Here is a 288,358-nt window from a genome sequence, read left to right on the forward strand (position 1 = left end):
GGTACCACCTGTACTGCGACAATTTTTATTCCAGTGTGCCCCTGTTTAGGCATTTGCATGCTGCAAGGACTGGGGCATGTGGTACCATGCGCAAAAATCAAATTGGTTTTCCACAGCAATTAGTGGGGAAGCGCATGGTAAAGGAGGACTCCTGTGCTTATGCATCTGAGGAATTGCTGGCGGTCAAGTCCAGGGATTGCAAAGACGTGTATGTGCTAAGCACGATTCATACCGCAGGAACAGTGGCAGTGAGGGAAAGGGGGGCAACATCGGACAAGCACAAACCAGTGAGCGTGTCCGAATATAACAAGTACATGGGGCGGGGGGTGGATTTAAGCGACCAGGTTTTACAGCCCTATTTAGTAAAGCGAAAAACAAAAACCTGGTAAAAAAAAGTGGCCATTTATTTGTTACAGGTGGCCATCCACAATTCATTTGTGCTCTACAAAAAAAACAGAGGCAGAGACACATACCTGGATTTCCAGGAGAAATATTTGTCATATTTGATCAGATCAACATATTTGATGTTCAGGACACCCGAGAATGCCCCCAGTCTGAGGATGTCACTCGACTGACTGAAAGACACTTCATCAGTCGGATTCCCCCAACACCAACCAGAAGCAACCCCCAGAAAAAGTGCCGCGTCTGCAGAAAAGACGGGCACCGCAAAGATTCCCGATATTTCTGTCCCTCATGTCCCTCGCAACCAGGCCTGTGCATTGAGCCATGTTTTAAAAAATACCACACTGTTCTGCATTATTAGATTTTAGTTAATTTGTTGAAAATATATTTGCCCTACATTACTTTTTTATTTTTCCCCTGATTTTACTCCCACGGGTGAGGGAGGGAATGGGTGGGGGGTGGATGTCATGTTTGCTTATTTTCTAAAGTTCATCTGCTGGAGAGCTCCATTTGCATAAACCTGCAATTTCTTATTTTAGAAAACCCAAAAAAATAAATTCCCATTATACCCCTAGATGAATTCTAATTTTATTTTGTTCCATCTTATTCAAGAAACTTTCAGAAGAAAAATGGACTTGCTAAAAATATGATAAGCCCCTTGAAGGAAACCTTGTGGGGTCTACTTGTGTGAATGAAGTCATTTATGGGGTGTTTCTAATGTTTTAGCAGCATTAGGCCCCCCAGAAAACAGTATGCGGCTATAAAATCAAGTGCAGAATTCCTGGACCGAAAAGGCCAAAAAGCCTCCTTTTATGCCAAGCCCTGGCACATGCCCGCACAGTGAATAAGGCACACATATTTGGTATCCCCATGCACGGGAGAAGTGGAAGAATGTGAAAGGAGATTAATTTTGTCCGTGGTCCATACTGTGTGTGAAAAATGCTAGCATAAACTGACGCAATTGCTAAATTCTTGAATTTTTTTTCCAATTTTGCCCACTTTAGAGAAAAAAATAAAAATGATATATACTGACAAATGCCACTAAAACAAAGCCCTATCTGTCCTTTAAAAAGAGTGTCAAATTCAAAGATGAACTTTATTCACCTGCTGAGTTATAGTCATCTAAAGAAGCGCATAGCAAAATTGTGAAAATTTTCTCTGGTCATTTAGCTGTAAAACAGCCTAGTCCTTAACCGGTTAAACCAAAAACAGAGTAGGAATAACTATAAAACAATATAAATTACGAAAAATACAAAACATTTTTAAATATAAATGCAATAATACAAACATTATGAAGTATATAAAAAATACAAATAGGCAGAGACAAACAACCTCATGTGGCCAGATGAGACCGAGAAAGGCCCAAAGATACGGAGAAACAGACAGAATAAGACAATACCAGTTATAACATGTCTAAATTGATATATAAATGGATAAATACTAATTCCTAAATTTAACACTCAATATCAGAAGTCTAAAGGATAGTGCTAACCAAGAGATCGTAAAGATTAATATGTGTATATTGAGCAATAATATATCTGCCTACAACATGTCATACTATTCAGTAATAGCAGATATATAAAAGATAATAATGGATAACCTCAATGAATAGCTAAGGCTAAGGTATACGTCAGGGGCGTAACTAGGAAAGACTGCCCCATAGCAAACTCTTGACCGGGCCCCCCCCCAGGGTGCCACAAGCAGCCCCCCTTATAAATAGTGCCCCCTGTAGTATGTGTCATACAGCCCCCCCTGTAGAGAGTGCTATATAGCTCCGCCTATAGACAGTCACACCCCATTTGTAGATAGCACCTCCACCTTGTAGATAGTGCCATAAAGCCCCCACTGTATATAGCGCTATACAGCTCTCACTGTATATAGTGCCACACAACCCCCCTCCCTTGTATATAGTGCCACTACCCCCCCTTAGTAGAAAGTGCAGTGCAGCACAGCCCCCCCTTAGTAGATAGTTCCACACACAGATCCCTGTGGATTGAGCGACACTCAGCCCTTTGTAAATAGTGCCATACAGTTCCCCCATGTGTATAGTGGAATTCGTCAGTACTGCAGCATAGCCGCTATATTGTGACTGGAGTCATCTGCTTCCGGCACCGACCACTGCATGACATCAGATGCCTGGAGGCAGCCAGAGCAGCTGATCGGTGCGGCCGCCACCAATCATATACTGATGACCTTTAATGTGAATAGGAAAATCTGCCACATGCCCGGACAACCCCTTTGAAGGGGTTTTCCAGTTATAAGAAATTGATGGCCTATCCTCATGATAGGCCATTAATATGTGATTGGTGGGGGACCAACCCTCGGCACCCACGCTGATCTGCTGTTTTGAAGGGGCCGCGACGCTCATGCTAATGCTGCTTTCTCTTAATTTCTCATCTGCTCTGTACTGTGAATTGCTGACACACTTGTAGCAGCAGTTCACAGTATTACAGCCTTCTGGTATTTAAGAAAGCTATATATATAACCTACAAGAGACAGATGCTATAAAGACAAGAGGATATGCAAAAAAATAGAAAAAATCTTTATTAAGTTACATAATAAAAGACAATAGATAATGAGGAATCCATAAACCAACAGATAAAAAGGGACAAGACGCTGTGTATCTCACAAATGAACAAAGAGTACAAAATTGTGACAATGACATGCCTTCCAACAGGTTTAATATAGACTAAAGCGTCGGTCATGAAGGGACGGAGCCGGATACACGTCATTGCATCAACAGATGCGGTCACGTGAGTCCAGAGTCCGACACGTCATGAGCGAGGAAATGGAGGCCGGTCACCACTCACCAATCACAAAGCGACGCAGTGAACAGAGAACGCAGGATTGCAGTAAGGGGAAATTAGCCCAATGGTAGTTATTAGTACATAAATGCATTAATACATAGGTTACCTTAACCCTTTAACGCCGAAGGACGGATATATCCGTCCTCTGCAGCTGCTAGTTCGCGCAGGACGGATATATCTGTCCTGTGATGGCGCGGGTACTGTCACTGTACCCATGTGATCAGCGGCAGGAGCACGGCTGTTATACACAGCCTGGCTCCTGTTGCAACTGCCGGAATCGAAGCGAGCTCCGATTCCGGCAGTTTAACCCATGAAATGCTGCTGTCAATAGCGACAGCGACATCTAATGTGTTTGACAGGGAGGGAGCTCCCTCTGTCACCCCATCGGCGCCCCCGCAAAGAAATCGCGGGTCGCCGTTGGGTTTCCATGGCAGCTGGGGGCCTAACAAAGACCCCCAGGTCGGACAGTGAAGTCCCCTGGTGGGACTAAAAAAAAAATGTAAAGCAGTTAAATAAAGTTGGTGAAAAAAAAAATAATAATTTACAGTCAAAATCAAATAAGGCTTTATTTAGTAAAAGTGCCAAAACAAATTACACATACACATATATGGTATCCCCGCGATCGTAACAACTTGAACAATAACATGAACACATTAATTAAACCGCCGGATGAACGGCGTCGCAAAAAAACGACGGCAAAATTCTCCCTTTTCTCCCATCTCCCCCATAAAAAATTAAATAAAAGTTAGTCTATAAGTCCTATGTACCCCAAAATAGTACTAATGAAAACTACACCTTGGCCCGCAAAAATCAAGCCCACATACGGTCACATTGACGGAAAAATAAAATAATTACGGCTCTTTGAATGCGGCGATGCAAAAACAAGTAATTTTTTTCTAAAAGGGTTTATATTGCGCAAACCTAGGAAAACATATAAAACCTTTACATATTTGGTATCCCTGTAATCATGCCGACCCATAGAATAAAGTTAACATGTTATTTACGCTGCATAGTAAACGGCGTAAATTTATAACGTGAAAATCAATTCTGGAATAGCTTCTTATTTTCAATTCTCTCCTAAAATAAAGTTAATAAAAGTTAATCCATATATTATAAGCATCTAAAAATGGTGACATTACAAAATACAACTCGTCCCGCAAAAAACAAGCCCTTATACGGCTATGTCGACGGAATATAAAAAAAGTTACAACTCTTGGAATGTGACCGTGAAAAAACAAAAAATAATCCTTGGTCATTAACGCGCAAAATGGCCCGGCCATTAAGGGGTTAATATCCACAAAGGAGATCCATACCGAGGTATCGTAATCATCAAAACTACATGATGCATTTACAAGGAAAATAAGTACATCTCCAAAAAATGAATACAGAAAAAAATACAGTTCTCTTTTCATCAGAAATTCTTCAAAAGTTGCATGGATTTCAACAATATTGCTTGATGAGCATGGAAAAGCCCATTGGTGCAGAATTATTTAGGAACCCCAAATAAGTAGATGGAGACTCCAAATGTGACAATAGGATTATGCAGTATAAATCTAATCTGTATGAAACGATATATATAATTAGTTAAAATCACAAACAGAAGATAAAAAATAAAATGTACCCACCACCACTAAAATGAACTGGTAATCAGAGAAATGAGGAGAACCCAGTGGACTCATTGAGGCCCTTCGGATGTACAGTTTGAAGCCTCCAAATCCACTTACATTCTCTCTGTAGGAGAAGTTTCTTGAGATCACCACCTCGAATATCGATATTGATGTGATCAATACCTTTGACCTTCAACAATCTCGAATGACACGAGTGGTGGAGTCGAAAATTGTTTTTAGTTGTTCCAAATCTTCCACTATTTTAGCGTTCTCTATGTCCCTAACATACTCTCTCACATGAACCCGCAACTCACGGGTAGTCATGCCTATGTCAATTTTAAAGCACGGGCATGTGGCATAGTAAATAACACCTTTTAGTGTTACAGATAATAGGCCAACAAATTTTAAAGTTATTGTGGCCACTAGAGTCGACAAAATACTCAGTGTTCGATGTTAGGGCAGCTTAAACTGTCCCCGCATGATCTACAGCCCCATTTAGGGCCCACTGTGCCGAATACTTTACCGGGTTTAACCGGTGTCGGGTAGCTGTTTACTATGGCATCGCGCAGATTACGTGCTCTGCGCGGTGCCATAGCAGGATAATAAGGCAACACTTTTTGCAGTGTTGGGTCGGTCAACAACACAAATTAAGAAAGCTGCGGCCCCTTTAAAACAGCCGATCAGCGAAGGTGGTAAGAGGTTGGACCCCCGCTTATCACATATTGATGGCCTATCCTGAGGATAGGTCATGAATTTCTTATAACTGGAAAAACCCTTTAATTGGTTGTTTCTACTAAAGGACATGGCTGATTGATGACAGATAATCCACTAAAACGGTTAAAGCCAATTTTTATCTAATGTGAATGGTGACTTTAACGTCTTATTAGTGACATCCATCACTGTTCAAAGCCTGCTACTGCACAATTGCTAGTTGCAATATGGCAAGACTTGCTGTTCTGATTTCTGTCTCGTTCAGTATTATTACAGGAAAAGTGGCTGGATCCAAATTACCATTCAATATTATATTTTACATCTGGCAGCTCTAGCGTCCCTTTTTACCTTAAAGCTTCATCAGTTCAGTATGCCCTTAGAGAACCATAGCTTTTTTTTTTTTTTTAATAAAAATAAAATCTAAAAAATATATTTTTAATGCAGACAATAACGACAATCCTATCCCTATTTTCAATACTGTAAAATACATTGCGTCATGGTGGTCAATGGGTGTGAGATTACCAGAACTATACGGCTCGTTTACACAATGTAATTATCCAATCTGAACCATTTATTACACTAATTGCGAATGTTGTACTTACAGTGTACTGAACAGTCCATAGGTGGCGCTCTTTCCTCAGCAAAATGATAAAATAGAAACCGCGAAGTAAGATTAAAATTTTTTTAATTTCATTTTAAGATTACTTTAAATTAGGAGTCTCTTGAGGTGTAATTTTACTTCTCATATCTATATTCTATTTTATTTTGTTAGATTAGGTATACATATATATTTTGTCAATATGCAGTAGGTTTTAACGTTCTCATATTGTTTATATATGATTCCTATTTAATATATTTTACTGTGTTATCCTCACAAAAAATGCACAGACCCTAAAAACCTAAGGAAACCATATGCCATTCATGAAAAAGATTTTTATGTTTTGTAGATCAGTATGTGAAAATTAACTAATTGTGTGCAATTCCACTTTTACTAGCGCATTAAAGACTATGTTTTATAATTACTCCTTCCTTATCTAAAAACCAATTGAGAAACTGGAAGGAATAACTGGAACCAGACCATTGTTTTGGCTCTGGGAATTTCACTAAAATGTGTGTTGAAAATTCACTGACGGGTTCAGTGACAGCAGGTCCTTGGTTGGCGCGCAGGATCTACCTGTTATCCATCACATCTAAGTTAATCTAAAACCCGCTGATAATGAACCCGTCAGGTCCGTGGGACTGACGGATTCAAGTAATAGCGAAAGATACAGCTGCTCTGCATAGAGAATACAGAGCAGCTGTATCTAAGAAAGTAAAATGATTTTTTAATACAGAACTAATTATAAAGCTACACCAAATCACACTGACTGACATGTTTATTAAAAAAAAAAAAAAAAATGACCCTCAAAAATGTACATAGCCTTTAAAGGTGTTTCTGAAATTATAATATTAATGACCCATCCTTAGGATAGGCCATAGGTTAGGCCATCAATATCAGATTTGTGGGGGTCTGACTCTTTACTCACCCACTGATCAGCTGAGGCAAGTGGCCACGGTGCACGGGTGAGCGCTTCAGCCTCTTCATTGTCTACATAGCTTCGTACATCTGCACGCCGTACATTTAGTAGTGACTATGCTGGTTATTGCAACATTGTCCCACAAGTGAATGGGACAAAGATGACGTGCCCAGTACAGCCGCTATTAAATATATGGCGACAATATGGCAAACAACTGTCCAGAGCACCGCAGCCACTTCGCACAACTGATTGCCAAGTGTGCAGAGAATCAGACCCCCCATTTGATATTGATGGGTTATCCTAAGGATAGTCCAATAATATTTTAATCCCGGAAAAGTCACAAAGTTAGGGCATGACCACACATGGCGGAATTCCTCCGCAACTGTCCGCATCAATGCCGCACAGAATCTGCGTTGCAGATTCTGCAGCGGATCTGCACAAAATGTGCAGAAAATTGATGCGGACTGGCCGCTGCGGACTGCAGGAAAAGTGCTTCTCTTCTCCCTATTCAGTGCAGGATAGAGAGAAGGGACAGCACTTTCCCTAGTGAAAGTCAAAGAAATTCATACTTACCGCCCGTTGTCTTGGTGACGCGTCCCTCTTTCGGCATCCGGCCCGACCTCCCTGGATGACGCTCAAGTCCATGTGACCGCTGCAGCCTGTGCTTGGCCTGTGATTGGCTGCAGCCGTCACTTACACTGAAACGTCATCCTGGGAGGCCGGACTGGAGACAGACGCAGGGAGTTCTCGGTAAGTATGAACTTATATTTTTTTTTACAGATACATGTATATTGAGATCGGTAGTCACTGTCCCGGGTGCAGAAACAGTTACTGCCGATCGCGTAACTCTTTCAGCACCCTGGACAGTGACTATTTACAGACGTCTCCTAGCAACGCTCCCGTCATTACGGGAGCCCCATTGACTTCCTCAGTCTGGCTGTAGACCTAGAAATACATAGGTCCAGCCAGAATGAAGAAATGTCATGGTAGTAAAAACAATACGCTCCGCAGCACACATAAGATCTGCGGACTTCATTGCGGAATTTTGACTCTCCATTGAAGTCAATGGAGAAATTCCGCCATGAGTCCGCAACCAGTCCGCCACTGCTCCGCAACAGACAGAGCATGCTGCGGACACCAAATTCCGCTCCGCAGCCTATGCTCCGCAGCGGAATTGTACGCATCGTGTAAACGAACACTGCTAAATTAAAGTGAAAGTCAATGGAGAAACGGCTCCGCTGCGGATTAACGCTGCGGAGTGTCCGCAGCGGAATTTAAGTGAAATTCCGCCATGTGTGAACCCGCCCTTACCCTGCACTTGACTGAGAGGAAGCTTGCAGCAGCAGCAGAAATATGCACCAATTGCTCTTGTATGCAGGAGTAGTCCAGTCAAACGAAACCTGCACCCTTTTAACTAAGCTGACCAGCCAGCCATTACCCAGCTAACCATGGAAATCTGTGATTTCAGTTACTTTTAAATAAATGGTGTTTCTAAAGTAGCATCATGTTGTACATTCAAGGTTACAGAAATATCAAACCAGCACGGCAGGGTTTCATTAAGTAATGAGCGTACAAATCTTCTCAATCTGAACAAAACTTTCAAAACAGCAAACCACGCGTAATCTCACGAGATTACGATGTAAACGAGATTTGGTTTTCCTTGCTGGAAATCTCACAGAAAAGAATCAGAAGTCTCAGGATCCTGAATACACATGACGTCCAGGCTGGAGGTCATGTATATTCATTATCAGGACACTTGATTAACGTTAATGTCTGTGTATGTGGCTGCAGATCGTGTTCTAGTAAGAACGCGATGCTGCTGTGTAAATGAATGGAGTGGAGTGCATGACGCTGATTGGTCAATGATTGGTCAGCGTCATACACTCCTCTGTACAACGCCCACTTGGTCGAAAGTAAAAACACGCCCACTTGGGCATTAAGAAACTAATTAGCATAAAGCTAAAAATCGCTAATAAAGTGGTTTAAAATAGATAGTTTTTTTAAATAAAAAGCATCACTGTCACCTACATTATAGCGCCAATCTCCTTATGTAGGAGGCAGTGCACTTATAATGTGGTGACAGAGCCTCTTTAATCAAATTGCTGAGACTGGACAATCACTTTAAATAAAATCTGTTAGGCCTCATGCACACGACCGTGCTCGTAATTACGACTCGTAATTACGAGCACAGCCGGCCACGGGCAGCCGGCCGCTTTTGCGAGCCGTGCTCCCATTATAAAGCATAGCAGGACGCCCGTAAAATGAAAAAATAGAACATGTTCTATTTTTTTAACGGCACGGCACCTTCCCGTGAGAAAACGGGAAGGTACACGTGACTAACAAGTCTATGAGCCCGTTATTGCGGGTCGTAATTACGACCCGCAATAACGGGTGTTTTTACGGTCGTGTGCATGAGGCCTTACCTATTGAATGGCAGCATATTATTTCGACAGGTCCACTGTCCCATTAGTCAGGGGTGCATAACCTTTTCTGGTTCAAGGGCCACCAGGTTACACCACTCCTGATAGGCTCAATATGCCACGAATGTCTCAGATGGTAATACCCCTTTAAAGTGGAACTCTGTAAAAACGGATACACTGTGTTATGCCTAATTGCCTCATGCGGTGTTGCATGACATAGGGATTAAAAACAAACAGAGAATACCAGTTATCCACCACTCCCTCAGGCTGCACTAGGCATAGCACAGTAACAGTTTTTCCCAGATCTTCTGACTGTCCTGTGCACCCCTGATTAGACCAAATGGCAAAAAAAATATTGTTCTATCTGTTAAAAGCGCCGAACGCAGCTTACTTACAGCAATAAGCCCCATGTATTCATAATGGGACTGCTCCACCTGCCTCCTCCTGATTGACTGACAACAGGCAGCAATCAATGGTGAGGGGGCAGGTGTAGCGCTCCCCCCATGAATACAGCGGACTCACAACTAGGGTTTCCATTAGGCCAGACCTTACCGTCAAGCCCGCTGATAAAGGGGGTGCCGTGGTGGTCATAGACACTGGTCACTACATTGAGGAGGCCTTGAGACAGCTCGGGGACCAACAGGTTTATAGGAAGTTGGACCATGATCCTAAATTTGATATTATGAAAAAACGATGCATTATTGTTGATCATGCTTATGCGATAGACCTTATAGATGTGAAACTCCATGAATATTTATGGTTGAATGTCCTAGGACACCGGGTCCTTTATTTCCTCCCAAAGATCCGTAAAAATGTAAATAGACCACCAGGTAGACCGATTGTTTCGGGTATAGGGTCGATATTTACCCCTATAGCAACTTTTTGGGGATAAAATCTTAAGAACGGGTGCTACAGGAGCTAAGTCATATATTCGGGATACCACAGAATTTATTAATAGATTGGAGGGCTTTAAAGTCAGTGAGGATTGCTGGTTGGTGTCATTTGATGTGGTCTCAATGTATACCAGCATAGAACATGAGAAGGGCATACAGGCTGTAGGAGAGTTGGTGCGACATTGGACCCTGGGTGAGGATCATAAAGAATTTCTTATATCCCTACTGGAGATTATATTACAATGTGACTATTTCCTCTTTCAAGATGATTTCTATATGCCATGTAGGGGCACTGCTATCTGGTCCAATGTCGTATGTTTCAACACTATGCTTCGTAGTAGGTAACTAATGACGCTTCATTCTAATTACCGATTGACTGTGATCGTGTGTAATGGATCAGGTCCGATACTGTGTTATATACTGACATGTAATGTAACGCTTCTTTAACCCCTTCCCGACATTTGTCGTAAGTATACGTCATGGAAAGCCAGTGCTTCCCGCAAAATGTTGTATACTTACGACAAATGTTTGGCACCGGCTCAGAAGCCGGTGCTATCATCGCCGGATCTCAGCTGTATCTTACAGCTGACATCCGGCTGTAATGGCGGGGACCGAAATTAGCTTCGATCCCCGCCATTAACCCCTTCAATGCAGCGTTCAAACTTGATCGCTACATTTAAGCTGTTTACAGCTCATCGGAACCCCAGCAATGAAATTGCCGGGGTTCCGGTGGCTGCAATGGCAACCGGAGGCCTAATACTGGCCTCCCGGTCTGCCTAGCACGGAAGCCGGTCAAGATCCGCCCAGCGGCGGAGCCTGATCGGCTTCCGTAGCCGCCGGCAAGATGGCGCCGGCTCAGGAGCTGATCCGGCGTCATCAGCGGTGGAAGTCAGCTGTATGTTACAGCTGACATCCACCTGTAATGGCAGGAACCGGAGCTAGCTCCGATCCCTGCCATTACCCCTTCGATCCAGCAATCGAAAACGATTGCTGCATCGTAGCGGTTACTAGCAGATCGCCAGCCCTGACAGGCAATCAGGACTGGCGACTGCAGCTATGGCAACAGGAGACACAATGGCCTCCTGCTCTGCCATTACGTAAGCCAATTAGGCCCTGCCGGGAGGCTAAGCCTAATCGGCTTGCTGTCAGTGAATAACTGACAGATCTAATATATTGCACTCCGTAGGTAGTGCAATGTATTAGAAAAAAAAACATCAGACAGTTGAAACTTCAAGTCCCCTAGTGGGACTTGAAAAAAAGTGAAAAAAAGAAAAGTTTGAAAACAATAAAAGTTTCAAGTAATAAAATAAAACACAATTGCCCTTTTTGCCTTATCAAGTCCCTTATTATTGAAATAAAATAATAAACCATACGTATTTGGTATCGCCGCGACTGTAACGACCTGAGGTATCAAAATATTATATTATATATTATTTATTGCACGCGGTGAACAGCGTAAAAAAACCAAACTGTTATTTGGTCACTTTGCCCTACAAATATTGGAATAAAAAGCGATCAAAAAGTTGCACGTATCCAAAAATGGTACCTATAAGAACTATAGCTTGTTTCGCAATAAACAAGCCCTCATACAGCTCCGTCAACAAAATTTTTTAAAAGTTATCGTTCTCACAACTTGGCGACAGAAAAAATACATTCTTTTTCCAAAAGTAATTTTATTGTGCAAAAGTTGTAAAACATAAAAAAGTTCTATAAATTAGGTATCGCCGGAATTGTACTGACCTGCAGAATAACGTGAACATGTAGTTTATAATGCTTGGTGAACGCTGTATAAAAAAAACTAAAAAAACTATGGCAGAATTGCGTTTTTTTGTTTACCTGGCCTCCCAAAAAATAGGATAAAAGGTGATCAAAAAGTCGCATGTACCCCAAAATGGTACCAATAATAACTACAGCTCGTCCCGCAAAAAAAAAGCCCTCATACCACTACGTCTATGAAAAAATAAAATGAGTTAAGGCTCCAATAAGTCAGGAAATAAAAAATATGCAGTGGTGCCGGCCCGAGGGGAACATTTCTTCTGTTTCAAGAGGCAATTTATCAAGGACCCAAAATTAGGGAACCAGGAAGGGGAGGGCCCAAACATATCTGCTGGAAGGGTGCCCGTATTATACTAGGACAACACTTTCCCAGCAAAATTCCCCAAACAGCAAAGGTGCGGAGTGTGGACCAAAAGGGGCATATGAAAGGACGCCATATATCAGTGCCACACCGGCCTGTGCAGAAAGGATTGCTTCACAGCGTAACACACATCTATGGATCATTTTATTGTTTTTTTACCCCATTATTATACCACCTGACTATGCCCCTAATATACTCCGCCTGGCTTACATGTACCCCCACATTATAAATGGAAACACCAGCAATAATCAAACAAATCTACTACCAAGCAGAATCCGCTCTCCAAAAGGCAAATGGCGCTCCCTCCGCTCTGAACCCTACAATGTGCCCAAACAGCAGTTTCCTTCCACATATATGGCATCGTCATACCCGGGAGAACCCTTTTAACAATTTTTGGGGTGTGTGTCTCCAGTGGCATAAGCTGGGCATGACATATTTGTCACTGAAATGGCACATCTAGGGAAAAATATAAATTTTTAATTTGCACCAACCGCAGTGCAATCATTTATGGAAAAGACCTGTGGGGGTGAAAATGCTCACTACACCCCTTAATAAATGCCTTGAGGGGTGTAGTTTCCAAATGGGGTTACTTCTCAGGGGTTTCTTTTTATTATTTCACATCTGAGCCTCTGCAGTTGTGAACCAATACTTTGTAAATCGCCAAATTAGGCCTCAATTTTACATGGTACGCTTTCACTCCTGAACCTGGTCGAATGTCCAGGCAAAAAATTAGTGCCCCATGTAGGGTGTTTCTAAAACCGGGAAACACTGCATAATAATTAGAGAGCTGTCTTTTTATGGTGGCACAAGCTGGGCACCACATATTGGCATATCTATGGAAAAAATCCCGTTTTCACTCTGCAACATCAAGTGCACACTAATTTCTACAAAACATCTGCAGGGTTAAAATGCTCACTACACCCCTAGGTAAATGCATTGAGGGGTGTACTTTCCAAAATTGGGTCACTTCTGGGGGGTTTCCACTGTTTTGGGCCCACAGGCGCCCAGAAACCAATGCAGCAACATCTGCACTCCAAATGGCGCTCCTTCCCTTCTGAGCCCTGCCGTGTGCCCAAACAGCAGTTTATGACCACATATGTGGTATTGCCGTACTAGGGAGAAATTGCTTTACAAATGTTGGGTTCTTTTTTTCCTTTATTTGATGAGAAAATTAAAAATTTTGCGCTAAAGCTACGTCTTATTGAAGAAAAAGTATTGTTTTTATTTTCACTGCCCAATTCTAATAAATTCTATGAAACATCTGTGGGGTCAAAATGCTTACTACACCCCTAGATGAATTCCTCAAGAGGTGTAGTTTCCTAAATGGAGTCACTTTTTGGGCGTTTTCATTATTTTGTCCCCTCAGGGGCTCTGCAAATGCGACCTGGCCTCCGCAAACCATTCCTGCTAAATGTGATCTCCAAAAGCCAAATAGCGCTCTTTCCCTTCTAAGCCCTGCCGTATGTCCAAACAGCCGGTTATTACCACATGTGGGGTATTGTTTTACTCGGGAGAAATTGCTTTACAGATTTTGCGGTGCTTTTTCTACTTCAGTCCTTGTGGAAATGAGAAAAAAAATCACTAAACCTACATTTTCTTTGAAAAAATGTCGATTTTTATTTTCAGGGCCTACTTCCAATAATTTCTGCAAAAAAACTGTGGGGTCAAAACGCTCATTATACCCCTAGATAATTTCCTCAATGGGTGTCGTCTCCAAAATGGGGTCACTTGTGGGGGGTTTCCACTGTTTTGTCCCCTCAGGGGCTTTGTAAATGTGACATGGCCTCCGCAAACCATTCCTGCTAAATTTGAGCTACAAAAGCCAAATAGTGCTCTTTCCCTTCTAAGCCCTGCCGTGTGTCCAAACAGCCGTTTATGACCACATGTGGGGTATTGTTTTACTCGGGAGAAATTGCTTTACAGATTTTGCAGTGCTTTTTCTCCTTTAGTCCTTGTGGAAATGAGAAAAAAATCACTAAACCTACATTTTCTTTGAAAAAAACATAGATTTAAATTTTCACAGCCTACTTCCAATAATTTCTGTCAAAAACCTGTGCGGTCGGTCAAATTCTCACTATACCCCTAGATAATTTCCTTGAGGTGTGTAGTCTGCCAAATGGGGTCACTTTTTGGGGATTTTCACTGTTTTGGCACCGCAAGAGCCCTTCAAACCTGACATGGTGCCTAAAATATATTCTAATAAAAATAAGGCCCCAAAATCCTCTAGGTACTCCTTTGCTTCTGAGGCCGGTGCTTCATTCCAGTAGCACGCTACGGCCACATGTGGGATATTTTTCTATTGGAGTGCTGCAGTTTCCTCTTCTTTATTTGGATCTGCTGTTTCCTCTGGACTGGGATTATCTACTGCGAGCACCCTCCCAAAATTGGAATCTAAATTGGATCCGTCTTGTTCTATTGCTGGCAGTGCTGCTGATATCTTCTGTCTATGCTATCTACAGGGGGCACTGTGTGGCGGAGTCTACAGGGAGGCACTATCTACAAGGGGGGGGGGGTTGTGTTGCACCCAGGGGAGGGGGACCCCAGCCAAAAGTTTGCTAAGGGGCCCAGTCTTTCCTAGTTACCTAGTGCCCCTGCACAGTATTTACATTAGTAGGCCAGTGCCAGTAAAAAAAACAATTACTGGCAATATCAAGGTAAAATTAGTGCAGGTATTTTCTGCATAAGGTATGTCAAAATACTTCCTATTTTATTGGATAATCTGCTTTGTCAGGCCGCCCAGCCCTAGGAATGTCAGGACTAAGTTAAGTGTGACATTGGCTCTGGTGGGAGATTGCAGTGGGTAAGGAAGCAGAGAGCCAGACACACTGTCATTCAGCAGCCGGATATGCGCACACTGCCTGCATGCCCATCCCTGAGAGTCAAGAGTGGAGGTATCTGTGTAAGGCTAGTGTCATGCCTTGACACCAACATTTCACCCATGTTAGGGTTAATTTACTGGATACACCTGCTAGTGATGTGGTGTTTTTTGCCACAATTTTCATGTGTAAACACACCCTAAACCTGGTCGGAATTTTTGGGTGTAGAAGGTGACAACCCTACTCATAACTACAAGTTTGCTATACTATGTTAGGTGCAAAATATTTTTCTTGTGCTGTTTGGCCAAATACTAGAGCTGACCTGTTACTTTGATATGCTGCCCTTAAAAGAGAACTTGTCATGTCCCCAGAAAAGGTAATCTGCCCCCAGGGTGCTTTACACTGCCGTCATAGCTCTTCCAGGAGTGGAATCCCCAGCCAGAGCGTTGCTGACGCTCTTGCCGGGGATTCCGCTCCTGGAGTAGCCCCTGACTACACTATCCATATATTCACAGTGATGTCAGGGGCTCCTCCAGGAGAGGAATCCCGGCAACCCTCTAGCTGGGGATTCCACTCCTGGAGGGAGCCCAATTGCGCCATCTACAGGGGGTATGTAGCGCGGTCTACAAGGGGGGTGTGTGAGGGGCACTATATAAAGAGGGCGTTGTGGCACTATCTACAGAGGGCACTATATATGGGGGCACAAACTGGGGGCCTAACGTTTATATGGTGGCACAAACTGAAGTTTTCTGTCATTTTACTGCCGCCGTGAGTTCCACCGCAAAGGGGCCCACTAAGTCTGTGTCGCCCAAGGGCCCACACAAACTTTGACCCGGCCCTGTCTGCTGTCATACTTATTTTGCTACCCTGCCCGATGCCAGCGCTGTTTATTTAATGTTGCTAGGTGTTTCAATGCTCCCACAATCGGCCTCCATTTTCCTGCAATCAAAACGTTAATTTTGGCTAATATGCTAATTCTTGAATAAATTGACAACCGGGCGTTCTCCACTGCCCAGTGTCAATGGGGCATAAACCGAAGTCTGCAAAAAATAGGAAAATTGCTGTTTTTTGGGATTCCCTTAAAAAAAATTATAATAATAAATGCTAATCAATAAATCTGTATCCTAAAGAGGTGCTATTGAACAATACAACTCATCCCGCAAAAATCAAGCTTTCCTACAGCTACATCGACAGAGAAAAAAAACAATGTTATGGCTCCTAGAAATGCAACGGATAATAGTAGGGGAAAAAAAATGGTTTGGTCAATAAGGCGCAAACAGGCCAGGTCGTTAAGGAGTAACCCTTTGAATTATTCGTTAGTTTTCTCCTGCATTTCGAACGCTATAACTTCTTTCGTTTTACGTCAATATAACTATATGAGGACTTGCTCTTTGCGGGCAGAATTGTAGTTTTTGACAGAACCCTTTATAGTGCCATATAATGTACTGGGAACCTGGGAAAAAATACTTTCTGGGGCGGAATGAAAAAAAAAACACAATTTCTCCATTGTGTTTTGGGTATCGTTTTCACGGTGTTCACCATGCAGTAAAAACAACATATTAACTTTATTCTGAAGGTCAATCTGATTACGGCAATTCCAAATTTATACTTTCTTTTCACTTGCATTTTTTTTGGGAAAAGGGATTTTGTTTTAGTTTTAATTTTTTTGTGTATATATGTACATACGCATACATATATATATATATATATATATATATATATATATATATATATATATATATATATATACACACACACACACACACACACACACACACTAACACTATTTTTTTTAAAGTACTCCCAGGGCACTTTAAAGAGGCTCTGTCACCAGATTTTGCAACCCCTATCTGCTATTGCAGCAGATCGGCGCTGCAATGTAGATTACAGTAACGTTTTTATTTTTAAAAAACGAGCATTTTTGGCCAAGTTATGACCATTTCTGTATTTATGCAAATGAGGCTTGCAAAAGTCCAAGTGGGCCTGTTTAAAGTATAAGTCCAACTGGGCGTGTATTATGTGCGTACATCGGGGCGTTTTTACTACTTTTACTAGCTGGGCGTTCTGATGAGAAGTATCATCCACTTCTCTTCAGAACGCCCAGCTTCTGGCAGTGCAGATCTGTGACGTCACTCACAGGTCCTGCATCGTGACGGCCACATCGGCACCAGAGGCTACAGTTGATTCTGCAGCAGCATCAGCGTTTGCAGGTAAGTAGCTACATCGACTTACCTGCAAACGCCGATGCTGCTGCAGAATCAACTGAAGCCTCTGGTGCCGATGTGTCCTCGCTCGTCCGACACGATGCAGGACCTGTGAGTGACGTCACAGCGTGATCTCTTGACAACACGGCTGTGTCTGCACTGCCAGAAGCTGGGCGTTCTGAAGAGAAGTGGATGATACTTCTCGTCAGAACGCCCAGCTAGTAAAAGTAGTAAAAACGCCCCGATGTACGCACCTAATACACGCCCACTTGGACTTTTGCAAGCCTCATTTACATAAATACAAAAATGGTCATAACTTGGCCAAAAATGCTCGTTTTTTAAAAATAAAAACGTTACTGTAATCTCCATTGCAGCGCCGATCTGCTGCAATAGCAGATAGGGGGTGCAAAATCTGGTGACAGAGCGCCTCTTTAACAAGCGACTGTTGGATGGCTTGCACAATATACCACAATACTTCTAACTCGAGCAGAAATATGGCAGACCTGGTGGCCTTCAGTAGGCCCCCAGACTGCCTTGACGACAACTGCCACCCCGTGATCATGTCATGGGGGGGCCAGTTCCCTTTTTTTAATGGCTGAGATGCCATGGTCTATAGCAGGGTCTAGGTGGTTAAACGTGCGGGAACAGATCCAAGTCGTTGCAGTGATGTGTCGACTGTAACATGAAGCAGACACCCGCTAAGTATGGAGTGGGCTAAGCCTGTGAGCCCGCTCCATAGTACCCCTTGCCGACTATGACGTAACTGTACGTCAAATGTTAAGTAGGGGTTAAAAAGCAACTTACTGTACAAGGGAAGGCTCATCTGCAGCACCAAGATATTCATGAGTAGGAAGAATAATCTTCTTATACGCCAAAGGCTATGATGTGATTATTTTTTTTATAATCCACGTTTAATTTATTTATGCCAAAAGTGTGAAAATAGTCCCAGTAGTGAAAGGATTAAAGGCTTGCACCAAAAAATTTAAAATATAAATGAAGATACTTCGCAATAGGATATTTTTACTACCTTATTTCCTATGTGTCTATAGCTCATATGCGGGCCTATGTATCTCCATGTTAGCAAACAACAAAATAAACAAATCTAATAGAGAACCATAACTGTGAGTTTATATGTACGTTACAGTCCAATTTTTTTTTTTAATGGCAGATCACTACAGAGCGTGACTGTGGACATCTAGGTTTAAGTATCCTTAGAATAAGGATCAATGTGGGGTTCTGACCCAGGGAAACCCACAATCGGCAGAACAAAGGGGCCATGCTGTGGTCTCTTCACTGCTGTAACCAACACAGCACTGTCCATGCCTGGTACCATCAATTAAGTAAATGGGGCTGTGCTCTGGCTAAGTAACAGAAGCAGACACAGCTGCATGAAAGAGAAGGGGGCTGCATTGGATTCTGCTTGTCAGACCCCACCGATCACACATTGAGGGCCTATCAAGGACACTAGTAGTGCTTCAAAATTGCTAATTCATAAAGCTATGCTTGTGCCATATGGATGTTAATGCAGAATATACAAAGCATTTAAATATGGAAGAGTAAATGTAACACCCCATAACATGGTATTCAATACAAGTTATATTAAAGTGGTAAAGAGAAGCACATAAAAGTAAAAAAAATACTAATAAATACTCACATTTATTAAGGAAATAGAAAAATACATTATTACAATATGATTCATATCCATAAAATTTATAACGTTTAAAGAGGCTCTGTCACCAGATTCTCAAATCCCTATCTCCTATTGCATGTGATCGGCGCTGCAATGTAGATAACAGTAACGTGTTTGTTTGTTTTTTTAAACGTTCATTTTTGGCCAAGTTATGAGCTATTATATATATATATATATATATATATATATATATATATACATATGCGCAAATGAGGTTTGAAATGGACAACTGGGCGTGTATTGTGTTTTTAACTGGGCGTGTTTACGTGTATGACACTGACCAATCAGTGACCAGAATAATTAAAGAACAGTAGTCAATACGAGAATATATCTCATACAATACAAGATATAGGGGAGGGGGGGAAACAAAAGGGTATAAAAATAACTGCATAAATACATGTTACTCTGAACAAGTGTATAAAGACCTTACGTTTTATCAAACTCCAAAGGCAGAGAAAACAATAATAAATGAAATAATAAGTAAAAATAAACATAACTACAATCAGGAGTGGGTAGAAAACATCCAAATACAGGTATGGATAAAGCATTATATTGTCACAGCAAGAATTACATCAAAATAAATTTGAACAAAGCAGTACAATTGAGTGGTGGTATCTGAGGACACATGTTAAGGAATAAAAATGGCATGAGTGTAATTATCCACTAGATGGCAGTGGAAGTACAATAATCAAAGGATACAACTGAAGAAGCACTCAAAACTATCACTAGGGATCATCACGATAGATTCAAAGATAGACTGAATCCAGTTGTCCATTTCAAACCTCATTTGCATAAATATAAAATAGCTCATAACTTGGCCAAAAATGAACGTTTTAAAAAAAAAAACCAAAAAAAACACATTACTGTTATCTACATTGCAGCGCCGATCACATGCAATAGGAGATAGGGATTTCAGAATCTGGTGACAGAGCCTCTTTAATAGTATTAATAATTTCAGTGTACTAAGATTAAAAACAATATTAATACATAATTTAATACAGCCATTACAAAAGAAGCTTAAAGAAGCACTCTGGAAATTTTCTTTAACTTTTGGGCCATTTGTAATGGATATCTGGTAAATAGATAGAAGTAGTTATACGACTTGTTACATTTTTTTTTTAGAAACAGCTGCAAATGTCCTGGCCTGAACAATATAATACAGCGTCGTAATGCCAAGAATACGGCATATGACCACTGAGGCCTCTCGTTAGCTGCAGCGATCACAAGCTTGCAGCACGTAAACGAACACCGGGAGGACCGCCGGAGCATCAGCGCTAGATCACCGGGGTAAAGTATAGGTGAGTGCTGATTCTTTTGATCCTTATAGGACGTTCGCAGATGTTTCTAAAAAAAATGTGATCAAGTCTGATAATTCCATTAAATGATAGTTAATAGTTAATTTTCTTACCTATATTAATTGGCAATTTTCTTACCTATATTAATTGGCAATTTTCTTACCTATAGCTTTCTTCCTCAATTATGAGCCTTCATTCGTTGCTTCAGTTGTTCCACATGACCGCAGCTCTGACTCTCGAATCATACAGGGTCTCACTGTGGAAGGAAGTCTGTCTCTCTATGCAAGTTTATGGGGTGCACATTGAGAATCTCATAGGCTTGCATAGAGAGAAAGACTTCCAGTCCACACTGAAAATGTATGATTTGGGGAGTCAAGAGTTCCGGTCACATGGTTCAACTGAAGGACGAACAGAAGCTAATAATTCAAGAAAAAGCGATAGCTCTGAAAATCAACTGCAAATCTATTTACTTGATGTCAAATGGACTGAAATTGAAAAAAAAAACCCTCTGAGTGCTTCTTTAAAAGTTATTATTTGTCATTGGGGTAATTTATTAAAAAGAGGAGAATAGTCCCGCACATAGAGCACCTGATGGAGCTTGTACTGCATTGTCCTAAGTAGCCGTACATCCTCAGAGCAAGGCCATGTGCATGGGGCCTAAGTCAAGTCGGTTGCAGTATTAGTAAGCTTTGCTCTGTTCACATTTGTGCTGAGCCTTTTCCGGCCTATTGACAAAAACAATAGAGTGGCCTACAGTACTATTTTTGCCTTAATACAGGAACCCCGATCCTGTAAAGTCTGTAAAGTTGGTTGCTACATGGCTAATAATTCTCTCTCTATAAAGAACATCTATTGTACATAACCCTCACTACCTCAGTACTCCAGCTATCATTTCAAAGATTTCTCACGAATATAAACTGACCTCTAGCACATTTCATTTTTGCCCACTCGCACTGTAACATGCTTGACTCTTCTACAAAAAAAAATTCTCTATTCATGTTTGCTACCTCAAGCCAGACTATTTATACTTGCTTCTTATTATAAAATATATATAATATTTAATGTGATTTTTTTATATGCAAACCAAGCCATACAGTTCATGAAAGATCTGCATTAACTCTTAACATCCCTGACTTCGATCTATTTGTCTTATAGCCTGCAACTTCCTGAAATAAATATAGATCCCCTAAAAACATTACCAAATCGGCAAACAAATAATTTTCCTTCCTGTTCACAAACCGTATACTGTGATTTAACTGGTTGCGTAAAATATTCCTATATATTAGCCTAAATCTCTCCAATAAACAATATTTTTTTTAACCTATTTTGCCACTGCATGTTTACCTAGATACACAAATTCCCTGTAATACAAATCTACTCTATTACCATATTGACCGAGGGCCAGGCTTCATTGTCAACTGTTTTTTCAGCATAAAAATATACTATAGCAGGCTCACTAAGAAGATGTGGCATGGACCCAATCATATACAGCCACAACCTTCTTCAAATTCTCTACTTCATGCCTATCCTTCGTATATCCACTCTTATTGGATTATTTCTGGAAGGATATTTGACAAACCGGTAGCCAAAATGCTATTGTTTAAAGAAGCACTCCGGCATTTTTTTATTTTTATTTTTTGCTACCCCAAACTAGGGACCTCCTGAGCGTCACTGCACAAATCAAACTAAAGTTTCTAAACTGATTACTTAGAAGTTATTTTTCAAGAGCCGTTTCTTCTCGGTCTGTCCGCCATCTTGGATAGTTCTCCTGCATCGGTGTACACGGCGAAAACTCTGTAAGGCCTCTACTACTACATGTCCCACGATGCCTCACTTATGTCCACTGAAAACTAGGTGGTGGAATCTCCACCTGGTTCAATGCACAGAAGAGAGGGAGGTTATGCTAATGTATTACAGCTTGTAGTTCGGCGGAATTACTGTAGGCACTGTAAACTTACCTATGGTGTTTAATCAAATGCTTTGAAAATGTTTGAAAGTGTAGTATCATATACATACATATATATATATATATATATATAAAAATGTGTATTAGTGTGTGTTAAACTAAACACGCAGGACCCGCTGTCACTGAACCAGTCACGATGGATTCAGTGAATAGCGAAAGATACATCTGCTCTTTATAGAGAATACAGAGCATCTGTATCTTAAAAAGTTATAATTATTTTTAATAAAATATACTTACAAAGTTTATTAACACTCACGAATACGCATTTTTATTTAAAAAAAAACACTTTCAAACCTTTACATCGATTTTAAACTCATGGAGCTGACCGGTGGTCAGACTGACGTCACTTGACTGACTTTTCAGATTACAATTGGGGCCAAAACAGGACAAAAAAAGTAGTAAAGTACGTGATTGCACAAATATCTCATCAAATGTGGTTGAGTACTTTTCATAAACAAACACCAGAAGTGTTTTTTTAATCATACTGGCCTGTTCTTGTCTTTTTTTAGGCAAAACTTTTATATAAACATATATTGCAAAGCCAATTCATATTTTTATACTATTATAAAGTATAATTACAATTTAAAAAGCAACACAATTACACATACTGAATATAAATTTGTAATATATATATATACACTACCGTTCAAAAGTTTGGGGTCACCCAGACAATTTTGTGTTTTCCATGAAAACTCACACTTATATTTATCAAATGAGTTGCAAAATGACTAGAAAATATAGTCAAGACATTGACAAGGTTAGAAATAATGATTTTTATTTCAAATAATAATTTTCTCCTTCAAACTTTGTGTAAAGGATCTGCCAGGCACAGCTTCTGTGTCAACGCCCATAGGTAATCAGTCTGCACCTGCTTCTATGTCTGTGAGACTGACTCCATCTTCCACCACTCAGGATGGCAGGCTTAGGAGTGGGAGAGCCTATCACAGCCTGGCCAGACGGAGCTAGCTCCCGCCCTCTGTCTATTTATACCTGCCTTTCCTGTTCCTCCTTGCTTGTGATTCTTCTCTGTTGGTTTCCTGGCCCTGCTGCAGCTTCTTGAACTATTTGTCCCTGCTTCATATTGACCCTGGCTTACTGACTACTCTCCTGCTCTGCATTTGGTACCTCGTACACTCCTGGTTTGACTCGGCTCGTTCACTACTCTTGTTGCTCTCGGTGTTGCCGTGGGCAACTGCCCCATTTCCCTTAGCTTCTTGTACCCTTGTCTGTTTGTCTGTCGTGCACTTATTGAGCGTAGGGACCGTCGCCCAGTTGTACCCCGTCGCCTAGGGCAGGTCGTTGCAAGTAGGCAGGGACTGAGTGGCGGGTAGATTAGGGCTCACTTGTCTGTTTCCCTACCCCCGGTCATTACACTTTGCTTTCGTCAAAGAATGCTCCATTTGCAGCAATTACAGCATTGCAGACCTTTGGCATTCTAGCTGTTAATTTACCGAAGTAATCGGGAGAAATTTCACCCCATGCTTCCAGAAGGCCCTCCCACAAGTTGGATTGGCTTGATGGGCACTTCTTGCGTACCATACGGTCAAGCTGCTCCCACAACAGCTCTATGGGGTTGAGATCTGGTGACTGCGCTGGCCACTCCATTACAGATAGAATACCAGCTGCCTGCTTCTTCCCTAAATAGTTCTTGCATAATTTGGAGGTGTGCTTTGGGTCATTGTCCTGTTGTAAGATGAAATTGGCTCCAATCAAGCGCTGTCCACAGGGTATGGCATGGCGTTACAAAATGGAGTGATAGCCTTCCTTATTCAAAATCCCTTTTGCCTTGTACAAATCTCCCACTTTACCAGCACCAAAGCAACCCCAGACCATCACATTACCTCCACCATGCTTGACAGATGGCGTCAGGCACTCTTCCAGCATCTTTTCAGTTGTTCTGCGTCTCACAAATGTTCTTCTGTGTGATCCAAACACCTCAAACTTCGATTAGTCTGTACATAACACTTTTTTTCCAATCTTCCTCTGTCCAATGTCTGTGTGCTTTTGCCCATATTAATCTTTTCCTTTTATTAGCCAGTCTCAGATATGGCTTTTTCTTTGCCACTCTGCCCTGAAGGCCAGCATCCCGGAGTCGCCTCTTCACTGTAGACGTTGACACTGGCGTTTTGCGGGTACTATTTAATGAAGCTGCCAGTTGAGGACCTGTTAGGCGTCTATTTCTCAAACTAGAGACTCTGATGTACTTGTCTTGTTGGTCAGTTGTGCAGCGGGGCCTCCCACTTCTCTTTCTACTCTGGTTAGAGCCTGTGTGTGCTGTCCTCTGAAGGGAGTAGTACACACAGTTGTAGGAAATCTTCAGTTTCTTGGCAATTTCTCGCATGGAATAGCCTTCATTTCTAAGAACAAGAATAGACTGTCGAGTTTCACATGAAAGCTCCCTTTTTCTAGCCATTTGGAGAGTTTAAATCGAACCCACAAATGTAATGCTCCAGATTCTCAACTAGCTCAAAGGAAGGTCAGTTTTATAGCTCCTCTAAACAGCAAAACTGTTTACAGCGGTGCTAACATAATTGCACAAGGGTTTTCAAGTGTTTTCTAATCATCCATTAGCCTTCTAACACAGTTAGCAAACACAATGTACCATTAGAACACTGGAGTGATGGTTGCTGGAAATGGGCCTCTATACACCTATGTAGATATTGCATTAAAAACCAGACGTTTGCAGCTAAAATAGTCATTTAGCACATTAACAATGTATAGAGTGCAGTATCTCCGGCTATCAATAATAAACTCATACAATTATACATTATACACCAAGCTTATCTCACCCCAGTGAGATTACACCGAATGGGAAAAGTACCTACTTCAGCATGCCATAGATGTGGTCAGTCAGAGGCAGGTTTCTGGCACCTTATGTGGGAATGTTCATACATATTAACATTTTGGACGAAGGTATATGAGGTTATTACTCCGTTATTGCCTAGTCCTTTGATGTTTTCCCCGAAGATAGCCCTATTGGGACTCATTGATGATGAAAACTGGACACGTCACACTGGTATTTTTATTAGGGAATCTTTATTTTTGGCTAGGAAAACAATAGCCATGCACTGGATGGCAGACACAGCTCCATCAATAATCTCCTGGAAACTATTGGTTGATACCGTTGTTACATACGAACAGCTGGTATACTCCCACAGAGGGTGTCCGGACAAATTTCAGGGAGTGTGGGGACAATGGTTAGACTCCAGAGCAGCTCCTGATGATAGCTTTATCCCACAATAGGGTAATTTAATCTCCCGATTCTCAGGCAGGGGATAGGGCTCTAATATCTGTGACCTTGCAGTGCGACAATTATAGACAATTAAGATATCATAATAAAATATATATGCCAGGTGTAATATGATAAATGTTCAAAAAGATGGTAAATATAATGATATCAATAAGAGGTCCTCATACAGCAAAGCATGTACCCTAAAGATACATAGGAAAACAAATATATGTATATACATGCAATAGCAGCATCAGAACACTGGAGAACTGATAAGAATAGTGCTGCAGTGATTAGTCGCTCCAGTCACAAAAGTGTAATGATGTAAGAAAAACATAGAGCACTGAGTCAATAGGAGGAGATAGACTACAAAAGGTAATAGAAATAGACTATACCTGCAGAGGACATAGTGAAGGGAAATATACACCTGGACACCGAGCACCTCGACGCGCGTTTCGCAACCTTCGTCATTTCTAAGTGACCCTAAACTTTTGAACGGTAGTGTATATATATATATATATATATATATATATATATATATATAAACCGACAAAATATCTGAATTAATGCATCTAAATCTTGATGCCTAGCAAAGTAAAGAATATCAGGGCTGCCTAAAATATGTAGTATTAATATTCGCATTTAAGAGCGGTTGTCACTATTCTACCTATATAATGTGCTATGACACGATTAATATTTGTTAACATTATTATTCACACACACTTATAATTTCCTCAACTCATTGTTTCTGGAAAAAAATACCTCCCAGAGATGCTCATCTGTTATCCCCTTGACTGTGGGAAAAAGTTGGCATCCATGAGAAGTACTTTAAGCCTTGTTCACACGGCATGCATTTGATGCGGTTTACACTCCGAAAAACACAAAAATCGCTTGCTTTAAGCTTCCCAAATAGGAAAATACATTATAGTGTATACGACGCATTTTTTTTTACACTCGTGTGTTTAAAAAACGCATTGTGTAAAAAAAGAAGCATCAGGTCAATTCTTGGCATGTAAAACGCACTGAAAACGCTCTTAATTACCATATTCAATAAAAGTCCTAATTACGTGCCCAAGAACGCCTGTACTTTAAAAAGCACTTTGCAAAACGCTAGCTTTTTGATGCGTTTACACGCCAGTTTCTTTTAGCTCCGTGTGAATCTTAGAATCAATATTTACGTGAAGTGCTGCAAAGCGTGTAAAAAATTAGTAGGTGATACTCAACATAGGACATTTTAGTCAAGTTGTTAAAATAGGTTTCAGAAGCTAGATGGCAACCTCAATATTTTGTATTGGTTTAGAACTACAGTTAAACCCCTTCCCGCATTTTCACGTACATGCACGTCGGGGAATGTAGCCTGTTCGCGCATTCCCACGTGCATGTACGTGATGGAGATCGCGCAGGCACAGAAGCTGTGGCCGCGCGATCGCCGCGGGAGCCCGGCTGTGACTGACAGCTGGGCTCCCGCTGCAACTGCCGAGATTGAAGAAATCTTCAATCTCAGCCGTTTAACCTGTTAAATGCCGCAGTCAATAGCGACCGCGGCATTTAAATCTATTGACAGAGGGAGGGAGCTCCCTCTGTCACCCATCGGCGGCCCGCGAATGAGATCTCAGGCTGCCAACGGGTTGCCATGGCAGCCGGGTGTCTAACAAAGACCCCCAGGCCTGCCCTGGCTGTATGCCTATTATGCCGTGCCAGAGGCATGGCATAATAGATTGGCTGTCAGTTTCACACTGACAGGCAATAATGCTTTGGTATACTAAGTATACCAAAGCATTATATATGCGATCAGCTCATCGCATAGTGAAGTCCCCTGGTGGGACTAAAAAAAAAACATGTAAATCAGTTAAATAAAGTTTGAAAAAATAAATAAATAAATTACAGTGAAAATCAAATAAAACTATTGGTTTTATTTAGTAAAAGTGCCAAAACAAATAACACATACACATATATGGTATCCCCGCGATCGTAACAACTTGACCAATAACATGAACACATTAATTAAACCGCCGGATGAACGGCGTAAAAAAAAACGCAAAAAACCACGGCAAAATTCTCTTTTTTCTCCCATTCCCCCCATAAAAAATTAAATAAAAGTTAATCTATAAGTCCTATGTACCCCAAAATAGTACTAATGAAAACTACACATTGGCCCGCAAAAATCAAGCCCCCATACGGCCACATTGACGGGAAAATAAAAAGTTACGGCTCTTGGAATGCGGCGATGCAAAAACAAGTCATTTTTTTCTAAAAGGCTTTTTATTGTGCAAACGTAGGAAAACATATAAAACCTTTACATATTTGGTATCCCCGTAATCGTGCCGACCCATAGAATAAAGTTAACATGTTATTTACACTGCATAGTAATCGGCGTAAATTTATAACGTGAAAATTAATGCTGGAATAGCTGCTTAGTTTCAATTCTCTCCTAAAATAAAGTTAATAAAAGTTAATATATTATAAGCGTCTAAAAATGGTACAATTACAAAATACAACTCGTCCCGCAAAAAACAAGCCCTTATACGGCTATGTCGACGGAATTAAAAAAAAGTTACGACTCTTGGAATGCAACCATGAAAAAGCAAAAAATAATCCTTGGTCATTATCGTGCAAAATGGCCCGATCCTTAATCCCTTAATGAGCAGCCTATTTTAAACCTTAATGACCAAGCCATTTTTGATGTTTTTCCATCGTCGCATTCCAAGAGCTATAACCTTCTTATTTTTGCGTCGACATAGCTGTATAAGGTCTTGTTTTTTGCGGGACAAGTTGTATTTTTTAATAGCACCATTTTGGGGGACATATTATTTATTGATTAACTTTTATAAACTTTTTTTTGGGGGGGAATAAAAAAAACTTGAAATTTCGCCACTCTTTTTCGCGTCTTAAATCTACGCCGTTTATCGTGTGATATAAATAACACACTAACTTTATTCAGCGGGTTGTTACGATTGCAACGATACCAAATTTGTATAGTTTTTGTATGTTTTACTACTTTTACACAGTAAAAACGCTTTTTTTTCAAAATTATTTGTTTTTGTGTCTCCATATTTGAAGAGCCGTAACGTTTTTATTTTTTCGCCGATGCGGTTGTGTGAGGGCTTTTTTTTTTTTGCGGGAAGACTAGTAGTTTTTATTGGTTCCATTTTGGAGTAGATGCGACTTTTTGATCACTTTTTATCAAATTTTTTTTAAGGCAGGATTCACAGAAAACAGCAATTTTTCCATAGTTTTTTATTACATTTTTTACGGCGTTCACCGTGCGGGTTAAATAATGTAATAGAATTATAGTCGGGGTCGTTACGGACGCGGCGATACCAAATATGTGTAACTTTTTTACTTTATTTTGTTTTTTTAATAGTAAAGCATTTTGTAAGGGGAAAAGCTGGGTTTTTTATTTTTTTTCAAATTTTTTTTTTTATTAACTTTATTAAACTTTTTTTTTACTTTTTTACTAGTCCCACTAGGGGACTTTAATATGCGATTCTCCGATCGCTATTGTAATACACTGCAATACTTTTGTATTGCAGTGTATTATGTCTGTCCGTTTAAAACCCCTCCGGCATGATCTAGCAGGCATTCACTCCAGGCAGACCTGGGGACCTTTATTAGGCCCCCGGCTGCCATTAGAGACACAGACACTCGGCGATCGTATCGCCGGGTGTCAGTGGGATGAGAGGGAGCTCCCTCACTCTCTCCAAAACCACTCAGATGCGGTACACGCTATTGTGCACCGCATCGGAGGGGTTAAACGGGTGAGATCGATACTTATATCGATCTCACACGGCAGAGCAGGGACGCCCCCAGCCCTCAGCTGCCTCTGGCAGCTGAGAGCAGGGAGATTTGACACTCCCTGCTCTGTTTACTTTATCCTGATGCAGTGCCGTAAAAAGGCATATGCATCAGAATAAAGCCCGTTAGTGGCCGCCGTTAAAAGGCGTATTGGCGGTCACTAACGGGTTAAGGGGATAACCTTTGCTTTATTTCTCTCAATGTAATAGTTTGGTTTTTATATTACATTAATACATAACTACATCATCATGCAGGAAATGCTCAGCTTACTCATCTGATGCAAAGTTCAATGTTGTCATAGGAATTCTCAATTTGTAACAACTTATTTATCATAAATAGTTACCTATAGCATATGAAAAATGAGTGCATAGACCAGTCAAGGGGTTGGCCAACCTGGGGATTGGTTTTATACGGATGATCGGTGCCGGGTCCAGGTGTCTGACCTCCACCGATAATACACTGATTTGGGATTATTTCATAAATAAATATATATATAAATAAATCACACTGCAAATGTTATATCTTTTGATAACGCCGCAAGCGTGCAATAAAAAAACTTGATGCTAGTTTTCAATGATAGGCTGGATATAGAAACAATTTTTTTGTGAGCGTATGCCTCAGCTGCAAGAAGTATCCAGCTTGCTTTGTGTAGATGATACGGTTGAGCTCTGTGTGGATGTCTAATAAATCCCGATATTTCCTGTAAGAAGCAACAACATTTCTGGTTAGTAATAAGGACGTAACAACAGCAATAGGTTATCACTACCTGTCAAAAAGTTTTCCCAGTTTTATGCAAATAAAGCTTAATACCTGTAGAATGGAATGCTATAAGGCCAAAAGTATGTGGACATGTGACCATCACATCTGGATGAACTTGTTGGACATCACATTCCAAAATCATGTGCTTAAATATGAGTTAGGACCACTTTTCTGGCTATAACAGACTTCATCTTTCGGGAAGGCTTTCCACAAGATTTTGGAGTGTTGTTACAAAGTTGAATATCTGTCTCTATGCTGTAGCAGTAACATCACGCTAGACTGGAAACAAGGGGCCCAGCCTGAAACCTGCAAAACAGTCCTGACCACAATCCCTCCTCCACCAAATTTTACAGGCATTCTCCAGGCATCTGCCAAACACAGATTTGTCCATCATACTATCAGGCAGTAAACCACGATTCACCACTGCCCTGGAGTCCAGTAGCGGAGTGCTTTACACCACTCCAGTCAACGCTTCGCTTTGCGCATTCTGATCTTAGGCTTGTGTGTAGTTGCTCGACAATGAAATCCCATCTCATTAGGCTCCCAAAGCACAATTTTGTGCGGATGTCACTTCCATAAACAGCTTGGCACTCTATAGTGAGTGATACAACAGAGGATAAGGAAATTTTATACGATTCAGCACTCAGCTCTGTGAGTTTGTCTAGTCTACCACTGTGTAGCTAAGCTGTTGTTAACGTTAGACACTTTCACTTCACAATACAGTAGTAGAACTTACAGTTAACCGAGGCAGATCTAGCTGGTCAGAAGTTTTAGGAACGGACTCATGGCAAAGATTGCATGGCTGTGTGCTAGATTTTAATCCCATTTGCAATGGTTATGGCTGTACACCTGAACATAATTAAGAGTGGGGTTCACATACTTTTGGCCATATAGTGTGTTTTAAGGGTCTCTTTTAGCTGTCAGTCGTTTGCTTACACCCAGAAACGAAAAAAAACAAAACAGTACAGCCCTAATACTTTTCACAGTTGAGAAGTGGGAGCAATTGTATCTAGTCTAGGTAATCCTCTGTGAGCTACATGCACCAGCATAAATCTCTATTCTGACCTAATAGATTGCTACAGTGCATAAGTATAGGTAAAATGCATCAACTTGGAGCCAGATGATTGCCTAGCCTTGATACAACTGTATCCACTTTAAAATGTTCAGCTTTTGGATGTAAATAAGATTTTGATCTTGAAAACGGTGAATAATTGAAACCCAACATAAAATAGAAATTTGTATACGTTTTCACTAATTAATGATTACGTTTTCGTTACATATTAGAAGAAAAAAAAAAAAAAAAGAGTCAGGAAAACCCTTCAACCTAAATGGTGGTTAAGCATTGAGAATCATATGAATATGACAAATTACAGCTTACGCATACACTCTTGGTTTACCTGTATTTTATTTTTGTACTACATGTGGAAAATAAAGAAAAAATAAAATAAAAACACAGCAATTCATCCCCTAACCTCTTACCGACATTTACTGTACATTTGCGTTATAGTCGGTAAGGGCGGGAGTATGGAGCGGGCTTGCAACCTCAGCTGACTCCTTATGCCGTGGGTGTAAGCTGTGTATTACAGCTAACCCATCTCTAACGGTCAGAATCAAAGATAACTCCAATTCTGGCCGTTCAACCCCTTAAATGCAGCGGCAATGCCACCCTCTGTCCCTCTACCAGCCCCCCACAAAGTATTGCGGGGTGCCAATGGTTGTCCTGGTAGCCTGGGGGCCTAATGAAGGCTCATAGGTGTGGCATCTCTGTGCTCCTCTTAAACACTGGCATACGGCTATGTCAAAATTTAAAGCGTTAAAGTGGTTGTCCCATCAAACAACTTACCACCTAATCACAGGATATGTTATAAGTGTTTTATCGCTGTACTCTGTTATCTCCGTGAGATAGAGAATAAACAGAGCGGTAGAACGAATGTGGACCTCCCCTTCTCGTGAACTATGGGGGTCCCTGCGGTGGGACCTCCAGTGATCAAAAACGTATCCCCTATCCTGTTGATTACGTGATAAGTTGTTATGGTGGGACAACTACTTTAATAGCCTTGTCTCTCCCTATCCTGTCTTATTTAGATATAAAGAATTCTTCTATATGTTCCCAGGGGTCAGCCATCGCCACCTCGTTTATAATCTTTAGCAGTGAGACACCTGACCATCGCTTCCTGACGCTAGAGTGTAGCGAAACATGCGATAAGGCAGTTGCTATTCTTCGCAGTTGTCCACCAGGCCATCACCATGTCCAGGAGTGAATGCTATTTTTTGTATTGATACACTTGACTTTAAAAGATTATTTCTGGATGCCATCTTTTCCCATGGCATAGTTCATTGTGTATATATTCATTCCTATGGTGTATATTACAGTTCACCTTATTCATTCCTATTGAGATATAATTTACTGTTCTAACTTTATTTTCTCTGTAAGGCTGTGTTCACACTGAGTTTTTTGCAGGCGGAAAATTCCTCCTGCAAAAACTGCTCCAGACGTTTTTTGCACAGTGGTTTGACAAAAACTCGTCAAAACACTCGTCAAGGTGTTTTTTATTACCCTTTCTGACTGATTAAAATTGGGTTTTGGAGGCGGAAACCGCCTCAAGATGGGTCATGACGCTTCTTTTTACCGCGACGCGTTTTTTTTGCTCGCGGCAACAAAACTCGTCCAACTTCCATTGAAATCAATGGGAGGCATTTTCGGGCGTTTTTTGACGAGTTTTGCGGAGCAGTTCCCACGCCAAAAAAACTCAGTGTGAACAGGGCCTAAGCCTATAATATATTGCTTAGATATCTGTGTATTTGTTAATTTCCTTGCAATATTAGCGCTCTAAATCAAGCGCTCTATCAATATTTTGTGTTTTCAGTCAGCACGTGTATTTACTCCTTACAAGTGTTTGTGTGTATGGCATAGTAGTCACTTGGGATTCTGCTGTCCGTATGGTTTCTAGTGGTGGGCCATATTCTAGTGTGCACTTACTCTCCTTTTAACCTATCTACATTTGTGTATACATTAGATGTATCAATAAAATCTAAATATATTTTCGGATACCATTTTGGTTATTCTTTTCCTCCATTCTTTTGGTTTAGCCCCCACCGCTTTGTCTGCAATAGCAGCCCTGCCCCTATATTGTCTGCAGAAGAAACCAGGCATGCTTATCCCTCATCCATCTACAGGCTAAAAAAAAAGGGATCAACAGGAAATCCGAATTTGTACAATATTATTGTTTCAGGAGAATGCAGAAAATCCTGCACAGTGACGGAAAATGTTACAATAGGTTTACGGTTTCTTTAACCTATTGCAGACATTTGACTTAGGGTTAAAGTGTAGCTAAACGTTCAACAAACTTCTGACATGTCATAGTGCAGTCCGAACACTGAGACCCCCACCAATCTCTAGAACGAAGCAGCTGAAGAACTCGTGTGAGCGCTCAGCTGCTTTGTGTCTGTTTGGCTCCGGCAGGGCTTAATAGATGCCTGGCAGAATCACGATATACTGCAATACATTAGTATTGCAGTATATCGTGCAAGCAGGGGCGTAACTAGGAAAGACTGGGCCCCATAGCAAACTTTTGACTGGGGCCCCCCCCTCCCCTGGGTGTCACACAACCCCCCCCTTGTAGATAGTGCCTTTTTTACAAACCCCCCCTTTTGATAACGCCGTACAGCCCCCCTGTAGATAACGCCATACAGCCCCCTTTGTAGATATCTACAGAGGGGGCTGTATGGCGTTATCTACAGAGGGGGCTGTATGGCGTTATCTACGGGGGGGCTGTATGGCGTTATCTACGGGGGGGCTGTATGGCGTTATCTACGGGTGGACTGTATGGCGTTCCCTACAGGGGGGACTGTATGGCGTTCCCTACAGGGGGGACTGCATGGCGTTCCCTACAGGGGGGACTGTATGGCATTCCCTACAGGGGGGACTGTATGGCGTTCCCTACAGGGGGGACTGTATGGCGTTCCCTACAGGGGGGACTGTATGGCGTTCCCTAGAGAGGGGGCTGTATGGCGTTATCTAGAGGGGGGACTGTATGGTGTTATCTACAGGTGGGGGCTGTATGGCGTTACCTACAGGGAGTCTGTATGGCGTTCCCTACAGGGGGGTCTGTAGGGAACGCCATACAGCCCCCCCTGTAGGGAACGCCATTCAGCCCCCCCCTGTAGGGAACGCCACCATACAGCGTCGTCGTCCCTGTAGGGAACGCCATACAGCGTCGTCCCCCCTGTAGGGAACGCCATACAGCCCCCCCCCCCCTGTAGGGAACGCCATACAGCGTCGTCCCCCTGTAGGGAACGCCATACAGCGTCGTCGTCCCTGTGGGGAACGCCATACAGCCCCCCCTGTAGGGAACGCCATACAGCGTCGTCCCCCCTGTAGGGAACGCCATACAGCGTCGTCGTCCCTGTAGGGAACGCCATACAGCGTCGTCCCCCCTGTAGGGAACGCCATACAGCGTCGTCGTCCCTGTAGGGAACGCCATACAGCGTCTTCCCCCCTGTAGGGAACGCCATACAGAGTCGTCCCCCCTGTAGGGAACGCCATACAGCGTCGTCCCCCCTCACAAAAAAATGCGACCTACAGTGTGTCCTAATAAAAGACATGTATCCCCTATCCACAGGATAGGGGATACATGTGTGATCGCTGGCAGCGATAGGGAGAACGGGGGACTGAAAGTCCCCCTGAAGTTCTCCATGACTAACCTCTGACTTCCGGCGTCCGTGTCGGCAGCTCACTAAAAATGAAAGGAGTGCTGGTCACGCATGCGCACAAGCGGGACCGGCGCTCCATTCATTTCTCCGGAGCTGCCGACACAGACCCCGGAAGTCCGAGGTTTGTGATGGAGAACTTATGGGGACTTTCAGTCCCCCGTTCTCCATATCGCTGCCAGCGATCACACATGTATCCCCTATCCTGTGGATATCCTGTGGATAGGGGATACATGTCTTTTGTTTAATGGCAGAGCGGGGAGATGCCTCCCTGCTCTGCCGTAGTGTTAAGAGGTGTCGCGCTGTTGCAGCCATAGCGGCTGCTAGCGGAGCCTACGGCCATGGTGGGGGCCCGTGCCGGTGGGGCGACACAGGCCCCCTCATGCCGCGGGCCCCCTCATGCCGCGGGCCCCGTAGCAGCCGCTACTGCTGCAGTTACGCCACTGCGTGCAAGCGATCTAAAAAAAAAAATTTAAGTTAAAAAAACCCTCCTTTTCCCATTTTCCCCCTAGAGCATAGTAAAAATGTAAATAAATAAACATAATTGGTATTGCTGCGTTTGTAAAAGTCTGAACTGTTACAATATATCATTATTTAACCCGCACGGTGAACGCCGTAAAAAAATAAAATTGTAAACGCCAGAATGTCTATTTTTTTAATGTATATTTCACCTCATCTCCCACAAAAAATGAAATAAAAAGTGATCAAACCGTCGCATGTACACCAAAATGGTATTATTAAAAACTAAAGCTTATCCTGCAAAAAATAAGCCCTCATACCACTTAATCGATGGAAAAATAAAAAAGTTAAATTTTCTTTTTGAAACTTAGGTTTTTACTTGTAAAAGTAGTAAAATATAGAAAAAACGATATATATTTGGTATCGCCGTAATCTTATTGACCCACAGAATAAAGTTAACATGTTGTTTTAATTGCACAGTGAATTCCGTAAAAACGTCACGGAAAAAACCATGGAAGAATCGCTGTTTTTTTCATTTTCTACCCCACAAATATTTTTTTTCCCGTTTCCTAGTACATTATACAGCAAAATAAATGGTGCTACGAAAAACTACAACTCGTCCCGCAAAAATCAAGCCATCATAGTACTATATAGACAGAAAAATAAAGACGTTATGGCTTTTGGAAGGTGGGGAGGAAAAATACGAAAATTAAAATCTGAAAGTTGTTTACGACGGGAAGGGGTTAAACACTTACTGCCAGGGTTCCCCAGAGATTACAGCTGATTGCTGGGGGGATCCAGCAGGTGGCACTTTGTGATCTGCTTATTGTCAAGAGACCCTTTTAACAATTAGGAATTGTCCAAAGCTGAGAACAACTTTAATGCTTGCCCTCAGTTTCTTTGTTGCATATTAAACATGGAGCATGTCTATTAGAATTTAGGCATTACCTGTTTCCCTTTTCATGTAATAAATCTCTTAGTGACCTCAGGTAAAAAGAAGTAGAGCCGGAAGACCCCTGCAGTTCCAACTCATCCACTCTACAGTGACTCCAAAAGATGTCTGCTTCATTGGGTATTGTTGAATGCTTTTGAATCTCCTGGTGACTAGCAGCATCTTCTCTGGGAGCATCCACTTCTACAAAACGTTGTTCTTGTTCCTCCTCAATATTAGAGTCAAAATAGTTTAGAATAAAGAAGAGTTTGGGTTTCCCTCTGAGGTTTGGACATGATTTTCCAGTAAAAAAATTCTTAATTCTGTCAAGTGAGAGACCGGGAGAATTTCCATCTAAGCAGAAAAGAGAGTCTGAGTTTCCCCGACTAATGAGAACGCAGGCAAAAATGTCATGGTTTCGATGTTGCTCCATATTTGCGACATCTTGAAGAATTGTTTTTACTTCATCAACTTTTTTATACAGATGGCATTGTACAACAAAGTTTTGAGATCTAAAAAGGAACTGAAGCATCTCTGTAAAAGTAAAGAAACCAAACTCATCAGCATTAAAATGGACAGTGCACATAGAATAAAAGTAATTAAAGGACTTGGTGTGGCTCTAAAATAAAATTTGCGGCTCTTGCGAAGGGTAGCAAAATATAAGGAAATGTCCACTGTCATTGTGCCCAAAAAATTGCTGCGTTTGTGTAATATTAATGTAGAAGCAGTACAGCAGACGTGCTTTACTAAACGACACAACAGGAGTGGTTTAACTCCTTAATGACTTAAGCCATTTTTGTGCAGGGTTTTTTTTAGTTTTGTTTGCGCTGCAGCGTGATTTTTTTTTTTACAAATTTTTTATTTCAATTTTTTTTTATTTTATTACATTACATTAACCGTACAATACTGACTGTGCATGTGACCGAGGACATCACCAGACAGCCCTGGAGGGCTTTATTAGGCCCAGGACTGTCATGATACCCTAGTCAGCAATTGATTTGTATAGGCTGACAGAGACAGGACAAAGGGAGCCCCATTACTTTGTCAGCACTGCAATCTACATTGACTACGGGGCAGAAAGGGTTAAACGGACAGTATCAGAGTAATATCCTGTACGTAGGAATGCGGGATAGGGTTACTTCGCTATCGCACAAGGAAATTAATCTGCAGCAAAGCACATAAATCATAATAACAAAATTAAAATGATTTTTAACACACAAATGGATTCCCATGATTACTGGTATCTTGCCCCTTGTATTCCCAGCATGTACATAGGTTTACCATGAAGAGAATATAGTTCTAATCAGACAGTTGCCTTCATTACTATGACAAGCTGAGTTGATTTGGTCATTTTACTATTATGGATGTTTTTTTTATTCTAAAGACAAATCCTGCTCAGCCTGGCTGATCAAGGCCATATTCAGATGTAGCAGATAGGATTTGTGTGTGGATTTCAGAGCATGCTGTTGATAATTAAAGGGGTTTTCCAGCCCCTAAAAATTGATGGCCTATCCACAGGCCATCAATAGCTGATCGGTCCAGGTCCGACTCCCAGGACCCCCCCCCCCCCTGCCAATCAGCTGTTTTGAAGGGGGTTCAGCGTTCGTATGAGTGCTGCTTCCTCTTCATTTTTCATTTCTACCTGCTCAATGTGAATCGTCGACTCGGACGTAGCGGCGATTCATAGGTATTGCAGCCTTCTTCCCCCATTCAGTTCAATGGGACAAAAGGCTGCAAAACCTGTGAATCACCACTAAATGTGTGTCGACGACTCACAGTGAGCAAGTAGAAATGAAGGGGAAGCAGTGCTCGTACGAACGCTGCACCCCCTTCCAAACAGCTGATCGACGGGGGTCCCAGGAGTCGGACTCCGACCAATCAGCTATTAATGGCCTATCCTAAGGATAGGCCATCAATTTTTAGGGTCTGGAAAACCCCTTTAAATAAGAATTGTGCCTATTATGTTCCGAATTTCCCACAAACTTAACGTAACAGTTGAATTCCCAATAATAATAATGAAAAACAGAGAATAAAAGAGAAACTTACCAGAATCATTCCCAACACAGTCAATAATAACACAGAAGCCCATGCTCTCTTTTCTTACTAGATATCTTTCATCACAGTCTCCAGTCTGTAAACAGATATATAAAGATTTCATTGTAACGTTATTGTATTATCGTACTCATTTATGCTCATCAAAAATGGTCTCTCTTCACATTGGCATCAATGTTCATTTTTACAGGAGCCATGACAAATATGTCAAAACCATTATGATCCATATTATTATAACAGATCTTGACGGACCATAAATTAATAGAAAAGCAATACAAAAGTAACTTCTACTATAACTTCACTTTCTGTTGTAACTTTTGGATAAATGGCAGCCCCAAATAAATGTTGAAATTTGGCGCAAATTTAACCCCTTAAGGACACGGACAATTTTGGCCTTGAGGACAGAACAATTTTTTTATATTTCCCTCTTTGCATCCCGACGCTCATAACGTTTTTTTATGTTTTGTGCGACGTAGTTGTATGAGACTTGATTTTTTTGCGGGACGAGTTGTACTTCATGTACGTGTAATGTTTTGGTACAAATACATTATCGTTTAATTTACATAAATTTTTTCACTTTGGCAAAATGCAAAAAAAAAAGCATTTCCGCTGCAATTTTTTTTTTTTTACACTATACACCGATTATTATAAATAATGTTATACTTTTGTTGTTCAGGTTGTTACAGTCATGGCGATACCAAATATGTCTATATTATTTCATGTTTTGGGACTTATATTTTAAAAAGTTTATTTATTGTAAAAAAAAAAAATTGTATTTGTGTATTTTTTTAATTGAATATTAATGTAACTTTTTTTTTAATCCCATAAAGGGATTTTTCATTTTTGAACTATAATGTACTGGCATAGACCTATATGCCAGTACATTAGCCTGTGTACTGATTGTACACAGGCAGTTGTTAGGGCGCAACAGGAAATATGGTCAGACAGCCCTGGGGTCCTTCAATGGACCCTGGGCTGTCTGGCCATACAAGTTATGGGCTTTGATCGCGTCACAGGGATTTTCTGTGACACGATCAAAGGGCAGTCCCCCCTCCTCTGAACGCCGCTGTCCGCTTTGATCGTGGCATTCAAGGGGTTAACGGTGGAGAGAAGACGTTTCTCCTCTCTCCACCGTTAGAGCGGGGCCGTAGCTGTATATTACAGCCGTTGCCCCGCTCCTGATCGTGCGCTGACACTTGCTGTCACACAGGACAAGAATGCCCGTCCTAATGCGCAAAGTACCCGCCGCTCAGGACGAGCATTCTCATCTTGTGTCGGCAACCAGTTAAAAGCAACTTTTTAACCTGTGCAATTCCTGCCAAAATTAGGTGTAAACGAAATAATAAATGTAAGCCATTATTTATCATCTACATACTGTACTTATAAAAATTAAATTAAATACATGAGACAATCTCTTTAGACCTATAAGAGGGTAAATTCAGAAGGTTTCTCTCAGAGCAGTAATAACCGACACGTCAATGTCAATATCAAAAGAGAGAATTAAAAATAAAACATAATAAATAAAAGTAATAAACATACACATTTCACAAAAACCTTAACAGCCACATAGAGAACTAATTGTTCTCTATCTAAATTAACCTATTAACGACCTGTGATGAAAATATACGTAGGGTGCTAATTGCAGCACCATGATGTACATTTTCGTCATCGTGATGGCGTGGGTGCTGTCAGTGCACCCACGTGAATAGCGGCAGGAGTGGGGATATATTACACAGTTCTGTACCTGCCGCAATTGCAGGGATCGTAGAGAACTCAGATTTTGGCAGTTTCAATAGTGAATACGGTATCTAAGGTGTTTAACAAATGGAGGAGGGACAAAGGCGGGGCGCAATTACGAGGAGCCGATGGGTTACCATGGTAGCCCAACAAGACCTGCCATGGCTTTATGCCTATTAGGTCGTGTCTAATTTATTGCTTGTCAGTTTACTACTGACAGGCACTAATGCTTTGGTATACCAAAGCATTATATATATCGATCAAATAATTGCAATATATAGTTCCCTAGTGGGACTAAATGAAATCAAAAATTCTCCAGCAAAAAACAAGCCCTTATACAGTTAAAGCTATAAAAAAACAAATCGTTTTGGCTTTTGGAATGCAATGATGTAAAAAAATGGAATTCCCCTTTTTGAACACGACATAGTTTCGGAATTGCTATGTAGACTTCCACCCACGCAAATTTTTTTCATTTAGCCTTGCAACTGTTCTGAACATTATATACCATCAAAGCATTATACAAAGTAATAAAGTACGTAACAACACAGTAAAGAGTACAAAAGCTGGCACTAGCATTATTACATGGAAGATGGCTGCTCCAACTTCACAGCTGGATACCTTGACACAGGTTCTTAATCTGAATTCCTCCAAAAGAGGACTCAAAAATCACCAATAATTAATCCCACCTAAATAGCAAATCAAATTCTATCACAAAATACGGGCAGGATAACGCCCAGTGATTGAGACGGCTGTCACTTGAGAATTAACACAAGACAGCTGCGTCCATCGCATCTCTGATCTGCTCATGTGGGGGCATATACGGGTTATTACTTGTACGGCACTTGTATATGCCTGCACATAAAGCAGGCAGGGGTTACTATGGATACAGACATAAACAGAAATGAACATTTATGACAGCCTTACTCTGTCAATGTACGCCACACTACAGGCTGTCCTAACTGAATTGGTTTGCTGATGGAACTGCAAGACAAGTGAAGTGAAATCCTGAATTTATTACATCATATGAAGCTTAATTTAAAACTATAGAAGAGTATCACACTGTTGTCTTACCCTATTCTTAGAATTCCAAAATGTGTGCTATTGAATAGTTGAATAGCATGATAAGCTTAAAGAATACCTGACTTTTCAGAATAAGCAGTTATGTATGTGCATGAGGACTAACACTAGTTCTGGCCATTATACGACTTGTATGTGTCATTTTTTCCCCCTCAGCAGACTCTCGCTCTAATTTTCAGTTTTCTCCAAGTTACGGAGTGGAGTCTAACTGCTTTCATGCAATAACAGCACACAGAAGAGAATCCTGCTCTCGTGTGTGTGTGTGTGTGTGTGTGTGTGTGTGTGTGTGTGTGTGTGTGTGTGTGTGTGTGTGTCTTTCTCACTCTGCTCCTCCCTCACCTCTCAATAGACTTGTATGGGCAGTGTATCTCTGTCTCTTTCTCCGCTCTCTACTCCTGCACCCCCTCCCCTCTCCATAGACTTCTATGGACAGTGTCTCTGTATCGCTCTCCACACTCTATCATTCTCCTTCCCTCCCCACAGACTTCTATGGGCAGCATGTCTCTCTCTCTCTCCCTGCACCCCTCCCATCTTTATAGACTTGTATGGGCAGCGTGTCTATGTCACCTTTCTGCACCCTTGTACTGCTTCCCCCTCCTTTCTCCATAGACTTCTATTGGTAGGCTGTGATGACAGCCCCCACTTCCTGCAGTCCATCACTTCTGCTCTTTAACTAGAGATGGATTTTGCTTGACACCTGGGGGTGGACAGCAGATTACAGGAAGGTAGACACATAGTGACAGTAACTTCACACTGAATTTGCATGGATAAAACAACTACATTTTAACAGAAAGTAAATTACAACGTTGATATATATCAGGTATATTATTAGATAAGCATACATTTTGGAAAAGTTAGTGTCCATTTAAACGGTTTCTATGTAAAAATTTATTTAAGCAAACTATTACCTGTAACAGGGTTTCTTGTACAGGGATTGCACCTATATTAGGTTTGAAAAGGAAAGATAATTAATAGTCTAATGATGCGAAGCACATTCTGAGTTACATTTACTATGTCTAATACATATTAGATAGACATTCTGAGAGGTAATCAAAAGAACGCCAGGGGGCGCCAATACAAGTATGTACGCTAACAGCAATATCTAGACACAGGTGATTTATTTTTTTTAATTGATATCAAATGAAAAACTGTTATATTTTGTGTGATCTAACAGAGAAATGTAGTATATAATCATAGGACAACCCCTTTGAGAAAATAACAACTTTATAGTAAATATAAGCCTTATTTCTACATGCAAGAACAAATACTCCTTAAAGAGGCTCTGTCACCAAATTCTCAAATCCCTATCGCCTATTGCATGTGATCGGCGCTGCACTGTAGACAACAGGAACGTTTTTTGTTTTTTTTTTAAAAACGTTCATTTTTGGCCAAGTTATGAGCAATTTTATATATATATATATATGCAAATGAGGTTTTAAATGGACAACTGGGCGTGTTTTTTTCGTATGTCCAACTGGGCGTGTATTGTGTTTTTAACTGGGCGTGTTTACTTGTTTTACTAACTGGGCGTTGTGGAGAGAAGTGTATGATGCTGACGAATCAGTGACCAATCAGCATCATGCACTCCTCTCCATTCATTTACACAGCACATAGTGTTCTTACTAGAACGATGTGCAGCCACATATACAAGTGTCCTGATAATGAATACACATGACCTCCAGCCTGGATGTCATGTGTATTCAGAATCCTGACACTTCTGAATCTTTTCTGTGAGATTCCGGCAAGCCACACGTAATCTCGCGAGATTACGAGGTAAACGAGATTTCGTTTCCCTTGCTGGAAATCTCACAGAAAAGATTCAGAAGTGTCAGGATTCTGAATACTCCTGAAACACGCCCAGTTGGACATAACTTTAAACACGCCCAGTTGTACATAAGAAAGGCTCATTTGCATAAATATAAAAATGGTCATAACTTGGCCAAAAATGCTCGTTTTTGAAAAAAACCCAAAAACTTTACTGTTATCTACATTGCAGCGCCGATCTGCTGCAATAGGAGATAGGGATTTGAAAATCTGGTGACAGAGCCTCTTTAAATTCGAGGAACTGGAAACAATGTACACTAGGAATAAGGTCTATTTCATAAACCGCTTTATTTATAGAACATTTAAAATTTATTTAATCCCTATAGAACATACATGACAATTAATGTGAACCACTTAATGAATTATAATATGGAAAGATTATAGTATTTTTGCTTCTTGTACACATTTGTGTGTTCACGCATTAAATGCACCCTTCAAAAAAGTTAATCAAAACAGAAATGCTACAAACAGCAAAATACTATATAGAATTACTGGGGCCCCTTATGCTTGGTAATGGTGGTAGTCCCAGAGTCCAGACCTCCACCTATCATACTATAGTGATCTGTTGAAAAACGTAAAAGTAAAAAGGGTTGTCGCTAGCTCAGACCTGGTTTACGGAGAGCTTATGCCTAAAGGTGCTAGAGGTCGGCCAATTGCTCATTCAGCCGACTGCTATTTCTCCCAACTTGATCAATAATATATATAAATGGGAAAAAGGAAACGAGGCTTGGCAGCAGCTTATCTCCTACTGGAGCAAAGGATCCCATACACATTAGATTATCACCCGGTCGCGCTGAAATCGGTGGTTTCGGATGACTTTCATCTAAATGTGTATGGGCACTCCAATAGAGCTGAACCATTTTTACATAGGGGTTGCCAAAAGCATTTATGCTAAACACTGACTTAAAGGGGGTCAATCATTTTCTGTTAACTTTTTGTAATGAATGCAGATAACTTTTCAGAGTTGTTTTCTCTTTGACAAAGAAGTGCCATTTCTGTTGGTCAGTATAAAACAAAGGCCTAATTAAAATCAAAGTTGTTAAAACATCCAAAGGGAGTAAATGTATTTTATTTGCACTATACAAGGGAACGGAAATAAAGCGTACAATCTTACCTTTGTTACTGCTGCATTCTAATTGTGGTTTCTATAATGAAAAAAAGAAAGAAAGATACAATGAAACAAGTTTGAAAGAAAGCATTGAAATAATCATGCACCTACCCCCATGACATGGGATCCCTGCTCCCGCTAAGAACCTTAGCTGCGATCAGGAGATGAACAGTGAATCTCCAACTTTTATCATCATTATGTATTTATTTTTTAATAGAGCTTCTTAGCAGTCAGAACGTAGATTTTCTGATACAGAGCTCCAAATCCCCTGCATAGACACAGGGTGGAATTTATCAAACAATCTATGCCGTAGAAAAGTTGCCTTTTGCGCAAAAACTTAATAGTTTGCAACTTTGCTAATGCCGCAGCCACTGCATTAAAAAAAAAAAAGCGGGCAGGGCTTAGTGGGAGGGGCCACCCGTGGCCCGACAAATTTGCTATAATTTACACCAGAAATTGGCATACATTTTAGCGCAAATCTACACTAGGTGCATCTTAGTTGAGCGAACTTTAGATTAAGACTGGCGTATGAAATGCCAGTCTTCTTAAATCCCCCCATAGTAAGCATAACATGCTGGCTACCTTCCGCTACCCCTAGAGGGAGCATGGGAGTTTACTGCATACTGTTTTATTATTGAGTTTAATGAATACTATGCTGTGAGCTCCTCTTCTAGTGGTGGCTGCAGACCACTCTAGGTCTATACTGGTGATTCAGAGGTCTGTATCAGAAAAGCAAAGATCCAACCACTATAAAGATCTATTAAGAAATGAATCAGAATAGAATAAAAAAATAAATAGTATTCAAAGGTGTGCATTCACTTTTAGTTCTGGAAATTTTGTATACCCCCATATGCAAATACGGTCTCCATTGCAATAATGCCATCATATAAGTCACTGCGCTTGTGAAACCTGCAAGGGAAAAAAAATAATTTCCCCTGTAGATAATCATTATCACAAGGTTTTACCATGTGAATAGTAAATGAGACATTTGATCTCTACGTGAGAAAAAGCGTACATATGAAAATATCAGATTAGAATGAAAAATAACTCCAATTGTTTTTAAAAACACAGGAAAAACTGATCAAAAAAGCGGCAAACACAAACAAAATCAGGTTAAAATGTGGATAAAAGTACATAAAATGAAAATATGAGCACAGAAAATACAGTAATAAAGATCAGCACTCAAATGTACTAGTTGAAGTATACTCTAAGAATAAAGCAACAGAAAAAAATATTGTGGCTCTTACCAACCAAGCACTGTAGTCTGTATTCTACTGGAAGGCTTACCATGGAGGAACTTGAAGCGCTACTTTTCCCATTAAACGAGGGTGATGCCGGAATGGCGTTGATGTAAGAACCACCGCAATTTGAATCTACAAAATAGCATTTAGCCCATAAATTAGACCGAATAAAGATTTGAACACAATTCACAAAATCACATAAGCAATTGTAGGTTATACAGTTTTATCCATGGACATCCATTAACACGTTCAAACAATAGCTACATAATGATTTAACCCCTTCCCCCTGCTTCCATTCTGGGCCCTAATGACCAAGCAATTTTTTAGCTTTTCCATTGTCACATTCAAAGAGCTGTAACTGTTTTATTTTCACGTGGGCATGGATGTATGAGGACTTGTTTTTTGCGGGTTGAATTGTAATTTTCAATGCCACCGTTTTGGGGTATATAGAATTCTTTATTAACTTTTTTTTTGGGGGGGGGGTATAAAACCCACCCCCAGCAATTTAGCCGTCGTTCTATGCATTTGACATTTACGCCATTTCCCGTGTGCCGTAAATATCATGTTACCTTTATTATAATGATCGGTACGATTACAGAGATACCACATATGTGTAGTTTTTTTTATGTTTTACTACTTTTGCAGAATAAAAACACTTTTGAAGTAAAATTATTTTCTTTTTCATCGCTGCTTTCCAAGAGACATAACTTTTTTATTTTTTCCTCAATCTCGCCATATGAGGGCTTATTTTTTGCGGGACTTCATTGCTACCATTTTGGGGTACATGGGACTTATTGATTAACCTTTTATTATTACTTTTTGGGGGGGGGGGGAATAGAAAAAAATAGCAATTTTGCAGTTTTTTGTGTTTTTTTTCCCACTGCGTTCCCCTTGCGGTTTAAATAATATGCTAACTTTATTTTTTGGGTCATTACGATTACGGGGATACCATATATGTGTAATTTATTTTATTTTTACACTTTTACTAAATAAAACCTTTTTTTATGGGCAAAAAATGCTTTTATTTATTTTTGTGTGTACCTTTTTATAAATTTTTATTTCACATTAATTATTTTTTCAGTCCCACTAGGGGACTTCACTATGCGATCTTTAGATCGTATACCAGAACATTATTGCCTGTCAGTATAATACTGACAGGCATCTATTAGGCCATGCCTCTGGCACGTTCTAATAGGTATATAGCCAGGTTAGACCTGGGGCCTTTGTTAGGCCCCCGGATGCCAAAGCACCCCATCGGATGCCCGCAATTGCATTTGCAAGCCGCCGATGGGTGATAGAGGGAGCTCCCTCCCTCTGTGAACAACTCAAACACAACATTCGCTAATGACCGCGGCATTTGAGGGGTTAAACGATTGCTACTGTTGGAGCAGGAGCCCTGCTGTTATCAGACAGCTGAGCCCTGGCTCCAGCCTGCCCGGGACACAGGTCGTTTATTAGGCCGCCGTGAAAAGGGGGGATTCTAATCCGTTTCTCCTCACTGGAAAAAGCTTGAATGTAGCGGAGGACGAGCACACAGTCAAAGTCTTTAGGACGGATGGAAACAGCCGAGCACAGCGCTCGGCTGTTTTCATCAGCCCATAGACATTGAATGTAGCGTCAGTGCCCAGGCTCGTCCTTCACTATATTCATGCTCCTCCTCAATGTGGGGAATACAATGAGGAGAAACAGGGGGTTCGGGTATCCCCTTATAATTATTGGTGGGGTTCCAGGAATGATACTGATCACCTATCCTGTAGATAGCTGATAAATGTTAATCTTGGTACAACCCCTTTAAAACAAATAAGACATTTTGTATTACAGCTGTTCCTTACCTTTCTGCTGGAATTTAAGAATTCTATTTTTTAAGTCGACTCTGTGAATGGTTTGGAACATATTTTCTAATAAATCTAATTTGCTTGGCATTACTAATTGATTCTTCTCAAGCTCCACTATGAGTGCCAAGAACGTCTGAGGAAAAGAGGGTATAAATTACATTGTGAGTAACTCAGAATTTATCATACAGTAAAACTCAGTAGACCAGTTGTATAAAAAAAGATTTTTAGACAAAGCATTTTTTTTTTTTTACTTCTTAGTACCTAAAGTGACTTTAGTACCTAGTTTGCAGAATCTGCAAAAGAGGAATGCTTCCAGCCTGCTGCCAAATACAGATGTGTCTACTCTTAACTTTTCTTGAATTGCCTTAAAGGACGGGTGTCGCGGAAAATTATTTTTTTATATCAATTTGCTTTTAGTGTTTTATTAAAAAATGTTGTATTTATTTGTGTGTTTGTGTTTTACTTTTTTTTATTTTTTTACTTTTTCTTGTCTATGGGGGCTGCCATTTGTTTTTCCATCTCTGTATGTGTCGATAAACGACACATACAGACATGGAATACGGCACATACTGCCCCATAGTGAATGCGAACGGGACCCGTTCCATCCACTATGCTGTACGCCGTCTGTGTGGGAACGGCGCATGCGCCGCTCCCACACAGTCCAAATTGAAGGTCTTCGGCCGAGCGACGTCTAGCGCCATTTTCTTGTGGACCGGAAGCCGCGGCCGGACAGTAAAATTACTACTTCCGGTCGCGGCTTCCGGACTTGTGTTCTGAAGCAAGCATTTGGAGCGGAGGGAGCAGACGGAGCGGACGGACCGGAGGGAGCGGCGGCGGCAGGAGCAGGTAAGTTATTTCTGTGTATGTACGTGTTTTAGTGTGTGATTACTACTGTATGTAAACCTACTACACTGTGTGTTAGCTCAAAAAATGGCGACACAGTGTAGGAGGGGGGATTCTGTGAGCTCACTAGAGCGAGTGAGTTTTCTCAAAGTTTTCAGCATAAAGCAATGTGGGTGCTTTACCACATGCAATGCTGCAATTTTGGGAATTGCTCCATCTAGTGACCAGCACTGGGAAATGTTATAAATTAGAATGTAATTTATAATATTTCCTGACTCGTAAAAAAATTAGAACAATGTTTAATCATTTATACACTAACTGTTTAACTAAAAAAAAATAATAATAATTTTCTAGCGACACATTCCCTTTAAAAGGGAACCTGTCACTTGGTTTGGAGCCACTAAAGTACCAGCATGCCATTATGCAAACCTGTCAACCTCGGAAATGGCTGTTTCGGGAATAGTTAATAAAGTTACTTACTATTTACCTGATGAGACCTGAAGCGTCTTCGGGCGCATGTGCATTGTGCACATGAAAGTGAGGATAATACACTGCGTTTGCGCAGTGAAGCGAGGTGTACTGTCCTCTGCTAAATGTGTGCAATGCACATGCAACCAATGCCGCCGGACTCCTTGCCACGTAAAAACGTTATGGCTCTTCAAATATGGAGACACAAAAACAAATAATGTGTTTTCACTGTGTAAAAGTAGTAAAACATACAAAAACTATACAGATTTGATATCGTTGCAATCGCAACAACCCACGGAATAAAGTTATTGTGTTATTTATACCACACGGTAAACGGTGTAAATTTAGGATGCAAAAAAGTGTGGCGAAATTGCAGGTTTTTTTCTATTCCCCCCCCCCAAAAAAAAAGTTAATAAAAAAGTTAATCAAATTCTTTGTACCCCAAAATGGTGCTATTAAAAATTACCACTTGTCCCACAAAAAACAAGACCTTATACAGCTATGTCGACGCAAAAATAAAAAAATTATTTGAATGAGACGATGGAAAAAAGTAAAAAATGGCTTAGTCATTAAGGTCTAAAATAGGCTGGTCATTAAGGGGTTAAGTGAAGAAAAAATTTAAATCTGTGAAGGCTTTTAACTGGTTAAAGACACATGACGTCTGTGCTGATCATGAGAAGCTGGACATTTCCGCACCATGACGTGCATAGATGTCATGCTGATTGCATAGGCACAGCAAGAAAACTTCTGATCACCACCGTTAACCCCTTAAATGCCGCGATCAAAGCTTATCGCAGCATTCAAATGGAAAATGAAAAGATGAATCCCTGTAACACGATTGAGGGACATACCTTGTATATGCAGACAGCCCAGGGTTCATTAAAGGCTGTCTGACCATATTTCCTGTTGTTAGGGCATAGTTAGATCTGCATCAACAACTGCCTGTGTACAATCAAATGTACTGGAATATAGATATACAAAAAATAGACAAAGAAAGTAGCAGCACTGTGGCAATGTAAACCAATACGGCAAGTGCTATGCTTCAAAAAAGGAGTGACCTCTCTTTATACGATAGATATCAAGAAACAGAGAGTGGGAAGCAGCACTCAAAATTAAAGGAGTTTATTCACCAAACATCCACCAATGCAACATTTCACCTCCTCAAAGGAGACTAAAATGCCTCCATTGAGGAGGTGAAACGTTGCATTGGTGGATGTTTGGTGAATAAACTCCTTTAAATTTTGAGTTCTGCTTCCCTGCTCTCTGTTTCTTGGCATATAGATATATGTGCTGGCTTATAAATATATGCCAGTACATTAAAGTTAAAAAATGTAAATAAAAATGTCCCAATGGGATTTAAAAAAAAAAAAGTTAAATATATAATAAAAACAGGTCATCAGTAAAAAAAAAATACACGCAAGTACACATTTTTACAAAAAACTTTATTAAACATAAGTCCCAAAACATAAAATAACACAAATATTTGGTATCCTCATGACCGTAACAACCTGCAGAACAAATGTATAGCATCATTTATGATGATCGTGAATGCAAAAAAAAAAAAAAAAAGCTAATGGCAGAACTGCTTTTTTTTCTGCATTTTTGCGAAAATAAAAATCTGGGATGTAAAGAGGAAGAAATAAAAAAACAAAAAACTGTTCTGTCCGTGTCCTTAAGGGGTTAATAAAAATAGAAGTACAGAAGGGAAAATGTATACCTTGATTTTCAGTTTTTCTCCATTTCTCAATTTATTTTTTAATAAGAACACAAGAGATTCCAACTCATCTTCTTCAATCTGCTCATTGAGTTCTATCATAAGACACCTGTGAAAACACCATCATCTGGGTAGTTAGCGGTAAAAAAACAATGCCCATATAAATCATACCATAAGCCTATTTTATTTATGTATATTTAATCTAAGGCCTTCCATACAGACCCTGGCCAATCCGGGCCCCTTTTGTGCCTCTTTGCAAATGATCACCACTGTAAAATTGCACCTTTGGTATTTTTTATGAGGAGCATGTTGTGTACAATAATATGTGTATTTTTTTCTTTACTAATCAATTTACATTTTATTAGGAACACGTTTCTAGTACTGGGTAGGACCCCCCCCCCCCTCTTTTTGCCCTCGGCTTGAATTGATCATGGTATGGATTGAACATGGTGCTGGTAACACTAGTATTCCAGTTTCAACAAATATTGTTTGATCGCAATGATTGCAAACAGAGATTTAACCCCTTAAGGACACAGCCTGTTTTGGCCTTAAGGACACAGCCTATTTTTTCAAATCTGACATGTGTTACTTTATGTTGTAATAACTCCGGAATGCTTTTACCTAGCCAAGCAATTCTGAGATTGTTTTCTCGTGACACATTGGACTTTATGATACTGAAAAAATTTTGTCGTTAAATTCAATATTTATTTGTAAAAAACACCAAAATTTAGAGAAAATATGCAAAAATCTGCATTTTTCTAAATTGTAATGTATCTGCTTGTAAAACAGATAGTTATACCACACAAAATAGTTACTAGTTAACATTTCCTATATGTCTACTTTATGTTTGCATTGTTTTTTGAACGTGCTTTTATTTTTCTAGGACGTTACAAGGCTTATAACTTTAGCAGCAATTTATCATATTTTCAAGAAAATTTCAAAAGGCTATTTTTTCAGGGACCAGTTCAGTTCTGAAGTGGCTTTGAGGGCCTTATATATTAGAAACCCCCTATAAAACACCCCATTTTAAAAACTGCACCCCTTAAAGTACTCAAAACAGCATTCAGAAATTATTTGAACCCTTTAGGCATTTCACAAGAAATAAAGCAAAGTAGAGGTGAAATTTACAAATTTCAATTTTTTTTTACTAAATTCATTTGTAATACAGTTTTTTCTGTAACACAGAAGGTTTTACCCGAGAAATGTAACTCAATATTTATTGCCCAGATTCTGCAATTTTTAGAAATATCCCACATGTGGTCCTAGTGCGGTAAAGGACCGAAACACCGGCCTCAGAAGCAAAGGAGCACCTGGTGGATTTTGGGGCCTCTATTTTATTAGAATATATTTTAGGCACCATGTCAGGTTTGAAGAGGTCTTGTGGTGCCAAAACAACGGAAACCCCCCAAAAGTGACCCGATTTTGGAAACTACACCCCTGAAGGAATTTTTCTAGGGGTATAGTTAGCATTTTTAGCCCACAGGTTTTTTGCTAAATTTATTGGAACTTGTCTGTGAAAATGAAAATCTACTTTTTTTCTGAAAAAACATACGATGTTTTCGTTTTTACAAGGAATAAAGGAGAAAAAGCACCACAACATTTGTAAAGCAATGTCTCCCGATTACGGCAATACCCCATATGTGGTAATAAACTGCTGTTTGGACCCACGGCAGGGCTCAGAAGGGAACTAGGGCCATTTGGATTTTGGAGCGCAGATTTTGCTGGAATGGTTTTCGGTGCCATGTCGTGTTTGCAAAGCCCTGGAGGGACCATAACAGTGGAAACTCCCCAAAAGTGACCCCATTTTGGAAACTACACCCCTCAAGGATTTTTTCAAGAGGTATATTTAGCATTTTTAGCCCACAGATTTTTTGCTAAATTTATTGGAACTGGTCTGTGAAAATGAAAATCTACTTTTTTTCTGGAAAAACATACAATGTTTTAGATTTTACAAGGAATAAAGGAGAAAAAGCACTCCAACATTTGTAAAGCAATGTCTCCCGATTACGGCAATACCCCATATGTGGTAATAAACTGCTGTTTGGACCCACAGCGGGGCTCAGAAGGGAAGGAGGGCCATTTGGATTTTGGAGCGCAGATTTTGCTGGAATGGTTTTCGGTGCCATGCCGTGTTTGCAAAGCCCTGAAGGGACCATAACAGTGGAAACTCCCCAAAAGTGACCCCATTTTGGAAACTACACCCCTCAAGGAATTTTTCTTGGGGTATAGTTAGCATTTGGACCCTACACGGTTTTTGCTGAATCTATGGGAATTATGCCGTGAAATTGAAAATCTAAATTTTTTCTAATAAAATGTCGTTTTAGCTCAGATTTTTTCATTTTTACAACAGATAAAGGAGAAAACACACCCCAATATTTGTAAAGCAAACTCTTCTGAGCACAGCAATACCCCATATGTGGTAATAAACTGCTGTTTGGACACATGGCGGAAGTTAGAAAGGACGGAGCGCCATTTGACTTTTGGAGCTCAAGTTTTGCTGGAATGGTTTGCGGCCCCATGTCACATTTGAAAAGCCACTGAGGGGCCAAAATACTGCAAACCCGGCAAAAGTGACCCCATTTGGTAAACTACACCCCTCAAGGCATTTATCATTTGCCTGGACATATGACGGCTTAGGAGTGAAAGGCGCATGTGAGACCAATTTTGGTGATTTTCGCAGCATTAGCCCACAACGGCAGGGCTCTGGGGTCAAATAGTAAAACAAACCCCCAAGTAGTGACCCCCATTTTGGAAACTGCACCCCTGAAGGCATTTTATTAACGGGTGTAGTGAGCATTTTGACCACACAGGTTTTTTTTTTTTCTATTAGAAATGAATGCTCAGTGGATGGTGCAAAGTGAAAATTGCAAATTTCCACAGGTATGTGCCATTTTAGTGCACAATATTTTGTGCCCAGTTCGTGCCACTGAAGACAAATACCTCAAACTGTTAAGCGGGTTCTCCCGGGTATGGCGATGCCATATATGTGGACGTACACTGCTGCTTGGGCACGCTGCAGGGCGCACCATTTGGCTTTTGGAGCGTGGATTTTGCTCGCTAGTTGTTTTGTTTGGGGTATTGCTGGTATTTCAGTTTATGATGTGGGGGCATATGTAAGCTGTGTGGAGAACATCAGGGGTATAATAAGAGAGTATAATAATGCGGTAAATAAATAATAATCCGCAGACGTGGCCGGTGTTGCACTGATAAATGGCGCCCGATATTATCCGCTTTTGGACACTCTGCACATTTTGCATCGCCATATTCTGAGAGCCAAAACGTCTTTATTTTTTTTCACTGGAGCTGGGTGAGGGCTTATTTGTTGCGGGACAATCTGTAGATCTCATTGGCACCATTTTGGGGTACATGCGATTTTTTGATCACTTTGTATTAAATTTTTTTGGCAAGCAAGGTGACCAAAAACCTGCAATTCTGATGATTTTTATTATTATTTTTTTTACGGCGTTCGCCATGCGCTATGAATGACAATTTTACGTTATTCTGCGGGTCGGTATGATTACGGCGATACCATATATATATAGTTGTTCTTAAGTTTTGCAGCGTCTGCACGATAAAATCACTTTTGTTTCAAATAATTTATTTTTGGTGTCACCAGATTCTGAGAGCCATAAAATTTTTATTTTTCCGTCAAAAAAGCTGCGGGAGGGCTTGTTTTTTGCGGGACGGGCTGCGTTTTTTAATGGTATAATTTTGGGGTACATGCAATTTTTAGATCCCTTTTTTTATTCTGTTTTGCAAGGGGTAGTGACTAACAAAAAGCGATTCTGGAATAGTTTTTTATTTAATTTTTTTACGGTGTTCACCGTACGGGTAAAATAGCGTGATATTTTTATAGTTTGGGTCGTTACGGACGCGGGGATACCACATATGTGTACTTTTATTTATGTTTTTTGGTTTTTCCTATAATAAAAGACTTATTATAGGAAAAAAGGCTGTTATAGTGTTTTTTAACATGAAACTTATTTTTTTTTTTACTTTTTTACAACATTTTTATTAACTTGTTTTAACTTTTACTTTTGTCCCACTAGGGAACTTGAAGGCATGAAGCCCTGATCGCTATTCTAATACACTGCACTACCTACATAGTGCAGTGTATTAGAGCTGTCAGCTATTCACTGACAGCAAGCCTATTAGGCTTCGCCTCCCGGCGGGGCCTAATAGGCTTCCGTACTAGGAAGCGATTGTTAGGCTATGGTTGCCATAGCAACCATCAGAACACTCGCGGGTGCCGATGGTTGTTATTAGCAACCATAGGGTACGATCTAATCACTTAGATGCAGCGATAGCTGCATCTAAGGGGTTAATCGGCCGGATCGGAGCCTTGCTCCGGTCCTGGCCGTTAGGGCACGATGTCAGCTGTGACAAACAGCTGACACCCGCGCCCGTGGCAACCATCGTGGTTGCCGACAGGGCTACAAGCCACTTCGATGCATCGATCACGTTTATCGATGCATCGAAGGGGTTAATCGGCCGGATCGGAGCCTAGCTCCGGTCCTGGCAGTTGCAGAGGGGCGTCGGGCAGCTGATTCCCGGCGGTGATAACGCTGGCTCAGCTTCTGAGCCAGCGTCATCACATACACACGTCATAGAGCTGTGATTGGTCAGTCTGCTTTGACTGACCAATCACAGCGATCGCCGGCAGGAGACCGCTGTGAATGGTCCCCTGCCGTCTTACTGTGCCGATCAACTGTCATAAACAGTTGACGGCACAGTTCTGTCACCTTGTCCTTTGACAGGGTGACAGTTTTTAGCCAGGACGCACCGGTACGTCCCTGTGCCTTAAAGCACTTCAATGCAGGACGTACCGGTACGTCCTGGTGCGCTAAGGGGTTAAAAAAACCACAAAGAATTGATTCAGAAAGTATATATTGGAAAGTTTTATAAAATTCCATTATACAAAAAATGTAATGTATTTGCTGAAACCGGAATACCCCTTAGAGATTTTGGCTGATATTGATATGACACAATCCTAAAGCTGGAGTACAATGAACTCATTGTCTGTACATTCAGATTAAAACAACAATCATTTGGTTCTAAGGAAACAAATGTGTGCCAAGAAAACATTCACATAAACAAACAAAACCCAGGAGATCAGAAGATAAAACTAGAACCAGTCTAGCACCATCATCTTTTCCACAGTCAAAGTCACGCAGATCAAATTTCCTATTTCTTCCACATTCTATAGTGGAAAAAGTCACCAGTGGTACATTAAATTAAGACCTTCCTGGAAACTTGCAAATTAAACAATATAACAAAACCAGAAGTTATGTGAGCAGGACTAGGCAAGGATGAGTTTTCAGCCTTTGAATGTAAACAATGAATGTTTCCATTCACTGAAATAAAATATGAGACATAATTGAAACACAAAGTATACAAAAAAAAATTCCGATCTTTTAAAATTGTGTGCAAATGGTTTAACTGTAGTAAGATTAGTTACTTAAAGGAACAGTGTCATCACAATTTTTTTTTTAATATGTTAAAGATGTTAGTGCTTTATTAAAAACGTTTATATTTATTTGTGTGTTTGTGTTTTACTTTTTTTTATTTTTACACTTTTTCTTCCCTATGGGGGCTGCCATTTTTTGTTCCATTTCTGTATGTCGATTAACGACACATACAGACATGGAATACGGCAGCCACAGTCCCATAGAGACTGCGAACGGGTCCCGTCCCATCCACTTCTGTGTACGCCGTCTGTGTGGGAACTGCGCATGCGCCGCTCCCACACAGTCCAACTTGAAATTGGCGCCGTCCGGCGCCATTTTCCTGTGGACCGGAAGTCGCGGCCGGACAGTAATATTACTACTTCCGGTCGCGGCTTCCGGACTTGTGCACTTGGACCAGCGGCAGCAGACGGAGCGGACGGGCCGGAGGGAGCCGCGGCGGCAGGAGCAGGTAAGAGATTTCAATGTATGTTCGTGTTTGTTTACTACTGTATGTAAACCTACTACACTGTGTGTTAGCTCAAAAAATGGCGACACACAGTGTAGGAGGTTAGACCGTTCAAACCCCTCGTTTATCCCGGCACTAGCCAGGATAAAGGAGGGGGGGGGATGCTGAGAGCTCACTAGAGCGAAGGCTTTTTACCCAATTTTGCAATGCTGCAATTTTGGGAATAGCTCCATCTAGTGACCAGCAATGGGAAATATTATAAATTAGAATTAATTTATAATATTTCCTGACTCGTGAAAAAAATAAAAAAAATTTGAACAATGTTTAATCACCTACACACTAAATGTTTAATTAAAAAAAACAAAACATGTTTTTCTGGCAACACATTCCCTTTAACAATGTACAGTCTGTAGCTGAAATCTCTGTAAGTCAGTCTCACATGCAGTCACATGATCACGCCCCTGGTGTTGATCACCTGCTTATCCCCCTACATATTTTCTGTACAGGAAGTCACACATCCCATGCCTCATCTCCGCAGCTCCCCTCCTCCCCGACTCTGGAGGGGTCGTGTTTCACATGCTGGGCAGCAGATCATGCAGAGTCTTTGAGCAGAATAATAACAGAGCAGACAAGGAGTAATCGCATCACTACCTTACAACTTGTGAGAGAGGGGCATGCTGGCAGCTGTAAATGGAAGCAAGGTCTGTGAGAGGAGAGAGGAATCATGGATACTGTAGTCCTTTGCATTGGTAACAGCCACAGCAAGCCCTAGCAAAATGAAAACAACAGTTCTGCACAGAGATAACCAACATAATAATAATAATAATAATAAAATGACTTCTGAGCTATGGTGGCATCACCTGATGAGCATTCAGACACATATTTTTTTTCTGTGTTTTCCCTAAACTTGGAAAATCCCTATAACAAACAAACCATATAGAAATTATCAGCTAACCCAAAGTCTTTATGGTTTGCCACTGTATAAGGCTTTAAACAGGTACGTGCATGGTCACTGCTGGGTTCCACAGAGATGCAACATATAAGAAAAGCTGAGCAGCACTCAAGCATTTATCGGGACTGATTTACACAAATGGAAAAATATCCAGCAAAAATATACTTACGTGCTTCAGGGTGACATAGCAAGCAATAATCATGGCAAGCAATAAGTCACAGAACTGACATTCTATATTTTACCCTAATGGTGTTTACATGTCGTGGACAAAGCACGGTTTTTGCAGCAATTTTTGCAAAATCAAGCTAAAACCGCATCATTTTCCAGCGATCTAAGCCAAATCAATGCGAAAACCATGATTTTACAGCGATGTGTGAATACACCCTAATGGGTACAATCCAATTATATTAAAAACGCTTGTGGGTTAAAGTCATTAAAATCATTCAGAAGCATGTCATAGACTGCCACTGTTCACGTTAATGAAGGGGCAGAAGTGGTCGGCTGTGCCCCTTTGGCTTCAACCGCCAACAAGCTAGAGAAAATATATAGCCTGTACACAGCTTAGACTTGTCTCTCTGAGAGGTGTGAATTACTGACTCGAGCTAAAGTGTAGAACAAGAATTATTATTATATATCCCATTAGGAGACATTTACATTTTAAATATATTTTTTTAAAACTACATTTCAAAATTCAAACCCAGAAACTCCCGTTTCCCTAGCAGTGGAGTAAAGCAGTCCAGTAAAGATTTTGATTTTTATGCTGGGTGCTGGACAACTTTGAAAAAGTATATTCGAAAGTTGTATATAGGACAAAATCTTTTTTAAAAATATATACAGTACAACCCTTTAAGAAGGCTATATTCCAAAAAGTAAAAAAAAAAATAATGTTTTTAATAGTTTAATATATTTCTTGAATGACTTTAGAAAGCTGAATCAGCCTGTTGAGGATGGGAGTGTTGAAATGCATTGCTGCCTCCTCCCTTTTCTTTTTTTTTTACACACTACAAGTATATTCTTTAATCTGAGTGATTGAAAAATGTTTCATGAAACAGAAAGCGCTCCTGCAACATTCATCTTTTCCTTATGTTTCTTGTACTTCTGGCTACTTCTTATCGATTGGTTGCCGTACAGTGGTGTGTTGATGAGATGGTTTGGAGATATAGTTGCACTTGCCATATTTGCACCACCATACCAGGTGACCACTTCTGTACCAGTGATTTATAATATACATCGTTTCTTCTGGAATACTACACTATGGTGTGCCACTTTCTATTTTACAGGTGAGGTTTGTGTGGCACAATTACACTTGATAACCCTGGCCAGTCAATCACCAGTGCTTCTAAGGCCTCATGCCCACTTTCGTTTTTTCCTTGAGGGTGCTAACCGTTTTTTTGACGGCTAGCACCCTGACTCATTTCAATGGGGCCATGCACACTTCAGTTTTTTTTACGGTCCCGTTGTTCCGTTCCTACAAAAGTAGAGCATGTCCTACTTTTGTCCGAGATTCCGTGACCCATACAAGTCAATGGGTCCATCAAAAAAACTGAAGGCACACGGAAGGCATCCGTGTGCCATCCGTGTGTGATGGAGCCGTTCGCTAGCAACAGCCGGACGGGCAGAGGTACACGTAGAGACAGATATTGCACTGCACTAATCGGCAGCCCCTTCTCTCTATCCAGCACTGATAGCAAGAAGAGGCTGCTGATCAGTGCTGGAACGCAGTGATAGAAAGAAAAATAAGTTCATACGTACCCCGGCCGTGGTCTTGGTGACACGTCCTCTTTTGACATCATGTCCGACCTCCCTGGATGACGCGGCAGTCCATGTGACCACTGCAGCCTGTGATTGGCTGCAGCGGTCACATGGTCTGAAACGTCATCTCAGGAGGCCGAGATGGAGGAAGAAGCAGGGAGTTCTGGGTAAGTATTAACTTTTTTTGATGAAACATTAATCTATATTGTGAGTGCCGCACATGGTACTCACTTTCCAGCGGTAGTTTCCGTCCAGGGTGCTGAAAGGGGCTGCACTGATCGGTAGTAACTCTTTCAGCACCCTGGACAGTGACTACCACTAGACAGTGAAAAGCATGTGCGGCACTCACAATATCGTGTACATAGTATGAACGCGAACAGTTTCCTCTTGGAAACTGAAACACAGAAGTGTATACAGAGTACACACGGGAAGCACACTGATCCAATCACGGACACACAGATCTGTGAAAAACGGCCGTGAAAACGGTGATGGAAGTGTGAATGAGACCTTAGGCGAGACTTCATGTGCAAGTGTTCCTGCACTGCACTCTGCAAGCCCCTCTGCTCTGAATGACAGCTCCAGCAGTCTCCTCATTGGCACTTGTGACCGCCGTGCCGAGGGAATCCAACGTCGGTTCCTCGGTCATGCAACTTGCATAATCAAAAAAGTAGGTACATTTACAATGCCCTCCCCCTCCTCTATATCACCCTGTCAGCAGTTTTGAGGCCTCAAAACTGCTGACAGGTTCCCATTAACGGTATGGGCTAGGGGGCTCCATAGAAGATATTACATCCATATTTAGACACGAGCAATTTTTTAATTATTCCAATTAAAAATGTTTTATGTTTTGTATGAGAAATGTAATCGTTATTTTTCGGCTAACCCCTTTAAATGTTATTTACAGTTAGCATTTGGGCTGCTTTACTATCTCTTTTGAAAAAGAAGACCCTATATAAGAAAGTAATGAACAATTTTCAGACTTTATAGCCACCCTCCTCTGGTTTCTTGTTTTGGTTTAAATTTTTCTGAACACTGATGTTTTAGATGTGAGTTTTTGTGTTTTTAAAAAGTGAGCGCCCATCATTGTTTTATACAAGAACCAAGATACGCCCAAGGAAACTAAATTTATATAATTTTAAAACAAAACATAGGACATGGGGATATTTATTACTTTGTAAACACAGCTGTTATTTCTGCAGTTACCACTGTTCCAACTATTATGAAATGTACACTCAGGATGTACTGAACTCTCCAAGCAAAATTTACTTTGTTAGTTTTTCAATTCTTGAGTTGCTTAAGGGGTATTCCAACCACTGAAAGTTGCAGAAATATGTAAAACTGTGATAGACTTTAAAGGAGAGAACAGCACGCATGCTCGATCTGCTCTCTCCTCCCTTTCATGGTCACTGTCTGCCATTTTGCTTGACACAGCATGGTTCATGGGATCTTGGTTCTGCTGACCTATGGGTAAACCATAAGGCTGGGTACACACGTTGCAGTAGTGTGCTGCATGATCTTTTTCACGTAAAACATGTTAAAAAAAATGGATTTTTTTTTTATCTGGAAAACTAAGGTAGGCAATAACCGCATAGCAAAACCGACGCAACATCGCATGTGGCTAAATGTTGATGGTTGGTATACCTCTTTAAATCGTTCCAGCAGTTGTTCGTGAGCAACTCCCCATCTTATCCCAGATCTCATCTGCCAGCCTACCCTGTTCTCTCCCATAAACAAAGCCAGTATCCATCGTTATTACAGACATGGGAAACAATCATAGTCCTCGCTCTTAATTCTGCTCCATCACGTTCCTCTGTCACTTCCTTTCACCTTGTTATACCTTACTGTTATACCCTATCGCCCCCTTTCACACCGGTGTGAGAAGCGGTTTCACCGGGAAGACAGTGATGTCCGTTGTTTTGTCCCTTATCCCTCTGTCTCCTCCATGGGGGTCATTCTACGAACACCTAGTAATAGGTGGCTGATAATAGAGAACACTGGTCTAATTTCAGGTATAGTGCAGCAGTCGGTTGCAAAACCTCTCAACAATACATGGTCTACTCTAGAGCATCCTGCCATCATCACACGGCTGGCGCCAAATCTACCAAGAAGGAGGAGTCGGCTTCACTACAGACTCCCCTAGCAACACTGCTTTACACTCCCTGTATGGCAGCCCCTCCCCTATTCGGTATATAAAATATGTCGTTCACGGCTCTGCATAACAAATATTTGTAAGTTGCGAACATCCTGTACAAGGTGTGTGTGACTGACATCCTTGCTTCAGCCTGGCACTCCACTAACATCATTGTTCCAGCCTGGCTCCCTACTAGCAACCTCTCTTATGCATGGTACTTCACTATCACCCCCTCTCTAGTTGGTACCCCACCAATAATCACTGCACCAGCCAGACAACGCACCAATGCAGGCTGGTACACCAATTTCTGAATTACTACAGCCTGCCACATATATGTACACTAACGACTAGCATGCGGCAGTCATTATCCTCCACTAATTTCCAGTCTGATATATATGTCTTCTATCCCATCATTCCTGTCAAAGCAGATACTGTACATGTGACCTATCTCATCATCCTTGTCACAGCACATACATGTGTCCTATGTAATCATCCCCGTCACAGCACATACATGTCTTCTACCTCATCATCCCTGTCACAGCACATACATGTCTTCTACCTCATTATCCCTGTCACAGCACATACATGTCTTCTACCTCATCATCCCTGTCACAGTACAGAGGTCTTCTACATGTACGGAAACAGAGTAGCTCAGCGAGTTATGCTGTTTCTGTAACTCCCGAAATTGTAATCAGGAAATAGCCAGGAGTCAGTGTGAGCACAAAAAACTAGAACGGGGTTTATGGGGCCCCGTTATAGAGATAGGTGCCGGTCCCAGAGGTGGGACCCGCATATATCTGACATTCATGAAATATCCTGTGGATATGTCATAAATGTCCCTATTTCAACAGCGTCCGCGGCATTTAAACCGTTAGGAGGGCCCCCCTCCAACAGCCCCCCCCCCCAGAACGAGACCGTGAAGCACCGATGATTGTCATGGCAGCCTGGGGACCTAATGAAGGCACCCAGGTCTGCCTTCTGTCTGCCTCTGCTAAGCCATGCCTCCGGGAAGGCTTAGCAGAAGCCTCTAAAAATGACAATATACTACAATACATTTGTATTGCAGTGTATTGTACCATTGATCTGACAATCGCTGGTTCAATTCCCAAAATGTGTAAAAAAAAAAAAATTTTTATACATTTTCAGGAGTGTAATATATATATATATATATATATATATATATATATATTAAAAGTTCAAAATAAAACCCTTTTCCCCAAGCACAATGTAAATGTGGACGGTGTAAATTTTTTCATCAGAATCTTTGTTGTTTTTTTTATCACCTTAGCGCTAAAAAAAAATGAAATAAAAAGTGTTAAAAAAAATCGTATGTACCAAAAAATGGTGCCCATAAATACTACAGTTCATCCGGCAAAAAAACAAGCCCTCACACCGCTCAATCGATGAAAAAATATCAACGTTATGGATCTCAGAATGTGGTGAAACAGAACAAATAGTTTTTTCTTTGTAAAAGTAGCAAAATATGAAATCATTTTTCCTATTTTCTGTTGTCTAAAACCTGAGTGCATCTTATAGTCCAAAAAATATAGTAATCAGTCTTTTCTCCCATGAGTGAACGTCCTATGGCCTAAACAGCGGCCTGGACTGAGGTCCAGCACACTTTTGAACTTTGTCTGTTTGTTTCACAATTTATAGGTTCGTATTTTGTATTGTGGTAATAAAGTGATTTCATTAATATCTAGATGTGCAGTCTGTTATAAGCGTGTCCCCAATTTACATATTTTTTAGGCCGGATTCTCACGAGCGTGTTCAGTCCGTGATATACGGTCCGTATGTCGGCAGTATTTGTCGGACTGAACTCACTGCAGGGAGTTGGGCTCTTATCGTCATCGTTATCTATGACGCTAGGAGTCGCTGCCTCGCTGCGGGAAAACTGTCCCATACTGAAAACATGTTTTCAGTACGGGACAGTAGTTCCGGAGAGGCAGGGACTCCTAGCGTCATAGATAATGATGATGCTAGGAGCACGGCTCCCTGCACTGTGTTCGGTCCGGGAAATGCGGCCGACCTGCGAACCGTATATTACGGACTGAACACGCTCGTCTGAATCCAACCTTATCATAGGAAAACTGAGCACCATGACAATCAATCAATCAGAATCAAGCTTCCATTTTTCTAGTATAGGTAGAAAAGTGAAAAAAAAAAATGTAAAATGAAAAAAATTCATTATGGATTCCGACGCAAATTTTGCAGTGATTCCGCCGCAAAATCTACATGCTGATTTTGCTGTGGAATATTTGGCAAAAAGTTTGTGTCTTTTTTAATGTTGGCAATAGGGGACACAGGTAAGGAATAACATTTGCAGTATTCAAGTGTATAAATGAAACTGGTCATATTATGCAGTTCTATGGTACATTAGGTACAGCATTTGTTTTGCAGCATTTTAAAGATGCTTATGAGTTCATTATGTGGCAAAAGCGGAAATATACAAATGACGATTCTTTAAAGACCAGAAACATTCCATGCAAAGGTTTACCTGTAATCTGAAATGACCCTGGATTGAGTCTTCAACAGTGTTTCCACTTGTACTTTAGTCATCTTGTAATGTTTTCTGATGAGGTCATACCTTTTCAGCAAATTCAACACTTCCAATATTACTGGATATGAATTTCCTTCATTCAGTTCACTTAACAGTTCACTTACAATAAAGTTAGACGCTTGGTCCCGACAAGCAAACATTATCACTTCTTCTTCATCAGATTCCAATTCATCTACAATCTGTACAATCTGTGTCCTACTAGGTACAAAGTGACCGCTCATTACAATATTTCCTTCTGCCTTTGATTCACGATTCAGTAGATATTTTGTATGACTATTAAATACTTCATCTCTGGTCACCTGCAGAGAAAAAAAAAACAACAAGATTTAGGCCAGGATCACACAAAGTTTTTGTGGCAGTTTTTTAGTGGATCCAAAAATAATGAAAACTATAAAGGAAAGACTAAGGGTATGTTCCCACACACAGGATATGCTGCAGATTTTCGGCAATAGAAAATCAGCAGCAAAAGCTAAAAAAAAACCGAAAACGCTCATAAGTCTGTCATAGAAATCCGCACCAAATAGCGCTTTTTTGCTGTGCATATTGCTGCAGAAACGTTGCTGTTTTTTACCTGCAAATTTAGTTTCAAGCATTGATTATTACACCTGCCGTTTTCAGCAGTTTTTACATTCAAGTCTATGGGCCAAAAACACAGCATCTCCTCACAGAACCCACATCATAAATTGACATGCTGCAGAATTGAACACCACTGAACACTTTCCGCATTACTCTTCTGCGTTTCTTTTCCGCCTGTGCCTAAAATTTGCCAAATTTCATTCAGTTTGCTGCTACTGTAAATGCTGCAGAAATTCCGCAGCGTTTACGCTAGGTGGGAACCCCCAGTATAATGTTTCACCTCTACTTTTGTATCCACTCATGCATTTAGCTATAAAAAAAACGTAATCAAAAACTGACACAAACTTGCATGTGTGATTCTGGCCTAAGGCTGGAATCAAACACGCAGTTTTTGATGCATTTTTTTGAGCCATAGGCAGAAATGGATCAAACAGGAATGAAATGTATAAGTGTTTCCCTTAAGGCTACATTCACACGACAGTGAAAAACGGCTGTGTGACAGGCGTTTTTTTTTAACTGCCGTCACACGGCCATTTTCAGAACAATGAAGTTCTATGGTTGTATTCACACGGCTGTATTTTTAACAGCCCGTGAATTCAATGAATCAGTTTTTACCAACGTTTTTTAGGAATCAATCCTTGTAACGGCTCGTAAAAACGGATCCTGGCCAAGGACTCCCCGGACACAGCACTACTTTGATCGCTGAGCCCGGGGAAGCCCTTGACATTACTGTCCATATATGGACAGTGAAGTCGGGCTTTCAACTATGGAGTCCCCAGCTAGAGCAAGCCCTTTGGCAGGAGACTCTGGTCAGCCAGAGCGCTGCCAGGGATTCCGCTCCAGGAGTAGCCCCTGATGTCACAGTCCATATATGGAGAGAACGAAGGTGATAGTCTTGCAACTATTGATGTGACAAGCCTATACACCAGAATTCGCCACACTGATGGCCTAGGTGCTATCAGATCTTTCTTGGAGAGAACAGGGAAAAGCGAGGAAAATCTAAATTTCATCTGTGAGGCACTGGATTTTGTGTGGACCCACAATGCATTTTGCTTTGGGGGGGGGGGGATCAGTGGTTCACATAGCGAACCGGTACAGCAATGGGGACTCCTGTTGCTCCAACATATGCAAATCTAATTTTGGCCATATGGGAAGAAAAATATATATAAAATGTTAATAATCCTTACATTCAATATATAAGACACTGGTCTAGATTTATTGATGACGTTATAATAGTGTGGTCTGGTACCCAAACACAGTTTGTAAATTTTGTCAACGATTTGAATGTGGAATTCGAATTCACAGCTAATTTTGGTGGCGCTAATGTAGAGTTCCTGGATGTCAAAATCACAGTAGATGAGAGAGGTTTACATACAAGTGGATTCCGCATACCCACAGCCACTAATGCCCTCTTACATCATAAGAGCTTCCATCCACCTCATATAAAATGATCATTACCCTATGGGCAATTCCTTAGGTTAAAAAGAATAAATAGTGATCACAATGTTTTCCTAGAACAATCTATTAACTAAAATGGGATAGAAAAAGAGACACGGCGCCCCATAGTGCAAAATAAAAGCGGGATAGAACAAGAGAGCAACTTGATAATGAGAATATGCTCACCTTGATAAATGGACACTGATAAGTGTCACAAAAGCATTACAGCTGCTGCCAGGTCCATAGCACAGTTTGTTGTCAATTTTAGGACTTGATAGAAAGAAAAGATAGGACCACCGGCGCTGCTTGTAGTAAATGATGAGTAATATGGAGGCTTAGACCGGCATCAAGGTAAAGACTTTATTGTCAGAGGCTACGCGTTTCAACACCGGACTGGTGTCTTCATCAGGCCAATACAGACTGCGTTTAACGCACATTTATACACACAGAAGGCAGAAAAAACCGCCAAAGAGACAGGTTAAAGGTCATTAAAAGATACAAAGGCAAAATGTAACATATTAGTAGCAAATATAAACATATATACATATGTGGTGCTGGAGACCGCTTGGAGTGTTGAAAATGACAAAAAATGATACATTAAAAGATAAATAAATAGTGAGGCTGTAGTGCCGCTGGAAAACGGCATACAGCACAGATAGATTCTTTTATCAAAAGTAATCTTCATCTAAATGCATAATCGGGAAGGAAACAAACATGTCTCTGGAAAAGAAGACACGAAAATATGTGATTCTGATAAGAAAAGAACAATTGCAGCACAGCGACGCTAAGTCAGCGTCCCTGGTTGTCAAGACGACAGAAAAAATACGGTGGCCGAGAGGGAACAAAAAAACAAGCGTTGGAACGCATGGTGGACCGCAACAGCAGTACGGAGACAAGTGACAGCAACAGCCGGGCTATGAAGAGCAGAAGTGCAACAAACAGTGAGTACCAACCGATACTAATAGGTATTTAGAATTGGAATACATTATCTATCAAAAACCTGAATTCGAAAGTTTATAAGAATATTTATAAATAAAATAAAAAGTTTATAAAAATATATAAAACGTTTTGGTAGGTATTCAAGAGGTAAAATTGAACATTTTTCGGACACAATGAGAGCAGCTACAAGCATGAATACTACAATAAAAGCATATAAGATATACAATTATAACGATATTAACCTTATCATAGCAATGACAATGAAACTGATAGTGACCGTGAGAATGAGACTCATTCTAAAGAAGATTCCGTAAGATCATTCAGACCATTGGGATGTAGAGTTCCCAATTTGTATATCCAAACATTTTCTCTTTGCTTAAGCCTAATAAATCTATCAGGTATATCCAATGGTATTTGCTCAATAGGAGTAACCATAATGTTCATAAAATTGCAATTATGCTTAAATGTGCAATGCCGTGATACACTCTGTTTCAAGAAACCTTTACTGACATTGAACCTATGCTTATTAATGCGGTTCGTCAATGTTTGTGTAGTGCGACCCACATACTGCGGTTTACATGTGCACTGTAGCACATAAACTACAAAAGTACTCCCACAGTTGAGGTGATTTTTGATCGGAAATCGTTCACCCGTCACTGTGGAAAGAAACTCCGTGCATTTACTAGTGATGTTATTGCAGCATAGGCACCTATTGTGACCACAACAAAAAGAACCTTTCGGATATGTTAAAAGAATAGATTCTTTAGTGTTTTGACCCGTCTATAAGTGATTGCGGGTTTGTCAGGAATTAAGGGTTTCAAAAAATGGGTCATTCACTAAAATGTGCCAATGTTTCCTTAAGATGGACGTGATCAGCTTGCTGCCTTTATTAAAAGAGGTTATAAAATTAATGTTGTGTTCGCCATGATTAAGATTCTTGTTGGTAATTGGCGTTTTTATTTGTATGCATTCTTTTTGGGACATAGCCCTAGCTTTCAGCTCTGCACCCCTAATTAGGCTCTTTGGGAAACCTTTTTCCAAAAATCTCTTGTTGAGAATCCCACATTCTTTATTAAAACTGGCTTCTTCAGAACAGTTTTTCCTGATCCTACGGTATTGGCCGAAAGGTAACATTTTTTAGCCACGGGGAATAGTGCGCACTTTTAAAATCAAGATAGCTGTTCACATCTACCGTAAAGCTTTAAAAGATTTGCAAAAGAAACAGGATATTGTAATACGGTCTGCAGACAAAGGGGGGGGGGTATCGTTATACAAGATAGACCTGAATATTTTGATGAAGCCTTTAGGTTACTTTCAGATGAGCTATTTTATGAAAAATTGAAGTTTAACCCCACCTCGAAATTTGAAATCGAGTATGAATCCATGATAGAAACTGCATTCAGTGATAATCTCCTATGTAAGAAAGAAAGGGCTTTTTTAACTGTTCCCTTTCCAACCATCCCATTCATGTACCATCTCCCAAAGATACATAAAGCCCTTCACAACCCCCCAGGCCGACCAATTATTTCCGGTGTAGGGTTTTTAAAGAGGCTCCGTCACCAGATTTTGCAACCCCTATCTGCTATTGCAGCAGATCGGTGCTGCAATGTAGATAAGAGTAACGTTTTTATTTTTAAAAAACAAGCATTTTTGGCCAAGTTATGAGCATTTTTGTATTTATGCAAATGAGGCTTGCAAAAGTCCAAGTGGGCGTGTTTAAAGTAAAAGTACAACTGGGCGTGTATTATGTGCGTACATCGGGGCGTGTTTACTTCTTTTACTAGCTGGGCGTTCTGACGAGAAGTATCATCCACTTCTCTTCAGAACGCCCAGCTTCTGGCAGTGCAGACACACAGCGTGTTCTCGAGAGATCACGCTGTGTCGTCACTCACTTCCTGCCCCAGGTCCTGTATCGTGTCGGACGAGCGAGGACACATCGGCACCAGAGGCTACAGTTGATTCTGCAGCAGCATCGGCGTTTGCAGGTAAGTCGATGTAGCTACTTACCTGCAAATGCTGATGCTGCTGCAGAATCAACTGTAGCCTCTGGTGCCGATGTGTCCGACACGATGCATGACCTGGGCCAGGAAGTGAGTGGCGTCACAGCGTGATCTCTCGAGAACACGCTGTGTGTCTGCACTGCCAGAAGTTGGGTGTTAACGAACAGAAGTGGATGATGCTGATTCGTCAGCATCATACACTCCCATTCCTAGCGCCCAGCTAGTAAAAGAAGTAAAAACGCCCCGATGTACGCACATAATACACGCCCACTTGTACTTTTACTGTAAACACGCCGAGTTGTACTTTTGCAGGCCTCATTTGCATAAATACAAAAATGGTCATAACTTGGCCAAAAATGCTCGTTTTTTAAAAATAAAAACGTTACTGTAATCTACATTGCAGCGCCGATCTGCTGCAATAGCAGATAGGGGTTGCAAAATCTGGTGACAGAGCCTCTTTAACCAGCAATTTGTCACATTTTGTAGATATACATCTCCAGCCTTTCGTTCTAAAATTGCCATCTTTTCTCAAGGATTCCACACAGCTCATCAGGGATCTCTTTGAGTTACATTCTACATGTGATATGTCAGATATCGGTTTCCTAACCGCTGATGTGTCCTCCCTGTACACAAATATCCCACATACACAGGGTTTACAAGCAATTTCCAGTTATCTTTCGACTGATTCACGTTTTTCTAATGTTCAGCTCAATTTTATTATGGATTGTGTGGAGTTCATTTTAACACACAATGTTTTTAGTTTTGATGCCAATTTTTACAGACAGATCAAAGGTTGTGCGATGGGGTCGCGTTTCGCTCCCTCCTACGCAAATTTATATATGGGGTCGTTCGAGGAATCCCTCATACTGAGCGAACATCCCTTTAGAGACAAAATTGTCCTTTACAGACGTTATATTGATGATCTGTTTTTTATCTGGAAGGGTAATTCATCTACTGCTAGTGCTTTTATAGACTACTTAAATAACAATGGTTTTGGCCTCACTTTTACACATACTTTTTCGGACGATATTATTGATCTTTTGGACGTAACAATTGAAAAAAAGGGTGGCCTTTTTTCGACTAGGACTTATTTTAAAACGGTAGATGTGAACAGCTATCTTGATTTTAAAAGTGCGCACTATTCCCCGTGGCTAAAATTTTTTACCTTTCGGCCAATACCGTAGGATCAGGAAAAACTGTTCTGAAGAAGCCAGTTTTAATAAAGAATGTGGCATTCTCAACAAGAGATTTTTGGAAAAAGGTTTCCCAAAGAGCCTAATTAGGGGTGCAGAGCTGAAAGCTAGGGCTATGTCCCAAAAAGAATGCATACAAATAAAAACGCCAATTACCAACAAGAATCTTAATCATGGCGAACACAACATTAATTTTATAACCTCTTTTAATAAAGGAAGCAAGCTGATCACGTCCATCTTAAGGAAACATTGGCACATTTTAGTGAATGACCCATTTTTGAAACCCTTAATTACTGACAAACCCGCAATCACTTATAGACGGGCCAAAACACTAAAGAATCTAATAGCCCCTAGCAAAATGTGTAGTATAAAAAAGAAAAACCTAGGTCTTTTAACCTCTTAACGCCAAAGGACGGATATATCCGTCCTCCGCAGCTGCTAGTTCGCGCAGGAGGACGGATATATCCGTCCTGTGATGGCGCGGGTACTGAGACTGCACCCACGCGATCAGCGGCAGGAGCACGGCTGTTATACACAGCCTGGCTCCTGCTGCAACTGCCGGAATCGAAGCGCGCTCCGATTCTGGCAGTTTAACCCATTAAATGCCGCTGTCAATAGTGACAGCGGCATCTAATGTGTTTGACAGAGGGAGGGAGCTCCCTCTGTCAGCCCATCGGCGCCCCCGCAAAGAAATCGCCGGTTGCCTGTCAGTTTTACTAAGTATACCAAAGCATTATATATGCGATCAGCAGATCGCATAGTGAAGTCCCCTGGTGGGACTAAAAAAAAAAATGTCAATCAGTTAAATAAAGTTGGTGAAGAAAAAATAAAAATAATTACAGTGAAAATCAAATAAAACAACTTTTTTTGCACAAAAAGTGGTTTTATTTAGTAAAAAAGTGTCAAAACAAATCACACATACATGGTATCCCCGCGATCGTAACGATTTGAACAATAAAATGAACACATTAATTAAACCGCCGGATGAACGGCGTCCAAAAAAAACGCAAAAAACAACGGCAAAATTCTCTCTTTTCTCCCATTCCCCCCATAAAAAATTAAATAAAAATTAATCTAGAAGTCCTATGTACCCCAAAATAGTACTAATGAAAACTACACATTGGCCCGCAAAAATCAAGCCCCCATACGGCCACATTGACGGAAAAATAAAAACATTACGGCTCTTGGAATGCGGCGATGCAAAAACAAGTAATTTTTTTCTAAAAGGCTTTTTATTGTGCAAACGTAGGAAAACATATAAAACCTTTACATATTTGGTATCCCCGTAATCGTGCCGACCCATAGAATAAAGTGAACATGTTATTTACGCTGCATAGTAAACGGCGTAAATTTATAACATGAAAATCAATGCTGGAATAGCTGCTTATTTTCAATACTCTCCTAAAATAAAGTTAATAAAAGTTAATCAATATATTATAAGCATCTAAAAATGGTACAATTACAAAATACAACTCGTCCCGCAAAAAACAAGCCCTTATACGGCTATGTCGACGGAATAACAAAAAAGTTACGACTCTTGGAATGCGACCGTGAAAAAGCAAAAAATAATCCTTGGTCATTAACGTGCAAAATGGCCCGGTCATTAAGGGGTTAACAGATCCGAAAGGTTCTTTTTGTTGTGGTCACAATAGGTGCCTATGCTGCAATGACATCACTAATAAATGCACAGAGTTTCTTTCTACAGTGACGGGTGAAAGATTTCCGATCAAAAATCACCTCAACTGTGGGAGTACTTTTGTAGTTTATGTGCTACAGTGCACATGTAAACCGCAGTATGTGGGTCGCACTACACAAACATTGAGGAACCGCATTAATAAGCATAGGTTCAATGTCAGTAAAGGTTTCTTGAAACAGAGTGTATCACGGCATTGCACATTTAAGCATAATTGCAATTTTATGAACATTATGGTTACTCCTATTGAGCAAATACCATTGGATATACCTGATATTTTTATTAGGCTTAAGCAAAGAGAAAATTTTTGGATATACAAATTGGGAACTCTACATCCCAATGGTCTGAATGATCTTACGGAATCTTCTTTAGAATGAGTCTCATTCTCACGGTCACTATCAGTTTCATTGTCATTGCTATGATAAGGTTAATATCGTTATAATTGTATATCTTATATGCTTTTATTGTAGTATTCATGCTTGTAGCTGCTCTCATTGTGTCCGAAAAATGTTCAATTTTACCTCTTGAATACCTACCAAAACGTTATATATATTTTTATAAACTTTTTATTTTATTTATAAATATTCTTATAAACTTTCGAATTCAGGTTTTTGATAGATAATGTATTCCAATTCTAAATACCTATTAGTATCGGTTGGTACTCACTGTTTGTTGCACTTCTGCTCTTCATAGCCCGGCTGTTGCTGTCACTTGTCTCCGTACTGCTGTTGCGGTCCACCATGCGTTCCAACGCTTGTTTTTTTGTTCCCTCTCGGCCACCGTATTTTTTCTGTCATCTTGACAACCAGGGACGCTGACTTAGCGTCGCTGTGCTGCAATTGTTCTTTTCTTATCAGAATCACATATTTTCGTGTCTTCTTCTCCAGAGACATGTTTGTTTCCTTCCCGATTATGCATTTAGATGAAGATTACTTTTGATAAAAGAATCTCTATCTGTGCTGTATGGCGTTTTCCAGCGGCACTACAGCCTCACTATTTATTTATCTTTTAATGTATCATTTTTTGTCATTTTCAACACTCCAAGCGGTCTCCAGCACCACATATGTATATATGTTTATATTTGCTACTAATATGTTACATTTTGCCTTTGTATCTTTTAATGACCTTTAACCTGTCTCTTTGGCGTTTTTTTCTGCCTTCTGTGTGTATAAATGTGCGTTAAACGCAGTCTGTATTGGCCTGATGAAGACACCAGTCCGGTGTTGAAACGCGTAGCCTCTGACAATAAAGTCTTTACCTTGATGCCTGTCTAAGCCTCCATATTACTCATCGTTTACTACAAGCAGCGCCGGTGGTCCTATCTTTTCTTTCTATCAAGTCCTAGAACAATCTATGGAACTAACAGAGAGACAGAGCTAGAGGGTATAATGATGCAATACGATCAGAATCCTTTTCTACAGTACTTCAGTGTGATCGCAATACACTGCTCTTTAAAAAGAGACAAAAAGATAGAAATATAGGATTTGCGTTTTCCTTCCAATATAGTCCAGTAGCAGATCGCATAAATAGTGCCATTAGGAAACATTGGCATATTATAGAGGCAGATGTGGACTTATCGGAGAAAGCATGTTATCCCCCTGTGGTCTCGTTCAGACGATGCAGAAATCTGAGAGATGAATTAGTTACAGGCCGTTTCTTGGCAATTCAAAATAAAAGAAGTAATTGGCTTAAAGATATAGCTCCAATTGGGAACCATAGATGTGGCAATTGTTCATTTTGCGGACAGATGAACATAGGTAAAATAGCCTGAATTGGTGCAATTAAACATTATGTCAGCAAACTTATTACATGCAAATCCAAATCATCTGATCTATGCCATGTTTTGTCCTTGTCAAATCTTTTATATAGGAAAGACAATATGACCATTATTTAAACGTGTTCGAGAAAACATTTATTCTATTGGTACAGGAAAGGGATCCCCAAAATTGATAACCCATGTACGTGAACTACACGGGGGAATCCCAAGTGCTTGTCTTTTGCGGGCATACAGCGTGTGTTCACCCCATGGGATGGCGGTGATCGACACTTAAAATTATTACGGTGTGAAGCCAATTGGATAATAAAAACGGAGGCTTTAGGACCTCTTGGTTTGAATGATAGGAACGACCGATCTGCTTTTTTAAAATAAAACCTCTGAATAGGTATGTTTTTCTCCTTTATACTCAATATATAAACCTGCTGTTCATAATATGCATGATTTTTTATAAATATTTGTATTTTGATACATTGCTGTGAAAAGCGGAAGTGGTTGATGAGGCAAAGTGTGGGTATTTAAGTGTGTGCGCACTGAAGCCCATTATGCCTTGATAAAGCGTCTGGAGGACGTGAACTGGTCGTAGGCTCTATTGTCTTCAAATCCTGTGTTATGCCTGCCTCAATATAGAATAAAAATAAACCTTTTTTTGCAAGTGGTGAGTGCCGTGCCGTCTATTCTTCTACATGTTGATATTTGATAAAGACTTTCTTTCATACGCACTGAGCACCGCTGCATAAGGGCTGTCGAACCACAAGTCCCAGTAAGCACAGGAACCTGTGATGCCGCAAGTTAAAAGGTAGTGCCAACCATTACTTTCTCTACATGTTGCACATATATGGAGAGAGAAGTCAGGGGCTCCCTCTAGGAGTGGAATCTGAAGTGGCGCTATCTACAGGGAGGTGGCGCTATCTACACGGGCACTGTGGCACTATATGGGGGTGTGGCACCATCTACAGGGGACACTGGTGCTATATACATGGGCACTGTGTGGGCTCTGGCATTTTGTATGTGGGCACTAGCTACAGTGAACACTGTGGCACTATCAACAGGGACATTGCAGCACTGTCTACATGGGCACTGTGGTGTTTTCAGGGGGTTGGGACAAAAAAACAAAACCCTGACAAATGAAATCCATCTTTTTTTTTTTTTTTTTTTTTTTAACGACCATGAAAAACAGATGGCAAACGGCCATTAAAAACGGACAGATGGACTGGAAATGGATGAAATTTGGAGACACACTGGCGCAAAATGGCCAAGAAAAACTGACAGTTGATCCGTTTTTAATGACCAGTTTTTTTCACTGTCATGTGAATGTAGCCTAATACTTCCTCTTCCTTTTGGATCCATTTCTGGATTCGACTACAAAAACTACCACAATAAATGGATGTGTGATAACTCTCTTTTATCAGATATGTTAGATCGACTTTCATTTTAAAAAATCTAAATAGACAGAATACAAGGAAAGAATAATGAGAAAACTGTATAAAAATAACATGTGTTCATAATAGTAATTGCAAATTTATGGGTCACTTTATCAGTACCAATATTCTATACCTCATACTACATACGCCCACCCACCATTTCTGTAAACCATTTGCACCCACAGTGAATTGGTTTCTTACTTACCTCAGGGTCAGCATCTGTAATATATCCTTTCCTTGTTAGAATTCAATGTCAATAACAAAAATAACACTTTTTCTCTGATGCCTTTCTTAATGAGCCACTAACTGTATTCAAAAATAGTGAGCTCTTTAATTCTAGAACTTTTAGTTATACTGATCTGTAAAGTTTGTATTCGTGTCTAATGTACAGAATGGAAGTGAAAGTTCTTCGGTAGCCTTGCACTACAATCACAATGTGAAACTGAAAAAACCCAGCTTCTCTGTGGTCGTACCTCATGATTCCAAATACATACCGTAATTCAGTTTCCACTCATGAAGGAAAGTCAGAAATCATGTTAAAAAACGTCACTGTATTTTAATTTTAGATATTAGACGTATACATTGTATAAATATAAAATCGTCATAAATGGAGAAAAAAAAAAAAAGTGTAACCAGCACTCTCAGCGATTCTTTTTTAAGGAATCCCAAATATGAATATAAAATCTGTTTACATGTTTTGAACCTTTAATGGGTTCTTATTCATAGGATGCTAGGGTCAGAACGTTGGAACCCTCCAGTTCACTAAAACGGGTGTCTCCCATCCATTGTTCCTCCTCCTTTGTCTATGCGCTATACAGGAACAGCAAAAAGTTAACTATCTGTTTCTTTCACCAGAGAATGAACATCATGGCCAAATTTTAGCATTAAAGGGTGGCACAACGTGGGTGAAAATAACTTTTAGCTAGCAGTTATTATAGGTTTATAGGTAGTCAAACACCTGTAGATGTGCCACCGTCTAACTTGATAAGTTTCCTTTTGTGGAGCCACAAATTGTGCAACCTAACCTTTGATAGAACACTGGCTGTAGGCATAAGATGGCTGTTGGCCTAACATTTGGCTGGCAACTAACTTCCCTGACTTTTCTATTAACATGCTCATTTGGGTTGACCAAGGTAAATAGCTGAAGGACGCCTCTGCAGCAGCTTCCCACATGGGGTCAAAAAAGGTAAAAAAAAAACAAAAAACAACCTGTCTAATCTGTTTCACCAGGTTTGAGAAGTCAAGGGAAAGCTGGGCTGTTTCCTTACACAAGGGGCTGTCAGCAAATCACATTGACACTGGCAGGATCCGCTGACAAACATCTCAAAGAGCAAAGAAATGAAGCACAGGTGAAAATATTAGGCTAGACCTAGATATTTTTGTGTTGCGAGTGATAAACTGCAGTCCATGGGAATGCTACACACAAAGTATTTACATCACTACAAAAAAATTGCTGTTATAAATCGCTGTTCATAGTTGTGCACTAGCATAGAGCTATTTATCTCACTACAAAGAAAAAAAAAAAAAAGCGCTGTGATAAATCGCCGTACATAGGAATGCATTGAGTAACTTGAAAATCTCTTCAAAATCACTCCAGACAAGTGTGTAGCTCTGAAATCGCGGCATATAGTGATTACAAAACGCTTGTAAATCGCTTGACTGGAGCGATTTTGAAGAGATTTTCAAGCTACTCAATGCATTCCTATGTACGGCGACTTATCTAAGTCTAGCCCAACCTTACCTTGCCATTCCTGGAAGCCCCATAGGAATAGAGCGATAGTGCACATGCTCGGCCTCCGCTTCAGTCGTTTCTATGGGGCTGCTGAAGATAGAGATCGGCAGGCCCATAAAAATTAATGGAGCAGTGGTCGAGAATGCGCAGTATCGCTCCATTCCTATGGGGTTCCTAGGAATGGCAAGGTAAGCCTGTTCTTGTGATCGGTGAGGGTCTCAGCGGTCGGACCCCCAACAATCAGAAATTTATCACCTATTCTATGGATAGCTGATAAATAATGATTATGAGAAAACCCCCTTAGAGCAAACCTGCCTGCGGTCATCACGTTATAGAGAAGGAGGGGCAGATCAGATTGCTCAAGTAGAAGTTTAGTAATTTTTTTCTATTTAAATTCTTGAGGACCTATGAGTCTCTATGGCGGTCTCACTCAATGATTGACAGCCTTCCCTTTATGAACGAGCATAGGAGTAATATAAATAAGGAAAACAGATATATTTATATACACACACACACACACACACACACACACACACACACACACACACACACTAGCAGTTGTAACTGTGAGAGTATAGACTGTTAGCTGATCAGAGAAGTCCCACGCTCTATTAGTTCCCAGCTGTCTTGCAACCCATATATAAAAGCATAAGTACAAAACTAGAAGCTTGTTAAAATAAAAACCGTATAAAATACATTCTACTATATCATAACAAAAGACATCAAAGTTTTTGTACGGAGTTTATACACACAAGACATGAAACCACAACCTTCCATACCTGTTATGACATAATCCTCAGAGGCAGCAAGTTAATAAGAGGGGAAAAATATGTATCCTTGTCTATCATGCAACCATGGTTTCTGAAGGTTATCCTAGCCCAATTGGGAGACCATTTATCAAATATGGATTGAGGAATAACTGCAGAAGACGCCAGGAGCTTCACAATGCCTTATCTTCGACCTCAGTAAATGAAGTGACTTTAAAGAATATTGCCACTCACATTATTTATATTTTGGAAAGTCCGGTTTTAAGGGTGAGGGTTATACGCCACCCTATGCATATAGTAATAATTATACTTGCTAGTCAATAAAAATTACGGTACTTCTTCTGTGGACTTTAGGGATTTTCCTACAGCACGCAGAGAGCAATGTAGCATTTAATGGGGTTGTCCAGTTTGGTGACTGTTTCCACGGGATAGGATAGCAAAGAAGAATAGCGGATTTGCTTGTTTTTTTTTTTCTAGTACGCCGAAAGAAAAGTTATTGAAAGGTAATCACATTGTGTAGCCTAAAATGGTGCCATTAAAAAAATAAAGCTTGTTCTGCAAGAAACCAGTCCTCAAAGTTATATCGATGAAAAAATGAAAAATCGTGTGCTAATTAGGGCCCAAAACAGGCTGGTCACTAAAGGGTTAAAAGGAAGCATCCATTGTACCTGATAAAGTCTCCTTAAAGGAGTTGTCCAGGTTGGTGGGCTGTTTTTTATACTGATGACCTAGCCACCCCCATCGGTGGGGGTCCGAAACCCGGACCCCACACCAATCAGTTGCTCCAGCTGCCTCCAGGCACCGGAGGCTATGCAGTGGTCAGTGATGGAAGCAGAAGGCTCCAGTCACTGTATAGCGGCCGTGCTGCAGTACTGCTCCTATTCAAGTGAAAAGAAGCAAAGCTGCAGTAACCCAGCACAGCCGCTATACAGTGGTCGGAGCCTTCTGCTTTTGGCTCCGACTACTGCAAAACATCCCGTGGCTGGAGGCAGCCAGAACGGCTGATCAGTGCGGGGTCTGAGTTTTTTGCAGGCATAAAAATCTGCCTCAAAATTCCTTCAGGAATTGAGCACTATTGACCATTCAGCACCGCGGGCAAAAAACGCAGCGAAAACCGCTTTCTCTACCTCCCTTTGATGTCAATGGGAGGTCAGAGACAGAAACGACTGAAGAAAGAGCATGACACTTCCTTTTCCCGTACACGTTTTTTCCGCTTACGGGAAAAAAAACGCCTCTGCCTCCCATTGAAATTAATGGAAGGCGTTTTTGGACGTTTTTCGCGGGATTTCCACGTAAAAAAAACCATGCCAAAGAACTCTGTGTGAACAGGTCCTAAGTGTGCAGACACGCAGCAGATTTTGTTGTAAGAAATTTCTGCAACTGAAAATCAGTTCTATTCATCTGAATGGAACTTGCAAAAATCCTTGCACCTTCAGAAACAACCTCATTTAGATGAATGAAACCAATTTTCAGTCACAGAAATTTCTTAGAACAAAATGCAGTGTGTGACTGCACCCTAAGGGTATGTTCACAAGACCTATTTTCAGCCGTTTTTCGGGCCGTAAACGCCCTGAAAAGCGGCTAAAAATGAGGGGGCTGAACACCTCCAAACATCTGCCCATTGATTTCAATGGGAAAAAAGGCGTTCCGTTCCCACGGGTGTCTTTTACGCGGCCGTTTTTAAAAATGGCCGCATAAAAAAAACACCTCGTAAAAAGAAGCGCATGTCACTTCTTGAGCCGTTTTTCATTGACTTGCAGTGATAAAAAAAACAGCTCCAAAAAATGGCCGTAAAAAATGCCACAAAAAACGCAAGTTGCTTAAAAAACAACTGAAAATCAGAGGCGGTTTTCCCTTGAAAACAGCTCCGTATTTTCAGCCTTTTTTGTTAAGCGTGTGAACATACCCTAAATCTGACATGCATTCTATTAACTGGCAGGGCCTAATAGGTGTACACTGTTGGCAGACCTGGGGGACTTTATTAGACCCCCTACCTACCATAGAAGCCATCGGCTCCCTGCAATTGCGTCATGGGGGTGCCACTGGGGTGACAGAAGGAGACCCCTGCCTCTGAAACCACTTAATGCCGCGGTCGCTATTGCTGGTACATTTTTTTTTTTTATTACACTGTATTTATTTCCCGGAGGCAACACTCAATATTGAATGATGAAAATATGCCTCATCTTGTCTTTACTGCATGTGGGAGTCATCGCCCAAATACCTCAGCCCCGCACTATGCTCGGTGTCAGTTGTCTACACGCTTCCCTTTGCTACTATCAGTGGGAGGGCTACCTATTTTGGCTTAGGCAGTACAACAGACCTAACATTCTGTCCTTAAAGAGGCTCTGTCACCACATTATAAGTGCATATATTGCCTACATAATATGATCGGCGCTGTAATGTAGATTACAGCAGTGGTTTTTATTTAAAAAAAACTATAATTTTTGACGGAGTTATGACCTATTTTAGATTTATGCTAATGAGTTTCTTAATAGACAACTGGGCGTGTTTTTAATTTTTGACCAAGTGAGCGTTGTGGAGAGAAGTGTATGATGCTGACCAATCAGCGTCATACACATCTCCCCATTCATTTACACAGCATATAGCGATCCTGCGTTGTTCACTATGTGCGGTCACTTACTCACACATTAACGTTACTGAAGTGCCTTGAGAGTGAATAGACATCGCGTCCAACCACAACGTTTGTGTGGGACTTAATGACAGCACAGCGTGATCTCGATGTGCTGTAAGTCCCACACAAACGTTACCGAAGTGCCGGGATTGTGAATAGACATCACGTCCTGGCTGGAAACGATGTCTATTCACTGTCAGGATACTTCAGTAACGTTAATGTGTAAGTCACAGCACATAGTGATCTCGCAAGATCACGATGTCTGAGTACATGAATGGAGAGAAGTGTATGACGCTGATTGGTCAGCGTCATAGACTTCTCTTCACAACGCCCACTTGGTCAAAAAGTAAAAACACATTCAGTTGTCTATTAAGAAAGTCATTAGAAAATCTAAAATAGGTCATAACTCCGTCAAAAATGATTGTTTTTCTAAATAAAAACCACTGCTGTTATCTACATTACAGCACCGATCACATCATGTAGGAGACAGGGCACTTATAATTTGGTGACAGAGCCTCTTTAACACTCTGCCTACTTGTAATAATGAGTAGCCGTTACATTTTCCTATAGTCTGTAAAATCAGATGCGCTGGTTTTCATTTATTTTTTTTAAACAGTCTGAGGTGCAGCCTGTTGTTAGGCCTCGTGCACACTTCCTTCACCGTTTTAGAGGCCGTTTTTTACGGATCCGTGTGCCCGTTTTGTTGGCCGTGTGGTTTCCGTGTGCACTCCGTGTTTCCGAGCGCTGAGCATGCTACTGAAAGAGCAGGGTTGTTCAGCGTTAGTCACTGTACAGGGTGCTGAAAGAGTTAATGGGCTGCACTGATCGGCGGTAACTCTTTCAGCACCCTGGACAGTGACTAGCGCTGAAGAATGACCATGCTCGGCGCTCGCAAAATACAATTTTAATGAAATTTAAAAAATCAGTTCATACTTACCCAGAACTGCCTGCTTTTTCCTCCTGTCCGACCTCCTGGGATGACGTTTCATCCCATGTCACCGCTGCAGCCAATCACAGGCTGTAGTGGCGGTCACGCAAGTCTGGATGACGTCAGAAGGCCGGCCTCCAGGGATGACGCTTCATCCCACGTGTCCGCCTCTGCAGCCAATCACAGGCTGCAGCGTCCACATGGACTGCCGCGTCATACAGGAAGGTCGGTCTGGAGGAAGAAGAGGGACTCGTCACCAAGACAATGACCGGGGTACGTATGAACTGCTTTTTATTTTATCAGCAGCCTCTTCTCTCTATCAGTGCTGGATAGAGGGAAGTGGCTGCTGATTAGTGTAATATCTCTATTGTACTTCTGCCCGCCCGTTGCTAGGCAACAGCTCCGTCACGTGTGCCTTCAGTTTTTCTGACGGTCCCATTGACTTACATGGGCCTCACGGTCACGGAATCTCGACCAAAGTAGGATATGCTCTACTTTTGTCGGAACGGAGCAACGGGACCGTCAAAAAAACTGAAGTGTGCATGGCCCCATTGAAATGAATGGGTCAGGATGCTAGCAGTCAAAAAAACGGCTAGCACCCTGAAGGAAAAGACTGAAGTGGGCATGAGGCCTTAGAGATCAGCAAATGTGAAACAGTAATATTTTATCATTTAGTTCTTAAACAAAAATGAAAAAAAAAAAAAAAGAAAGACTGCAGCTTTAAGAGATCGTGTCTAGGGTGGGGTCCATACTTGCAAGTTTCGTTTTGCTTAACCCTTTCCTTCCATAGCTAGGAGAAATTAGTGTAGGCTAATGTTTTGTTTCAAATATATATATTCTAATTATTATTATTATTATTTAAAAATAAATGTAAGCCTAGTTGTGAGAACATACTAGCGATTTTCACATTTCGACACAAAGTATACACGTCACCAAGAAAACAATACCGTCTCTACTCATAGCAGACGGACACGCAGAAAATACAACTTTTTCTATAAGTAAAAAATACACATAGAAAACTTAGTGTGTGGAAGCTGTGCGTCAATATTTGCGTCATTACCCGCAGACCTGCCTGACTGTGAGAGGACTATTTCACTATTATCAGCGCAGTAAATGTCGGGTCTTGTAGTAATGACCGCCTATGGCCTCCCGAGCCTTCCTCACTCTATAGAGATGTCAGTATAGAGGCGCGTTATATCGGGGTGGGGGAGAGGAGGAGGTGCTCACCATTATACAGAAGATACCGGACGTCGATCTTTGGTCTCCCTACACCAGCGCACTGATATCCGGCGACTTCCTCCTGTGGGGGAGGGGAGGGAGCTTCAACCGGACCTGTTCCTAAGTAAAGTTGCGACATCTATATAAGAAAGCCGCGCAGGGAAAGCGGAGCAAACATGTGAACGTTGCCAACATCCAGCACATTGTAGAAAGATGAGCTTGTGGTAAAGTCAGCACTATAGTGCTCCATTGTGTAATGTGCTAAAGTTCACCGGGGCTTCACAGCGAAAACCACAGTCGGATTTTTTGTGCCCCCCCCCCCCCCCCCATATATTAATAAATTAACATAAGCAGCAATAACGTGTATTAGTTCAATCCAATACATAAGAACATTAGGGTGCCCCAATAATGTGGCGATCCCTTTCACGTAATTCCAAGATACGCCAAAGGTACGTTCTTTGCAACTGCTTTTGCTCTAAAGAATCGGACCAAACCAGTGCATGCTGCGATTTTTCTCTCCACGGACCAACGAACGTGAACAAATAAAATACCTCATTTACCGCTTCCCCCGCTGCCATTTTTTGATTTTCTATTTTTTTTTTTTCTCCACTTTCCAAAAGCCATAACTTTTTTTATTTTTTCCGTCAATATAGCCGTATGAAGGTTTGTTTTTTATAGGACGAGTTGCCGTTTTTGATGGTACCATTTATTATACCATATGTTGTATTCTTTGTGGAGTGGGAATAAAATCAGTGATTCCTCAATAGTTTTTTTGGGTTTTGTTTTTACGGCATTCACCAGTAAAAGTGGCATTTTAATTTATTCCACGGGTCGATACGATTGCAGCAATACCAAGTTGACATCCTCCGTTTGTTTGTTTTTTTAAATTATGTTTTACTACTTTTACAAAGAAAAAACTAATTGTTAAAAATAAAATGAGTATTGCAAATGCTGCGTAATTTCCGCACAGAATTCCGTTGCAGAAATTTAGGATTGTAGGATAACAGGTGGATCCTGCGTGTCCGGGACACCCCGATCCGCTGACATTGCACTAGTCAGTTCCGCGGACCTGACGGATTCAGGTCTTAGCGAATGATACAGCTGCTCAGTATACAGGTTAGAATTTTTAATAAAAAACTAATTTGAAAGTTACACCAAACACACTGACTGACATTTTTATTAAAAAAATTTATTCAAAAAAATATCACTTTTAAAGGTTTACACAAAGGTACATAGCCTTTAAGGAGTTAAAGGGGTTTTCCCATCAGAGACCTATATGACATATTAATAAATTCTTTGAGTTGCGCTCTTCCCGGTGATTCAGCCAGTCTCATCAGGCAACTATGTCATAGAATTGTACAATAGGTGACTAACTTACTGTTTTTTTTCCTCTCAATGACACAATGTGTGTATAATGACTGGCTAACAGCCAGACTTCTTTTTTTTTTTTTTGTAGTTTTACGGTCACCGGATATTGTGGCATATTATACCACCACATTATTAGTGTCCTATCTCCTACATAAGGAGATCGGCGCTATAATGTAGGTGACATCAGTGCTTTTTATTTAAGAAAACTATCTATTTTTACCACTTTATTAGCGATTTTAGATTTATGCTAATGAGTTGCTTAATGCCCAAGTGGGCATGTTTTTACTTTAGACCAAGTGGGCGTTGTACAGGGGAGTCTATGACGCTGACCAATCAGCCTCATGCACTCCTCTCCATTCATTTACTCAGCGCATAGGGATCCTGCTAGATCCTTATGTGCTGTCTTATACTGACACATTAACGATACTGAAGTGTTTATGTTAGGGATCTGCCAGGTACTACGTCTAGGTATACTCCTGGGATTAATCAATCCACACCTGAGGCCAGACCTGTTAGACTGACACCGTCTACCACCAACCAGGGTGGCAGGCTCAGGAGTGGGAGAGCCTATCGCGGCCTGGTCAGTCGGAGTTAGCTCCACCCCCTGTCCTTTATTACCTGCCGTGTTCTCTTCCTCAGTGCTTGTAATTCTTCTGGATTCCTGGCCCCACTGCTGCTTGCTCCAGCCTGCTCCTGCCGTGCTTCTGCCTTGCTGCAGTTCCGCTTAACCTGCTTCGCTTTGCCCCTGGCTTGCTTCCTTCTCCGTGCTCACGTTGGTATACTCCACTTCATCCTGGTCCTGACAACTCATTCACCGCTCCGTTTCCTCGCGGCGTTCCGTGGGCTACTGCCCCTTCCCTTGCGTGTTCCCTGTTTGTTCTCGCGTGCACTTAGACAGCGTAGGGACCGCCGCCCAGTTGTACCCCGCGCCTAGGGCGGGTCGTTGCAAGTAGGCAGGGACAGGGCGGTGGGTAGATTAGGGCTCACTTTCCCTTCACCTCTTTCCTGCCATTACATAATTACAAGCCCATACCTAGTCTACCATTTCTCCTACGCTGACGCTATCATGGACCCCCTTGAGACCCTGACCCAGCAGATGCAGGGCCTCTCCCTACAGGTCCTGGCCCAGAGGGTCAACCAGGGTGACGCTGCCTTAGTAGTACCCCTCACCTCACCTCTAGAACCCGACCTCAAGTTACCTTACCGGTTCTCAGGGGACCGTAAGACGTTTCTCTCCTTCCGGGAGAGTTGCAGACTGTATTTCCGCCTAAAACCCCACTCCTCAGGTTCCGAGAACCAGTGGGTGGGTATCATCATATCCCGACTCCAGGAAGGGCCCCAAGAGTGGGCCTTCTCCTTGGCTCCTGACGCCCCTGAACTTTCCTCTGTTGATAGTTTTTTCTCTGCCCTCGGACTCATTTACGACGAGACTGACAGGACTGCTTTAGCCGAGAGTCAGCTGGTGACCTTACGTCAGGGTAGGAGACCGGTTGAGGAATACTGTTCTGATTTTAGAAAGTGGTGCGTAGCTTCTCGGTGGAACGATCTGGCCCTAAGGTGCCAGTTTAGGTTAGGATTATCTGACGCCCTGAAGGATCTGCTGGTTAGCTACCCCTCTTCTGACTCCCTTGATCAGGTTATGGCCCTAGCAGTACGACTTGACCGACGTCTCAGGGAACGTCAGCTTGAACGTTTCAATGTGCTCCCCTCTGACTTTTCTGCGATTCCCCCCCGAGGTCCCGTCCCCTCGCCCCTCCACGGAGGACTCGGAGGTACCTATGCAACTCGGGGCCTCCATGTCCCCTCGACAACGTAGGGAGTTTCGCAGAATGAATGGTCTCTGCTTCTACTGTGGGGACGACAAGCATCTACTGAACACCTGTCCCAGGTGCAAGAATAAAAAGTCGGAAAACTTCCGCGCCTAAGTGATCATCGGGGAGGTCACTTGGGCGCACAGGTATTTCCCGTTAATGTGAAACGCAATAAAATTTTGCTTCCCTTTCAGGTCTCGTTTGCTGGCCGGTCTGCCACGGGCAGTGCTTTTGTGGATTCTGGCTCATCTGCTAATATCATGTCTGTGGAATTTGCTATGTCTCTAAAGATGCCTTTTATTGATTTACCTTATCCTATCCCTGTAGTAGGTATCGACTCAACTCCCCTTGCTAATGGTTATTTTACTCAGCATACTCCTGGTTGGCTCCATGCATTTGGAGCAGTGCTCTGTACTGGTGATGCAGGGATTATCGTCTGATCTGGTATTAGGTCTTCCCTGGTTGCAGTTGCATAATCCCACGTTTGATTGGAATACTGGGGATCTTACCAAATGGGGTAGTGAATGTCTTATGTCATGTCTTTCTGTTAACTCTATTTCTCCCCGGGAGGAGGTAAACACGCTTCCTGAGTTTGTTCAGGACTTCGCCGATGTTTTTTCTAAGGAGGCCTCCGAGGTGTTGCCCCCCCATAGAGATTACGATTGCGCCATCGATTTGGTGCCTCGTGCCAAGCTTCCTAAGGGTAGGATATTTAATCTTTCATGTCCTGAACGTGAAGCTATGAGGGTGTATATCCAAGAATGCCTGGCCAAGGGTTTCATTCGCCCCTCGACTTCTCCTGTAGGTGCTGGCTTCTTCTTCGTGGGGAAGAAGGATGGTGGTCTTAGGCCGTGCATTGATTATCGTAACCTGAATAAGGTCACCGTAAGGAACCAGTACCCACTTCCTTTGATTCCGGATCTTTTTAATCCGGTTCAGGGAGCCCAATGGTTTTCTAAGTTCGATCTACGGGGGGCATATAACCTTATCCGCATCAAAGAGGGGGATGAGTGGAAAACTGCGTTCAACACACCCGAGGGTCATTTCGAATACCTGGTCATGCCCTTTGGGTTGTGTGGAGCATGTCAGGAAGGTGCTCCAGGTCCTTCGGGAGAATAATCTGTTTGCTAAGACTGAAAAATGTGTCTTTGGGGTACAGGAGATACCATTTTTAGGGCAAATCCTCACTCCTCATGAATTCCGCATGGACCCTGCCAAGGTTCAGGCTGTGGCGGAATGGGTCCAACCTGCCTCCCTTAAGGCGTTACAGTGTTTTTTAGGGTTCGCCAACTATTACAGGAGATTTATTGCCAACTTCTCGGTCGTCGCTAAGCCTCTTACGGACCTTACTCGCAAGGGTGCTGATGTCCTCCATTCGCCCCCTGAGGCCGTCCAGGCCTTTGAGACCCTCAAGAAGTGCTTTATCTCGGCCCCCGTGCTGATTCAGCCCAACCAAGAGGAGCCATTTATTGTGGAGGTTGACGCATCCGAGGTGGGAGTGGGGGCCGTCTTGTCCCAGGGTACCAGCTCCCTCACCCATCTCCGCCCCTGTGCTTACTTCTCTAGGAAGTTTTCGCCCACGGAGAGTAACTATGATATTGGCAACCGCGAACTTCTAGCCATTAAATGGGCTTTTGAAGAGTGGCGGCACTTCCTGGAGGGGGCCAGACACCAGGTAACGGTCCTTACGGATCACAAGAATCTGGTTTTCCTAGAATCGGCCCGGAGGCTTAATCCTAGACAAGCTCGGTGGGCACTATTCTTTACCAGATTTAATTTCTTGGTTACCTATAGGGCTGGGTCCAAGAATATTAAGGCTGATGCTCTGTCACGTAGTTTCATGGCCAATCCTCCTTCCGAGAAGGATCCTGCTTGTATTTTATCCCCTGGTATAATTGTTTCTGCCACGGATTCTGATCTAGCTTCTGATATCGCGGCTGATCAGGGTTCAGCTCCCGGGAACGTCCCTGGGGACAAACTGTTTGTTCCCCTGCAATACCGGCTAAGGGTACTCAGGGAAAACCATGACTCCGCTCTATCTGGTCATCCTGGCATCTTGGGCACCAAACACCTCATTACCAGAAACTATTGGTGGCCTGGGTTGCCTAAAGACGTTAGGGCTTACGTTGCCGCTTGTGAGGTTTGCGCTAGGTCCAAAACCCCTAGGTCCCGACCTGCGGGCTTACTACGTTCCTTGCCCATTCCCCAGAGACCTTGGACCCATATCTCCATGGATTTTATCACCGATTTGCCCCCATCTCAGGGCAAGTCGGTGGTGTGGGTGGTAGTAGACCGCTTCAGCAAGATGTGCCACTTTGTGCCCCTTAAGAAGCTACCTAACGCCAAGACGTTAGCTTCTTTGTTTGTGAAACACATCCTGCGTCTCCATGGGGCCCCAGTCAATATCGTTTCTGACAGAGGGGTACAATTTGTTTCCTTATTTTGGAGAGCTTTTTGTAAAAAGTTGGAGATTGATCTGTCCTTCTCCTCCGCCTTCCATCCCGAAACTAATGGCCAAACGGAAAGGACTAACCAATCCCTGGAACAATATTTAAGGTGTTTCATCTCTGTCAATTCGATTGGGTCTCATTCCTTCCCCTTGCTGAATTTTCCCTGAATAACCGGGTCAGTAACTCGTCAGGGGTCTCCCCGTTTTTCTGTAATTTCGGGTTTAACCCAAGGTTCTCCTCCGTTTCCCCTGGTTGTTCCAATAATCCTGAGGTAGAGGATGTTCATCGGGAACTGTGCACAGTCTGGGCCCAGGTTCAGAAGAACCTAGAGGCGTCCCAGAGCGCACAAAAGATTCAGGCTGATAGTAGACGTTCTGCTAACCCCCGGTTTGTCGTCGGGGATTTGGTCTGGTTGTCGTCCAGGAACTTGCGCCTTAAGGTCCCGTCCAGGAAGTTTGCTCCCCGATTTATTGGACCTTATAAGATCATTGAAGTCGTCAACCCTGTATCCTTCCATCTGGAGCTGCCCCCATCCTTTCGCATACATGAAGTCTTCCATGCCTCCCTCCTTAAACGCTGCTCCCCGTCCTGGACCCCATCGAGGAATCCTCCTGTTCCCATTCTCACCCCTGAGGGGGTGGAATTCGAGGTGGCCAAGATTATGGACAGTAGGATGGTCCAGGGCTCCCTCCAGTACCTGGTCCATTGGAGAGGATACGGGCCGGAGGAGAGGACTTGGGTACCGGCCCGTGATGTTCACGCTGGGGTATTGATCAGGAGGTTCCACCTTCTCTTCCCTACTAAACCGGGTCCTCTTAGTAAGGGTCCGGTGGCCCCTCATAAAAGGGGGAGTACTGTTAGGGATCTGCCAGGTACTACGTCTAGGTATACTCCTGGGATTAATCAATCCGCACCTGAGGCCAGACCTGTTAGACTGACACCGTCTCCCACCAACCAGGGTGGCAGGCTCAGGAGTGGGAGAGCCTATCGCGGCCTGGTCAGTCGGAGTTATCTCCACCCCCTGTCCTTTATTACCTGCCGTGTTCTCTTCCTCAGTGCTTGTAATTCTTCTGGATTCCTGGCCCCACTGCTGCTTGCTCCAGCCTGCTTCTGCCGTGCTTCTGCCTTGCTGCAGTTCCGCTTAACCTGCTTCGCTTTGCCCCTGGCTTGCTTCCTTCTCCGTGCTCACGTTGGTATACTCCACTTCATCGTGGTCCTGACTACTCATTCACCGCTCCGTTTCCTCGCGGCGTTCCGTGGGCTACTGCCCCTTCCCTTGCGTGTTCCCTGTTTGTTCTCCCGTGCACTTAGACAGCGTAGGGACCGCCGCCCAGTTGTACCCCGTCGCCTAGGGCGGGTCGTTGCAAGTAGGCAGGGACAGGGCGGTGGGTAGATTAGGGCTCACTTTCCCTTCACCTCTTTCCTGCCATTACAGTTTAGACAGTGAATAGACATTCCACGGGATGTCTATTCACAATCTCTGCACTTCGTTACTCTGTGGTAGTTACAGCAGAGGACGCGTAATCTCGCGAGATTACACGGTAAATGACAGATTACAATGAGATCACGCTTCCTCTGCTGTAACTACCATAGAAACAGTAACGAAGTGCAGAGATTGTGAATAGACATCCCGTGGAATGTCTATTCACTGTCTAAACACTTCAGTATTGTTAATGTGTTAGTATAAGACAGCACATAAGGATCTAGCAGGATCCCTATGCGCTGAGTAAATGAATGGAGAGGAGTGCATGATGCTGATTGGTCAGTGTCATACACTCCTCTGTACAACGCCCACTTGGTCTAAAGTAAAAACGCCCACTTGGGCATTAAGCAACTCATTAGCATAAATCTAAAATCACTAATAAAGTGGCAAAAATAGATCGTTTTTTTTAAAATAAAAAGCATTACTGTCACCTACATTACAGCGCCGATCTCATTATGTAGGATATAGGGCACTTATAATGTGGTGACAGAGCCTCTTTAAGTGTTGGAGCTATCCATCAGTATACACCCCAGAAGAGTTAAAGGGGTTTTCCGAGATAAAATGACTATGTGTTAATGCTTGTAATTTATGAATGTAAATACATTTGTAATATACTTACATTTTCCAAAGTGGCCCCGTTTACCAGATGCTGCCGTGGGGTACTTGACGGGTGACTTCACTCTCTGGCCGCTGTGTTGATCTTCAATTACTTTCCGGGTATATGACACGTCACTTGTGGCGTGCCGTGTATGGGCTTTTCTGTTGTACATCCCGTAAAGCGCATGCGCGGTCCCTGCTGTTATCCGAGAACAGCAGGGACCGCGAGCATAGCAGGGACTGCGCATGCGAGTTATGGTCTGTACAACAGAACAGCCTATACATGGCACATCACAAGTGACGTGTCGTATATCCGGAAAAGAATTGAAGATCAACAGAGCGGCCAGAGAGTGACGTCACCCGTCAAGTACCCCACGGCAGCATCTGGAAACGGGGCCAATTTAGCAAAATGTAAGTATATTACAAATCTATTTACATTAATAAATTACAAGCATTAACACATAGTCATTTTATCTCAGAAAACCCCTTAACTGCTGCATGAGAAATAGAGTGACAGCAAGAGGAGAGCCTGTCCGTGACTGATCAGATAGGAGGCAAATAATGCGATGCTAGTGCCGGGTCCAACTGGGACCTGCTCTAACTGTGGCCGATGTCACATCATAAATGCAGTTTCCCCCTATACTTGTGGCTTCTATGATGAGAGCTGTAAAGAGATAGATATATGTACTTTAATATTGTCCCCAAAAAGTATTTTCTAATCTTTTCGGGTCATACACAGCATAGAAACAAAACTAAACACAAAACATAATAAATATATAACAAGAAACTAATATAGTTGATTGAACCATCCACCAATAATACACAGCCCTAGTTCCTATCTAAACGTCATATATTATATATCAGAATAACAAAACAAAATAACAATGATCTTTACATGATTGAAAACGAAAGTAGCAACAATGTAAAAGAGACAAAAATGAGTAAATGTTCACATCTGCATCAGGGCTCCGTTCCGACGGAAAGCTCAGATGGAACGGAGCCCAGACGCAGATGTGAACGAAGTGCCCTAAACAATAGTAGGGGTTGCGTCTAAAGTGTTGATAGATTAAATGTAAGATTACACACATTATATACAGTCCACGATCATTGACCTCATTCACGTACAGAAAATTTTTAAGGTTATTTTTCATTTTTAATGCATACCTCTACTGAGCACACCACGGAAGTCATTTTGCTGGGTTTCAAAAGATTGTGACAGAGCAGATAGGAAGTGTGACTTGTTTCAGCAGTCATGTGATACACAAAAGAATGTGACCAGTTGACATTATTGGATTCTTTAGACAGGGTTAACTGGATTGGTGGTGCTTATATCCACCACCAAGGATTTTCATACTGACAGGACAGTCTCTGATAGAGTCTACAGGGTGGTAATCTAAATGAATCCATAAGGCAGACACCTTGAAACTGTGCCCTAGCTCTATGGTGAAGGTAGAGTCAAATATAAAGGGAAGGCAGCATGTAATGTCAGTGGGCGGTGTTGCTCCAGTGTCTTGGATGATGCTCCTGTTTATATCATTATATAAGGGAAGAAACCTATAGGGAGTGACTGCTTGTAACTAATAGATAGGATAGTACTTCCTGTTTTGTGCACTGGCAGCTATTAGTTATATTCTCGGGAATCGACTTCCTTGTTTCCCTGTGCAGGAGAAGCAGCTGTCTGCCTCGGTGTTAACCCTTTCACTGCCAGAGGATTATGAATAATTGGAATACCTTTCCGGTGGATAGGTCATCAGTTGTGCAGTCGTGGGACAACCCCTTTAACACAATAACAGCACCGTATCAAACCTCACGGGAGTCTTTTTCAAGCTTGGAAAGCATGGTACAACCTTTGGAAATTAAAGGTCTTGATCAGGGTGCACATCTTTTTCTGGTCCGGGGGCCACAGAATCTGCTCTTTTAAAGGCTCCCTTGATTTATTTTTTTAGGTCTCATTAGATTCTGAGCAGTCGTAATGATAATTGGTCGGAGAAGATCAAAGATAAAACTATTGTTAATCATTGATCATTTAGTTACATAGTTAGGCCCCATGCACACGAACGTGCCCGCAATCGCGGCCCGCGATTGCGGGCTTGGCCGGCCGCTGACTGACAGCCGCATTTTCGGGCCGTGCTCCCATACAAAGTATGGGAGCACGGCCCGCAAAATGCGAAAGAACGGACATGTTCCATAATTCCCGGAACATTTCCACGGCACTGACACCCTTCCGTAGTGCTACGGAAAGGTGTCAGTGTTCAATGAAAGTGAATGGCTCCGTTTTTGCGGACTGCAATTGCAGTCCGCAAAAACCGAGGTTTTTTGCTGTCGTGTGCATGGGGCCTTACATAGGTTGAAAAAAAGTCACCTCATTCATTGCTTGATTAAGCAATGCCATTAGTCAGTAACTAAAGAGGCTCTGTCACCACATTATAAGTGCCCTATCTCTTACATAAGGAGATCGGCGCTATAATGTAGGTGACAGCAGTGCTTTTTATTTAGAAAAACTATCTAATTTTAACCAGTTAGGAGCGATTTTAGCTTTATGCTAATTCGTTTCTTAATGCCCAAGTGGGCGTTGTACAGAGGAGTGTGTGACGCTGACCAATCAGCGTCATACACTTCTCTCCATTCATTTACACAGCAGCATCGTGTTCTTACTAGAACACGATGTGCAGCTACATACACACATTAACGTTAATCAAGTGTTCTGACAATGAATATACATCACCTCCAGCTGGGACGTGATGTGTATTCAGAATCCTGACACTTCTGAATCTTTTATGTGAGATTTCCAGCAAGGCAAACGTAATCTCGCGAGATTACGCTGTAAACTGTCATTTAAAACGAGATTACGTTTGCCTTGCTGGAAATCTCACAGAAAAGATTCAGAAGTGTCAGGATTCTGAATACACATCACATCCTGGCTGGAGGTAATGTATATTCATTGTCAGGACACATGAGTAACGTTATAGTGTGTGTATGTGGCTACACATCATGTTCTAGTAGGAACACGATGCTGCTGTGTAAATGAATGGAGAGAAGTGCATGACGCTGATTGGTCACTGATTGGTCAGCGTCATACACTCCTCTGTACAACGCCCACTTGGTCTAAAGTAAAAACACGCCCACTTGGGCATTAAGAAGTAATTAGCATAAAGATAAAAATCGCTTATAAAGTGGTAAAAATAGATCGTTTTTCTAAATAAAAAGCATTACTTGTCACCTACATTACAGCGCCCATCTCCTTATGTGGGAGATAGGGCACTTATAATGTGGTGACAGAGCCTCTTTAAGCAGCTAGCCTTTTTTTAACCCCTTAAGGACGCAGCCTAGTTTTGGCCTTAAAGAGGCTCTGTCACCAGATTAAAAATGCCCTATCTCCTACATCATTTTACCGGCGCTGGAATGTAGTTAACAGCAGTGTTTTTTATTTTGAGAAACAATCTTTTTTCAGCAAGTTATGACCTTTATTAAATTTATGCAAATTAGTTTCTTAATGCCCAACTGGGCGTTTTTTAACTTTTAACCAAGTGGGCGTATTACAAAGAGGTGTATGACGCTGACCAATCAGCATCATACACTTCTCTCCATTACACCGAAGCTTGGTTCACTGAACAGCGTGATCTCGTGTGACGTCACTTCCGCCCACAGGTCCTTCGTCTCTAGGGAGTTCTATATGCTTACCTGAACTGTGTGATGCTGCCTCCTCCGCTGCTGCTGCTGCTGCTGCTGCTGCAGATCCAACTACTGTAACTTCTCATACGCCTGGAGACGATCTATGTTCAGTCTTCAGATGCAGGGATGAAGGACCTGTGGGCAGAAGTGACGTCACAGCGTGGTCTCGCGAGATCACGCTGTTCAGTGAAACAAGCTTGGGTGTAATGAAGAGAAGTGTATGATGCTGATTGGTCAGCGTCATACACTTCTTTGTAATACGCCCACTTAGTTAAAAGTTAAAAAACGGCCACTTGGGCATTAAGAAACTAATTTGCATAAATGTAATAAAGGTCATAACTCAAAATCAAAGATCATTTCTCAAAATAAAAAACACTGCTGTTAACTACATTCCAGCACCGATAAAATGATGTAGGAGATAGGGCATTTTTTTTATCTGGTGACAGAGCCTCTTTAAGGCTCAGAGCCCATTTTTCAAATCTGACATATTTCACTTTATGTGGTAATAACTTTGGAATGCTTATACCTATCCAAGCGATTCTGAGATTGTTTTCTCATGAGACATTGGGCTTTAGGTTAGTGGTAAAATTTGGTCGATATAGTAAGGCCTCATTCACACGGCAGGGTTTCCCGGCCGGGTGCCGGCCGTTCATAAATCGGCCGGCACCCGGCTGCATTAGGAATAATAGACCCCTAATGGGGCTATTCACACGACCGATTTTTTGACGGCCGGGAAAACCGCCCGTCAAAAAATAGGACATGCTCTATTTTCGCCCGGGTACCCCGCCGCCCGGCTCCCATAGAAGTCTATGGGGCCGGGTAATACCCGGCCATCACCGGGATGTGTCCTGAGTGACGGCCGGGTTTTCCGGCTCTTGCGCTCTATCTCCTCCTCCTCCTCACAGCGCAGAGTGCATGTGAGGAGGAGGAGTTGATGCCATTCTGACGAATGGCATCGCTGTACACGGTGTGGCAGGGCCGGGGCGTACAGCAGGTGGAAGGGAGCACTGCGCTGGCTCCCTTCTCCTGCTTGTTTTAAAAGCGCCCTGGCCCGGCGACACCTTTTGATGGCGCCGCTAGCAGCTGCTGCGGCTGCTACTACTGTAGCGACGCCACTATAGCAGATCGGGGAGGTATCTCCCCGCTCTGCTATGTGCTAGCCGCACTTTAGCTCCTTGAAGGAGCGGAATCCCCGTGTGTTCGGGGATTCCGCTCCTGGACAGAGCGCTTGATGTCTCTGTCCATATCTGGGCAGTGACATCAGGGGAAACTCCTGAAGCGGAATCCCCGAACACATGGGGATTCCCCTTCAAGAGTTGCCGCTGATGTCACTGTCCGAATCTGCCCGGCCCGGCACGGATGCATAACTTTATGCAAACCGGCCGGGCAGAATGGACGATTTTACCGGCTGGCACTCGGGCTCAGACGCGACCCGGTCGTGTGAATCCCGCCTTAGTGTTTATTTGTGAAAAATAGCAAAGATTAGAGAAAATTTGGAAAAAAATAGAATTTTTCTGAATTTAAATGTATCTGCTTGTAAGACAGATGGTAATACCACCCAAAATAGTTACTATTTCACATTTCCCATAAGTCTACTTTAGATTGGCATCATTTTTTGAACATTCTATTATTTTTCTAGGACGTTACAAGGCTTAGAACATAACCAGCAATTTCTCATATTTTGAATACAATTTCAAAAACCTCTTTTTTTTAGGTACCAGTTCAGTTCTGCAGTGGCTTTGAGGGGCCTATATATTTGAAACCCCCATAACCCCCCCCCCCATTTTAGAAACCAGACCCCTCAAATTATTCAAAATAGCATTTAGAAAGTTTATTAACCCTTTAGGTGTTTCACAGGAATTTAAAGCAAAGTAGAGGTAAAATTTACAAATTTCTTTTTTTTTGTCAGAAAATCCTTTTTATTCCATTGTTTTCTGCAAAACAGAAGGTTTTAGAAATATCCCACATGTGGCCCTAGTGTGGTAATGGACTGAAGCACAGGCCTCAGAAGCAATGGAGCATCTCGTGGATTTTGAGGCCTCCTTTTTATTAGGCACCATGTCCAGCTTGAAGTGGTCTTGTGGTGCCCAAACAGTAGAAACCCCCCCCCAAAAGTAACCCTATTTGGCAAACTACAGCCCTCAAGGAACTTATCAAGTGGTATAGTGGGCATTTAGACAGAACAGTTTTTTTGCTGCATTTTGTGGAATTAGGCTGTGCAATTGAAAATCACACTATTCCAATAAAAGGTACAAATTTTTAATTTTGACAAAGAATAAAGGAGAAAAAGCACCCCAACATTTGTAAATCAATTTCTCCCGATTACGGCAATACCCCATATGTTGTCATAAACTGCTGGTTGGACAAACGGCAGAGCTCAGAATGGCAGGAGTGCTATTTGGCATGTACATTTTGCTGGATTGGTTTCTGGGCGCCATGTCACATTTGCAGAGCTTCTGAGGTACCAGTACAGTGGAAACTCCTTTAAGTGACCCTATTTTGGAAACTAGACCCCTTGAGGAATTCATTGTAGTTTTCATGGGGTGCAGGCGACTTTTTGATCACTTTTTATTCTATTTTTTAAGAGGCGTGGTGACTAAAAAAACAGCAATTCTACTATTGTTTTTTATTCCTTTTTTTTTTTTTACAGCATTCACCTTGCGCTATAAATGACATATTCACTTTATTCTGCGGTGTGATATGATTTTGGCGATACCATATGTTTATAGTTTTTTTTTATGTCTTATGGTGCTTGTACAATAAGATACTTTTTATTAAAAACTATTAACTTTTTGTGTTGCCATATTCTAAGAGCCATAACTTTTTGATTTTTCCACCAAGAAAGATGTTTGAGCACTTGTTTCTTGCGCAATGAACTGTAGTTTCGATCAGTACCATTTTGAGGTGCATGCGACTTTTTGATCTCTTTTTACTAAATTTTTTGGAAGGTGGAGGGAACAAAACATTGTGATTCTGGTATGGTTTATTATTATTTTCTTTTATAGCGTTCACCATGCGGGATAAATAATGAAATACCTTTTGTAGTTCAGGCCGTTACGGACGCGGTGATACCAATTTTGTATAGTTTATTTGTTTATTATTATTTTTTTAATAATAAAAGGACTGGTCAGGGAAAAAGGGGGATCTTTACTTTTATTACTTTTAATTTTTTATTTTTACACAACTTTTTTTTAACTTTTTTATTTTTTCCCACTAGGGCACTTGAAGGCAGAAGGCCCTAATCGCAATTCTAATACACTGCACTACATGCGTAGTGCAGTGTATTAGAGATGTCAGCTACTCGCTGACAGCAAGCATAGTGGGTCCTTACTTTGTCAGGACCCACTAGGCTTCTGTAGATGGCATAGCCGGAGGCCATTATTAGACCTCCGGTTGCCATAGCAACCATCGCCGCCCGATATCATGTAGCGGGCCGTTGATGGTGGTTTAACCCCTAAGAAGCCGCGATCGCTATTGAACACGGCTTCTAAGGGGTCAATCAGCGGGGACACCGCGATCAGTCCCTGCTGAAGGAGCTGTGGCAAATGCTGTACAAGACAGCAGGTTATCACAGCTCCTGTATGTGTCGGGAGGACGGCCGAAATGGCCGTTCCTCCCGCAACTTACTATTTCGTCATGGAGCGCGAACGATGTGCTTACCCTGACGGAATAGTACGTCAAGAAGCGGGAAGGGTTTAAATGCTGACATAGTATCTGTTATCACTACCTCTTGGGGAAGGGCATTCCATAGTTTGACTACTCTAACTGTAAAGAACCCTTTTCTATATTGATGTCTGAAACGTCTTTCTTCCATGCAATGGATGTCCCCTGGTCCTTTGTAGAGTCCTTGGAAGGAACAGATCATGTGCTAGTTCTCTGTATTGACCACACATATACTTATACATGTTAATATGAATACCACTAAGACGTCATTTTTCCAAGCTGAGCAAGCCCAATTTTTCTAGTCTTGTATTGTAATAGACACCTCCCATCCCATTTAATAATCTAGTGTAAATAATGGAACGCCAGTTATGCATGCGCACAAGCGCGACCGGCGTTCCATTAATTTCTATGGAGCTTCCGAACACACAAGCTGGACACAGACCCCGGAAGTCCCATGCTTCTCATGGAGCATTTCGGGGTACTTTCAGTCCCCCATTCTCCTTATCGCTGGGGGTCCTAGTGGTCAGACCCCCAGCGATCACTCATGTATCACCTATCCTGCTACCGATCACATCTAAGTTCATACTGATCCTGATAGACTTATTTGAAAAAAAAGAAACTATTTCAAAGGTGTATATAGCATTTAAATTATTGTAGAAATGTGGACACAGTCACTGAAAGACCTCCGTCTCCTGTGCCACTATTTCCTTCACTTTACCTAGACTTGGCACTTCTGCCCTTTGTTCGGTAATTCTTTCTTGCATCTGATCAGCTCTATAGAGGGGGTTTTACACTGGGCAATTATCGGACAGACGAGCTTTCGCAGATCATTGAGCTGTCTCGTTGATCGGCGCTCGCTGCATCGGCCAACATCGGCCGGTGTAATAGGGGCTTTACACCCAGCCAGCTGTGACCCCCCCCCCCTCTACTGTATATATGGCATATATCCACATTGAGCTGAGCAAAGTCCAAAAGTGGGCTGCAGTGACATCCCTTGTGGAACAAGTGATGAGACACAGGGCTAATATATATATATTGCACTGTTTAATATAAGACATTATACTGCTGAATAAACAGAAATGTAACACAAGGGACACTGCAGTGTATACATTAAATTAAAATACACTCATCACTTTATTTCATAACTTTTTCCTGCTATAAATAACAAAAACAGAGCTGGTTCAAGAGAACTCATTGAGGACATACCGCCCTTTTTGCTGATGCAATAAAATTAGCATCAAGTATATATCAAAAACAGAATTACTTTTTATTTTATCATTCAATATTGATTTATAGGAGTACAAAATACAGGTTCCTTTTTAGTGGGATTACATACTTTAAACATTTTCTTTTAATTTTAGTACAGAAGTGTACATCTAATGTAATCCAGTAGAAAATGTCATGGTCAGGGGCAAACGCAGGTTTTTTTAAAGGGGGGTTTCCAAATGCCTACTTTTTAAACTAAGTTATTTTCACCATGCTCCGTCTACCCACTGGTTTTTACGCTATGAGTAATGGTCTACACTTATCTACCAGTCGAGCCCTTTATATTACAAGCTCTAATAAGAAAAAGGGCTAGGCTAGTAGATATGTGCTGACCACTACTGGTAGCGTAAAAACCAGCATAGATAGTCCCAAATTCAGTGCCTCTAGTAGATAGTGCCACAGTGTCCCTGTGTAACGTCTATGGCCGGGGGCCGTAGTTCAGACTTAGCCTCTGACGGCCCCGGCCATGGACATCTGTCTTCCCGGTGTCAGCTCCCTCCAGGGAGACACCGGCACTCACTTCCGGGTCCTCGGACTGTTTCCCGCAGGGCGCGCGCGCCCGCGCGTGCACGGCCTTAAAGGGCCAGTACGCGTCCAGCTGTCATCCATCAATAATTAGCCCAAATGGCTGCTGGACTATAATAAGGGGCTCTGCCCACTCGTTCCTTGCCTGAGGGTTGTTGTATACCTAAGTTTGTCTTGCAAATGGTGTCTCAGTGTTTTCCAGTTCCCAGTGTTACCCGTTCCTGCTGCCTGTACCCTGTATCCCGTGCTATCGTATCTACTGAGAAAGTCAAGTCGTGTCTTCCGCTGGATCCACGGTGCCATCTGCTGCTGAGAAAGTCAAGTCGTGTCTTCCGCTGCATCCACGGTGCCATCTGCTGAGAAAGTCAAGTCGTGTCTTCCGCTGCATCCACGGTGCCACCTGCTGAGAAAGTCAAGTCGTGTCTTCCGCTGCATCCACGGTGCCACCTGCTGTGAAAGTCCAGTCTGCTTCCGCTACTGTCTACATTGCCTCAGGTACCCGTTCTGAACTATAGACATTGTTTTGTACCTTGTTGGTTAGCTGCTACCCCGCTACGTGGTATGGCCCAGTGGGTTCACACCACGCCCCGTGACACCCTGTAGATAGTGCCACACACTGTACCCTGTAGGTAGTGCCACACATTGCAGCCTGTAGATAAATTTACAGTGCTCCCTGTACATAGTGCCACACACTGCCCATGCAGATAGTGCAAATTTACAAGGTGTTTTTTTTTAGATGTTATTACCTTGACATGCTAAAATTCTATTATCTCATTACAAGTTCACACGGGGTCTAGCTTTATTTTCCTGACTGATTGTATTGCCAAATGTCAGAAGGAAACCAATAACCAATTAATGAGAAGTGAAAATGAGTGGGTAAAAATCATACGATGCAGATGACTTTATTTTGACCTAATACATTCTGTAACTAGAGTTTCCCAGATCTCTGTAGATGCAGGTTTCCAAAGTTGTAGACACCAGAACTTCCCTTTTTAGTCCGGACTTTTCTCATGACATCATGACTAAATTTATTTTGAACATTGTGTGATTTGAAAGCACAAAACACAAGAAATTCCACATCTGTACAATCATTCTGTCCTCTACCACCTACATATACTGGGAAAAAAGGGGTGGGGGCATAACTAGGGGTGGCTGATGTGGCATGTGTGCAGGGTGCTGGGATCCAGGAAACCCATAAGCCACTCTGCCTTGGCCAGTGTATTTAGATACAGGGATTGTAAGGTGGAGATAACGCAAGCTCAGATGGAGTTTCTGTCTGAGGAAATTATTTCTTTGTACATTAGCATCATTAACTTCCTGGGTCAAACTTTGAGGTTGGGGGCTTCTGCCGACAGTGGCCGCTTTAAACTGTCACTAATGAAAAGAACACATACAAAGAGAAAGAGGAGGACACAGAGAATAGATGAACACGGGGAAGAGACGGGCAAATGAGAACTGTCCACATCGGGGGCCAGGTATTTATTCTGAGGGTGGTGCACTCACCAACACCCCCTTGCAGGTAAGGGCAACGAACTGAATCTTTGCCTCAGATAAATGAAAACCTAATATATAACAAAAAAAAACAAAAAAATGTCACCTTAAACTTTTAAAAAAGAAAAAAAATAAACATTTCTTACTTGAAAGTGGTGGTGTTTCTATCTCCAACAAAAAATAAAAACTTGCATGTTAATCTGGAAACATTTATCCAGTACTTCTGCACAATACATGTCTTGTCGTCTGTGACCAGAAGTAGGGTTACTGAATGCTTGAATATTATTCTTAATTGAGCCATTTTCTTATCACCAGTCGCCACAGCCTAAAAACCTGCGTCTGTGCAAGTTCCTAGCTTCTCTTTATTTCTCCTCTCTCTTGTGTTTCCTTCTCGGTCACACTTTGTAGGTGGCATCTATTTGGAGAATGGGGGTCCTTGGATCCTCATTCTACAAGTTGAGGCATAGTATATGCGCAATTCTCTCCAGTAATGTCTAGGGAAGTTACAGAAATAGCCAAGAAAGCTTGTTCAGCTGTTTGCATAACCTAGACTTCAAGGAAAAGAGCTTAGACCAACATTGACAGTCACATGCTTGGCCTTAAACCTGCTAAGAAATTAAATAAGTAAAAGTACAGTGATATTTATATTTGGTGCCCCGATCACACCTTACATCTCATACCGTCTTTATGCCGTCCTTGGCGTACCACTGGAACGTAAAACAAATGCATTTGTTACTTATCTACACATAGTTGATGGGCCCACCATACGCTTCTGCATCCATATTTGCCAGGAACTTTCTGAGCTTAATTTATATTTCTATTGCCAACACAAGGGGCAGGCAACGATAGATACAATCAACACCATGTACTTTTGTGTACTATTGTGTCCTTCCTCCAATTCCATTTAGATTGTTCTTATGGGTAGTGACCTCTCCCTTTGTTTCATTATTTGTTGATTTGTCTAAACCCAGTTCTACCTTACTCGGCTCCCGCTGCCTCCCGGCCACATCCTGGTTAGGTGGTCGGGTGTTACGGAAACAGCCAAACTCATTGAGCTACGCTGTTTCCGTAACTCCCATAGAAGTGAATGGGAGAGTTACGGAAACAGCGCAGCACGGCGAGTTACAATGTTTCCATAGCTACCGAGTTCTGTAAACAGTGTATCTTACCGTGCTACGCTGTTTCCGTAACTCCCATTCACTTCTGTGGGAGTTACGGAAACAGCGTAGCTTAGCAAGCATTCGGCTGTTTCCGTAACTCCCGACCACCTAACTAGGAAGTGGCGGAGAGGCAGTGGAGCCGAGTAAGCTAAAATGGGGCTTAGGTGGCCCCATTCCAGAGGTAGGTGCGGGTGCCATTGGAAACAGTGGATATGCCATAAATGTCCAAGATGGGAAAACCCCTTTAACGGTTTGCTCTGTGACATCTCAGGGGAGACTTATGTATAGCAGATCGTGCTGTGGCTCGGTCTCTGTGTGTATGGAGCTTTTTCAGGCCATGTCTTGCAGGTCCCTCTAGCAGGAAGAGATTATACTGCAAATAATGGATTTTCAGGTTCCTTTAGGCCAGTGAAAGACTAAAACAGAAACTAATCTGGATTTTGTTTCTGTATGGAACTTAACGTTGTTATTTTGGGCCTTAAAGGGTAACGAAACTTTAAAAAAATGTTCACATGACGCAAAAAAAAACGACATGTAAACGTGTCAAATGCACTAGCATTTCTTGTGAAGCCCTTTTTAAAATACAGGCGTTTTTGACGCTTCTTTCACGTTTTTTTTTTTTACGTATTTTGTGTGCGCTTTTTGCACGTTTTTGGGTGCGTAAAAAGGACTCCCATTGACGATAGGAACATTTGACATGGTTTACACACCAAAGAATTGACCCAACGCTTCTATTTTCCATTAAAAAAAAATTTAAATGCTCGTGTAAAAAAGTGTGTTGTATGTACTAACGGCTCACTTTCCCATTGATGTAAATGGGAAGCTTAAGCAAGCGGTTTTTGACGTGTTTTTTGCGCGTTAGATGTATTTTGTGCATGCTATTTCCGCATTACGACTCCCATTGACTATGGGAAAATTTTGCGTGTTTTACATGCCAAAGAATTGGCCCAACGCTGCTTTTACTTCGCAATGTGTTTTTTTTAAAAACGCTCACGTTAAAAAGTGCATTGTTGATGTAAATGGGACGCTTAACCAAGCGTTATTTGACGCCTTTTTCTGCATGCAAAATGTGCCAAAAAAACGTGTCAAGTACACGTCGTGTATACAAGGTCTTCCCTCTTGGCTTTCATCATTCTTAGCTTTTTGTTGTGTCCTGTAGCTGCTGCCTGCTACCATTGTAGAATCACTCCCAAAATGGAGCTGGACAATGCTTGACAATTTGAAGACACCCATTCCTGGTTTGTAGCCCAAAATAGGGTGATTCTCCCTCCCACATTTACAGCAGTGAGTCAGGTTGCTTTGCCTGATTCACCTTGCTGTAATTCTGGGAAGTGCTCCCTCTGGTGGCCAACTAGGGAAAACATGTGAAATTATTATTTAATTTCTAAAGGGTAACTAAACGTTTAACAAACTTATGACATGTCAGAAGTTTTGATTGGTGGGGTCTGAGCACTGAGACCCCCACCAATCGCTAAAACTAAGCGGCAGAAGTGCTCGTGTTATCGCTCAGCCGCTTCGTTTCTGTTCGGCTTTTTCCGGGAAATAAATGTAGCGGAGTACAGGCTCAATAGAAAGTCTATGACCCCGTGCTCTGATACATTGGCTTTCCGGAAAAAGCCGAACAGAAACTAAGCAGCTCAGCGCTCACACGAGCACTACTGCTGCTTCGTTTTAGCGATTGGTTGGGGTCTCAGTGCTCGGACACCCACCAATCAAAACTTCTGACATGTCACTATGACATGTCAGAAATTTGTTGAACGTTTAGTTCCCCTTTAATACTTCCCACCTTGTGGAAGAAAAAAAAAATACACCACAAAAACTAAAACAAACAATAAAAATAAGTAACTTACTAAAAAAATAATTTGAATTGACGACACGTTACTTTTAAATTGGAGACCCAGATGAAGCGAAAAAGTAAAAAACAATCAGGTGATCTAAAGTCACAGAGTTCATTTATACATTTTCTGAAAAAATCTGCCGAAAAACTGTTCATAAATTGACATGCGGTGCGGTCTAAGTTCTGTTGTGGGTTTTCCCCATTCAATTCAATGGGAGGTAAAACCCGCAACAAAGAGCTATGCTTTGCGACTTTTGCTACAGAAACTGTGATTCCGCTGGAAGAATGGGGGGGGGGGGGACGACGACTTTTTTTTTTAACGTAAAGTTAATTTAAAAAAAGTAATACCACAGCTGCCAACGTTTGCCATTTTTTTCCAGGGACACTGGTTATGGAGACGAATTGGGGCGAAATGTGTGTCTTATGAGGCTGCGCCAGTTTGGCTGACAACTACTATGGTGGCCAGTATCGCTCTCTGGTTATCTGGTTGTATACAGGCAGGTGATGTCTCACTTTATCACTAGGGTCTGGGAAAACTTTGTGACAACCTCTATGGGAGCCTAGTGGCGATCATATTAGCGGTCACTCAGCTTTCCCAGAAACATATATAACTGGGCAAAGGCTGAAAAGAACTTGAAAGAAGGCGGCATCTCAAGGTCTTATAATTGAAGTCATATCTTCTATAAATATAACCCGTCTCTACCTTCAACTTGGCTGCTGCAATTTCCCGATACTGCAGCCCGAAGATACAGGTTTGAGAAACTGCGGCCAAGTATAAAAAGAGTAATAAATTGGAATGATGTTGCATCCCATGTGACCGCTACATCCAATCACAAGCTGTAGAGGCGGTCACATGGGATGAAATGCCATCCCGGGAGGCCGGCTTGGATGACGTCAGAGGGCTGGCCTCCTGGGATGACGTTACATCCCATGTTACCGCTGCTGCAGCGGTAACATGGGCTACAGCATCATCCAGGAAGGCCAGACTGCACAGGAGGGACATGTCACCATAACAACAGCCTAGGTAAGTATGAGCGTTTTCTACCGCTGGTTTCCGCAGCGGAAAATCTGTCCGAAAAAAACGCATCACAATCTGGTGCGATTTTTCAGAAGGATTGTACTGCACTGTACTGCATGATTTTTACGTGAGGTATCCTACCCGTGGGAACCCAGCCTTAGGGTATGTTCCCACGCACAGGATACACTGCAGATTTTCTGCATAGGAAATTCTGCAGCAGAATCTCAAGAATGCTCGTAAATCTGTCACAAAAATCCACACCAAATAGTGCATTTTTCCTGTTCATACTGCTGCAGAAATGCTAAGTTTTTTCCACAGCGGTTTTACCTGTAGATTTAGTGTTAAACATTGGTTATAGCAACGTATGTGTGTACCTGCGGAGTTCCAGTGGTTTTTACTGCTTTTTCGCTGTAAAAACAGCAACAAATCTGCAGAATGCGGAATTTCTGCGCCCCATTGAAGTATATGGGCCAAACACGCAGCAGCTCAACACAGAACCTACAGCCATGCTGCGCAATTGAAACTCACTGCAGAACACTTTCCGCACATTTCTGCGATTTTTCCACTGCGTGGGCATGAGATTATCTAAATGTCATTCATTTTGCCGGTACTGTAAATGCTGCGGAAATTTCCACACAGAATTCTGTTGCATAAATTCCACAGAGGTTACGCTACGTGGGAACCTGGCCTCACGGTTAAGGGGCACCTATTTTCTAATAGCTTTTTTTCTTCCCAATTATTAGGGGGGAAAAAAAGGTTTATTTAAAACAGAATACAAAAATGTGTCGGGAGCCTAGCCTTACTTTATGCCTTTTTTAAATGAGAGCTTAATTTTTTTTAATTTGTCATAGGAAATTAGGACCTGTGCAGTTTGCCTGTCTGTTCTCTTCATAGTGGAGTTTACATGTTGATCCTAATACAGTACAAGGATAGTGAAGGTGTTTTAAGCTGAGACTGTAGGTGTACAAGAAGTGAACTGAAATGTACAACTTTAGTGTATCTGGTCCTGGCCTGTTGAAGCATACAAACTATGAGCAGGTTTACCTTGCCGCAGACTGTTCTATAACTCCCATCGTGGACCGAGTTTGCGAGGACATTCCAATATAGTCGTTGAAGCTGTGACACATATTACAGCAGCTACGTGTACAAGTTTTTTTCTTTGGTTTTAATATTAGAATCCTATATTGCAGAATCTTTTTTAAAAGCTTTAGAATTCAGTGCAATCCAAGTAATTTTTTTTTATTTAATCAAAACATTTTTATGTATTCATTTGTTCTGTAAGTAGGTTGAAGGATACGTGTTGGGGCCTAAAGGCCCATTAAGAATGTCCGATAATTGGCCAACCAAGCGTTTGTAAGAAAATGTGTTCCCGCTCATTAGCCCGTGTAAACATGTCAGCGATCAGCCGACCAACGGGCAAAAGTTTGTTTGTTGGCTTATCGCACCCGCTGGCTATCGCAGCCTAGCATCAAGATATATCTTGAGCACTAGCGGTGCTCTGATGAATATGGAGCGGAGTTGTGGAGGAAACATGTTGGGACAAGAATGACCTAACAATTAGGGCATGTTTTTAGGGCTTCTTATAAATGAATAGTAAGGTTCCGTACGGGGTCGCCCCTGTCAGTGATGGTGTTCTGTAATTTAGGCAACATAGTGTAACCATAACCTTGCTATGGCATAATAGGAACAGTGACGTGCCATTTCTAGCTTGCTTGATATTTTGTAGAAGAGTATGCTCTGCCAGAAGCAGTCTGCAGGATTCAGCAATTATATTCTAATTTAAGGGTATTTTCATACAGGTAAAAGCACGCAGCGTATCGGACCTAGAACCCACAGGGAATTTCAGCTGCAGAAAAAGTTGAAAAAATAAAAGCCAACACTTACCTCACTGACATTGCCATAGCGACGCGCCCTGTTTTCCATGCAGACTGCCCTCTGATGATGATGCTGTAGCCCATATAATCGCTACAGCCAGTGATTGGCTGTAGCAGTCACATGGGATGAACAGTCACCCCTGGAGGCTAGACTGCACAGAGACCATCCGGGAAGAAAATGAGCCATTGCTCTGACAACATCTGGGGGGCAAGTATAGACTTTTTTTTAACCAATTTATATAAAAAAATATATATATGTATACACACACACAGATATATATATAAAATGCAGATTTTCCACCGCACATTTGCTATTTGTTGCGGCTTTGACCTCTCCATTGAATACAATGGGGAAAACCCGCAACAAAAGTGCAATGATTTCGCAGCAGACATTGACATGCTGTGGATAAAAAATTAAAAATCCGCACCACAGGTCAATTTATAACGGTTTTCTCAGTGGATATTTCCCTTAGCGTGCTTTGCTGCTATTGTAATACACTGCTGATTTTCCACAACTAAATCAGTTACAGAAAATCTGCAGCTAATCCGCCAAGTGTGAGAATACGGGAGTACCTGCATGATCACCAATTTTCCCTGATGTGGAAGGTATTTTCCTTTTTTGTATGGACCATTTTGTGGTATGTTTACATGCCAACTAGTACGGGTCTTGTATATGCATGGTCTTTACAGATTTATGCAATTAAAAGTTATATTGTAAAGCATTTCACCCACTTGCTGGTGATTTAGATATGCGATTTTGATGAAAAACTAGAGTCTACGGAAACCTGATCCCCCAGCATTCTGTCTTTTTTCTGCTGTAGATTTCTCCATATATCCCAGGCAGCCACTTCATTGGGAAGCATAATCCGGAAACGGTGGGGAGAGCTGACCATTCTTACATTTATGCCATATTAGTTGGACATACTATAGTTTTTCTTTTGTTAAATCACCTTAAACTAAGGGTAAAATGTTCTGTATAAGCTGCATTTTCAGATTGTTAGAACTGCTACATCCAGGATTAATCTAAAAGCATGAAAATACTAAATTTATCATGTAGAACAGCAGAAGTTTAATAAAGTTTATTTGCAAATTACGGATTTATAAACGGTCATTGTGTACGGTCTTGCACGCTTGTTCAATGGTGACCGCCGCTTTTCTTAGGGGGAAAAAAAGCATATTCTACACCAAGTGCTACAACAAAAGCAGCAAACCCCCATCTAAATCCTTTGAAGACAACTTGGTTTATGGTAACTGGTTTAGAAAACTCCCCCATGTACCTCCAAGCTTCATTCCTGCAAAAAAAAAAAAAAAAGACAAAATTAAAGATACAAATATATACAATATTCATAGAGATATACACGAAAATTATATATATATATATATATATATACACATACACATTTCACTGCTCACATGGTGGCATTTATCCGCCAGTTCTGACGCCACACTCCGATTATCCCAGTTGAACGGGTCTAATCCTCAAGCAGAAAAGCGTCTGGTTTTACTGCAAAACCACAGAAGAAATCAGAGGGTGTCTCCGATTTCTGCCGCAGATTCTCAGTGGTAGAATTTGGTCGATACATTTAGTATTCAATTGTGAAAAACACTAAAATTAACTGAATAATTTCAAAAATGTAATTTAAAATTTATAAAACAAAAAGGTAGATCATCGCAGTAGATTATTGAATCTACGACGTAGTCAAATAGGTCCAGCGGAACCTGCTAAAAAAAATAAAGTTAGGCCTCTAGCAAACCTCAGTGAAATGCTTTGGTGTGCTATCCGTTTTTTTTAACTAATAGCACATTGACCCATTAATTTCTATGGGGCCATGCACACTTCCGTTTTTTTGCAGTTTGTGTGTACGCTTTTTGCACGTTTTTGGGTGTATAATTAGGATTCCCATTGACTATGGGAACATTTGGCGTGTTTTATGTTAAAAAAATAAAAAATCGACTCACTTTATTTACACAACGCTTTTTTTTTTAAAAAAAAACCACGCTGTATGTACTAACAGTGCGCTTTCCCATTTATGTAAATTAAAAGTGTAATCAAGAGTTTTTTATGCAGTTTTTGGCACGTAAAATGCGCCAAAAAAAACAACAATAAACCACGTCAAATACACGACGTGTGAACCAGTCAATTGTAACGTCATTCAACACAGGGTCTCCCTCATGACTTTCAGTATTCTTAGCCTTTTCCAGCTGCCATTGTAAAAGAACTCCCAAACTGGGAGCTGGACAATGCTTAGCAATTTGAGGACACCTTTTCCTGGCTTGTATCCAAAAATAGAAAGGGGGGGGGGGGCGAGTCTCTCTCCCACATTTACATCAGCTGCAAGTCAGGCTGCTTTGCCTGATTCACTTTGCTGTAATTCTGGGAAGTGCTCCCTCTGGTGGCCAACATAGGAAAAAATGTCAAATTATTATTTTAATTTTTAATACTTTCCACTTTGTGGAAGAAAATAAAAAATTAAATATACAGCAAAAAAACTTAACAGAATAAAAGTAACTTACTTAAAGAAAAAAAAAAAGTCATTCGCGACACATTCCCTTTAACCCCTTCCCGCTGCAGCCCTTTTTCAGATTTTCATTTTTTCCTCCCCACCTTCCAAAAGCCATAACGTCTTTATTTTTCTGTCTATATAGTATTATGAGGGCTTGATTTTTGCGGAACGAGTTGTAGTTTTTCGTAGCACCATTTATCTTGCCAAATAATGTACTAGGAAACGGCGAAAAAGTTATTTGTGGGGTAGAAAATGAAAAAAAAAATAGCAATTCCTGCATGTATTTTTGCGTGCCGTTTTTACGGAATTCACTGTGCAATTAAAACATGTTAACTTTATTCTCTGGGTCAGTAGGATTACGGCGATACCAAATATATATCGTTTTTTCTATATTTTACTACTTTTACAAGTAAAAACCTAAGTGAAAAAAGAACATTTATTTTGTGTCGCCAAATTCCGAGAGCCATAACTTTTTTATTTTTACGTCGATTAAGTGGTATGAGGGCTTATTTTTCACGGGATAAGCTGTAGTTTTTAATAATACCCTTTTGGTGTACATCCCACGGTTTGATCACTTTCTATTTCATTTTTTGTGGGAGATGAGGTGACAAAAAAAACAAAAACATCAGATTCTGGCATTTACAATTATTAATTTTTTTACGGCGTTCACCGTGCGGGTTAAATAATGATATATTGTAATAGTTCAGACTCTTACGGACGCGGCGATAACAATTATGTAAATTTTTTTTTTTTTACTATGCTCTACCAAAACTTTATTTAACTCATTTTTACTTTTTTTATTAGTCCCCCTAGGGGACTTCAACCAGCTCACTGCATGCAGGGGATAAAGTCAATTTTGTTTTAGGAACCAGTTCAGTTGCAAAGTTGCTTTGAGGGGCCCATACAATACAAGCCCCCATAAAAAAATACATTTTAAAAACGGCCCCCTATAAGTATTCAAAACAGCATTTAGAACGTTTCTTAACCCTTTAGGCATTTCACAGGAATTAAAGCAAAGTGGAGGTTAAATTTACAAAATTTAGGTTTTTTTTCCCCAGAAATTCCATTTGAATCCATTATATTCCTTTCCTTGAAGACAACTTCGTTTATAGTAACTGGTTTAGAAAACTCCCCCATGTATCTCAAAGCTTCATACTTATTGTAGCCTAGGATGTAATCTGGCTTGGGGGTCATTGTAGTGCTACCTCGGACAGGGTTCCTGCGGTTACCTTGGTTAACATAAGGGCGTCCCTCTTGTCCTGTAACATGTTCTCACTGTTTAGTGCCCTGCTTTCTCCCTTTCTTTGTGGTTGCCCAATCAGAGTTTTAGGGAGGCCACAACTTTCTGAACACGGTGCCACATGCTGCAGTACTTCTAGTGGAGAGGCATTTAAATAGTGGGATGCTGGTGTATAAGTGATCCATTTAAGGCTTTATTTAGACAAACTAGTGTAAACTCAGATCTGAAACACGGACGTTTTTTATGTCTGAGTCGCACCCATTCAGGACATGTTTTTATGGTATACTCGTAGACTTGAGTCTATTAAGGGATCCGTGAAAAAGACATGTCCCATTTTTTCACAGGTCCGTTAAAGCAACGACTGTTAAAAAAAAAAATGGCCGTCAAATGGACGATATTTACGTTTGTCTAAATAAAGCCTAAAGTTGATAACCCTGGTCCAGCAGTGAGTGCACCAAATCTCACAACGTTTTCCCAGGACAGGGAAGAGGGGGGGGTCCAATATAAAACGGTAAAAACACTCCTGACTACCTAACACTAACTAACCCTGAAAAAAAAAAAAAGCTACAACTGTGTTGCTACGCTATCAAAATTTAGCGGACGCACTTCTGTTTAGAAAAACCGAACGTCCGTCTCGGATGCTAACTAGAACGCTGTAAATGTACGTACACAAACTGTAGGGGGAAAAGAAAAAAAAAAAACACACAGCTAAAAGTTCTGCTATATATTTTGTCTACAAAACGTACTTCAGTAAACGTCCGCTACCCCAACGCCCTACCTATGCAGGTCCTAGCTACACCTAATCAGCTAACCTAAATGTCCGCTACTCTAATGCCCTACGCAAGTACTAACTACACCTAACTTTATTTTTTATTAGTTTTATGAAAAAAAAAAAAAAAAAAAGCCCAAAAAAACCTGCATTAACAAAGTAGCATTGAGGCGGATTATAGACTCAGCACTCAGTGGCCGCAGGACGCACACAGGAAGATTTTGCAGAGAAAAAAAAAATCATGCACCAAAAATTTCGCACAGATGCCGATCAGTGCTAAAAAAATAAAACAAAAACAAGCAGCATAGTTGATGATGATGATTACCCAAAGAGTGATCACACAGCAGGATGCAGAAGAGGATCGCAAGACCATAACACCTCAGTTATGGTCAGTATGGAAAGAGAGGTGGGGGGGGGGGGGGGGTCACACACGAGCTCTGCTCTCTGTTCCTAACTGGAATGAGGTGGGCAGAGCTGGCTGGCTGCGATTGGTCTGTCTATGCAGACCAACTAATCGTAGTGATTGGGGAGGTGGCAGCACCGCCACATGAATACATGGCAGGGATTGGTGCTGTCCTAGACAGCAGCAAACGCCACCATATCACTGTGCCCTGTGGCACAAGGACTCATAAAAGCGGTCGTGATTGGCCGGTCTAAATTGACAGGCCAATCACAGCGATCGCAGATGCAGGTGTGGGGGGGGGGGGCTTTGAGTAGAGATGGCCGGCTGTTCGGTACAGCAGACATCTTAACTTTGCAACTGTGTATTTAAACACAGTAACCACTTCCGTTTGTCGTAAGTATGCATCATTTTACAGGAACCACCGGCTTTCCATGACGTATTCCTATGACAAATGTTGGGACTTAACTACAATATTTCCACCTGTAAAGGATTACACAATGCCCTCACATATTTGCCAAACTGTGGCATAGGATTTCTAGTTTTGTGTAAACATATTACTGTCATTCGTTTCATTTTACCTCAACCACGGATCCTTTAGCCCCTTTTTTGCAAGCTTCTTTTGTACATCTTCCAGAGGTGTTCCCTCTACGTTCCATATCCTGTAATCTGGGATGTGCATCTTCCCATGCCCATGGTGTTCCTGTCCGTGGCCCATACCTGTGACAGATGGAGTATACTTTATTATGCAGTTCCATCAACCAGGGATGGCTTGTGTCCTCTGCATTATGCACTATGTATTTATGTACTCTGCAAATAATAAATATTATGGAGTTATTCTGTTTTTTGGAAATAAATGTTATTCTTTTTTATTTACGATCTCTGCCCCTCTAGCCATTTAATAGGACCCTTCATGGTTTCCTTCCAGTGGACAGAAATTTGTCCTAGGTATGTAGATATTGGAACTGTGTTTTGTAACGAACTGTGCACCTGTGTGATCATCACATGACCAGGAAAGATTTGTATCCACTGTAAGTAAACACTGAAAGTTATACGAAGAACAACATTTATTCCCTGAAGCCACAATAACCCTTTCACTGCCATGGACATACTTTATAAACACTTGCTACACATACTATATAAGTGACACAGTTAGAATCTACAGCACAAGTTATGTATGCAAGTTTGACAAGTGATTACGCTTTGATGCAAAATTGCATGAGGGCGCCTTTTTTCATGGCCAATTTGACACCCTGTCGCGTGAATATAGCCTAAGGCCCTATTCACACGACAGGATCTGGGTGTCGGCCGTTGAAAACTGAAGTCTTGGTCCGTTTTGCATCCGATCCTTGTCTGTTCCGGGCAGCGTTTCCGTTTTTTGACGGCCGATTGTTGCCCGTTTTGCATCAGTTTTAAAACCGGATGAATTTCATTTGTTTTGTTTTTTTTTGGCCAAATCCATTAAAAAACACCCACAGGTAGGTCACATGATCGCCTAGTCACGATTTTCTCCTGCTTTCAGAGTATAGAGGGCTTCGTCTGATCCCTCTGCTTTAGCATTGGTCTCTGGTGTTTTTCATTGCTATTTTTGACTTGCTATCATGTCCTTGTAATCATTGAACTGTGTACTGCAGCTTTGGGCGATTTCTCGGCAATTCAACTAGCAACCGCAGATGTTGAACGAAGAACAGAGCAGGGTTCAGAAGGTGACAGGGCTCTGCGAGAGAGCAGGGACAGGATAGATAGCAGTAGACAGGCCACTGTTTTAGGTGAGGGGGGACAGAAGTCGGAGGATGGGGCAGGGAATATAAAAGGTGGCAGGAGGCACAAAAAGTGGCAGGGGTACTATGGGGAGCAAAGTGGCAGGTGGGGTCTCATGGGGTGCAGGGGACACTGAAGAGGATTTCAACTTTGTGGTGGGGGAGCACATATGGTGGCAGAGGCTCTGTGGGAGGAGGGGGAGAGGGGAATAGGAGGCAGAAATTAAGTGGGGCGCCAGAGAGGAGTGTGTAGGTGAAAGCAGGGCCGTATTAAGCGTTGATGCTGCCCTAAGCACTTTTAGTGCCAACGCCCCTAAAATTCCCGAAGTTACAGAATGATATTGCAGCTCCAGCGTTGGACGCAGGAAAGGTAAGTATAATAACCGCTTTGCTTTTTATGTGTTACTAATAATTAATTTTTTTGGGTGTTTTTTTTACAGGTTCGGTTGATAGACTACTTTGATGACGGCGCTTTTTTTATTCGCAATAAAATGGTTTAATGTGAGTGGTGTGTCTTTTTTTTAACTTTATTACTACAGCCTTAGGGTATGTTTACACGGTGTTTTCAGACGTTTTTCGGCCCGTAAACGCCCAGAAAAACGGCTGAAAAGTTGGAAGCAGAACGCCTCCAAACATCTGCCCATTCATTTCAATGGGAAAAACGGCGTTCTGTTCCAACGGGGCGTCTTTTTACGGCCACGTAAAAAAACGCCCACGAAAAATAAGTGCAGGTCACTTCTTGAACCGTTTTTGGAGCAGTTTTTCATTGCCTCTATAGAAAAACAGCTACAAAAAATGGCCGTAAAAAATGCTGCGAAAAACGTGAATTTTCTTAAAAAACGGCTGCAAATCAGGAGGTAATTTTCACTTGAAAACAGCTCCGTATCTTCAGACGTTTTTTGCTAAGCGTGTGAACATACCCTTAGTGTTAAGCGGTGAAATCTAATAGCATGGAACCGCCAGCAGCAGAGAACAGAGAAGAGAATGGAACGCGCTTTGCTGCTGCTACTATGCTCCAATCCTCTGCCTCCATGTACCTTCTATATACACTATGTAACTGCCAGCAGCAGAGAAGAGAATGTGATGCGCTCTGCCGCTGTCCATGCCATAGTTGTGACACGGGCGCAGTTCTGGCACCACCTCCTTGTGCCCTCTTCCCCCTCTCTATGCACTGCTGGAACCAGCAGATTGTAGGGAAGACATTGTGATGCGCTCTGCTGCTGCCACTATCCTCTGCCTTCATGTACCTTGTATATACACTATGGAACCGGCAGCAGCAGAGCGCAGGGAAGAGAACGTAATGCACTCTAATGCTGTCCATTCCATAGTGTGTAACAGGTGATTAAGTAGAAGCAGTGAAGGTCTCGTGCCGCCTCCCTGTACTTCTCCTACTGAAGCGCCTGTCACGCAACTATGGAACACATCACATTCTCTTACCTGCGCTGATACTATCCGTTCCATAGTGTACATATGAAGAAGGTACATGGAGGCAGAGGGTGCGGGCAGAGTTGCCAGTACCTGCAGTGTATAGAGGGGGCAGAGGGTACAGGGAGGCAGCTCCAAATCTGCACTTCTCAAATAGCAGCGGGCACCTTTACAGCTCGTGCGCCCGCTGTGAAGGAGCGGAACACAGTGCAGGTTACTAGATCTCAAATTGTACCGCTAAACTCCTTACAAACAGCCACAGCTCCCACAAACACCCCAGTAGCCACGTTCCCTTTACTGTAGAACCCAACACAGCGACGTCCACAAAACGTGGCCGTGCCTGGTACTGCAGCTCAGCCATTCAAATGGACAGGGCTGAGCTACTGAAAGGTACGTCATCGCACAGCGTAAACACTGCAGAATTTTCGTAAGGATTTTCAGTGTGGAAATTCCGCAGCTTTTTTTGCAAGAGGCATTGATATGCCGCAGATTGAAAATTCTCACCGCCGCTTAATTTCCACGCAAATAATCCAGACAGAAATTACACAGTGCTTATGCCGCGTGTGGACGTACCCAAAGTTTTTTTTGGACGGGCAAAGTATGTTCTTGGGGAGGTCGGCATAAATGGCACCGAACGAGCGTTCTGCTGAATATCTTATGTGTATAGGCAGCTTAACCCCTTCCTGACATTTGACGTACATGTACGTCATGGAAAGCATTGACTTCCCGCAAAATGCCGTACATGTACGTCAAACGTTTGGCACCGGCTCAGAAGCTGAGTCGGTGCCATCATCGTCGGATCTCAGCTGTATCTTACAGCTGACATCCGACTGTAACGGCGGGGACCGAAATTAGCTTCGATCCCCGCCATTAACCCCTTAAGTGCAGCGCTCAAACGCGATCGCTGCACTTAAGGTGTTTGCAGCTCATCGGAGCCCCAGCAATGAAATTGCCGGGGTTCCGGTGGCTGCAATGGCAACCGGAGGCCTAATACTGGCCTCCCGGTCTGCCTAGCACCGAAGCCGGTCAAGATCCACCTGGCGGCGGAGCCTGATCGGCTTCCGTAGCTGCCGGCAAGATGGCGCCGGGTCAGGAGCTGATCCGGCGTCATCAGCGGTGGAGGTCAGCTGTACTGTACAGCTGACATCCACCTGTAACGGCAGGAACCGGAGCTAGCTCCGATCCCTGCCATTAACCCCTTCGATGCAGCAATCGAAAGCGATTGCTGCATCGTAGCGGTTACTAGCAGATCGCCAGCCCTGACAGGCAATCGGGACTGGCGACTGCTGTTATGGCAACAGGAGACACAATGGTCTCCTGCTCTGCCATTACGGAAGCCGATTTAGGCCCCGCCGGGAGGCGAAGCCTAAACGGCTTGCTGTCAGTGAATGACTGACAGATCTAATACATTGCACTACATAGGTAGTGCAATGTATTAGAAAAAAAAAAATCTGACCGTTGGACCTTCAAGTCCCCTAGTGGGACTTGAGAAAAAGTGTAAAAAAAGTATAAAAAAGTGTAAAAAAAAGTGCACAAAATAAAAGTTTGAAAACAATAAAAGTTTCAAGTAATCAAATAAAACACAATCCCCCTTTTACTCTTATCAAGTCCTTTATTATTGAAAAATAATAATAAACCATATGTATTTGGTATCGCCACGACCGTAACGACCGGAGGTATCAAAATATTATATTATTTATTGCACGCGGTGAACAGCGTAAAAAAACCCCGTAAAAAACGTTACCAGAGTTTCTGTTTTTTGGTCACTTTGCCCTACAAATATTACAATAAAAAGTGATCAAAAAGTCGCACGTATCCAAAAATGGTACCTATAAAAACTATAGCTCGTCCCGCAAAAAACAAGCCCTCATACACCTCCGTCGACAAAAAAAATTAAAAAGTTATGGTTCTCACAACTTGGCGACAGAAAAAATACATTCTTTTTACAAAAGTAATTTTATTGTGCAAAAAGTTGTAAAACATGAAAAAGTTCTATAAATTAGGTATCACCGGAATCGTACTCACCCGCAGAATAAAGTTAACATGTAATTTATAACGCATGGTGAACGCTGTATAAAAAAAAAAAAAGCTGTGCCAGAATTGCGTTTTTTGGTTTACCTGGCATCCCAAAAAATAGGATAAAAGGTGATCAGAAAGTCGCATGTACCCCAAAATGGTACCAATAATAACTACAGCTCGTCCCGCAACAAACCAGCCCTCATACCGCTACGTCTATGAAAAATAAAATTAGTTATGGCTCCAATAAGTCAGGAAATAAAAAAATATGCAGTTGTGCCCGAGGGGAACATTTCTTCAGTTTCAAGAGGCGATTTATCAAGGACCTAAAAATTAGGGAACCAGGAAGGGGAGGACCCAAACATATCCGCTGGAAGCGACGGTGCCCGTATTATACCAGGACAACACTTCCCAGCAAAATTCCCCAAACTACAAAGGCGCGGAGTGTGGACCAAAAGGGGGATAAGAAATGACACCATTTATCAGTGCGACACCGGCCTGTGCGGAAAGGATTGCTTCACAGCGTAACACACATCTATGGATTATTTTTATTTTTTTATACCACCTGACTATGCCCCTTATATACTCCGCCCCGCTTACATGTACCCCCACATTATAAAACACCAGCAATACTCAAACAAATATAGTACCAAGCAAAATCCGCTCTCCAAAAGCCAAATGGTGCTCCCTCGGCCCTGAACCCTGCAGCGTCCCCAAACAGCAGTTTCCTTCAACATATATGGCATCGTCATACCCGGGAGAACCCTTTTAACAATTTTTGGGGTGTGTCTCCAGCGTCATAAGCTGGGCATGACATATTTGCCACTGAATGGCATATCTAGGGAAAAATATACATTTTTAATTTGCACCATCCACAGCGCATTCATTTATGGAAAAGACCTGTGGGTTGAAAATGCTCACTACACCCCTTAATAAATACCTTGAGGGGTGCAGTTCCATAGTGGGGGTCACTTATCAGGGGTTTCTTTTTATTATTTCACATCTGAGCCTCTGCAGTTGTGAACCAATACTTTGTAAATCGCCAAATTAGGCCTCCACTCCGCATGGTACTCTTCACTTCTGAGCCCTGTCATATGTCCAGATAAAAGATTAGTGCCCCATGTAGGGTGTTTCTAAAACCGGGAAACACCGCATAATAATTAGAGAGCTGTCTTGTTATGGTGGCACAAGCCAGGCACCACATATTGGCATATCTATGGAAAAAAATCCCATTTTCACTCTGCAACATTGAGCGCACACTAATTTCTACAAAACACCTGCAGGGTTAAAATGCTTACTACACCCCTTGGTAAATGCATTGAGGGGTGTAGTTTCCAAAATGGGGTCACTTCTGGGGGGTTTCCACTGTTTTGGGCCCACAGGTGCCCAGAAACCAATCCAGCAACATCTGCACTCCAAATGGCGGTCCTTCCCATCTGAGCCCTGCGGTTTGCCCAAACAGCAGTTTATGACCACATATGGGGTATTGCCGTACTCGGGAGAAATAGCTTTACAAATGTTGGGTTCTTTTTTTCCTTTATTTGTTGAGAAAATGAAAAAATTTGCGCTAAAGCTACGTCTTATTGAAGAAAAAGGACTGTTTTTATTTTCACTGCCTAATTCTAATAAATTCTATGAAACATCTGTGGGGTCAAAATGCTCACTACACCCCTAGATGCATTCCTCAAGAGGTGTAGTTTCCTAAATGGAGTCCCTTTTTGGGCGTTTTCATTGTTTTGTCCCCTCAGGGGCTTTGCAAATGTGACCTGGCCTCCGCAAATCATTCCTGCTAAATGTGATCTCAAAAAGCCAAATAGTGCTCTTTCCCTTCTAAGCCCTGCCGTGTGTCTAAACAGCCGTTTATTACCACATGTGGGGTATTGTTTTACTCTGGAGAAATTGCTTTACAAATTTTATGGTGCTTTTTCTCCTTTAGTCCTTGTGGAAATGAAAAAAAATTAGCTAAACCTACATTTTATTTGAAAAAATGTAGATTTGAATTTTCACAGCCTACTTGCAAAAATTTCTGCAAAAAACCTGTGGGGTCAAAATGCTCACTATACCCCTAGATAATTTCCTCAAGGGGTATAGTTTCCAAAATGGAGTCACTTGTTTGGGGTTTCCACTGTTTTGTCACCTCAGGGGCTTTGTAAATGTGACATGGCCTCCGCAAACCATTCCTGCTAAATGTTAACTCCAAAAGCCAAATCGCGCTTTTTCCCTTCTCAGCCACGCCGTGTCTCCAAAAAACAGTTTATTACCGCATGTGAGGTATTGTTTTAATCGGGAAAAATTGCTTTACAAATTTTGCGGTGCTTTTTCTCCTTTAGTCCTTGTGGAAATGAGAAAAAAAAAAATCGCTAAACCTACATTTTCTTTGAAGAAATGTTGATTTTAATTTTCACGGCCTACTTCCAATAATTTCTGTAAAAAACCTGTGCGGTCAAAATGCTCACTACACCCCTAGATAATTTCCTTGAGGTGTCTAGTTTCCCAGATGGGGTCACTTTTTATTGATTTTGACTGTTTTGGCACCGCAAGAGCCCTTCAAACCTGACATGGTGCCTAAAATATATTCGAACAAAAATAAGGCCCCAAAATCCACTAGGTGCTCCTTTGCTTCTGAGGCCGGTGCTTCAGTCCAGTAGCACGCTACGGCCACATGTGGGATATTTCCTAAAACTGCAGAAACTGGGCAACAAATATTGAGTTGCATTTCTCTGGTAAAACCTTCTGTTTTATAAAAAAAATTGTATTAAAAATGTATTTCTGCAGAAAAATATGAAATTTGTAAATTTCACCTCTACTTTGCTTTAATTCCTGTGAAATGTGTAAAGGGTTAAGACATTTTCTAAATGCTGTTTTGAATACTTTGAGGGGTGAAGTTTTTAAAATGGGGTGACTTTTTTTGGGTTTCTAATATATAAGGCCCTCAAAACCACTTCACAACTGAACTGGCCCCTGTAAAAATAGCCTTTTGACATTTTCTTGAAAATGTGAGAAATTGCTGCTAAAGTTCTAAGCCTTGTGAGGTCATAGAAAAATAAAAGGATGTTCAAAAAACGATGCCAATCTAAAGTAGACATATGGGTGATGTTAATTAGCAACAATTTGGTGTGGTATAACTGCCTGTCTTACAAGCAGATACATTTAAATTGAGAAAAATGCTAATTTTTGCAATTTTTCGCTAATTTTTGGTGTTTTTCACAATTAAATACTGAACATATCGAGCAAATTTTGCCAGTAACATAAAGTCCAATGTGTCACGAGAAAACAATCTCAGAATCGCTTGGCTAGGTGAAAGCATTCCGGAGTTATTACCACATAAAGTGACACATGTCAGATTTGAAAAATGAGGCTCTGTCAGGAAGGTCAAAAGTGGCTAAAGAGGGAAGGGGTTAATAGGTATGTGGAGATGAATTTGTATATTATGAAATTGGCTCGAACGCCAAGTCAGGGGCAACAAGGCTTTTTTTTTTTGCGCACAAGACATTGAGATGTGTTCTATCTGTACACAAACTAATACTGACAGAAAATGGAGTTCTCTGAAGACATGTGAAATCTAACAGGTCACAATGCATTTCTCCATAGTCTATACCACTGTACAGAAGGTCCGCAGTGGAAGAGTATATAACGCGGCATCATTTTAGCGGCCAGGTGCATAGGAACAAGTTAATGTACTGAATAATAAACCTTACCTGCAAAAACACACTGCTTTAGAGGAGCTTTTCCAGCTGACAGGAACCGGAAATAAGCTTTACTGAAGGGCGGATGCCATTCTAGTAACCTTGTAAAAACCTTATCTAATAAAGATATCAATAAAGTTATTTAAAATTAAAAAAAATGCAGCAAAAAGAATGACGTTTCCAAAATAGGCTTCCAATCAGCTGGCATTTCATCAGAACGAGGCTTGTAACGCAAACAGCTGTTCTATTTTTCCCTCGATGACGTGTGCACCAGACAGCACGCCAATCAGGGCGGCGCTTGCTTGTGGAGCGGAATTGTCCTATGGCAGGTACCCTTGGTGCTTTGCTGCGGCTTGTCAGGAAGAAGAGCTGGAGAGGAGACATGACCGGGGCTCCGGGAGAGGAGGAGGCAGAGTGAGGTAACCGGAGATTGTCTGCCTCTAGTATCTCTAGACTTTAGGGACCAGAGCAATGTCGCATGTATAGCTTATAGAAGGTTGTCCCCAAGCAGTGCATGAGATAGAGGATCTCCCCTTCTTGTCAGGGAAGGAGGGGTTCCCATACACACTCACCTCTGCAGCACACTTACGTTGCCAGCACATTACATTGACATTGTGATCTGCAGCTGCTTAGTAAATCTATATGAAGACTAATGTAGTAATCGGTGCAGCAGGCATCCTATGTGAAGGAGCTCATTCAGCCAGTGTAGTAGGTTCTCCTCATACAGTATTGTAATGCTTGTTCAGATTCTTTCTCTTCGGTTATAAATCTAATGTGTGTGTGTGTATATATATATATATATATATATATATATATATATATATATATATACACACACACACAATGTCATTGTATTCACCCGAGGTGTAAGGTCTGGCATGTTACTATGACGGATCAGTATATACAGTGCTGTTTTTGAACAGGACACGTTCATCACTTTCAGTATTTATGCAATTTTAGACCCTCTTAGGGCCAATCACCCGCTGACCCCGGTATTACTTTCCTGAAGTCCTGTCATGCACAGATCTCAAGGCTTCATCCTGCCCTGGATTATTTGCGTTGTTTACCTGACCACTCATGACACTACTACATGCAGGCTTTAACCCATTTCTTCCTCCAAGATCTCTATAGCTTTCTAAGAGAGCCAAGATCTCCATGCTTCGTTACAGGTATAGACTACCCTACCAGAGGACTTTCCAGTGGGCTGCTTTCTACCGCAATAACCGTGCTACCCCCTCTCAAATTGACCGCGTAGGACATCACTTAAAGGCTATGGACCCCTTTGAAATGGAAATAATGATTTTTCCATATGTTAATGGTTACCTGCAGTTAAAGTTGTACTAAGTTTTAGGCTGCAATCTTCATTTCTTCATCGTTGTCTGAACCCAAGATATTCAGTTTGCAAGCTGCTGTGGTTTCAGACATTGCTGGCGTCCCTTCCAGTAATACATGCTGGATGTGAGTTCTAGGATGTGGTCTTCACTATCTCTCATATATCAGCACAGCATTATTCCTGTACTGCTTTCTCCTTCTAAAGCCCATGAGGGATCTCCTCTCCCTTGTGCTGACAGGCACTGATGCTGGGGAGTGTGTAATAACCCCACACCCCACAGTCTGCAGTGTTCACTTCTTCCTCACTTCACTCATATATACTCATTGATTCACCCCCTTCAGTCTGTCATTTATACAATGCACATTCCCTACTGTAGACAACCTGCTGACACTATTCCTCCACAAAAAATCTATACTTATCGTTTCTCCCGCTTGTTTACAGTGATTTCGGGGTGTGTTTATTTTCATAGCTAAGATGTGTGCAAAATAGTTTAATGCGCGTTACAGAGAATAACAGGGAGCCGCGCACGCGCGGTCCCTACAGTAAAGAAAGACGCCCACATAAAGTAACGTCACTTGTGACGTGTCGTATACAGGTCTAGGACTATTGTCTCCTAGACCATGTGATTGGTATACAGCGCGGCGCTGGAGAATGGCAAAAAATGTGACGTCCAGTGACCATCGTGGAAAACCAAGATTGTGGCAATTTCTGAAACATAAGTACATGTGAGCTTTAGTGTGTGGAAGAGCGTAAAATTAGTGGACAAATAAAAATGTAAATCGGAAAACCCCTTTAAGGCTATATAAGTCATACACTTGATATATTAACTCAAAACTGACTGCAGTGAAGTCAATCCAATATTATAAAAGTGGAGCTGCCAAAAGGGAACACACAAACAGGATAGCTTACTACCAGAGCTCCTTAAAACAATCCATATCATATCATGTATAATAAATCTACGTACATTGGCACCGTACAATGAACTGCCGCATTATTCCATATTGGGGTCCGTCTCTTACCAATAAATGTAAGGTGCCTTGGGCCTGCAAGAGGAAAGGATTCTGAGAGCCGATTCTTCAATTCCACCAAACAATGTATGGCACTATAAATCTTGCTGTTATTGTTGCAAGATTTGTGAAATAACTCAAAGTGTAAAAAAACTGAATTAAAGACTATTAAAACCATTGCACAGACATTTGTTTTACCGTTGCCATTTCGGATTTTTCAGGTTTTCGGATTGACATTTTTATTTGTCTAATACTGCGCTCTCCCACACACTAAAGTTCAAATGTACTTCCATTTCAGAAGGTGCCCCTGATCTCGGTTCTCCCTGATGGTCACGTGACCGGTGACGTCACATTTACTCCTCTTCCATTGTCGCACCGTGTACCAATCACATGGTCTAGGATCCAATAGTCCCAGACCAGTATTAACCACTTTAACTGTAATACAAGATAAAAGGGACTTGGGCAGGCAGGTAACAAATACTGAGCTGTCCGAGCTTCAGGGCTGGGGATAGCCACATTCTCCTTTCTCCTATTTTCTATTAGGATATGTTCACACATTCAATAAAAAACGGCTGAAAATTACAGAGCTATTTTCAACGGAAACCAGCCTCTGATTTTCAGCCGTTTTTGAAGTATAAAATGTTTTTTTGAGCAGTTTTTGGAGCCATTTTTCTATTGACACCATGAACAACCGCTCCAGAAACGTCTCAAGAAGTGATATACTCCTTTTACGCACCGTTTTTTTTTAAAACGGCGGCGTAAAAGAACCCTTCTGAACAAAATGCAGTTTTTGCCATTGATTTAAATCGGAAGCTGTTTGTTGGCATTTCTATAGTGTTTTCCCAGGCGTATTTTGATGTGTTTATGCCCCGAAATATGCCTGAAAACACTGCGTGTGAACATAATTCTGGAGCATGAATATCCAGTGTTGTCACCCACTTTCCGCTGCATCTGTTGTCTAGGGAGGTTGATAATTTTACATTTAAAGTACAAGTCTTGATTTTAGTTGTTGTTTTTGGGCAGCTCCTCACAGACTTGTAGTTGTAGAAGTGTTTTATAGTGTCCTGCCGTGACTGCCAAACAACAGTCATCAGCGTACTGTGAACATGAAGCTTAACTCCAAACAAGGAGACCCCAGAAAAATATTCTACTGTAGACTTACAAGAGGTAGAGAATGTTGAAAATAAACATCTCAAAATGGAATAAACATTTCCTAATAGGGTTCAAATAAATCAGTTGTACCCATTTTATCTTTCAACAGATGCTGTGAACTCCCAAAATGCTCCACAGTTTACACTGAAAAGGTGGGTTGTCGGTTTTGAACTTTCTGTTAATGGGGTAAGGGGCCTCAGGTTTTGTCACTGTGAATAAGATACTTACTGGTTTATCTTAATGGGACTTCGAGCATTGCAGATTTTGGGTATATTGCTAAATAAATGTGGATGACCTTCAGATATCTGATCGAAATTCACAGCCTTTACTTTGTTTGGCTTAAAGGGCTATCCAAGAGGTTTTTTTTAAAATTTAGCGGGAGGGTATAAATTAAAAAAACTACCAGGTATTTACCCTTTCAAACGCCCCCTGCTCCAGCGCTGACCCCACCATTTTCCGTCGCTCCAGTCCCGGAAGCTCCAGATTCGGTCAAGTGCCGTTCATTAGTCACTTCAGCCAATTGCAGGCCTCAGCGGTGATGCTGCCATGAACGGCACTTGACTACTGAGGTCAGTAATTGGCTAAAGTGGCACGTGACGGATGAATGATACGTGACCACTGTCGGAGTGGTGGTGTCCGTGCTAGAGCGGGGGGGCATTTGAAAGGGTGAGTACCTGTTTCTTATAATATGCCCTGCTCTACACTCATGTCAATATTTAAAACTCTGGAAACCCCTTTAGATGTTCAGCACAGGTGACGAGTCCCATTTTAGTTAGTTATTCTATTTTCTCATAGAAAATGTAAGATTCTGACCCCAGCTGTACTTGCAGGGAAAAGGCGCTTCTAGGAACATAGTTATGACGCTTTTTTGCTTTTATCAGTAAATGATTTTACAGATCCCAATTATTGCGCTTTGGCTACAGCATAAAGGTATAAAACCATATTAAATTCAAATGACCTAAAACTTCCACCCAAAATGTAAAAACAGCCATATATTAGTAAATCAGACGTCAGAGCTGCAGGCAACGTTTGGCTATTGGGATATTGGTGACCACGGGAAGTGCAGCCATATTGGTTGTCAATATTGCAATAGCTTCTGAAATTGATGATAAAACCTCTTTATTATTGATCGAACATGTTGATGTTTCTGAGAACATTACTCCAACGTGGCTACTGGTATGACTATTTTGTAACTTTGCAAAAAAATACCACAACAAAAGAGAAAAATGCCAATATCTCTGTAAATAAAATATACAAAATAGCAAATATTGGCTGCAGCTATAACTTCTGAAGTATTAATATATATATATATATATATAATATATATTTTTAAGACAAGTGGGTGAAAATCTTCTTTAAGCACCCATTTAAGGTCCCCCTTTTACTATTGGTGTCCTTTATTGCCCTTTTCTACAGGGTGGGCCATTTATATGGATACACCTAAATAAAATGGGAATGGTTGGTGGTATTAACTTCCTGTTTGTGGCACATTAGTATATGGGAGGGGGAAACTTTTCAAGCTGGGTGTTGACCATGGTGGCCATTTTGAAGTCGGCCATTTTGTATCCAAATTTAGTTTTTTCAATGGGAAGAGGGTCATGTGACACATCAAACTTATCGAGAATTTCACAAGAAAAACAATGGTGTGCTTGGTTTTAACGTTACGTTATTCTTTCATGAGTTATTTACAAGTTTCTGACCACTTATAAAATGTGTTCAAAGTGCTGCCCATTGTGTTGGATTGTCAATGCAAACCTCTTCTCCCACTCTTCACACACTGATAGCAACACCGCAGAAGAAATGCCTCCCGATCTGACCCCCTTAGCCTGTGCTAGCATTTCATCTGCGGTGTTGCTATCAGTGTGTGAAGAGTGGGAGAAGAGGGTTGCATTGACAATCCAACACAATGGGCAGCACTTTGAACACATTTTATAAGTGGTCAGAAACTTGTAAATAACTCATGACAGAATAAAGTAACGTTAAAACCAAGCACACCATTGTTTTTCTTGTGAAATTCTCGATAAGTTTGATGTGTCACATGACCCTCTTCCCATTGAAAAAACTAAATTTGGATACAAAATGGCCGACTTCAAAATGGCCGCCATGGTCAACACCCAGCTTGAAAAGTTTCCCCCCTCCCATATACTAATGTGCCACAAACAGGAAGTTAATATCACCAACCTTTCCCATTTTATTTAGGTGTATCCATATAAATGGCCTACCCTGTAGATATCAGAGCAATATTCGCAGCGCAGTAAAAATTATTTTCTATGTAGTATTGTAATGATGTTTGCTCTTTTCAGTTTACTCGATGTATACTTTTTTTCTCTTCAAGTACATAAAATAAATTAAAGGTGTTGATTATTACCAGCCTTCCTCCACCTTTTTGGCTTTTGCTAATTTTTGGGGTAAGAAGGAAATGAGGCCCAGCTATACATACGTACACTCAGGCTGGAGATAAATGATGCCACCTCTCTTCTTTGGGCTGGTCGTACAGCATGGAAGTTGCCTGCAGCATCAAATGATATTGTTTCGCCCCCAAGACCCCTACCGGCCATGGCAGCGGCAGTCCAGTACAAATTGATGTTGTGGATGACCTTGATCATCATACGTCATCCACCTCCAACCTTTGACAGCTAATGTCTCATTTGATGTTTTTATTGCTATGATCTATGTGGTTCCTGGTGCTGTGTTTCCGTTCTGTCCTATACTGGTCATACATATCTTATTTCTATATCGCTCTATTTATAATCCAATAAATTCGTCATGGAGTTGGTGCAATAATCTTGTCATCCTGTTCTGTAGTGTGTAGGGTCATTGCTTGTGTATGTTTTGAGGGTTCAGGTAGAAGTAACATAGGCTATGATAGCTTTGTGTAAAGCTTCTTTGTTTCCGAGCTCAGTTGTCACGGCGCACATAGGTTAATAACATGGTAACAACACTTTCTGTCGCCTGTATTGTGTCTGGTTACTAGATACCACAGCCCTGTGGATGATCCTGTCATAACAGATGCCGATTGATGCATTTATAATGTCATCTGCACTTGGGTATTACGCTGCCTGCAGTAATGTATGAATGAGCCGATTGACTAGTTCCTTGTGACGTGCCTACTGAAAGGTTAACCACAGCTGAGACTTAGGAACGTTCAATAAATGGGTTTGTTTAAGGCTGGATGGCATGTTTGTCGATCCTCCCATGGCAGACATCCAGTATTACCATGACGGTATATTTCCAGAGTTCTACAGTAGACTGTGAATGAGTTTTGCTTTCATGTCCCTTCACGACTCCGCCATAGTTTTCTGTTTGAGGATTTCCCGATGTACGTTAGGTGACCGGCATAGAAAGCACTCGTTATTCTTGTCGTTGCTTTTTATTTATGTTTTTTATTTTAATTGCATATTCTACGCATGCTACAAATGTATACTAGCTGAAAGGCGTCATATTCCTGGGACTCTTCAACTACTCAGATATTTAAAGTGCTTTATATTGATATGCTATACCCATATGCTGGGGCACCATGGTGAGGGTGCCATTAAAGTTCATTTAGCCCCCTACTTTCTCTGCATCCCTACTGCCTATTTTAGTAAATCATTTAACGAGTTCTCAAATTTGATATTGTGTAGATTTCAGTAAAGTGTGAATTGATAGTTTGATGTTAGAGAACTGCATATATAGAAACTCCCTCGTGTGCTTGTGTGTTTGTAATCGTTCCTATGAAAGTGGTAAGGGTCCATTAATAGGCAAGGGGAAGCCACGGGCATTGGAATGTCTTTCTGGCTTCCCTGTAGACCGAGTGGCACAGGTAGAAAAGTTTTTGGATCTCTGAACTGTAGGTGTTGCTAGGGAATCGAAAGCAGAATATCCATATATTTAAAAAAAATAATGTTTAACTTCGTTTGTGGCTCATGTAAATAATTTCAATGGACATCGCTTTAAAACAGCAAATATATCCAAATAGCCAACACCTGTGTCTGCACATTAAAAAAATAAAATACTATTTTAAGTATCAAAAAAAGAACATCATATTCGAAAGATCAGGGCAATCAAGTGTCCACTTCAACCCATTTTACAATGGTCATTGCGCCAGCCCTAAAAATTCATGTGTGACTAGAATTCGTGGCAACCTGTGTGTTTATTGCAAAATACAAGCTACCATAACAGGCAGCTTGTATTCTGCTGATAGACGGTTAGAGTATATTCAGACGGTGGGGTCAAATCGCTGTTTAATACGGTGAAATTGTGGCAAAATGCGGCAGATTCACACCAAGAAGAGACAGTTTTGTGCTAATCAACTATGATTTGTCAGCACCATCTAAATATATCTGCAAAATAGGCATGATACGCTTTCGAAAATCGGCAGCATGCCCTCCATTCCGGAGTGGGAAATCTGCTACATGTGAATGGGGTTTTCAAAACGCCTACCAGTAACTAAGCGGGAAGGTGTAGGTGGGCAATAGAAGTGAATGGGTCCGTAATTACAGATGATTTTTATGTTCTTGTGCATGGGGCCTCACTTGCATTGCACTGTACTTTGTTGCATATTTTCAGTGAGGAATCTGCAACAAATCCAAATGAACGTAAACTTCGGGTACTCCGATTTTTGTAAATTTTTTAAGTACATAAACTAGAAGATTCTTACAGATTGCCTCCCCACATGTAGCTGATTGGTTGTAGATTGACTACATATGAAGACGTTTTTAAGGGGATGAAAATAATGAGTTTTTTTTTTTTGGGCACAGATTAATATAAACCTATATAGCTATGCGTTTTCTTTCTCATCTCATTTTATGGAATAGAAAAAGAGCTGTTCATTTTCTAAGCAGGAGTATTTTGATATGGTTGCTCGGTATTAAATGTGACAAGTCCTCAATGCAATGTTATCAACCGTCCGCACCTTGCGATCTTTCTAAGAAGGTTTAGATTTCAGTCGTTTGTGGTGGGAGATGACAACACAGCAGCGCTGATAAATGACACCACAAAGTAAAAAAAAAAAACAATTCACGAGGTTTGGAGTGGGATCCCCAGTCTGACTCCTTGTAGCTTTATTTTACAGGGTTGTTGTAGATTATATTCTTTCTGATAAATATAATATATTGGCGTGTGAACAGTTTTCTGTTTAAAGTTTATACGTATAGGTGGATATTTTTACAGAAATGTCATAATATATCTATTACCTGATGTGCAGTTTTTATGAGTCATATTGCTTGGAACGGCAGAGCGGGCATTGGAAAATGAAATTCTAAACAAGGCGATTAGCTGAATATAGGCAAAATTTACAGACGCCCCATCCTTTCAATGGAGAGCGGAGAAGAGCTTTGTGTTGTGGTGATGGCCACCTCTTCTGATGAAAGTGATACCTTTAGGCCTCATTTACACGAGCGTGTGCGTTTTGCGCAGGCCAAAAAACGCAGCGTTTGGCGTGCGCAAAAGGCACTTGACAGCTCCGTGTGTCATCTGTGTATGATGCGCGGCTGCGTGATTTTCGCGCAGCCGCCATCATAGAGATGAGGCTAGTCGAAGTCAGTCACTGTCCAGGGTGCTGAAAGAGTTAACTGATCGGCAGTAACTCTTTCAGCACCCTCGACAGTGAATTCCGATCACCATATCGAGTAACCTGTTTTAAAAAAAAGAGGTTCGTACTTACCGAGAACTTCCCGGCCGTTGCCTTGGTGACGCGTCCTTGGTGACGCGCCTCTCTTGACATCTGGCCCCACCTCCCTGGATGACGCGGCAGTCCATGTGACCGCTGCAGCCTGTGCTTGGCTTATGATTGGCTGCAGCTGTCACTTGGACTGAATTGTCATCCCGGGAGGTCAGACTGGAGGAAGAAGCCGGGAGTTATCGGTAAGTCAGAACTTTTTTTTTTACACGTTCACGTATATTGGGATCGGAAGTCGCTGTCTAGGGTGCTGAAACAGTTTAACTCTTTCAGCACCCTGGACAGTGACTGTCTCCTGCCGGGTTCGGTCAAAACGAGTTCGGCCGAACCCGGTGAAGTTCGGTTCGGTCATCTCTAAGACACTCGTTCGGATGTTTGTAAACACGTGGTGCTTTTCTGTTTACATTCACTTTGACAGCTCTTGCGCGAATCACGCAAGTGCTTCCGTGCGACCTTCGTGGTTTTCACGCACCCATTGACTTCAATGGGTGCGTGATGCGCGAAAAACGCAGATTTTTAGAACGTGTCGTGAGTTTTTTTCAGTGCACTCACGCTGAGCAAAACTCACGGACTGTCTGCATGCCCCCATAGACTTGTATAGGTCCGTGCGACCCGCGTGAAAAGCACGCGAGTCTCACGGACGTATATCACGTTAGTGTAAATGAGGCCTTAGGGTCAGTTCAGATGTTGCGTAAATTCCGCGGATTCCGTAGCAAATACAGTAGCAGCAAAGTGTAAGAGATAAAACAAATCTCATCCACACGCTGCGTAAATACTGAGCAGAAAAAAAGGCTCAGAAATTGACCTGCGGTTCGGAATTTTATTCCGCAGCATGTCAATTGTATTTGCGTAAACGCTGCTTAATTGTTGCGGGTTTTCCCCATTGAATTCAATGGGGCGGTAAAAGCCGCAACAAATAGCAGTTATTGCGGGTTTTTTTGCGACGGGTTCAAAGCGATTCCGCCACAAAAAAAACGCAACTCAGGAAAAAAATAAAAATCTTATGCTTACACAGGAGTCTGTGTTTCTTCTTCCAGAACGGCCTCCTGGGATGACGTTTAATCCCATTTGACCGCTGCAGCCAATCACAGGCTGTGGAGGAGGTCACATGGGATAAAACGCCGGCCTCCTGGGATGATACTTCATCCCATGTGACAGCTGCTGCAGCCAATCACAGGCTGCAGCGGTCTCCTTGGATGAAACGTCGTCCCAGGAGGCCGCCCTGCTAAGTGCTGCAGTTTTCTGCAGCGAACATTCCGGGCGAAAAACTGCACCACAGTTTGGTGCGTTTTTTCGCCTACGGATACGCTGCATGCTTTTATGCAGCGTATTCGCCCCGTGTGAACTCTGCCTTATTCTGTTTACTGCGCTAGGGGGACAGTTGAGGGGAATTTTAATTTCCTCCACATGCTCTTCCCTATTATTAATCACCCCACTTATAAATGGAGCCGCTCAAGTAATAGAAGTATATAGGGAAATTGCTAATAATGCAGTTCCCTATGTGTTCACGAAGGACTGTTGCTCTAATTGTCCATAACGTTACTGTATGTCTAGGAAACTCCTATTCGGGGAGGGAAGCACAGTTGGAACTGTATAAGGCTGTGTTCACACTGAGTTTTTTGCAGGAGGAAAATTCCTCCTTCAAAAACGGCTCCAGACGGTTTTTGCACAGTGTTTTGATAAAAACTCGTCAAAACACTCGTCGAGGCGTTTTTTTTCCTCTTTCTGACTGATTGAAATGGGGTTTTGGAGGCGGAAACCGCCTCAAGATGGGTCATGACGCTTCTTTTTACCGCGACGCGTTTTTTTTTTTACTCACGGTAAAAAAAACTTGTCCAACTCCCATTGAAATTGGGAGGCATGGCGTGGCTTGGACATGGCGCTGACCGGACGTGCTTTCTGAGAGCTCCGCGCCTGCACTCCTTTCAACCCGACCATAAGCTAATTTAAAAGCATCAAAAGCGCATATATTTACTAACCTGATGGTTAGGAAGTCCAGGGCCTCTTCGGGGACTCATTATCATACTCGGCAGATGTCTGCAGCTGGGTCTATTCAGCGTTTTCTGACCGACGCCGGGGCAGGAGCAGTTTCCAAGATGGCGCCGACAGAGGAGAGACGCGATGGCACCGAGTCCTTGCTCCCTGAGGGGATTTCATCTGCGGCCGGCGCTGCTGCTTCAGGTACTGATGGTACCTTTCCTTCATTGTCCGGTGCATCGGGGCTGGTTCCCTCCAGGCTAGATGGGGTCACACCGAGTTCTGCTGGGGATGTGATGGCGCTGCCTGCGCGGGATGGCATGTCACGTGGTGCCTGTCATGGCGGCCGAGTCTCTCCATCTTCCCTCCCGCATGTGCTGGGTCCTGCATCGCTGCCTTCCACATCTCATATAGATATGGATCTTCACCCCTCAACGTCAATGGGAGGTGCATCTGCCCTTGGGGATGATTTACAGGGCTTGAGACGTCAGTTATCAGCTTTACCCACTAAGCAGGACATGGAGCGTTATGTTAATCGTCTGGAAACGACATACAAGTCTGAGATACAATCTCTCACCACTAACCTATCCCAATTGTCAGATCAGGTGCAGCGTATGGAGAGCGATGTCTCAGTTATTTCACAGCAACAAGTTTCTCAGGACGCCCGTTTAGATCAGCACTCTCATCAGATTCATGCATTATTTAATCTGGCTGAGGATCATGAGAATCGGAATCGTCGCAACAACATTCGGCTGAGGGGCATTCCTGAGGATATCTCTCCGGGTCAACTTATCCCTACTTTACAATCTCTATTTAATACCTTACTGGGACGCCCTGCTGCAGATCCTATTGAGTTGGATAGAGCCCACAGGACCCTGGGTCCTCGGAACCCGGATCCAGACAGGCCTAGAGATGTGCTATGTCGTGTCCATTTTTTCTCTCTCAAGGAGCAGATAATGAGAAAAGCCCGTGATAAAGGGGAAGTTTTATTGCAAGGGGTCAAGATTCAACTGCTATCGGATTTGTCCAAAATGACTCTGGATAAACGCAGAGTGCTTCGTCCTCTGTTGGATGTATTGAGGGAGCATGAGATTTCTTATTCTTGGGGTCACCCCTTTCAGCTACAGGTCCGCAGAGATGGGTCATTATTGAGTGTTCGGGACCCAGGGGATGTTCCGGACTTCTGCGCTGCTCTCCGTGTGCCTCGAGTCTCCATCCCTGATTGGCCTTATGTTCCCTTCCCGCCGCCGCGTCCACGGGCGCGTAGGCGAGGTCGATCTCCTGCTTCTCCTGGTCGTAGGCATGAGGGGCGCCTAGCTGAACCGATCTGATATCCTTTTCTGTGTTCTGTTATCAGAGTTCAATGCAATATTTCTGAGGTTTCTCATTTAAAGCAAATATAGTCTGTGTTCTTATAGCCACTCACATTGGTGTTACCGCTCGTTGCAACTGATTTTATTTTTGCTGGACACTGCGGGTCTATTGGTATGGTTCGATTAATGTCATTGTGCTTCAGACGTGAATGCTTAAGGTTTTCTAAAATCCCTTGTACCTCTTGCAAGTATATGCACTTTTGATAACATTGAATGTATATAGGAATATGCTCCTTTGAGGTATTTCTAGGTGTATATTAATGCTGCATACTTTTGTCTCATTACTATTGGGTGTTATACAAAGTGCCTTGGTTTTCCTAACTGTAATAATATATTATTACTTGCTTGAATATAATTGCTGGGTTGGGGGGGGTGCGGGGCACTGGCTAGTCTGTGTCCTGACACTTCTCCTCTTAGGGACTCACTGGTTGATTCCGGTGTCTGTTAGAGTGTTTCTCCTTGAGTAGCTCAAGGAGTGGGCGATTAGTTCGCCGGTTCGTTTGTCTTTGTTGTTGTATATCCCCTCCTTGTCTGTCTTGTCCTATTCACCTCTGCCTTAGTGCATTCGTTTGTTGAGCTCCTCGGGGTAAAGATTCTGATGGCGCAATTGAAGGTCTGTACCTTCAATGCTAGGGGGCTCAATGTCCCGGAAAAACGCTCACAAATTTTATATAACATGCATAAAGAACGTGTACACATCTTGTTCCTACAGGAGACTCACTTTCAGGTGGGCCATATGCCACAATTTACGAATAGATACTTCCCGTCTTGGTTTCACAGTGCCAACCCGGAATCCAAGTCCAAAGGGGCTAGCATAGGTATCCACAAGTCACTTTCTCATAAAATCATTGATGTTTTGGTTGACCCGGGAGGTCGATATGTCTTTCTAAAATTGTCTATGCGCAATAAGATTCTTACACTGGCTAACTTGTACCTTCCCAATCAGGATCAGGCTAGAGTGGGGAGAGTGTTCTTGAAGAAATTGGAAGAGTTTACAGAGGGCGTCTTAATTGTGGGTGGAGATCTTAACTTGACCTTTGATCCTAGGCTTGATACCTCCTCGGGCAGGTCTGCTGTTCCTAAATCACAGTTGGGGGCACTAAAGGCTATGTTGCATTCCATGCAATTGATTGACGTGTGGAGGATTCTGCACCCTCGGGTAAGAGAGTATACGTACTTTTCCCCCTTGCATAACATGTACAGTCGGATAGATGCTTTTTTGATCAGTCACCATTTGCTTACCTGGCATCCTAGTACTAATGTGGGCCCCATGATCTGGTCAGATCATGCTCCAGTGTTCCTGACCCTTTCGTTTCCTGACTCGGTACCGAATTTTCGGTCTTGGAAACTTAATGATAATTTATTGAAGGATACAGTATGTGTGTCGGCTCTCAAGGGCGCTCTTGATGGGTTTATTGCAGTACATGAGCATGACCCTACCTCCTTACCACTCCAATGGGAGGCGCTGAAATGTGTCATTAGAGGAGTCCTAATACAGCACGGGGCACGTTTGAAGCGAGAGAAAGGGATTTCTATTGCACGTCTCCTGACTCAGATAAGGGAGTTGGAATCATGTCATAAACAAATTCCATCTTCACAGGTTTTTGCAGATCTTACCACAGCAAGGGAGTCCTTGCGATCTCTTATAGATCAATCACACGCCCGGTTTAGAGATAGGATGAGAAAACACTCATATGAATTTGCAGACAAGTGCGGTAGATCTTTAGCGCGTATGTTACATCCCCGAACGCAAGCGTCCTACATCCCTAAAATACTATCTTCTTCGGGGGGCGAAGTTCATGACCCGGTGGGTATTACAGAGTGCTTTAAACAGTATTACTCGACTTTATATAACATCAAGGGGCAATTTCACGATATGCAGGCTGAGGCATTGCGGGACAAAATAGATCATTATGTAAATAGTACGGCTTTACCGCCTTTAGAGGAGGGGGTGGCTTCGGGACTCGAGGAGGATTTTGTGGAATCAGAAGTGGAACATGTTATTAAGGAATCACCCTTGGGCAAGAGTCCAGGGCCTGATGGATTTAACAACAAATTTTATAAAACATTTAAGGCTCAACTGGTTCCCTTTTTGACGAAAGTCTTTAACTCCGTGTCTTCCTTGTGTCCCTTTGCACCCCAGTCCCTTGAGGCTCACATTACTCTGTTACCAAAGCCTGGCAAGGACCCAACCTCTTGCGCTAACTTCAGACCCATCTCATTAATTAATGTAGATGTAAAATTTTTCGCGAAGTTGCTTGCATCTCGTTTGTCACCGTTGTTACCTGGATTGATACGGGATGATCAGGTGGGGTTTGTATGTGGTCGGGAAGGCACGGGATAACACCAACAAAACTCTCCTGTTAACTTCATTTTGCCAATCCCGTAAGATACCGATGTGCTTGCTGTCAGTTGATGCCGAGAAGGCTTTTGACAGAGTGCATTGGGTGTTCCTCCGCAGTGTCCTAAAGCAGGTAGGCCTTGGCACTACTATGGTGGATAGGATAATGGCATTATACCATAGGCCTACGGCTCGGGTTCGTGTTAATGGACTCCTATCTGATTCCTTGTCTATTGCTAATGGCACGAGACAGGGGTGCCCACTATCGCCTCTATTATATGTTCTGGTTATGGAACACCTGGCAGTGGCACTGCGGGGCAACCCTGATGTTAATGGTGTACGGGTGGGATCACAGCATCATAAATTAGCGCTTTATGCAGACGATCTCCTGGTATTTATAACAACTCCCATGATCTCTTTGCCATCTCTGACTGAGGAATTTGAGCGTTTTGGTCATCTAAGCAATTTTAAAGTTAATTACTCCAAATCGGAGGCCTTGAATACATCTCTGGATGCTTCTATGGCTGCCCATCTCGCTCGGGTTTTCCCATTCAAATGGCAATCTACATCCTTAAAATATTTGGGGGTGCAGGTGCCCACGCAACAGGCAGATTTGTTCGCGTTGAACTACACACCTATTCTTCAACGTACTTTGAAGGAGTTGGCAGAATATGGAGGGAACCGCATGTCATGGTTTGGGCGAATTAATGCGGTCAAAATGGATATTTTGCCCAAATTCTTATACCTTTTCCAGACTGTCCCTATTGTAATACCAGCGGGCTTTTTCAAGACTTTACATAGGGCTATAACCAAATTTGTGTGGGGTTCCTCTAAGCCTCGCATTCGTTTTGCTGTCCTTAGTCGCCCAAAAATAGACGGGGGCGCGGGTCTTCCAGACTTTAAAAGATACCATCAAGCCGCACTGATTATGAGGGTAGTGGATTGGTTCCGCTCGGAAACAGGTAAGCAATGGGTGCGTATCGAAAGAGATATGTCTCCTCTTGCATTGACCTCTTTGCCGTGGTTGACTGTCCTACAGCGCCATAGTCTATCTCTGCCTTTCCTCACACGTCAGTTTCTTGTGGTATGGGAGCGTATCATGGGTGCTGCGTGCCTGGTGAATCGTCCGGGTCCTATGACTCCTCTTTTCGACAACCCCTCGTTCCCTCCAGCGTTGGGTATGGATACATTCCTCTGCTGGGAGAGAAGAAAAGGTGGATATCTGTCTGAGACCCTTACTTCTGAAGGTGTCATGTTGTCAATGAATGCAGTCTCTGAGGTTTGCCCGGGGAGAAGATCAACCTGGTGGTCATACTTACAGCTGCGTTCTTATCTCTCTTCTTTGGGGGACTGTCTGGTGTTATTACAGGATAAGACTCCTTTAGAAAAGTATTTATCTTTACCAACGGCCCCTTCGCATGTATTGTCCTATTTGCATGGAGTTCTTCTGCCCAGCTGTTCTTTTTCTCAACTGTCTTTCACCAATGCATGGGACGAAGAGTTGGGGGTTCAACATACTGAAGAGGAATGGGGTACTGCCTTCCTGTTAGCTCATAAATTGCCAATGTCTTGTTTTGCCCAGGAAAAAAACTACAAAATACTCACTAGGTGGTATCGTTGCCCTGTTTTGCTGCATAAGATATTTCCGGATGTGTCTGCTGATTGTTGGAGGTGTGGGGAAGCTCCTGGAACCATGTTGCATATTTGGTGGGACTGTCCCAGGATACGTACCTTTTGGGGGAAGATTTTTGATTTGGGCAAGAAGCTCTTGCACATTGAAGTTCCGACTTCGGCATCTATTGGGTTACTCTCCATGGTTCCTGGATCTCTCACACACCTCAAAAGGGGTATCTTTCGACATTTTCTGACTGCGGCGAGAACGGTGATACCTAGGCACTGGAAATCTCATACGGTTCCCTCTTTGACGGAATGGGTGACAGAGGTGAACGGGATAATGAGAATGGAGGAATTACTGTCAGCAGACAGGGGCAAGTCTGTGCTCTTTGTCCAAACTTGGGCAGTATGGTCTGGATTCCGGGGTGGTACTGATCTACCTCTATGGCTTGATGGTAGGTTCTGAGCAAATAATGTGATCTTTTTCTCTATGCGCTATGTGTGTTTGTGTTTCCCTTTGTTGTCTGGTGTCTTGTGTTGTTGTTAGAATTTTTCTGTGGCACTTATATGTACCAATGTTTACTTTATTGAGGCCTGGTCCTCTTGGCTATGGTATTATATTACTGTATATGGGGTACAGTTAGTTCTACTGTACCTTAATTCATATGCTCTTTAGATGAGTGGGAGGTTACCACTTATTTGGGTTTATGCATCCTCATAATGTTTATAAACTGTTATAATCTGTATTTTATACATGATACAAATTTTTCTGCCAAAACCTGTGTAATGTATATATGCTGTAATTTTGTTGCTACAAAATAAAAATCTTGATAATGAAAAAAAAGAAATTGGGAGGCATTTTCAGCCGGTTTTTGAGGAGTTTTGCGGCGCGGTTTCCGCGTCAAAAAACTTGTCAAAAAACTCAGTGTGAACAGGGCCTATGCTATTTTGCAATCCTCTGTATAAGGCTTCGTTCACATCTGTGTTAGGGTTTTCAGTTTTTCTGCTCAGTCATAGGGTCTGTGTGACAAACAGAGGTCACACAGATGCCATTCGTTCTGTTCCTTTTTCATGGATGGTTTCCCGGAGACACTTGAGAAGTGAAACCAGGAAGTAGAGCCGGAGCAGCGTGGTCCTGAATATAAGACATGGTCAGAAGCTAAAAATACGCACAAGAAGAATCTCACAATGCGCTCTCTGCTATAAGCAATAGAAAATGTTTTTTCCTGCAGTCAAGTGACCGTTTTTTGTTCAGTGGGTTGGGACAATTAAGGACATTCTTTAATTATTTTGTGAAGAACTGATGCCATCTGGACAGAAAAACTGAAGGCAATCGCAGAAAAAAGTAAAGCAAAAGCGACAGTTTTTCTTGGACTGAACTCAGACGAGTTTTAACCATGCACGTCTGAATAAGCCACCAGATTTTTAATTTTTTATTTATTTTTACCGTTTCTTTAAGGTCTATTCCATGAATAAATTAAGTTGTACTAGACACATTCTCATTCAAATACCAATGCATGGATCTACATAGCGATTGTGGTGCTGTATTCTAGAATTGTTTGTATTTATTTACCTGCCTAGCCTTCATTCTTTTATACTTTGGTATAATGGTCTTCATTAAAAATTTTTACCATTAAGTGTCTACAGCTCTTTTAAAGACTTATGCATCTCCATGGCAACAGACTACAAACCAACTCTATGTATTTAGATTCTGCAGTCATACAATTCAACCTTTGATTGATCTTCTACTTCTTACTAAACGTACATTCGGTCGGTTAGCAAGAAGTAGGGGACAGTTGGAAGAGCAAATGACTGAAAGATTTGACTACACAGAGTTGGTTTGTAGTGTTACCATTGAGACGCATAGGCGCTTTGGACACTAAACAGTAGAAAAAATTTGTTGCGAAACTGGACATACGGGTCTTCCCTGAATAGATATTTATTACCTATCCACAGGATAGCTGGTAAGTGTCTGATTGCTGGTGATCCCACTGATTACTAGAATGGGGGTCCTGAAAGCTTAATTTCTCCTCACTGAATATGCTCCGCCGCTCCATTTAATGTCTATGGGACAGACAGAAGCAGCCGAGTGCTGCACTCGGCTATCTCCGTCAGTCCAATAGACTTTGAATGGAGTTCCACCGTGAATGCTCGTCTTTCGCTCCATTCAAAGTTTTTCTCACTGCAGTCTTGCAGTGAGTAGGAACGAAGGGCTCGGAACTCCCATTCTAGTATTTGTTGGGGGCTCTAGCGATCAGACACTTATCACCTTTCCAGTAGATAGGTGATAAATGTCTATTCTGGGAATACCCCTCTAGGGTGGAGTCACACGTGGCGTACTTGCATTGTATTTCCGCTACAGAAAACTAAAATTTTCTGCCAATGGGAAAAATATTCTGCAACGCAAAAACTAGAGAAATCTTTCTGCGTTGCAGAATATTTTTCTTCTAGGCATACGTTGTAGTAAATACAATTCAAGTGCGGCACGTGTGCGCGCACCCTTGAAGTTACTTACCCCTGTTTAACATGATTGATTGGTTGATTTGATCCTATGTTGTTGTGTATGTTTTCGTTGCCATGCTACATTGCTATTTGAGAAAGCAGTAGGACAGATTTTTCTTCAGTGAAATGTCTATTGATCTTTCTAAAGTGAAAGGTTAAGTCTTCATTATCTAATTAATATAGATTGGCGACTACCAAGTAATCTTTTTGCCTTTCGTTCCTTTGCATATCGTTGTTGAATGGATTCTCTATGGGTGAAATTAATTTAACAGATTGTATATGTCTCCGGATAATGCCACGGGACTAAAATGAAGCTTTCTAATTAATCAAATTTACTATAATGTCCTTTATTGAGTTGTTGGATGAAGAGATCTCCAAAACGAACTATTCGGTATTACTTTTCTGCTATGTTGGTACGACTATGCTGAGGGACTAAAGATTAGCTGCATAGTCTATTGTCATGCTGTCCTCATGTCTGACTTAGGCCTAGATCGCACACACAGTTTTTATGCAGTTTTTGGCTCCGGACGGGATACAAAGTCGGACCCCGACACTTCAGCTATTGATGGCCTATCCTGAGGATAGGCCATCAATTCTTTTATTTTCATTTTTGTAACAAAAAGTATACACAATACAATTGGAGTAAGCCAGTGCAATACAATCAACTGACCACAGGTCAACTACCTGTATTACATAAGTGCATAGGATCACAAGAACAATAGAACATCGCTCAAATCTAGAAGGAAAGAATCTCCGATATGCACCCTGAACCTGCAGCCGTGCATAGTACTCCGTGGGCGAACAGAAAAACAGTAAAGGAAAGAAAGAAAAGCAGAGACACTAAGGGAAGGGAGGAAAGGAGAAAAGCGAACCTGACACACTGAACCTAGGTGAGAAATCAAGAGGCCATGATGGCCTTATATTCCGCAGTGGTTTGAAATCTGATCCAATCACGCCATCTTCTGATGAAGGAAGCATGGGATCCTTTCATTGATGCCGTGAGGTCCTCCATTCTCATAATCTCCTGAATCTTACCGAACCACATGCCCACTGACGGGGGACAGGTTTGTCTCCAAAGTGCAGGGACACACGCCCTAGCCGCGTTCACCAAATGGCGAACCACCGAGCGTCTATATGTAGACAGGGGTACCTCACACAGATGGAGCAGGAAAAGGCCCGGTGATCGTGGAAGGGGGAAATCTGTAAATTTCGAGGAAATGCGCCACACCTCTGACCAGAAATCAGTCAGGAGCGGGCAGTCCCAAAAAATATGCATGATTGTACCCACATGGTCACCACATCTCCAGCATAGTGGCGAGGCCGCTGGGATCATTGCATGCAATCTGGAAGGCACCCTATACCAACGAGACAGAATCTTGAACCCTGCCACCGGGAATCTACTGGCCATAGAAGACTTATGCGTCATGGTGAATAGGCGGTCCTTTTGTTCAGGAGTTAAAGTCAAGCCCAAGTCTCTTTCCCAACCTAGCAGGTAAGGTGGTGGCGGCAGATTGGAGGGTGAGATCAAGAGAGTATAAAGTCTGGACAACGAGTGCCAAATCGTGCCTGTACATAGGAGCTCAAACGGGGAGCTACCCCGCGAGTGTGCCGCTGGATGTTCTGATGACACCAGAAAATGTCGCAACTAGGTAACCTGCCATGCCGTGAAAGAGACTGGGTCCGACAAAGACTGTAGTTGAGCGCTATTCATCCACATCTAAACCTGCAAAAAGTGTACGGCTGCCCCTTACCTGCCCTCAACCAAAACTGGAAAGGGCCACAGTCCGTTCCCGGCGGAAAAGCTGGATTGCCCAAGATCGGGAACAGCGGGGAGGGGGACGGTGAGATCTCTGCCCGAGGAAAAATCCGCGCCGCAACTGCCAAGGTGGGACCGATTTGTCGGGTGCGTCCGAGCTACCAGGGGAACATGTCTACCCAACTAAGGTATGGCCTGTATAGGGACTTTCATGAAAGCCTGTTCCATTGACACCCATTCTTTAATCCCGCTATGTCGGAACCAGTCTAAAATTCGTGTTAAGTGAGAGGCATGATGATAGGAGACAAAGTCCGGAAGACCAATGCCCCCCTCACACTTTACACGAAAAAGCATGGATCGGACAATACGCGCAGGTTTCCCTGCCCAGATAAATTTGTGCAAAAGAGACAGCAGGGATTGAAAGAACGGGCGTGGGATATGTATCGGTAGGGCCTGAAAAAGATACAGAATCCATGGTAAAATATTCATTTTGAATATCGCGCACCTACCAAACCAGGTAAAGGTGCCCGACGTCCAGGAATCCAGGTCAGCCTTTACCCGTTGAAGGAGTGGAGGAAAGTTCACCGCATAAAGGCGAGACAGTTCACTAGGAAGGTGGATCTCCAGGTATTTAAGTGAGTCCCTAGCCCACTTAAAAGAGAAGGACTCAGACAGGTCAGCAACCAGAGTCTGCGGCAACGAGATATTGAGGGCCTCTGACTTCTGGTAGTTGATCTTGAAGTTGGATAATCTCGAGTATCTACTCAGCTCCGCCATCAGCTTGGGCAAGGAAATCCTCGGTGCCGTGAGGAAGAAGAGCAAGTCATCCGCGACCTTATGAGGCCTGCCTCCTGTCACGGACACAGGGTATGTGGACCCACTAGGCCGCTCCGCCGTAGCGGGGAGGCAGCTGACCAGGTCACAGTCTATGCGAAAGTCAATGGCAGACGGTAACGCTTGGGTACCTGAAATAGTCCGGGCTGTGGCTTCAGTACAGATGGAGGCTGGTGCGGCAGGTGGCGCCAGACGTGGCGGGCAGTATCCGATGGAGCAGACGGCACTGGACGTGGCAGACGGCACTGGACGTGGCAGACGACACTACTCCAACGCAGGTAGGCACAGGAACTAGAACAATACGGAATACAGGGCACGGGCAAAAGCTGGAACGGGAAACACTAAGGGACCATTTGCGAGACAGACTGGGATAGACTAACAATGCTCAGGCAAGGATCAGAAGGCCTGGGGCCTTCTTATAGAAGCTAGCTAGCAAGGATCAGAAGGCCTGGGGCCTTCTTATAGAAGCTAGCTAGCGCGCGCACCCTACGGGACACAGCAGGACGGAGCGGAAGTGAGCGCTGGCGTCTCCTAGGAAGGAGGCAGGGACCAGTGCTCACGGATCCATGGCTGTCCGGGTTGGAGCGGATATGGCACAAAAAGGGCTCCAACCATAAGATGAAAATCAATGGGGACATGGGACAGCCTTGCCTTGTACCATTAGTGATTGAAAAGTGCCCGTTGACCTTAACCTGAGCTGATGGGGAGGAGTAGAGACCCGAGATCCAGGACATCATATTAGTCCCCATGCCTACATGGCTCAAAGTTGCTAGCATAAAATCCCAACTGACCCTATCGAAGGCCTTCTCTGCGTCCGTCGACAAAAAGCAAGTGGGAAGGGACGAAACTGCCGCCTGGTACATCAAATTAATCGCCCGTGTGGTGTTATCTCGCGCTTCCCGCAAGGGCATGAAACCTACTTGCTCGGTATGTATCACATTGTGTAGGAGTGGGGTCATCCTATGTGCCAAAATCTTCGCAAATAGTTTTAGATCTACATCCAGTAGGGAAATTGGACGATAATTCTGACACAAGGACGTGTACCTTCAAGTAAAAAAAGCAGAGTTGTAAATGTCAAAATGATTCGACTTGTGATTCCACTTTCATGAGTGATGACAATACCCATTTTCTATATAATAGACTTGAAAGGAATAAAGTTGTAAGTCAGCGTTTTACTGAGCCGAGTTGCAACAGTTCTTGCCAATTCTTCCATTTTCATAATACAAAAGATGAGGGATCACTCAGCATATATTAATCACTGCAGATATCGCCTTGTGTCGAAACCATTCTCTCTTCTGCAGTTGCATTTATTTTGCCAAACGATAACGTGACCAAGTAACCTCATGTATTCATTTTGTGCATTAAAGGGGTTTTCCGCTTTGCACAATCCCTTTCTGTTAGAGGGTTCCCTAATGATAAGCTGATCACAGGTTGTCCTGGTGTTAAGACCCCCAGCAATCAACTGTAATCTGTGGAGCAACCTGCCAGCAAATGTTTAATTTCCCTGCAGCGCCTCTACAGGGGTAATGAAGCATTACACAGTTCCCATTCAAATCAGTGGACTGTCCGTGTAATCTAAGGATGTTCCTGGTCCTTCTGTAAGAAATACTCTTTGTAGTCTCTGTCTGCACTAGCTAATTATTAAGGATCCTGAATGGAGAACCCCCTAATAGGATATTTGGTTTTATAATCCAGATGACCCCTTCACAATCCAGTCCAAATTTTTTCAGTGTTTTATAATGGTTGTAAAAAACGTTGTTTTTATGGTGTTTTTTTACAATAAGTCTTTTTTTGGTGGTTTTTATTTTGTAATGTTTTGAACATGCCTTTTTTTCTGGCAATTCTGAAGTTTTATAGAGAAGCATATGTGTTTAAAAAAAAAACACTGAGACTAAAATCAGTGTTTTATGTATTTCACTGTAGACTTTAAGTTGACATCTGGACACTGCCTAAACAGAACCGCTCTGAAAACCCCCAACGATAATGCCACGAAACGCTGTTGATGTGAATTCAGCCTGATGTTACCTTGAAGTTTGCTGCTTATTTGTAGCTATTATGTAGCATTGGACTATAAGTTTATTATGTTTTACGTTTGTACAAATACTAGTGTTTGTGTGCACAAATGTTAAAAGAATATTTCTCTTATTACCGTTTAGCTCTAGTCTCCATGTACTGATTTTGCTCTGCATCGTTTTTACTTGTCCTCCAGTCTCTTTTTTTTTAAACAGAGTGTCGTTGTCTATCATTGTACAAATAAAGTCCTTGTTTAGTCCTCATTTTGTTAACCTTACCAACTCACAGCGCAGTAGTTTTCTTTTTACAACAATAGCGTTCTTGTTACGCCAGTCATTATGTTGGTGTGTGTATAGTAGAAGTCTTTGTGTAGTCAGACTGCGCTGGTTTAGCTCCTTATCGAGCCTTCCTAAGAAGCTGCTCACTAATACATTTATATCTCCTTCATCTTTTCTTTGACATAAGTGCGGCGGCTGCTGAAGGGGAAATGTACTATTATCCAAATTTTAAATGAATTTGAAACCTTGTAATATATGAATGGGCAAAGTCTACCAGAGGTGGGAGGCGCTCTTACATAGCAGCTCCCAGCTCTTGCAAATAAAGAGAGGGTGGTCCAGATTTGGGGTATCCCCCTCCCTGAAAGTAAAACGAGGGGTTCCCAAGCTCTTTGTGATGCAGTAATTGGCTGTGCGGGTTTCATAGATTAAACAGGTTTCATCTGTACAAAAACACGTGGCCAATTAATGCATTGTAAAACGGTGTTTATTCAGATGTCGTTTTATAACCGCACCTCATCCTTTACATGAGAATACACCCTCTATCTGCGGTAATCCACACCTGCCATTGGCTTCACAAACTGTATCAACATGGCACATCTCTTTTGTATTCACTCCTGTTTTTGCCTAGAAAAACTGCCACGAACCTGCATGTGTGATCAAGCCATAGGGTCCACTCACACGCTGTGGTCAAGATGCGGCTAGAACCACATTTTAATGCGTTTGCATTTTTTTTATTTTTTCACCACAACTGCAATGTAAAATGCACCAACTCAGTTATTTGGATGCGGTTTTTGCATGTGGTTCTAACCGCAGCTCAACCGCAACATGTGAATGGACACTTAAGGCCCAGTTTACACTGAGTTTTTGGCGCATGAATTTGACACGCGGAATCCGCGTTGAAAAAGGCCAAAATTGCCCTGTTACCTGTTTTGACTGCATTGTGCCAGCTGTAAACTTTGGTGGAGAAGAGATAATGCTATGGGGTTGTTTTTCAGGGGTTGGCCTAAGCTCCTTAGTTTCAGTGAAGGGAAATGTTAATGCTTCAGCATATCAAGACCTTTTGAAAAATTGTTTGCCCCCAGCTTTGTGGGAACAGTTTGGGGTTCGGCCCATTTCTGTTCCAGCATAACTGTGCCCCAGTGCACAAAGCATATAGGCATGGTGGGCGAGTTTGGTCTGGAAGGACATGACTGGTCCGCACATAGCCCTGACCTCAATCCCATCGAACATCTTTGGGATGATCTATATATCGTAGATTTTCGAGCCAGGCCCTCTCATCCAACATCAGTGTCTGACCTCACAAATGCTCTTCTGGATGAATGGTCAACAATTCCCATATACACACTCCAAAATCTTGTAGAAAAGCCTTCCCAGAAGAGTGTAAGCTGTTTTATCTGCAAAGGAGGATCCCCTCCAAATCAATGTCTAAGGATTCAGAATGGGATGTCATATAAGCTCCTGTTGGTGTAACAATACTTTTGTCCATATACTGTATGTGTATATAGACTAACCGATCATGAAGAGCATTCAGTTAACCTTTGTTACCATGAGTAGATAATCCCTGTGACGCTCACTTCGACCTGCTTGTGAGAACATGTGATCACCTTTTTCTTTCATACTTGACATTCCTTTATTTGAGCACCCACATTGTACACTTGTATCGTGTTCAACCTTTACTCTGTAAACCTGTGTTTGCCTAAAAGGCTTGCCTGATTTGAACGAGTTCTAACTGTATCAAAGGTCCCCGACTACATGCCGAATGGGAGATCCCAGTACCAGGAACCCCCTGTGATAGGAAGTGGCCAGTGATTGTCTGTCACTGCAGAGTTCACATTACACGGCACCCATTAAAATATGTGTAGTGACTCCCTGCTCTGGCTAGTAGGGAAGGTACAAATATAGGGGGGATTTATGGAGACTGGCATTTCAGGCGCCTGTTTCAATCTAAAAACCACTGAAACAAGATGCGTCAAAGTTATTAAGAGGCAAATGCCTCTTAACAAATTTGGGGCATTTCTGGCCACCCATTTGCCAAAAAAGTCTAATCTACTTCAGCAATGAGCTAGAGTAGATTTGCGCTATAATTTTACGCCCCTTTTGCTAAGCCCTGTCCACATTTAAAGGGGTTTTCCCATGAGGGACATTTGACATATCCAGAGGATATGTCATAAATGTCAGATAGATGCGGGTCCCTCCTCTGAGATCCGCACAGATCTCTAGAATGTGGCCCCCTAAACCCCGTTCTAGCTTTGTCTGATCTCACGGACTCCCGGCCACTTCCTGGTTATATGGTCGAGAGATACGAAACCAGCGTAGCTCTCTGAGCTACGCTGTTTCCATAACTCCCAAAGTAGTGAATGGCAGTTACAGAAGCAGCGTCGCATGCGAGCTGCTATGTTTCTGTAACTACCATTCAGTTCTATGGGACTTACGGAAACAGCGGAGCTCAGCGAGCTTGTTACGTAACCTTTTTCATGGTCGGAATTCCCCTCATTTAGCCGCAACACCGGGGGCTGAACGGGGTTTAGGGGGCCCCGTTCTAGAGATGAGGGATATCTATCTGACATTTATGACATATATCCTTTGGATATGTCATTAATGTCTCTCATGGGAAAACCCCTTGAAGTACATTTATTTTATTTTTTTTACAGCTCACAAAGGAGCTTGTAGACTCTCAGGTGTGAGAAATATTAAAGGCTATGTATACCTTTTTTTTGTAACAATTTTTTTTCATTAAATGTCTTATGTGTTTTTAAGCAACTTTTTAATTTCACCTTAATTAAAATGTATTTGTATTTTTTATGATACAGCTTCTATGTAATCTGTATGCATAGAAGCTGTATCGTTCTTTCTCAGCCGAATCTGTCCATTCAGCTGAACTGACGGCTCGGCTGAGAGTGGATACTGCGTGTCTAAGTTCAGTTGTGTTTGATATTCGCTGGACCCCAGAGACACCGAGAACCCGCTCTCAGCCGAGCCGTCAGTTCCGCTTAACTGACAGCTACGGCTGAGAGGGAACGATACAGCTTCTATGTGTGCAGGATACGTAGAAGCTGCATCGTAAAAAGTAAAAAAAAGTTTTTAATAAAAGAAAAGTTGCTTACAAACAGTAAAGACCTTGATTTCATAATAATAATAAAAAAAACTTGCTTAGGCCTCATGCACATGAACGTAAAAACGCCCGTAATAACGAGCCGTGATTACGGGCCTATAGACTTCTAGTGGCCAGGGGTACCTTCCCGTATCCTTACGGGAAGGTCCCCGTGCCGTTGAAAAATATAGAACATGTCCTATTTCAGGCCGTAATAACGGCACGGGCAGGCCCATAGAAGTCTATGGGGCTCCCGTAATTACGGGTTGCTACGTGTGTGCACCCGTAATTACGGGAGCGTCGCTAGGCGACGTCAAGGAATAGTCACTGTCCAGGGTGCTGAAAGAGTTAACTGATCGGCAGTATCTCTTTCAGCAACCGGGACAGTGACTACCGCTGGAGTTAATAGTATTAAAAGTTAACTTACCTGCTTCTTCCTCCAGTCCTGCCTCCCGGGATGACGTTCCATCCCATGTGACCGATGCAGCCAATCACAGGCTGCAGCGGTCACATGGACTGCCGCGTCATTCAGGGAGGTCGGACTGGATGTCAAAAGAGGGACGCGTCACCAAGACAACGGTACGTATGAACTTCTTTTACTTTCAATCGCTGCAGAAACTCTGCCCCTTCTCTCTTTCCAGCACTGATAGAGAGAAGGGGCTGCCGATTAGTGCAGAGAAAACGGGTCCGTAAATACGGGTGGAATACTGATGACAAAGGACCCGTATATATGGGAGGAAAAAAATATGTTCGTGTGCATGACGCCTTACAAAGGTGTACGTAGCCTTTAAGTCTGTACAGTTTTCAGCCTCTGGGTGTAAACCGTATTTTTCCCATTCACTGACCTCCAAGCAGGAATATTTAAAAAGGCAAATAATTGAAGCACAAATGTTGCAGAAGTTTTCATAATTCAATTTATGAATGTTTATTCAGCAGGTTTTTTTAAGCAGCGTGTGGATAAGATTTGTTCAAGTCTCATCCACTGCCTCTACTGTAATACGCCTCGGATTTTCCGCAATCAAATCCGTTGCGGAAATTCCACAGTATTTACACTGCCCAGCCTAAGGGTGCAGCCACACGTGGCAGATTTTGTTGCCGTTTTCTGCAACTAGAAAGCTGTTCCATTCGTCTGAATGGAACTTTCAGAAATCCATGTGCTTGCTGTATAAACAACCCCATTCAGAAGAATGCAACAGATTTTCAGTCACAGAAATTTAATCCACATGTGAATCCCTCCCTAACAGACATCCAGTGTTGCCACTCACATTGAATAGAAAAGCTGCTGGAGCATAGTAGAATGCACCTCTACTCGTACCTGCTGCCAAGTAGATGAAGATGACGTCCTAAATAATGGTTCACTGTCACAGTGCATACAGGTAGACAGAAGCGCTAATGGTTAAAGGGGTAGTCTGAGTGCTTACATAGCGGATTATGATCGTCTGACCTGTCACTAAGCCCTTTAAGGAGTATAAACCATATACAACATTTTGGAATACGGTGACCCTACATAGGCTATGGGTAAAAGGGTTTGTCCATCTAGCTGTTCCGGGTATATGGACGTCATGTTACCATTTGTTTGAATGGGCGCATGTAATACTACATTTCCGCTGCTGTGGATCGTTGTTTTCTAATGGCGTTTTCCTCTACAATGCAGCTATTTGTTGGGGGTTGGAGAGACTGGAGCGGCTTCATTTTATCATTGCGAGAAAAAACGTTTTTCTTGATAACAAGGTCCATAATATCCTCGCGTGTGAGATGGATAAACTATCATTTGACGCTTATTGCCGGGTGGTCTGTATTTTGCTATACGGCCATTTGTCTTTAGGGGGAACAATTGCATACTGAAACAATTGGAGCTTTGGTTTACTTCACGAAGGGAAAGGGGGGAGGGGTAATAGGATTTGTCTTAGTAATTCCCTTTTAATCTAGCTTGGATCAAGTCTTGTACATCTGTGCTGTGACTTGTTTATCAACTGAGCAGAAAATAGTATTCCATGGGCCGTGATGGTACAGGTAATATTTAACGGCAGAGGACGGTGGTTCTTTGGAGCCAATGCTGTGTTTTCTTTAGGCCTTGTTCACACATTTTATTTTCCTAATCGCTTACTGCTAACTTAAAGGAGTTTTCTGGTTTCCGCAGATTAGGCTTATTCATTGTATTCTGAAAAATGCTATAATTTTTATTTACTTTGTGCATTAATTCCTCAGTTTTTACTATGTCTTGTAGTTGGTGAATAGAAACCTTCATTGCTTACTCTAGAGAAAGGAAATTTGTCCTAGTCCTCAAGCCTTTCCAAGTTAACCCCGCCTCCTTACTTTTGATTGACCGCTTACTTTTGATTGACAGCATTCAGGGTAGGCCAGTTTTTGGCGGTGGGCGGGCATAAGAAGAGAAAGGAATGAGACTGCCGAATTATTACCATAAAAAGTACAAAATGTTTGCAGACCGTTAATTACAGTTGGAGGCGGAGTTTAGGAGGTGAAATGCTGGTGACAGGTTCCCTTTAAGTCTTTGTTTATGTCTCATATCCAGAGGAATATAATGTTCTCAATTATAACCATCTGTAATAAGACAAAACTGCAAAATAAAATGAGATGGATGCAGCTTTGTTCTCAGATTTTCTTTATTATTTTAATAGGATTTGGGGAAAAAAATCAAACATCTGTAGTTTAATTTTATCTGATCATGCTCTCAATTTGTTTGCTTTATTCATAAATGAGCTTATGTAAGGATATCGGGGCATACGTTCACGAACTGTGCACAGCCGGGCGTCCTGGGGGGGGATATTAAGACTCCATTATGGTTGTTATATGTGCTTGGCTAATGATGGACATGCACGGATATGTTTCATCCAGTGACATTCACACACTGTAGCTGTATAACGGAATCCACATTGAACCCCCTGCTATATTTCTGATCACCTTTGTTTTCGATAGTTGGTGATTTTTCTTTTTAAATCCATTCTCCATACAAATTTTTAGTAAACTACAGTGTAAAAGGGAGCTCAAAGCAGTTCGGTCAGATATTTATGCTGCGCTGTCGTTATTGAGTATTTAGAACTTCTACATGTGGCACGCGACCAGTACAAGTGTGTTCACATAGTCATTCTCCAACCGCCCTCCCCCAATCAGAGGCTGGAATACAGGGGGGGGGGGGGAGTTAGGGAGAGCATATATATACCTGGACTCCTACTTAAGATTATCTGACCGATCCCCACCATCAGTGGTCACAATAACGCTTGTACAAACCTCTTTGATGAATGTACTAGCAAATTTACACTTTGAAAACAGATTGAACTCTGTGCTTAGACGCGCAGCAACACTACAACAGCGTTCAGCCAGGACACGAGTAAATGAAAAGGACCCTTACTTGCAGCCCAATGGAAGGCAGCGCCAGCGACTAGCAAAGAACTTTCTCTTTATAGGGTAACTAAACTTTAAAAAAAAATCTTTTGACATGTTCGAAGCTTTGATTGGTGGGCGTCCGAGCACTGAAACACCCACCAGTTACTAAAACGAAGTTCTCAGGTGAGCGATGGTTTGCCTTGGAAAGCCAAACGAGCAGTGTACGGGATGTAGCAGTGCCCACTCCCATCGCTAAAAGATCACCTGTGTTAAAGTTTTAGCAGTACCTAAATCGATGCATAAATAGCAAGTTTTTAACACCACGTATGCCTATGTATTATTCAGTGGAATCACTGCTAAAAAATATGTATTGCGACCTCTGCCCACCATAACAACTTATCACCTATCTACAGGAGTGTTTGTGCGCTGTGGGTCCCACCGATCACCAGAACAGGTCTCCTGTTTGAATGGAGTGGCGGTCATTCATGCATGCTGTCGCTCCATTCATTCTCTATGGGCCTGACGCAGATAGCCGAGTACAGTGCTCCGCTATCTCCATCAGTTCCATAGAGAATGAATGGAGCGGAAACACTCACGCATAGCCGCCGCTCTGTTCAGACAAGTGACTTGGGACGCCCCTCGATCAAACACTGATCACCTATCCTGTGGTTGTGATACGTTGTTATGGTGGGATAACTCCTTTTTAAGAAACCTTTACACACCACACGCGTCCTAACCACTGACCACAAATCACTGGTTTGTAAAATTGTGCCCGAGGATCGGATGGGCATTTCCTTCAGTACAATCCTTTCAACCGGTGGGGAGAAAACATTTCATTATTTCCTAGCAATGGCTCTCGGATTTGCACTGGCCACGTCATGATTTGCTCGTTTCCATGCAAACTAATGATAATTGACTGTTGTGAATGCAGGAAAAATCTACGATTTCATGTGCTTCAGTCCAGTTATAATGGCGCAAGAAAACCACACTGGCCTGACTCTTAATAGTAGTTGATAGGTTTCAGGTTTGTATGTGTCCGTACTTATTGTTCAGTATGTGTCTGATCCCTTTCTCCACATATAGAGAATCGTCTATTTATACCTTTTTTTGGAAGTAGCATTCACTTCAGTGGTGTTTTCCATTGCATGCCAAAAACCATAGCAGTAAAATTAGTGGAGCTTTTGAAAAAAATTAAAACATTTCCATAGTATATCTAAACGGAACGTGGCCTCTTCTTGGATTGGTGGTAGGTTTCCCTGTGCACGGCTGATTTGTATCAAACCCATTTAATATCATATGGAATTACAGAGACTTGACATTTCCAAGCTACACTAGTTACAAGTATGCAATGTGTACTTGCTGTATAGGTAGCGATTTTTTTGTTTTTCTGTCAGTAAAAATATTCTTATTTTTATTTTTTAAGCTTTAAAAATACAAGGATGCCTATACTAGTCAACAAATGCAGTCCACGTGAAACCCAGCACCTCCCACAGCTCAATGTAGAAAACTGTTTTTTTTTTATAATTCACGTAAGTGTGAGTAATGTCGTGCTGAGTGTGCCACATGCCCGGGTTACGATCCCCACAGTGTGCTTTTTGTATATACAAACCTCTACACGTTCGGGATCTCTTCTCAGTCGGAGAGAAGGTACTAAGCAGATTAGCACGAAACCAACGCACATTATTGTGTGTTCTCTATTCTTGTGCAAGAAAAGTTTCTGCCCTACTTATGGATCAAGTATTCACTAAGGATTGTGGAATGTTTGACTGGGATTTGTGACAAATTGTACACCATTTGTGCAAGGCACATTCCTCCACAACCCCGACCAACCTTACTTTTCACATGAAAAAACAATCTAATTCTCAATTCTTCCCTGCACGCCAATAGAAAACACTGCTGATTTTCTGACGCCCTGCCATTCGCCGGAAGGCTATAATTGTTCTTTATTACAATAAATGACCAGTATGGTCTTCTTCTAAATTATGGGGCTAAAGTCAAAAGTTCCCTGATCGTGAGCTGATCGCGTCTGGCTGCTGAAATCCTCGGTTATCAGCTGTTAACACTACAAGATGCCACTTCTTTGGGCCCCAATATAATTTACATGGTCACACAGAGACCTCCACAACAAGAGCTACTCTTTCCAGAGGTTCTTAATCCTGACTAATAGAGGAGAATCCTAAGCATAGTGACCCCTCAAATCCTGATGAGACAATACATTGAAGAAGCATCTGGCGCCAAAATGAAAAATAGAAATATATGTGATGGTTGACTGTGTTTACTAATACAGATGGCTGCTCATGAATATTCGTGCGCCTGTCCGGCCTTCTCAGGATACGGAATTCAAGAGCTTCCCTTACATGCTTATAGCTGAATGGCCTGTTCTGCTACCTCTTGTACACGGCTGAACAACAGTGAACGTGATTGGTCAAAGCCCTCACTAAAGCTCCAGCCTTTACATTTATTTAGAAACGGACAAACCACTTAGACTCAAAGTTACTGGAAAAAATAAAAGCTGAGCAGAACCCTAAACCGTAAGAGACATTAATTTAGTTGAATCTGCCGTTGAGAACATTTTGTAGTATAACGGCAAACATGGGTTGAATTTGCTGCGGCTATTCGACATGGAAAATCAGCTGCAAACTACAGTGTAATGTAAGTGAATAAAAACCCCATTCATAGATTGTGGAAAAAGATTGTGTGAATTTCACGGCTTCCTGCAGATTTTTACTTATTAGGGTCGATTTTTCCACAAATTTCACCCATAACATTACAGAGGATGAAATCTGTGTCAAAATCAGCAAGAATATGTTGGAGATTTTTGACGTGGCTTTCGTTGCCGTTTCTCGGCAGTAAATCTGTCCGGTGTTAGCATAGTGCATAAACGTATGTTATAAACAATATGCAAACAAAAGAAGATGAAGTGGCACTCCAGACTAACCAAAACATGGTCAACGCTTTATTCACCCATCGTACGTGATAATGCAATGTTTCAACCCCACAATGGAGTCATTGCTTGAGATTATTGGAAACTGAGCATCTGATCTGGGAGTACAACTCCAACTGTGTTCACAGTGCCACCCTACCCTCTGTTAGCTGTTCTAAACCATATATACAGGTAGGAACATCTGTAGGCTAGAAATTAAAACCTTTAACCAGTTCAGGACCGGGCAATTTAGCCCTTCAGGACCAGACACCGTTTAGCCATTTTTAGCACGTGTTAGTTAAATGGCTATAACTTTTTTTTATTTGTTGGGCTAACGACGTGATTTTTGCGACGATGCAGCTTTCTTTTTTTATCGTTTTTATACACACCTTTTTTTGCTATTTTAGAATTTTTATTCATAAAGTTTGAAAATAATAGTAAAAAAATAAGCTTTTTTACGTTTCAGCTATTTTTTTTTGGTAATAACATAGTTTTACCCTAAAATATACCTTTTATTTGTGATCGTCATTGTCTACCGTAAATTGTAATATATTACACGTCTATATTAGGGTAATTGGGTCCGGGCTAGCGTTACAACAATGATTGGCGGGGGGGGGAAGTTTTTTTTTTTGGGGTGGGTATTTTATGTGTATTTATTTAATTTTTTTTTGCACTTTACTTTACTATTTTTTTATTACTATGGTCTGTCCCTCAAAGGTCAAAAAAGACCTTTGAGGAACTTTATATATATTTTTTCTTTCTTTTACACCATGTTTTTCCAGTGTAACTGGAGCTGAACAGCAGCCCCAGTTACAGGGGAAATCAGCCCTCTCATAGTGACTATTGTCACTAATAGGGCTGTGCTGGGTCTAGTAAGACCCAGCAGCAGTCTGTCAGTAACGGCACCCGGCGATCATGTGACCAGTCACATGATCACCGGGAGGAATAGAGACAGCGCCGCTGCTGCTGTCTCTATTCCTATACACAGCGTTCATTGAGCGCTGTGTAAAAAGACATCGGAGAAGACAGAAGCAGCTAAAGCAGCTTCTATCCTCTCCTTAGGGTCCCCGGCAGTCACTGACAGCCGGAGACTCGACATTCAGCTGCCCGATCGCGCGGGCAGCAAGTTAAAACCCGAGCCGTAAAAAGTCTATGGCTCGGGTTTTAAGGACCCTGACCGCTGGCCGTAAAAATAGTCAGCGGTCGGGAACCAGTTAATATATTCTTTGGTGACTTCCATGCTTACATAGTTGCATAAGTTGAAAAAAGACACAGGTCCATCAAGTTCAACCTTTCTCAATAAATTACCCATCGTTCGTTGCTTGATTAATTATAACCCCTAATGTCATTCGTCAATAAATAATTATCTAGCCTTTTTTTAAATGCTGACATAGTATCTACCATCACTACCTCTTGGGGTAGGGCATTCCATAGTTTGACTACTCTAAACGTAAAGAACCCTTTCCTATATTGATGTCTGAAATGTCTTTCTTCCACACATATATACTTCGGTTACTATCACAGTCCACCATATTTTATCACATGGCTATTTGTTTTATTTCCATTGATGCAGATAAAGCTGCATACAAAAAGGAGTACATTGGAACCAGGCCTGAGCAATCAGGGATAGGATTTTTATGGGGGTGTCTGTAGCTTCTCTTCCGGGGACAAAGCCCACGTGATCTAAATAAATGGACAGAGGATTTAAAGGAGTCTACGGGCAATAATCTTGGCATAGAGTTTTAATACTACATTAATAAAAGAGAGGACTGTGATGTGCGTATGAAGGATTTGATTAGAAAACAAATGTCCTTCTGAAATGTAATTACAGACTGATAAAAAATAGTTTTCTAAAGGTGGGGGATTTGTATAAGCGTGTTGTATAGCCATCAGGACCTTCGATTAAAGTTCAAACTTTCTGTCTAGGGTTTCTCTCTGTTCTGAAGACATAGGTGGTAGTGGGAAGAGGGAGACAGTCTTCCATTTTACGTACGTGTGGTATTTGGATTTGATAGAGTAAAGGGAGGTGTAAGAAGAGTTGAATTTGGACAAATTCTATGTCTGAGCATGATGTTTCCCTTTTGAAAAGTAGATGATTGCCATGACGGGGATAGTGTGAGAACGGGTGGAGAGCCCTAGAGGTTATCAACCACGTTTGTATCCAAATTCATAAAACCCATGTTGGATCTTGTCTTAAAAATACAGTCTCTTAGGCCTCATTTACACGAACGTAATATACGCGCGTGCGACGCGCGTGCTTTGCACGCATGTCGTACGCACCTATATTAGTCAATGGGGCAGTTTCGACGATGCGTGAATTGCGCTCAGCGCGTGTGCGCAGAAAAAAAACTCACGACATGTTCTATAATCGTGCGTTTTTCGCGCACTCACGCACCCATTGAAGTCAATGGGTGCGTGAAAACCACGCATGCCGCACGGAAGCACTTCCGTGCGAACTGCGTGATTCGCGCAAGAGCTGTCAAACTCCTGAATGTAAACAGAAAAGCACCACGTGCTTTTCTGTTTACAAACATCCAAACGGAGTGTCAAATTCGAGATGAGCGCACCGAACTTCACCGGGTTCGGCCAAACTCGTTTTGACCGAAACCGGTAAAAAATGTTCGGGTACGCGACGTCAGGAAACAGTCACTGTCCACGGTGCTGAAAGCGTTAAACTGGTTCAGCACCATGGACAGTGACTTCCGCTCCGAAAATCCATGAACCTGTAAAAAAAAAAAGACGTTCTGACTTACCGATAACTCCGGTCCGACCTCCCGGGATGACAGTTCAGTCCAAGTGACAGCTGCAGCCAATCACAGGCCAAGCACAGGCTGCAGCCAATCACAGGCTGCAGCGGTCTCATGGACTGCGGCGTCATCCTGGGAGGTGGGGCCGGATGACAAGAGAGGGACGCGTCACCAAGGCAACGGCCGGGTGCCCGGACTGGGGGAAGCAGGAAGTTCTTGGTAAGTATGAAAGTCTTTTTTTATTCACAGGTTGGTGTATATTGTGTTCGGCATTCACTGTCGAGGGTGCTGAAAGAGTTACTGCCGATCAGTTAGCTCTTTCAGCACCTTGGACAGTGACGGGCGTCGACTAGCCTCATCTCTATGATGGCGGCTGCGCGAAAATCACGCAGCCGCGCATCATACACGGATGACACACGGAGCTGCCAAGTGCCTTTTGCGCGCGCAAAACGCAGCGTTTTTTGCGTGCGCAAAACGCACACGCTCGTGTAAATCAGGCCTATGGTCAAGAAGTTGTAATAACTTTTTCCTAGTGTTGGACAGTTCCACTAAGCGAGCCAGGGTTTGGGATCATTTATAGACCGAATTCAACTCTTTAATTTTAGCAAAGAGAGCCTGGATGTTACCGGAACAAGCTTTCTTCAATCTGACGCCATGTGAGATGAAAATTCCTCTAAAAACACTCTTGAGAGCCTACCGTTTAGGGGTATGTTCACACTAAGTTTTTTTTGCAGTCTGAAAAATGTGATATTGACCCTCTCTTTGCAACGCTTTTTGGCCACGGCCATTGAGCGCCACGGGCAAAAATCGCAGCGAAAAGCGCTTAGGCTGGGTTCACACGACCTATTTTCAGGCGTAAACTAGGCGTATTATGCCTCGATTTACGCCTGAAAATACGGCTCCAATACGTCGGCAAACATCTGCCCATTCATTTGAATGGGTTTGCCGACGTACTGTGCCGGCAACCTGTAATTTACGTGTCGTCGTTTGACAGCTGTCAAAAGACGACGCGTAAAATTACAGCCTCGTCAAAAGAAGTGCAGGACACTTCTTGGAACGTTTTTGGAGCCGTTTTCTCATAGACTCTATTGAAAACAGCTCCAAAAACGGCGCAAAAAACGCAGCGAGAAACGTGAGTTGCTCAAAAAATGTCTGAAAATACGGAGCTGTTTTCCCTTGAAAACAGCTCCGTATTTTCAGACGTTTTTGGCTCAGCGTGTGAACATATCCTAACTCTGCCTCCTATGGGTATGTGCACACGATAGCAGGCATTTACGTGTGAAAAGACAGACTGTTTTCAAGAGAAAACAGCTGCCTCGTTTCACACGTAAATGCTCCTCCTCGTAATATACGAGGCGTCTGTGACGCTCGTAAATCTTGAGCTGCTCTTCATTGAGTTCAATGAAGAACGGCTCAAATTACGTTGCAAAGAAGTGCCCTGCACTTCTTTGCCGAGGCAGTCAATTTACTGGTCGTCTGCACAGTACGTCGGCAAACCCATTCAAATGAATGGGCATATGTTTGCCGACGTATTGTAGCCCTATTTTCAGGCGTAAAACGAGGCATAATACGCCTCGTTTACGCCTGAAAATAGGTTGTGTGAACCCAGCCTATCGATGTCAATGGGAGGTCAGAGACCGAAACGCCTTAAAAAAGGGCATGACGCTTCATTTTCCCGTGACAGTTTTTCCCCCCCTCGCGGGGGAAAAAACCGCACCCGTCTCCCATTTGAAATCAATTGGAGGCGATTTTGGACGTTTATTGGCGCGATTTCAGCATCAAAAAACACGCCAAAAAACTGTGGGCAAGGCCTAACAGTAGGGGGAGAGTCAGATCGAAGGTCAAAAGTGAAATCAGAGATAGTCTTTTTAATATTGCTATCTAGAAGATTCTCATTAAGTTATCATGTGTAAAATGGGCGACTGGGGTTGCTCAGAGTAATGACATCAAAAACCGGGGCATGATCAGACCATACAATCGAACCAATCCCGCCTCCACTGGAATGTCAATGAGGGATTATGATGTAAAATGAGGTCTATGTGGCTATAAAGATTGGTGGGCAGAGTAAAATGTACAAAATGTATAGTGCATGGGTGTTTTTTTTTGTTTGTTTTTTAAAAAAAAAGATACTTTTTTTTTTTTTTCGAAAAGTTTTCCAATAGGGTACAGAGAGAATTAAAAAGAGGGGAACACTAGGGGGGATTAGCAACAGCTAGTTGTTACATCCTTTGGCACTTTATGATTCAAATTAAGTTCCAACAGCAGGTCTTGAACATCGTCATGTGGATACAACAAAGCAGTCTTCTAGTCCTTAGGAAATAGAATCATGTTAAGTCCCCTATAGTTGGGCTGTGTTCACATCTGCGTCTGAGGCTCTGTTCCAGATCCAATGAAAGATGCCGGACAACATAGCGCGGCATGCTTTATGAAGAGCTATTGATACTCCCTGAAACCAGGCAGGGTAATATTTCGAACTACAGGATGGAGTGTTGGATAGGCTAAAGTGTGTGTCTTGAAGAGAAATGATAGAAACCCTCTTCTTATGAAAGAATTAGGATATGTGGCTGTGCTTTTCCAGCTAAGTCCTTATAAGTACATAAAGATATTTTTTATTTGGGATATTGATAAGCAGGACCAAGGAGCGCTCTTCTGAGAAGGGTGCAGTGGGCTCGGTCTGGTAAGATGGTAACCTGTGCGCCAGGTCCTTTCAGGGGACATTTGTTTCTTGCGACTATCATGATGTCTTGTTTGATTTTGAATTAGTGCACCCTGTGAGAATGTCTGTAATTTTATATAGTCTTTTGTTGACCTTGTAGCCGCTGAAAAGGGCGTGGATGTGGCACAGCGCTTTCCCTAGAACTGTAACCACTTTTGAGCAGCTAAAAAAAGAAAATATAAATAAAATGCTTAGGCTATGGTCACATCTGTGTTACAGGTTGTGATGCAGATTGTCAGATTTGAAATAAGAAATCGCGCCGTCAAAACGACAGACCATTCCGCAGTACCCGATGGACTAAATTTTAAGTCAATGGGGTCTGTACTGCGCTAGTGTTATCGGTCGTGCGATGGATTAAGCTGTGCGTCGTCGTTCCGTTATCAGCATAAACCACAGCACGAATGTGAACAGAGCCCTAAAGGAAGTCTGTCAGGACCTGTGTCCGTCCGATGCCCCCCCCCCCCCCCCACGTTGAATATACAAGTAATTTCCGAGAGAATGACCTAGCTTTGCTTGGGTCATGCACAGAAACCAAATCCTAATTGGGCCACAAGCACAAACTCCCCCCAATGGAACCAATAAGGACTAGAAGAGCAATGTTCTTTTCTCGATTTGCTTAGCAATACTAGATTTACTAGGGTTTCACAAATATTTGCTTCATTTTCAATTGTTTTATGCTACTCTTTAACCTTCGCATCCAATGTTTGTCCTTTTTTTCCATCCTGGTAGATCTCCTTTCACTCGGCCTCATGTATATTTAAAATGTTATTCTGCGTCTTTCTTTTTTTTCGAAGACTCCTGTCTTGTGCTAAGAATAAACAGTTTATAACTAACAACGAGAAGATCCTGGTAGTTGGCGGGCACATGAACATTAAATTACAACTGTTTGCCAAAGGCAAAAAAATTTCCTGTTTCCCAACTACCTAAACAAACAATAAATGATGAATAAATCTTTATTAATGCTGTAAAAAGTGACATAGACAAACTACATGTATTTTAAAAGACTCAATGCAATGTGTGTGCAGTGAAAGAAGCTGGGCTGGAACAATGATAAGTGTATGACACTGATTGGTCAGCGTCATACACTCCTCTGTACAACGCCCAGTTGGTAAAAAGTAAAAAACACGCCCAGTTGTGTATTAAGAAAGTAATTAGCATAAATCTAAAATTGCTCATAACTTGCTCAAAAATTATCATTTTTCAAAATAAAAACCACTGTTGTCATCTACATTACACTGCCGACCAGATCACGTAGGAGATAGGGCACTTATAATGTGGTGACAGAGCCTCTTTAAGTGTACAGAAAAAAGTGTTTTATCTCTGTCCCATAATATAAGGATATCATCAATATATCTCCAACAAAACAAAATGTGACAAGTGAAAAAAAAGCAAATCCTTAAAATAAATTAGCTTAAGTGGGTGCACACACCATGCCCATGGCTGTGCCTTGTAATTGGTGATAGAATTTCCCATAAAAAATAAAGTTGTGTTAAGAGAAATTACAAAAGTGATAACACAAATTTATTATGTGCTTGGAATTGTCACTTTAGTGCTCAAAATATATTTGACAGCAGTGAGTCCTAGATTATGCTGTATAGTGATTCAATGTCGATACTTGCTATCAATGTGGTGGAAGTGACCTTAAAGGGAACCTGTCACCAGCATTTCACCTATTAAACCGACTATACCTGGTGGTAGTGGGTGAAAAATCATTTCTATATAACCTATAATTATCTTCTTAGTCGGCTCTGTAGCTTTAGTATTTAGCTTTTTAGTGTTCCCACACCGTATGCTAATGAGCAGAAAAGAGTCAGATCTTCATTTGAAAAGAGTCAAATCTTCGTTTGGAAAGAGTCATATCTTCATTCCTCAAGTCTTTCCAAGTTTACTTCGCCTCCTTACTTTTGATTGACAGCTCCTCGCCTTCCCCCAGCACACAAAATCCTGCGCTTGTGCATTGATGTCCTCCTCTGGGGTGTGCGCACAAAGGGACACCGCATAATTACGATAAAAGGCGCAAAACGTTTGCAGACCGATATTTACAGTCGGAAGAGGAGTTTAGGAGCGGGGATAACGGCAATGAACTTTTTATAGCAGCGACCAGTGAGGGAGAAGTAAAGTTCAATAGGTGAAATGCTGGTGACAGGTTCCCTTTAATCTCCTGGATCCTGGTGACAGTGTCCTTGGTATCTCGCAAGAAGGAGGGTAACGCTATAACAAAAGGCGAAAGAATTTAGTCTACATAGAGGCTAACACCTGATGTAAGATTCATTGCCCGATACAATGGCCCTTCCTGGTTACAGCACGGGAGGTCTTATGAATTTTTGCCAATGCGTAGAAAGCTGCCAATGTAGGAGGTAGGATTAAACATCCGTTTAAACTCTTCCTGCGTGATTTAGGTTTTGCAATTTGGCAGCAGTTAGGATACGTAAATGTGATAGAAATAAATCTGAAGTGTTCTTATATAAAATGGTGTATGTAGAGGTATCATCTAGTATTCTATGGACCATGTGGGTATAATCCCACCCGGTCCATGACTACTATGTTTCCCCCCCCCCCTTATCTGATGGCTTCAAGATCAAATCATCATTTTTACACCGTTCGTCCAGTGCCACTTTTTCTAATTCACTGAGATTACTGAAAACTCTAGATTTACCAGATTTAAGTTCACGTAGATCAAAACTGACTATTTTACCAACGATATCAATGTGCCCATATTGTGAAAAAGGTGAAGTGAGTCTAGATTTGGGTCGTAATGATGAAAAGGGGCCCATAACAGCCACCGCTCCAAATAGATTTTCATTAGACAAATCCCTGAGGGTATTTAATTCTGATCAGTTCAGATTCATGTATGTTGCTCTTAAAATATTTATGTAAAGTGAGCTTTCTGGCAAACCAGTTCATGTCCTTTGTCCAGGTGATAACATCAAAAGAATAAACAGTTTAACCCCGTATATTCATACGCTTTAATATCATGCAAGTCTTTGCTGGACATCTGTGCCACTTATGTTCTTATTTGGTGAAAAGCTTTATAGAGCACAAGTGAACATGCGGTCAATATATAGGTAGCAAGTCCAAAGTGTTTAGGAACTATTAAGTTAAAAATAGGAATATGCAAACTAATCAAACAAGCTGAACATTCAATGCAAACCTTCTGTTTCCTCAAAAAAAGACTTTGGTCACCGTTTAAACTGAATACTCAACTGAGGGAAGTTAGAAAAAAAATGCAGGTGTCTTGTGGTTTTTACTTGTGTATAAGTGACCCCGCGTTACATTCTGTTCAGTTTATCAAAACTAAAGCAAAGGAAAAGGAGATGATTTGCTTATAGCAGCCGGTCAGGTTGTTGCCGTTATTTTCCGAAGGACCTCTGAACAAGGAGGGCTGAAAAATGATTCAGTGCCCACCGGTGTAATTGATTCCTGGGGCCCAGCCTACAGCTACATGGAAATATTAAAATGTTCTGTTTTATGCCTCGTGTCGGACTACAATACATTGCGCAATATATAGTTGAATTGTGCACTGACCTAGGGATTCCATATATTGGACTGAGCTTTCCCCGTAGAAGCTCTGAACACAGTGCATCTTGGGCAGAGCTTAATCTGATATATGGCAACAAAACATGCCACTCTTTTTTTAGCATGAGCGAAAACGGCTATATACCATAAATAATGTCACCCAAGAGTGCTTCATGGGAAAAGTGTAAATTAGTTTTCATTCTTCTGGAAAAGAGCTATCTCTAATGCCATCTAATGGAGGTAGCTTTCTTGTAGGTAAATGTCCGACCAATTGAAGAGCCTTGAAACAAGACTAGGGATTTTAGAAAAGCCACAGTCCTGTTTTAAGGCTCTTCTATGGGTCGGACATTGACGTACATGGAAACTACCTTCAATGGATTGCACTAGAGAGATGGTTTTCCTTCTTCTGGAAAACAGCTAATGTGTATAACCCAGAGTAGTTATTATAGTCATAGTATACGAATGAATATTGGTGTAAACACATCCATACTGTATACACAAACATTGCCATGCACTGTTCACACCAATAATACGGCATTACACTGTACACATAATTGTGCAATACATATCAACATCTAATAATTCCGCCATATACTGTACACAAAAAATATCTTCCTACAATGTATGCACATAATGCCGCAATACTGTACACATAATTAAATATACCATATACAGTTTGCACAAAAACAGCCACCATATACTGTACACGTAAAATAAGTATGCCATATACTCTACACATAAATAATACCACCATACATTGTACACAAAATTCTGGCATATACTGTATATAAAAATAGATTCGCTATAAACTGCATATAAACAATGCAGCCTTCCCCCACTGACTTGATTCATAACTTCGATGTGATAGCTTTACTGGTGGATCCTGTGTGTCGGAGACACGCAGGACTGACGAATTCAGTGAATAGCACTAGATACAGCTGCTCGGTCTATAGAATATAGAGCAGCTGTATCTAAAAAAAACAAACAAAAACAACTTAAAACCTTTTTAATCAAAAGTATTTACAAAGTTACACAACACACTGATACACATTTATTAAAAATTTTTTGCCTTTCAAAGATTTAGATAGCCTTTAAATGGGGATAAACAGTAGCAATAAAAAAAAAAAAATATATACAATTCTCATATTTTAAGCTTACTTCAGAATACAAACTGCAGTGCCCAAGGAAAAATGACTAAAGTTTAGAAGGGTACTCCAGTAGTAACAAACTATCACCTATCTACTAGATAGGTGACAAGTGTTCGATTTGGTGGGCATCCGACCAGTGGGATCCCCATCGATCGCAAGAACGGGGGTCCCGTGTGTCCTGTACCCCCCCAGTAGAAAGACCTCTTACTAGGAGGAGTTGAATGTACCGGAAATCGAGCTGGATTCGTTGTATGGATCCGTTGAGGTTCCTGTAATTTTGACAATAATAGCTCTGGATGCTTCGCTATTCTTGCCTTTTATAACCGCGATAGACGCCTGGACAGAACCCCAGATGGAAGGCAGAAACGGAGATGTGAACAAAGCATGATAGGAATGTTACAGAGAGGGGAGAAAGATACATTGTTTATTTATTTGGAAGTGATCACTGATAATTTTATATGAGAGAGATCGAAAGTTTTAGTAGCTTTCTTTATAAAACTTTAGTGTCCGTAATATATTTTTTCTCTTAACATAGATATTTCGAAAGGGTAACCAAATATTTATTTCTTTTTTAGTAAGAGAGCAGTGGACGTGGTAAGAAGATGCTGGGATCTGAACGTGGGGTAGTGGAAGAATGGCTCTCCGAATACAAGGTGATTTCTTTATTGGGTAATTCGACGATCTCTGCCAGGAGGCCATAGCTTGCAGCTCTACTTACTATCTAGAACTGCAGGTTTTACTAAAAAATCCTTACCAATTGCTTTCATCCTGTTTACTGCAACACCCCAATTCATGATATAAAGGGGTTATCCGGGAAGTGACATTTCATTTATTAGGGGCTGTAAATGAAATAAATATACTAAAAAAGTTATACTTACCTATCCTTGCCCCTGGCGATCCAGCGCTTCTCCCAGTGGTTGGTTATATGCATGTAGCATGTAAACGCTGCAGCCAATCATAGGACACAGCGGGGCTCTCTGGTGCCAAATCATATTTATGGCATAATGCCAGAAATACAACATATGGTCGCAGAGTGCTCTGATTGGCTGCTGTGGTTACATACTATGTGCATGTAAACAACCACTGTGAGTGGCGCCGGAGCCACAGCGCTGGATTGTCGGGGGCAAGGAAAAGTAAGTATTTTGGTTTATTTATTCCATTTACAGTTTCTAGTAAAACCTTTTCACTTCCCGGATAACCCCTTTTAAGCTCATCATTCCTGACTATAACACCGTAAGTACATTACTGACATAGTTAGGGCCTGTTCAAATCAGCGTTGGCTTTCCGTTCCGGGGTTCCGTCGGAGATTTCTGTCGGATGAACCCCGCAACGGAAAGTGAAACTGAAACCACAGCTTCCGTTTCAGTCATCATTGATATCAATGGTGACGGAAACATTGCTAATGGTTTCCGTTCGTCACCATTCCGGCAGGTTTCCGTTTTTAATGACGGAATCAATAGCGCAGTCGACTGAACATGCCCTTACATAGTTAGTACGGTTGAAAAAAAGACACATGTCCATCAAGTTCAACCAAGGGATGGGAAAAGGGAAGGTAACAATTTCTACACATAGGAGCTAATATTCTTTTGTTCTAGGAAATTATCTAAGCCTTTTTTAAAGCCATCTACTGTCCCTGCTGTGACGGCTCCTGCGGTGACTATTCCATAAATTCACCGTTCTCACAGTGAAGAAGTCTTGTCGCCTCTGCAGGTTGAACCTTTTTTTCTCCAGACGGAGGGAGTGCTCCCTTGTTTTTTGAGGGGGTTTTACATGGAACAGGATTTCACCATATTTTTTGTATGTGCCATTAATATATTTATATAAGTTAATCATGTTCCCCCTTAGTCGTCTTTTTTCAAGACATAATGTGACACTTCTACAGCGAGAGCAATGAGAATGGGTAAAGGGAGATTTAACTTTGAATAACAATTCAGATTTATATGTATTCTGGGTCTGTGAAAAACCTAAAGAACTCTTATTGGCACTATAGTGATTGCCATTTAAGAGAAAATGGCCATTAAAATTGTTGATGTAGTGTGTCTGCTGTATAGCCCCCAGCATTATCTAAGCACCGCTTCCACCGTTCTTCTGAAAAGGACATGCATATAGGGCCATGCCATGACGTTCAGCAGTTTTCTAACTTTCAGTGTTGCAGAGTACTCTGCTTTAAAGCACCACTGCCCCATGACATGTCCTAGTTCTTGTGCAGCATCTATCAATTGTGTAGGAGACCAACATTACTCAAGTACTAGTGAATTGAATTATTAAAAGACAACAAGCTGGAGAACTTGGAGACTTGTATTTCCAGGTATATTTTCTAGAAGAAATTTCCTTTAGCATTCAAAGCAGAATTTGTAAACCCATTGATGCAAAAGCTAAAATTGTTGAACATTCCTTGACATCAGAATGTGGTTAAAGAATATTTGTTACCTCTAAACAACTATTAATTGAATGTTTACGCTCCATTTTTCTAGTATGACTAGTAAAGTGCTGTTACTAGGAAACCAAGGCCACATACTTACAGTGAAGGAAATAAGTATTTGATCCCTTGCTGATTTTGTAAGTTAGCCCACTGTCAAAGACATGAACAGTCTAGAATTTTTAGGCTAGGTTAATTTTTACCAGTGAGAGATAGATTATATAAAAAAAAACAGAAAATCACATAGTCAATATTATATATATTTATTTGCATTGTGCACAGAGAAATAAGTATTTGATCCCCTACCAACCATTAAGAGTTCAGCCTCCTCCAGACCAGTTACACGCTCCAAATCAACTTGGTGCCTGCATTAAAGACAGCTGTCTTACATGGTCACCTGTATAAAAGACTCCTGTCCACAGACTCAATTAATCAGTCTGACTCTAACCTCTACAACATGGGCAAGACCAAAGAGCTTTCTAAGGATGTCAGGGACAAGATCATAGACCTGCACAAGGCTGGAATGGGCTACAAAACCATAAGTAAGACGCTGGGTGAGAAGGAGACAACTGTTGGTGCAATAGTAAGAAAATGGAAGACATACAAAATGACTGTCAATCGACATCGATCTGGGGCTCCATGCAAAATCTCACCTCGTGGGGTATCCTTGATCCTGAGGAAGGTGAGAGCTCAGCCGAAAACTACACGGGGGGAACTTGTTAATGATCTCAAGGCAGCTGGGACAACAGTCACCAAGAAAACCATTGGTAACACATTACGCCGTAATGGATTAAAATCCTGCAGTGCCCGCAATGTCCCCCTGCTCAAGAAGGCACATGTACAGGCCCGTCTGAAGTTTGCAAATGAACATCTGGATGATTCTGAGAGTGATTGGGAGAAGGTGCTGTGGTCAGACGAGACTAAAATTGAGCTCTTTGGCATTAACTCAACTTGCTGTGTTTGGAGGAAGAGAAATGCTGCCTATGACCCAAAGAACACCGTCCCCACTGTCAAGCATGGAGGTGGAAACATTATGTTTTGGGGGTGTTTCTCTGCTAAGGGCACAGGACTACTTCACCGCATCAATGGGAGAATGGATGGAGCCATGTACCGTCAAATCCTGAGTGACAACCTCCTTCTCTCCACCAGGACATTAAAAATGGCTCGTGGCTGGGTATTCCAGCACGACAATGACCCGAAACATACAGCCAAGGCAACGAAGGAGTGGCTCAAAAAGAAGCACATTAAGGTCATGGAGTGGCCTAGCCAGTCTCCAGACCTTAATCCCATCGAAAACTTATGGAGGGAGCTTAAGATCCGAGTTGCCAAGCGACAGCCTCGAAATCTTCATGATTTACAGATGATCTGCAAAGAGGAGTGGGCCAAAATTCCATCTAACATGTGTGCAAACCTCATCATCGACTACAAAAAACGTCTGACTGCTGTGCTTGCCAACAAGGGTTTTAAGTCTTGTTTGCCAAAGGGATCAAATGCTTATTTCTCTGTGCACAATGCAAATAAATATATATAATTTTGACTATGTGATTGTCTGTTTTTTTTTAATATAATCTATCTCTCACTGGTAAAATTAACCTAGCCTAAAAATTCTAGACTGTTCATGTCTTTGACAGTGGGCAAACTTACAAAATCCGCAAGGGATCTAATACTTATTTCCTTCACTGTAACTCCAGAGAAGCGAGTGTCTCCCCTATATATAGGCAATACGTGTTCATAAAGAAGAAATCCTGTTACGCTTTTGTTTTCTTGTCATAATAGTTAATATTTCGAGTTTAACAGGTAAAAAAGGACAAGAGGAAAAAACATACATACATTGTGGGCTTGAAAAACACTGAAATACACATTGTCAATGACATTCTATACAATGTTGACTAGCATTACCCGGATAGGCTAAGAAAGGTAGATGTTCAAAGACAATGGAAGTACTGTATATAAACATCAGGTGAAATCGGAAGAAAAAGAAATGGGACTAACTAGTCCTGGACCGATAGGGGTCCTGTAGGAGAGTGGAACTAGAATACCAATCATTGAGAAGGAGCACTCAAGAGACATCAATTGGGGCTGTAGCAAAAACCTAGGAAGGATGAAAAGAAAGGCAGAAGAGAAAAAAAAATACTCCGGATGGGGGGGTTGGGGCAAGACCTGGGCTGACCATTTATTGGTACTTGATCATGTCAGTATAGAGGTCAACTTCTCTTTCATCATACTTTTCACCACGTTCCATTTGGGTAGGTACCCAAATAAGTGGACGGTAAATAAAAATGTACTAAATGATTTTGAACTACAAATATATTCACACTTCACACCCACTAACTTTGATGTTTAATAATTCTACTGTATGTGGATTACAACAATTACAGATTTAATTATTTTTTTTATTAAAGAGGGTTTTTGTTGATCAATGTGTTTCGTAATTCACATTTTTATTTGGTGCCAACATTTTGATTACGGCTGTAATCGCCCTTATGCCCTGCACTCTGTGAGGCTCAAAGTCTAATTTCCATTTTAAGGTCACACGAACAAACCTGGCAAATGACTTATCAGTTTGTGTAGGTGGAAACTGGAATACGTGGATAAAACCCACATAATCATGAGAGGAGCATTTAAACTCTATACATATGTTGCCAAATTAGAACTTGAGTTCTTCAAAACAGTGATAAGCAGTGAGCCACTGTGCTGCTCTAGCGTGCCCCATTACCCCATTTTTCAGGCAGCAAAAATGTTAGCAGTACTTCCATAACATATGTCACATTGGTAGTACTGTGCAGGACAGAGCCAAAAAACTATAATCTATCATTCAAGAGACTTGTAGGATGCACCTTTTTGTTTTTAGGAAGGAGTACCTATAAAGAGGACCTATCACTAGGTCATGTAAGTTGAACTGGTTTACTGACCCGAATAGCGCTGTCTCCCTGGTTCCAGATCTGTTTGTTTTTTTTGGTTTTTTTTTCCGGCCTTCCCTCCGTTCCTGAGATATGGCCCGCTGTTGTGTTGGCTCTATATATGCTAATTTGCTGTAGTTAGCCCACAGGGTGTAAATTACCCTTAAGCTGCCTCGTGCTGATTGGTCAGACGCATGGAAGCTAGCTCCACCCCATTGGCTATCTACATCAACTTCGCATATAGGAAGCCAACAAAACAGTGGCCTTGTGACAAGTCCTCTTTAAGTATCTTCTGACATCAGATGATGTCATCTGTGTTGGACTGTGCCCTGTAACCCCCCACTGGTCACTAGAAAGAATTGCTCCTCCCAGTACCTTGCTGCTCCATCTTCAGACTGAGATCTTAAAGAGGCTCTGTCACCAGATTTTCAAACCCCTATCTCCTATTGCAGCAGATCGGCGCTGCAATGTAGATAACAGTAACGTTTCTTTTTTTTTTTCAAAAGCGAGCATTTTTGGCCAAGTTATGACCATTTTTATATTTATGCAAATGAGCCTTTCTTATGTACAACTGTGCGTTTTTACTTGTTTTACTAGCTGGGCGTTGTGAAGATCACGCTGTGACGTCACTCACTTCCTCCCACAGGAACTTCATCGCGTCGGATGAGCGAGGACACGCTGTGTGTCTGTGAACTGCCAGAAGCTGGGTGGTAACGAAGAGAAGTGGATGATGCTGATTCGTCAGCATCATACACTTCTATTCACAACGCCCAGCTAGTAAAACAAGTAAAAACGCCCAGATGTAACAAACACAATACACGCCCAGTTGGACATAACTTTAAACACGCCCAGTTGTACATAAGAAAGGCTCATTTGCATAAATATAAAAATGGTCAACTTGGCCAAAAATGCTTGTTTAAAAAAAAAAACAAAAAAAAAACGTTGCTGTTATCTACATTGCAGCGCCGATCTGCTGCAATAGGAGATAGGGATTTGAATATCTGGTGACAGAGCCTCTTTAATGGGTATTACAGTCACATTGTAGTAAATGGGAGATTACCAACTACCACTTGTAAGATATTTAAAGATGAACCTTCCCTTTTAACTTTCATTCTTTCCCTTAATCCTGTTTCATGCCCTAAGGTTTTTTGTGCTTTTAGGGCCATGAGACAGATACATGTTTAGTGCAGTCATACGTAAGGATTAAAGGATGCGGTTGTAAGTGTACCAAGAGACAAATATATTGCAAATATTACAAAAACATATTTTACTATTGTTTAGCATTTTTTTTTTAAACAAAAAACCAAATGTTCTCCTCAATATTTAACAAACTTATTTCTCATTGTGCTATTAACAGGTATTACCTGAAACGCAGCTATCTGCTTATGCTGCAACTCTCCATCGCAAGAAAAGTCTAGTGTCTGCTCTGTACAAAGTCATTCAAGACCCAAATAATGAGGTAATCAATGTATACGTGATACACGGCTGATGCAGTCCAATGTAAATTTCTAATGTCTCCGGGACTTCTCGCTCGTGTAAATTCTTGTACTTTCTGCTGGGTGGTTTTCTCAATTTATTTTCATTCTATACTTGCACAATGTACATAGCATAATCGCTAACGTCTTGATACGCTACTATGGACACAACCTGCAGTGTTACGGGAAGCCCGCTATATCAGAGATTTTGTATATACAGCAAGTGCCTAATGTAATTCTGTTATCAAACTTGCTCCCCTTCAGTTGGAATAATCTATTCAAGAGGACCGGTCACCTCTCCTGACATGTCCGTTTTAGTATATACTTATATTCTGCATTAAATAACAATTCTGGAGCATCTTCTTCTAGAACTGTATTCTATGACTAAATTGGCAACTGGGTGTTGCCATTTGTCTGGTCAATGGAGCGTGTCGCTACACAGTCTGACACTATTTAAACAGTGCTGACAGTATTAGACTGTGTAAGGACACACACTGTTGACATTTTCAATTTATTCATAAGTTTCCAGGAGGAATAACAGAGAAATGACACAACATCGAGTTCTAAGAAAATTGCTCCAGAATTGTTATTTCATGGGAATAGAAGTATTTACTGAAACATACATTAGGTTGTATTTTTTAAAATACGTTCAAGTTTATTAACAAAGGCAGTAATACACTTCAAAAATAAATTAGCATATACAACAGCAATGCAATTCTATACCAGCCAATACATGTGAGTAAACATAACAAAACATCCTCCCCTCAACATCCCGCCCCCCACAGCCCTCTCCCCCAGTACAACCTGAGTTACAGTAGGACGCTATCATTTACTCCCCACCCCATGAGCAGTCTCGTAAGTTACAACCTCCATTCTTATATACAGCATTCCTTTCTCTCCAATGGACTAAAAACCTTATTAAAGTGTGCCACCCCAGACTACCTTCCATGGGTCCCCCACCGAGCTCCTCTGACTCAACCCCTTCATATACTTCAGCAGGCCCTTGCCTCTTTTAACAGTATTGTGATGAATCATTTCAGCATAAATATATTCGCCACCTTTCTCCTCAAAATTCCCCGTTCATGCTCCCAGCACCATACTTTCTTACCATTGTTACTTTTCTTATGTAAATGTGCGTAGTGTAAGCAATTCCACCAACGCCAACCCTGAGTGATCTATCCATCTGGCCCATTGTTTGTCAAATTTCTTATTAGCCCCCTGTTTTGAATGTATTTTATGCTCCATCAGAACCGTGTGATTTACAGCCCCAATGATTTCTCTCGTTGAGGGTGGTTCTGCATCTAGCCAATGCTTGGCTTTACCCTTCCTCATCTGGTATAATATTTTGGTGATGGCCAGATGTTCTAATCGATCTCACTCCAAATCCTCAACATATCCCAGACCTGACAAACCTATTCGAGACCCACACATCCAAAACATGTGGAAGATATCCGCTTTTCCCTCTGTACACCTGGGACACTTAGCATCCGATCTAAGTCCCATCCTCTGCAGAACCCAAAGGGTCCTGTAGACCCTGTGTATTAGAAAGAGCTGTGATCTCCTCTGCGCTATATTGATGGGCAGCGTACTGGGTGACACTATTATTTCATCCCATTGCTCCTTGGATATGGGGCCCACATCTTGCTCCCACTTACCTTTAATGGGTCCCATAAGGTTCCCCAGGTGTTCAGATAACAATCGTCTATAAGTCAATGAAATCAAACCCTTAGACGTTGAGGCCTTTGCTATATACCTCAGCACTTCCATTGTATGCATGGTCAGATCCACTGATTGAGATTGCGTCTGTACAGCATGACGGACCTGCAGGTATTGATAAAACAGCTGCTGTTCCAACAAACTCGTCTTTCAATTGCTGGAAGGATTTAAAGGTGGTGTCCTCGTATAACTGACTCAACCTAGTTACTCCCTACATTCGGTCATCTTTAACCCCTTAGTGACCACCAATACACCTTTTCACGGCGGTCACTAGGGGTACTTAGGCTAGGCCGTCACCTTTTCACGGCGGCCCAGTCGAAAGCCCTGCACGGGTGTCCCGTGCAGGCTGGAGCCGGGGCTCGGCTGTCTAATGACAGCCGGGCTCCTGCTCCAACGACTGCGATCTGCGTTTATGTAGATCGTGGCTATTTAACCCATTAAAAGCCGCGGTCAATAGCGACAGTGGCATTTAACTTGTTTACAGAGGGAGGGAGCTCCTTCTCTTACCCATCGGCTGCCTGCAAATGCAATTGCGGGCCTACGATGGGGTGCCATGGCAGCCGGGGGCCTGATAAAAGCCAGAGGCACGTCCTAATAGATTGCGTGTCAGATTTACACTGAGAGGCAATATTGCTTTGGCATACTAAGTATACCAAAGCATTATAGCAGCGATCTAAAGATCACATAGTAAAGTCCCCTAGTGGGACTAAAAAAATATAAGTAAGTAAATGGAAATAAAAATGATTCATAAAAATTACAGTAAAAAAATCAATAATTTTTTTTCCCCAGAAAAAGTGGTTTTATTTAGTAAAAGTGTAGAAAATAAATAAAATTACACATATATGGTATCGCCGCGACCGTAATGACTCAAACAATAAAGTTAATATGTAATTTAAACCGCAAGGTGAACACCATAAAAAAAAAACGCAAAAAACAATGGTGAAATTGCTATTTATTTTCCTTTGCCCCCCAAAAAGTCATAATAAAAGTTAATCAATAAGTCCAGTGTACCCCAAAACAGTACAAATGAATACCACGTCTCGTCCCGCAAAAAACGAACCCAAGAAATCACTACATTGATGGAAAAATAAAAAAATTACAGCTCTTGGAAAGCGACGATGCAAAAACAAATAATTTTAGTTCAAAAGTGTTTTTATTGTGCAAAAGTCGTAAAACATAAAAAAAACTCTACATATGTGGTATCGCCGTAATCGTACCGACCCATAGAATAAAGGTAACGTTATTTACGCCGCAAAGTGAACGGCGTCCATTTAAAACGCATGGAACAATGGCGGAATTTCAGTTTTTGGTTTTTTTCTATTCCCTGAAAAAAAGTTAATAAAATGTAATCAAAAAATATGTACCCCAAAATGGTGCCGTTAAAAAGTACAACTAATCCCGCAAAAAAAGTCCTCATACACCTATGTTGACAGAAAGATAAAAAAAAGTTATAGCTCTTTAAACGCGACTATAACAAAATGAAAAAAAATAGCTTGCTCATTAGGGCCTAAAATAGGCTGGTCACTAAGGGGTTAATAAAGCAGGACAGTAGCAGCGAAATGAGAAACCATTCCACCCCAAACCTCAGAATACTGACTTAATTTATGGAATCCTGTATTCTTCCAATGAAAATAGAGCGAGTCAGCATTTTCTATTGATTCTATTTTTTATTTTTTTTTATGGTTGGTGAATGAAACCAGATGGCCAAACCTCCTAAACACGAGATCGTATGAACCAAAATCAAAGAAAGGGTCAGCACTCCAATATAGGTGATATGCTACACGGTTGTGTTTATTGGGTGTCAATATTAGACAAAACACCACTGTGTAGCATTAAAAATGTAGTAGCCATATTTCGGGTGAATTCCCTTTTCATCAGGCTAAGGCCCCATGCACACGACCGTAAAAACACCCGTAATTACGGGCCCATGGACTTCTATTGGCCACGGGTACCTCCACATATGCTTACGGGAAGGTGCCCGTGCCGTTGAAAAAGATAGAACATGTCCTATTTCAGGCCGTAATTACTGCACGGGCAGCCCGTAGAAGTCTATGGGGCTCCCGTATTTACGGGTGACTACGTGTGTGCACCCGTAATTACGGGAGCGGTGCTAAGACGTTCATACTTACCCAGAACTCCCTGCTTCTTCCTCCAGTCCGGCCTCCTGGGATGACGTTACAGCCCATGTGACCGCTGCAGCCAATCACAGGCCAATCACTGGCTGCAGCAGTCACATGGACTGCTGCGTCATCCCGGGAGGTTGGACTGGATCTCAATAGAGGGATGCGTCACCAAGACAACGGCCGGGTAAGTATGAATTCCTTTTGCTTTTATTACGGAAAGGGCTGTCCCTTCTCTCTATCCTGCACTGATAGAGAGAAGGGCTGCCGATTAGTGCAGTGTAATTTTGCAGCCAAAAACTTGCCCTTGAATACGGGTGACACCGGACCCGTATTTACGCCAGTATTTACGGGTGGCAAGAAATGCCTTAGGCCCCATGCACACGCCCATAATCACGGCCCGTAGACTTCTATTTGCCACGGGTACCTTCCCGTATGCTTACGGGAAGGTGCCCGTGCCGTTCAAAAATATAGAACATGTCCTATTTCAGGCCGTAATTACGGCACGGGCAGGCCCATAGAAGTCTATGGGGCTCCCGTAATTACGGGAGCGTTGCTAGGCGACGTCGGTGTATAGTCACTGTCCAGGGTGCTGAAAGAGTTAAACGAACGGCAGTAACTCTTTCAGCACCAGGGACAGTGGCTACCAATCACAATATAGATAAAGCTGTAAAAAAAAAAGACGTTCATACTTGCCCAGAACTCCCTGCTTCTTCCTCCAGTCCGGCCTCCTGGGATGACGTTATAGCCCATGTAACCGCTGCAGCAAATCACAGGCCAATCACTGGCTTCAGCGGTCACATGGACTGCCGCGTCATCCAGGGAGGTCGGACTGGATATCAAGAGGGACGCGTCACCAAGGCAACGGCCGGGTAAGTATGAATTTTACTTTTATTACGGAAAGGGCTGTCCCTTCTCTCTATCCTGCACTGATAGAGAGAAGGGCTGCCGATTACTGCAGTGTAATTTTGCAGCGAAAACGTGCCCGTAAATACGGGCCCGTAGACTTTTATTTCGCTGCAAAATTACACTGCAGTAATCAGCAGCCCTTCTCTCTATCAGTGCAGGATAGAGAGAAGGGACAGCCCTTTCCGTAGTAAAAGTAAAAGAAATTCATACTTACCCGGCCGTTGTCTTGGTGACGCGTCCCTCTCGACATCCAGTCCGACCTACCTGGATGACGCGCAGTCCATGTGACCGCTGCAGCCAGTGATTGGCTGCAGCGGTCACATGGGCTGTAACGTCATCCCAGGAGGCCGGACTGGAGGAAGAAGCAGGGAGTTCTGGGTAAGTATGAGCGTCTTTTTTTTTTTTTTACAACTTTATCTATATTGTGATCGGTAGCCACTGTCTCTGGTGCTGAAAGAGTTACTGCCGATCGTTTAACTCTTTCAGCACCCTGGACAGTGACTATACTCTGACGTCGCCTAGCAACGCTCCCGTAATTACGGGTGCACACACGTCACCCGTAATTATGGGAGCCCCATAGGCTTCTATGGGCCGGTCCGTGCCGTAATTACGGCCTGAAATAGGACATGTTCTATATTTTTCAACGGCACGGGCACCTTCCCGTAAGCATATGGGGAGGTACCCTTGGCCAATAGAAGTCTATGGGCCCGTGATTACGGACGTTTTTACGTTTGTGTGCATGGGGCCTTAGTCGCACATTAAACATCGTAGCAGTGGTGTCACACAAAACTGAAAACCACTTTTAAACTAATGCTCACATATCAGAGCTGTATTCCCCCTGGTATATTTTTGGGGGGTTTCCTCATGTTGGTGGCCCCTTTTCTCACCAGCTAATGCAGATGTACCTACCCCATGGCCGTAAAGATGTTGTGAACTATTTGTGGTATCTTTGGCGGTGTTGGTAGTTCCACTGTAGCTGAAGGACCATCCTAGTTTGCCCTCTGATTCACCTTGTTAGTTTTGGGTGCTGTTACTTATCTGATGAAGTGGCGGTAAGCCAATCAATGTAACCTCCTCCACGTTTGTTTACGAAGTGGGAAGATAAATGGAATGAAATGTCCTTTTGTTAATGAGTCGAGTGTCTAAAATAACCTTTCAGATCAAGATGTTCTCACATCCACAGATCAAATGCTGACTTGATAGTAGACAAGAATATTACAGAATGATTGAGCCTGTGCAGCCCTGTCCGCCTCCTGGTACACATGCCCTATGGGTGATCACGGGTCATTAACAAAGTCACTGAAACCGCTTTGATATTTTATCAATGAAGCCAGAGAACAAGAAAGTAATTCTGTTCACAGAGATTTATTTCATGGCATAATAATTGCCTCGATCATTTTTCTTGCAACTCGCCTGTAGATTAGAACACAGATTGAGCAGAGATCGTGGATATTTGAGATTTGTCATACAATACAGATAAGCTGTGCCCCTGAGGGTTTTATTACAATAATCTAAATAAGGCTGTTGCCCTTCCGTTGAGGGGTTCCGTCTGAGGTTTGTATCGGGTTAACCCCTCAACAGAAAGACAAACTGAAACCTTAGCTTCCGTTTCCCTCACCATTGGTCCCAATGGTCACGGAAACTTTGCTAAAGGTTTCCGTGTGTCACCATTGTGACAGGGTTCCGTTGTTTTGACGGAATCAAAAGTGCAGTCGACTGCGCTATTGGTTCAGTTAAAACAACGGAACCCTGTCACAACGGTGAGAAACGGAAACCTTTAGCAATGTTTTCGGCACCATTGAGATCAATGGTAAGGGAAACAGAAGCTAAGGTTTCAGTTTGCCTTTCCGTTGAGAGGTTAACCCGACAGAAACCTCCAACGGAACCCCTCAACGGAAGGGCAACGCTGATGTGAACAGGCCCTAACATGGGCTTCATTGTGTAATCTTGTCCGGAGCCTAGAAACATCCAAACCCCCCTCCCCCGCACCCTTCTCCTATGAGGAATGATATGTGCAATGCACCCTTGAAGCATTTTTTAGTAAATAAAGATTTACATTTTTGCTATTTAGAACATTGGCTATCACATAGACATAAGTTGTACAGACAGTGACGCTTTAACTGCCATAAAGAGAAGTAGTCATGTAAAATATCTTCTAGGTTTATTTAGGTATTTCATTTTGTACTGAGCTCTGATGCCCTAAAAAAATTGCAAATATTCATGGTTATGTACAGATGTAGCCCACGTTCCGATCTCACTGTATAAATAGGCATATATGTTTAGGAAACTGGGAGACAACCCCATGAAATATGTAGAACCATATTGGTTGCCACCCTTGTTCTCAAGTACAGCACCCCCTTGTTCTTGTGATCTGTAGAGGTCCAGACAGGCAGCCCCATGCCAACCATACCAGGCCATGAAGTCTAAAAAGTACAACACTTCTTTAACAAAAGCGGGTGGCTCGAGAGCAGATTTTAGTGGGAAATGCTTGATAGATGTCTGGCATGTCACCATTAAATACTATATGAGCTACATAAGCAGTTGATCGACTTTATAAACACTTTGTGGGTTGTTGTTTTTTTTCTTTTTTTCTTTTATTGCTTCTGCGTTTCCTCATACATTACAAACCGGAGCTGCACTCCCAATTCTGCAAGCTTCAGAGCTAACCTCTCTCAGCATTGCCTGATGGTTGCCCATAGCTTTCTCTGGTTATCTGCATTCTGAGAAGTGTACACTCTACACCAGGCGCTGCACAGTAATTTGATGTAGGAAAACTAACTGTCCCAAACTTTGTCTTTTTTGTTTGTTTTTTTTTTGTTTTTTTTAAACCTTGTTAAAAAGCGTTTACAGGACTTAAAGGCTATGTAAACCTTTGAATGTCATTTTTAATAGTTTCTTTAGTAAAAAGGTCAGTCAATGTGATTGGTACAACTACATAAATATTTTTTATCAAAAATGTTTTTTTTTCTTTTTGAGATACAGCTACTCTCTATTCTCTATACAGAGCAGCTGTATCGTTCGCTGAATCCGCGGGACTGACCTGTTCAGTGAAAGCGGTTCCTGCGAGTCACAGATGACCCACCTGTTATCCATCACATCACATTATATAAGTTTATAACTTAGATGTGATAGATTACAGGTGGATCCTTCGTTTCAGAGACACGCAGGACCCGCTGACACTGAACCTGTCACGATCGCGGGACTGACGGATTCAGGTCATAGGAAAATAAACAGCAGCTGTATCTCAAAAAGTAAAAATAATTGTTAAGAAAAAGTATTTAGAAAGTTGCACCAAACACACTGAGTTCGCATTTTTATTTAATAAAAAATAAAAATTTAAAGGTTTGCATAGCCTTTGCGTTTACATCTCAATAATGTTTGTCATTATCAATAACAAAAAAAATATTTCCTGTCGTCGCCTTTGTAAGAATGCTGATATCTCTGTAAATAAAACAGAGCAGCAGCCAAAGTTTGGTAACTATTTCATTTAGTAATATGACCATTTTTACATTTTGTGAAGAAATCCTCTTCAACCCTTTTTCTGCAGGACAATTTTCACACTTTTGACATAAACAAATAAAAAAAAATCACATTATACCCCCTACTCATATAAGTAGACACCTGGCATTTTGCGAAGATGCCACCCAGCACTTTATTAGCAACTTCATGCAATTTTGCTTTAATGTAAAAACACATTAATATGGCACAAAGCCTGAGCCGCACGACCCCTCCAAAAAATAAAAGTTCAAGATGCGCATAGGTCCTATATGGCACTTATAGCTTTTATCTTCACACAATCGTCATAAGAAAAAAAATCACTGTGATCCAGATGCCAAATGGGCTGATATGGTGCAGGGGGTGATAAAATGTACAACTTCTAATCTTCTCACCCTGTAAGGATAGGGCTGACGCTGTAGTCAAATTGCTTGTTAGTGGCTGAGCATTGTTGGGGCGAAAAACTGTTGGTTACCTGCCAAATTGTCAGGCCATTCATGAATAGACCATTATGGTCGCCTGATTTTGCAGGTAACCAGTAGTTTTTATGCATTAACAAAGCAATTTGACAACCACACTGGACAGCATGCTGGCGCAGTTTGCGTCAATGCTGTCCCTTGGAGCCATACCGTTAGTTTAAAAAATACCCCTCCCTATATGTGATAATCAGAGAGCATATAACTTCTCTGATTGGTGAGCGGGTTGAAGTTCCTGTATCTCTCCCCTGTGGTCACTGGGTGCTGTACAGGAGAAGCCATGGCAGTAACCGGCTGTGATCTTCCGGCTGTCACTTGCAGCTTGAAGTTTTCTGACTGTTTTTTGTGTGTGTAATGAACGGATCTATACCACACTGATCCATAATACAGCAATGTGCATGAGCCCAAGGGTGACCGTAAACATTAGCTTTTCTATTTATTCATTGATTCGTTTGTTCATTAATGTTTCCATAACTCATTAAATGTGATCGGACAAGTGAACCATAACGTGACATCACTTTGCATTAATCTTTCATTCAGTTGATTAAACATTTTTGTTTTGCGATAATTTAAATTGTGTTTAAATAAAAAGATTTTGACTGAATGTTGGCAAATAGATACAAACTAATACAAATAGGCTTCGTTCTGCAGTCAATGAAATTTTGGAATCCCAATTACATCAACGGCCTTGTGTGTGTGTGTGTGTGTGTGTGTGTGTGTGTGTGTGTGTGTGTACACAGACGGACACGTAACATTAAAACCACTGACAGGTGAAGTGAATAGCTGACATGCGCCATTGTAACGAGATAATCAAAGGGTGAGAAATATTAGGCATGTAAACATCTGGTCCAATTCCACAGAAGACCTACTTGAGTAGAAATTCCTGAAAAAGTTAATGCTGGCTATGATAGAAAGGTGTTCAAACACACAGTGTATCATAGATTGCTGTGTTTGGGGTTGTGTAGCCACAGATCAGAGTGCACATGCTGACCCCTTATCCACTGCCGAATGCTCTGTAAAGCAGCGGAGTCCGTGTGATTCTCTGGGCAATGTTCTGCTGGGAAACCTTGGCTACTGACATTCATGTGGATGTTACTTTGAAACGTATCACCTACCTAAACATTGTTGCAGACCAAGTACACTCCTTGTTCAGAAATGGTTTGAGTAACATGATAGAGTTCAAGGTGTTGAATTGGCCTCTAAAATCCCCATATCTCGATCCGATCGAGCATCTGTGGGATGTGCTGGAAAAACAAGTCAGATCCATAGGGTCTTTAGTGTCCTTGCAACTTATAGGACCCTAAACTTTAAAAAAAACTTTTGACAAGTGAAGTCCCTCAGGCGCACTCCAAAATATTGGAGAAAGCCTCCCCAGAAGAGTGGAATCTGTTTTATCTGGAAAGGAAGGTGGGGCGCAACTCCATATTAATGTCTTTGGATTTAGAATGGGATGTCCCAAAAGCTCCTGTAGGTGTAATATGTAGATGTCCCAATACTTTTTGCCCATATTGTGTGTGTGTGTGTGTATATGTATGTATATGTATGTATGTGTGTGTGTGTGTATATATATATATATATATATATATATATATATATATATATATATATATATATATATATATATATATATATATATATATATATATATATATAAATATCATTTGCAAAAGTCTTCAGACCCTTTCACTTTTTTTTTTCTTTTTTAACACTTTGTTATGTTGAGGCCTTGTGCTAAAATAAAATAAATATTTTTTTTCCCCATCATTCTGCACTCAAAACCCCATGATGACAAAGTGAATACAGAATTTTAGAAATTTTTCAAATTTATTAAAAATGAAAAACTCAAATTTTTCATGGACATAAGTATTCAGACCCTTTGCTATGACACTTGAAGTTTAGCTCTGGGGGCCTCCCATTTCTCTAGATCATCAGTAAAAGACACATGAAAGCCCGCCTGGAGTTTGCAAAAAAAAAAAAAAGCACTTAAAGGACCCTGACTGTTAGAAACAAGATTATGTGGTATGGTGAAACCAAGGTTTGAACTTTCTGGCCTCAATTCTAAGCGTCTGGAGGAAACCAGGCACTGCTCATGACCTGCCCAATACCATCCCTACAGTGAAGCATGGAGGTGGCAGCATCATTCTGTGGAGGTGTTTTTCAGCGGCTGGGACAGGGAGACTGGGTAGGGTTGCAATAACGATGAATGGACCAAAGTACAAAGATATACTTAATGAAAACCTGATCCAGAGTGCTCTGGACCTCCAGACTGGGCTGAAGGTTCACCTTCCAACAAGACAATGACCCTAAGCACACAGCCAAGAGAACACAGGAGTGGCCTAGGGACAACTCTGTGAATGTCCTTGAGTGGCCCAGCAAGAGCCCTGACTTGAATCCAATAAAACATCTCTGGAGAGACCTGAAAACGTCTGTCCACCGATCGTCCCCATCCAACCTGACAGAGCTTAAGAGGATCTGCAGATGAGAATGGCAGAAGATCCCCAAATCCAATGTGTGAAAACCTTGTGGCATCATACCCAAGAAGACTGGGGGCTGTTATCACTTCCAAAGGGGCTTCAACTAAGTGCTGAGTAAAGGGTCTGAATACTTATGTCCATGCAATATTTTAGTTTTTCCTTTTCAATAAATTAGCAAAGATTATTAACATTTTGTTTTCACTTTATCATTATAGGGTTTGAGTACAGAATGATGGGGGAAAAACGTTAATTTTTTTTTTACTTTAGTACAAGGCCTCAACATAATGAAATGTAAAAGAATTGAAAGGGTCTGAAGACTTAGATATATGTAATTTGTTTTGTTGCGATTCCTTAGAAAATAAATATCGTTAGGGAAAGATTTTGGTTGGAATGTTTTTTTAAATTAAACATGTACGTAATGTTTTTGCTTTACATTAAGGCTATGTTCACACGGAGTATTTTGGGGGAGGAATATCTGCCTCAAAATTCAGTTTGGAACTTTGAGGCAGATATTCCTCTCCCTGCACGCCGATTTTCGCGGCGATTATGGCGCCGTTTTTCGCCCGCGGCCATTGAGCGCCGCGGGCATAAAACAGCGAGAAATACGCTTTCTCCTGCCTCCCATTGAAGTCAATGGGAGGTCAGAGGCGGAAGCGCCCGAAGATAGGGCATGTCGCTTCTTTTTCCCGCGAGGCAGTTTTACTGCTCGCGGGAAAAAGACGCCGACGCCTCCCATTGAAATCAATGGGAGGCGTTCTCGGGCCGTTTTTGCCGAGTTTTGCGACGCGGTTTCCGCGTCCAAAAACTCGGCAAAATACCCCGTGTGAACATAGCCTTAGAGATGTTTTTTTCTTTTGGACCATTTAACAATAACCAAGAGACCAAACTAGTAGTTGGAACGATATGAGCAGCTTTGAGCATGCTCGATCTTTAACTGAAAATCAATAACCTTTATGTTCAGTGTATCTCACAGTGAAATATCTCTAATGGTCGCTGAATACACATAACTATTACACTGCAGTAAACTGTATTTGTTAGTCCCATGGAAACCCTGTAAAACGGCATTGTAGGTTAATAAGGGAACAACTAATAGAATAATAGGGGAATTGCTTGTATGTATGTAAGTTCAATCTATTGTTTTAATATATTCATACAGTAAATGTATAATGTGCCATGAAGGACCATACTTCTACTAGCAGGTCAATTTTAATTCATAGAATGATGTATATGTATTTTTCAGCCTGTACATAAGACCATTCCGTCAACATAGATTACAGTTATAGTGTGGGCTTACAAAATGGTGTGTTTGTATTTTTATGGATACACCAAGAAATTTGACCATGCCTCCTGAATACTTTTTAAAAGGGTATATATTTTTTAGAAAAAAATATATATTAAAAATGGATATAGGAAAGCGCTACACCAAGGAGTTAGGTGGATTTATTTTGCAAAGAAGGGCAACGCGTTTCAACACAGAACCTGCGTCTTCATCAGGCCAAAAATATATCCTGAATACTTTGACAACATTTCGGAGTCTACTAGCTGAGAGATTAATGCCTAATATTGCTGGCAGTCGAGTGCGACTTGAAGGAATTGTTTCATGTACACAACTCCTTTGTGTAATGACGCTTATTGCCACAGGTTAGGCTTCTGAAGGCCCTGGTGATCCTCTATTATCATTCGGGCAAATTATGACCAACCATACAATGGCAATCCATGTAATAGGGTGGGCCTTGTCCGCCAGTGCGGGAGGGAGCCACTGATATTTAGCGGCTCTCGGCTCATAGATGTGGTCCAGAGCCGGGGACCCCTCTCAGATATCTATATGCCCTTGAATGGTCATATGGACAGGAGTTGTCTTAGTGAGGCAACACCTTTTTAAGGGTTAAAATGTACCTTTTAAAATATACTACAAATTATGTATAAGGGCGTTGCATCCGCTGTAATATTCTAAGCGTCAGAGATAAAGCCTCATGAGCTACCCGATGTTTGTGATGCTCACTGGGCTTAACGTGCAGAAAGTTTCATAGAGTGCAAGCTCTTTCTCCTGGTATCCCATATTCAGGACAGGACCTTTGCTGCAAAGCTCCTGATTATTATCATCAGGACCACGCAGCGAAGAAATCTACTGCCTACAGGGTCCGAGGCGACAGAGCTTGGACTTGTTGGATCCTGTCCTAAACCCGGGCGACTGTGGCTGCGCCTATGTGTATGGCCGCTTTTCTGAATCATCTTTTGGCTTAGATCGGTCCATTTTAAAGCTTCACCTTCACCTTGCGAACACTTTTTTCATTTGTTTCTCTAGCTACAAATCCTCTTTCTCTCGTTCTCCTGTTTTTGCAGCTTCTGGAACCGATCTGTCACCAGCTATTTGAGTTGTACCGCAGTTCTGAAGTGCGACTGAAGAGATTTACCATGCAATTCCTTCCAGAGTTGATTTGCATCTATTTGCGCCTCACTGCCAGTCGTGATCGGCAGAGCAACGGCTGTATTGAAGCTCTCCTATTGGGCATTTACAACTTGGTGAGCACATTGGTTTTGATAATAGTCGGTTTTACTTGCTTTGAACTGGGAAAATATTTTTTGTGTTGTTTTAATAGGAGTGTCCTACTTGTGGAACAACATTCTTCAGCCATTGACACATATTTATTGCCATATTATAATGAATGTATGTTTAATAACACTTCTAAAGATAATGAAAAGAATGGAGTTTCAGCAAAGCCCGGTTTAAAGTTGAAAATGATGTAACTTAAAGGGACCTACTACATTTGCTCTTTAGTGTAGGTATAAATAAAAACAACCTTAGAACAGTGTCTTCTCTTATTTACAGGAAATTGCTGATAAAGATGGAAACAATAAGGTGTTATCTTTTACTATTCCATCATTATCCAAGCCTTCAATATATCATGAGGTAAGAAAGGGGAACACAAACTTTAAAATATTGGAACGTCTCTGCCACGTGAAGACGGCAATTGTACAATCAAAAGACTTTGTTAAAAAGAATTGCTCAGTTGTAAAATTCTTACAGCAAGCATAAGGCCATCTTTTTATAAACCGCAATCCTATTTTACTTGATCTGGCCTAACTTGGCACCTGTCTCCAGAGTTCTCAGGGCATGCCAAAGTTACTTGAATCATGCGCCATCTCCATCCTCTGCCCACTTGTCCCAATCTGTATTACATCTTGGTTGGTCCATGGATCTTTCACAGAATCTCAGTTCTTACCTTGAAGTGATGTAGCAACAGACCTTTATTTAACATGGCTTTAAGGGTATGTCCACACGTGGCAGATTTGTTGCAAAAATGTATACGTCTGAATGGAACTCTTTCTGCATCATGTGTATGGATTTCCGCAAGTCACAGATGAAATGGACAGTTGCAGAAATTTATGCAACAAATCTGCCACATGTGAACATACACTTCTAGTACCATCCATCACATTCTGCAGCACTGATACGTCCTATAGCTCCATCCACCAGGTTAACATATCACTATGTGAAAGGAAAGATGAGGAAACTGCCGCACTCCAGTAGAAAAGTTTTGTTTTTAATTCACCAACACATCACCTGCAACCTTTCAAACCTCATAGGGTCTTTGTGAAGACCCTGTGAGGGTTGAAACGTTGCAGGTGATGTGTTGGTGAATTAAAAACAAACTTTTCTATGGAGTGCTGCGGTTTCCTCTTCTTTATTTGGATCTACCATTTCCCCTGGACTGGGGTTATCCTCCGCGCGCACCCCCCTGAAGTTAGGATTTTTATGTGGTCTGGATGGTTTTGACTGCTGGCTGTGCTGCCGATATTGAATTTCGCTATGTGAAAGGAAACCCATGCGAGCATCGGGAAAACATACAAACTCCGTGCAAATGTTGCTCCAGGCAGATTCAGAACCCCAGTGCTGGGTGGCAGAAGTGCTAACCAACATGTCCGAGTGCTGCCCAGATTGTTTAATGTCTGATTCAAAACGGAGTTTCATAGATGAGCAAGAAATAGAAATGAAAAAGATCAAACATGTGCAACGTGTGATTTGGTAATTTTTACCTCCCTCTTTGCGGCGTTAGCCGTCATCACTAGGGTCCATGGCTCTGACAGAGGGAGCTTTGAGCCAGCACGATCTCCTCCGAGTGGTTTACAGCGATCTTCACCCCCAGAGGGAAACTTTTACAGCACAGAACAGGTGAGGAGGGTTTTAGCAGTGAACACAGTGTATATTAACTCTTTCTTGTGGTTTAGAGAAAATGACACATTTTTACTTTTCTACAGGTTTGAAGTACTGAGTTTTCTTATGTTGTGCTACAACTCTGCTATTGTGTATATGCCGCCTTCTTCCTACCAGTCGCTATGCAGGATGGGCTCCAGGTAAGAAGGAGGGGGTCACAGTGAGTGAAGGGTTAAATGTATTTTTGCAATACAAGAAGATAGTAAAGTAAAAGTAGGTCCTATTTTGGTTAGTATTAAAAGCACCCAAACAACTGGTGGTGACTTATCTAGACTACACACAGCCTTATAGCAACTGAAACGTTACAGTGGGTATGGTCATTGTTACACTATGTGTGCTATTTGAGGCCCAGCTGTTTTGCATGACTCTGCTGGCTTGCAATCTCTTTTTGGCTGTTAATACGGGCCACCTTTAGGGCTCATTCAGACAAGCGTGTATTACGTCCATGTGACGGCCGTTAAATCAACGGCCTTCACACGGATTCATGTATTTCAATGGGGCCGTTCACACGATTGTTGTTTTAACGGAGCGTGTGAAGGGTCAGTGAAAAAATAGGACATGGGTGTACTTCAGACGTTGAAAACCTCAGTTTTTCATGTCCGAGGTAGCTGACGTTCCTCTGCATGTATGTGCAAGTGTGTGTCTAATTTAAGAGCCTTATCTTTGAGAACAGTGGTGATCTGGTATTGCAGTTCCTTCTTAAAGACTGCATACACCAAAGTTATTGCTTGGCAATGTTGTCAGATGAAATTCTGGCTAATATATGATTCATTTGATTTTTAGAAATGTATTGATCAGATTGTATACAAAAAGCCTCCCTTTGACATTTTCATTTTACATTTATCTTATATTCACAAGCCCTTTCCACTCTGACACCCACATATGAAATATGTTGCTTCTAAATAATTCAATGAGAACAATTTAGTTCAATATATTCTAATAGTACTACATCTGTGACTACTTAAAGGGAACCACCCTCACTCAGGGTAGCATAATGTAGTGACAGACCAGCTGAATTTAAAGCTGCTCATGAGAACTTACCTGCAGAGCCCGGGCAGCCCTTCCAGAGAGGATCCTGGCGCATTAATGAGCTGCTGCTAGCTGCACCCACTCTCAACTGATTGGCAGATGTTTCTCTATGCAATGTGAAAGGGAGACGTCTGTCAATCAGCAGAGAGTAGGCGGAGCTAGTGTCCGTTCATAAATACGCCTGGGCTCTGCAGGTAAGTTCTCATAAACTGCTTAACTTTAAAGGGTATCCCCAACCTAGACATTTACGGCATATCCTCAGCATGCTAGTCCCTGCCTGGAATCTGCAGCCATCAGCCACCGCAGCAACCGAGTGAAGCCCCCCCCCCCCCCCCCCGTTCTCTATATGCTGCGTATCCCAGGGCTGGAACCCGCATCTATCAGACATTTATAGCATATCCTGTGGATATGTGGGTTTGGAATACCCCTTTAAACAAATGAGACTACTGAAATCAGCGTAGCATTATGTCATTGACCGGTTCCCTTTTAAGAAGAGGTATGGTTGAAGTATTGGTTATTAATCACTAAGGCTACAATTATCTAAGAACCACCCAATGCCAGACGTGCCGTATGATGAAATTCTGTTTCCTTGATATGTACTGCTCATTAAAATTGAATGAGGAAGAAGCCAGTATGTTTGTATCTTGCTTTTCTCCAGATTGTGCGTGAGTGGCTTTCCGAGGCAGCATGAAAAACGCTGGAAGGAACTGTGCGGTCGTGTGGTGCTGGATCCTTCTTTCATGGTCCAGCTGCTCACTGGTGTTTATCATGCCATGTAAGTCGTCTAATATCAAAAGTAGATCCTGTTTTGTTTTGTTTTTTTGGTTGTTTTTTTTTTTGTTTTGGTTTTTTACAGACCAATTACATGAGAATCTGATAATTTATATGAATTAAACATGGAGCTTTGTTTACTTTAATTGAACATCTTGCTGCTGTTTCTTAAAATGGGAAATGTCCTCTGGCCCCCGCCGATCATTAGAAAGAAGGGGCTCGGGCTCCCCACTGACCACTGTGTCTCTTTGTATTCAGATTTAGAAATCTTCAGAACTCCGATTCTAGTGTTGTAATTCTAATGGTAGTAGATGGGAGATCAACTATCGCACAATATTTGTGTGAGAGGTTGACCACAATGGTGTACACCACCTAGGTAAGTATATAGTAATGAGGATAGGGGAAGAGATTGGGACAAGTTGTGGTCCATTAATAAATAACTTTTATTGGTTTATTAAAATTGAACAAATATTAAGATGCCTAGGGTGCAATTGGGTATGAGTGAGTGACCCCCAACCTCACATACCCGCGGGCCACTGGGATGGTGTGCCAGTAATGTTAAACCACAAGATAATTTAGGCTGATGTCTGCATACATTGAGCTGCACTATCAATTGGACATCTTGAAGGGTTAATATTGTGTGGTATCACACTACAGTAATTTGACAGCATATGAATGATTCTCATATAGGGCTGATGTGTTGATTACCAACTTCCTACTGTCTACTGCAGCGATGCCCCAGTAAGATGACTCGGATAATGATGCAGGACAGCCGTGCGTTGTAAACTGAGTTTCATACGGTGTTGTGTAACCTGAAAGGCTCTGACTGAATTAGCAGAGCGTGGAAACGGCTAACTCCACCTGGCTTGTGATGGAAACCGACGCAACCCTACGGGAATTATCCCAGAGGGCTCTCCCCTGACCCGGTGGGATACTGCAATAGCGTCCCTGGTTGTAAACAGGGCGGCAAGGCAAGAAAGAACTGTCCCAATATTGGAACAGGCAGCCGTGCAGCCGATGAGCGCTGAGTCTCGCTCAGCTGTTGGAGCGAGGCACCGCGAGTTCCCGCACAGTTCTCGCAGGATCTCGCTAGTGTACTAGCAGAGCGGTTGACAGCTTCGTATAGAAGACAGATTCAGTTACAGGTAAGCGGTGATTACATGTAGTATATGGAGGCCATTAGGTTGCACCTAAGTAATTTTAAAAAGAAGACTGTGCACCCGACGCGCGTTTCGCCAGCATTCTGGCTTCTTCTACCTGTAACTGAATCTGTCTTCTATATGGAGCTGTCAGCCGCTCTGCTAGTACATTAGCGAGAGCTGCGTGTTAAAAAAGATTTAGCGATTACTTAAGAAAACGATCATATGGTTTAGGTTGGGTTCATACTTGGTCAGAAATCTTTTAGACATGCATAGGATCTGTGTGATGATCTATCATGTCCCTTGTGTTTTTGTTAAAAAGGAAATACTGAAAAAAATTAAAAATAAATACGCAGTCAAAATCAATTTTGTTCACTGAAAAATCAGTAACCTGGATGCTATGGTTAATGGATGGATACAGAATTTTCCCAAATGAATCATTGCTGATTGTAAAACTTCTTGGAAATCAAATCCAAATCGATAGATTGTCATCCAATTTTCTTTCAATACCTATGATCCACTTTCCAAACATAAGTTCAAGCATAGTTTAATGCATAGCAATAACCGAGGGATGGCAAAAGCCATTCTAAGAAAATATGCTTCAGAATTATTTTATTGGGGGTGTTTAAGTGTTTTCTAAAATAGATATGATTAAACAGGACCTGTCAGCTCTTCTAAGACCCATTTATGCTGAAGGGGGGAAAAAAACACTTGGTATGGTAAGAAAAAATAAATAAATCACTTTTAAAGGAATTTAATGATAAAAGTAAACCGGAGATTACTGTTTTGTCAGTCTGCAGGATCTTCTGCATGTTTCTAAAAACCTACTCTTTTACAAATCTAGCAGAGAACACGGATTAATTACTTTCAGATGGTAAATGGATGAGGGGATGTGGCTTAGCCAAGGGAGTGGAACTTAATATTGATGTCTTACTGCAGTCATGACCGAGGGGGGAGGTTCCTGCTGAAGCCAGTTGTCTTACTACCAGGCACAATATTAAGAAAGGGATTGGGAGAAATGTCTGATCCCCCTTTAGCACAAAGGGAAGATTTCTTTATAAATTTATCTGTTTTATTTTGCAATACGAGTCAAAATAGGATTTAAATAAAAATGTATCTTTTTTCTAGTTCCTTTTAAGAGGACCTGGTATCTTGCTTGATATGTCTGCTTAGTAAATACTCGTATCCCCCATTATATAATTCTGGAACACCTTTTCTTGGATCTCTTATGTCATAGGGTTTGTTCCTGTACACTCTGACACTTAACGATTATCGTCAGTTTGTGTGGGGACACTCCACATTGACGCACTGAATAGTAACAACAAGTTGATAATTTTGAAAAAAAGCTTTGTTGTGAGGGCTGAAACGTCTTTCTGATTTAGGTGGTCGGGAGTTATGGAATCAGCTGAGCTACGCTGTTTCCAGAGCTATGGAAACATCGTAGTTAGCTGTGCTACGCTGTTTCTACAACTCATGTTCACTTTTATGGGAGTTACGGAAACCGCGAAGCTCCGCGAGTTTATGGGACCCCGTTCTAAGGATAGGTGCAGTCCCAGAACTTGGACCCGCACCTATCGGACAATTATGGCATTTCCTGTGAATATGCCAAAAATGTCCAACATATGAAAACCCCTTTAAGTGCACAGCCCAGTGTACATGCCACTTCTAAACAAAAGGTGAAGGGTGATACTTCCATTCTGTAGTCTTTTCACATTTTTATTGTCATCCTCACCCTGTCCTTGGAAAAATGACTTCTATTATAAATGTGTCTAATTAACAGATACAACGGGGAGTGGGAACAAGGGCAAGAGGTCCTGGATGACATCATCTATCGTGCCCAGCTGGAGCTTTATTCTCAGCCCTTGCTGGTAAGTGACGTACCGTACATCACAGCCTGTCCTACAATAGTTTTAGGATTGCATGAGCATCGGTTTTATTAAGCCGCAGAGAAACATGGAGCGCTGAAAGTTATCGGCTCTGCATACAGAGAAGTATGCGCTGGTCTCTGTATTTAGAAGGTTACTTTTTCTCTTCCATACAGGTTGCAAATGCAATGAAAAACTCCCTGCCATTTGATGCTCCTGACACTTCACAACAAGGACAGAAAGTACTGAAAGTTGAAGTGACCCCCACAGTCCCTCGCATCTCTCGAACAGCCATCACTACCGCCTCAATACGAAGGCACCGTTGGAGGAGAGAAGGTAGCAGCAGTAATCGTAACTAGATTACAACCTTTAGAAATTTTTACTGCTTTGATAATATCTGTGATCATGGCAACATGCATGTGAAAATACCTCAACTGTGCACTTCTGAATTGATACTACCTGTGATGCATAGCTATACATTACATAATTACCAATATGATGGTTTGAGTCTTTTTTTTTTTTTTTTAAGTGCTTTATTTTCCTGGCAATGACCAATTCCTGCATACTTAATAAGTGCACAAATATCTAAAAAGAACAACGCCATTGCAGGCAGCTAGTCCAGTTCAGAGGGCGGGCTGAATAGAAGTCTAGTTACGATCCACTCCATCACAGCATTTTCACAAAATCATGTTCCAGTGCCATAGGTGTAGAACATGTACAGATTACTGCTTTCTGTGAAGCCTCTGCCTTTAGCTCACTGCAAGTCCTCTAATGTCCAGTCGGCACAGAAATCCCCAATCTTTACTTGTCCTGTACGGGTACAATTACTGACAGATCCCCCTGGGTAGGTGAGGGTCCTTTTTACACAAAATACATTTCTGATCAGTTTGCAAATGTAATTCCTTGTTAGGATGGATGTAAGGGAGTGTTCACATCTCACTGTCAATTTTTTTTGCAAAATTGTGGCAATAAAAGCGATTTGATCGTGACGTATAAACACACCATTAGGCTGGATTCACACGAGCATGTTACGTCCGTAATGGATGGAACGTATTTCGGCCCCAAGTCCCGGACCGAACACAATGCAGGGAGCCGGGCTCCTAGCATCATAGTTATGTACAACGCTAGGAGTCCCTGCCTCGCTGCCGGACAACTATCCCGTACTGTAATCATGTTTTCAGGGGCTCCTAGCGTCGTACATAACTATGATGCTAGGAGCCCAGCTCCCTGCAGTGTTCGGTCCTGGACTTGAGGCCGAAATACATTCCGTCCTTTTACGAACCGAACATGCTCGTGTGAATCCAGCCTTAGTGTGATGTAGCCAATAAAGTATATTTATAGCAAGGGTTTTCACACCGGTGTCATTAAAGGGGTTTTCCCATCCGAGACACTTATGACATATCCACAGAAGAATATGTCATAAATGTCAGATAGATGCGGGTCTCACCTCTGGGATATGCACCGATCTCTAGAACGGGGCTACCTAAACCCTGTTGTACCTCTCTGTGTTGTGGCTGGCGTCTGATCCCCGACCCTGAATTACAGAAACGGCGTAGCTTGCTGAGCTACGCTGTTTCCATATGTCCCATAGAACTGAATGTTCGTTATGAAAACAGCGTAGCTCGCATGCTACGCTACTTCTGTAACTGCCATTCACTACTATGGGAGTTACGGAAACAGTGTATCTCTGCTCATGGTCGGAAATCAAGCTTCAGCCACAACACAGAGCAGTAGAACGGGGCTTAGGGGGCCACGTTCTAGAGATAGGTGAGGGGCCCAGAGGTGGCACCCGCATCTATCTGACATTTATAAGATATTCTATGGATATGTCATAAATGTGTCTGATGGGAAAAGCCCTTTTAAGTTTGAGTGCCTGTGATTGAACTGCACATGTCTGGTTTACATAAAGCAGCAGTTTATTTGCATATGGCTTAATATTAAAATTGCCATATAAATTTTACCCCTTCGATTTTCTTTTTCTAAGAAGTTTTCCTACTTCGATTCTAGCACCAAGAGAATTTCGCCACACTCCTAAAAATTACTTCTAATTCATTCGTTCGTTTAGCAGATAATTATTTGTGGGCTTGAAATTAATTTTTTTTTAAATTCCCCTCTATCCTTACAATACATATTATATGTCTGTAATCTATTCTGCAATAGTTCATAACTAGTCATTCAGTTGGGATGAATGAAGGTGAAGCTCACTGCATGTTCATTGCACATTCCCACCAGGAAAGCCAGAACAATAATCGCTTCTAGTCACATTACTTTGCTAAACTAGCAAGCCAGAAACATTACTGAAGCAACTTTGCTACTAAAGCAGCCAGTCATTTGTATTCCAGGGACTCTCATCCAATGTAGAACCTTCTTAAAGGAAATCTTGCTTCGGCTTGCTTATTTCCAGTTAGTTTATAGTGAGTTGCTATGTAGAATACAAGTAAACTACATACAGAGAAAGTATTATATTAGCAATCTGGACAATGGAGGAAATGTCTGCAGCTTAGAACTTCCTTTTAACTTCCATCTCCTTATCAGCTGGACAGTTCCAGTCCTGAGGCCCAGTGTATAACTTGTCATGATAGAGGCTATGGACAAAAAACAGAGAGCGAGCTTTGCTTTAGCGAGCTATATAATCTTAATTGGTTGTCCAGGACCAGAAAAAAAAAATGCTTATTTTATTATTAATGCTTTTATTTTTTTTCCTCTCCCTCTAGTGACAGCGCCACATCTGTCCATGGGCTGCATCTGGTATTGCAGCTCATCCCCATTCAATACCAGACACAGTCCATGGACAGATGTGGCAGTTTTTCTGGAAAAATCCTGGACAACCCCTTTTTAAGCTGGCCATGTAAGATAACTGTTGGCCAACCCCAGGACAGCTATAGCCTCAACTCCTCCATAAACATGCATGCTCTAATTGGCTGTCTGGATAAGTATTAATACATAGAATCGCCCTTGCATATCATCATTCAGTTATATGTACTGTAGATGTAACCTACGTGCAAGCATAAGTCACTTTGTTACATCATACGTATAGGAACGTATTTAAGGAGTTCTCCTAAGCACAGCCACAGTTAGGAGTTGTTTGAATGGAGTGGTGGTCTTGCAGGTGCCCTGCCGCTCTATTCAATGTCTGTAAGGGTTGGCGGAGTACACGCTCGTCTATTTCAGACCGCCTATAGACATTAAATGGAGCGTCATGGCACATGCAAGACCACCACTCCATTCCAACTACCACCGTGAGGAGGTATGGAGGGGGGGGGGGCTCGGGAGCCAAATTCTAGTGATTTAAGGGGGCCCCAGTGATAATACATTAATCATAGGTGATAAATGTTTTTCATGGGACAACTGCTTTAACATATTGATTTACAGAAAGTAACATAGTCCGTTTTCATGTACAGCGTAATGCACAATTCTTTAGGCTTCTGAGGTGAAATATTAGAACGTCCCCTGCGGTCATCCTTTACCCGGGTCTTGTTCAACTTATTTGCTTTCTGGGTTGTATATTCTTAAACCAGGCACCATACAATAAACTGATGAGAAAAAAAATATAGCCCAGAATTCAGTAAAATAAAGAGCATTGTATTATAGAGCCTCCGTTAAGATGCTAGGAGTGTGTCTGTCCACTGGTTCCAGTAGTAGCCAGCCGAAATCTGCAGCTGAGGGCCATGTAATAAAAGAAATCAACTCCATTCACTTGCAATGTATTAGCAAAGTTATTTTATGTATAAACTGTATGTACAACACTAGGTACTACACTTTTTATCATAACCATTCGTTACACCTATGTGAAAGCCCTTGTACTGGCCCTTCTCCCAACCCTTTTTATATCCATATGCTCGGATGTTGTTTGGTTCAGAAATTATGAAACTTTTTCTTGCATACGTATGTGTTTTATAAATGTTTGTTTCAGTTTTCTGTTCTCTTGTAATCAGTCAGAAGTTTCTCTTCTTTAATCCACAGATGGTTTTTTGCTTTCATTCACCTTCTATTCTGTTATTCGTCCTATTTGTTCAAGTTGCCTGAAAATCTTTGTTTCATATAAACAACCTGCTTACGTCTGTAACTGTAGGTCCTGGTTTTGAGTTTATTATTTTAGAGCAGGTTCTATTTATAACCGTTTTATAACCCCGGGCTCGTTTAGTTCTGGTGTCCATTGATGTGAACATCAGGGCATTATAAGGGCACATTATTTTATCAGTAAATCATTTCATTCATTTTTCATGCATTGTTCATTTAGATTTAATTTGTATTGGCACCAAGTTGTATTTACATGTACGTGTTTTGTTCGTTTGCTTGTCCTAGACTGTACATTAATTTTTTTTAATTTTATTTTTTTAAATGTCACAATCGATTTTTAGATTTGCTGTATTTTGATCTTGTTTTGGAGAAGCCACACTGAGCAAACAAGTGTAAGAAGTATCTGCCTCTTCACAAATACACTAAAATGTTCCTGTGTTGAATCCCAGATGGTTTTGACCTCACAACTGACTCGAATCCGGGCTCCCCGAACTTGCGCACCAGTCCAAACCTAGGGGACACTCCCGAAGGGGATGTTCTCGTGTACCTGACCCCTGAGACCATCTTTCCAGAAGCTGCCACACAGGGTAGGCCAGAGATGTGGAGACAGGAGCCTACAAGAGAGTTGACTGTTTATAGAGACCCCTTCCTGTTTAGTGCTTTCATTCATTTCCTAACAATGCAATAGATTCTCCGTATCTGTTGTCAAGGCCAAGGTCAGGTATTAATATTTTGTTAATAAGCCCTGCTCAGCCTATTTCCCTGCAGACATGCTTGGCATGGCTATGGAATACATTTAGCGATAACATTTAACTGAAGGCATGGGAATTCTGCTGGTGAACTCTTATTTCACAGTGCGTATACTTAGTCGCTGCCCAGTTTTGATACTTTATCTGTTTCACGCATCTCGGTAACGTTCATTAAATGTTTTTCATGTTCGGCATAAAGTGCTCAGTCCTGATTCTAGTCTGCAAGAATTTCCATACGTAACAGATGTGGACCCCCACGTCACCCTGGTTTTAGAATGTTTTATGGTATTTAAGCTCTAGTGAGTGGCATAATTTTGTGTTTTATGCATCACTTCTTCCTTTTAGTTCTCCATATTGAACTACTTGTAAGTACGATTTTCTAAACCTAGAGATAAAAAAAACATGTAGATGCTTTAGGATATTTGTTGAGCTGCTAAACTTGAGTGGTCTAAGGCTCTATTCACATCTGTGTTGGGGTCCCGTTCTGATGTTCCGACAGAGATTTCCATCAGAACGGGACCCTGAACAGACACAAACTGACACAGACGGAAACCAGAGGTTTCCGTTTCAATCACCATTGATTTCAATGGTGACGGATTCGGTGCCTATGGTTTACGTTTGTCTCTGTTGTGCACCGGACCCATCATTTTGCCGGAAGCAATAGCGTAGTCGGCTGCGTAAGTTTGTGTCTGTTCAGGGTCCCGTTCTGACAGAAAGCTCAGAAGAAACGTCAGAACGCAGATGTGAACAAAGCCTTACTGTGTTGCATCATAGATTATTTGGTGTAACACAAGTATTTCCTACCAATAGTGGCCATAATTTCATCTAATAGTTCCATAGCCAAAATGTAAAGCCGAAAATGCACATTTAAGACAATAAATTTCAGTGTTGTGTTTGGAGAAGAATGACCGCAGCTTCTGCTTGTTCCAGTTACATAATTACTATTATAATTTAAAAACTAAAATGAATGAGGTCGCCCGAAGATAAATATTTTATCCAGTGGAACCCGATGAGCCTTGCACCATCCTGCAGGAACAATCTGTGAATTTGCACTGTTTAGAAGGCCATAGATAGATGTAACTAACTTCTGATTTCTGAAAATATTTTTTATGGTCTTTATAAATAAAGATAGTTTTCAAAGTATTTGTAGCTACTTCTCTGATAGTGTAATATAATAGTATTGTAATGCTCACAAATAAGGAGACCACACCATAACCTTAAGTATCCCTATACAAAAATTGGGTGTACATTGATCCCTCTGTGAAATGAGACTTCCCAAGTCCTGGAGTCGGTTTATTCATTTGGATAGAGGTGTTGCATGTAATAATAGTTGACTGCATGTGCATGGCTCCAAACAGCTCAAGAAAGATTGGCACTTCGCTTTCTCATGTTTTTGATTTACTGGGGGCACAGGCGGCTGTTACTAATTTTTCTATGTATTAATTTTCAATGCATTGCTTTTAAAAGAAAAATGCTGCTCTTTACCGAAAACCCATACCCTCAGGCCCCATGCACACAGCCGTAGTTTTCATATTGGCCACGGACACTTTTCCCACGGATGCATGTCCGGGCCATAGAAAGGATCCACAGAATATAGATCGTGTCGTATTCTTGTTCGCAATTGTGGCACGGACTCTCCCATAGAAGTCTATGGGCGCTTCCACAATTTGACGGCTACAGATTTGTATCCGTAGCCATCAGATCCATATTTGCAGACCGTAAATACGCTTACCGTCGTGTGCATGTGGCCTCGGTTTAGATGGGTGAGTGGATGGATATTGTGGTCAGGTCAGAAAACACAGAACTAAACAGTCAAATTGTCAATAGATTTTAATCATCAGATACATTACCCAGACCTCCTGAGAGAAACATGGATCATCCTAGGACTCTGTCGTCATAACCCCTCTCAGTAGAACCACAGGGGTTAGGGATATTATGGCAGAAAGAAACTGGCCTAACCCTGAGTTTCTACTACACCTGTGATTAAAAAAGCGAAATGTTACCCTCCATATCCCCTTTGTGCATACAGCTTTAAATCCAACCGGGGCTTCAGGACACCCTGACATAATTATCCTGTCTCTTCATATTATTCTATGAATGTTTTTTTGCCAGAGAGTCTATAAAAATGGCACTTATATTATGGCTTTTTAATAATAGAAATTCTCACCCCTCAGCCCTCCCTGTTTCCCCTTGTAAACCACATCACAAATAAGCTAAAAACTGCAACACTAAGGGTATGTTCACACGCTTAACCAGAAACGTCTGAAAATACTCGTGTTTTTCACTGCGTTTTTTGAGCTGTTTTCAATAGTCAATGAAAAACGTCCCAAGAAGTGACATGCCCTTTTTTTACGCAGCCGTTTTGAAAAACGGCCCGTCGGAACAGAACGCCGTTTTCCCATTGCAATCAATGGGCAGATGTTTGGAGGCATTCTGCTTCCGATTTTTCAGCTCGAAAAACGGCCGAAAATAAGCCAGGTGAACATTCCCTTAAATGGCTTTTCCAGGTTTCGAAAAACATCACTGCTTTCTTCCAGCAGCACCTCTGTCCATGGGCTTTGTCTAGTATTGCATCTCCGCTCCATGAAAGTCAATGGGGCTGAGCTTCAATACCACACACAACTTTTCGACATGTCTGGTGTGGTTTTTGGAAGAAAGCAGCCATGTTTTTCTAAAGCTGGATGGGTTTTAACTTTATATTCCTGTATCCAGCACTTGGGAAGAGTGGATGTCTTCCCAGGAGAAATCCTAGAGTTCTCAATATGTATCACAGTCTCTTGGTGACCACTGCAGTTTCTTCTGTAGCATGAATATCAAATGTAGTTACCTGATGAATACAGTGTCTGGTGCTAGGTAACAGCCCGAATACATTTCAGATACTGTCAAGCAGAGCAGTCACTGCCAGGGGTAGTGTCTGAGTAATTTATCTGTCAGGAAGAATATTAGAGACATACACCTTCCTTCATGAGCATAGAACATCGGAGCCTTGCCTGCTCTCCTGGTTCTTGTCCATTTTTATATTAATAACATCTGAAGGGCTTCCCGCATAAGTTTGACTGCTCATCTAGTTATCAACCAAAATGTATCCTCCGCATATACACGATACGATCAAGACATAAAATATCTGTTCAACAACTCCTTAAAAAATGTCTGATCCAAATAATTTTCCAAAGTATTCACATATTTAGAAAAATACAAGTCTTTATTATCCCCTTAGGGAAAATCACCCACTAGGTTACATACAGTTAAAAAACAAACAATTAAAAACACCCCGGATGGGAATATCCACCATGACATATAATCATGACCATATGATCATATACAAAGTATTTATGCAGAGAGCAGGAATCTAGAATCTGATCTCCCACGTTATAAGTCACATTAGTATCAACAATAGTTATTTACCTGTAGTAGACATGATGGCAGATGACAAATGTCCTATCAGAGGAACACCTCGACGCGCATTTCGCTTCCTTCATCAGGAGGTGATTATACTAGTATTTTACACGTTTAAATACTGAACTTAATGTGGTGATGTCCAATGGCGCATAACAAGTCACACCCCTCCCCACGTCAGACCGTCCGCGTCACGGCCGGAAGCATGCGTACCAAGCCTCATTCTGAGTCATTATTCTGACAACTTCCGGTCTGACGCTAGAGAGACCATGTGACCTCCATGCGCATCCATCACAACCCAGGTAATTAGATCTAATAATATCAAACATCCAATCAGTATGAAAAGATGTCCTCTGCCAAATATATAGAGAACAACTTTAGTGTTTTTATGAGTAAAGAAAGTAAGTAAGGAAAGAAAGAATGAGTCTACATAAATAAAAGCATAAAAACTTACATCGATTTAATTTAAAACACCTTCCATATACCAAAGATTACGCATTTATGCACATGTATACATGCAGTGCCCGCAAAGAAGTTTCACGCCCACATGCATATACACATATGCAACAGTGGAACACACAACTAATTTTATTGTTCAAATGTACATCATATAGCATCCCTTTTTATTTATTATAAACATAATATACAGTAACATATGTGCAAAAACATTATTAAACCAAGATTATTAAGGGGACCGTAAAGGACGGACCATACCCCCAACCACGTATAAGACTATCAAACTAAATAAAAACAAAATGTGTAATATATGGATTCGAGGGTGATCACGTCCAGCAAACTGTTCATCTAGGCCTAAAATCGTCCTTGAGCATCGCACAGGAAAATTGTTTGTTAGGGAGCCTGAGACTGAAGTCCACATTAACCAGTTCTCGGAATCGATAGTTTCTCTTTAATGTAGATTATGAATCATTGATATCAAACATTGTTTTACATTCTCTTAATAACCTCTTAACCCTGCCAGATTCATTCGTATGAAATTTGCATAATGTATAAGCCTAAGTATTACGTGATATGGTGGACCATATGTGCGAGTTGCTTAATGGTAGATTAACTATTTATGAGGACACTCATTATCTTTTGTATTATATATAATTAATGCAACTTCATTGTTAGCAAGCTTTTCTTTATAAAACATGATTTCTTTTAAGCTTGAGAATCTTCTCCCTGTGCCTGGTTTCTTCACCTTTTAATATTTCATGTCTGTGAATGATTCTCTTACCATCTCATGTCTATAATGGGTTTGGGTAGAGGCCATGACGGCACTTCAGATAGAACTACTTTAGTGTATTAATGGAACATTTCTTTACAAATGACATCATTGATTACTTTACCGGTGGGTTTGGCTGTCCAGACTCAAGCATTTTACAACTATCCAAGTTTGAGTACCACTGTTGCATGTGTGAAATATTCGTTCCGGTCTCCGCATGGGTCTGCATGACATTAGCACTAATGTTTCTGGCTGTGCGCTCGTCTTTACGTATGCCTAAAAACTGTATGCCTCTGCTTCCATCGGATGAGCAATCTAGAGACATGGTGGCCTTGATAGGGTAATATCAGGTAGGTAAGGAGGATGTATAATTGTGCATTATATAAAATGTGCTGCATGTAATATAAAATGTGCCTTGTTTTAGATGTTTACTACTTAAGTAAAACCAAAAATGCCACCACCCTCCTGAAATACGTATTCGTCTGAGTGCATACTCCTCATTCATTCCAAGTTTTCTTTCGAATTATTCAATGTTTTTGATTTAGGTTTTTTTTTTTCATTTTTTTTTTAAAAATTATTTGGAAATATACTTGGTATAAATGGACCCTTTATGATTTTTTATTTTTTTTGCAATACAATTCTTACTTTCTAGATCTTTTGGTCATCCAAGAAGTGCTTTTTTTTACCTAAAAAGAACAAGTAACGCTAACATGAGAACTGATAGGTCCTCTTTAATGAGGACTTACTGGCTTCTACTCTTTGACGCATTTTATATCTGTTTTAGTAAATACTTGTATTCCCCATAATATAATCATTTTGGAACGTCCTATTAGAATTCTGCATTGTGCCCATCCTCTGTTATTCCTCAGTAGGTGTTCCTACACATCCTGACACTGTTTGCAATGATTGGACAGGGTCAGTGTGTAGGGACACACCCCATTGACAAGGAGAATGGTAGCACCTAGTTGACTATTTATACATTTCCAGGAGGAATAACAGAGGAACAGCATTATCCAGAGTTCTAAGAAAACCAAATCCGTCACTGTTATTTTGTGAGAAATGCAAGTATTCTCTAAAATAGACACTTCAGGAGTGCCAACTGCTCCTAGGTTAAATTGAATTCATAGAATAAATAATGGCTTGATGTGGCCTTGGTTTAGTATTTTTGTTTAAACCGTTGCCATTTTTATGGCCTCTGTAGGCAGTGGAGAGGGGTACACACCGTAATATTAATTTCAGGGGTTCTCTGGAATTTCAAAGGAAAAACGTGCACATGTGAATTTCATATTCCTCTATGGAAGAAAAATTTACACTACTTTAATGGAAAAATCCCTAAAGCAGCAATAAAATGGAATGACCCAGCAGATGTTTTCTGTATTTTCTCCACTTTAAACAGAACCTCTCACCTGTCCATACATGTGCAGCATGTAATGGGCAGGGCTGTACAAACCCTGTCTCACTATAAAAAATGTTTCTATCCTCCTCCGTTATTTAGATATCGTTGCCGTTCTATATGGCGCTTAAATAACCCCCTGAACGGTCAATGGGGCGTTTCTTTATTTCCAAATGACATAGGGGCGTGTTACTTATCTTTCTGACACTGTCCAATCCGCTACGGACGGTGTCAGGGCGGCTTGTGCTGTGTGATCTCTCTCACGGGATCACACGGTCTTGTCGTTCTGCAGAGAGCGCGCACACACTCCCGTTCGCGCACACATCTCAGACGTTGCCACTCCCAACGATACTCCCGCTGCCACAGAACAGAAGAAGAGGAGAATAAGATCTCACATCCAGGTTTGTATAAATCTTCTCCTCCTTTTCTGTTCTGTGGCGGCGGGTGTATAGCCGGAAGTGGCGACGACTGAGACGTGCGCGCGAACGGGCATGCGCATGCTCTCTGCAGAATGACAAAACGGTGTGATCTCGCAAGAGAGATCACACAGCACAAGCTTCTTTCACACTGTCTGTAGCTGATTGGACGGTGTCAGAAAGATAAGTAACACGCCCCCATGCCATTTAGAAATAAAGAAACGCCCCATTGACAGTACAGGGGGTTATTTACATATAAGGCGCCAAATATAAAGGCACCGATATCTAAATAACGGGGGAGGATAGAATTTTTTTTAAAAGTGAGACCGGGTTTGTTCAGCACTGCCTATTACATGCTGCTCTCGGCTGCACAAGTATGGGCAAGTGAAAGGTTCTCTTTAAACTACGTTGTATCTTATTATAAAAAATAATTTTTTAGAACATAAAACTATTGGAGGAAATTCCAGTCGGTGAAAAAGACAGTGGCCTTGGCTTACCTCATTTTATTTTCTAACCTTTGCTGCAACAATTCCAGCTAGAATGTAATTTCCTGCTAAGGCTAAAATCATTACCTACACTAACAATCCCAAAGCTATCTATTCCTTAATACAGAAAACCCACTTTATGCCTAAAATGTACTTTTCATTTTAGTACTTAAGATCAGGCACCGCTTGGTTCTCTGCCTGATTTTGAAGTATCTAAAATATGTGTCCTGCTTAATTTGTTGACTAACTGGGCAACATGCTGGTATGCAACAAAGTCACCCATCAGCCTGCCAACTAGTTACTAAAGGACAATCCTGGCAATAGAGTTCAGTGAAAGTACGTCTTGACCTCTGACTATGAAACAGGAGATTGATGAAATAAGGTAGATATTTTAAAGGGGTTGTACAGGATTAGAAAAACTGGCTGCTTTCTTCCAAAAACAGTGTCGAACCTGTCTATTGGTTGAGTCTGCAATTGCAGCTCAATTCCATTGAAGTGAATAGAGGTAAGTTGCAATACTGCTCACAACCTGAGGACAGGTGTGTCACTGTTTTTGAAAGTAAGCATCCATGTTTTTTTTTAAATCCTGTACAACCCCTTTAAGTCATGGATTTGGCGTGATCAGATCTCCTCTTTATAGCGCTGAATGTTGTGCTATGAAGTTTAGTGCCCAGAGGTTGGGCTGCCATTCTGTTGTGAGATATCAAGTGACTTTGGTTTAAGTTTTTGTGTTTTTTCCTAACGTACTGATTGTGAGAACTTTCATGCAGTTTAAACTGACAAAAAAAAAAAAAGTTTGAACAGATCTAAAGTATATAAATTATAAAACAAAAAAGGTAAAAAGGACAATAAATATTTTTGTCATTTGAAGATTGTATATGTTCTAATGGCCTATGTTTGTAATTTAGGACCTGATGGCACAGTGACCGGAGAAGACTCCATTAATTATAATGATGCAGATGAAGGGTTTTCATCAGGAGCCTCGGTTAGTAGCCAGCCTGTTGGCGCCAAACAGTCTTCATCTACATCCCAGAGAAGCGGTTCAAGAAAAGGAGGAAGTGTGCGATCCAATAAAGAAAAAGATACGCCCAGTCATTCAAAAGCTGGTGAAAGTCGTGATTCCACACCAAGGAAACAACCCTCTCCTGCAACTGCCGATTCCTCACTTGAAGCTATAGAGCTGACACCTATGAAGAAGCACCTGAGCCTTCCAGCAGGCCACGTGGTGGCAAAAGCAAATAATTTAAGTCTCATCCGAACCTCCAGCACTTCATCAAGTAAATCCTTTGACTATGTAAATGGGAGTCAAGCTAGTGGAAGTGGAGGAATAGATGGAGTTACTAATCTTTCTGCTTGCAACACCAACCGGTTTTCCACCATAAGCTTACAAGAGGACCGATTAGGAGGAGAAGGCAAAGACCTACTGTCTGCTGGTGTCCCCTTGACCAAACAGTCTCGATCTCCAAGTTTCAATATGCAGTTAATCTCCCAGGTTTAGGGCGCTCCCGCCCCTGTTCCTGTGCTAATTTGCACAGTTTATAAATCAAAGAGTTAATACATTTCTGATTTTTCCCTTTTTAGTTTATTTTTCCTTCGATATAATTCTGTAAATTATAGCAATACAAATTTCTGTTCCCCATTGCCTAATCCCAAATTTATGTACTGTCCGTGCAGTCTCATTTCTTTACAATCTTTTTCGTTTGGGTGTTGTGCAATTTGGAAGCCGTCAGTCCCATTTCATCACTGTGAGTCCTTCCTTTCAGAAGAATGAAGAGCTGAAGATGATCTGGGAATGGGCTTGCGAACGTAGGATGTGGTGACTTTTCTACAGATATTTGAAAGGTCACTTGATTCTCGCGTTCTTGTGATTTATGTTACATCTTTTCTTTTACGCACCTTTGAACAATCCATGGATGTGTTACCCCAAAAATCTGATCTTCATTAACAACAATATCCAGACTGGATTATATTTTAAGATTTTGGTTACAAATATGGTCCCAGTTTCCATAACCCAGCATGTGTCTTCCCTTCTTCCCACCTTTTGTGGGCTTTGTTTCATCCAGGGACGTAAACCTGGAGAGAAAATCCTTCAAGGAAATTCTGGTGTGTAATTTTAGGATAATCCTGCTCCCTGCTTGCAGTTGGATGTCAAGTTCAATGTCGGGTAAATGAAGGACTCTATAGGCTGTGTTTCTTCGGCCAAAGAGCCTTCTCAGCTGCTCCCCTTTGTTCCCTCTCCCTTGTTACTCTTAAGACCTGAGATCCTTGCGCAGTAGTTTGTCAGTCCATCTGGCCACTCATGAGAACTCTTCAGGGAGTGTCCGCCTACTGGAATTGCTCTTGTACAAAGTGTAAGTGTGTTTTCTGTTTTTTTGGGTGATCCTCTTGACCACACTGCCTTTGTTATGTCATTTTATAACTTGTAATGACTTCCCTAAATTTACCTAGGTGTGGAAGGGCGAGAGCAGTGGGTGTGCTGATCATTGCTGTTTTACTCCCACAACTTTAAGCAAGCTTAACGGTTTTAGGTTCCCTTCCACTGATCTGGGTGTGAATGTATTGGGATGTTAAATGGCAGAACTTGGAAACAAACCCGGTTAAAAATAATACGTCTGTCTAGTAGCTCCGTTTTATAGGAATAGACAGATCTCGTCTGCTTCTGCTCATTGGTTCTCAGATGTTTACAGGATTTATGTTCATAAGCCAGCCTGCCACCTTCTATCGTTTTGTTTGGGCAACTAAAATTTTTTGCAACTGCAGATGTTACCAAGACGTACTTTTTTTTTTTTTTTTCAGGTTACTGAGATTTTTCCAGAATACCAGGCTTATTTGTTGCGAATGCAGACCTTTCCATTTTTTATGCTGTGTAGTTGCTGTATAGTGATTTATTTTAAAAATGTGATTTCTTGTCCTCTACATGTTCGATAAAACAGAATGGCAACTGTCCAACTTGCAGCTCTTGGTCAAATGAAGCTTGGGAGAATAAGTAGCTGCTAAATGACCCCCAAGTGAATTGATAAAGGGGACAAAATACTGTATCAACAAGTGGATGTAATGTTGGCTGCAAGTTGTGTACTGAGCTGCTGCTATGGAACTGGCAATAAGAAAATCTAATATACTGTACGTATGCAGTTTCTTCAGCTGTAGGGTAGACCGCTGAGGGCGTAGTCGGCTCAATTTCAAGGGTAACGTTAATTCAGCTATGCTTGTGGTGCAGTAGCTTCCATATGTCACTATCCTTGCATGTACAATCTACGCTACCATTTTGTAGAAAGTTGTATTATTTTTGTGTTAGACACTTGACGTGAAAGCCTATGGATCTCTAAGTGCGTCTTTCTGAGAATTGCTCTTAGATCATGAGATCTCGCTACCGTATGGACAGTGGTATGTAGCTGAGCGGCTGAACATACACAGAAGAAACCATTGCCTTCACTTAATTCATTTTGATAGATGAAATTGTTCTATCTATTATTTAAAGAGAATTTCTGTAAAATAAGCAAGTATATATTTTTCTAAGTATAATTACATATATCACAAACTGTATTTATCACACTATAAACTCCGCTCGAAGTAGATGATGTGTGACCGTACAGTAATGATAGTAACAAATTATTAAATCATTTGATGAAGCATCAATATAGCGTATTCCTCAAAGCAGCTGGAAATGTGTGGTGCGCCAGTGGTCTCCACTATGCCAACTTCTTAAAGCTACTCTGCTACTCGGCAATCATGGTACAATCCTGCTAATTATTCTTTACTTCTGTATAACAATGCAATGTATTTCTCCCAGAACTTACACTAGCTGTATTTTCATTCTAGAATATCACATCATCAGGAATTTATACATAGTACGGTCATTGATATTGTTTGAGCTGTATATCCACTATGTGAATGTGGTTAGTATGGAAGTGTTTTATATTATGTAATATAGAAAATGTATTTATATATATCAATATTTCCTCTGTCATATTCTGGTAAAAAAAAAAAGCAGCACTTCCAAACACTTCTACAGTGTTGGGCTTGTCTTTATAGGAGCATAGAGATCCAGCGTGGTCACCCACTGGATGCAGCTGTTGTTGCTAGGTGACAATCTGACCAGATATTCTTGATCTGTTCTGCTGTAAACTGCTCATTTCGCTGTGCTGGGAGGTCTTAGCTGTGTCACTATTGTGTCGCACGTCATCACTGTAGAACATTGAAGCTCATTTATCAAAACTGTTTAACATGAAAAAGGGCCATTTTCCCCTTATGACCCAATTGGAGCGCAGTTTGCATTTTTCCAGTGAGGCGTATGAAACGAAAGCTGAGCTCTGATTGGTTACTATGGCCAACAAGGACGGCTTTTATGTTAGATCGTTTTGATGAGCGAGGCCCATTATTTTTAAAGACACTATTAGGGAGGGTAGATGGTGGAGACCTTCCTTGGTTCCCATGGTGGTGGAGGCCCCAAAGACACGTGCCCCTATAATCCGGCCCTTACTGATATCTGAACCATCAATCTCCTTGCAGTCCCTCTTACTTTAAGCTGCTCTGCATTGTAAATGTTAGCAGCGACAGAGCAGTGGCCAATAAATAAGAAATATTTCATTCTTACTACAGAAGGACAGTTCTCCTTTCATCATAGTGTGACAAAATACAGTATATTAAACTCCTGCAGATGCCCTTTAAGGCCCTGTTCACGTTTTACATGCCGAAAAACACGTAAAAAACTATTGATTTAAGCTTCCCATTTACATTAATGGGAAAACACTCCGTTAGTGCATACGATGCGTGTTCTTTTTTATGTGCCTGTGTTTAAAAAACGCATAGGTGTAAAAAAAAAAAGCGTCAGGTCAATTCTTTGGCGCATAAAACGTGCCAAGATTGCGCCTAATTCCCATAGTCAATGGGAGTTTTAATTACACGCACAAGACGCGTCAAAACACTAGCGTTTTTAAAAGGTTTACACGTCGTTTGTTTTTAGCGCCATGTGAACAAGGCCTAATACTGCAACTAAAGCATGAAAATCCTTGCTACTGAGTTTTACCCAAAATTCAAAGAAACCAAAAAGACTATTTTTCTAATTTTCGGTGTGAGTTTGAGACCGTGGAGTATGTTACAGAACGAGGAAGTTTTTTTTAAAAACACTTTTTTATTGATTTGTAATGGGATGTGCGCCTCCAGTCTATGATCCAGTAGTCTATGTAAAGCCTAAATATTGTATCTGTTACCCTGTTTCTGAAGAGCAGCGTTATGGGAAGGTGGATAGAAAATTTAGAGAGCTACAAAATATTCTTCAAAGTGTGTGCCATAAATGTCAGATAGAGGGTCACACACCTATCTCTGGAAAGGGGCCCCCTAAACCCTGTTCTACCTTTCTCAGCTCCCGCTGCCTCCCGGCCACTTGATTAGATGTTTGGGAGTTACAGAAACAGTGTAGCTCGTGTGCTACGCTGCTTCCATAACTGCCATTCACTTCCATAACTGCCATTCACTTCATTGGAGTTACGGAAAAGGCGTAGCTCATCGAGTTACGCTGTTTCCGTCACTCCCGACCATGCAATCAGGAAGTGGCCGGGAGGCAGCGGGAGCCGAGAAAAGTAGAATGCGGTTTAGGGGGCCCTGTTCTAAAGATAGGTGTGGGACCCGCATCTATCTGACACTTATGGCATATCCTGTGGATATGCCATAAATGTTCCTTATGGGAAAACCCCTTTAAGTAACATTGTAAATACATTGCGTAACTTAAAGTCTTCTGATCCTGCTTTACGATCCCTGCTATAGAGACGATTTGTTATTTGAAAAAAAAAAAACACAAATCTGACATCTTAGCTGCGCTCCTGTAATAGAGAGGGATAGTTTTTTTTTCCCCCAATTACTGTTGTTCATATAAAGCAAGCAATAAATGAGAGATTTAAGCTCTGAAGCCTGCAGAATTGTGAATTGTACACATCAATAAAAAAATAATGTATTTACAAAGTTACTTAATTTTTTATGTAAATTGAAGAAGCACTCAGGGAACGTTTGTTCTTGGCCTCCATTTGTGTAGTACATCAAGGTAGTGCAGGTAATTCTCCTACCGGCGATTTATGGCCAAATTATCAGCGCGTTCCGGTGCACTGTTATATCACTTTGACTATCCGAATCCTACAGCGTCTTGTGTGTGGACTGGAAGTCTCTCTGAATTCCTATGAGATGCTTAAAGGCTATGTAAACCTTTTGAAGACCTTTTTTTATTTATTTTTTATATATTTTTTTTTTATACTAAACCTATATTTTAGTTTTTGGTGCAACTTTGTATTTCATTTTTATTAAAAATTATTTGTACTTTTTCAGATATAGTTGCTGTGTATCCTGGATACATAGAAGCTGTATCATGTGTTTAAACCTGAATCCATAACTTCAGCCAAACTGATGGGTTCGGCGGTAATGGGTACTGCAAGTTTCTCTGACACACTGGATCGAGCTGTTATCGCTCACATCTAAGTTCATAACTTAGATGTGATCGATAACCGGTGACACGCAGGATCTTTTATGAACCAACCAGTCAGTCCCGCTGATCTGACAGGTTCAGGTTTCGGCACATGATTCAGCTTCTATGTATCCAGAATACAAAGCCGCTGTAGCTGAAAACGTAAAAATAATTTACAATAAAAATAAATTATACGGTTGCACACAACCCTAAAGTGGACTGTTTTAGAAAAATAAAAAAAAAGCTTTAAAGGTTAATGTGAGTCTTGGAGGAATGCATAGAGAGACTGGCTTACGGTCCAACCAGAAAAAGCTGTAGGATACGGATGGTGGGAGTGCGGATCACATCATGGTAAGGCGAGGCTGATAAGTCTGCAATAAAGTGCCCGGTACAGAATTACCTGCACTGCCTTTTACCTGAAGCACTTTGCAAAAGGAGGCAAAAAAAATAATAATCCCGAAGTGCTTCTTCAACTTTATATATAAAATAGTGTTCAGGTGAAAAACAATGGTAAACTAATGATTTCAGTGAGAGCAATGCAATGTTTTATTTCCCAAGTTCTAGCTGAACACAGTGAAGCCTCTCTAGGATCAGCTTAATGCCAGGCCTTCCTATGTCTGCCCAAGTTGGTCCAAACTGGACAAACCCCTATAACCATTTTACTCTCTGGGCTAAAAAGCTCAAAAATGGAAAACTTTCCTAAAGGCCCTTGTTCACCGGATCACGGGCCGTGTATAAGCGCTCGTTCATTGGTTGATTGGATCTTATATGTGGCCATAAAAATGGTCGCTAGTCGGCAGCATATCTAGCTGTGTAAACAGAGGATGTGCTGCTGTCAAGATGCAAATGTATGGGGGCAGTCTATCGTTGTAACAATTGTCCATCCCCGTACTCCCGATCATTGCACCGTTTAAATGGAGCATATGAGCGCCCGTCGACCAGCTGTGTTATTGATCGGCGTTCGTTGATGGGTGGTAAACACGGGTGAATATCTACCCGTGTAAAAACACATTAACTGTTCTTTATTATGTATCTACCCTACCAAAATATTGATAAAACTCATCATCTCCTCTTCCGTGCTCCCTTATGTACTTTGGCAAATGAATAAATTAGTTTATCCTGAATCTTTTTGCACAAATTAGTTTATCCTGAATCTTTTTGCACAAAGCTATTTATCAATCTGTTCAGCTCCTCCTGCTCTATAACATGATTCATGCACATAGGAAAGCAGACTCACTATGAAAGGTTTTCTTTAAAAGTAAAATTTTGCATTTATTAAAGGGGTTGTCCAGGCAAGGACAACTGAAGACTTATCCACAGGATAGGTCATCAGTATATGATCGGTGGGGGTCTGACATCCGGACCTCACACCTATCAGCCGCTGTTCTGTGACCGGCATGGACGTCCGGTGCCCGGAGGCTGCCGGAGCAGCTGATCGGTGCGGGGTCCAGGTGTCCACCGATAATATACTAATGACCTATCCTGTGGATAGGTCCTCAGTTGTCCGTACCTGGACAGCACCTTTAATATTCATGATATCTCCCGATCCAGACAATCTGTTCTTGGTTCCCCGGGATGCAATTATAATGCACCACCGACAAGTCATAATGTGTGATACATGTGTCTCTACGGCTATCCACAGATTGCTGTATATTGTATGTTTTTAGTTTTCTAGGCTGGAATATGTATATGCTAATATTGGACCTTTTTTTCAGCTGGTCGATTTTTCTTTGTTGTTGTGGGAGAGGTCAGTTCTTTTTATTTTTAAAAATATTTTAGTGTCTATGAATACCATACTTATAAAATTAGGAACTCAGGTTTTTTTCACGTATTCAGTTATACAACAAAGCATTTAAGCTACTTAAATTATTTCTCCCAGCGTTTTCAAACATGAATGATATTGCTATAAAAGTGGCCACTTGTGACATTATCTGACTGGTGAAATGCCAAGCTGGTACAGTATTCCCCCCCCCCCCCCCATTCACCCTGTAGTATGATGCCACAGTGAGCTTAGACTAACCATACATCCCTGGAAGTAGTCCATTTACCAAGTCTTTCCCTGGATTGGCCATTGTTACCGTACCTCGGCAGTCTTTAGAAATGGTGCATTGTGAATTCATTATTTTGCACACATTTTTCAGAAGATTTCTCTTCTGTGGTCCTAAATACAGTCTTGAAATGTGTGAAATAACAGTTTGGACTATTGTTTACCTCCTTATGGATATTATGCAAAACAAGATGTGTATCCTAGCGGAAGGTTATTGTATTTGATGTTCGTGTATTGGGGGGATCCAGGGACACCTCTTTACAGCATGTCAGATGTATTCTAAACATATGGTCTATTGAGGTCCTGCCGCAGGGACTTTCACCTCAAGGAAGAGAGGGTATTTTTTTTGTACAATAAGCTTCAGGGTGGGTTCCCGCAGTGCAGTTTTTGATTAATTTTGTCTAGTATTCTTTAATTCCTTATAAGTCCCCTCTCATCACTCATGGCTTCGAAAACAAAATGCATGGAGCAACTGCGCCAAAACAGCCCCCTGCGAACAAGGCTATGGCCGAGTTTTCTGTTCTGTACATAGTTGCAAAAGTTTTGCGTTTGAAAACCATTTTATTGTTTTGCTGGTCACTTAGAGGTTGTATGAGATCACATAAAGGGACACCTGCACTTTCCAAAAACAGCGCCACTTTTGCACTGGTGCTGCAGCTCAACTTCATTCATTCGAATTGAACTTCGTAGTAGTATCAGACACAACACGTGGACCAGAGTGGCGCTGTTTCTGATGCTGTTTTTGTAATCTCATACAATTCTTTTAAACCCATTTCTAAGATCATATACATTGTAAATGGCCGGATATATGTATATCCCATATCGCTTTTAATACTGGATATCCACCAGACCAAACTAATGAAGAAAAGCCTTTCTCCTCTACCAAAGAGTTTCTGCAATAGCTTATTCATACCATTGCTCCATGTAAATATACTTCCCTTTCAGCAGTAGGACTGTGGCCTGATTTAGGTTTTTCGCTAGTGAGCTGATGCCCCTGCCCCTTACACAGGTATTCCTTAGCATGCTGTATGAATCAAAGTGTATAAGGATGAGGTGCTGCTTTCTCTACCTGCAGTGTACCGCAGGCCTTTGTGTGTACGATGACCAGCTATGTCGTGGCCCTATGGCGTGGATTTGGTGGCATTTATTCCTGCCCCTTGGGACCATTGTATTTTTCTGTTTAGTGCAGAATCAATGCAAAACTGTGGAAGATCACATTATTGCTGCATGTCGGACATATTTATATTATATCTGTCTTATGGAAGCTGGTAAATGCTGTTCACTGTCGTTGAAAATGTGAAACTTAGTTGCTGTTAACAAATGTAAATATCTCCAGAGAGTAAAAAGAAATATTTTAATTCATTGTAAATAGAGATGTACAAATTTCTGAATCATCCAGAATATCTATACTATGTTAAATAAATATTGTTCTGTTTCTGGCTGCAAGAGTCTATTCTGTGAATTGGAAGTTTACGTGATGCCTAATGTCTGTACCGTGGGAGGGTGTTGTGGCACACTGGCAGACTGGGCCACGGAGGACGAGTATTTATGTCTGGGTTCACACATGGACAATAGTAAGCACACTAGAAAAAAAATAAAGGAACATTTATACTATCTGGTAATTGTCTGAGTGCACATGGCAAGGAGGCTGTAGGATGACAGTCCTGTATGGAACCATCCAGGACTCCGTATGCCACCATGCAATGCTCCGTCGGGCGATTGTGTGTGTGTGTGTGTATATATATATCTAGTGTGTAGAGCTATTCTCCACTAGAGACCATTATTCTAGGAGAGAATACCTCTATACATACGGCATCTGACGGAGCATGCCACAGAAAAACTCTATAGGGGAAATTATTAAGACTGGCGTTTCATGAACCAGTATTAAAATAATAAATGAGGCGCATTTTACTCCAGCTTTCTGGTCAGAACTTGTCTTGGTGTAAAGAGCAATACAAAAAAGAGGGAAAGACCTGCGACTGATAGTGTAGTAGTTTCTGCAATTCGTCAGATAAGGAGTCAGTACTTACACAAATCCATATGGGGAAAAACCGCTCGTCTGGTTCTTCTGGATCTTGCTGGTTAAATTCTCTGGGTGTGGTGGAGATTACCATAAAGACGAGCTGTTTTTCCCCATATGGGATTGTGTAAGTACTGACTCCTTATCTGGCTAATTGTATAAACTACTACACTATCAGTCGCAGGCCTTTCCCTCAGTTTTGTATTTCTCTGTATGCCAGTAATGAGCTGTTGTAGATTTGCGCCATAATTTACGCCAGTTTCTGATGTCAATTCTGATTTCATTATTTGGTCCACGAGTGGCCCCCGTCCCCCTCTGCTAAGTTACACCCACCTTTTAGGAAAGTGCCGTGAGCTGCGCAAACGGCATAAAAGTCAAAATTTTTACAGCAAATTGCGATTTTTTTTGTGTCGTTTGCGACTTTTCTACGAAATAAAACAAGCGTAGAAAAGTTAATCCCTCTTATGCCTCTGTGTGAAATTGGAGGCATACAAAGGAAATGACGAAGGCTGCATACACTGCTATGAGGGCTGTATTACGGCTCTGTACAAAAGTAACAGTAAAAGGGCAGTGTGTATGAGGCTCAATTTACATTTCTTTCCTGTTAATGTTCTTGGCTAAAATGGCAGAAAAATAGTGTGGCTGCTATTTATAGCAATCGCCATAAGGCTCTCAGACCAGTATAGTGCACTCCTATAGGATGGTAAATGAAATCTATACATTTACCTTTACTCGCAGGTAATATCAGGTCAATATTTTGTTTTTTTTCTTCTTGCAATACAAAAAGAAACACAAAGTAGAACACCACAAAACTGCCCAATGTGAATAGAGCCCCACAGTGTGACCTCTATATGTTTTGTTATTGTTTTGTTTTTCTCTGTGGTTGCAGTAAAAATTGCAATCACGTCAAATAAAAATGGTAAAAACACATTTGGTATTCGGATGCAGTTTTTCAATGCGGTTTAAACTACTTCTCAGCCACAATGTCTGAATACACCCCAACAGTGCTTATCAATGGGCTTTCCTACAGCAGGGGTGCAAAACCAGCAGCTTTGGTTCCACATGTGGCTCGCAAGGCCGTGCGGCCCACAACTTTTTGACATGCTCAAAAGACATCCGTGTCCTTCTGATTCAAGGAACGCAGTTCCATCACTAGACCGCAGCTCCGTTCTCACTTTCCTGCACTGATGATAGAGAGAAGTGGAAGTCACAGAAAATGCATGTGAGCGCCCTCTGGTGGCAGCTCACATGCTTCCTGTATGCATGAGACGAGGAACGGTAGGTGGAGAGACCTAAGGGAGGTGCCCTATGGTGAGGTATTTGAGTAAGTGTTCTTGCATCGGGGCCTCTGCTGTCTGTCTGTCCCTAAAATGAGGGCACTGAATAGTCAGAACTAATGTTGGGCACTTTGTGGCTGGCACTGTTCTGGGCATCACTGTGATACTGTATGAGTTCTAATATCAACGTAAAGGAGAAACGGTTACATTGTTATGCTGGGTGCGGGGCTTGAGGGCGGTGCATGACTGGGACTTTTCTCTTTGGTATTCTTTGAATCCCTGTATCATGCGCTGACCCCTCAGACTCTGCACTTGGCATAACACAGTGCATCAGTTTTACCCAAAGGCTTCTTTTAAAAGGGTATTTCCATCTGTGGTCTTCATGCCATATCCACAGGTTATGCCACAAATGTCTGATATATGGGGGTTCCTTATTGGGGACTTCCCTCTGTTTGGTACTCTAGAGAGGAGGAGATGAGTTGGAAAGGTGACTGTTCATAGGCATGGCACTCCCCATTTTCGTTTTATAAGAGATATAAATACACTGGTCTGTTTCTGTAACTACCATAAATGTCAATGGAGGGCGTAGCCGTCTTGTCTCCGCCTCCCTGGAGTGCCGAATCGGGGAGACATCCATTCTACTGATAAGTTTGCGTCTTAGAAATGGTACTTTAAAGACATTTATGGCATACTGTATGCGTTTGAGTATCCCATAAATGTTTCATGGATATTTTCCATATTCATTTCTGCCCTTGGGAGTACAATCTGACAATGTGGCCCTTGGACCAAAAAGAGTTATGCATCCTGTCTTAGGCCCGAGTTAACATGTTGTGTAAATACTGCGGTTTTAACGTATTTCGTGGTGGAAAATCTGCAGCATAATACAGTAGCAGGAAAGTGGATGAGATTTGAACAAATCTCATCCACACGCTGCATAAATGATAAGCGGAAAAACGCTCATAAATTAACCTGCGGTGGGTTTTTTCTTTTAATCCGCAGCATGTCAATTGTATTTGCGTAATCGCTGCATTTTGCTGTGGGTTATCCCTCATAGAATTCAATGGGGAGGTAAAACCCGCAACAAAAAGCAGATATTGCATTTTTTTGTAGCAGAGAAGCTGCATTTCCACCGCAAAAAACTAAACTCAGAAAAAGAAAAAGATCTCATACCTACCCAGAATTCTGTGCTTCGTCCAGGCTGGCTTCCTGGGATGACATTTCATCCCATGTGACCGCTGCAGCCAATAACCGACTGCAGCAGTCAAATTGGAGAAAATGTCATTGCAGGAGGCCGGTCTGCTGGACGTCAGATGGTGTTTTTTTTGGGGGGTTTGTACGTGCAGTTTTCTGCAGGATATATTCCAGCCGAAAAACTGCACCACAATTTGGTGCAGTTTTTCAGCCGGAATTCCCTGTGGCCGCCAGGTCAGATGTGCTGTGTACGTTTTACGTAGCGTATCCGTCCAGTGTGAACGTAGCCTTAGTGTCTTGAAAAATTATTCCTGCGGATGTTGTAATGACATATATAACTTCTATTTACTGTTGATTTTTACCTTTCTTTAAGAAGGAATTCTCCTTAATATAAATTCCTGGATGATCTACAGCACAGGTCCTCAACCTTTTCTTGATCATGAGAAACTTTCGAATGTGACATATGGTGTTCCGCCACTCCTCTACTTTATGAAACTAAAATGAAATGCATCATACATTTTCATTTAAATGAAAAGTCGATCAAAGCTATGGCCAAGACATACGGCCCTTAGGGTATGTGCACACACACTAATTACGTCCGTAATTGACGGACGTATTTCGGCCGCAAGTCCCGGACCGAACACAGTGCAGGGAGCCGGGCTCCTAGCATCATAGTTATATACGATGCTAGGAGTCCCTGCCTCTCCGTGGAACTACTGTCCCGTACTGAAAACATGATTACAGTACGGGACAGTTGTCCTGCAGCGAGGCAGGGACTCCTAGCATCGTACATAACTATGATGCTAGGAGCCCGGCTCCCTGCACTGTTTTCGGTCCGGGACTTGCGGCCGAAATACGTCCGTCAATTACAGACGTAATTAGTGTGTGTGCACATACCCTTACCCTAATGTTAATTGCCTATATATGGTTTTGACCCTAGTTTGCAGCATGGAGGACATTATACAGCAGTAAGGAGCTGTCTAGCTGTGAATCCTGCACTGGGTAAGATAAAAACCCTTACCAGAAGCTGCAGCGTCTGTGTGTCTCTCCAGCTGCTACCTCCTCCCATGACTTCTATGGGCAGCATGTAAACTGGGCCCTCAGTGAATGTTTGCAGTAAACTGAGAGTCAACGATCGGTGCAAAAGGCAGGGGTAGAAGAGAAGCCAGACGTGAAGAAAGAGGCATTTTTCTCTAATAAGATATGTCACAAAGTTTCTTATATTCGTTTGTACGATTTATTTATGAGAAAAAGGATTGAAACAATGGTTACACTTTAATAGCAAGGTTTTATAAACTATATGTGAATCAGCCCATAAAAAAATCGACCCTGATGGCAAATGATTGGCTCCGAAGTAAGCTTCAAGTTATATTCAGCTGGACTTTTGTAGCGCTCACTGATCGGTGGCTCCGACCCTGAGCCGCATTATCACTTTGTCACTGTGACCTATTCAGATACTTTTGTTACTGCAACCTAGTGATTGGATTGAAACTAGGGGAACCAGCGAGGAATTTTCACAGTAATTAACCAATATTTTTGTTGGTGGGTTTTATTATTTTTTTATATATATTTATTGGGGCTTGAGCACTGTTTTTCTTTTACAGGTCTCCAAATCTACTACTTAACTTCACACAGCTATAGATTTACATTATAAAATTCTGGCTGCATGCAGACGTCACTAAGGCCTCTCTCACATGGCAGTATTTCAGTCCGTATTTGTAAGCCAAAACTAGTAATAGGGCCAAAATACTGAAGAGGCGCAACATTTTCCATTATACTTTTTCCCGATTGTAGAATGCACTCCTGGTTTTGGCTTCAATATACTGATGCAAAGTACTGACCAAAATACTGCCGTGTGAGAGAGACCTATAGGGAGCTTACTGAAGATGAATTTATAAAGATCTTGTTGAACCATAGAAATCTGCATGCAGTGAGCTCCCCCTAGGGGTTGACTTCAGGTAGCTGGAATTCTGTAATTTAACTGTTATGACATGAAACAAGGGATTTGGGTCTCTGTATAAGCAACAATGGAGAGTTAACAATTTTTAGATTGAGGGCGGTGGGCCTTCTTATTGCTCAGGGCCTATGGGCAATATACTATGGGCCAGGGGCATTGCTTAATCAGATACTTAGGTCATAGTAACTTTGCCCTATCATAAATTTTTTGTCTTTTTATAATACCATTTAAAAATAGAACAAATATAATGGTGGTTTCTCTTGGCTCAAATACCCACAAAATCTCTCTCAGACTGGAGCAGGCAAAACTAAATTGGGTATGATCCAACAAATACCCTAAATAACATATATAAAGTACAGTGAAGTTTACCGCTCAGACGGCACTGGTAACAGTCCAATATCATTCAGTATGGACTCTCTCCCAGAAAAATACAGTGTACAGTCTGCAATCCAATGAGGGTGTGGATGGTAATTCTTATCCTTGTAGTTCCACCAAGCTCCTTATCGTCTCTCTCCACATTCAAAGAACTCCTGGTAGGAAAAGGATCTTATGTCTCTAATAGATGGAAAAAGGAAGACACATAGTGCAACACCCTCTGCAAAAAGATTGCTCCACGCCAAGTTTAATCCATACTCACAGAAGTAACAAGAAATAAAAGCATCAAGGTAAGTAAAAATCGTTAAAATTTCTAGGCGGCACGCCAAACACTCTCGCCCGACCCTGGGTTTCGCCCTTCCGGCTTCCTCTTTTTTCAGAGGGTGTTGCACTATGTGTCTTCCTTTTTCCATCTATTAGAGACATAAGATCCTTTTCCTACCAGGAGTTCTTTGAATGTGGAGAGAGACGATAAGGAGTTCGGTGGAACTACAAGGATAAGAATTACCATCCACACCCTCATTGGATTGCGGACTGTCCACTGCATTTTTCTGGGAGAGAGTCCATACTGAATGATATTGGACTGTTACCAGTGCCGTCTGAGCGGTAAACTTCACTGTACTTTATAAAAATAGAACCGCTTCAATCATTTCCATCTTTAACAGATAAAAAAAACATTCTTATGGGGTAGCGGTGTCTCTGGAAGAAAGCAGTCATGTTATGCTAATCTTTTATAACCGCTTTATTTCTGCCCTCTTTTGCTAGTGTGCAGCTGCAGGAGAAGATTAGGGATACGTACATAGGGACCTCTCGATATATTTATTTTCTATGCAATAGATGTATTAAAGCGAATACTGCAAACCACCCCCTCCCCCTGCAGCAGCGACCAGGAAAAAAAGGAACCGATATAATCCTTACACACAGATCTCGGGTCAGATATCTACTGCTGAGTTTTTACAGAATAGAAGCGTTCTATCACAGCACACAGTTTGAATTGATGTCGGCTGAATAGTTGTCATTTCTGTATTCGCGTCATTCTTTGTATTCAGGACGTGTTTAATCTACATGTCATAGTAAGTCTATGGAATATATATTCAGGTCCTTGGAAACACAGTCAAAGACAGATGTAGATATAAAATGTTGAAAGTTGGATTTAATTACACACAAAAAAAATTTAAAGAAAAAATACAAAAACATTCAGTCATTGGAGTTTCTTTTTAGAGTGTATTTTCTGCACCCCCCAGTATCTTATTACAATATGTAACTAGCGTGACAGCCGTGCTAGTAATAGATGCAGCGAACTCTATGAAAGGGAACAACATCTACGACCTTTCTGTTGTCACGTGCAAAGTCCCACAAAAAGTTATTGATGAGAATAGGACTGATCTCATTGCTTATTTTTCCTCCTTTCTTTTTAAATAATTCTTGCACATACTCATAGATCAGCTCCACAGCCCAGATAGAACAACCCCGGATCTCCATCTCTTCCTCATCTCCGTTCTGAAACAACCAACCTGCAAGAAGAAAAACTTAGTATTCAGTGATTTAAAATATCAGGATTTTTGTCTCTTGTCAATTCACTTGGACGCAAATACAAAAGAGATCTTCTCATGGTAGAAGGCTTGGTATTTTTTGGGAGGGGGATTTGAAAATATGCAATGGAATAGTAAAATAGGAACTTTTAGTGGATTTTCATGAACACTGATCCACCCCTGCTATTCTATGAAATGTGCATAATTGTGTTCAGGCCGTGTAGCAGTTACGTAAATCAGTAATACTCCTTCTTAAAGTGTACCAACCTTCTTTTAGCTTTTTCAGTAGCCCGTCTGAATATCTAATGACTCCAAAGTGGTACAAAGTTTGAGGAACTCGATAGTCGGCAAACATGGTTATTTTATGGATATCATGGAAAGAGCCGTCATCTTTTCCTTCCAGTACTGCCCAGGTGTCTCCCACAAGGATCTGGGCACGCTTGTAGAAGGTCACCTTCTTGCCCTTGAGAAGATAAAGAAAATGTTTATGAAATGATTGAGGTCCCAACTTACAGCTGGATAGTACTGTACATATACATGTCCCCTCTAATTGTACAATTTGGCTGCCATTGCCATTTCTACGGAAGCGGTTACCCTGCGTTCCTAAACATCTGAACAGCAAACCTAACTAGTTATGCAGGATTACAGGAGTAGGGGTATCTTGCTGTATAAATAGGCAGCCAGTTACTCAAGATCTGAACATGATGGGTTACAACCCCTATGGGATAGATTATTGTGTCCAAATTGGTTGTCACCCATGTTTCCTAAAAAATATATAAGAAATTATTATCAACCTGACAGAACTGTCACAAATGTACGTTATTGCATAATACGTGACGGTCTATTGGCTGTGTTGATTTCCAGGTGAGCTGAATCTTGATGTTTAAAAGAATTCATAAGTTCTCCTAGAAAATGGTTTTAATTATTGAAGACAATACCATACCATAGTGCACCGCATGAGGTAAAAATTGAGAAATGTGCTATATTAATGCTAATATTTCATTTTACACCAATAAGGCCATATACATGTAATTTAATGCAAGCGTGCTAACCTGGTAGACCCCATCATCCCTGTAGGATGGGAAATTCTCTACCACCAGCTGCAAAAGTTTCACTGCACTTCTCTCACTCCTCTTTACACAGTTCAGAAAAGAGCCTCCAAATTTTTCCATGAGTATCTTTCCAGTTTGATGAAGGATCTCAAGACGGGTTTCAATCATGGTGATGGGAACATCTGTGTCCGAGCGGAAAACGTGCTTTAACTGGTCCAAAGTTACATTGGAATAATATGATGCCGTAGTGACAGGAATTCCTAGAAAAGTATAGGATAATATTTATTAAGGATGTTCATGAGTATCAGAGCTTGAGAGCTGTAACTTGAAGCTCCTGGGAGCCAACGCAAAGTCTGTAACAGGGCCCTTACCTACTTTATCTACCATTTATTATACTATTTCATTCTAAGGGACCTTCAGGCCCCTCAGGTACGAGGACCTGGGTACAACTGCTACCTCTGCATCCCCTATAGGTACTCCCCTGTTTAGAATACATTTTTCCTGGTATTGGCAGTTCAACAGCTGTTGTTTTCTGACAAATCTGTTGATATGACAAGTGTTGAATAGTGATTTCTTCAACTTAAGGACTTAACAGGTAGATTCTGCGCAATATCACATTTGAGCAGAAACCTGAATTTCATCGGATTGTTAACAATAATTTTGTCTACTATCAGCTTAAAGGGGTTGTTCACTTAGACAATCTCTACTTGTTAGAAGGATCCCTTGACAATAAGCTAATAATAATATGCCTCCAGCGATCAGCTTTAAAGCATACCTAACTTTTTAGGTGACTTTTGAGAATTAGCTGTCATATGTGTGTACATGAGAAATAACACTATTTCTGGCCATTATATGCCCTGTTTTCTGCATTTATTAGCAGTTTTCTACTCGGAAGGCTCTCTAATTCTCAGTCGTCTTTGAGCTAGTGGGCATAGCCTAACTGCTATCATGGCTTCTATACACTGCACACATAGAAGAGGAGTCCTACTCTCTTAACTCTATCAAATAGATAGATAGATAGATGCAGCAGCAGCCGCATTGAGATTATACAGCAGTACAGACCAGTGTAGCTGAGAATCCAGCACTGGGTTATAAAGACATCTTGCCAGCACGGCTGTGTCTTTCTCACGCTGTTCCTGCTTCCTCCCCCTCGCCTCTCCATAGACTTGTATGGACAGGGAGTGAAGAGACAAATCCCCACTTTCTGCAGTCCGTCAATTCTGCTCTGTAACCAGGGATGGACTTTGCTTGACAACAGCAGGTTACAGGAAGGGAGACACAGAATTTGCATGGATAAAACAACTCAATTTGAACAGTAAGTTAATTACAAATTTAGTCTATATCAGGTATACTGTTACATAAGCGTAAGTTGTTTGAAAAATCAGTGCGCATTAAAACTGTTGGGAAAACATGGCCGCAAGGCTTAAATTTCCCTGCAGTGCCATCATAGGTGAAATTAAGCATTACACAGTGCCCATTCAAGTTGTCCGTATAATACAAGACTGGTCCTTTGGAGCAAGAGGCATTTTTGGATTGCTCCACTCTGGCCAAGTGATGCAGATCCTGAACAGAGGATCCCTCACCATTTCCTAATATGGTATGTGCAAATAGTTGTTTTTTTAAAAACCCTTTAGGTGTACAAGATAATTAGTGGGAACTTGCTGTGATTGGATGGAAGGAACCAAAAAGCTCTCCACTTAAGGACTATGAAGTACAGCATTGACTTCTTAAAAAGATATTTGCATACCATCACTTCCTTGCATTCAATTTGCATACAGTTTCAGGCCTGTTCGCTCTCATCAGTGCAAGGTATTGAAATTATCTCTCTATTTAACCCTTTGGCCCAATTTTGGCCTTTAGGACCAGATTGTTTTTTTTATTTCCTCTTTGCATCTCGGTACTCATAACTTTCTGATTTTTTGTTTGATGTAGCTGTATGTGCCCTGTTTTTTTGGTACATATACATTATCGTTTAATTTATATTAATTTTAAATTTTGGCAAAATAGTTTATTATTTTTTTACAGCATAAATGTACACCAATCATAAGATATAATGCTATAAATTTATTGTGCAGGTTGTAATGGTCGCGACAATATCAGGTTTTTTTTTACTTAATTTTTTTATTACTTTTTTAATCCCATAGGAATATATTTAATTTTAATTATTAGTTATTTTTTAACATTACTGGCATATACAGTAAAGGAAATAAGTATTTGATCCCTTGCTGATTTTGTAAGTTTGCCCACTGTCAAAGACATGAACAGTCTAGAATTTTTAGGATAGGTTAATTTTACCAGTGAGAGAGAGATTATATAAAAAAAAAAAAAAAAAGAAAATCACATTGTCAAAATTATATATATTTATTTGCATTGTGCACAGAGAAATAAGTATTTCATCCCTTTGGCAAACAAGACTTAAAGGAACAGTGTTACCACAAATTTTTTTTTAATATGTTAAAGATGTTAGTGCTTTATTAAAAACGTTTGGATTAATTTGTGTGTTTGTGTGTTACTTTTTCTTATTTTTACACTTTTTCTTCCCTATGGGGGCTGCCATTTTTTTTTCCATTTCTGTATGTGTCGATTAACGACACATACAGACATGGAATACGGCAGCTCCAGTCCCATAGGGACTGCGAACGGGGCCCGTTCCATCCACTTCTGTGTACGCCGTCTGTGTGGGAACGGCGCATGCGCCGCTCCCACACAGTCCAATTTGAAATGCGCGCCGTCCGGCGCCATTTTCCTGTGGACCGGAAGTCGCGGCCGGACAGTAAGATTACTACTTCCGATCGCGGCTTCCGGACTTGTGCACTTGGACCAGCGGCAGCAGACGGAGCGGATGGGCCGGAGGGAGCCGCGGCGGCAGGAGCAGGTAAGAGATTTCTATGTATGTTCGTGTTTGTGTGTGTTTACTACTGTATGTAAAACAAAAAATGGTGACACACAGTGTAGGAGGTTAGACCGTTCAATCCCCTCGTTTATCCCGGCACTAGCCAGGATAAAGGAGTGGGGGATGCTGAGAGCTCACTAGAGCGAGGGCTTTTTACCCAATTTTGCAGCATAAAGCAATGTGGTTGCGTTACCACATGCAATGCTGCAATTTTGGGAATGGCTCCATCTAGTGACCAGCAATGGGAAATATTATAAATTAGAATCCAATTGAATCCAATTTATAATATTTCCTGACTCGTGAAAAAAAAAAAAAAATGAGAACAATGTTTAATCACCTATACACTAATTGTTTAACTAAAAAAAAAAAAATCATGTTTTGCTGGCAACACATTCCCTTTAATACTTGGTGGCAAAACCCTTGTTGGCAAGCACAGCAGTCAGACGTTTTTTTGTAGTTGATGATGAGGTTTGCACACATGTTAGATGGAATTTTGGCCCACTCCTCTTTGCAGATCATCTGTAAATCATTAAGATTTCGAGGCTGTTGCTTGCCAACTCGGATCTTCAGCTCCCTCCATAAGTTTTCGATGGGATTAAGGTTTGGAGACTGGCTAGGCCACTCCATGACCTTAATGTGCTTCTTTTTGAGCCACTCCTTTGTTGCCTTGGCTGTATGTTTCGGGTCATTGTCGTGCTGGAAGACCCAGCCACGAGCCATTTTTAATGTCCTGGTGGAGGGAAGGAGGTTGTCACTCAGGATTTGACGGTACATGGCTCCATCCATTCTCCTATTGATGCGGTGAAGTAGTCCTGTGCCCTTAGCAGAGAAACACCCCCAAAACATAATGTTTCCACCTCCATGCTTGACAGTGGGGACGGTGTTCTTTGGGTCATAGGCAGCATTTCTCTTCCTCCAAACACAGCGAGTTGAGTTAATGCCAAAGAGCTCAATTTTAGTCTCATCTGACCACAGCACCTTCTCCCAATCACTCTCAGAATCATCCAGATGTTAATTTGCAAACTTCAGATGGGCCTGTACAGGTGCCTTCTTGAGCAGGGGGACCTTGCGGGCACTGCAGGATTTTAATCCATTACGGCGTAATGTGTTACCAATGGTTTTCTTGGTGACTGTCGTCCCAGCTGCCTTGAGATCATTAACCAGTGCCCCCCGTGTAGTTTTCGGCTGAGCTCTCACCTTCCTCAGGATCAAGGATACCCCACGAGGTGAGATTTTGCATGGAGCCCCAGATCGATGTCGATTGACAGTCCTTTTGTATGTCTTGCATTTTCTTACTATTGCACCAACCGTTGTCTCCTTCTCACCCAGCGTCTTACTTATGGTTTTGTAGCCCATTCCAGCCTTGTGCAGGTCTATGATCTTGTCCCTGACATCCTTAGAAAGCTCTTTGGTCTTGCCCATGTTGTAGAGGTTAGAGTCAGACTGATTAATTGAGTCTGTGGACAGGAGTCTTTTATACAGGTGACCATTTAAGACAGCTGTCTTTAATGCAGGCACCAAGTTGATTTGGAGCGTGTAACTGGTCTGGAGGAGGCTGAACTCTTAATGGTTGGTAGGGGATCAAATACTTATTTCTCTGTGCACAATGCAAATAAATATATATAATTTTGACAATGTGATTTTCTTTTTTTTTTTTTATATATATAATCTATCTCTCACTGGTAAAATTAACCTAGCCTAAAAACTCTAGACTGTTCATGTCTTTGACAGTGGGCAAACTTACAAAATCAGCAAGGGATCAAATACTTATTTCCTTCACTGTATCTATATGCCAGTACATTAGTCTGTCTGCCCATATAAGGTATATTCCTCGATCGCGTAACATGGATTTCCTGTGACGTGATCAAAGGGAGAAGTCCCTCTTTCATTCCTTCCCTTTGAATGCCGCAATCAACTTAGATTGTGGCATTCAAGGGGTTAATTACAGAGATCAGAGGTTTCTGATCTTTGTGGTTAAAGCAGGGCCGCGTTGCCCCACTCCTGATTGCATGGGCACACTTTATGTACGCGTGCGATCATCATGACGAGTATGCTCGTCATGATGCGGCAATATTTTGCTGCTCATGACAAGCATACCGGTCATGCGGCGTAAACCAGTTAAAGGAATTATGTCACCTTTAATTTTTTTTAATCTTATTTAGCTTATTACATTGGCGTAATATAATTTTTTATCTGTAAATAATGCCCACACCACTTAGTGCCTCTTTTCGTACACATAAGTGCCAAAAAGGCTCTATTGAATCTGCACTTGTCCTGCCCAGCTTCTTCTCTAGTACACATTATCGCTTACTAACCTTCATCCAAGGCCCGGTTTATGGCAGCACAGAATGACCAGTAGCCACTGTACTCCTTTCCTTTGTACATAACTAAGTACTTCTTATCTTGATTTTCTGACCAGAAGGAGAAGTTCAAAGTGTCTGCAAAAAACACCCAATTAACAGCATCTTCCCCAGAGCCCTGTGGATTCAATTCATGAAGAAATTTCCATCCCTTCAGGGTGAGCTCCTTCCGATCAATCTTCTCAAAGAGCTTCTCAGCGAGAGATCGTGCCCCCTCCTTCTCCACAAACACATGCTTGCTGTTCTCAGTGATGAACTTGCCAGTCTCTCTGGGTGCAAGTGGCGCTGCCATTCCGCTGCGCTGTCCTGGTATGAGATATAACCATTGGTATCAACTTTTGTACACATGAGTAACAGCCCCAAGTACCACACTGTATACCAATATATAATAAACATAAATTATTACAGTTCTCATTTTAGGTAGCAGTAGTGCTGACGATACAGGGGAGTGAGAAAACTAGTGGACTCTGGAATGGAGATAGGGGTCAAAGTCTTTAGGTAACTGGTAGTGTGACTGACTACTAAGGGCATACATGAGACCTTTTATCGTCCTTGTAGTGTTTAAGTGACATAATAATACAAATGTGTTTAAAAAAAACTCAGTGGTTTGGCACATTTATAAAGAATTTGACAGTTTATGACTCTCTCCAAAGAAGTCAAAGGAAAAGTCCCCTGTTTTCCCAGTAGGTGACAGTCCAAGAGGTGGAACCTGCATCTATCAAGCTATAGCTAAATCACGTTTCAGGTAATTTTATACAACAAATTAAAGGGGCTGTCCGCTTTGGAGAATCCCTACTTTATTAGAAGTGTCCCTGGACAATAAACTGATAACAAGGTGTCCTCCTGCTGGGACCCCCAGCGGTCAGCTGTAATCTGTGGTCGCACCTGGCAGTAAGTGCTTAATTTCTCCACAGCACATACACAGGAAACTAAGCATTACACAGTGGAAATTCATATTAACCCCTTCCCGACATTTGATGTATCCATATGCCAAAGTCGGGTAGGGGAAGTAAGGAACGGGCTCACGGAGTGAACTCGCTCCATACGATGCAGGTGTCGGCTGTATGTTACAGCCGACATTTCAGAGTAACGAGCGGGACCGCGCTCAAGCGCGTTCCTGCTCGTTTAACTCGTTAAATGCCGCAGTCAATAGCGACCGCTGCATTTAAGTCGTTAGAAAGAGGGGGGCGACCCCCTCTAACAGCTCATCGCACCCCCCGCAATCATGGGGTGGCGATGGTTGCTATGGCTGCCTGGGTCCTAATAAAGGCCCCTAGGTCCGCCATCTTTGTGCTCCTATTAAGCGCTGCCTTCGGCAGGGCTTAATAGGAGCCTGTCAGAATCATGATATACTGCAATACATTAGTATTGCACTATATCGTGCAAGCGATCTAATGATCGCTGGTTGGAGTCCCCTAGGGGGACTAATAAAAAAGTACAAATTTGTAAAATAAAGTTGTTTTTTCATGTAAAAAAAAATAAAAATATTAAAAGTTCAAAAAACCCCCCTTTTCCCATTTTCCCCCTAGAGCATAGTAAAAAAATTAATAAATAAACATAGGTATCGCCTCGTCCGTAAAAGTCTGAACTATTACAATATATCATTATTTAACCGGCACAGTGAATGCTGTAAAAAAATAAATAAATATGTATACACCAGAATCTCAATTTTTTGGTCATCTCATCTCCCACACAAAATGAAATAAAAAGTGATCAAAACATCAAAACGCATGTACCCCAAAATAGTATCATTAAAAACTACAGCTTATCCCGCAAAAAATAAGCCCTCATACCACTTAATAGACGGAAAAATAAAAAAGTTATGGCTCTCGGATTTTGGCGACACAAAATACATTTTATTTTTACACTTAGGTTTTTACTTGTAAAAGTAGTAAAATATAGAAAAAAAACTATATATATTTGGTATCGCCGTAATCGTATTGACCCGCAGAATAAAGTTAACATGTTGTTTTAATTGCACAGTGAATTCCGTAATAACGAAGCGCAAAAAACAATGGAGGAATCACTGTGTTTTCTCATTTTCTGCCCCACAAATTTTTTCCCGTTTCCTAGTACATTACATGGCACAATAAATGGTGCTCCGAAAAACTACAACTCGTCCCGCAAAAATCAAGCCCTCATAGGACTATATCGACTGAAAAGTTATGGCTTTTGGAAGGTGGGGGAGGAAAAAACGAAAATGAAAATCTGAAAAATGGCTGCGGCGGGAAGAGGTTAATGGGTTGTTTCTATAATACTAAACAGGAAAGTCCTCCAGAGCAAGAGACGCTCTTTGTAACTGCTCTCCGCTATGGCCAAGAGATAAACATCCTGAACAGAGGACCCTTCCCCCTCTATTAACTCAGAATTTTCTAATAGGGTACACGAAAATGGGTTTTATAAACTAGGCAACTTCTTTCATTTACTATAACTAAAGGCAATAATATCCATATTCCCACATGCATAAAATACTGGATAAATGAATGAAACAAAACACATATAACACACCAACATCTATATTTTCGAGCTGTTACAATGAAGTCACAGGAGCTGAACACAATGAGACTAACCTTGTGCTCTGCAGGAACAATGTGCGAATGTGACAGCAGAGGGAATATATATATAAGCAGAAAACCTGGCACGTGAATTGAAGAGAAACCGCAGAGGTCACATGGTATTACACAATAATAATTACTTTGCCAAAAACAAATACTAATAGTTGCTGAGCGTAAAGAACATTGTAAATCGTTTATTGAGCGTTATTACACCAAAGATACTGACTCCAGCAATGAGAATAAACATGAGTGAACGTGTTTATAAAGACGGACATGAGTCTGGACTTGTTTCTAGTGATTCATATTCTGAAAACAAAAGTCATTATAGTTGTGCTATAGCTGCGGTTGCCAGATGTTACAGTGTAGTGAATGGGATTTTGGAGCATCCCGTTGCCACTATGGGGGGGAACATGTTTATAGTGGCGCGCCATATGAGCATTGCGATGGTCTCTCCGAGTGTAGCATGCGACAGTGTTCGACAAAAACGAATCCAGGTCCAAGTTGACATGTTTTACGACAATGGCAGAAGCATAAAAAGGTGTACAGCATGAAACATTCCTTACCCATAGGTGTCGTCAAATGGCCCAAAGAATAAGACAGCGCCCCTATAGGGTAAGGCATGTTTCATGCTGTGCACCTTTATATCTTTTCACCTTCTGTTTCCAGGGAGTACAGACACATGTCGTCTATTTTGGCGAGTTATCATGCTAGGTTCTATCCCTTTAGGCTGTGACGAAACTCCTTATACACTGATGATCCAGTAAGGTTTGAGATTTCATATAATAAATATTAATCTACTTAGATAGATGCGCAGCATATATTCAACTTAAAAACATTTTTAACGTTCAAACTATACTAAATGCCTGTGTTACCATCTCACATTATATGGATTGTGCATTTTTACATTAACATCTGTGGTGTCTATACTTTTATATACACGGCCCTTATACAGATTTGATTTTGGTTCCTCCGTAGTCTTTTACGTGTCTTCATCTTTTAAATAGTTATAATAAAATTGGTATTTTCTATTTTTCAATAGTAGTGTTTGACTCCTTCTTCTCTGTGTGAATATATCATATAAAGAGCTAGTCTACTAGGCACATGTCCAAACAATTTGACTCAGTAGCTTAATAGAAAAAGAAATAGTACAAGCCTGGGACTTGTTCACACATATAATTTTTACAAGAACATGTTTTAAGACAAATATCCACATTTAGACACCATTTTACAGTTTATATAGACAAATACAAATATAATTAATTTACCTAAAAAGTTTCAAATACATTTTTTATCTTCTACTGATCCCGAGTTAGGTTGTGTTTACTCGAGTAGTTGTTTTTTTTAATGCTTTTGGCCACGATTCGTAATCACGGCAAAAAAAACCCCACAGGAACGTCTCATGTAAATACACTCTTAAAGTCTGTATTAGGATTCTCACTCAGCACTTTGTACACACAGTCACCTTCATACAACTTTGCATCAAAGTGTAATTTTTGTTAAAAATGCATAAAAATCATATATGTGGCTAAAAGTGTGACCAAAGCAGAAAAATAGGTACACAATACCGTTTAAAATAAAAGTTCAAATTATACATACCACTTATGCCTATGTCTGAATGCACATATCTTCATCAATTCACCTTGAAAATAGAGTTTACCCCCACACTTCATATAGTTCCTAAAAGCAAACAACCTTACAATTGCTGTTGTCTTGGCATGCTGTTAACAGCCAGGTCAACCTTCACAACATTTGGTGGCATTTAAAAAAAAAAAAAATGCATTAAATCATGCACTAAAATGGTTACCCCCTTCTGCAAACAAAATGTACTCTACAAAAGACTGTAAAATGTGAGTTCATACACACCACACATCCCTACGTTCACTGTTGCGTGTGTTAAAGGAACAAGAAAGCCTAAACACGACAGTATAGAATGAAAGTTTAAGAACAAATTTTATCAAACAACATAGTTAAAAGTACACAACTTCAGAGCCTAGATGACCCCCGGGAAGGCCATCTGGGCGGTCAGGGATTTCCCGTATTTCTGCTCAGGCTTTCATAGATTGTGGTTCTGCGGGTAATTTTTGGGATTTTCAGATTGCTAAAAGGGGCTATTTCCCTCGTTCAACTGAGCAGCCCTGTCGAAGTGTCTGCTGTAGATAATATCTCTCTTTCTCAGGGTCGGTCAAGGTTTCAACTCCGCCTGTTTTTGGAAGTGGGTACCTTGCATACTGAACTAATCTCTTTCTTTTATCCTAGAAAATTTGCCTTCTGAGGTAATATTGGGTATTCCATGGTTCCAGACACATAATCCTGTTATTGATTGGGTAAAAGCAGATTTGATTAAGTGGAATTCTAAATGTTGTGATTCTTGCATGTCTCTGTCTACTACTAATGTATCTTGTAATGCAACATCGTTGCCTGAGTATATTCAAGATTTTGAGGATGTCTTTTCTGAAATCGGTTGTGAATCTCCCCCTTGTCATAGACCGTATGACTGCCCCATTGTACTTTTCCCTAATGCTAAGCTTCCTTAGGGGCGGATGTAAAAATTTTCTACTCCAGAAAGACAGGCCATGAAAGATTATATTAAAAACAGTCTCCGTAAGGGTCATATTCGTCCATTTACTTCTCCGGTGGGTGCAGGTTATTTCTTTGTCGAAAAGAAGGATGGCGGTTAAAGACCCTGCATCGATTACTGTGAATTGAACAAGATTACCGTTAAAAATCAATATTCTCTTCCACTCATCCCGTACCTGTTTAATTAGATCTCAGGGTTCTCTAAACTAGATTTATGCGCGTCCTACAATTTGGTTCGTATCCGCAAAGGGGATCAGTGGAAGACAGCAGTTAATACTCCTGATGGTCATATTCTCCAGCTGTTTTTCAGAACCTGGTAAATGGTATTTTCAGAAATTTTATTGGACGCATTGTTGTTGTGTATCTGGACGATATTCTTGTGTTTTCTTCTGATTGGTCCACTCATGTTCAACATTTAAGATCCGTCCTTCAAGTACTGAGGGGAACTTGTCTTTACGCAACATTTTAAAAGTATGTTTTTGGAGTTCAAGAAGTTAATTTCCTTGGGTATGTTCTGTCTCCTCATGATTTTCATATGGACTCCGCTAAAGTTCAGGCAGTTCTTGATAGGTTCGACCCACTTCACTAAAGGCTCTGCAGAGGTTATTGGGTTTTGCTAATTATTAGCGTAAATTTCACTTCACTAAAGGCTCTGCAAATGTTCCTGGGTTTTGCTAATTATTACCGAAACTTTATTCATAATTTTTCCACCATTGCCAAACCTTTGACGGTCCTTGCAAAAAAAGGATCCGACCTTGTAAATTGGAAACCTGGTGCGATCTCCGCCTTTGAAACCTTGAAACTTTGTTTTATGGAAGCGCCTGTACTTGTTCAACCTGACCTTGCAGGCCCATTTATCGTTGAGGTTGATGCCTCAGAAATAGGCATGGGGGCTGTGTTGTCTCAAGGAATTGCGTCCCTGTGCATATTTCTCTCGAAAATTTTCTGCCACTGAGAAAAATTATGATATGAGTAATCGCGATTACTTCTAATAAGTGGGCGTTTGAAGAATGGCGCCACTTTCTAGAAGGAGCTAGACATCAAATTACTGTACTTATCAACCATAAAAACCTGACTTTCTTAGAATCAGCTAAGAGACGTAAAGAGGCTCTGTCACCACATTATAAGTGGCCTATGTTCTACATAATGTGATCGGCGCTGTGTCACGTAGGGTTCGTGGACCCACTGGGCCGTGCCGCCTTGGCGGTATGGCAGCTGGCCAACAGGGAGCATGTCAGAGTCTCTATGTAATGGCAGGAAGGAGGTGAAGGGAACAAGTGAGCCCTAATCTACCCACCGCCCTGTCCCTGCCTACTTGCAACGACCCGCCCTAGGCGACGGGGTACAACTTGGCGGCGGTCCCTACGCTGTCTAAGTGCAAGGGAGACAAACAGGGAACACGCAAGGGAATACAGTAGCCCACGGAACGCCGCGAGGAAACGGAGCGGTGAATGAGCCAGTCAGGATCAGGAAGTAGTGGAGTATACAAACGGGAGCACGGAGCAGAAGCAAGCCAGGGGCAGAGCAACGCAGGATAAACGGAACTGAAGCAAGGCAGAAGCACGGCAGAAGCAGGCTGGAGCAAGGCAGCAGTGGGGCCAGGAATCCAAGAAGAATAACAAGCAAGGAGGAAGAGAAAACGGCAGGTATAAATGGACAGGGGGCGGAGCTAACTCTGACTGACAAGGCCGCGATAGGCTCTCCCACTCCTGAGCCTGCCACCCAGATTGGTGGGAGCAGGTGTCAGTCTCAGAGGTCTGGCCTCAGGTGTCGACTGATTAATCCTGGGAGTATACCCAGACGTAGTGCCTGGCAGATCCTTTACAGTACTCCCCCTTTTATGAGGGGCCACCGGACCCTTACTAAGAGGACCCGGTTTAGTGGGGAAGAGAAGGTGGAACCTCCTTATCAATACCCCAGCGTGAACATCTCGAGCAGGTACCCAAGTCCTCTCCTCCGGCCCGTATCCTCTCCAATGGACCAGGTACTGGAGGGAGCCCTGGATCATCCTACTGTCCACAATCTTGGCCACCTCGAATTCCACCCCCTCAGGGGTGAGAACGGGAACAGGAGGTTTCCTCGAGGGGGACCAGGACGGGGAGCAGCGTTTCAGGAGGGAGGCATGGAAGACGTCGTGTATGCGAAAGGATGGGGGCAGCTCCAGACGGAAGGATACAGGGTTGAGGACTTCAATGACCTTATAAGGTCCAATAAATCGGGGAGCAAACTTCCTGGACGGGACCTTAAGGCGCAAGTTCCTCGACGACAACCACACCAGATCCCCGACGACAAACCGGGGGTTAGCAGAACGTCTACAATCAGCCTGAATCTTTTGTACGTTCTTCTGAACCTGGGCCCAGACTGTGCACAGTTCCCGATGAACGTCCTCTACCTCGGGATTATTGGAACAACCAGGGGAAACGGAGGAGAACCTAGGATTAAACCCGAAATTACAGAAAAACGGGGAGACCCCTGACGAGTTACTGACCCGGTTATTCAGGGAAAATTCGGCGAGGGGAAGGAATGAGACCCAATCAAATTGACAGTCAGAAATGAAACACCTTAAATATTGTTCCAGGGATTGGTTAGTCCTTTCCGTTTGGCCATTAGTTTCGGGATGGAAGGCGGAGGAGAAGGATAGATCAATCTCCAACTTTTTACAAAAAGCTCTCCAAAATAAGGAAACAAATTGTACCCCTCTGTCCGAAACTATATTGACCGGGGCCCCGTGGAGACGCAGAATGTGTTTCACAAACAAAGAAACTAACGTCTTGGCGTTAGGTAGTTTCTTAAGGGGCACAAAGTGGCACATCTTGCTGAAGCGGTCTACTACCACCCACACCACCGACTTGCCCTGAGATGGAGGCAAATCGGTGATAAAATCCATGGAGATATGGGTCCAAGGTCTCTGAGGAATGGGCAAGGAACGTAGTAAGCCCGCAGGTCGGGACCTAGGGGTCTTGGACCTAGCACAGACCTCACAAGCGGCGACGTAAGCCCTAACGTCTTTAAGCAACCCAGGCCACCAATAGTTTCTGGTAATGAGGAGTTTGGTACCCAAGATGCCAGGATGACAAGATAGAGCGGAGTCATGGTTTTCCCTGAGTACCCTTAGCCGGTATTGCAGGGGGACAAACAGTTTGTCCCCAGGGAGGTTCCCGGGAGCTGAACCTTGATCAGCCGCGATGTCAGAGGCTAAGTCAGAATCAGTGGCAGAAACAATTATACCAGGGGGTAAAATACAAGCAGGATCCTTCTCAGAAGGAGGATTAGCCATGAAACTACGTGACAGTGCATCAGCCTTAATATTTTTGGACCCAGCCCTGTAGGTAACCACAAATTAAATCTGGTAAAGAACAGTGCCCAACGAGCTTGTCTAGGATTAAGCCTCCGGGCAGATTCTAGGAAAACCAGATTCTTGTGGTCAGTAAGGACCGTTACCTGGTGTCTGGCCCCCTCCAAGAAGTGACGCCACTCTTCAAAAGCCCATTTAATGGCTAAAAGTTCGCGGTTGCCAATATCATAGTTACACTCCGTGGGCGAAAACTTCCTAGAGAAGTAAGCACAGGGGCGGAGATGGGTGAGGGAGCTGGTACCCTGGGACAAGACGGCCCCCACTCCCACCTCGGACGCGTCAACCTCCACAATAAATGGCTCCCTTTGGTTGGGCTGAACCAGCACGGGGGCCGAGATAAAGCACTTCTTGAGGGTCTCAAAAGCCTGGACGGCCTCAGGGGGCCAATGGAGGACATCAGCACCCTTGCGAGTGAGGTCCGTAAGAGGCTTAGCGACGACCGAGAAGTTGGCAATAAATCTCCTGTAATAGTTAGCGAACCCCAAAAAACACTGTAGCGCCTTCAGGGAGGCAGGTTGGACCCATTCCGCCACAGCCTGAACCTTGGCAGGGTCCATGCGGAATTCATGAGGAGTGAGGATTTGACCTAAAAATGGTATCTCCTGTACCCCAAACACACATTTTTCGGTCTTCGTAAACAGATTATTTTCCCGAAGGACCTGGAGGACCTTCCTGACATGCTCCACATGCGAGGACCAGTCCTTGGAAAACACCAGTATGTCATCAAGGTACACTACAAGAAAATTACCCAGGTAATCTCTCAGAATTTCATTAATAAAATTCTGGAAGACGGCAGGGGCATTACACAACCCAAAGGGCATGACTAGGTATTCGAAATGACCTTCGGGCGTGTTGAACGCAGTTTTCCACTCATCCCCCTATTTGATGCGGATAAGGTTATATGCCCCCCCGTAGATCGAACTTAGAGAACCATTGGGCCCCCTGAAACTGATTAAAAAGATCCGGAATCAAAGGAAGGGGATACTGGTTCCTTACTGTGACCTTATTCAAGTTCCGATAATCAATGCACGGCCTAAGACCACCATCCTTCTTCCCCACGAAAAAGAAGCCAGCACCTACAGGAGAAGTCGAGGGGCGAATGAAACCCTTGGCCAGGCATTCTTGGATATACTCCCTCATAGCTTTACGTTCAGGACATGAAAGATTAAATATCCTCCCCTTAGGAAGCTTGGCACCAGGCACCAAATCGATGGCGCAATCGTAATCTCTATGAGGGGGCAACACCTCGGAGGCCTCCTTAGAAAACACATCAGCGAAGTCCTGAACAAACTCAGGAAGCGAGTTTCCTCCTCCCGGGGAGAAATAGAGTTAACCGAAAGACATGACCTCAGGCAATCACTACCCCATTTGGTGAGATCCCCAGTATTCCAATCAAACGTGGGATTATGCAGCTGCAACCAGGGAAGACCTAATACCAGATCGGACGATAATCCCTGCATCACCAGTACAGAGCACTGCTCCAAATGCATGGAGCCAACACGGAGTTCAAAAACAGGAGTATGCTGAGTAAAATAACCATTAGCAAGAGGAGTGGAGTCGATACCCACTACCGGGATAGGATAAGGTAAATCAATAAAAGGCATTTTTAGAGACATAGCAAATTCCACAGACATGATATTAACAGATGAGCCCGAATCCACGAAGGCACTGCCAGTGGCAGACCGGCCAGCAAACGAGACCTGAAAGCGAAGCAAAATCTTATTGCGTTTAGTATTAACGGGAAATACCTGTGCGCCCAAGTGACCTCCCCGATGATCACTTAGGCGCGGAAGTTTTCCGGCTGCTTATTCTTGCGCCTGGGACAGGTGTTCAGTAGATGCTTGTCGTCCCCACAATAGAAGCAGAGACCATTCTTCCTGCGAAACTCTCTACGTTGTCGAGGGGACATGGAGGCCCCGAGTTGCATAGGTACCTCCGAGTCCTCCGTGGAAGAGCGAGGAGACGGGACCTCGGGGGGAATCGCAGGGCAGTCAGAGGGGAAAACATTGAAACGTTCAAGCTGACGTTCCCTGAGACGTCGGTCAAGTCGTACTGCTAGGGCCATAACCTGGTCTAGGGAGTCAGAAGAGGGGTAGCTAACCAGCAGATCCTTCAGGGCGTCAGATAATCCTAACCTAAACTGGCACTTTAGGGCCGGGTCGTTCCACCGAGAAGCTACGCACCACTTTCTAAAATCAGAACAGTATTCCTCAACAGGTCTCCCACCCTGACGTAAGGTCACCAGCTGACTCTCGGCTAAGGCAGTCCTGTCAGTCTCGTCGTAAATGAGACCGAGGGCAGAGAAAAACCGATCAACGGAGGAAAGTTCAGGGGCGTCAGGAGCCAAGGAGAAGGCCCACTCTTGGGGCCCTTCCTGGAGTCGGGATATAATGATACCCACCCGCTGGTTCTCGGAACCTGAGGAGTGAGGTCTTAGGCGGAAATAAAGTCTGCAACTCTCCCGGAAGGAGAGAAAAGTCTTACGGTCCCCTGAGAACCGGTCAGGTAACTTGAGGTTGGGTTCTAAAGGTGAGGTGAGGGGTACTACAAAGGCAGCGTCAGACTGATTGACCCTCTGAGCCAGGGCCTGGACCTGTAGGGAGAGGCCCTGCATCTGCTGGGTCAGGGTCTCAAGGGGGTCCATGATAGCGTCAGCGTAGAAGAAATGGTAGACTAGGTAAGGGCTTGTTATTATGTAATGGCAGGAAGGAGGTGAAGGGAACAAGTGAGCCCTAATCTACCCACCGCCCTGTCCCTGCCTACTTGCAACGACCCGCCCTAGGCGACGGGGTACAACTTGGCGGCGGTCCCTACGCTGTCTAAGTGCAAGGGAGACAAACAGGGAACACGCAAGGGAATACAGTAGCCCACGGAACGCCGCGAGGAAACGGAGCGGTGAATGAGCCAGTCAGGATCAGGAAGTAGTGGAGTATACAAACGGGAGCACGGAGCAGAAGCAAGCCAGGGGCAGAGCGACGCAGGATAAACGGAACTGAAGCACGGCAGAAGCAGGCTGGAGCAAGGCAGCAGTGGGGCCAGGAATCCAAGAAGAATAACAAGCAAGGAGGAAGAGAAAACGGCAGGTATAAATGGACAGGGGGCGGAGCTAACTCTGACTGACCAGGCCGCGATAGGCTCTCCCACTCCTGAGCCTGCCACCCAGATTGGTGGGAGCAGGTGTCAGTCTCAGAGGTCTGGCCTCAGGTGTCGACTGATTAATCCTGGGAGTATACCCAGACGTAGTGCCTGGCAGATCCTTTACACTCTAGTTTATATTGGGTACCTGTGGCACCTCGGACAGTAGCAAGGCAGGCTTGGCAGGAACTAGGTAGCAGGTAGATGTCAGGCGTGGAGAAGCAGGACAGGCGTGGTATACAGCACAGCGCGGCTACAGCTAAGCACGGCACTAGATCAGGAAACAGGTTACAGGATACATGAACAGTAAACACTGGGAGCAGGAAACACTAGGGGACCATTTGCAAGACAGACTTGGAATACAACAACAAAGCTCAGGCGTGGGAGGATGGGGCTGGGACCTTCTTATAGCCCAGGGTGCTCTGGAGCAATTAGATCAATTACCAACATGCATGCGCTCTGGCTTCTTAAGTTTGGACTGAGCTCGTGAGCACACCCTGGTGGTCACTGTGGAGCAGGACGGCCGTATGTGCAGGCATCTCTTGAGAGAAGGGTGTCGACTGGATAGAAGGAGTTCGTGGTCAGCGACCACGGACGTTACAGTACCCCCCCCTCTTACGCCCCCTCCTCTTGGGACCAGAATGAGAGAGAAACCTCTTAACCCCTTAAGGACTCAGCCTAGTTTTGGCCTTAAGGCTCAGAGCCCATTTTTCAAATCTTACATATTTCACTTTATGTGGTAATAACGTCGGAATGCTTAAACCTATCCAAGCGATTCTGAGATTGTTTTCTCGTGACACATTGGGCTTCATGTTCGTGGTAAAATTTGGTCGATATATTCAGTGTTTATTGGTGAAAAATTGCAAAATTTAGAGAAAATGTTGAAAAAATTGCATTTTTCTGAATTTAAATGCATCTGCTTGTAAAACAGACGGTTATACCACCCAAAATAGTTACTAGTTCACATTTCCCATATGTCTACTTTAGATTGGCATCGTTTTTTGAACATTCTTTTATTTTTCTTGGACGTTACAAGGCTTAGAACATAAACAGCAATTTCTCATATTTTTAAGAAAATTTCAAATGCCTTTTTTTTAAGGTACCTCTTGAGTTCTGAAGTAGCTTTGTGGGGCCTATGTATTAGAAACCCCCATAAAACACCCCATTTTAAAAACTAGACCCCTCAAAGTATTCAAAACAGCATTTAGAAAGTTTTTTAACCCTTCAGGCATTTCACAGGAATTAAAGCAAAGTGGAGGTGAAATTTGCAAATTTCATTTTTCTTGCTGAATTTCAATTTTATTCATTTTTTTTTCTGTAACACAGAAGGTTTTACCAGAGAAACACTACTAAATATGTATTGTCCAGATTCTGCAGTTTTCAGAAATGTCCCACATGTGGCTCTACTGCGCTCGTGGACTAAAACACAAGCCCTAGAAGCAAAGAAGCACCTAGTGCATTTTGAGTCCTCTTTTTTATTACAATATATTTTAGGCAGCATGCCAGGTTTGAAGAGGTGTTGAGGTGCCAAAACAGTAGGAATCCCCCAATAGTGACCCCATTTTGAAAACTACACCCCTCGAGGAATTCATTTATGGTTGTTGTTACCATTTTGACCGCACAGTTTTTTCACAGCACGTATTTGAATTGGGCTGTGACATGAAAAAAATTTCATTTTTCCAATAAAATGTCATTTGTGATCAAAATTTCTTATTTTCACAGGGAACAAAATACCCCATTTGGTTGCCCAATTTGTCCTTAGTGTGGCAATACCCCATTTGTGGTGATAAACTGCCGTTTGGGCCCATGGGAGGGCTCAGAAGGAAAGGAGCGCTATATGTTTGTTGGAGTCCAGATTTTGCTGGATTGGTTTTCGGGTGCCATGTCGCATTTGCAGAGCCTCAGGGGTATCAAAGCAATGGAAACCCACCAAAAGCGACCCCATTTTGGAAACTACACCCCTCAAGGAATTCATTTATGGTTGTTGTTAGCATTTTGAGCACACAGTTTTTTCACAGCACCTATTTCAATTAGGCTGTGACATTAAAAAAATAAAAAATTACATCTTATTGGAAAAAATTTCATCAAAATTTCTTATTTTCACAGGGAACAAAATGCTCAATTTTGTTGCCCAATTTCTCCTGAGTACAGCAATACCCCATTTGTGCAATAAACTGCCGTTTGGGCCCATGGGAGGCCTCAGAAGGGAAGGAGCGCTGTGTGTTCTTTGGAGTACAGATTTTGCTGGTTTGGTTTTCGGGTGCCATGTCGCATTTGCAGAGCCCCAGAGGTATCAAAGCAATAGAAACCCACCAGAAGTAACCCCATTTTGGAAACTACACCCCTCAAGGAAATCATTTATGGGTAATGTGACCATTTAGACCACATAGTTTCTTCACAGAACTTATTTGAATTGGGCTGGGAATTAAAAAAAAATATATTTTTTCCAATAATATGTCATTTTAGCTCAAAAATTCTTATTTTCACAAGAAATAAAATACTCCATTTTGTTGCCCAATTTGTCCTGAGTGCGGCAATACCCCATTTGTAGTGATAAACTGCCGTTTGGGCCCATGGGAGGGCTCAGAAGGAAAGGACCACCATTTGGCCTACTGGGGATTTTCTAGTGCGAAGTCATGTATGCAGAAGCCCCTGAGGTACCAGTACAGTTGAAACCCGCAAGAAGTGACCCCGTTTTAAAAACTACACCCTTAAGGCATTCATCTAGAGGTGTAGTGAGCATTTTGACCGGAGACCTACACCCCATAAACTGTAATGTGGGTTCTCCCGGGTATGGCAATACCCTACATGTGGCTGTTATCAGCTGCCTGGGCACACAGCAGGGCTCAGAGGGGAAAGACGAGGGGGGATAAGCTGTGCGGAGTGCATCAGGGTAAGTAAAATTGGGGTAAATTATAAACCAAGGGATGTATGATAAATTTTAAAACACTCTTTCATACAGAGCTCTGGTTATTCGGGACACGTGTCACATTGATATATTGTGTCATCCCTTATCGCCCTCTTATAGCAGACTTTGCACCTCTATTGACTATTTCCCTTCTTGCCAGTTTGGGGAACTTCTCCTGGAAAGTGTTGCCGCCCTGGTACGATGCGTGTGGCCCCGCTTCCAGAAGTACTGGGTGCCCCCCCTTCTTGGTCCCTAAAGATTAGGTTCTTGATAATCACCTCTTGAAATTCCAGGAAAGTTCCCGTCTGGCCTGCACATCGATGCAGCACGTACGCATTGTACAAAGCCATCTGTATGATGTGCCCGGCCAGCTTCTTATACCACACCGCATGGCGCTGTAGGGCTTCAGGATTTGATCTTACAAGTCCATCCCTCCCATGTACCTATTGTAGTCAAGGATGCAGTTTGTTTTGGGGGTGGCCTTTCTTTCATATATCCTAAACCTGTAGGTATACCCTGATGCACTCTCGCACAGCTTATACATCTTCACGCCATACCTTGCCCTCTTACCCGGCAGGTACTCTCGGAATTGAACCCTCCCTTTAAAATGTACCAGGGACTCATCAATAGAAATACACTTCTCGGGGGTGTATGCTTGGGAAAACCGGGCACTGGAACGGTCTAATAGGGGTCTCCGTTTATATAAACGGTCAAAACTGGGGTCATCTCGGGGTGGGCACGGCTCATTATCAGTATAATGATAGAAGCGAAGTATTGCCTCATTTTTATTTTTTTTTAGGTTTCAGTTCAGTTCTGAAGTTGCTTTGAGGGGTCCATATATTAGAAACCCCTATCAAACACCCCATTTTAGAAATTAGACCCCTCAAAGTATTCACAACAGCATTTAGAAAGTTTATGAACCCTTTAGGTGTTTCACAGAAATTTAGAGCAAAGTAGAGGTGAAATTTACATATTTTTTTTGTCAGAAAATCCTCTTTATACCATTTTTTTTATAACACAAAAGGATTTATCAGAGAAACACAAATTAATACGTATTGCCCAGATTCTGCAGTTTTGAGAAATATCCCACATGTGGCCCTAGTGCGGTAATGGACTGAAGCACCGGCCTCCGAAGCAAAGGAGCACCTAGTGGATTTTGAGGCCTCTTTTTTATTAGGCACCATGTCCGGATTGAAGAGGTCTTGTGGTGCCAAAACATTGGGAACCCCCCAAAAGTGACCCCAATTTGGAAACTAGACCCCTTGAGGAATCCATTGTAGTTTTCTTGGGGTGCATGCGACTTTTTGATCAGTTTTTATTCTATTTTTAGGTGGCGTGGTGACTAAAAAACAGCAATTCTACTATTGTTTTTTTATTCTTTTTTTTCTACAGCGTTCACCGTGCGCTATAAATGACATATTCACTTTATTCTGCGGGGCGATACGATTACGGCGATACCAGATGTTTATAGGTTTTTTTTATGTCTTATGGCGTTTGCACAATAAAATACGTTTTGTAAACAATCATTCACTTTTTGTGTTACCTTATTCTAAGAGCCATAACGTTTTTATTTTTCAATCAATAACGCCGTGCAAGGACTTATTTTTTGCGTAACGAACTGTAGTTTCGATCAGGACAATTTTTAGGTAGATGCGACTTTTTGATCTCTTTTTATTCCATTTTTTGGGAGGTGAAGTGACCAAAGAATTGTGATTGTGGTACGGTTTATTATTATTTTATTTTACGGCGTTCACCGTGCGGGATAAATAATGAAATAATTTTGTAGTTCAGGCCGTTACGGACGCGGCGATACCAATTATGTATAGTTTATTTGTTTGTTTATATATTTTTATTAATAATAAAGGACTGATAAGGGAAAAAGGGGTATTTTTACTTTTAATACTTTTAAATCTTTTATTTTCTTATTTTTACACATCTTTTTTTAACTTTTTTTTAACTTTATTACTTTGTCCCACTAGGGGACATGAGGACAGGAGGCTCTGATCGCTATTCTAATACACTGCACTACATGCGTAGTGCAGTGTATTAGAACTGTCAGCTACTCACTGACAGCAAGCATAGTGGGTCCTGACGTTGTCAGGACCCACTAGGCTTCCGTCTATGGCATAGCCGGACGCCATTGTTTGGTGTCCGGTTGCCATAGTCACCATCGCCGGCCGCTATCGCATAGCAGGCCGGCGATGGCAGCTTAACCCCTAAAAAGCCGCGATCTCTATAGAACGCGGCTTTTAAGGGGTTAATCAGCGGGGACACAGCGATCGGTCCCCGCTGTAGGAGCTGTGACAGCTGCTGAACAAGACAGCAGCGTCACAGCTCCTGTATGTGTCGGGAGGACGGCCAAAACGGCCGTTACTCCCGTGACGTACTATTACGGCATGGAGCGCGAACGATACAGCTGCCATGACGTAATAGTACGTCAAGGAGCGGGAAGGGGTTAATGAGGGTAGGAGCGTTGAGATTCTCCTCTGGCTCCCAGGACCTCTCTTCTGGACCAAACTCCTTCCAATCTACTAAATAAAAGGTTCTTCCTCTTACTTTTTTAAGTTCCAAGATCTCCTTAACCTCGAAGGTGTCTGAGGGGCCGCTGGAGGAAACCGCAGGGCTTGGAGTCTTGGTTAAGCGGTTCAGAACCACTTGCTTCAGGAGAGAAACCTGGAAGGAGTTGGGGATCTTGAGGGTAGGAGGCAGCCGAAGCTTGTAGGCGACAGGGTTGATCTGCTGCAGGATCTCGAAGGGACCGAGGAACCTGGAGCAAATTTGTACGACGGCACCCTCAGTCGAATATTCCTGGGGGACAGCCAGACCTTCATGCCAGCAAGAAACTGAGGGGGTTCTCTTCTCCTTGTATCCGCCTTCCGCTTCATGCGGTCGACCGCCAGCAGGATGGAGGATCGAGTCTGCTGCGAGATCTGCAGAAAATCCCCAAAGGCCATGTCAGCAACTGGCACCTCGGACGTAACAGGGACCAGGAGAAGAATTTGTGGGTGCTGGCCATAGACAATAAGGAACAGTGTCTTCTGTGTGGACTCACTGGTATGAGTGTTGTAAGAGGACTCAGCCCACGGAAGCAACTGCACCCAGTCATAATGCTGCTTGGAGATGAAGTGGCATAGGTAGTTCTCCAAGATCTGATTGATCCTCTCGACCTGACCATTGGACTGAGGATGGTAGGCCGAGGAAAAGTCCAACTTTATACCTAGGAGTCCACAGAGGGCTCTCCAGAACTTCGAGGTGAACTGAACCCCCCCCCCCGATCAGACACAATATGCTGCGGCAAGCCGTGCAGGCGGAAGATGTGTTGGATGAACAGCTTGGCCAGCAGAGGAGCAGAAGGAAGACCGGTCAGAGGAACGAAGTGGGCCATCTTAGAAAATCGATCCACCACCACCCAGACAGTACTCCATCCAGCAGAGAGAGGCAGGTCCGTAATAAAGTCCATAGCTATATGCTGCCAGGGGGCATTGGGCACAGGCAATGGCTGGAGCAGATCAGCAGGTCTGGAGTGAGTGACCTTGTTGGCTGCACATACTGAACATCAAGAAACAAAGTCCATAATGTCCTTGGGCAGCGTGGGCCACCAGAAATGATGAGCAATCAGATCCCAAGTCTTACGGGTCCCCGCGTGGCCTGCCATTCTAGAGGAGTGTCCCCAGCGGAGGATTCTTCCACGGTCAGCCAGGCGCACAAAAGTCTTCCCTGGAGGAATGTCCCCAACTTGCAGGGGATTGACAGAGACAATGCAAGACGGATCAATGATGTTCTGTGGAATCTCCATCGTGTCTTCTGTCCCGAAAGACCTGGACAAGGCATCGACCTTCACATTCTTGTCGGCCGGGCGATAATGGAGCTCAAACTGGAACCTGTTAAAGAACAGTGACCACCTGGCCTGACAAGGGTTCAGCCGTTGGGCCGTCTGACGATAGGTAAGGTTCTTATGGTTCATAAAAATCAGGATGGGATGAGCTGCGCCCTCTAGTAGATGTCTCAACTCCTCCAGAGCCAATTTGATGGCCAGTAACTCCCGATCCCCAATCGAGTAGTTGCGTTCTGCGGAAGAGAAGAGCTTAGAAAAATATCCACCTACCATTGACTTGCCCTTGGAGCCTCTCTGGAACAGGAGTGCACCAGCACCGACAGAGGATGCGTCCATCTCCAACGAGAACTGTAGAGAGACATCTGGATGATGGAGGATAGAGGCTGACATGAAGGCAATTTTCAGGCTATTGAATGCGGACTCTGCCTCAGGAGTCCACACCTTGGCGCTCATGCCCTTCTTAGAGAGGTTAGAGATAGGAGAAGTCAGTGAGGAGAAGTTTGGAATAAACTGTCTGTAAAAATTGGCGAATCCCAGAAAGCGCTGTATGGCCCTCAAGCTTGAGGGCCTGGCCATTCCAGGACAGACTTTACCTTTTCAGGATCCATCTTGAGACCTCGATTCAAGATGATATAGCCCAGGAAGGGTAGAGCATCTTTTTCAAACACGCACTTTTCCAACTTCCCTTAACCGCAGCAAAACTTGACCGACATGTCTCTGATGCGTCATAGGATCTGGAGAAAAAATCAACATATCATCAAGGTAGACTACTACGCAAACATAGAGGAGGTCATGGAAAATGTCATTAACAAACTCCTGGAAGACCGCGGGAGCATTACACAGGCCGAAGGGCATTACTAGATATTCATAGTGTCCATCACGGGTGTTAAATGCTGTCTTCCATTCATCACACTGGCGAATCCGGACAAGGTTGTAAGCCCCACGCAGGTCTAGTTTGAAAAAATTCTTGGCACCACGTATATGATCAAACAGTTATGAGATCAGTGGCAACGGATATTTATTTTTCACAGTGATCTGGTTGAGACCTCGGTAGTCAATACAAGGATGAAGAGAACCATCCTTCTTTTTGACGAAGAAGAACCCGGCTCCTGCCGGGGAGGAAGACTTCTGTATGAAGCCCCTCTCCAAGTTTTCTTTCACATAGATGGACGTGGACAGAGTCTCTGGCAAGGAGAGAGGATATACCCTACCACTGGAAAGGGATGCACCAGGAGTCAGCTCGATAGGGCAGTCATACTCCCGGTGTGGAGTCAATGTCTCTGCCTCCCTCTTGCTGAAGACATCCGAAAATGCAGCATAATGACTCGGCAATCCTTCCAATGACCAAGGCAGCGAAGGCTGAGCCCAACGAATCTGCACCAGGCATCGGCTTTGACACTCAGGGCCCCACTGGAGAACTTCTCCAGAATTCCAGTCCAGGACTGGGGCATGTAGTCGGAGCCAAGGCAGGCCCAGCAACACAGCGTTAACGGCTTTGGATAGAACATAGAACGACAGGAATTTGGAGTGAAGAGCTCCCACTTGGAGCCTCAGCGGCTTGGTCACAGCTATAACTGGGTCTGGCAGAGGTAGTCCATTCACTGATGCAACTGTCAATGGCCTCTCCAGAGGGGTAGTGGGGAATTGAAGAAGATCCAGCAGGTCTCTACGGATGAAATTAGCAGCGGATCCAGAGTCCAGATGCGCAGAGACCTGATGCGTTCTCTCGCCGGACTCTATGGTCACTGGTATGGACAATTTAGACAGAAGTCCTTTCTTACCCAAGGTTGCCTCTCCTAGCAACCCTAGGCTTTGGGATTTTTGGGGACACATGCGCACAAGATGGCCACCGAGGCCGCAATATAGACAGAGTCTCAAAGTGCGTCTGAGTTGTCTCTCCTGGGTGGATAGCTTACACTGGTCCATCATCACAGACTCCTTAGGAGGATCGACATCTGAGGACAGCAGGGGTTGCTGCAAAGTAGGGACCAGACTAGGAAGGCCTCCCTCCGTACGAACCTCTTGGAGGCGTTCTCGGATCCGCATATCAATCCAAGTGGACAGAAGGATGAGGTCATCCAGGGTAGATGGCAGGTCTCGAGCGGCAAGTTCATCCTTAATTTTAGGAGACAGTCCAAGCCAGAATGCAGCCACCAGGGCCTCATTGTTGCATAACAGTGCTCCCGCCAGGGTGTGGAAGTGGATGATGTGACCCGTCCATGCTCCTCAAACACCATGTGAAAAGTCCGGAGGAAGCCCTGGAAGTCACGGGTCTCTGGTCCTTGTCTCTCCCAGATTGGGTTCGCCCATGAAAGAGCCTTGCCAGTGAGGAGAGAGATGATGAAAGCGACCCTTGCGCCATCAGATGAAAATGTCCTAGCATACAGGCTGAAGTGGATCTGGCACTGCTTCAAAAATCCACGACAGGTACACTACCATTCAAAAGTTTAGGGTCACTTAGAAATTTCCTTATTTTTGAAAGAAAAGCACAGTTTTTTTCAATGAAGATAACATTAAATTAAACAAAAATACACTCTATACATTGTTAATGTGCTAAATGACTATTCTAGCTGCAAACGTCTGATTTTTAATGCAATATCTACATAGGTGTATAGAGGCCCATTTCCAGCAACCATCACTCCAGTGTTCTAATGGTACATTGTGTTTGCTAACTGTGTAAGAAGGCTAATGGATGATTAGAAAACTCTTGAAAACCCTTGTGCAATTATGTTAGCACCGCTGTAAACAGTTTTGCTGTTTAGAGGAGCTATAAAACTGACTTTCCTTTGAGCTAGTTGAGAATTTGGAGCATTACATTTGTGGGTTCGATTAAACTCTCCAAATGGCTAGAAAAAGAGAGCTTTCATGTGAAACTCGACAGTCTATTCTTGTTCTTAGAAATTAAGGCTATACCATGCGAGAAATTGCCAAGAAACTGAAGATTTCCTACAATGGTTTGTACTACTCCCTTCAGAGGACAGCGCAAACAGGCTCTAACCAGAGTAGAAAGAGAAGTGGGAGGCCCCGGTGCACAACTGAGCAACAAGACATGTACATTAGAGTCTCTAGTTTGAGAAATAGACGCCTCACAGGTCCTCAACTGGCAGCTTCATTAAATAGTACCCGCAAAACGCCAGTGTCAACGTCTACAGTGAAGAGGCGACTCCGGGATGCTGGCCTTCAGGGCAGAGTGGCAAAGAAAAAGCCATATCTGAGACTGGCTAATAAAAGGAAAAGATTAATATGGGCAAAAGCACACAGACATTGGACAGAGGAAGATTGGAAAAAAGTGTTATGGACAGACGAATCAAAGTTTGAGGTGTTTGGATCACACAAAAGAACATTTGTGAGACGCAGAACAACTGAAAAGATGCTGGAAGAGTGCCTGACGCCATCTGTCAAGCATGGTGGAGGTAATGTGATGGTCTGGGGTAGCTTTAGTGCTGGTAAAGTGGGAGATTTGTACAAGGCAAAAGGGATTTTGAATTTAGGGAAGAAGCAGGCAGCTGGTATTCTATCTGTAATGGAGTGGCCAGCGCAGTCACCAGATCTCAACCCCATAGAGCTGTTGTGGGAGCAGCTTGACCGTATGGTACGCAAGGAGTGCCCATCAAGCCAATCCAAATAGTGGGAGGGGCTTCTGGAAGCATGGATGAAATTTCTCCCGATTACCTCAGCAAATTAACAGCTAGAATGCCAAAGGTCTGCAATGCTGTAATTGCTGCAAATGGAGCATTCTTTGACGAAAGCAAAGTTTGAAGGAGAAAATTATTATTTCAAATAAAAATCATTATTTCTAACCTTGTCAATGTCTTGACTATATTTTCTAGTCATTTTGCAACTCATTTGATAAATATAAGTGTGAGTTTTCATGGAAAACACAAAATTGTCTGGGTGACCCCAAACTCTTGAACGTTAGTGTACCTGCGTCTCCATTATAGCGGTCCGGAAGTAGCAAAGAAAAACGTGGGTCGACACTACCAGGTGTAGGAGGAACGGCAGCTCGGGCCTCCTGCCGACGTGCGAGAATGTTCAAAGCCTGGAGGAGTTGGTCCTGTCGAGACCAGAGGTCTAGCATATCTGCCCGTATCTCTTGTGACGTCGTCATGGTCTTGGATCGGCCAGCGGGGTCCATGGCCTGAGCTTACTGTCACGTAACTGATACTGACACTGTTACTGAGCTTACTTCTCTCCATTCATTTAGTCAGCACATAGTGATCTTACTAGATCACTATGTGCAGCCACATACACACACACTAACGTTACTGAAGCGTCCTGAGGTTAATAGACATCACTACCAGCCAAGACGTGATGTCTATTCACAATCCTGACACCTCGGTAACGTTTGTGTGTCACTTAGAGCACAGCACATCGAGATCACGCTGGGCTGTCATTCACAGCGTAATTTCGCGAGATTACGCTTGCTGTGCTGTAAATCCCACACAAACGTTACCGAGGTGTCAGGATTGTGAATAGACATCACGTCCTGGCTGGTAGTGATGTCTATTAACTCTCAGGACACTTCAGTAACGTTAATGTGTGTGTATGACATCACATAGTGATCTAGTAAGATCACTATGTGCTGACTAAATGAATGGAGAGTAGTGTATGACGCTGATTGGTCGATCACATTATGTAGAAGATAGGCCACTTATAATGTGGTGACAGAGCCTCTTTAATCCCAGACAGGCTAGGTGGGCCTTGTTCTTTACCAGATTTGACTTTATAGTAACCTACAGACCCGGGTCTAAAAATATCAGGGCTGACGCATTATCTCGAAGTTTCGGCTCCTCACAGGTCCCCGACATTCAGCCTGAACCTATTTTGTCTAAAGGGATTGTGGTTTCTGCAATATCACCTGACCTTGCTACTGAGATTAAAGAATGTCAGCAGGTCGATCCGCAAACCATTCCTGCTGGGAGATTGTTTGTACCTCCTCAGTTCAGATTTAGTTTGCTTAATGAATTACATGATTTTGTTTTGTGTGGCCATCCAGGGATAACTGGTACTAAAAAATGAATCTCACGTCTCTACTGGTGGCCGTCTGTATCTCGTGATGTTAGTTCCTATGACTCTGCTTGTGATGTCTGCGCTCGCGCTAAGACTCCTCGAGTTCGTCCTATGGGTGAACTGCTGCCATTCTCTGTTCCACAGAAACCTTGGTCTCCTCTGTCTATGGATTGTATCACCGATTTGCCTCCCTCTGAAGGGAAAACTGTCATTTGGGTTGTGGTGGACCGTTTCAGAAAAATGTGCCATTTCATTCCATTGCCTTAACTGCCTAATTCCAAAACTCTGTCTAAATTATTTATTGATCAAGTGGTTTGTCTGCATGGTATTTCGGAAAATATTGTCTCTGATAGAGGTGTACAATTTGTGACTAGCCTCTGGAGAGCTTTCTGTAAGAAACTTGGTGTATAGTTATCTTTCTCTTCTGCATTTCACCCTGAGACTAATGGTCAAACCGAGCGCTTTAATAAAACCTTAGAATAATATCTTAGGTGTTATATTTCGGATAACCAGGCTAAATGAGTCTCCTATCTTTGCATTAGCGGAATTTGCTATAAATAATTGCCACCATGTTTCTCTTGATACCTCACCGTTTTTCTGTAATTATGGTTTTCATCCTGGTTTGAGTTCATTTTCCGCCTCTTCCAGTGATAACCCTGAGGTAGAAGTTGAATCAAATAAACTGTGCACAGTTTGAAGTCAGGTTCAATTGAACCTGTAGAATTCCGAATTAATTCAAAAGAAAAATGCTGACAAAAAACATACGGTGGGTCCTGTGTTTAGTGTGGGACAAAAGGTGTGGCTTTCTACTAAGAATCTTCGACTGAAAGTACCATCTCGTAAGTTTTCTCCTAGGTATATTGGTCCATACGAAATTGCTGAAGTTATTAATCTTGTATCTTTTCGTCTGGCTCTTCCTCCTTCTTTTAAAATTCATGAAGTTTTTCACAAATCTCTCCTTAAAAAATTTGTACCACCATCTAATCCACTCAAGAAACCTCCTCTTCTAGTTCAGGTAGAAGAAGATATGGAATTTGAGGTTCAAAGTATTGTGGATTTCAGAAGAGTCAGGGGTACACTCCAGTATCTGGTGTACTGGAAGGGGTATGGGCCAGAAGAACGAACTTGGGTACTTGCTTATTCAGTTCATGCTGATCGTTTAGTTAAACTTTTTCATTTGAAGTTTCCTTTGAAACCTAGTCCGAGGTTTAAGGGTCCGGTGGCCCCTCGTAGAAAGGGGGTACTGTTAGGAAACGTATGTCACTTTTATGTTGTCATGACTACTAGCCAAGCTTCTGGGTGGCCCTGGTTTGAGATGCAGAGCCAATCTTATTTCTCTGTCTGCAACCTATCAGGGTCAAGGGTAGAGTATTTGAGTCTGTTCAGTTTTTTCCATTGTTGCTTGTGATTTTCTTGTGTATGCATGTGTCTGATCAAGCTCCTGGTTACACCATGAATCACCTTGACTACTTGGACTCTTTGAACTGGACTTCGGCTTTGTCTTTGGATTTACCCTCTGATCACTGATTTGGATATTCTGCTCACAGCTGGTTTCGACGATCTTCAACGCAATTTGGACTTTTAGTCTCTCCAGGTTTGAACTCTGCTTGCTGATCACCCCTCCGGCTTTCTGGTTATCCGTTCTGGTATTGCTTGCAAGTGCACCTCCTGTCCAACACCTTATTCTTTAAAAGCAACTTGGGTTCTATGCGGGCAAATCCAACCTGCCTTGCGGCGGGCTACGGTGAAGACCGTAGAGTAGCCTTAGACTCGGCTGACCAGAGTGGTGACTGACTTGAGGTAGCTGATTTACTTGTACGCCTGATTCAGACAGTCTTCAGCTGCCTTTGGGGAATTGCTCGTATAGCAATTGCATAAACTTTTCACTCTGGGGAATTACTCAAGTAGTGATTCCTTGACATTTACGCTCCATTTTATTCTCATGTACATTTGTGTACTTTTAACTATGTTGCTTAATAAAATGTGTTCTTAAACTTTCATGCTATAAGGTCGTGTTGTTCCTTAAAGAGGCTCTGTCACCAGATTTTGCAACCCCTATCTGCTATTGCAGCAGATAGGCGCTGCAATGTAGATTACAGTAACGTTTTTATTTTTAAAAAACGAGCATTTTTGGCCAAGTTATGACCATTTTTGTAATTATGCAAATGAGGCTTGCAAAAGTCCAAGTGGGTGTGTTTAAAAGTAAAAGTCCAAGTGGGCGTGTATTATGTGCGTACATCGGGGCGTTTTTAATACTTTCACTAGCTGGGCGCTCTGATGAGAAGTAACATCCTCTTCTCTTCAGAACGCCCAGCTTGTGACAGTGCAGATCTGTGACGTCACTCACAGGTCCTGCATCGTGACGGCCACATCGGCACCAGAGGCTACAGTTGATTCTGCAGCAGCATCAGCGTTTGCAGGTAAGTCGATCTTACCTGCAAACGCTGATGCTGCTGCAGAATCAACTGTAGCCTCTGCTGCCGATGTGGCCGTCACGATGCAGGACCTGTGAGTGACGTCACAGATCTGCACTGTCAGAAGCTGGGCGTTCTGAAGAGAAGAGGATGTTACTTCTCATCAGAGCGCCCAGCTAGTAAAAGTATTAAAAACGCTCCGATGTACGCACCTAATACACGCCCACTTGGACTTTTACTTTTAAACACACCCACTTGGACTTTTGCAAGCCTCATTTGCATAATTACAAAAATGGTCATAACTTGGCCAAAAATGCTCGTTTTTTAAAAATAAAAACGTTACTGTAATCTACATTGCAGCGCCTATCTGCTGCAATAGCAGATAGGGGTTGCAAAATCTGGTGACAGAGCCTCTTTAATAGGCTTTCTGAATTCGTTTTACAAAAACCATTTATATATGGATAATTTATTAGGATATTAAGTGTTTTAACGAAAAGCAAGAACCACAGGATAGGGCAAACCAATTTTTGCATGCAAATTAAATTGGGGATTATATATATTTCTATAATTTTTCATCCCCTTATACAAACCCTAATTCTTATTATCACAAATCCCTAAACCTAATCAGCTAATAACATTTTTTTAATGGCACTTATGCTATGATTGTAAGCATGTATCGTGTATCGCTAGAGAAGAGGTCAGCAGATTTTAAGGTAAAGATCGGTTACGGACAGGCTAGGGACAATGTAAAATGTAGAAACTTTATTGCCATTTGTGTGTACGCGTATGGTGCGAGTGTTTGGTGCAACATATTTGATGCCGCGTTCTGGACTCTGGTAAACCTCCAGGACATGGATAAACGCAGGGTCGTAGCTAAATGCTCAAGGGCCCTGGTGCAAGATTTCAGCTTGGGCCCCCGTACTCCCCCCTAACACCACCAGACCCCTGCACGCGCCTATGCCTAGCCGGCTTGCCCAACAGGCCCCATGAATTTCCCCACAGTATAATGCCCCCACACAGTATAACTCTGCCCATAGCAGCCGCCACACACAGTATAAAGCCCCCCATAGCTGCCTCCACACAGTATAATGCCCCCCATAGCTGCCCCCACAGGGCATGTTGCGCTGTTTACTTTGTTCATTTGCAGGAATAGTGATATGCTTGGCTTGCTGGCTATGTAAATTAATAGGTGCTGGGATTTACAACCCAGACGCGTTTTGGGGCTGCGTTTAGTCTCTCTGTAACAGGGTGATGACACACACACGTCATCCCGCTGGGGGCGGCACTTTGTAAATAAAACTGTGGTTAGCCTGCCAAACGCCATTCAGTGTCAGGAGGAAGTTTGCGCAAACCTCCCAACTTTCAAGTATTGCAAAGAGCCACAACCGATTTTTTTCATTTTAAGTGTCGCCTCTAATCCCGGCCAATCCCTGCTCATACACACCCAGTCCAGCCCTCGCAGTATCATGCTCCCATAGTGCCTACCATACAGTATAATGCCAAATAGCTGCCCCCACACAGTATAATGCCCTCTAGCTGCCACCAGACACTATAATGCCCCCATAGCTTCCCTATAGAGTATAATGCCCCTATAGCTTCCCCCATACAGTATAATGCCCTCATACATTATAATGCCCAATAGCTGCCACCATACAGTATGCCGCCTTAGCTGTCCCATATAGTATAATGCCCCCCTTAGCTGCCCCCAGTGCCAGTGCCCACATATATAGTGCGACAGTGCCCATGAGCTGACTGTTCCCTGCCTCAGCATTGGGTTCAACTGTATCTGCATCCTGAGGATGCAGATACAGTTGACACTGTGAGAATGGGACATACCACCGGCCGCCCGGGACAGCGGGATACTGCCCGAAATCCGGGATTGTACCGCTGATCCCAGGAGGGCTGAGATTTGTGGTTTGCGTTACCTTGGCTCTGTTGCTGTATCAGTGAATGTGTGAGGAGAAAGATGTTGAAGGGACTGTTGTGGAAGGAGAATAGCTACTGAGGAGGCAGCTGTTGGAGTACTGTGAGGCGGACGACGACGGGACTTATGGTTGGATCTATGTGGCAGATGTCCTGTAGAGCGAGCCGTGGGTTGAGGCCGGTTTCCTTATAGTCTGGTGTCTGTGCGTCTGAGTGGTGGTAGGTACGTGTGTGTGCCAGACAGCTCACAGATCAGCCATTTTGTGTCCTATTAGGCTTAGTTGCAGGCCAACCCCTGCATCAGGGAGAGCCAACCTTGGGCATGTCGGTGACGTTACCACAGCAAGCATGCATCTTAGTCTGCCTAAGCTGTATGTAATTATTGTGCCTCCCCCTGCGGGGGCCATCTACTACCTTGGCCACACCTTACAAGGACACGTCAACATGAGAAAAGTCTGTCTAAAACTAGGAGCAGGTTGTAAATTGCATATCAAGGGGTATAAAAATGAATGCAGTAATGGAAATTGCAGTCTGAAACTTTTTTAACTCCAGGTAACTTTTAAGACCTCTTTCACACTGCTGTTTTTTCCTTCCATCAGAGGTATACTTCGGGAGAACTCAGATGGAAGGCTGCAATGTATCCCACTGTTTAGGCATACAGTGGGATATGTCACCCAAACCCCCCCGGGTAGAACGCTACCTGAAGCGCTGTGCCCAGGGAAGTTCATGACATCATTATCCATAGATGGACATTGACATCAGAAACTTTTAACACCAGTCCCCGCCCATATATTAACAGTGACGTCAATATACGCGATGCCGGGGTCCTGGCCAGAGCATCTGGGGACTCCATAAACCACCTACATAGTGACCCAATATCCCACGGATCTGCAGGCACTTTAAAGCAGCCGGAGTCCCTGGCTGCTATCTTTGTCCAGGAAAGCTATGTCACTGTAGCTTCAATGAGGTAGCTCCAGTGATGTAACTGGCCAGTTACTTCACTGTAGCTACGCCAGGGAAGCTCCACTGATGTAGCTTCCCTGGGCAGAGATAGTAGCCGGGGACTCTAGCTGCTTTAAAAGCAGCAGGGGACTCCTGCTGTAAAGGTCTTATGGTCATGGGGATAGGGCCGCCGTGCGGACGAGCATGGCACCCTCTAGTGCATCATGCACCAGTGACAACTGTCCATATATACACCGTGTTCCAAATTATTATGCACATTGGATTTAAGTGTCATAAACATAGTTTTTGAGTTAAACTCATGGATGGTATTGTGTCTTAGGGTATGTGCACACGCTAGCTGGCTTTTACGGCTGAAATGACAGACTGTTTTCAGGAGAAAACAGCTGCCTCGTTTCAGCCGTAATTGCTCCTCCTCGCATTTTGCGAGGCTTCTCTGACAGCCATAAATTTTGAGCTGCTCTTCATTGAGTTCAATGAAGTACGGCTCAAATTACGTCTGAAAGAAGTGTCCTGCACTTCTTTTGACGAGGCTGTATTTTTACTCGTCGTCGTTTGACAGCTGTCAAACGACGACGCGTAAATGACACGTTGTCTGCACAGTACGTCGGCAAACCCATTCAGATGAATGGGCAGATGTTTGCCAACGTATTGTAGCCCTATTTTCAGACGTAAAACGAGGCATAATACGCCTCGTTTACGTCTGAAAATAGGTTGTGTGAACCCAGCCTTAGGGCACTTTAGATCATTGTAATCAATCTCAGACACCTGTGATAATTAGTTTGCCTGGTGTGCCCAATCAAAGGAAAACTGCTTAAGAAGGACGTTCCACATTATTAAGCAGGCCACAGGTTTCAAGCAATATGGGAAAGAAAAAGGATCTCTCTGCTGCCGAAAAGCGTGAAATAGTGCAATACCTTGGACAAGGTATGAAAACGTTGGATATTTTGAGAAAACTTAAGCGTGATCATCGTACTGTGAAAAGATTTGTGGCTGATTCAGAGCACAGACGGGTTCGTTCAGATAAAGGCATAATGAGGAAGGTTTCTGCCAGACAAATTAATAGGATTAGGAGAGCAGCTGCTAAAATGCCATTGCAAAGCAGCAAACAGGTATTTGAAGCCGCTGGTGCCTCTGGAGTTCCGCAAACATCAAGGTGTAGGATCCTCCAGAGGTTTGCAAGTGTGCATAAAGCTATTATTCGGCCACCCCTAAACAATGCTCACAAGCAGAAACGGTTGCAGTGGGCTCAGAAATACATGAAGACTAATTTTCAAACCGTGTTGTTTACTGATGAGTGCCATGCAACCCTGGATGGTCCAGATGGATGGAGTAGTGGATGATTGGTGAATAGCCACCATGTCCCAACAAGGCTGCGACGTCAGCAAGGAGGTGGCGGAGTCATGTTTTGGGCTGGAATCATGGGGACAGAGCTGGTAGGCCCCTTTAGGGTCCCTGACGGTGTGAAAATAACCTCTGCAAAGTACGTAGAGTTTATGACTGACCACTTTCTTCCGTGGTACAAAAAGAACTGTGCCTTCCGTAGCAAAATTATCTTCATGCATGACAATGCACCATCTAATGCTGCAAAGAATACCTCTGTGTCATTGGCTGCCATGGGCATAAAGGAGAGAAACTCATGGTGTGGCCCCCATGTTCCCCTGACCTCAACCCTATTGAGAACCTTTGGAGCATCCTCAAGCAAAATATCTATGAGGGTGGGAGGCAGTTCACATCAAAACAGAAGCTCTGGGAGGTTATTCTGACATCCTGCAAAGATATTCAAGCAGAAACTGTCCAAATACTCACAAATTCAATGGATGCAAGAATTGTGAAGGTGATATCAAAGAAGGGGTCCTATGTTAACATGTAACTTGGCCTGTTCAGTTTTTTTTGATTGAAAGAGCTTTTGATTTCTGTAAATATGACCTCCTGATGCTGCAAATTACCATTTTAGTTCTCTTTACAACCTTTAAGATGTTTTGATCTCTGTTGTGCATAATAATTTGAAACAGTGCATTTTGAATTTTTTACTTCTAAAAAAAAAATCTGTTATCATTAGGAGATTTGTTCAATAAAATTCGCATTATACTCCAACGGTTGATGGCTTGAAGATTATACTAACTGTCATTTGCATCGACTATTTAGGAAAATCAGCGAAAAATAACATTTGCATAATAATTTGGAACGCGGTGTAGATACCGCGCTGTATAATCTTTTATCACGGGATCTGGTGGGATAGAAAAGCTTAGTCTACTATTGCTATTCCATCCTTCAATTAAAAGATATACTTACATATTAGCCTAAGGGAAGCCAAAAGAACACTCTTTTGGCCTATGCCGGGCTAATGGAGGATTATTCTCAACCTACACGTTAAATGTAGTGCTAAAACGCAGTGTGAAAAGAGTACTCGGCAGTTTCGGTCAGTGCCTTAGACTTGAATGCCCGACCTTCGCTCCATTCAATGCCTCCTGGCAGCTGAGTGGGTCAGGGGAGACGGTACCCCCGTTCTGGGTATTGGTCGGGGTCACAATAGTTAGACCCCCGCCGATCTAACAGTAATTTATTGTGACCAGAATACCCCTTTAAGCTGTTAGGGATGTGTCGGACAACGAGCATATTGACTGTTTCTAATAGCAACCTTAACATTGTTGCAACTCTGGTCTTTAACTAAGATCCAGCAAGTAATGCAATGTATTTGCAAAGTATGTTTTTCTGTGGATTAATTATTATAATATAATAGTGTATGGGTGAATCTAAGTGTATGGTCTACCACATCTAGAAATGTAGCAGCAATTATATTTGGTGTGGCATTTATAAAAAAATTGTACAGGTTTGAGAACACTATACATATGCTTGATATTATTGCATACCAACAGACTCAATCATATATGTAGACGCAAATCCAGAAAACTAGTATGGTCAAAAGTATGTTGATGATATATTCATGCTTGTTGCACATCTCATTCCAGAATTTTCCCAAAAATAAAATGTGTGGTATGTGTATTTCGAATGCCACCCCCACATATATGAAGAACAGGGGTGCCGGCACCCGCGCCCACAGATTTGGTTGTGCTTACACGGTCACTCTACATTAAGGGTGAATTGGAGATATATAAGGGTATGTTCACACGGCTTATTTTCGGCCGTTTTTCGGGCCGTAAACGGCTGAAAAATCGGAAGCAGAATGCCTCCAAACATCTGCCCATTGATTTCAATAAGAAAAACTGCATTCTGTTCCCACGAAAAAGAAATGCATGTCACTTCTTGAGCCGTTTTTGGAGCGGTTTTTCATAGGCTCTATAGAAAAACAGCTCCAAAAACGGCCATGAATAACGCTAGTTTGATTTAAAAATGGCTGAAAATCAGGTGCTGTTTTCCCTTGAAAACAGCTCTGTATTTTCAGAAGTTTTTTTATTAAGAGTGTGAACATACCCTAAGCAGGCAATTTTCGGGTACCCTAAAGACTATAATGGTAAGTGATTGCTTTAACATCGGGACTACTCATCCCTCAACGGCCACAGCCATGGACTTGTGAGCACTGGTCCGCATCTCATAACCAGGAGACGCCAGCGCTCACTTCCGCTCCGCTTTGCTGTGTCCCGTAGGGGGCCCGCGTAATCTCGCGCCCGGCCTTATAGGGCCAGTGCGCACACATGTTAAACATCACTAATTAGCACATGATCACGCTGGACTATAAGAAGGGTTCTGCCCTTTTACTACTTGCCTGAGTGTTGTTTGTATTCCTCTGTTAGTCTTGCAAATGGTCCCTTAGTCGTATCCTGTTCCCTGTGTTCCCGTGCTCTGCTACCTATATCCTGTGCTGTATTTGTTCCTGTGCCATCTCTAGTGTTGTAGTTGTGTTGTGCTGTCAAACTACGCCTGCTGACGTCTGGTGTCATTTACCACGTTTTGCATCAGCTGCCGCCAAGGTCCCATCTGCGCCTAAGCCTTTGCTACTGTCTGGACTATTACAGATGCCCTTGTGCTCTGACTTTATATGGACTTGGTACACTGTTGTTTGGCCAGCTGCTACCCCGCTACGGTGGTGTGGCCTAGTGGGTCCACATACTCACAGATCGTGACAATTGCGCATGAGTGGCCAACACTCTGCCGAGAACCAGGCATCCTGTTCTTGGGATCATGGGGCTCTTGGCTGTCAGACATACAACAATCAGAGAAGTAATGAATATCCAATTAACCGGTTAAGGACTAGGCTGTTTTACAGCTAAATGACCAGAGCAAATTTCACAATTTTGCTATGCGCTTCTTTAGATGACTATAACTCAGCAGGTGAATAAAGTTCATCTTTGAATTTTACACTCTTTTTAAAGGACAGATAGGGCTTTGTTTTAGTGGCATTTGTCAGTATATATCATTTTTTTTTTTTCACTAAAGTGGGCAAAATTGGAAAAAAATGCAAGAATTTAACAATTGCGTCGGTTTATGCTAGCATTTTTCACACACGGTATGAACCACGGCCAAAATTAATCTCCTTTCACATTCTTCCACTTCTCCCGTGCATGGGGATACCAAATATGTGAGCCTTATTCACTGTGCGGGCATGTGCCAGGGCTTGGCATAAAAGGAGGCTTTTTGGCCTTTTCGGTCCAGGAATTTTGCATTTGATTTTAGAGCCGTATACTGTTTTCTGGGGGGCCTAATGCTGCTGAAACATTAGAAACACCCCATAAATGACTTCATTCACACAAGTAGACCCCACAAGGTTTCCTTCAAGGGGTTTATCATATTTTTAGCAAGTCCAGTTTTCTTCTGAAAGTTTCTTGAATAAGATGGAACAAAATAAAATCAGCACTTTTTTAGCAAATGCGTCAGTTTAGGCTAGTATTTTTCACACACGGTATAGACCACGGACAAAATTCATCTCCTTTCACGTTCTTCCACTTCTCCCGTGCATGGGGATACCAAATATGTGTGCCTTATTCACTGTGCGGGCATGTGCCAGGGCTTGGCATAAAAGGAGGCTTTTTGGCCTTTTCGGTCCAGGAATTTTGCATTTGATTTTAGAGCCGCATACTGTTTTCTGGGGGGCCTAATGCTGCTGAAACATTAGAAACACCCTATAAATGACTTCATTCACACAAGTAGACCCCACAAGGTTTCCTTCAAGGGGTTTATCATATTTTTAGCAAGTCCAGTTTTCTTCTGAAAGTTTCTTGAATAAGATGGAACAAAATAAAATCAGCACTTTTTTAGCAAATGCGTCAGTTTAGGCTAGTATTTTTCACACACGGTATAGACCACGGACAAAATTCATCTCCTTTCACGTTCTTCCACTTCTCCCGTGCATGGGGATACCAAATATGTGTGCCTTATTCACTGTGCGGGCATGTGCCAGGGCTTGGCATAAAAGGAGGCTTTTTGGCCTTTTCGGTCCAGGAATTTTGCATTTGATTTTAGAGCCGCATACTGTTTTCTGGGGGGCCTAATGCTGCTGAAACATTAGAAACACCCCATAAATGACTTCATTCACACAAGTAGACCCCACAAGGTTTCCTTCAAGGGGTTTATCATATTTTTAGCAAGTCCAGTTTTCTTCTGAAAGTTTCTTGAATAAGATGGAACAAAATAAAATCAGCACTTTTTTAGCAAATGCGTCAGTTTAGGCTAGTATTTTTCACACACGGTATAGACCACGGCCAAAATTCATCTCCTTTCACGTTCTTCCACTTCTCCCGTGCATGGGGATACCAAATATGTGTGCCTTATTCGCTGTGCGGGCATGTGCCAGGGCTTGGCATAAAAGGAGGCTTTTTGGTCCAGGAATTCTGCATTTGATTTTAGAGCCGCATACTGTTTTCTGGGGGGCCTAATGCTGCTGAAACATTAGAAACACCCCATAAATGACTTCATTCACACAAGTAGACCCCACAAGGTTTCCTTCAAGGGGTTTATCATATTTTTAGACAGTCCAGTTTTCTTCTGAAAGTTTCTTGAATAAGATGGAACAAAATAAAATTACCTTTTTTTTTTTGACAAATGCGTCAGTTTATGCTAGCTTTTTCACACACAAAATGGACCACGGACAAAATTCATCGCATTTCACATTCTTCCACTTCTCCCGTGCATAGGGATACCAAATATGTGTGCTTTATTCACGGGCATGTGCCAGGGCTTGGCATAAAGGGAGGCTTTTTGGCCTTTTCGGTCCAGGAATTCTGCACTTGATTTTATAGCCGCATACTGTTTTCTGGGGGCCGTAATGCTGCTGAAACATTAGAAACACCCCATAAATGACTTCATTCACACAAGTAGACCCCACAAGGTTTCCTTCAAGGGGTTTATCATATTTTTAGACAGTCCAGTTTTCTTCTGAAAGTTTCTTGAATAAGATGGATCAAAATAAAATTAGCAATTTTTTAGCAAATGCGTCAGTTTATACCAGCATTTTTCACACACGGCATAGACCACGGTCAAAATTAATCTCCGTTCACATTCTGCCACTTCTCCCGTGCACGGGGATACCAAATATGTGGCCTTATTTATCACATAGAGATGTAGGAGGGCGGAGGATAGAAGAAGATTATTTCACAAATCGCTTTTTTTCAAAGCTGGTTTTACAAAACTCAACAGAGTTTCTATAACACTTCCAAAATATCTGCTCTTGAAGCAGAAATCCCAAAATATTCATCTAGGGGTATAATGGGAATTTATTTTTTGGGGTTTTCTAAAATAAGAAATTTCAGGTTAATGCAAATGGAGCTCTCCAGCAGATGAACTTTAGAAAACATCAAACATGACATCCACCCCCCACCCATTCCCTCCCTCACCCTTGGACTAAAATCAGGGGAAAAATAAAAACGTAATGTAGGGCAAATATATTTTCAACAAATTAACTAAAATCTAATAATTCAGAACAGTGTGGTATTTTTTAAAACATGGCTCAATGCACAGGCCTGGTTGTGAGGGACATGAGGGACAGAAATATCGGGAATCTTTGCGGTGCCCGTCTTTTCTGCAGACGCGGCACTTTTTCTGGGGGTTGCTTCTGGTTGCTGTTGGGGGAATCCGACTGATGAAGTGTCTTTCAGTCAGTCGCGTGACATCCTCAGACTGGGGGCATTCTCGGGTGTCCTGAACATCAAAAATGAGGCCTTCAATAATTTTTTCCTGGAAATCCAGGTATGTGTCTCTGCCTCTGTTTTTTTTATAGAGCACAAATGAGTTGTGGATGGCCACCTGTAACAAATAAATGGCCACTTTTTTGTACCAGGTTTTAGTTTTGCGTTTTACTAAATAGGGCTGTAAAACCTGGTCGCTTAAATCCACCCCCCCCCATGTACTTGTTATATTCGGACACGCTCACTGGTTTGTGCTTGTCCGATGTTGCCCCTCTTTCCCTCACTGCCACTGTTCCTGCGGTATGAATCGTGCTTAGTACATACACATCTTTGCGATCCCTGAACTTGACCGCCAGCAATTCTTCAGATGCATAAGCACAGGAGTCCCCCTTTACCATGCGCTTCCCCACTAATTGCTGTGGAAAACCAATTCTGTTTTTGCGCATGGTACCACATGCCCCAGTCCTTGCAGCATGCAAATGCCTAAACAGGGGCACACTGGAATAAAAATTATCACAGTACAGGTGGTACCCCTTGTGAAGCAGAGGCTGCATTATCTCCCACACGATCTTACTGCTGGTGGAAAGATCAGGGGGGCATCCAGGAACATTTATTGTGCGGTCCCGCCCTTCATAAATCCTGAAGGCGGTGGTATATCCTGACCCGATTTCACACAATTTGTAGAGCTTAACGCCATATCTTGCCCTTTTGGAAGGTAGATATTGGCGAAAGCTAAGTCTGCCATGAAAGTTGAGGAGGGATTCGTCCACACTTACATTCTGCTCAGGGGTGTAGAGTTGCAGAAATAAATTATTCAGGGAATTTATTAGCGGTCTTATTTTGAACAACCGATCCCGGTTTGCATCGGTACTTGGGGGGGCCTGTGCGTTGTCATTGAAGTGGAGGAACCTCATTATTGTCTCATAACGAGACCTGGGCATTACTGCAGAATATACTGGGGTGGCTTGGGCGGGTCTTGTTGACCAGTAAGACCTAATGGAGGGCTTTTTGACAATACCCATATTTAGGGTGAGCCCCAAAAATTTTTTTAATTCCTGCAAATTGGTGGGCGTCCAATCTCTGGCATGGGTGGATGAAGGTTTCTGCCTTATATATTGCGTGGCATATAAATTTGTTTCGTGGACAATCTGATTTAGGATGTCGTCCGTTATAAATAAATGGAAGTAATCCATTTGGACAAAATTTGTATTGTCCACGGTTATGCCAGGAGTGGCCGTAAATCCGTGGATTCTAGGCCCAAAAGATGGGGCAGGTGCCCATACAAGAGCCTGGACTGGAGGGACCAGGCTGTCCCGTGCTACAGCGCTACTTGGCCCTGCGCTTTCATGTTCTGCAGTTTCGACTGCATCAGGGACAACGTCCCCTGAAGATGAACCTGAAGTGACGCTGTCATCGTCACTGCCCAAAACAGGTTCCATCTCGGACGCCATCTCTGATGCGGTCTCCGACTCAGACCACAGCATGGCGTATGCCTCCTCGGCGCTAAACAACTTCCTCGCCATAACGTAACTAACACTAACACTAACTAAACAAATTTTTTTTTTTTTTATTTTTTTTATAAAACACACAAACTAACTGCTATATATATCTACACTACCGCTAACAAAAAAATAAACCGCTATTGCTATATATATTATATATATGTGGATATATATATAATTATATACTCCCTACCTGCCTATTCTAATAGAATAAAAGAAAGAAAGGTAGATAGATAGAAAAAAAGATAGATGGATAGATAGATTGTATAGATAGATAGAAATCTATCTATACAGAGAATGTTTTAGTGTAACTGTATTTTTTTTCACTGTATTCTTCTGGCAGCAATTCTCTCGAGTCTCTTCTTCTCCTCAAACTGAAACAATGTTTGAGGAGAAGAAAAGAGGCAGGAGATTTACTGCCAGAAAAGTCAAAATAAAACAAATGTGGTCGCTGTGATTTCACAGCGACCACATGATCAGGGACCATCAGATTGGTCCCTGATACTCTGCCCAGTGCCCAGAGCTGTTGGTAACAGCGAGGGCACAGGGCTGTGTGCACGCGATCGCGTGCACACTGTTTTCTATGCAGAAATGCATGTGATCGCTGTGATTGGTTGTCACAGCGATCACATGTTCAGGGGCCAAAAGATTGACCCCTGACATTCTGCCCAGTGCCCATGGCTGTTAGTAACAGCCAGGGCACAGAGCTGTGTGCACGCGATCGCGCGTGCACAGTCTCTGAAGTGCGGCCGTATATATACTATACGCCGGACTTTAGAGACCCTGACTGCTGGCCGTATATTTACGGCCAGCGGTCGGGAACCTGTTAATATGGCACAAATGTTAGACATGGAAAACCCCTTTACCGTGGAGATTATTCCCATTTACCAATTGACAGTGTCTAATCTTCTAATATTAGCTTTTCTGTAGATTTTCAAACAAAGCTGCAAGGATTTATGTCCAACTACAAGATCATAACTGGGTCAAGGCCTGGTTCACATTTGAAAAGTTATGTGGCGTTGAGGCTCAGGCTCTGCATCGACTAGTCATGTTCTTCCACATCACATGATGCAAATCATTTTTTATGGGGCCTTTTTTTTACTCATGAGAGAGTTGTCATGCTAATATTTTACTTATCTTTCTAGTAGTTTAGGTTATTTTATTAGGAAATATGGACAATGTACAAATTATTAAACTTCACCGGAAAAAAACAAAACCAAAAAGACCAAAAATATCTAAACCATTGATTTTATTCAGTATAACCAATAGAAAATTCAGTACAAAATTCACCAAGATTAAAAAAATGTAAACATTTAACGTCTTAAAAAAAAAAACAACCAAAAAAAAAACACAGCAATAATATAGAATATACAAAATCAGAAATGCTTGCAACCAACTAAACACTGATCGGGGAGGTCCCCGGTAAAACAGTTATCACTTATGTAGGTTTCATGAACATGCCTACATTTCTGTTTTAGATGGATCAAATACAGTACCCATAGCTTGCTATGAGCCCATACTGCACTTCTGTATGGCTCCCAATTTACACAGAGGAACACAAAGGTTCTTTGCTTAAATTGGAAATTGTTGTTAATCTATCACATGCTGTAATATGGAGGTGCTTCAGGAATACTGACCCATAGGCACTAATTGTGCCACTGTACAGGGTCCACGCAAACGGCATTGCTGGAAAAATAAGAAAAGATCCTGCCCATCACGGCTGCTAATGAACCTCAGCAAGGAAGACTTTCAGGTGTGGAAACGAACACGATGTGGAATAAATCTCCATTTTGTGTAAGTTTTATTGGAATGGATCACCTATTTTTTTTCTTACTAATTAAAACTAGAGACTAAGACAAGTTCTTTTTTTTCTAATCTGTTTATATTTTCTAATTGTAGAGTTTTTAAATTTTACTTTCTGTACATGATTATGGGGACGGCCATTTTGCTTAAGTTGCTCCTCTGCTCTGTGAACAACAGTTGAGGGATCTGCTTTACATCAGCCACTTGGACCATAGGAAATAGGAGCCTGAAGACGACTCATTGGGGGGGAATTACTCATTTGTTTAAAGCGGCAAAAGACGTTATTTGCGTGTAAAATTGCGAATTTTGTGCCACATATGCCGCTTACAGCTGGCATAGATTTGGCTTTCCGGTGCATGGATGGCCAAAGATGCACCTTTATTTATTAAGAAGCGTGCACCACCTAATAAATTAGGTGTTTCTTATCCCAGCGAGGTTTAGATTGAGACAGGTATATGAAAAATGGCAGTCCTAATAAATTCCCCATTTGATTTCTATAGGAGCTTTGTGTGCATGCTATGCGACCTGTGCAGAGGGGTGGGAGGTAACCTGTGTCTATCCCCTATGGTGTGATCCTGTGTTATCTGCCCCATGCTTTATAAAATAGGTATTACTTTTCTTTGCAATCCTGCCCTCTGACAATAAGATGACTGCTGAGCAGTGTTGACTGAGTTCTGAGTTTTTGGCGCTTACATATTAATGTAGTTGTTTTTTTTTCCTGGCGCATTGTGGGAAATATTTATCAACTATTTGCGTCATGCACACTAGTTTGCAAAAGTAGAGTGAAAAGTAGCTGTGGCTTACTGCTTGGCCAGAATTTAGACACATTTACGTAATGTTTTTTTTTTTTTTTAAAGTCACATCTTTTCTCCGCAAGGACCCTGTTGTAAAAACTAGTGAAACTAGCCAGTGTGAAAATTAATGGCTGATATGTATGTTGCGACAGATTTATTTAAGGCACATGCAGACATAAATTCGTCACAACATTTGTCAACAAAAAGTCTAGCTTTAACGAAGACCCTGGCTAAAATTACACCACTTTTGATAGATGTGGGCCTTATGATTAACATAAAATCTTGACTCAAAGGGTAACTAAACATTTAAAAATCTTATGATATGTTATAGTAACACATGAGAAGTTTTGATCGGTGGGGGTCCAAGCACTGAGACTCCCACTGATCGGCTTTCCGAGGAAAGCCGATCAGAAACGGAGCGGCACATCGCTCCCCAAAATGCCTCTGCCGCTTTAATTTAGCAATCAGTCGAGATCCCAGTGCTCAGACCCCCACCAATTAAAACTACTAATTACTAATTACTAAGATATGTATTATGTGAAAGTGATGATAATGTTTAAATGATTTAGTTTCATACAGCAGCCATCTTGTCTGGAGTTCCCATCTTGGTTCTTTTGTAGTGAATAGGAAAGTCATTGTTCCTTTAATACAAGTAATGTTGATTTCGTATGTTTTATCTTTGACCTTGGTTCCCATGTGAAGTTGGGAAGGGAGTGAGATGGGAGTGAGATGGGAGGATGGCAAGTATGCGTGAAGAAAGGTCTCCCCCATCTCCACGAGGACATTCTGTCCAAAAGAGAGATAAGAAACCTGTAAACATAATGTGTGAAGAATTATAATGATGTATTTTATTGTATGCTTTTTACTGAATAACAAATATTGTTACATTGTCTCTGATTGGTTTACCTCAAGCCTACACCCCTTCTGAATTTCAGTTTAACAGTTTGAGTTTGGTAATAAATCCTTCAGAGGAGCATTTTGAACATTATCAGCAGCGTCTGTGTGTTTTCTTCTCCTCTCTCGATATATATCGGTGAAATATCCTAATTAGGATTCTGACTAATGGAGTCTGGCCTTGAGAGTCTGTTGGGACTCGTATAAATTTCAGTCTAATATATTTTGAGCGATGGATTTCCACGACAGTAATGGTGCCGATAAAACCCGGGAAGATTGCACGTCTGATAAGCTGTCACTGGAGAGGTCTGGCTTTGCATCTGTGAATTACAAAAAAACCGCGGTAGGTAAGGAGCTTATTCTTACACCATTCACACATGTATTGCGTAAGCCTTGGAATCCAGCTGTCAGAACGTCACTTCTTTGGACGAGACTCCTTAGTCAGAACGGGTTGAAAGATGGATCCAAAAAGGTATGTTGAAGCTTTTTGTGTGATGAAGGATTGCAGGTGTGTACGTGATCTTAAACTGTTGATATGAAAGACATGAGAGAATTTTTGCCAGCAATTAAATAGTTAACCAGGAAAAAGTGTGAGAAGTGCAAGACTTCTGCCTTTGGAATGCAGTGACGTAGCGCATGGCAGAGAGAAGTCGTAACTCACATGTGAAGTATATGAAATGCAAAGATTGTAGTCTAGACTGTGAGGAAAAAACAAAACTTCTGCTTGCTGCTTTGTTCTAGCGTAATTTGTTATTTAGTTGTGTAAAATTGTTGAGGATTAATAGTTGATCTGTTACCCGTTTGTCTGGGATTATAGTTGGGAGGTATTGACTGTTTGTAGGTGAGATAGTTGTGAGTAATATCATGTAGTACCACAGGGGCTTCAATGGTTAAGTCCTGATAATGTAGAATCCAGTGCAAGGAGAAGCAATTGTGTCTATATTGAATTTGCACTCAATACCAGTACCCAGTGCAACAGGGAAAACTTTGAATACTGTATTAGAAAATCATTTATATTTTCCTGGCTCATTGCCAGACAGTGATATTGTGTGTAAGGGTCCATAAACCAGTTGTATGCATTGCCAGACTGGCATAAGGTGGGAATCAGTACAGACTGATTTCTAGCACATGATAATCCGGCATATACACTTTGATGTAAAATAACATCCAAGTAATTAAGTCTGTAGTAGTATAACATCAGACCGCTGGATTGAATACCGTTGTAATATAACATCCTGTATTCAATGAATGACCCTGACACTTATCCCAGGTGCCACCTGTGTCGTAGTAGTAATTACAGTGAAGAACATTGGTATTGGATCAGACCCATAGCCCGTAAAGAAATCATCACCAACATAGATAACAACCCCCTAAACTACAACCCACAAAGTGAACGACTGAGCGGGGAGGATAATATATATATGTTACTAAATATAATTTGTATGTGAAACTATTGCAAAGTGCTAGAGGAAAGAGTTTGGGATATATGCTACATCATGGGCTCTATGAACTGAAAGACACACCCCGGCAGCAAGTGTTCTGCATAAGTGAAGTGTTACCAACTCCTGCTTGAATCAATGGAGGTTCATGAATGTCGATTGTGTTGAAGAATTTGCTCTTGTAATTGTTGATTGGCAGCATTTTGTCTGTTCTTGATGTTCAATCCAGTGAGGGATCAGAGGATCCTACTGCTAGAATGTCTGGAAGAACGACTTTTGATATCGTATTGGTAAGACAGTCTAGGAGATAGACTGGTCTGAGATATCTGTCGGCAAACGTGGCGTAGCCTGTTTGCCTGGAGGTGGGGGATTTACCGGAAATCACCCTACTGCTCTCCGACCATGGGGTCAGGAGGAAGTTGGACAAAGATGCTTTGGGGCACTGGTCCCGGCCAACATTAGAATGAGCAAAAGGAGCTGGGGCTTTAATTATAAAGTATGTGAAGGCAAAATAACACACTGTAAAAAATTGTTGAAGAGGCTGGCAGCCGTAAGATGGATGTTTGCATGTGATCAGGTGATTACAGGTAGTTACAAGTAAGATGATGTGAGAAAGAACAATTTAAATACAGGTGTAAATTTTCATTGGAAGAGTGAAGAAAACGGAGCAGCCGGGTACATTGCAGTGACTAACGTGGGTCAGAACGGGGGGAGTGTAATGTGATATCTGTGTGATGTGTGATGTGTGCAATGTAACATGTGTGATGTGATGAGACATCTGTGTGATGTGTGTAATGTAACATGTCTGAAGTTTGAAACTAATGGCCACAATAAAAGCAGAACTATATTGTATGTTTCCTATTTTTAACAGCAGTAATGTCTAAAAATGTTAGTGTTTTGTGTATGGGGTTAAAATCAGTTCCACTTTTTTTTCATTTTTTTTATGCAACGTGTTTTATTTTCGCGCAGCGCTGTCGTCTGTAACTACACCAAGCGAGAAAAATATTACACCCGGCTGGATCTGTTTGTAAAAAGATAAAAGCTATACTGCAGATTAATGTGTTATAATGTGATAAGATTTAATGTTGGAATGTTTTGATGTTGATTCAAATGAATTAAAATACAGATATTGTGAGACACGGGGTCTTGAAAATGTATGTGCCCCCTCTGTTCCCTATTCTTATGTACAGCTTATTGGTTTGCAGTAATTAATATTACCAGATATATTATTTTCTGTGTTATTGAATAACTAATTACATTTGTCTTGTTTTTGTTTTCACACATGAGGTACGTGCTATGGTGCTGCCTAAATGTTATTTTTGAAAATGTGAGATGTTTTACAGGTAAATGGTTGCAGGTCATTTTAAAGATAAAATGTATTTTTGTCAGGAGAAAGTAATCTTTTTTGTTCCAGGCTGTTGTGTATTACAAGGGGTTAAAATAGTGCCCCCCCCCCCCTGATAGAGTGCCTAATCTCATTATGTTAATATGTAGTTTTGAACCCTGCTACATTACTTTCGCAGAGTCCAAATAGGAGGGAATGTTGAAGGGACTGATCAGGTAGTTTTGTTTTGTGTTTTATTTTGTTTTGAATTAATGAATTTGGTTCTAGGAGATCTACAAAATGTGTATGAGTTATAAGGAGTAACCCAGATTAAATGTGTATGACAGTAACCTACATTTTGAGGTTTTCCTGTGTAGATGGTTCCAGATCCTTCCAGAACGGTGAAGCTGTGCTGTAGTCTCCACCCAATATGAGTTATTGTGTAAGAGACCATCCCCCTCCAGCCAATTTACACAGGAGGCAGAGGTGACGTCACTCACAGATGAGTCTTTACAGATTTAGATGGGGAGAAGGCAAAACAAAAAAAATTGTTTGAATATTGTTTATTTTATGCCAGATTTCAGTAACATAATTTGTTTGTTTTTGTATTAATCAGGTATTTACAGGACCTGGTGGGTGGGATTTACAAGTGTTCTGGATCATCAGATGAATGTGGAACAATAAAACGCCACCCTTTTGAAATGTTCTATCTATATGTGACATGGGTTTCCAATGTAAATTTGTAATGTAGAAATACTTCATACAGTATGTGTAGAACAGGATACGAGGCACAAGGTAAATTACCCAGAAACCACTCCCACCTTCTTGTTTATCTCAAGGAGCGGAGTTGGAGGTGCTCGCTGAGGCTTGTAACCTGGCAGAAGGTAAGACGGCCGACATTTACACTGACTCTAGGTACGCTTTTGGCATCGCCCACAATTATGGGCCCATTGGTAGTAGGAACTTTGTTGGATCATCGGGTAAGCCAATTGAGAGAGCGAGAGAAGACAGAACTGACAACAAGGGTATATGCAGTCAGGTGTCAGTAAATTGGCTTGTCCCTGGATACAATAATGCCACCACTAGGTTTGTAGCAGCCGGCATGATGTGCGCACGGCATGACATAGGTAAAACAGCAAAGGTACCTGTGAAAAGTGCAGCCCGGCCAGATTAACAGTCCCAGCGACTGCAGAACATATAACTACCCGAGGTAGAAGTGTATGACAAGTGTTTGTGTGTGTAGACCTGTTCTCAGGGGGGCCTGAAGCCCGGCCTGTATTTTCCCCACTGCAGACGTTGTGTGCAAGTGACAGGGGAACAATGTTATCCCAAGTATTGACCTGATGTTTGTACAATAAGATATCAGCAGTTCTCCAGATGTTATTCCAAAGTTAGTTTGTTTAATAATTGTATTTAAGAAGTGTTGTGGGAATATTAAATACTGAAGTTAAGTTTTATGTAAAGTTCTGGATCAGCCTTAGCAATGGACTATTAGAGTCATGCGTCAGATAAAAGGTACAGAAGTGGAATATTCCCATTTGAAAATATTTTTAGTTATTTGTTTTTTTGTCGTTGTTATTGTGAAAGGAAAATTCTGTGCAGTGTTTGTGTGTGTGTATATATATATATATAAAGAAGAAAAATGAGTTTGCATGTACCATTTCTAGTTATTGCTCAATGTGAACGTTTGATGTAAAGATGTTATTTGTTAATGTTTTTCTTCAAATTAATTATTTGATTAAGATCAATTAATGTTTATACAATGAAAAAGCTTGCTCTCCACAGGAAGAGTCCAACTGGGAGCGGAAGGCGTGAGAACCAGATTCTAACAGAATGTGGACGGATAAGGGAACGTGAACCGGTAACACCCAAGGCACTCTTGATGGCTTTTGCATTGATGGTGTATGACCTCACATAGGCCCCAAGACTGCAAGGATCGATTTGGTAAGATCTAATTGGTATGTCCCAGGCTTTACAGCTGTTGCTGCTAAATTCTGTTAGAGCTGTTTGATTTGCCTACAGAACAGTCCTGGATGACCGGTGCCAACCTTATCATACCCGCCTCCCACAAAGAGAACAGACCTTGAGAGGCCTCCCCATGCAATACAAATTAGAGTAAGAAAAATTGGTTTGTGACAATCTGTGTATATTTTGGTGAGCTGGAGATGTTCCAGGCAATCAGCTCAGATCAAGGTACAAATCCTGCTGGAAAGCGTGACACCAAGTGCAAATGAAATGTACCCAATAATTACACATCTTCTAGGTGCCCTGTCCATTGGAACAGAGAAGTTTTTCTTATATAAAAGGTGTTTGTTTGTTTGATTTAGTTTAAGGTCCTGACATTGTTATTGTATGTACTTAGAACAACTTTTATAGTACGTAGATGTTATCACCAGATTAGTAACAATTGACAAGGGTTGGGGGTCCCCAGCAAGTGCCATTAAACATGAACTAAAAGATTTTTAATACAATGAACTCCATTACTGAGGTGCGGCAGGTGCAGCCGGAGCCAGTACAACGCGTTTGTCATGAACTGACGGCAGTGTCACAATTCCAAGCAGCCGCCCAGACAAGTAACTTACCGGAGAAAGAAGACAGATTAGCGGAGGGTTTGTGGAGTCATAATAACACCCCACTAATCCGCCTACGTGGGATCTCACACCAGGCTCACAGCATGAGGTGTTGTGTATAGCCCGGTGACGTAAACTAAAAGAGACGGTGTCTGACAGATGAAAAGGACCAAACCAAGTCCTGATGACATCAGCAAAGATCAAAGTAAGGACCAAAGACCTGAGTGAATCCATCAGCAGTATCAAGTGCAGAAGACAGGAGAAGAAGAGGACGATGATGTACATGACTTGTCAATACACTGGTGGGACCCCATACCCTAACCGGACATTGGTGATGGCATCATATTAGTTGTGGCCCTATTGATATATTGTTTGAGTTTCATAATCATAATATATAATTTCTGTAATTTAATATGAGAAAAAGGGAGGTTTGTGAAGGATGATTTATTTGCTTATATTCTCTGTATGAAATTACATTGTGAATTATCAAGCAGGAGGCCGAATTACTAAGATATGTATTATGTGAAAGTGATGATAATGTTTAAATGATTTAGTTTCATGCAGCAGCCATCTTGTCTGGAGTTCCCATCTTGGTTCTTTTGTAGTGAATAGGAAAGTCATTGTTCCTTTAATACAAGTAATGTTGATTTCGTATGTTTTATCTTTGACCTTGGTTCCCATGCGAATTTGGGAAGGGAGTGAGATGGGAGTGAGATGGGAGTGAGATGGGAGGATGGCCTGTATGCGTGAAGAAAGGTCTCCCCCCCCATCTCCACGAGGACATTCTGTCCAAAAGAGAGATAAGAAACCTGTAAACATAATGTGTGAAGAATTATAATGATGTATTTTATTGTATGCTTTTTACTGAATAACAAATATTGTTACATTGTCTCTGATTGGTTTACCTCAAGCCTACACCCCTTCTGAATTTCAGTTTAGGGGTATGTGCACACACACTAATTACGTCCGTAGTTGACGGACGTATTTCGGCCGCAAGTCCCGGACCGAACACAGTGCAAGGAGCCGGGCTCCTAGCATCATACTTATGTACGACGCTAGGAGTCCCTGCCTCGCTGCAGGACAACTGTCCCGTACTGTAATCATGATTATACTACGGGACAGTTGTCCTGCAGCAAGGCAGGGACTCCTAGCGTCGTACATAAGTATGATGCTAGGAGCCCGGCTCCCTGCACTGTGTTCGGTCCGGGACTTGCGGCCGAAATACGTCCGTCAACTACGGACGTAATTAGTGTGTGTGCACATACCCTAACAGTTTGAGTTTGGTAATAAATCCTTCAGAGGAGCATTTTGAACATTATCAGCAGCGTCTGTGTGTTTTTTTTCTCCTCTCTCGATATATATCGGTGAAATATCCTAATTAGGATTCTGACTAATGGAGTCTGGCCTTGAGAGTCTGTTGGGACTCGTATAAATTTCAGTCTAATATATTTTGAGCGATGGATTTCCACGACAGTACCAAATGCCGATTTAGGGCAAGTGTACAGAAGTTGTTTTTTTGCTAAAATTTTCATAGCTGTGGCAAAAACTGCCCGTTTCTTTTTATTTATTTATTTTTTAAAGTGCGGTTGCCGCCATCATTAAAACTGCAACAAAAAATCACATTTAAGCTCTATTTTTGGAATCAAAAGTGAAATAATAGTATCTCTTAAAATTAACGTGCCCCTCTTTCTTCTGCAGACATCCAAAAAGGCAACACAGACCACAAAAATTAACAAATTCACAACATTTTTATATTTTTGGGTGGGTGAGGGGAAATCAGTGACAGTGCTTTATTTTTATAGTTTATCTCCTGTTAAATTTTAAGAGACTTGGAATACATATTTTTCATCTACAAGCTTCATTTACAATTAACAACTGCATTACTACAGGCTGATTAACTGCGAAACGTGGTCAGTAGTTTCTTTCGGTTTCTGATTAATAGTAAATACATCTAACCCTGTGAAAAGGAATTTCCTTTATTGCCTCCCGATAATCCCGAGCATAATCCCACAGGAAGTGATCAATCAAGACAGGGTTAATTTCATTGCTCATTTTCTCTCCGTTCTTCTCAAATAACTCCCGCAGGTGGTCACAGACCAGTTCAACGGCCCAAATTGAACATCCACGGATCTCCATCTCCTCACGATCTCCATTTTTGAAAAGCCAACCTACAAGTAAATTAGAACATTTCTAAGGATGACAACTTGTGCACAAGTCTTGGGAGGTCACTATCACCTACTAGGAACCAGATTCTTTTTTAATAGTAACTGGTTAGCTAGTTGACATTTAATTAATTTTATTAATTATTAATTTATTAATATTGGAAAGCCCATGTCAGATTCTGCCTCTTCTTTTCCTGGTTAGTCAGGGTTCAATCATACTAGTTAGTTGGTTAGTCTGGCACTTGATGGTTTAAAAGTTCAGCATCTCCAAAAAATGTAACTGTAACCAGAAATTGAAGAATAGTTTGCAATCATCACAATCCAAAAACATGTAATTGGCCGGAAGAGTTAGAAATCCTATTGGTTCGTCTGGATAATGAAAGTTTCCAATTGGCCAGAAAATCTGATACTCCGTAACCAAACTGGTGCCAGACTATCGATAACCTATAATAATAATCCTCTGTGAAAAGAGAGTGGGCAGAGTAGGAGTGATCTGGACCCCTGAGTCTTACCAAGCGCTATAGTAATGATACACTTAGTTTGGGTTAATAAAATCCATTGGTAACATACATTTGGTAGTTTAGCAAAAAGTAGGATGAGGACAGAAAGAGCGTATACATGATCATAGGGTTTGTTTGTAGTATATTACTATGGAGATGCATAGATCTGCATAGGAGCTGTAAAAACAAAACAATTCGAAATTTGTAAATCAAGACCTATTGCAAATTTGCTAAAAAAAAAATTATTCTGTCCGCCATTTGTATTTACAGACTATTACATCAAGCAAGCCTTGTATATAAGAATATTAGCCCTCTATGTATAAAGTGAAATTTGCTAGGATACTTATAATACCACCCTTTAATTACCAATACTTCAGAAAACTAAATATATATATTTTCTCCTTTGAGTAAGCCTGCTTTCTATGAGCGAACTGCAGTATATACAGTATACAAACCTTCATTCAGCTTTTTCAATAAATCTTCTGAATATCTCATAGCGCCAAAATGGATGAGAGCTTGGGGAATCCTGTAGTCCGCAAACATGGTGATCTTATCAATATCCTGGAAGCAGCCATCATTGTGTCCCTCCAATACTCCCCAGGTGTCTCCTACAAGAATCTGTGCACGCTTATAGAAGGCCACCTTCTGACCCTAGAATTGAAAAATAACAGAGAAAAAATACAAGCAACTTTGTAATGTGATTGAAATGCTGTATTATAAGGTTATGGCTACCACAGTACATATATAATAGTAATGGTTTACTTTCCTAGGCCTACATATGCTTATGAACTCTACATATCTAAGAAATCTTGTCCTTGGATGAACTATTACACTGTTGTATTAGACGTACGGTCTTGTAGTTTACAGGCAAGTTGCACATATTTTACTTTGAAAGGGACTCGTGTACTTATTGAGCAAGAAGAAATTAGCAGAATCAGCAAAATTCACGATGATAAGGTTATCAGCAATAGTACAATAACTGTAGAGAGGAAAACTATGTCAACAAACTAATGCGATAGTCATACAAATTACTTCAATTAACACCGGCAGATATTGCCCGTGTTTACCACCTTTAAAACGAACACCTATCGACAATACAGCTTGTCAATCGCGGTCCCTACAAAAGAAACAATGCTTGTTTAGTATGGGGACGAATGATTGTTACTACGATCGTTCGTTTCCATGCATTTGCCGCATAAAAGATGTGATAATCCGATGAATTAATGAATTTTCTCGTTCATCGGTTGATCTTTGCCCTGTTTAAACAAGGCAATGATCGGAAACGAGTATTCATATGCGTTTACCGATCATCAACTTGTGTAAAAGGGCCTTCATTTACAATAAAAAAAAACAACAAAGTACACATGTTGAGTGTAGCAGTGACTTTAAAGCCACAACATTTTGTCCCTACGTTTATCATGTATGTCGGGGAAAACTCCAGACCTACACGCAAAACGTGTCCAGAGGGCTCTATTGGCCCGACGGGTCAAAAAGAGTGACCTTTTGGTGTTTGTTGGGCTGGTACACCTCGGTATACCTTTTTTCTCTTTTTTTATGAAGGATGGAATAGGGTAGAAAACGACACTATTCGACCACGAGGGATCTTGCAAAAACAAATGTGTACCGCGCAGTATAAATTATTATTTTAAATTTTTTTTCATTGTATGTCTTTTAACATGGAGGACTATGGGTGATGGATGCCTCTGAATGGCATCCTTCACAGGTAAACGCTAAAACTTATATGTCGGGGAGCTTCGCCAGGGCCGGAGTTCTGAAAGAGCATCAGGTAGCGCTCATGCCCAGAGATCCCGGTCCTGAGGAAGCTCCTGATGTCACGGTCCATATATTGCTAGAGACTTTAGGAGATTCCCCAGGGCCAGAGTCTTTGGGCTATATATCCCACTGTATGCCTATACAGTTAGATTCGTTGCAGCCTTCCGTCGGAGGTATACGAGACCTCCTGATATATACCTCCGATGGAAGGAAAAAATGTGATGTGAAGGGGAGTAACCCAATATTCATATGGGGAGTGCAGGTCTTAATAATCAAACACAGTTTAGTGATATATGGTAAGGGTTGATTAAACCGGTTTAGCAAAAGTATCAGAGTGTGAGACAATGAAGGAGTGTGCGGGAGAGCAAAGGCAGCCACTTACATTACTATTCCACCTATTGAAATAAGACACACACTTAGGCTACATTCATAAGAACGTGGCCAACCTCGGACGTGAAAAACTGCAGCTTTTCACGCCCGAAATGCACCGTGCGGGACGCGTTATCACGCATCTCCCATAGACTAGAGTCTATGAAGGGATGCGTGAAAACACAAGAAAATAGGACATGTCCTATTTTTTCACTGAGCCTTAACACGCTCCATTGAAACAACGGTTGTGTGAACGGCCCCATTGAAATACATGAGTCCGTGTCACTGCCGTTGTTTTAGCGGCTGTCACACGGACAACAAACACGCTCGACTCAATGAGTCCTTAGAGGAGCTAAACGGGCCCATTTATGGGGCAGTAGTGGGAACGTCTTTTGGCTGTACAATTTTTCACCCATCAGCTACCATGCGTATGTGGGAAACAGTACAGTACAACAAATGGCGCAAGGCCATTGCAAGATTACAATCTACCAAGAATGGGGAAGTGATACAAAAGGAACAAGGATTACTTTACAGCAGTCAAGCAGCCATATACCAGTATAGCGACTCGTAGCAAAAACAGAGTGTCGGTGCAGGACTGTGGCTTGTATTAGCCAAACAAGGCCGATGCAAAGCTTCAGAAAAAGGAGTGACCTCCCCTTGTACGATAAAGCATCAAAAAAAGGAAAGCGGAGCAGCACTCAAAGTGAAGTGGGTTTATTCCCCAGACATCTAATACAATGTTTCACCTTCTCAATGAAGTCATTGTCAAGCCTTGAAAATGCCTTCATTGAGAAGGTGAAATGTCGTATTAGATGTCTGGGGAATAAACCCACTTCACTTTGAATGCTGCTCCGCTTTCCTTTTTTTTGATAAGTATAGCGACTCTGTATTCGGTGCACCAGCAATCCAGTACTGTTCTCTATAAGGTGCTATGTGTGTGGTACTGAAGTAAAGAAAGGGAGTCCTATTACAAAACGCAGACTACCATACGGAGAAGCAGCAAGAGTTCTGTCTGAGCTCTCCACATGAAGTGGTGAACAGCACCCCTGTACTATGGAACGGTTTTAACTCATTATGGTCATCCTATGAGTGCCCTAACTTACAGCGTCTCAGTCTCCTGCAGTGGCACTTTAAGTAAAGTTTTTAAATGGTGCAACACATTAACAATAATAAAGACATTTTTATAACCTGGAAGACACCTTCATCCCTATAGGATGGGAAATTTTCCACAACCAGCTGCATCACTTTCACTGCACTTCTCTCACTCATTTTCAAACAATTCAGAAAAGAGCCTCCAAATTTCTCCTGAAGAATCCTTCCGGTTTGATGAAGGATCTCAAGACGTTCCTCAATCATTGGGATAGGAAAATCAGAGTCACTACGTAGTACATGCTTCAGCTGGTCCATGGTAATGGTGGAATAATAAGAGGCAGTGGTGAGGGGAATTCCTGTAGAGAAAAAAAAATAATAATAAATTGTCGACTGTTTATGTCAGCCTGAACATTTATAGACAATAGCGATATTTAGTTTAGCAATTTTGATTGTCCAAAATGGGAACACATTGGCAACACTGTATGTGGTCAAATTATACATGTATAAGTTAAAAGGGTTTTTCCACCTTCTGACAACTAATGACCTATCCACCGGACCCCGCACAGATCAGCTGGTCCGGTGCCTCCGTGATCTGGAGGTACATGCCGGAAGCACTTAGCTCCGGCCACTGAATAGTGGCAGAGCTGCAGTACTGCAGTGAATAGGGGCAGACTTGCAGCTCTGCAGCACGGCCGCTATGCTATGTACGGAGCCAACTGCTTCCGGGCTCCGTACATAGCATTATGTGCCATAACATCCGGTGCCCGCAGGCCACCGGAGCGGCCCCGTACCAATGATATACTGATGACCTATCCGGTGGATAAGTCATCAGTAAGGTGGACAACCCCTTTAAGGGCCGTTTGCACAAACGATATTAACACCTTCCCGCTCCTTGACGTACTATTCCATCATGCGGAGCTCGGTGACTTAATAGTACGTCATGGGGAAAATGCATCGCCATTTTCCCCCGGCATTTCATTGAGCTGTGATGCCTGCTGTTTCAGACAGCAGGCTATCACAGCTCAATGTGCAGGGACCAATCGTGGTGGTCCTGCCTCTGAGATCGCCGCTATTGGTTAGTCAGTGACGACCGACCAATAGCAGAGATTGCATAAATAATTTCCTGCTCTGACCGGAGATCCTGCCGCACCCGCTCTCTGTTGGTGTTTGAGAGCGGCGAGAGACCGTGCAGACTGGTGGAAAAAAAATATATAGATTTTTTTTCTTTTCCCACCTTCTATCCACTTCCCACTCCAGTCCTTGTGTTCCCCTTGTCACCCACGTTTTTAGTCAGTGATCTCTATCACTGGCCACTTGAGTTTTCAGCATAATCCACATTTCTTGGTCCCTGGGGAGTATTTTTTATTTATTTTTTTTATTTATAAAATATAATAAAAACTATTTAAAAAAAGTTAGTTTAGAAAGTTAGCAGCTAGTTACTTTAGTATTAGGGTTAGTGTCAGGGAATCGTCAAAAAGCGTAGTTAGGTATAGCATCAGGGAATTTTGCATCGGGAATCAGTCACAATAGTTAGGTTTAGCATCAGGGAAGCTCAGAATAATCCTGTTAGGTTTAGTGTCAGGGAATCGTCACCCTAGTTAGGTTTAGAGAAGTCCAGTCGTTCTATAAAAACAAAAAACAAAAATTTTAAATTAAAATTTACATATTTATCCGCAACATCTCAGCTAGTATTAGTGTTTGTTAGTGTCAGGGAATAGTTAGGTATAGCGTCAGGGAATTTAGTGTCAGGAATCTGTCACCGTAGTTCGGTTTAGTGTTACAGATCCATCACCGTAGTTAGGTTTAGCGTCAGGGAAGCTCGGAATAATATAGTTACGTTTTGTGTCAAGGAATCATCGCCGTAGTTAGGTTTAGTGTCAAGGAAGTTCACATAAAATCTAGTTAGGTTTAGTGTTAGGAACTCTCGCCCTAGTTAGGTTTAGTGTCAGGGAAGTCCAATCGTTCATTAAAAAAAAAAAAAAAAAAAGAACGTTTTTAGGTAGCAGTCTATTGCTTCTAGTTAGGGAAGTATACATTTATGTTGTTCAATTTTTCTAAGGATTTTTTTTTTTTTTTGCTGTATACACAATACACGTGTCTAATAGCATAAATAATAAAAGATGTCCAAGGGTCATTTTCTGCCAAAAGAGGCCTATGCATTTCTTGCCTCTGACACACTCGTCGGATGGCGAGACTCTTTTATTTGTCAACCTCCACTGATGAAGAGGAGGGACCCCATAGGAGATGCCCCAGGACCACCACCACAGTTGAAACCCCTGAAAGTAGTGACCCCAGTTGAAACCCCCGAGCCCATTTGCACCCCCACACCAGACAATTACGAGCCCCAAATCCCTGGGTACGTGGGCAGCCCAGGGATGGACTTTTTCAAGTTCTTTTTCACTGATGAGTTTATAGAGCTTATGGTGTCCTAGACAAATTTATATGCCCAACAGTATATGATCAAGAACCCCACATCATTTTATGCCCAATCCCACAGGTGGACTCCTGTAGATGCAGCAGAGTTGGGTAAGCTCTGAGGACTGCTCTTGAACATGGGGCTTCTGAAAAAGCAATCTGTTAGGGCCTACTGGAGTACAGACATGTTATACTACACCCTGATGTACCGCATGGCCACGTCCAGGATGCGTTACGAGGCAATACTTTGCTTCTTACATTATACGGATAATGAGCAGTGCCCACCACGAGATGACCCAAGTTTTGACCGTTTGTATAAACGGAGACCCCTATTAGACCATTTCAGTGCCCGGTTTGCCCAAGCATACACCCCCGAGAAGTGTATTTCTATTGATGAGTCCCTGGTAAATTTTAACGGGAGGCTTCAATTCCGCCAGTACCTGCCGAGTAAGAGGGCAAGCTATGGCGTGGGAATGTATAAGACAGGAGTGAAAAGTAGACCCTTTTTATCATCTCAGACAGCCACTGCTTATGTAAACCTATATGTGTTCTGGAAACATTTCTAAAAAGGTGGCCAGAGGCACAGGATGAGTGGTGGCTACACAGATGTTAAAGACAGGGGAGTAGCTATATTTGGTGCCAATGTAGCAGTCACACCTGAGTCATGGTGATTGAAAAAGACACCACATAGGAAGACACCATTATTATAAATAGCACATTATAGTCCTCTGCGCATATGCCGAGCAGCTCCACCCCACAGGGCTTACTTCGCAGTCTTGGTTAGAACCTATTGCATAGGGGGTCACTGCGCCTCCCTTTTTTTCCCCAAATCCCCCTACAGGTCTCTTTCAAACTAATGAAGCAGAGCTCTGCGTTCCTGGGACCTGTCTTGTAATGTGCAATTTATGTTGTCATTCATGATGACTTTTGTAAAATTTTGAAAAATCAATAGAAATGGATTAAACATAAATGGAACATAGTAGATGAGGAGTCCTGCTACAGATTTTGCATGAAGGCCCAGTTACGCCTCTGGTTGGGGAGCTGGAAGTCCTCTTAGATATTAAAGACACTGTCGAAATCTGCATGAACCACCAAATTAAATGTAAGGTCTATGGGCCGCTTTAGGCTATGTACACATGTCCTGGATTTGCTGCCTCAAAATCCACAGCAAATCCAGTGACAGCCGCAGAGAAATCTGCAGTGACAAAACCGCCTCAAATTGTGCATATTTCCCTGTGGATACTTAAGCGAGTGGAATAATTAAAAAAAACAAAAAAAAAACACACTATACTCACCTTCCCTGGTGCTGACATGGCAATGCTTTCCCGGTCCCCTCTGCATCCTAGCCTTCAGCAATGACGTGTCAAATATGACCACCGCAGCCTGTGATGTGACCGATGCAGCCTATACACATCACATCGGTACTGAAGGCCAGAATGCAGAGATGGATTGGGGGACCAGGCTAGCGTTACCATGGGAGGGGTAGAAGATTGGTAAGGCAAGTATAGTGGGCTTTATTTTTTATTTGAAACTGCTTTTTTCAATTTATTATAGTCCAGACCTGAGGATTTTGCTGATGATCCATGTGTAATCCTCAGCAAAATCCATAACAACTGGGATTTATTGCAGATTTTGACTCCCACATTAACCTCAATGGAGAAAATCCCTGTCCAAAGTACAGCAGAAATTGAGAAGCTGCAGGTTTAAAACTCTGCACCGGAGATGCAGGTTTTTTGCCAGCAATTACGGATGGAAAATACCGGCCTTAGGCCGGATTCACACGAGCGTGTTCAGTCCGTGATCTACGGTCCGCAGGTCAGCCGCATTTCCCAGACCGAACACAGTGCAGGGAGCCGGGCTCCTAGCATCATCGTTATGTACGATGCTAGGAGTCCCTGCCTCTCCACGGAACTACTGTCCCGTACTGAAAACATGTTTTCAGTAAGGGACAGTTTTCCCGCAGCGACTACTAGCGTCATAGATAACAATAACGATAAGCGCCCAGCTTCCTGCAGTGTGCTCAGTCCGGGAAATACTGCCGACATACGGACCAGATATCCCGGACAGAACACGCTCGTGTGAATCCGGCCTTAGGGAGTATTCATTAAAAAAAGGGAGTGAAACAAAATACAGCCAAATAAATCCACCTTTAGTTGTGTACAAACCTTCATCCAAGGCTCTGTTCATCGCAGCACAGAATGACCAGTAGCCACTGTACTCCTTCCCTTTGTACTTGACTAAGAACTTTTTATCTTCATGCTCAGACCAGAAGGAGAAGTTTAAAGTGTCTGCAAAAAAAACCCAGTTAACAGCATCTTCCCCTGAGCCCTGTGGATTCAATTCATGAAGAGATTTCCATCCTTTCAGCGTGATCTCCTTCCGTCTAATCTTCTCAAAGAGCTTCTCAGCGAGGGAGCGTACACCCTCCAAATCCACAAACACATGCTTGCTGTTCTCAGTGATGAACTTGCCAGTGTCTCGGGGTGAAAGTGGAGCTGCCATTCTGCTGCTGTGATGGTCTATTCAAAAACAGAAAGCAATAGTGATACTTTATGCTTTTCACTACATAAACAAAATAAGAAAAATGGTAAAAGGGATGCACAAAATTATATAGCCTACAAGTACAAAAAAAATGAGGAAACTTCAGGCTGTGTTGTGACCCGCTTTAATGTTTGACGGAAAAGGTGTCTTAAATTGAAAATGCACAATCGATAAAATCAGATCTGTCTTCTTTGCCATTAACTGTGGAAGTCCTTAAAGGGACACTAACTTTTCAACCAATTTATGGTAATCTAAACATATCGGATATACTAGTCCTTCTGAATGAATTAGAATATCATCAAAAAGTAATTTATTTCAGTAATTCAATTCAAAGAGTGAAACTCCTATATTATATAGATTCATTACACACAGAGTGATCTATTCCGAGCATTTTTTCTTTTAATGTTGATGATTATGGCGAAAAGTTAATGAAAACCCAAAATTTCGTCTCTCAGAAAATTAGAATATTATAGAAGCCCAATTTCAAAAATGATTTTTAATACCGAAATGTTGGTCTACTGAAAAGTACAGTATGTACAGAATATGCCCTCAATACTTGGTCGGGGCTCCTTTTGTATGAATTCATGCCATGTGGAATCCTGTTAGACGGCTGCGCTGACTCTGGACTTGATATAACACAGTGGACCAACACTGTTGCTCAGTGTCCAAAGTCCTGTTTTCAGATGAAAGTAAATTTTGCATTTCATTTGGAAATCAAGGTCCCAGAGTCTGGAGAAAGAGTGGAGAGGCATCAATCCAAGTTGCTTCCGGTCCAGTGTGAAGTTTCCACAGTCAGTGATGGTTTGGGGAGCCATGTCATCTGCTGGTGTTGGTCCACTGTGTTATATCAAGTCCAGAGTCAACGCAGCCGTCTACCAGGAAATTTTCGAGCACTTCATGCTTCCCTCAGCTGACAAACTTTATGGAGATGCGGATTTCATTTTCCAGCAGGACTTGGCACCTGCCCGCACTGCCAAAAGTACCAATACCTGGTTTAATAACTACAGTATCACTGTGCTTGATTGGCCAGCAAACTCGCCTGACCTAAGCCCCATAGAGAATCCCAATAGGGAAGATGAGACACCAGACCCCACAATGCAGACGAGCTGAAGGCCACTATCAAAGCAACCTGGGCCTCCATAACACCTCAGCAGTGCCACAGGCTGATCGCCTCCATGCCACGCCGCATTGATAACACCTCAGCAGTGCCACAGGCTGATCACCTCCATGCCACGCAGCATTGATGCAGTAATTCATGCAAAAGGAGCCCTGACCAAGTATTGAGGGCATATACTGTACATACTTTCCAGTAGGCCAACATTTCAGTATTAAAAATCATTTTTGAAATTGGCCTTATAGAATATTCTAATTTTCTGAGACACTAAATTTTGGGTTTTCATTAACCGTTAGCCATAATCATCAACATTAAAAGAAAAAAATGCTGGAAATAGATCACTCAGTGTGTCATGAATCTATATAATATAGGAGTTTCACTTTTTGAATTCAATTACTGAAATAAATCAACTTTTTGATGATATTCTAATTCATTGAGGACTAGTAGATTAATTTTGTAATTTACTTACTGTTAAAATCTAGTTGTTTTATCCATGCAAATTCTGTGTGAAGTTACTGTCACTAGGTGTCTCCCTACCTGTAATCTACTGTCCATCCCCTGTTGTCAAGCAAAGTCCGTCCCTAGTTACAGAGCAGAATTGACGGGCTGCAGAAAGCAGAGGTGTGTCTCTTCACTGCCTGCCTATACAAGTCTATAGAGAGGGGAGGGGGGATAAGAAGCAGAGTGAGAAAGAAAGAAACACACAGATGTGCTGCAGCTTCCTGGTAAGTGTTATTTGTCACTTCAGTACAGGTTTCTCAGCTAAACTGCTCATTACTGCTGTATAATGTCCTCCATGCTGCTGCAGCTTCTATATATGTGATAGATAGAGTTAGGAGAGAAGGATTCCTCTTCTATGTGTGCTGTGTATAGAAGACATGATAGCAGTTAGGTTCCACCCACTAGATCAGAGAAAACTGAGAAATACCGTAGATAGACACTGCAGAGGGGAAAATTTGCAAAAAAATTGCAAAATACAAGTCATATAATGGCCAGAAATAGTGTTATTCCTCATGTACACACATATGACAGCTTATTCTGATAAGTCACCTGAAAAGTTAGTTATGTACACCTTTGAAGAAATAAATTTTTTTTTTAATAAATCAATGTTTTAAGGGATTTAAAACGTTTTATTTTAACTTTTTAAGATACAACCTCATAACTTAGATGTGATTAGTTATTAGCTGGATCCCTCGGGTCAGCTTTCAGCCAAGCCGTCAGTTCAGATGACCTGACCGATTTGGCTTTGATGGAACGTTACAGCTTCTATGTATACAATGTACATAGCCTTTAAGCTATGTTCACATTGCGTGTGGGCTTTACATTCGGTACATAAGCCAGGGAAATCTCCTGGTATATGCAACGAACATAAAACCCTGACTTACCATACAGTGGCATGTGTCACAGGATCCCACATAAATAAAGCACATACCGTGTGGCATATGTGTCATATTTTGAGGCCATGTCGCCCAGCCCTACTGAAAGGTTCCACTTCCATCAAGAGACAATTGTTCCCTTGCACTCCAGGAACGGACATCACGGAAACAGCTGAGAGTTTGACAAGTCCATAAACTACAATGGAAAGAGCCACACGCATGTACAGCAACCTCTCCACCTTATCTCCTCCTCTCAGATATTTATGGTATATCGATAGGCGGTAAATGTCTCAGATGGGAATAAAGGAACAAATAAGACGGATTGTCATGGTCTGCACAAGGCATAATATAATAAGGGTATGTGCACACGATAACTGCATTTACGTTTGCAATTACGGAGCTGAATTTCAGACGTAATTGCATGTACTGGCGTTTTTCGTTGCGTCTTTTACGGACGTAATTTGGAGCGCTTCTTCATTGAAGTCAATGAAAAACGGCTCCAATTACGTCCCAAGAAGCGTCCTGCACTTCTTTGACGAGGCTGTTATTTTACGCGCCGTCTTTTGACAGCGACTCATAAAATGACAGGTAGTTGGCACAGTACATCGTAAAGCCCATTGAAAGTAATGGGCAGATGTTTGCCGACGTATTGGAGGCGTTTTTCAGACGTAATTCGAGGCGTAAAACGCCTCCATTACGTCTGAAAATAGGTCGTGTGAACCCAGCCTAACCGTTTTATCTGGCTTGCTGCTTAAAATAGAACTCATACAGCACCTCGGTTCCCCCATAAGAGTATGTGCATCCGTGTGCTGTGCGTGATTTTCACGCACCCATTGACTTCAATTGGCGATAGGTGCGTGAAAAACGCACCAATTTAGGACATGCAGTGAGTTTTACGCAACGGACACACACTGCGTGAAAACTCCTGCATGTGTGAACGGCCCCATTAAAATCAATGGGTCAGTGTGCTGTGCGTGATTTTCACGCACAGCACATGGACGAGTTTTACGCTCGTCTGAATGAGCCCTAAGGGTATGTTCAAACGGCTGGAAAATCTGAAGCAGAAAGCCTACAAATATCTGCCTATTGATTTCAATGGGAAATACAGCATTCTGTTCCGACGGGGCGTTAGTTTACGCCTTATTTTCAAATAACGTAGCTTAAAAAGAAGCCCCGTAAAAAGAAGTGCATGTCACTTCTGGAGCCGTCTTTGGAGCCGTTTTCCATTGACTCAATGGAAAAACAGCTCCAAAAACGCCTGGAAAAGACGCCACAAAAAAACGCTTGTTGATTAAAAAACGGCTGAAAATCAGGAGCTGTTTTCCCTTGAAAACAGCTCCATATTTTCAGACGTATTTTGTTAAGCATGTGAACATACCCTTACAGTGCCAGCCAGGCAAAACCCCCCATGGATGCGACTGTCAAAGCCAGCTGACAGCTGTTTCTGAACTATCAGGACACAGGTAAGCAGGTCTGTGTCCTACAGGCAGGGGGCCCCAGAAAACAGGAGCGTGAGCCTCATGCGGCCCCCAGACAGCAGGTTGTGCACCCCTGCTTTAAAAGTAGGCTGGATATACACTAAAGAAATTCTGTTGCTGGTGCCTAACTTCTTGGGTTGTTTCCTATTAAAGTCTATGGAAGTTCTTGAGACCCCTCCTCATTTGCAATCAGACATTTACGGCACGTTCTTTGGAAAATCAATTTATGTCTAAAGTGGGAAAACGTCTCTATACATGATTTGGAACCACTTTCAATAAGAAATTGCATTTTATGGCGATTTATCTTTTTTTTTTAGGCTCTGTTCACACTGACTCCTTTTTTAGAGGATCCATGACAGATATGATGGATCTGTTTTGTAACAGATTCTAATGGATCAGACTGACATAATAGGATCCATAAGATTTCTAGGTTTTCTTTTTTACTGGGTTGTACAGCGCAGAAGACTAAACGTCATTGTGAATATGGCCTTAAAACCCAACAAATATGTAAGTAGAAGGCAAAGTCTACACTGACTAAGACATGCTGGATAATAATTAACATTCCAGTTATATTATACAGATAAACTTCAAAGAGCTAGTCACATTGTGCAATTCACAAATGATACTGTATAATGACCACACAACGCTTGCTGCGTTTTTAGGAATAAAAAAAATACAAGAAAATATGTTTTTGAATGGCCGCATCCCAAGAGCCGAAACTTTTTTTCTTTTTACGTCGATGTAGCCTTATGTGGGCTTGTTTTTTTGCGGGACAAGGTTTAGTTTTATTGGTACTATTTTGGGGTACATGGTATTTATTGATTAACTTATTTTATTTTTTATGGGAGAATGGGAGGAAAAAAAAAAAAGATTTTGCGTTGATTTTTGTGTTGTTTTTTAAAAAAAACGTAATGTGTTAGCTTTATTTTTCGAGTTGTTACGATCGCAGCGATACCATATAGGTTTATGTGTGATTTTTTTTTTCCACTTTTATTAAATAAAATTACTTTTTGGGGAAAAAAGTGGTTTTATTATTACTGTAAAACGTCTCCAAAAACGTCCCAAGAAGTGACCTGCACTTCTTTTTCGCGGCCGTTTTTTTACGTGGCCGTTTTTCAAAACAGCCATATAAAAAAACGGCCCGTCGGAACAGAACGCCATTTTTCCCATTGCAATCAATGGGCAGATGTTTGGAGGCGTTCCGGTTCCGATTTTTCGGCCGTTTTTGGCCCAAAAAACGGCCTAAAATAGGCCGTGTGAACGTACCCTAATATGGACTAATAGGCACTTGCTGAAGGCAGACCTGGCAGCCTTTGTTAGGCCCCCAGCTGCCATGGAAACCCACTGGAATCCCGCAATCTCGTTGCGGGTGTGCCGATGGGGTGACTGAGGGAGCACACTCCCTCTGTCAAACACATCAGATGTCGCGGTTGCTATTGACAGCAGCATCTAATGGGTTAAACTGCCGGAATCTGAGAGAGCTTGTGTATACAGCGTTCGTGTACAACAGCCGTGCTCCTGCAGCTGATCCCGTGGATACAGTGGCAGTACCCATGAGATCATATACGGGAACTAGCTCCTGCATGTGACAAATATATCCGTAACTCGTCATTAAGGGGTTAATTATGGACAACTGTGTCATGCGATCTCAGTTTGACCACCTATCTAAGGATCCACTCACCCGTTGTGGTTAAGGTGCGGTTAGAGCCACATCTGAAAATGCATTTTTAACATGATTTGCTGCTCGATGCAGAAAAAAAAAAAACGTAGCTGCATAAAAAACCACACCAAATTGCGGTACAACCGCATGTCGTTTTCGGATGCGGTTCTCAACGTGTGAATGAACCCTTAGGCTGTGATCAAACATCACCGTTTTGCGGCATGTGAACACAGCCCAAGGGTATGTTCCCACTGGCTGGTTACGCTGCAGATTTTCCGCAACAGAAAATCTGCTGTTGGATCTTATAAATCCGCAGGTAAAACAGTCACACTAATCCGCATCATTTTTGCTGCGGTAATTTCATATTTTCCGCAGTAGATTTAAATGCGGCTTTAGGCCGGATTTACACGAGCGTCTGCGTTTTGCGCGCGAAAACACAGCGTTTTGCGCGCGCAAAAGGCACTTAACAGCTCCGTGTGTCATCACCATATGATGCGTGGCTGCGTGATTTTCGCGCAGCCGCCATCATTATGACACTCTGTTTGTATGTTTGTAAACAGAAAAGCACGTGGTGCTTTTCTGTTTTCATTCATACTTTTTACTGCTGTTGCGCGAATCACGCGCGTCCCACGGAAGTGCTTCCGTGTGCTGCGCGTGATTTTCACGCACCCATTGACTTCAATGGGTGCGTGATGCGAAAACAACGCACAAATATAGGACATGTCGTGCGTTTCACGCAGCGGACAC

General features: G+C 42.1%; 5 protein-coding genes across 10 annotated transcripts in view; 1 reads left to right on the top strand and 4 right to left on the bottom strand.

The window, feature by feature from the left end:
* Nucleotides 1–28,464: 28,464 nt before the first annotated feature.
* Nucleotides 28,465–90,841, bottom strand: CFLAR (CASP8 and FADD like apoptosis regulator). Of its 2 annotated transcripts, none has more exons than XM_075829771.1 (10): nt 90,742–90,841; nt 63,493–63,854; nt 50,251–50,356; nt 47,220–47,355; nt 45,434–45,519; nt 44,153–44,183; nt 42,123–42,154; nt 38,395–38,479; nt 36,366–36,882; nt 28,465–30,189 (listed from the first exon to the last, which is right to left on the bottom strand). In XM_075829771.1, the coding sequence occupies exons 1-10, from the start codon at nt 90,829–90,831 to the stop codon at nt 30,060–30,062; spliced, it is 1,575 nt and encodes a 524-aa protein (XP_075685886.1). In that variant the 5' UTR covers nt 90,832–90,841; the 3' UTR covers nt 28,465–30,059. The 2 variants fall into 2 exon arrangements, with proteins under 2 accessions (XP_075685886.1, XP_075685887.1); XM_075829772.1 differs by lacking the exon at nt 90,742–90,841 and adding an exon at nt 81,878–82,050.
* A 16,287-nt stretch (nt 90,842–107,128) lies between these two features.
* Nucleotides 107,129–120,000, bottom strand: NDUFB3 (NADH:ubiquinone oxidoreductase subunit B3). The gene is made up of 3 exons (XM_075829775.1): nt 119,896–120,000; nt 111,578–111,716; nt 107,129–107,375 (listed from the first exon to the last, which is right to left on the bottom strand). The coding sequence occupies exons 2-3, from the start codon at nt 111,712–111,714 to the stop codon at nt 107,219–107,221; spliced, it is 294 nt and encodes a 97-aa protein (XP_075685890.1). The 5' UTR covers nt 111,715–111,716; nt 119,896–120,000; the 3' UTR covers nt 107,129–107,218.
* A 138-nt stretch (nt 120,001–120,138) lies between these two features.
* Nucleotides 120,139–207,471, top strand: HYCC2 (hyccin PI4KA lipid kinase complex subunit 2). Of its 2 annotated transcripts, XM_075829773.1 has the most exons (13): nt 120,139–120,302; nt 123,485–123,527; nt 163,784–163,861; nt 169,885–169,986; nt 183,536–183,715; nt 184,023–184,103; nt 185,251–185,366; nt 185,453–185,548; nt 187,096–187,212; nt 190,128–190,215; nt 190,389–190,548; nt 194,682–194,819; nt 202,805–207,471. In XM_075829773.1, exons 3-13 carry the CDS (start codon nt 163,811–163,813, stop codon nt 203,392–203,394), a joined length of 1,719 nt encoding a protein of 572 aa, XP_075685888.1. In that variant the 5' UTR covers nt 120,139–120,302; nt 123,485–123,527; nt 163,784–163,810; the 3' UTR covers nt 203,395–207,471. The 2 variants fall into 2 exon arrangements, with proteins under 2 accessions (XP_075685888.1, XP_075685889.1); XM_075829774.1 differs by lacking the exon at nt 194,682–194,819 and having other exon boundaries at nt 120,142–120,302.
* Nucleotides 207,472–218,347: 10,876 nt separating this feature from the next.
* On the bottom strand, nt 218,348–225,357 carry LOC142655522 (queuosine 5'-phosphate N-glycosylase/hydrolase-like). The gene is made up of 4 exons (XM_075829776.1): nt 225,007–225,357; nt 219,799–220,058; nt 219,014–219,209; nt 218,348–218,728 (listed from the first exon to the last, which is right to left on the bottom strand). The coding sequence occupies exons 1-4, from the start codon at nt 225,341–225,343 to the stop codon at nt 218,496–218,498; spliced, it is 1,026 nt and encodes a 341-aa protein (XP_075685891.1). The 5' UTR covers nt 225,344–225,357; the 3' UTR covers nt 218,348–218,495.
* A 47,018-nt stretch (nt 225,358–272,375) lies between these two features.
* LOC142655524 (queuosine 5'-phosphate N-glycosylase/hydrolase-like) overlaps nt 272,376–288,358 on the bottom strand; it is a 20,058-nt gene continuing 4,075 nt past the window's right edge. For all 4 annotated transcript variants that reach the window (XM_075829782.1, XM_075829780.1, XM_075829779.1 and 1 more), the window contains exons 2-5: nt 281,608–281,961; nt 277,124–277,383; nt 274,249–274,444; nt 272,376–273,299 (exon numbers count right to left, since the gene is read on the bottom strand). In XM_075829782.1, coding sequence (XP_075685897.1) covers nt 273,067–273,299; nt 274,249–274,444; nt 277,124–277,383; nt 281,608–281,944 — 1,026 coding nt within the window. In that variant the 5' untranslated portion in view covers nt 281,945–281,961 and the 3' untranslated portion in view covers nt 272,376–273,066. The remainder of the gene's footprint in view (nt 273,300–274,248; nt 274,445–277,123; nt 277,384–281,607; nt 281,962–288,358) is intronic.

Source organism: Rhinoderma darwinii, chromosome 6 (assembly GCF_050947455.1).
Source record: "Rhinoderma darwinii isolate aRhiDar2 chromosome 6, aRhiDar2.hap1, whole genome shotgun sequence".
Classification (NCBI taxonomy): Eukaryota; Metazoa; Chordata; class Amphibia; order Anura; family Rhinodermatidae; genus Rhinoderma; species Rhinoderma darwinii.

What these genes read in the sequence shown, in the direction of transcription:
- HYCC2 (XM_075829773.1), top strand. Translation starts at nt 163,811, where the DNA reads ATGCTGGGATCTGAACGTGGGGTAGTGGAAGAATGGCTCTCCGAATAC. An exon ending in CTATGCAGGATGGGCTCCAG is followed by an intron (nt 185,549 to 187,095) that starts GTAAGAAGGAGG and finishes GCTTTTCTCCAG; the next exon opens with ATTGTGCGTGAGTGGCTTTC. An exon ending in TTTATTCTCAGCCCTTGCTG is followed by an intron (nt 190,216 to 190,388) that starts GTAAGTGACGTA and finishes TCTTCCATACAG; the next exon opens with GTTGCAAATGCAATGAAAAA.
- NDUFB3 (XM_075829775.1), bottom strand. Translation starts at nt 111,714, where the DNA reads ATGGGCCACGGACAGGAACACCATGGGCATGGGAAGATGCACATCCCA. An exon ending in CTAAAGGATCCGTGGTTGAG is followed by an intron (nt 107,376 to 111,577) that starts GTAAAATGAAAC and finishes TTTTTTTTGCAG; the next exon opens with GAATGAAGCTTGGAGGTACA.
- CFLAR (XM_075829771.1), bottom strand. Translation starts at nt 90,831, where the DNA reads ATGACTGCTGAAACAAGTCACACTTCCTATCTGCTCTGTCACAATCTT. An exon ending in GAGAAAAACTGAAAATCAAG is followed by an intron (nt 47,356 to 50,250) that starts GTATACATTTTC and finishes TCTTTTCCTCAG; the next exon opens with ACGTTCTTGGCACTCATAGT. An exon ending in TCTTAAATTCCAGCAGAAAG is followed by an intron (nt 45,520 to 47,219) that starts GTAAGGAACAGC and finishes GCTATTTTGTAG; the next exon opens with ATTCAAATTGCGGTGGTTCT.
- LOC142655522 (XM_075829776.1), bottom strand. Translation starts at nt 225,343, where the DNA reads ATGGCAGCGCCACTTGCACCCAGAGAGACTGGCAAGTTCATCACTGAG. An exon ending in AAACCGGGCCTTGGATGAAG is followed by an intron (nt 220,059 to 225,006) that starts GTTAGTAAGCGA and finishes ATACTTTTCTAG; the next exon opens with GAATTCCTGTCACTACGGCA. An exon ending in GGGATGATGGGGTCTACCAG is followed by an intron (nt 219,210 to 219,798) that starts GTTAGCACGCTT and finishes TATCTTCTCAAG; the next exon opens with GGCAAGAAGGTGACCTTCTA.